This window comes from Muntiacus reevesi, chromosome 5 (genome assembly GCF_963930625.1).
Source record: "Muntiacus reevesi chromosome 5, mMunRee1.1, whole genome shotgun sequence".
NCBI classification, from domain to species: Eukaryota; Metazoa; Chordata; class Mammalia; order Artiodactyla; family Cervidae; genus Muntiacus; species Muntiacus reevesi.
In genome coordinates, this window is record NC_089253.1 from 103,655,238 (window position 1) to 103,943,595 (window position 288,358).

At 44.4% G+C, this 288,358-nt stretch overlaps 1 protein-coding gene across 1 annotated transcript; it reads right to left on the reverse strand.

Moving 5' to 3' along the window:
• Nucleotides 1–3,903: 3,903 nt before the first annotated feature.
• Nucleotides 3,904–190,763, reverse strand: ASTN1 (astrotactin 1). The gene is made up of 20 exons (XM_065937170.1): nt 190,376–190,763; nt 188,245–188,391; nt 182,110–182,259; nt 180,603–180,770; nt 170,745–170,829; nt 116,177–116,251; nt 109,702–109,839; nt 109,042–109,192; nt 100,265–100,431; nt 96,814–97,008; nt 95,336–95,463; nt 87,906–88,010; nt 85,109–85,297; nt 43,016–43,284; nt 35,596–35,729; nt 31,743–31,894; nt 29,961–30,096; nt 23,406–23,506; nt 13,333–13,516; nt 3,904–6,253 (listed from the first exon to the last, which is right to left on the reverse strand). The coding sequence occupies exons 1-20, from the start codon at nt 190,761–190,763 to the stop codon at nt 6,016–6,018; spliced, it is 3,300 nt and encodes a 1,099-aa protein (XP_065793242.1). The 3' UTR covers nt 3,904–6,015.
• Nucleotides 190,764–288,358: the final 97,595 nt, after the last annotated feature.

Sequence of the window (288,358 nt, forward strand, 5' to 3'; positions counted from 1 at the left end):
AGCTTAGTTTATTATTTAGTTGATTATTCCATTTGTATAATCATACAATGATTCTCTTTTAAACAATACTGCTATACCTGAAGTTGGTCATACTATATCTCCCCTCCTTCTATAGTAGTAAAGTGGTTTTTTTCCACACTCAGTTTTTTTAACAGAACATTTTAAAATATCAAGAAGTGCGATGAACTAAAAGTAATGAATGGACCACGCTCCATGGAAAATGATTGCACACTCAGTTAAAGGTCTACTGCTATTACCGTGGGCCATGTCCATTCAGGAGGAAACACCGGGGGGTCTCATGGGAGCTGTGGCTGGCAGCGTGTTGCTGGGTATAAGTGACTCCCTAAAGACCTGTTTGGCAGCTTGGAAAGTTGAGGTTTAATACTGGCCCCATCCATTACCTTTCTAGTCAGAATGGGTTCCTCCCACTGGGCAGTGTTTTCAGACTGTGACTGAGGGTGCCTTCCTCAGGCAAAATCCTCCAGTGAAATCCTCAGGGGAACCTCACGCTCTCTCCTGCTCCATTCATACCGACCTTATCTTAACCTGAAAGTAAATGGGACCCAGGCATAGGGGCTGTGTGTACAGTGTGCATGTGTGTGTACAGAGTGTGTATATGGTTTGTGTATATGATGTGTGTTTCTGTAGTGTGTGAATAGTGTGTGTATACAGTATATATATATAGCATGTGTCTGTAGAAAGTATATACGGTGTGTGTATTCTCTGTGTAGTGTGTGTTGTGTCTGTACAGTGTGTATGTAGTGTGTGTGTGTATATAGTGTGAGTGCCTATGTGTAGTGTGTATAATATATATAGTGTGTGTGTGTGCACAGAGGCTGTGTGTACCTATTGTTTGTATTTGTGTAGTGTGTAAATAATGTGTGCAATCTATAGTGTGTAGTATGTACATACGTACAGTGCATGTAGCATGTGGATAGTGTGTATATATGTGTAGAGTGTGTACAATGTGTATGCAATGTGCACTGTGTTGTGCATGTAGTGTGAAGAGTTTATCATGTATGTAGTGTGTGGGCACGTGTGTAAATACTGTGTGTTATGTGTGGCATGTGCATGTGTATGTGTGCAGTGTGTGTGTACCATGTGGAGTGTGTACAATGTGTGTGCAGTGTGTATGTGTGTAAACACTCTGTTGAGAGTGCGTGTGGTGTGTGTGTATTGTGTAGAGTGTGTACAATGTGTGTGCAGTGTATGTGTGTAAACACTCTGTTGAGTGTGTGCAGTGTGTGTGTACCATGTGGAGTGTGTACAATGTGTGTGCCGTGTGTATGTGTGTAAACACTCTGTTGCGAGTGCGTGCGGTGTGTGTGTACTGTGTAGAGTGTGTACAATGTGTGTGCAGTGTGTGTGTGTAAACACTCTGTTGAGTGTGTGCAGTGTGTGTGTACCATGTGGAGTGTGTACAATGTGTGTGCAGTGTGTATGTGTGTAAACACTCTGTTGAGAGTGTGTGCAGTGTGTGTGTGCCATGTGGAGTGTGTACAATGTGTGTACAGTGTGTATTTGTGTAAACACTCTGTTGAGAGTGCGTGCGGTGTGTGTGTACCGTTTAGAGTGTGTACAATGTGTGTGCAGTGTGTGTGTACCGTGTGGAGTGTGTACAATGTGTGTGCAGTGTGTGTGTGTAAACACTCTGTTGAGTGTGTGCAGTGTGTATGTGTGTAAACACTCTGTTGAGAGTGCGTGCGGTGTGTGTGTACTGTTTAGAGTGTGTACAATGTGTGTGCAGTGTGTGTGTGTAAACACTCTGTTGAGTGTGTGCAGTGTGTATGTGTGTAAACACTCTGTTGAGTGTGTGCAGTGTGTGTACTGTGTGTACAATGTGTGTGCAGTGTGTGTGTAAACACTCTGTTGAGAGTGCGTGCGGTGTGTGTGTACTGTGTGTACAATGTGTGTGCAGTGTGTGTGTAAACACTCTGTTGAGAGTGCGTGCGGTGTGTGTGTACTGTTAGAGTGTGTACAATGTGTGTGCAGTGTGTGTGTAAACACTCTGTTGAGAGTGCGTGCAGTGTGTGTGTACCGTGTGGAGTGTGTACAATGTGTGTGCAGTGTGTGTGTGTAAACACTCTGTTGAGTGTGTGCGGTGTGTGTGTACTGTGTGTACAATGTGTGTGCAGTGTGTGTGTAAACACTCTGTTGAGAGTGCGTGCAGTGTGTGTGTACCGTGTGGAGTGTGTACAATGTGTGTGCAGTGTGTGTGTGTAAACACTCTGTTGAGTGTGTGCGGTGTGTGTGCACTGTGTGTACAATGTGTGTGCAGTGTGTGTGTAAACACTCTGTTGAGAGTGCGTGCGGTGTGTGTGTACTGTTAGAGTGTGTACAATGTGTGTGCAGTGTGTGTGTAAACACTGTTGAGAGTGCGTGCGGTGTGTGTGTACTGTTAGAGTGTGTACAATGTGTGTGCAGTGTGTGTGTAAACACTCTGTTGAGAGTGCGTGCGGTGTGTGTGTACTGTTAGAGTGTGTACAATGTGTGTGCAGTGTGTGTGTGTAAACACTGTTGAGTGTGTGCAGTGTGTGTACTGTGTGTACAATGTGTGTGCAGTGTGTATGTGTGTAAACACTCTGTTGAGAGTGCGTGCAGTGTGTGTGTACCGTGTGGAGTGTGTACAATGTGTGTGCAGTGTGTGTGTGTAAACACTCTGTTGAGTGTGTGCAGTGTGTGTGTACCATGTGGAGTGTGTACAATGTGTGTGCAGTGTGTATGTGTGTAAACACTCTGTTGAGAGTGCGTGCGGTGTGTGTACTGTGTAGAGTGTGTACAATGTGTGTGCAGTGTGTGTGTACCGTGTGGAGTGTGTACAATGTGTGTGCAGTGTGTATGTGTGCAAACACTCTGTTGAGTGTGTGCAGTGTGTGTGTACCATGTGGAGTGTGTACAATGTGTGTGCAGTGTGTATGTGTGTAAACACTCTGTTGAGAGTGCGTGCGGTGTGTGTACTGTGTAGAGTGTGTACAATGTGTGTGCAGTGTGTGTGTACCGTGTGGAGTGTGTACAATGTGTGTGCAGTGTGTGTGTGTAAACACTGTTGAGTGTGTGCAGTGTGTACAATGTGTGTGCAGCGCGTGTATATAATGTGTAGAGTGTGTGTTACGTGTGCATGTGTGTTGCACGTATGTACACATACGGCGTCGTGTGTGGGGGGCGCACCGGGGACGCTGAAGGAGGACGAGGCTGGCAGAGGCAGAGGAAGGGGATGAGGAGGGTCGCAGGTAGGGGGAGCAGACGACGAGGAGGGGCCTTGTGGGGGAGACAGGGAGAGCGAGGGCAGTGTGAGCCTGCTTCATTTCAGCAACGCACACGGAGGCACAAGGGACGGCGGTCCTGACGCCCCTCCCCGGCCCCAGAGGGCCGCGGCCGGGCCGTGCCTCGTTGGCTGTGCGGAACCCGTGTTCTCTGCGCAGACTTGAATGCAGGACCGGGACGTGAGCAGGGGCAAACGCAGGCCTTCCCCGGCCCCACCCCGCCGGCTGGGGCCCCCCCTCTGAAGCCTGAACCCCTTCCTGTCTGGTCAAGGCGAGACGCTGACCCCTGAGGCGCTTCACTTGGCGGGGGCGGGTCTCAGGGTTTTCTGCCAACCCTTGCCCTGGAGGTGCATTCCCGAGCTTGATATAAAACCCTTCCAGCTTTCTGTGGAAAGAGAGGGGCGTGCGCTCACCCCTGTCTGCAGAGCTGTCACAGGCTCGCTCCCAGGCCCCGGCGAGGAAGACGTGACCGGCCCTGAGGCCCCAAAGCGCGCCCAGCTGCAGGGGGCGGGTGCCACCTCCCCCCACCGCACCAAGCTGCAGGCACGTCTGTGCCACGAGGCAGGGGCCGAGGAGAGCGGCCCGGGCAACACTGACGGCAGTGCTGAGGAGGCGAGGGCTGGCAATCCTGTGCTCTGGAGTCCGCAGCCTGAGTTAATATGGTACCTCGGGCAGGTAGGAAAGAGTAGCTGTGAGAATCCATTGTCGGTAAAGTGCTTAGAGCAGTGTCTGGCACACGGTAAGCACTCAGTAAGTGAGCTCTGTCATTCTAACCCGGCTTCCCAGCTGGCGCGAGACCCACCTGCCAATGCAGGAGACATAAGAGACGCCAGTTCCATCCCTGGGTCGGGATGATGCCCTGGAGGAGGGCATGACAACCCACTCGAGTATTCTTGCCTGGAAAATCCCATGGACAGAGGAGCCTGGCAGGCTACAGTCCATGGAATCACAAACAGTCAGACACAACTGAAGCAACTTAGCACGCACGTTATTCTAACCATTTAGAAAAACATCAATAGGGTTCAACAATGGGCTTTAAAGATTCTTGTCTCCTTCCTGACCATTCCCTTGTGTTTCTAAGTGCAGAGTCCTGGTCAAAGGCAGGGTGGCTGAAAGTGTGTGTTCAGGCCTCTGAGGTGTGCGTGTGGGGACAGTTAAGGCTGTTGCTGGTCCACAGGACCCTGCAGAGCTCTTTCTGAAGGGCTAGGCTTCCCTCTGGTTGGGCACCCACTCATGCTAGTGCTAACGCTCAGGAAACTGGGCAGAAACAATGACCCGACCTTTACCTGCAGTCAGGGGAGCTCACCTACACAGCATTGCTAATGCTCCTGCAACTAGAGGGGGGTGAAAATGGTGGAATTCTCATCCAGAGAAATGACTTGCAAAACTTGCAACATAATAAAGGAAATCTGGCAAAGGGGGTACGGGGAGTGGATGGAAGTGTTCTGTGAGGGGTAATAACTTCAGTTCATTACAACGCTGCCATGGAGGTCTTGAGCTCGCCTGACCAAAGCAGGCATCAGCCAGGACTGATCTGTGTAGGATAAAGGCTGTGGACACCACAGATTCCAGGTATGTGATGTGTACTGCTGGTCTGGAGAAGTTCACCCTGGAGCTGCTGGAATTTTTAAAAGAAGAAACTGTACTTTTTTCCAGAATGTGAACTGCTAACTAGACTTCCAGGTAGACGGCTCCACAGGTACATTATACTGCCTCTTAAAGATCATGTTGTTCAGAGGAGGAGAGGGCAGAGTTCTTCTGGAAGGAGATTTAATTCCAGTCCTGTCTTAAAAGATTGTTGTTTTTCAGTAGCTCTGTCATGTCCGACTCTTTGCAACCCCATGGACTGCAGCACACCAGGCTTCCCTGTCCTTCACCATCTCCCAGAGTCTGCTCAAACTCATGTCCATTGAGTCAGTGATGCCATCCAACCATCTCATCCCCTGCTGTCTCCTTCTCCTCCTGCCTTCAATCTTTCCCACCATCAGGGTCTTTTCTGATGAGTTGGCTCTTTGCATCAGCTGGCCAAATTATCGGAGCTCCAGATTCAGCATCAGTCCTTCCAATGAATATTCAGAGTTGATTTCCTTTAGGATTGACTGGTTTTGATCTCCTTAAAATGGGGGAGGACCTAAAAATCCAGGAGGCCCACAGAAGCCCATAGTGGAAGCTGAACTCACCTCTGAAGTGTAAAGAGAGCAATCAGAAGGCCTGGGGGAAAATCACAAGACCGATAGGGCATCCACCTTCCCAGTTTTCTTGTTGCTCTCTGTGAGCAGAGCTTAGGTTCCCAGCATGAGCGGGTCCGGAGGACCCCTGAGAGTAGGGCCTGAGGCTGTTCTAACAACTTTCTGGCCTCATCTCTGTCCCCAGTTGCACGGGACTTAGGAACTCAGCACAGGTGCACCAACCAAGTGGCCCTTTCACGAGAAGCATGGCAGGACTCGAGCATTCTGATGAACCTCTTGGATAAAAAATAAATAAAACAAACTAACTGCAAAACAAGCCCCAAAGTAATCCCCTAAAGAGAAATTTATGAAACCTTGGCTAGCAGGCTTACTGACCACGCAGATGGAGAACAAGATACCAAAGAAGTTCCGCAGGGAGCAAGGGTCACCTTCACCCCAGTTTAGATGTTGGTTGTGGAGGTTTGAATGTTCCATTAAAAAATATTAAAAATCCGCACGCCAACCCAGACATTCCCCTCCTCTCTCCTGCTTCCTTTCGGCAGCTACTCTCTGGCATCATGGCACTAGATGTCTTTGCTGTCCCCGTAATCATTGTAGGGGATACTCAGGGTCTGCTCCTCACACGTCTTCCTGAGGTCCCGGCTGAGCTCTGACCAGTCAAGTCCATAGGGCTTGATCTCGCTGTAGCGGCAGCCCAGGTACTTGAGGGAGCTGCGTCGTAAGCCTATCTTGGGTTCCTGGAGGAGTCCATTGCACCAACCGCTGAGATCTCCAAGCTGAGAAAGGATGAGGCCAGCTTTCCTATGGAGCAAGCACAGAGGATGCTTAAGTTAGAAAGATGAGGAGGCAGGAAGGACAAATAGTGTGAGATTGTAAGCTTCAAGAGGGCAGAGCCCAGTCTGCTTTGCTTACTGTTCCATGTTTAGCGCTTAGAAATGGGGGCAGGCAGGGGGGAACTTCCATAAAAGCTCGTCAAGAATGAATGAATGCTTGCAGCAGCACCTTTTACAATAGCTAGGACATAGACGCAACCTAAATGTCCATGGACAGATGAATGGGCACAGAAATTGTGGTACTTAGACACAATGCAATATTACTCGGCTATAAAAAAAAATGCATTCCAGTCAGTTCTAATGAGGTGGATGAACCTAGAGCCTATGATACAGAGGGAAGCAAGTCAGAAAGAGAAAGAGAAATATTGTATAGTAATGCATGCTTACGGAATCTAGAAAGTGATACTGATGAACCTTTTTGAAGGGTAGCAATGGAGACACAGACCTAGAGAACACATTTATGGACATGGAGTGGGGGTGGAAGGAGAGGCTGGGACCAATGGAGAGAGTAGCGTGGAAACATATACATTACCATACGGAAAATAGAGAGCAAGTGGGAATTTGCTGTGTGACACAGGGAACTCGACCCAGTGCTCTGTGAATGATGCCCTAGAGGGGTGGGGTGGGGTGGGAAGTGGGAGGCGGGGTTCAGGAGGGAGGGGACGTATGTATACCTGTGGCTGACTCATGTTGATGTATGGCAGACGCCAACACGATATTGTAAAGCAATTATCCTCCAATAAAAAAACATAATTAAGGACAAAAATGAATAAGTGAAATAATTAATTAATAAGGCTGCGTGAGCAAAGTAGGGCACCGAGATGAAACAAAGAAACAAAACACAATGAGGACAAATAAGAAAAAATGACTAATACTTTAGAAATTTATGCCCTCTTAAAACCATAGAGTTGTCAGTTTCGAAAGACAAATCAGATCAATTTACTTTCAAGCCAGTAATTTATCATCATTAAATGACAAACATAATATGTTTGACTGGATATTTCCCTTTTCAAGGCTATTTCTGAACTGAGTAGAAGCAGCCAACATATTGCACTCGGGGGATATCAAGTGTAACTAATCATGACTGCCTGAAGGTAATTATAGTGTGATAAGGGCGCCAGCAATAAAGTCCTCAGTGCATGCGGACACAGGGTCATTCTCTGGGAAAATGCAGACTCTCAGTGGCACACATCACCTAATTAATCACCAGGTGAGTTCCTGCTGTTTTGTAATTCCTCCCCCCCAAAGTCAGGAGGCCCCCATCCAAAGAGCAGGAAGAAAAGGAGGTGACAAGACAGCACCTGAGCTGTTGCAGATTCCCAAGAGAACCAGAACCAAAACCAGAACCAGAACCAGACAGAGGAGGGCGAGGTCTCCACAAGGTCACACACGCTAGAGAGGAGTGATCCCATCGGGCTAAGAATAGAGCGTGGGACCCTGCATGTAGCTTGGGGAAGCTGGCTGTCACCGCGATCTTGCTAATCGGTATATAGCTTCTCCCTGGCCTCCACTTCTGGTGATAGAGACGGGACCCCCTGATAACCAGTTCTCAGCCCACATTGGCTTTGACTCTGAACACTTAGGAATAAGTGAAGGAATGGGGTCCCACTCATTTAGCTCTGTTCTTTCCCTTCTTCCAAAAACCATGGGTGACCAGAGACCCACGAAGGAATAGTCTCTTATTCCAACAAGCCCGTGCAAAGCTGTAAAATCTGTTCTGGAAAGCTCAGGGAGTAGGACCCCTCGAAGTATTTACATGGGAGGAATCATCTCTTTTTCTAAATCAGTCCACAACTCTTTCCAGAAACTGGAAGTTCCCACGTCAAGTTTAGAAGGAGCTTGCAAGAACAAGAAGCACGTTCATTTCAAGCCTCTTCTTCCGTCCTGGCTCCGAGCACCACAGGGGTGAGCTCATCGCATTCCTAGGAGGGCAAGTGAGGGATGGCGGGGGGATGACGTTGGAGGCAAGGTATTGAACTGCAGCAGCAAAGTCAAGGGGCCGACGGAGTGTGAGGTCATCCGGGGCTAGTCGTGTTTTTTCCCACTTCAATGGTGGGTCAGAGAAAATCAAACAGACACTCTGCCCACCAAGTCACATCTTATTCAGATTGTCTCTCCTCTGCCCATCAGCCTCTGCCATTTGGCCAAGTAGCCTTTCCAAAAGCCATCAGCAACAGGGTCTTTGGTGGCCTTCCTCTTAATCTGTCCTGCTGCATGTCATTAGCTGCTGACACATTCTTGGGAGGCGGATCAAGGGTGAGGGAAGGAAGAGTGAAGGGCAGCCTCTGCGTCTGCATCATCTTGAAGAGATGGATAAAGGAACACATCCTAGCCATCCTCTCAAACAAATGGATTCAATTAGCCCATGGAGTTCTGTGGCTATTATCATCACTTGCTTAAAAAAATTAATTAATTTGGGTCTGCCCTGGATTTTCTCGGAGCCTTCAGCCTTCTTCTTTCTTAAGAGCGAGGCAACCAATGCTGTCCTCAACATAGTTCAACTCTACTCAATCTGGAGGCCTTCATGAATTTGGATGCAAATGGACTGAACTGAACCAAACCTTTCTCCTTGCTTGCAGGACACATATACCCACCAACCCTTTCCTAGTCATTCTCACAACTAACTCCAAAGTGGGTTGATGCATCTCAAGGCAGGAGACTTGTTGCTTCCTGTGGTTCTCCCGCGGATCCATGACACTGAGAAATAAAACTTTATTTTCCATGAGATAATGAAACTACAGTTCCCCCCTAATCCATAGCCTTGAAAACCCAATATTACACATGAGAGAATCTTCTGGGAAGAGAGTTTTGAGAAGAGAGTCAAGTCAGCAGCAGGCTTTACTTTACAGTGAGATCCACGTTTTTTTCCCCTGCTCACTTTCATTAACCAATTTTCCATCTGACTCCTGAGTTACAAGAAAGAAATTTTAAAAGCAATCCATACTGCCTTTCATCAAGATGAGGCATGCAAGGTTAGTGCTATTCAAATTGTGACATTTACGTTTCTTGACAAAGAACTGCATATATGCACACTCCATAAATGTCAGAGGGAAGGAGGCAGGGAGCAGAAAACCAAAAGGAAAGCAACGAGCATGGAGGGAAAGGGGGACAGAGCTGGAGAGAAGGGATGCCACTAGTTATGAGTAATAATAAGGACAGGAGTAATGGTAAGGTATGGAACAAGGAAGATATTTCTTAATATGTACCTACTTTCTAACCCAGGGTTTGCTTTTTACCAAAACTGAGACAAAACAAATTAAAAGCCCCTTATACAGTTCTCTCTGCAACCCATCCATAGCCATGGCATCTGTTTGCCCAAGGACTATCAACCTTCATAAATTTCAGGAAATACTTTATGGAATGCCAAAAGATTCTTCCTGATCTTACACATAAAATCATTTTATTTTAGGAAGATAATCCTAAATTCTCTTCTTCCTTCAAAAGTAAGAGAATAGGTGGTGGAGGACAGATGTCCGACATGATGGTCTCTTAAGAGAGTTTATAATTTCAGGTCACAAGAGGCACCCTGAGGCCGAGTCACTCTTCAGTCTGATGAGAGGTCAGATGGCTGGGATGACCTCTGGGTGATACCTTTGTTCATCTCAATGGCAGGAAAGTAAGAATTCTCAGTGCCAGAGGATACTATTATGTTGACTTTCTTCATTTATTTCCTCCTCTTTTTCTTTCTCTTCCTTCCTCTCTCTCCTCCTTCTTTCCTTCCTTGTCTTATTTTTGTTTGTTTCTGAATTCCTACATAGTTTGGGAACATATAAGTACCAACATTCTACATGAAAGCCTCTTTGTGTCTATCTGAAAATTCCACTATTGCCAGGGAAATCTCTTCTCAGAGCAGCAATACACAGCCATGATGAATGGAACAGATGAAAGGAGACTCTCTACACATTCTTCCCATTCCTCTCTTTCCAAGAGCTCTATCTGCATTGTTATTGTTTTTGTTGAGTCGCTAAATTCTGTCTCACTCTTTGTGACCCCATGGACTGCAGCATGCCAGGCTTCCTTGTCCATCACTATTTCCCAGAGTTTGCTCGAATTAATGTCCATTGAGTTGGTGATGCTATCCAACCATCTCATCCTCTGTCACTCCCTTCTCCTGCCCTCAATCCCAGCATCAAGATCTAGGTGGCCAAAATATTGGAGCTTCAGCATCAGTCCTTCCATGAATATCCAGGGTTGATTTCCTTTAGGATTGACTGGTTTGATCTCCTTGCTGTCCAAGGGTCTCTCAAGAGTCTTCTCCAGCACCACAATTAGAAAGCATTAATTCTTCAGCACTGTGTCTTCTTCACAGTCCAACTCTCACATCCATACATGACTATGGTCCAACTCTCACATACATACATGACTACTGGAAAAACAATAGCTTTGACTATGTGGACCTTTGCTAGCAAAGTGGTATCTCTGCTTTTCAATACGCCAACTAGGTTTGTCATAGCTTTCCTTTCAAGGAGCAAGCATCTTTTAATTCCATGGCTGTAGATATCATCCACAGTGATTTTGGAGCCCAAGAAAGTAAAATCTGTCACTGTTTCCACAATCCCCATCCATTTGCATGAAATGATGGGACTGGAAGTCACGATCTTAGTTTTTTGAATGCTGAGTTTTAAGCTGGCTTTTCACTCTCCTCTTTCACCCTCATCAAGAGGCTCTTTAGTTCCTCTTTGCTTTCTGCTATTACAGTGGTATCACCTATATATCTAAGGTTGTTGATATTTCTCCCAGAAATCTTGGTTCCAGCTTGTGAGTCATTCAGCCTGGCATTTCACCTGATGTACTCTGCACAGAAGTTAAATAAGCAAGGTGACAATATACAGCCTTGACGTAATCCTTTCCCAATTTGGAACCAGTTTGTTGTTCCATGTCCAGTTCTAACTGTTGTTTCTGCATACAGGTTTCACAGGAGACAGGTAAGGTGCTCTGGCATTCCCATTTCTTTAAGAATTTTCCAGTTTGTTGTGATCCACACAGTCAAAGGCTTTAGCATGGTCATTGAAGGAGAAGTAGAGGTGGTTTCCTGGAATTCCTTTGCTTTTTCTATGATCCCACAGATGTTGGCAATTTGATCTCTGGTTTCCCTGCCTTTTTTTAAATCCAGCTTGTACATCTGGAAGTTTTCAGTTCATGTACTATTGAAGCCTCACTTGGAGAATTTTGAGCATTACCTTCCTGGCATGTGAGATGAGTACAATTGTGCAGTAGTTTGAACATTCTTTGGCATTGCCTTTCTTTGGGATTGGAATGAAAACTGACCTTTACCAGTCCTGTGGCCACTGTTGAGTCTCCAAATTTGCTGACATATTGAGTGCAGCACTTTAACAGCATTACATTTTAGGATTTTAAATAACTTAGCTGGAATTCCATCACTTCCACTAGCTTTGTTCGTAGTAATGCTTCCTAAGGCCCAGTTGACTTCATACTCCAGGATGTCGGGCTCTAGGTGAGTGACCACACTATCTTGGTTATCCAAGACTTTTTTTTTTTTATAGTTCTGCGTATTCTTGCCACCTCTTCTTAATCTCTTTTACTTCTGTTAGGTCCTTTCTGTTTCTGTCCTATATTGTGCCCATCCTTGCATGAAATGTTCCCTTGGTATTTCCAATTTTCTTGAAGAGATCTCTAGATCTCTAGTTTTTCCCTTTCTATTGTATTCTTCCATTTCTTTGCATTGTTCATATAAAAAGGCTTTCTTATGTCCACTTGCTAGTCTCTGGAACTCTGCATCCAGTGGGTATATCTTTCCCTTTCTCCTTTCCCTTCTCTTCTTTTCTCAGCTATCTCTAAGGCCTCCTCAGACACCACTTTGCCTTCTTGCATTTCTTTTTCTTTGAGATGGGTTTGGTTACCGCCTCCTATACAATGTTGTGAACTTCCATCCATAGTACTTCAGACACTGTCTACCAGATCTAATCCTTGAATCTATGTGTCACCTCTACTGTAAAATCACAAAGGATTTGACTTAGGTCATGCCTGAATGGCCTAGTGGTTTTCCCTATTTTCTTCAATTTAAATTGAATTTTGCAATTTTGCCTGAATTTTGCAATAAGAATCTGATGATCTGAGCCACAGTCACCTCCAGGTCTTGTTTTGCTGACTGTATACAGCTTCTCCATCTTTGGCTGCAAAGAATATAATCAATCTGACTTGGTGTATATAACCTATCTCTGAGTTAAGTAACCTAACAGCAGAGGTACTGAGTATTAGGAAGTTGTAGCCTCAGGGCCATGGTAAGTTGACGAACACTACATTATCCTAACTTTGGCCAAGTTAGATGCCAAGGTGGGTCACTGGCTATCCCTACTCTGCCTTTCAAGAGAACACAGAATTTAGCTCAAAATATATCTGTATGGACTTCCCTGGTGGTCCAGTGGTTAAGAATCACCTGTCAGTGCAGGAGGCACAGGCTCGATCCCTGGTCCAGGAAGATCCCACATGTCACGGGGCAACTAGGTCCTTGTGCTACAGCTACTGAAGCCTGTGCGCCTAGAGCCCGTGCTCCACCACAAAAGAAGCCGCCGCAGCAACAAGCTTGCACACTGCGAGGAAGAGTAGTCCCTGCTCTCTGCAACTTGAGAAAGCCCTCACAAAGCAACGAAGAGCCAGTGTAGCCAAAACTAAAAATTCACTGATCAATTAATTTAAAAAATAAATCTGTATATGCATATAACATATGCAAAGTTCATTAAATTTTTTGGATAACCCCTTCAATAAAATTTCTAATTTTCTTTCAAAAGACTAAGCTTTTGGCTCCTACAGTTTAGCCTTTGGAATGCTGCATCAGCATGATAAAAAGGCGTAATACAGCTCAAGGGCAAAGGTTTTTTTCAGAGTTCAGGAAATGTATTCATGACTCGACTCCTTAATACAGCTTATCCATAACTAATCTGTATGAATGCAGGACCTACATAGGTTCTCCAGGCACCTAAGCTCACCCAGGATATCTACACATTCATGAAGGCAGTAATATAGTGGAAAAGGCGCAGTTTCCAAGAGCTGAGGTCTGTAAAAGAGACGATGAAGTTTATTGGTTACCTGGGGCCCAATTCATCCTCACACCGCCAGGTGAATTCTCCAAAACTCTCATAGTGCTGGTTATAGTGGTAGAGGACTCGATGGAGAGTGGGGGAGCCCAGATCCAGGAGCGTGTTGTAGGCGGTCTGCTGCTCCTTCCCACTGGTGTAGCCGTTGAAGAGATTGTAGATCTTGTCTGCTATTTCTGACAAGGGGAGAAAAGGCACATAAATAAGATGTGTGTGTGTGTGTGTGTGTGTGTGTGTGTGTGTGCGTGTGTGTGCGTGTGCGCGCGCGCGGGCGCATGTTAAGTTGCTTCAGCTGTGTCTGACTCTGTGACCCTATGTACTGTAGCCCGCCAGGCTCCTCTGTCCACGGGGCTTCTCCAGGCAAGAAAACTGGAGTGGGTTGCCATACCCTTCTCCAGGGGAGTCTTCCTGAATGAGGGATTGAACCAGCATCTCTTATGTCTCCTGCATTGCCAGATGAGTTCTTTACTATTAGCACCTAGGAAGCCCATATATATAAATAAGTGATTTATGTGTATATATATAAATGATTATAAATATAAGCATGTATGTGTATATATGCATGTAAAGGTGTATGTGGATATATATGATGTGTGTATGTGTGTGTATGATACTCAAAGAATACTGAACCTAAAGCCTGGAGAAAGTGGTTTGAGTAATTTACTTTATTTCTGCACCATCAGGTTTCAGTTTTCTCTTCTATAAAATGAAAGGCTTCAAACAGAATCACTCTAAGGTCAACTGCAGTGATAATTTTCTTTGTCTTCACCCATGTTTCCTAAAAATACAGAGCCAGAGGCAAAAGCTCATAGATTGATACTTTATTGGCAAATGTAGTCCCAGGGAAGCAGGAAGGAGGATAGAGAGAAATGAGGCAAGAAAGGAGGCAGAGTAAAATATTAGAAATTGCTCAAAGGAACTGATGGTGATTTTGCAGGAGAATGTATGAAGCTACCCGGTTCCTACCAGTCCCTCCACGGGGAGAAAGGAAGAAGACTTTATACCCAGCTCCCATCCGGGATCTTTCACACTTGCCCCTGGGAGACATTAACTCCCCTGCACCTTGAGGCTGCATAGCTTGGGTACAAATGGGATTCTGCAAAAGCAGTGTGGAAGCCCTGAGCAGTGGAGAGCAGCGTGTGACTCAGGGACCAAGTGAGGCACGGCCAGGTCATGCCTCCAGCAACGTGAAGACCTGCAGTGGCTGCAGTGCCAAAGGGACCCTGAGCCTGTGACCACAGGAATGCAGGTCCTTCGCTAGGGCCACCCGCACAGCCGGGAAGGCAAGCTTGCGGTGCTTGATCTGTGCTGACATGTACATTGAGTCCAGTGCGTTCTGCAGTTCCAAATGAGTGGTCTTTTGGTTTAATTTTTACCCCTTAGATTTCTGCCTCCAAGGTATGCATTGATAAGACCGAAGTTGGTGATGTGGCAAAGTGGCAGTGAATTTGTTGTAGCCTTGGCATTCTTTCTTGTGGAGCTCAAAGCACTTTATCATTAAATATTTTCTCATTAGACCTGTCAGAAAGGACATTTGTTCACACTTCTTTCCTAAACAGCTGGGAATTGAGATCTGGAAAGCAATGCTTTGTCTTGGACTCAGAGTTAAATCTGGCGATGGAGAAATTAAATTCTACAGGCTTCTGAGTCAGATTGCCCACTTGATCCCCTGTTGGCCAAAAGGCCCTGATTCATTGTAAAAATTTCAAAAGAATTCAAGGCTGCTGGTAATGACAGAGCCATCATCGTAAGAATTTTCTGGGTTGGAATGACTAAAATTTTTACCTCTGCCCAAACACTGCAATGATTTCATTTTTTATTCTATCCTGCTCATTGTCCAGGAGCCAGATATTACTTCTTTAGTGTCCTGAGTGGCCAGAATAAGGCTAGACACTGTAATAGATTCACAAATGTTAGCTCAATGGGTGAAATTCATGACTTTAGGAGTCATTTGAATCTACTTTGGGGGAGGGTTTCTGGTGATGTATCTCCAGACCAGGTTATACCAACCCATTAGCAGTTAAACCCTTGTAACCAGCATCTTTAGCTGCAATAAAAATAATTTCAGTCCAGAAATTCATTTGGATTTTTAGGACTTTAAAATTGCAGGTTGTTAAAATAAGATCAAGAGATAAAGTGGACAGTGATTTAGACTATAAAGATCTCTGGTATTTATTATATATTAATCAAATATAAAGAATACAAATAAAATTATATAGAATGTAAAGAGCTCTGGTATTTATTTGTTAACAGCCTATTGGTTGCCAAGAACGTTACACCTGTGAATTTTAATCCTCACACCAGCACTGCATAATGATTATGAATGTTCTTGTCCTACAAATGAGGACAGTCACAAAGGCCAGGTTATCTGCCCAAGGTCGCATAGCCGGTGTGGGCTGGAGTCAGGGTTGAAAACGTTATCTATCTCCCATTGCTTTCTTGCGTTGACACTCAGGGGATGGTAGTGTTGTAACCAATTTAACATGCAGGAGGCAGGGTCTTGGGGGATGTTTTCTGGAGTGACTACTTCTGGCAGAGGACATTTCCCTGGCTGACCCATAGATGCTTCATGGAAAGAGTCAAGTCAATATGTAGGGAGTCTGTCATTTCTGCAGTAGAAATGGAAAGAAGCAGAGGGACTATCCTAAGAGCTGTGCTGTGTTCAATGGGAGGCGGGGAGTGTGCACCTAGAGAAGAAAGACCAATAGAGGAACAATGTATGACGAGATCAGGGCCCAGACAGGGAGGTCTGGGGTCCCATCTCCCACCCTTTTTCTGATGTCAGTCTCTTCTTATTTCTGGTGATGGGACATGGCATCCCAGGCTCCGGCCCTGGTGGTAACATTCTGCTGAGGAACAGTGATGACTGAGAAGGTGTTTTCTGGCATATTTACTATTCTCCAACACAACAGTAATATCCAACTAGAGAAGGCCATTAGCATCAGCATTTGTGTCTGAGACCAGGTGAGATAGGCCCAGGTTCCATGATAAATCTCCTAAAACCAAGGTAACCTAACTCCAGGGTGTGCTTAAAAGCCTTCATCAGTAAATGGGATGCTATATTCAGAAAGATCTACATGCTAGGCTTCTAGAGACTGAGTATTTCTGGCTCCTCCTAGCTTCGCTGAGGGAATTTATGGATATTATTTCATTAGCTTTCATAGCATCTGAGGAATTCACTAACTCAAAGAATGCTAAAGACTCTAAGGTATTTTTGGTTATCATTTACCCAGCTTTCAGCTTCCCAGAAGTCTTGAGCTATCCAAAATACATATGGGTCTTTCCTCTGTTGACATGCAGGGTGTTCAGGAATAGTTAAAATGCCAGTGAAGAGATGGTAACGTGTCAATATATGCAGCCTCATCACAAAAAGGAAAAAAAAAAAAGAGAGAGAGAAGGGAGTTAAGAACTCTTGGGCAGCAGAATAAATCGACAGGGCTGGGACTAAAGGTCTCAGACCCAAAGGTATGGTTTGAGAACAGGCACCATGACACCAAATGGAGTTGAGCTCCACTGGCTGTGTGACCTTGGACAAGTCACTTAACCTCTCTGGGTTTTAGTTTCCTTGTTTGTTCAATGAGGATCAATAACACATATCTTCCAAGAGTATTGTGAGGCTAGAAGTGATGATGAATGTAAAGCCTTTTTTCACATGATGTCTAGAAAGAGCATGTACACATTTACTGACTAATTCATTCTCAAAAAATTCTGAGTGCTTACCACATGCTTGACATTTTTCTATGTACTTGGGCTACATCATGGAGAAACTTTGATAAAAGTTCTCATTTTATGATACAGTCTGGTGGTAGGACACATTAGGTGAAGTAATAAATATAATGTATAAGTAAAATACAGTGTGTTAAAAAATAAAACAGGAGAAGGAAGACTGGGAGTGCTGGATGGGGCGTTGCAATTTTAAATATGAGGGAATCACTGGAAAGATGACAATCAAGCTGAGGCTTGGAGAAGGGGAGAGAATGAGCTGGGGACATCTGGGCAGAGCAGATCAGGGAGAGGAAGCACCAGCACAGAAGTTCCCCAGCTATGGTGGGCAGCAGATCTGAAAAAGGCAGGTCACCCATGGTGTCTGGAAGTGAGGGAGAGAGAGAGCTGGACAATAGTAGATATTATTTTAAAAAATCAGTGTTACTGGTTCTCTACTTGATCATGGTTTCCCCAGTGCCATGAGACAGAAATTGAAACACGGGAGTCCAAGAGCGGGGCAAGAGGAAATACTCTTATTTAAATGAAAAGGAGTGACTCACTCCAAGGGCAGGAGGGAGCTTTCTTATCCCCCAGCGGTGGTTGCTCTTTTTACGAAGACATAAGCATCCTGGGAAGCATCTATCCCTTCTGCAATGGCTTTCTTGGCTCCTGTGATGAAAGTCTCCTGAATGGAGGTCCTAAGTCATCAGTTTCATTATTTTAGCGCGGAACTACCTAAAAGCCCAGTCTGTCCCCACACTGAAGTAACTAACCGTGGAATTCCATGTGAAAACTTGAGGGCTATGAATCCCAACTGGCTTTTTATCTCCGTCATTCTTGTGTGCTGTGTTTAGTCATTCAGTCGTGTCCAACTCTTTGCGACCCCATGGACTGTAGCCAACCAGGCTCCTCTGTCTGAGAATTCTCCAGGTGAGAATACTGGAGTGGGGTTGCCATGCCCTTCTTCAGGGGATCTTCCCAACCCAGGGATCAAACTTGGGTCTCCTGCTTTGCATTCTTAGCACTGTCCAAATTGCAAAGTCCCTTCCCCCGCATCCTCCGAGTCTGCCTGTCCTCTCCCCCACCTTTCTCTCTCTATGCTGCTCTGTGCTTCCTTCATGCCAGGGATTCTCAAACTGGAGAATTAAACTTGATTCACGGCCAGGAAGGCTTGTGAAAGCCCAGGTTTCTGGTTCCCACTGGAGTTCCTGATCCAGAAGGTCTCGGATGGAACCTGAGTGTCTGCATTTCTAACGAGCTCCCAGGTGATGCTGCTGGTGGTGGTCTGGACCACTCTTTGACCACCACTGTTCTATACTAACTCATTCCCTCGAAACTTTCTTACTTCCTCTGGGACCAGCACGGTTACATGGCAACCAACTCTCCGTTTGCCCTTGACCTTGGCTCACTCTTCCTTCCCTCCATAGCCCTATGTTGGCTGAAACCTGCAGAAGGTCCCTCCCCCAGATGTCTGCATGTCTTCCTCCTTCACCTGCTTCCCAGCCCATCCTAGGTGAAATCCCACCCTCTGCACCTCTTAAACCATCCCCCTGCTTGTATGTCTCCATAACATATGTCACTATCTGACACAGTATTTATTCCTCCCCCTTTTTTTTGGTTTTTTGCTTTGTCATCCCTGCTTAAATATAGTCTCCATGAGGCAGGGAATTCCTGCCCCCCCCCCCGCCCCCATGCCCCGCCCAAAGCCTAAGTCAGATATTTAGGAAGGGCTTGAAATAAGTTGTTTTATTTGATAAATTCAGAAATCTGATTACAGAATCCTTGAAAATAGATTCTGAGCCTTGTTCTTTTTGTTTCCTTAGCAGCTAATACCAGGGTGTGTTATTAATGAATCAGTGGCTATAGAAGCAGCAATGAAGAAATGGATAGGATTTGTGTTTGGCATCAGGAGAGGAGGATGGCTGCTGGAAGAAGGATGGATCAGAACCAGCCTTTGCTTAGTGAAGCCACATGAAGAACTCCTGTAAGGCTGCACCGCAACCAAGAGACTGAGTTGATCTTATTACTGACCATAGCCTTTCCTGCTGGAGAAGGGTGGTTCTACTGGTAGAAACGTATTTGGTCAAAGGTTTTACAGTCATGAGGTGGTAAAATTCTTCATAGAAGAATTCCTAGTTTAGGAAAATGATCATATAAGAGTCTGGGTTTCTGTTAGATAATTAGGAGCTGAGGTTATGCTCTGGGTCACTTAAAAGGTAATTCCCATTTGTTACTAGTTGTAAACTCCACCCAAGTGAGTTATATTTATGATCGCCATCTGGATTTGAAGACGGTAAAGCATATATATATATATATTTTTATAATGGCTAGGCCAGTACTAATTTGCAAGGATGCCCTTAATTAGTCTAATTCATTAATCTCCACACCTGCCCAGTACAGGACTCCTTCCTTGCTGAAGGATAACGGGACCTGGGAACACTATTTCATTCTCTCAGCATTAAATTGCCTCTTGTCCTCTCAGCTGGTCTGCTGGGGTTTCAGAAAGTCTTCTGTGCCAGGGAGCACAGATGATCAGGAGCATATTTTGATATGGGTACCAGAATTAACACAAAGAAGCCCCACAGAGAAGTAGTACAGTGGTCTCTCCCTGGCTGATTACTCTACCTGTCTATGTGCTAAGTCACTTCAGTCGTGCCCAAGTCTTTCTGACCCCATGGACTGTAGCCTGCCAGGCTCCTCCATCCATGGGATTCTCCAGGCAAGATACTGGAGTGGGTTGCCATGTCTTCCTCCAGGGGATCTTCCTGACCCAGGGATCAAACCTGTGTCTTTAATGTCTCCTGCTTTGGCAGGTGGGTTCTTGACTGCTAGCGCCACCTGGGAAGTTCCACTCTTTATTCCAGAGTTGCTCTATCCATCTCTTCCTGCAGGTGACATTATGAGGCATCTCGCCTACCTGCTTATCACCCACTGATGTCAACCAGCCCACTGCCTATTCAGCAAGGAAGTTCAGGGTGCCTGCTGCTGCCAGCAAGGACATTGGCAAAGTTTCCAAAACAGAAAGGGCTGGGGCACCTTCTCACCACCTGTCTCTGCTCTGGCTTGGAGTAAGAAATCAACAGATGATGAAGTAAGGGTGCCGTGGGTCCTCCCCAGTCTCTCATTGAAGGATGTTCCACCCCAGATTATACTTATACCACGGAGGGATTTCTTAGGTGTTCAAACTCATTCTGTCCACACCCTACAAGCCAGGCAGTATTCACTCCAGAGAGAGCACATTGGTCTTATACTTACAGGTCTCCACTCAGCCGTAACATCTCAGTGAAGACCAAAACAGTCCTGACAGGGGGAATTATTTTGATATATAGCTTAAAAACTATTTTCTAATAGAGGTCTTTTCTTCATTAGTATTGAGAGACAAGGGAAAGGTTTCAGTCTTTTACATAATAACCCTCTAAATATCTAATTTAACTTTATAAACAAAATGGAAATTACCACAGAATAAGAGGGAGGAGGGATAAATTGGAAGACTGGGATAGACACACACTAGTAGATATAAAATAGATAATGAATAAAGACCTACTGTATAGCATAGGGAACCCTACTCAATAGTCTGAAATAGCCTATATGGGAAAAGAATCTAAGGAGTGGATCTGTGTATATGTATAACTGATTCACTTAGCTTTACACCTGAAACTAACATGACATTGTAAATCAACTCTACTCCAATAAATTTATTTTTAAAGTTACATAAATTTACTTATTGAACTCTCACTAGAAACTTATTATCTAGGGTATCATAATCCCCATCCCATTTTACAGAGTAATAAGCCGAGGCGTGGAGTGAAATAACCTGCTCAAGGTCAAGTAGTTAGATGGCAGAGCAGAAACTTGACCCTGGGTGGTCTGACTCCACAGTCTAAGTTTTCTGGAACCAGTCGATCAGCATGCTGCTTTCTGAGTGTTAGGGACACAACTGTGACAAAGAGAGACCAGAACTCTGCTCTCATGGAGCTCACTGACTAATGAGGTAGACAGGCATTGAATAAGGCGTGATAATAACAAACTGAGGTAAGGGTTCTGAAGGAAAGAAACAGGGTACTATGAGGGCATCGAGCAGTGGCCCTGGACCCTCCTCGGAGCAGGGACACTTACTCCGAGAACTGTGGACTGAGGAGTTGATCAGTGAAAGGGGTGGGGCTGGAGCACACTTGGGGTCAAAAGCCCAACATGGGCAGAGCCTCCGTGTTGGAAATGGTGTCTTGGAGAGAGGCAGTGAGGCTTCAGAAAATACAGAGATTGATGGGGAGCAGGGGCAAGAAGAAGCCGGAGAAGTGGGCAAGGGCTCTTCTATTTAGGTCCTAATATGCCGGATACATCGGAGAAGGCAATGGCACCCCACTCCAGTACTCTTGCCTAGAAAATCCCATGGACGGAGGAGCCTGGTGGGCTGCAGTCCACGGGGTCGCTAAGAGTTGGACACGACTGAGCGACTTCACTTTCATTTTTCACTTTCAGGCATTGGAGAAGGAAATGGCAACCCACTCCAGTGTTTTTGCCTGGAGAATCCCAGGGACGGGGGAGCCTGGTGGGCTGCCGTCTATGGGGTCGCACAGAGTCAGACACGGCTGAAGCAACTTAGCAGCAGCAGCATACCTGATACATATTTTGATCTTCATCACAAAAAGAATGGAAACCCGTTAAAGGGTTGTAAGTGGAGGCATTAAAATTGATCAGATTTCTGTGTTGAAGATAACTATGCTTTTAGCGTGCCATGCATGTTTAATGAGGTAGTAAATAAAAGTCCTTCCCTTTCGGAAGTTAAACATCAGGGATCCTAATTAAGTAGATCTAGGGTTTCCCTAGAAGGTGTAAAAAGAAGAGGGCAACAAAAGATGAGATGGTTGGATGGCATCATCAATGCAATGGCCATGAAACTTGGGCAAACTCCAAGAGACAGTGATGGACAGGGAGGCCTGCTGCAGTCCATGGGGTTGCAAAGAGTCAGACATGACTTGGCGACTGAATAACAACAACAGGCCCTCCCTGGGATCCAGGGGTGAAGAATCCACCTTGCGATGCAGGAGACCCAGGTTCAATTCCTAGTCCGGGAAGATCCCACATGACTCAGAGCAGCTAAGCCCACAACTGCTGAGCCCGAGCTTTAGAGCCGGAGAGAAGCAACTACTGAGCCCATGCGCACAACCATGGAAGCCTGCAAGCCCTCAAGTCTGCTCCACACCCAGAGAAGCCCCCACAGTGAGAAGCCCACGCACTGCAGCCGGAGAGCAGCCGCTGCTTTCTTCAACTAGGAGACCCAGCATAGCCAAAATAAGTACATAACTAAAATATTTTTAAAGAAAAATAAAGTAGGTCTAGGTCTCTCTTCCGAGTGTCACTTTTTATCACCGTGGCATCACCCGTTGACCATTGTGGGGTTATGTCAACTCATAACCAACTTGAGGCAGCTGGAGTCACATGCCACAGATAAGGTGATTTGAGGGGTATCACCAGCTTGGCAAGAAAACTTCTCTTATCAAAATCTGTGCAACCTAAACTTCTAACATCAGTCACCATTTCGGTTAATATGCACATGCTTTGCTCCATCACCAGTTCAAGTGTTAATAGATATCGGTAGTTGATCAGATCACTTTAACTAGTGCCAGGGCCCTGCAGAAGGGGTGCCGAGGAGGGTAAAAGCCTGGTTGTGGAGGGAATGGAATAAACCTTAGAGCAAGAGACGTTATCCAGACACCAGGAAACTTCATGGGAAGCCACAGTCAGAAATGTGCTATTTGTAAAATGGATGTTGTCTGAAAACCCAACTCTTCCTAACTGACAAGGGCTCATTCTGGTGCATTGAAAAAGGACAATTCTTTACCAAAGAACTGATCCATAACAACTCCAAACTATAGAATAAAGATTTTGACACATCTTTTGTAGGAGGGAGTCATACAGAAATGCATTCTAAATCTGTAGTCTTCCTTTACTGGAATTCAAAATAAACTTTCAGATGTATAAAAAAGACAGGAAGAGGGTAAGTAAGCTGATCAGCATCCTGAGGGCAGAGGTCTCTCTGACGCAGCGAGCACCTGGCATCATGTCCCTAAGCACCTGGTGTACTGCTATGGGTATCTGGGGCCTTCACCAGGGTCTGCTACGTTCCCTGACTTACAGGCCATGTGGAATACCAGGGCGCGATGCAGATTTCCACATCAGAGGCAGAAGTGGAGGAATTCCTGCAAAGGAGATGCTCCACTCTTGAGCCTTGAATTCTCCCCCTTCCGTGCTGAACTCCAGGCTGTTCTCTTTTGACTCCCTTGCTCCCCCTTTCCCCAAGGTGAGGGGAGGTCCCCAGAGCATCCCTCAGCAGACTCTGATGGCCTCCACGTCTCTTACCTTGGGCTTTGACATCATCCACCACAGGGCAAGGGGTCTTCACGATCACATCACTTGGCCTGGAGCGTCGTCCTGTGTTGTCCACGCCCCACAGGGTGAACCTGGCAGGGAGAGGAGGGCATCAACAGAGAGAACTCACGGGGTTCTGGCTGACAACCAAGCCTTGCCTGGATGGACGAGTTTCCCCTGGCTGCTCTCGCCACCAAGTCATGCACTTAACTACCATCACCCAGGTCATAAAGTATGCAGTATAGAATCTTTTACTACTTCCTGGTGGGTCCTGGGCTATCATTCGCTGTCTTGAGGATATTGCAAGATAGCAATCATCATGGCACAGGGCAGTGTTTCTCCAAGTGGGGACCCCAGACTAGTAGTATAGTCAGGGAAGTGGATAGCAATGAAAATCCTCATACCTCATGCCAGATCTACTGAATCAGAAACTCTAGGCATGAGGACAAAATCTGTGCTACGACAAGCCTTCCAGGTGACTCTGATGCCTGTTACATCCTGACAACTACTGAGCTGAGGAAAAGATGGAAACAGATGGCTTGACGTGGGTCTGAAACTTCCACTCCCTGAAAATAGAGTTGTAGTTAACTCCTCTGGGCTTTCTTTTCCCTCTCTGTGAAATGGGGATGATAATAAAATTGCTTGCAGATCACTGTGAAGATGAAATGGCATAAAAAAGCTCAGAAATACCTAACATAGTACCTGGCGCCCAATGACACTGCTATCAATTCTGTTCTGCCCATCTTGTGCTCAGTTGAGGCTTCTGTGCCAAGCACTGAGGACAGTTTTCCTCTTTAAAGTCAGAAGTGAAACAGCCAGAGTCAAGAGGTCCTGACTTGCATGTGACTGAACCCTCTATTTCCTACATGCGACTCCTTCTGATCCATGGAGATGCTACCGGTCATGGACCAGGAGGCCAAAGTGGAAACCTTATGCTACCCTTGGCATTGAGAAGATGTGATTCTAAGAGCCCCCTCCACCCTTCAACACACACATGCAGACACAGACACAGACACACACAGACACAGACACACACACTCCAGAAAGAGGATAAAGACCCGGCCATCCAAGTCTCAGTGTAAAATTTCCCCCTCGGGTGATGGAGCCGGATGCAGAGGAAAAAGCAGCACCAGGCTCTGCCTCTCAGAATTTGAATATAACCATGAGGATCACCCCTGGTGTCAGTGCCCAGGGCCTCTAACAACCAATCTAGTGAGTCTAAAGCAAATCATTAACACTGCTTTTCTTGTCTCTTCTCTTTTGCTCTGTCTCCCTGGAAGGTTGCATTTATTGGCAAGTCTGGATCTTCTTTCCTCTGGGCAGAGCTGCAGGGAGGAAGAGAAGTGAGAAGAAGAAAGAGGCCCCGAGACAGAGGGGCCTGGGTACCTGTTCAGCTAAATGAGCCTCAGACAGCTGAACCTGTGAGGCAGAAAAGAAGTGGGAATTGCCTAAAGACTCTGCCAGGAAATACACGATTCTCTCGGCAGAGAAAAGACAGCCTTGCATCTGTGACTGCCCCCCCGCTGAGAAACCTGGGAACCGGTCAATGGTAAGACCCTGCGCGTCCTGGTGCGCTGTCTTCCCTCCCTCCATCCTCCCCCGGCTCATGCTGGAATCCCACCCCGCCAGCTGTGCAGGATCGTCCCGCCTCTTTGCTGTCAATCAAACAAGGACCAGGTGCTTGGCCTTCCCATCTTATGTGTACAAGTGACTCTGTCAATTCTTCTGCCCTCTGCTTCTCGCCTTGCTCCTTAGTTCAGGTCTACCACCTTGCCTGGTATTAAACCCCTCTGCCACCCTGATCCCAAACCCAGGGGCTGGCTGCCCTTCTCCCCCACCATCCCTCCCCTCCTAGATCTGAGCCCTTCACATCCAGGCCCACACTCTGGGCTGCCTGAATCCCTAGCAATGGCAGCCCCCAGAAGTTTTCATCATTCCTTCTAGACCCTGCAACACACAAACACGGGATCAGCCTCTTGCTACTATCTCTAGAATTGTGACAGATGACACCAAACCTGAAGCCGGCACATCTGATCTGCCCTTCTGGTACCTGCTCTGTTTCCCAGTCTTATCCCCACAACCTGGTCTCAGGCCAGGTCTCACCTTCCTTCTCTGCCCTTCTGCTCTAGATTGTCTTGAGCTGTTTGTCAGGGATGGGCCCAGAAGTATACAGCGCAGACTGCAGACCTGCACCCCACTTTCAGGGACTCCCACATGGATGCATTTCCCCTCACCCTCATGTGCAGACTCTACCCTGACCCCATTTCCAGCTGTCCCTTCTCACCGGAGTCAGAAAGGAGGAATTCCTATTCTCTGTGAGGTCAATGCACAGCTGCCGGCAGTCACAGGACTGCTAGCATGAGCCTGGCCCTGCGCCCTGCTCTTACCACCAGGCTCTCTTCCTTCACCAGCCCCTCGCCAACTGTGTGTCTGAGCCAACTTCCTGAACCCCCGCCCTGAGATCCAGTTTGCCTGATATCCCATCCTCTGTAAGATTGCTCTGCTTCATCTTATCCCGTCCACCACCCAGCGTCCTGAGGATCACCTTAGGACTCCAGGTCAGGGCTAGCGTCTTGCTACCTGCTGGTGGGCCACGTGATGCTGCCTGCCTGAATATTTACAGGCTTAGGGGTCACTTGCCCTGGATTGTTGATAGTGGGTTCCAGCCACCTCTTGTAGCATACCTTACTTGACCTTGAACCCTTGGTTTCTAGCAGTTTCCCTGGACTGAAACATCCTAAGTCTCAGGTAGCACAGGGCTGTCAGATGGATGCTTTCTCTCAGTGCCTGGAATGCAGTTAATCCTCACCCCACCCCACTTGTCCCATCCCTCTAAGTTTCACTTTGTGCTTCATCCTGCTCTGAGTTCTCACTAAGTCTACTGGATTCTGGGCTGGGATGAAATTATGTGTGCTGCATTTAATTCTCATTACTCTGACTGAGTATTTAGTATACAATTTAGGGTCCTAAGCCCTTAACATTTTTAATAGCAAAGCAAGGTATTAGGAAAGGCAATGCTTCCCCACATGCTTCTAAATAGAGAAGACACTTGGCCTAAGAGACCGTCTTCATTGGTCCTGGCTCTCTCAGTCCTGGAGGGACCCTGAGGAGTAGCCAGATTACTTTTACTATTGAAGCAAGCTTGGAGAACACTTCATGCATTTCAAGTGGAAATGTCATGTGCAGTTATTTCAGCAAGTCTTCTCTGTTCATTGTCAGCATCATCGTTTCTACTTTTGGACACTGGTAGGACAGTAAGTAGCTGGAATCAGTGGGAAGAAGAGATAAGCTCTGCTCCCAATCTGGAGGGCTGATGTGTAAGTGCGTCTACTGCCTTATCCAGAGCTGCTGGTCTCTTTCCACTGCTGCCTGCCTGCTGGGATTGCTCAGCCTGTCATTAGAGCCTATGTGATGACACATGTATCATGTGTGTGTGTGTGTGTGTGTGTGTGTGTGTGTGTGTGTGAACCAACGCAACCCTGCCCTGGCTCCAGGGCTGCTCCTGGCTCAAGGACTGAAACCTGATGTGCAAGGAGCATCCTTGGGCTTCCTGCCTAGGGCTGACGGTCTCTATCTGCAACTTTCACCCTTGCCCCCTCCAGGTGTGCTGGTTTCTCCAGATGGCTCCAAATACACTCCCTCTTTCTGAATTATCTGTTCACCGTCTCATCCCCCACCCTCCAAAAGCAGCGTGGGCAGTGTGGGCACACACTGCAATGGGGGTGGTGGGCTACAAGGCTCAGGAGTCATCTCCACCTCTGGCCTCAGTTTCCTCATGTGTAAAATAATGAGGTTGGACCAGACACTCCCTTTTAACCAGGGATTCTTGGCTGTTTTTGTACTGTAGTCCTTTCTCAGGATAATGCTTTTCCAATGCATTAAATAAAGTGGGCAGGATGACAAAGTGAGCCAGTTATACCGAGAGGATGTTCCACCTCTGTGGACCTCAGGTGAAGAGCCAGCTCTGTGCTTTAATGTGAATAATAAGATCATGCTTGATCCTTCCAGTAGCCTGGGCTGTCTGAGAGTAAGATGCAGCGAAGAAAGTGCAAACCTTGACTCAGTTCTTCACCACCCACCACTCCCAGGCGACAAGCTGTGTGATTCACAGGAAGTCACTTAGTGTTGCTGAACTCCATTTCCTCAGCTATAAAATCGGAACAATAACCCTAACCTCACAGGGGTGGAGGATTCCCAGAAACACCTACATGTAGTGAAGGTGCTGTACATGAAGGCTGCCTTCCCCTGTATTGCAGATAAGGGAAGAGCTGCAGAAACGTCGTGTCCACTCCATCACTCATCGGCTAGAAACAAAGCCAGGTGTGGGACCCCGTGTGAAGAGCAGGGCTCCCCTCCTTACCAGGGACTGATCCTCTGGTTCACTTGATGGTTCTGCAGAGAGGAGCCTCTCTCCCAGGCCTGCCCGCGTGCTCTCTGCATGTGATCTGCAGCGCCACCTAGTGGAAGTTGGCTGTTTCTTTTCCCCTCTGGCTCCTGCAGTCTCATCATTTCTTTTGCAATCAACCTTGACAGACGGTTTGTGTTTTACAAGACGTAAGAGGGAGACACTGAAGCTCACTCAGGATAGCAGAGTTGGAGAAGGCATCAGACTCAGGTCTTTGATCAGGAAATGTAGCCAGACCAAGGCCAACATGAGGAGGTCCCAGGGGGGGTAAGGACTGGCACTCCTAACAGACAACCATGCCAGCCTCACTCTCATAGGAGCCTTGAATTCCAAATTAACAGCTGTAACTTAGTGACAGGAACTATTGAGCCCTCATTATATATGGGAAGTCCAGTTGCACTGAGTTTGAGGCATTTCCAGTGGGTTAGGTGTTCCGTATTTCCAAATTTTTGTTCCTTGTATTGGTTCCTCCACTAATGAAGGACGTGCACGCTCAGTCACTCAGCCATGTCCAGCTCTTTGCAATCCCATAGACTGTACCCCGCCCGGCTCCTCTGTCCATGGGATCCTCCAGGCAAGAATACTGGAGTGGGTTGCCATGCCCTCCTCCAGGGGATCTTCCCATCCCAGATATCAAACCCTTGACTCCTGCATCTCCTGCACTGGCAGGAGGAGCCTTTACCACTGAACCAAGGCTGCCCAAACCGCAGGCCAGCTAATGAGAATCCTGAGTAGACTTGTCTTTGTCCTACTATTACCATTTATGCCCCTCTATATTTTCCAGCTCCTCTAGAATATCACTTGTTTTTACATATTTTGCTTTCATCAGCCCGGCCCCTTGGTTACATCTCTCTTTCCTGTACTGAAGATATTCAGCCTGAGCACGGAAGTTCATTTTGCAATCCATGTCACTCGCATTTCCGGTGCTTTTCCTCTTTGAACTCTTTCGCTGTGGAAATAGAAACGATTTATTCTGGAAACCTTGACTCTATTCTCATGACCTCATCTGTAAACTGTTGAATGTTTTTCATACTGATGGGGTCAAAAGGTCCCAGAACTACATCACTATGAATTCTGCCTTCGTCCGCCAATGTTCCCATCATGACTTAGATTCCATCACTATCTCTCCTCTTTTGGTGTCTTTTATGTCTGCTTCGAAAATACTTCACAGCTGTTCCCAGAGCACAGAGGGAAACAGGGAAGAGCTACCAGCAAGAATAGAGCTGGTCCAAGTGCCACAAGATAGGAGCTCGCTTTGTTTTCTTTGAAGAAGGACCACCTCTCACCTCTATAAAACTATTTCAATGTGGCTGAGGCTACTTTTTTTTTTTTTTAAGCAGAACTCTTGGTATTCTATTCTTTTCCTCCAGAAAAAAAAAAAAAAAAGGTAATAATATCCTCTGACTTTCAGCATTCACTTTATTCTCCTGAGTTCACTTTCTTCTAGCCCCTTTCTTCACCATCTGTTTCCACCCCATCGTCTCCTGGCCGCTCATCATCACACCTCTTCACCTCTGCCCTCGCTGTTTCCTCCGCCTGGTGTGCCTTTTCTAACATGGCGCGACCTACTGCAAATCTGCACAACCCAGTCCAGACGACGTCCACTCTACTTAGAATGAATCACAACTTTCTTTTCTCTTCTACGACATGTTCTTTGCTCTTTTACATCTAGCTTTTATTTCATTCTGCTTGATGTTAAAGCTAGCTGTTTATGTTTCTTCTCTGTGTTGCAAATTAGGATGGGATTATATTATCTTTTGTGATCCTCCGTATCCAGTGTTTAGAAGGTCCCCTATAATGCTAGGGCTTCCCTGGTGGCTCAGATGGTAAAGAATCTGCCTGCCATGTGGGACACGTAGGTTCGATACCTGGGTCGGGAAGATTCCCTGAAGAAGGATATGGCAACCCACTCCAGTCTCCGTGCCTGGAAGACCCCATGGTGGGCTACAGTCCACGGGGTCACAAAGAGTCAGATATGACTAAGCAACTAACACACAGACACACTATAATGATGATTGAGACAAGATTTGGAACACATATTTTTCCAAGTCTCCAAAGGAGCTCAAGTAGTAAAAAGGAATGAGCTAAAAGTCTGGGGGTGTTCAAGGCAAGGAATAAGGAGGTGGGTGGGTGTCACTCACATGTAGATGGTGTCGGGTTCCAGGCATCGGATGATCAGAGAGATTGTGGTGAGCTGCTTGTCTGGAACCTGAGAGGGCATCGCACAAGGAGACTTCGCTCCGGAGATGATGTCGTCTACGAAGCTCAGCACCGTTTCTGCCCAGAACAGCAGGGAATAGAAAAGGCATGAGAAGCAGTGATGGCCAAGCAATGTCTGGGGATAATCAACTCCATGAAAACTTACTATGCAAATCATTTGGCCCCCCATCTTCTTTTCTTAAAATTAATTAATTTATAGATTCCCTTGGACTGCAAGTCATTCCTAAAGGAAATCAGGACTATAAGGAGATCAAACCAGTCATTCCTAAAGGAAATCAGTCCTGAATATTCATTGGAAAGACTGATGCTGAAGCTGAAGCTCCAATACTTTGGCTACCTGATGTGAAGACTGACTCATTGGAAAAGACCCTGATGCTGGGAAAGATTGAAGGCAGGAGGAGAAGGGGATGACAGAGGATGAGATGGTTGGATGGCATCACCAACTCGATGGACATGAGTTTGACCAGGTTCCAGGAGTTAGTGATGGACAGGGAGGTCTGGTGTGCTGGAATCCATGGGGTCGCAAAGAGTCTGACATGACTGTTTGACTGAAGTGAGCTGAATTTATTTTTAAAATTTTTGGCTGCACCCAGGGGCATGTGGGATCTTAGTTCCCCAATCAGGGATAGAGCTTCATATCTCTGGCATTGGAAGGTGGAGTCTTAACCCCTGGACCACCAAGGAAGTCTTGGTCCCTGATCTTCTGAAATTCCTAGTAGGGAAAGGAGATCTAGAAGGAATGATCTTTTCTGAGTGATTCACACCTAACTCATCAGTTTGGAGCCATTTGTCCAGAGTTAGTTCAGAAACAACCAAGGCAAGATGGATCCAGCACACCAGCGAGCCCTTTTATGACATGCTCTTGGCTCAGGCGGAGAACATCTGTTCTGGTCAGTGGTCACTGCTAGACCTTCACAATACCTGTGCACACCAGAAGAAGCAGTAGCCAGCTCTCCATGCCCGAGGGCAGTGCATATGTTCCCAAGCCTCCATGATAGTTTCACCAGAAGTTATTTGCCCTGAATGAGACCACCCTGCTGGTGCCCATGTTCATGCATCAGTTTTAGGAATGATTTATGTTGACCTCTCTCTATGTGTAGAGAGTAAATACTGAGGCATGAAACATTTTTCATGGGGTACTTCCACTCTTTTAACACTTCCCTCTTCCAGCAGGCCCTGGCAAAAGCAGGTCCTTGCTTTAGGACAAGCAAAAGAATCTTTTGCTTGCTTGCTTTAGGACCTGGCAAAAGCTTGTCCTTGGTTTAGGACAAGACACAGGGTAATAAGCACATCTGTTTCTACATGCTTTTGCCTGGATGGGGTGGGGAGTGGGGGTTATAGCAAAGGGATTTTATTTTATTTTTCCTGTAATCATGGCAGTGGTTAACACAGAATTATTTCCTAATTGTGGCCTAGGATAACTAGCATATTGTATTGTTGTTTCTTTGTAAGTGTGCCTAGAGGCAATGAAACGGACACCTCTTTCATAAACAAAGAGGAAAACAAAATCAAAACAAGACTTTGTCAGCTACTCACTATGCAAAAACTCTTAAATGGGGAAGACGACTGCTGCTGCTTCTCCCTGCTCTTCCCACGTGACCTGGGGGTCCTGGGGACCTGGGGCAAAGGCAGGAGGCAGGACACTTTCCTTTTCTCTTTGCTACCTTGGATCAAGATGAGCCTGCCCAGGGGGAGATGCTCACCTGTCTCCACTTTGGAGTGGTCCATCCTGTCAGTGACCTTCTCTTGACGGATGAGGTAATCTACAATCTGCACCCCGATCGGAGGCTCTGAGTGTTCCCACTCCAAGACCACAAGGGTGCTGCTGGGCTCGTGAACCGTGGACAGTCTCAGCCTGAGTGCAGACAGGAAGAAACATGAGACAAGGGCCCAGCCCAGACCTGGGATGTCTCCTGATACCACTGCTGGCCACCTTCCCAATTGTTACATGGTAAACTCTCTTTTTGCTAACTTTTCTTGACGAGCCACTAAAATGATGTCTTTGAGGGCCTGTCTCCTTGACTAAAAAGTAAAGATCCTTGAAGGTCCTTTAAGTCTCTTTTTTGTTCACCTAAGGGCCCATTACAAATTGGGAACTCAACATTTATTGGTAAATAAATAAGCAGGTGAGTCAAAGATGAACGAATACTTATATCACACAGGGTTAGTGGAGAGGGCCTTTGGAGTAGCACATTATAGGCTTGAAAGTATAATTTCTGGATTTGCTCTTGAAAAATAAGAAAACGTGCCTATAAGACTCATACCAAGGCCCATTGAAGGTATTATCTGGGAGAATCCTCAAGAAGGACAGTCGGCTCAGCTTTGAGAACATTACAGGATCTGCCCTGCTGGGGGAACTCTGGCTTCCCCTCTTGCTATGGGGACTGACATCTGCTCACTTTGGAGGTCATGTTTACAGGGGACTTTACTGGGCCAGAGAGAGCTGGACACGTGTCAAGTTCTCCTTGGGGCGATGGCTTGCATCTGCAAACTCAGGTTCTGATTTCAGTTTCTATCTTTGCTGTTGGGTTTCTATGAAGATTCTGATTCTTGATTCCAGTCTTTCATCGCTTTTCCCAATTCACTGGCTCCTCATGTCATGTCAGTTATCCATTTTGACGACTCTTTGCCACCTCATCCCTGTTTGTGCATGGCAGAGATTCAATACTGACACCCACTGGTATGGATTTTCTAATGATCGAAGAGGTTCCAATTCTCTGTCTTTGTTCTGACTTCATGTGTGTGCTATAGGTTTCTCACTTGCTTCTTGTCTTTGTTCCTTCCTAGACCACTGGCTTCAGGGAGTTTTCCCAGTTCTTGATCACACCAGCCTCCTTCCCTTACATGTGTTTCTGCCATTTATTCCCAACCTGGACTCCTCTATCTCATGACCACCCATAAGCAAGGCCCTCTAGTCTCTGCTGAGTTCAAAGATGTGTCACTGGTCTCAAGGATTCCCAGGCAAGGTTGTGTGGACGGATCACACCAAAGCACTGTTCAATTTCAATTCAACAAATATTTATTAAGCACCCATTACTTGTAAGAATATGCTTGGTGCTGAGGATGCCCAGGCCAGCTCCAGTCCCTTCTTCTATGGAGTGGTCGCCAGACCAACATACAATTAAACATGTGATTGTAATCACATGTGAGAAGAACTCTAACAAGAAATCATGGGAGACTGTGGGAGCAACAGCAAGGAATTCAACTGGTGGGGAAATAATACAAACCACATGCTCTTCAGTGGCTTACTAGGAAGGAGTTACATAGTTTGCATATGACAGTAAAGATGGAGCAGAACCAAAGCAGTGCAAATGCTGACAAATTCATTAATTAGAATCATATGCACAGGGCTATTTTGAAGGAAAAAAGCATTAGCAAACTTCAGTAACTAAGGCTTACTGAGGATTCAGAATCTGTGAAAATAGGGACCAAGGCTGTGGACTCTGCCAAGAAATAGGACCGTGTATGATTTACACAGGCTTGTGTAGAACTAGAGTGCATCTCTATATCCAACTACTGATAAAAATTCAAGAAATTAAGGTCTGGTGATGGGAGAAGTGATTAGAGTTGACAAGGAAAGCAAAATCCTTAATAGACTTTCCTGTTTGTGGAAATTTAGCCCAATTTGATTTTTTGCTGTGACATTTAGTCAATGCAGCTTTAGAAATGAAATCAGCTCACACTAATAACTGGATTTTGTGTCCACCTGATGATAACAATTTGGTGGCGTCAGTATTTCAAAGGTAGCTGTTTTAATTGGTGAATCAGTCTAAAAGCACCATGTTTTAGGGTCTCCCTTTCTACCAAAAGAAAGAGCTTTTACTCATAATGAGCTTGATTCCCTTTGAACTAAGAGGTCCAAGTCATGGCTATAAAGAGCAAGAAACCAGTGGCTGGTGTGTCTAAAATCACCCAAATAGAAAAGACCCAAGGAGACATCGGACTTGTAATGACCCTCCACCACCGTGTTCTCTTGGCTCTCGGTGTTCTTCCGGCTAGGTCCTGGCCCTCTGACGCCCACCCGCACTTGCATGGAACAGACCAGAGGACAGGGTGCACCCAGACCAGCCTCTCACTTGCACGCTTCCTCCTACCCTCTTGCTCCCACTTCCTCAGCCCTCCAGTTACCAGGCCCTGATCCTCTCTCTGGGCTCTCTGCCTGACAATTCATGGGCCCAGGCTTCTCTAGCTCGTCTGCCCAGCCCTCTTTAGTAGACACAGTATTTCGGGGCCTCACTCCCATGGTTGATGCCCCACTGGAAACTAACAGGGGCTCCTGCCCTTTACATGAGTCCAGCCACTTCTGTTCAGCCGTCCTCGGAGGGGATGGAATCCAGGGATGGAAACCGGACATGTTCATTCTCAGCGACCTCTGAGCCCTTTGCACTTTCTTCACCCCTCAAATGCAGATACCCCTTAACACGCGTCCTTGATCTGCCACTTTTCCCAGTTGATAGTCAATCTTGAGCATCCTTTCTCCTAGCTCTGGTTCTGTTTCTCATTTCTTTGGGGCTGAGTTCAACCTTCTTACTAATGAGTACTTTGTTACAGAGCTCAAATCATCCTTCCTGATGACCAGTGACCATATCTGTAAGACTGTCCCTCTATAACTCTAAGGCAGGTCCAGAGGGAGTCAACCTCCTCCTCAAACCTGCTTCTCCTGGGATGCTTCTTTTCTCATTTGTAGCCTATTCATCTTCCCAGCCACTCCAGTCGTAAGTCTTAAGTCCATTCTCAACTTCTTCCTTCCTTTTCACTCCCATACTCAACCAGTCACCAAACTCTACTGGTTTGACCCAAAGTCATCTCTCAGAGGCATCCTCTCTGCACTATGATGGCTAAGACCATGGTCTCTCAGCTATGGCTCTGCTTCCTGTTCTATGACTGTAGAAAAAGCTATTCAGTCCACCTGAGTCCGTTTCCCCTATTAAAGGGGAAGGGTGGTAACAGTACTTTACTGCCCGACACAGTGCCCATCACCCAGTGAGTGTGCTTTTGGCCCAGGCCTTATAATTCATGTCTAACTTCGTCCACTTCTAGCACATTTTCCCCTATTAGCTTTAAGCCATGTTGTCCTGCTTTTTCCACCTTCAGGGAGAAATTCAAGTGCCATCTCCTTCATAAAGCCTTCATTATTCTTCAGATTCACACTTGACCATTCCCTATTCACATTGTCTTTAAATGTCTCATATAACTTTTTTTTTGGGTGCACCACATGGAAAGTGGTATCTTAGTTCCCAGACCAGGGATCAAAGCCCTACCCCTTGCCCCCTGCCCCCTGCAGTGGAAGCACAGAGTCTTAACTACTGGATCACCAGGGAAGTCCTTGTCTCAAATAGCTCTTATCAAACCATTCCCCCTACTGTTAAATTTGTGAACCTGCCTCCCCTGAAAGACTGAAAGTGCCCCGAAGGCAGGTACTGCACCATCTTTCTCTTTCTGTTCCTCAGTACCCAGCCCATTGCCTGGAAAATAGTGAACAATCTTTAATATCCGTTTGCAGGATAATGCTAAGGCATGTCAGCAAGGGAAAGCCCAGAAAGGAGGGACTCGTACACGGGCTGAGGGAGAGGCGCGCAGGTGGGGAGTCCGTCAGCTCCGAAAGCAGTGGAGTCACATCGACACCAGTCCTCGATGACGTCTCCGGTTCCGGAGCACCAGAGGGAGCTCATGGTGGCCTCCAGCAAAAGCTGCAAGGGAGGGCAGAGACAAGAGTGAGCGTCAGGGAGCCAGGGCCAGGTCATCAGACTCTGGAGATGGAGTTATCAGGGCTCTGCTTGGCCCTAAATAAGTCCAGCCAGCCCACTGCAGCACCACCCCTCCATGTATTTCTACCCCAGGGGCGTGTTTCTGGGAAAGCTGGACCTCGGAGGACCTGTAGGGTGTCCCTGTCTCATTAGCATCCCTGTGGTTCATCCCTGTGGCTGAGGGCTGGCACCTTGGGAGCCAGTCTCATTCCACCTTGCCTCTCCCTCCCATTCTGCACCAGCATTCCACACTCTGGCCCTAGCAACATCACTTTGTCTCCAGCCACTCTGTGGGGCTGGCTTTCAGCGCCTTCCCCTTGGTCCAGAGGCACTCAGCCTTTTCTCAGATGCCTCCCAGGGCATCCTCCTCTGCCCTCTTCACCCTATCCCAGTATGTCCTCTGTACTCCTTTAGCAGACCTTGCATCTCACTCACAGTATGTGTGTGATTCTGCCTTGGGTTGTGATTACGCATCATGCCTCTCTTTCCTCATGGAAGGTAGAAATCACATGGCATGCAGGCTGAGACCCGGGCTCTGGAGCAGTCCCTCTGGGTGAGGACTCCAGCTCTGCCACCCCCTGCCCTGTGACCTTGGGCAAATGGCATAAATTCAGGTTCCTCAATGGTAAAATGGGATAAAAACAGCACTTTCCCTATAAGGATGTTGTGTCAATTAAATGAAACAAATATATGCCAAGGAGCATGGCAGAGTGCCTATACTAATGCACACATTGAATTGAAGGAAGTGAAAGTCGCTCAGTTGTGCCCGACTCTTTGAGACCCCAGGGACTGTCCTCTGTCCATGGAATTCTCCAGGCAAGAATACTGGAGTGTGTAGCCATTGCCTTCTCCAGAGGATCTTCCCAACCCAGGGACTGAACCCAGGTCTCCCGCATTGCAGTCAGATTCTCTACCATCTGAGCCACCAGGGAAGCCCAAGAAAACTGAAGTGGGTAGCCTATCCCTTCTCCAGGGATCCTTCTGACCCAAGAATTGAGCCAGGGTCCCTTGTGTTGCAGGCAGATTCTTTACCAGCAGAGCTAACAGGGAAGCCCGGTGCACACAATAGTCGTATGTAAATAGTACATGTTAGTCATCAATAAATACCGACAATTGTTATTGTCTTTAAAAGACAGGGTCGGGTCTTATGAGGAAGCTTGTAAATACCACAGAAGCTAGAACAATTCTTCACATACAGTGGTTTCACAGCAGATATTCACTGTTCAATGAAAGGACAATAAGATAACATTAGATCAGTGAGGGAACAGAACTTGTGAGAGAGGCAAGTCCCTGGTGAAGAAGTGGGAGGTCCTGAGGGGTACTGACCCCTCAATGCCCGCCCCCCCCACCAACATCCCAACCCCAAGCTCAGGGTTGGGGAGAGCCTGAGATGGCCGCAGGGTGAGCCCAGAGCTTTCTCTCAGGGCAGCTCAACCTCTGCAGCATCGGCTTTCCCTGTGGTTCTCTTCACTCGGTTCCACCCTCACCATGAAGTGAAGTGAAGTGAAGTGAAGTGAAGTGAAGTAGCTCAGTCGTGTCCGACTCTTTGCGACCCCGTGGACTGCAGCCCACCAGGCTCCTCCCTCCATGGCATTCTCCAGGCAAGAATACTGGAGTGGGTTGCCATTTCCTTCTCTACCACCCTCACCATACCCACACATAATTGATAAGTTAGAGAAAGGACACAGCTATCCTGGAAAATGTTAGGCCAGAGAATTAAAGAAAGAAAACAACAACAACAACAACAACAACAACAACAAAAAAAAAAAACAGAAAAGAAGAAGTAAAAGAAGAGATAATCCTGAAAAACCAACATGTCCAAGCCCAAAGCCAGGATTCTATGTCCCATTCATGGCAGGTTAGATAAAATACATAAAGTCCATACCGACACCCCCCTCCCACACCACCCACCTTGGAAAGGGTGGAAAGGGAGACTCTAAGGAGCAGGGGCCAGGCCATTCTCCATTATCAGTACTATCTGTGTAGAGTTTTCAAGTTTACAAAGTTCTTTTAGATGTTAACACCTTTGTAACAGAGCAGAGCCCTGAGGGCCTTCCCCCTCATCCTTTGCTCTAGCTCCTCTCTGAAGTACCTAGATAATAGTATCTGATGCACATTTCCTGAGTTGTTTTACAGATGTAAACCTCCCACCAAATGGAAGATGTGTCTATTTGATGACCAGGCTTCCTGGAACCTAAGGACGGCATTGATAATGTTAACTCCTGAGACACTATCCTATTCCCTCACCATCAGCCATTCAGAGAATTGCTCACCATGAATTGATCACATACTCCCCTCCCTCACCTAGCCTTTAAAACTGTTTTGCTGAAACCGTTTTAGGAGTTTAGGGTTTTGGAGCACAAGCCACCATCCTTGTATTGGCAACCTTCACAACACAAGCTGCATTTTCCTTCACCACGACCTGGGGTCAGTAGATTGGCTTTACCACGTGCAGGTGAGTAGACCTGAGTTTGGATCAGTGACACTGTTCCAGGTAGGAAAAAAACCAACATTAAGAAGACTTTAGCCCGTATAAGACTTTACTTCTAACATCAACTGAGAAAAAGTTTATCTGGCAGAGAGAGCAGGGTCAAAGAGATGCTCAGGAAGTGGGAGGGAGATAGGGTTGATTACAGAGAGCCCTTGGACACTGTGTGGGAGGCTGTCACATTCTAAGAGAAACAAGAAGTCATCAGAATGTTTCACACAAGGGAGCAACATGACCAGTTTTCCTCCCAAAGGCGTAACGACCGACATGATGACAAACATTCTGAATGCCATTTCAGACCATTCCCTGCAAGCTCCTCCTCTTTAAGTTCTATGCGAGAGCTAACTGCGAAGGTAGGTTGAGGGTATCAGAGAGGAATTGAGAGGGACATAGGAAAGGCGCAAAGTAGGTGACTAAATAACTAATCCACTAGGGGATTGTAGTGAAGAAAAAGGATGGGAGACCCTGTAACTTACTAATCACTCAAGGAAGTAGGTTTGCTTAACCAAGACCAAGTGGGCTTGCTTAGCAACAGAACCATGCTCCGGAAGCATGGGGCATGCCCCCCAAAATCAAACAATGGCGGCATGAGACCCACATCCTGCCCAGTGAGCCCAGTAAGTTAATGACTCCTAGGACATGCTCTCTGCACACATAAAAGACAACAATTTATAGGAATGTGACATTTCAAAGTGAAAGGCCTTCATCGTGCATGCATGCGTGTTTAGTTGCTTCAGTTGTGTCCGACTCTTTGTGACCCCAAGGACTGTAGCCTGCCAGGCTCCTCTGTCCATGGGATTCTCCAGGCAAGGATACTGGAGTGGGTTGCCAGGGGATCTTCCTGACCCAGGGATCGAACCCTCATATTTTACATCTCCTGAATTGGCGGGCAGGTTCTTTACCACTAGCACTACCTGGGAAGCCCACCCTCATTGTAATGAGACCTAAAATAATTTTTCCGTAGTGCCATGACAGTCCTAGTCTGCTCATATAGGAAAACTCCCCTGCTCAACCCAGAGAAGGAGCTGATGGAAGCGTTATGTCTATTCAAGAATGAGGAAAAAAGTGTTTTTTTTCCCTCCTCACTCTTCCTTTGATTATAAAATTGTAGCCTACTAAGTTCTCAGTGCCCAGCCCCCTCTAACCTGCCCATTTATAAACCTCACAAACACCTTGTTCTAATAAGTCACTTCTTATCTATCACTTTGCCTCTCACTGAATTCTTTCTGTGCTAAGGCATCAAGGACTGGATCTCCTTGGAGCACACCCTGAAATGTCTGAAGTGATTTCAGAATCAAGAAGATATGATTTGGGAAAGAAAGAGAAGGGAAAATTACATTTTTCTTTGTACCTCCAATGTGCCAGGCATTGCATAGGAGTCCTGGTTTGTCATTAGATTTAATTCTGATTCTAAAAAAGAAATCTAATTTCCAATTTTTATTATTTTTTTCCTAAGGAGAGCAGCTGAACTTTCAAGTTCATCTATCCATTCATGATGGATATCCATTCATGTTGGCCTGGGAGAGTAAGGGAGGGTCATGTTTGAGCTGGAACTTGGAAGTAACAATAGGAGTCTGCCAGTGGCAGTAATGTGGGAGAAAGCACTTTTGGGGGACAGAGCTGAAAATCTGAAGGACCAGAAGCATGGGAGAAAACATTCGGTGTTTAAGGAGATACAAGGAGTTAAATTTTAGAGGATTAAGTATAGCGTGGGTGCAGCCTAACCATGTAAGTGAAGACAAAATTGGATAGTGAACTGCCCTTGTTAATGATGTGCTAAGGAGTGTGTCAATAGATTCTAGAGCCACTGAATTACTTTGCTGCTTTATGATCAGAAGTGCATATTAGACTAATTAGTTAGATGACTCTGACTGGTCTAACAGGGAACCAGTTATTATTATTACCAGGCGACGGTAATAAGATGGTGGCCTGATATTACAGTGGATGACTGAAATACAATCCATGTGTGCTCAGTCACTCAGCTGTGTCCAACTCTTTGCGACCCTTTGGACTGTAGCCCACCAGGCTCCTCTGTCCACGGGATTTCCTAGGCAAGAATACTGGAGTGGGTTGCCATTTCCTCCTCTAAGCAATTGTCCTGATCTAAGGATTGAATCCATTTCCTATGTCTCCTGCACTGCAGGCCGATTCATTACCCACTGAACTGCTTTCTAGGTGGTGCTAGTGGCATAGAACACACCAGCTAATGCAGGAGATGTAAGAGTTATGGGTTCAATCAATGGGATGGGAAGATCCCCTGGAGAAGGGCATGGCAACCCACTCCAGCATTCTTGCCTGGAGAATCCCATGGGCAGAGGAGCCTAGTGGGCTACAGTCCATTGGGTCACAAAGAGTTGGATACAGCTGAAGCAGCTTAACATGACTGAAATATAATAGTTAAGCTGTGACAGGGGGTTTGATAAAAAGAGGATGGATTTGAGATATCTGTGGCCCTTGGTGATGGAATAGATGTCAGGGACGAGAAAAGTATAGGAAGCATCCTTGGTCTCCAATTTGGGCAACTTCATAGAAAATAATGTCTTTCACTGAGATGGAAGCATGGCAGGTATGGCTTAGGGTGGAAGATGGTGAGTTTGTTGGATTTGAGACACCTGGTTGGTTATATGGCTTGATTTAAAAAGTGAAGTTGCTCAGTTGTGTCCAACTCTTTGTGATCCCAGGGACTGCAGCCTGCCAGGCTCCTCTGTCCATGGGATTTTCCAGGCAAGAACAGTGGTTTGACTTACATGTTTTTAAACTGCAATCACAGACTAGACTGAAATATGGCATTAGGGAGTATTTAGTCCAACAGAAGGAAGATAATAAGGCCAAGATGTTGGAAAATTGGCTCGAAGATCCATCAAGGAGGTGGGGATAGGAACAAACCAAGTTACTAATGCCAGGACTCAGCTCCCCTCCCCTGGTCCTTGGCTTCATCACTCCTCATCTCCATCCTTTGGGAGAAAGAGTACAATTAGAAAGAAAAGCAGAGGAGCAGAGAAAATGGTGAAGACAGAACACATCTAAGGAAGATGAGTGAGGAGGAACAGGGCAGAGTGACTGAACTCCAGTTCAGGCCACCTTTCTATGTGCTTAGAAATTCGGGGTTCAAAATATGGCCAGATAGGAGAGAGGTTGAGAGATGCCTCCTAAGACCAGTGCAGGGAGACAGGAAGGGGCTAAGTTTTGGCTAGCAAGGGATCCAGAAAAGGGGCTAAAGACGAAACTTCCTCCAGCTTCCTCATTCTGCTGGTGTTGGCCCTACAAGAAGCAGGGGCACCAACACCCCCCACTCTCCCACCAAGCTCATCCCTGTCTGCAGCTTCACATGCCCCACCCACCTCATAGGATGGTTCTATGCATGAGCGTCATGACTCTGCTGTTTCCAGCCAAGCGTACAGGAGCGCCTGGGTACCAGCTGAAGCAGCCTGGGGTGCTCACAGAAGGACAGGTTGGGGGGGGCTGGGCATTGGATTAAAAGCCCTGCAGCTTTGGGTTTCCATGGTGACACAAGCCCCGCCTTCTCTTCATCCTTTCAAGCCCACCTCCCGTGGTCTCTCTTCTCCCACTTCTCTTCCCATAGTCACTTCTATCAGAGGGAAGAGAAATTTGTAGGCCAAAGGAACAATTTATCTTTTTGTTCCTGTGAAAAACCTTATTTTCAAACAGCCAACGAAATATCTGTGGCGGAGGCAGAGGGGCGAGAGAAACACATACACACACGCAAAATCCTTCCTACTGGTTTGAGCATCACCTATGAGACCAACTGTGACACACCAGGTGTTCCTTAAAAGAGAAAAGAGAAAGCAATTAACACCCCACCTGGGTAGACACACATCTCAGGCCTGCAAGCAGCTCGCTGCTGCGACTCTACCGCGCCTTGTCCCCAAGGTGGGCTTTGTCTAGAGTCTCAGAAGTCCCCCACCTTGAGCTTTTGCGTTTATTTTTGTCATTGTCATTGTTGTTGCTGTTGCCTGTGTTTCGACTCACTCTGTTCGTCAGATCCTTGAGGAGATCAGAGAGCTAGGGAGTGAGGTAAGCCTGCCTCTACTGTACTTATTCAGTTTATCCTTAGGGGTCCACTTATTTCCTCCTAGCACCTTGGGAGAGGGATCAGCAGAAGAAAAGCAGAAGTGGTTGGGGGAAACCTCATGACCTAGCCGCGTAAGAGAAGGCGGGAAGGTCTACATCGACTTGGAGTTTTGCTCGTAGAGTCAGAGGGGTCGCCAGGAAAGCAGCCCGTCCAGGCTAAGGCGGGCAGACCTTTCCCTTGGGGACCTGTATACCTAAGGTGCTCCTTCTAGTCTGGCTGCAGCTGGGCCCAGGTTTGGATCAGTTAGGAGAGCTGGTCCACCTGCCATGCCAACAAGAAGGGGCGGTATTGCTGAACCTCCTCCCATGACCATCCCACCCTGAGGCTTTCTGAACACTGTTTTGGTGACTATGATTACGATGCCACCCCATCACCGTCTTTCCTACCAGCCCTTGTTGCTCACAGACCTGTACAAATGCTGAGCAGTGACTCCTGAGTCATCACCATGACTGACGCGAAGGCACTGACTGGATTTAACATGCAAATATGCAAATCCAAGCAAATTAGATGCCTGGAGTAGTTAAAAAAAAAATTCCTGCTCTCCATGTCCATAGCCTGGAGCTCAGCTGACCCGGTGACGTCCTCAGGCCGTTTGCAGAGCCCTCTGTTGTTGATGCCACCCTGAGCCACCAGCCCCAGGCCTCTTACCCTCTGGGTCTGGTTGTTGGTCACCAGCTCATAGATGGGGGCGGCTCTGGTCACCTCCAGCAGAACTGGCTCGGCGGGGGTGTCAGGGCTGGATGTCACGTGACACAGCGGGCAGGACGAGGGGCATCGGCCCTTGCTCTGGCACTCCATGCGGACTCCGGCCGCCACACGCTTGGTGCCAGACTCTGACAGGCTCGCGATGTACTCTGGGAAAGTCAGCACCTTGGGGTCTCTTTCCCGCTCCTCTGACTCGTCGGATGGGGAGTTGCCTGCCAGACACAGAATGAAAGGGAGCGGTGAGGGAGGGAAACAGCAGGGACTTGTATGGCCTCGTGGCCCCTGAGCGCTGGAGTCAGGTCCTCGAGAAGTCAGAAAATGTCTGTGAGGGGTAAGGATGGGATGCTGTCATCCCACTCAGTTTGGAGAACGCATACTCTCCGAAAACTACAGAGCTGGAAACAGTCCTTCCAAATGTGAGACAGTTTTTTTTCTTCCTTTCTGAGTGTCATGAGCTCCACGAATCATTTCAGAGGGATGCTTCTGCAGTATCTGTGCGGGTTTTATGGCTACCATCAATAACATAAACAATAATAGCAGTGATTATTCTATGAATCACTCTCTTCATCCCAAAATGAAGGTATCAATAATACCTGCCTCAGCATTGTGTAATAAATAAACAGCCAACCATTTTTCAAACACAAAACACAATGACTAGTGCATGTCAAATCACCATCGTTATGGTTTTAATCATAACTAGCAGTAAGATTCATCAAGTCTGAACTATGAAAGTGAGAGCTGTTTAAGACCTCCCTGAACTTCTACCGCAGCTCTCTGCATGAGTTCTATCATCACACCCATTTTACAGACGGGGAGAGTGAATCCAAGAGCCTCGAGAAGACACAGCTAATATATACTATGAGATCTGAATCCTAAAGCCTTTAAGTCATAGGGAAGAATAGGACTTCCTCTGCTTCATTATCAATTGATGTATGGAAGATGGGGAGGGGATTTTGACTTTTTCAAAAAGAGTTGTACTCCAGAGCCTGAGAGATGGATCTGTATTGCTCTTGAGTGATGAGTTAAAGGTAGTTGGGGAGGCTCTTGATTTACATTTGGTGACAAACAGTGGAAATGCCTGCCAGAAAGGAAGTGTTTGCTCCCAGAAGAAAGCACTGCTTGGTATTTCTTTTCCAAGACTTCATGACTTGTCGTCTAAGTTATTAAGTCTAAAGGAAGATGGAAGTAGAATCTGTTGACAAAACAAACTCTGGGTTCCTTAGGTGATCTCTGGTCCTTTGTGCACAGTTGTATGCCTGAACATGAAAAAATTTCAGGGGGACACCTGGGCTTTTGGAAACGATGGGCAGACATAATAGGCATTCCTTCTGCTCCTCAGGCTCATTCAGCATGCCATCCTGGATGGACTGGATCTTTGGGGGAACTGTTTGGAATGATCTACAAAGTGGTTCCAGAAGGTGATAGCTTTACAGCACAGTCCCCTCTTACAGGGTTCAGGGAGCGCTGCTAGTCCCCTTGTTTGCGATGTAATGTAAGACCATTTGGAAGAGTCCAGAGGTATTTCAGCACTATCATTTCCCACATGAGCGTCATCACTATGCGGAGAAGGCATTTTTTACCAGCAGCTCCACTGACACCAGACTCCTTTTTTGTGCCAAGGCAAAGACTCACTCAGAGACTATAAATATGGAATATCATTTATTTCACACTCACATTTTGTTTAATAACAGATCCGAGATTGAGCTCAAGCCCTTGCTAGGTTATAAGAGAACTAAGTAACTGCACACACCAAAACCAAGAATGATGGCCTCAAACGGAAGGTCCGGGAGCCCATAGCAGTTAACCGCAAAGTCACTCCAAGCCATGTGCAAATCTTGACTGATACTCAGGCTCACTCAGTTCAGTCCACCTGACAGCTGGGAGTGTTCATAAAGTGGCCATGACTGGCAGGAGTCCCCACCCAGCCCCTTGGCCAGGCTTCCATTCTTCAACAGGCTCCGTGAACTGGGCTGCAAAAAAGGCGGTGGGGTGAGAGTTTTGCATCCATGATGTGACTTCTAGAAAAGCAGGCCCTCATTCATTGAGAGAGTAAAAGAATTAAAAAAAAGAAATCAGTAAAGAGATCATGCTTCTTTTCAAGATAAGATTTAAAACATTTCACTGTGCAAGCTTTGCTGGAGAGCCTGAGGGTCTCCTGCTGGCCCTATGCCCCTCCCTCACATGCATTTCATTATCCATCCACAAGTCATCTCAACCTCCTGGTTGAGAAAGTAATTCAAAAGGTTTGGAAAGGCACTTCTATGAAATGACCACTAGATGGTGATATAAAGTCTAAAATGACTTCTGTGAAAGGAAAGAAAAGGTGTAATAAATTCATCATGGCCGTTTTGGACAGAAGAGATACTTATGGAAGAGTAATGCCTGGCTACTTAAAAAAATGTGATGGTACAATTTCCATTCAATCAAATAACAAAAAGTTGAGTAAGACAAACTCCATAAAACTTTTGCGGAGAAAAATAGAGTGAGAGGAACAATTGTGAGAAACACAAGATAATGAAAATAAAATTCAGAGGGAAAATTAAAATCCCCCTCAATATCCTTCACATGAAGTATAAATTACTTCAAGCGGGAAATAATATGGCATCAAATTTCTTTTTGCTCACCTTTAATCCCCAAATACCCAAAAATTCCCTCTAGATCCTACACACATATTCATATATATATGACATATGGTGGTGGTCCAGTCGCTAAGTCGTGTCCAACTCTTGAGACCCCATGGGCTGTAGCCTGCCAGGCTCCTCTGTCCATGGGATTCTCCAGGCAAGAATACTGGAGTGGGTTGCCATTTCCTTCTGGATCTTCCCGACCCAGGAATTAAACCTGGGTCTCCTGCATTTGCAGACAGATTCTTGACTGAATGAACTTTGAGGAAAGCCACAATACATGACATATAACCCCTGCCCATTCATCACTTAGGGTGCACCACCTAGTAGACAAATTTGGCCACTAGAGGGCGCTGCACCTCAAACACAGTGGAGCTGAGTGACAGCCTCCCTGCCCTCCAACGCTCCATCATTAAGGCGTGTAATTGCTGTAAACATTTGAGGAGGTGTTCCTCTTGCTGCTGTCTTCTGGCTTTCCCAAAAGTCAAGATGCAACTAATCCCCTTCGATATCCTTCAGCCCTGGATTGGTGCAAGGTTAGGACACAGAGAAGCACAGGAAGCGGTTTACAGAGGAAGATGGTGGGAGGCCACCAAATTCTTGGTTTCATCAGAACTGTTATTTTCCTTCTCCTGAAAATATTCAGGCCCATATAGAGCAGGTCCTGCTGGAGGCCAAGACGAACTGCCCCTCTGGTCCCCTCGTCACGCAGGATGGAGCTGTCAGGAGAGGAGCGAGATTTACACAGAAGCAACGAGCAGCTAACTCCCCAAAGCCATCTATTCAGGCTCCAGCGAAGAATAGAGATGTGTGTATGAGAGAGATTTTTCAAAAAGGAAATGCATTTTCCATGCACTGTTAAAGATACAGTTGGGAAATACTCCTTAAAATGATGGAGTCTGGTGGTGAAAGCCCAGATAAATCTCCCTTTGCCCAAAGAGAGCACCAATAACCATCATGTCTGTGGTGAGCGGAAGAAGAGTTTCAAATCCTAAACGCGGCAGGACAGTTTGATCTTTGACATCTGCTTTTAACCCCATCCTGGGTGCTGAAGTGGGCGGTGGCGAGGTCTGGAAGTGGAAGGAGGAGACACTGCTGTATTTCCTCAAGGCTCAATGCCTGCCTTCGTCCACTGCCCACTCCAGTTACAATCTTTTCCTACTTTGTCCCTCTTCTACCTTCTAGGTCCTGGGTAGAAGGGTAGAGATGCTCTAGTGATTCAAGACATGCTATTGTCTCTTAATAGTATGAATATTCTATTTCAACAAACACACAATTTCTGGACATAAATAAGTTATAGTTAAGGTCTTGGTCGGATGGCATCATCGACCAATGGACATGAGTTTGAGCAAACTCTGGGAGATAATGAAGGATCCAGAAGCCTGGTGTGCTGCAGTCCATGGGGTCGCAAACAGTCAGACACAAATGAGTAACTGAATAACGACAAAGATCTTAAAAGACTGTAACTGACAAAGCTGCCTTCTAACTAAAACTACTCATGTGCCCCACCTCCACTCACCCCAATTTGCAAAATTTACCCCTCTGCTCTCAGAGGAGGCTTTGGGGTCCTCATTACACTTAGCTTTCTTACAAGCAGAACAGCCAAACTGGAAAGTCGTTAACAACCCCAAACTGGAAAGCATTTTGCAAATACAGTTTGCTATAAATAAATGCCATTTGCTTTAGGCTAAATCTGTATCCTACAGCACACAGCGGATGACTTTCCCCAATAGAATATCGTGGTATGAGATTATTGGCATCCTCAGTGTTCACAATCTCTTTGAGGATGTGCCTGTGGCCTTAGGCCTGTGCATATTGACCCACCTAGACTCAGGAGCATAGGAGGATGATAATAAAAGTGACTGACCATCCTCATGCAGGGTCTGCTTTGCTGCTGGAAACTGACAGGTCATGAGGGTGAATTAGTTGTTATGAAGTAAATTGGTACAATTCCTGTAGGATTCTGGGGCTGCCTAAGAATCTCTCTCCTGTGTTGGTGCCCAAGGCAATGAGATGCTAATGACATCACAGCTAGAACTACAGAGGCAGTTCATTAGGCAGCAAAAAATCAAATGCAAACTCATCAGATCCCAGCTTTTGGAGACAGCTTAGGACCCACAGGAAAGAAGGCTTGACATGGGGTAAATGAAGCACAGCTACAGAGAACTGTACCCTGAAGCTGACACCCTGATGCCCATGTACTACCCCCATCAGCCCCACCCTGGTCCACTCCTGTTCACATCAGAAGTCTTGAAATTACCAGAATTCACATTTCCGCCCACATACCCAGGCTCAAATCAGCCTCTCAGGGCATTTAGTTATGTCTGTAGACCGAGAGGGTCAAGTTGCTCTGGATGGCCTTAAAGTAAACTCCTAGACCTGCCATGCCAAAGCTATGGTTTTTTCCAGTAGTAATGTGCAGATGTGAGAACTGGGCCATAAAGAAGGCTGAGCACTGAAAAATTGATGCTTTGGAACTGTGGTGCTGGAGAAGACTCTTGAGAGTCCCTGGGACAGTGAGAAGATCAAACCAGTCAATCCTAAAGGAAATCAACCCTAAATATTCATTGAAAGGATTGATGCTGAAGCTGAAACTCCAATAATTGGCCACTTGATATGAAGAGCCAACTCACTTGAAAAGACTCTGATGCTGGGAAAGATTGAGGGCAGGAGGAGAAGAGGGCAAAAGAGGATAAGGTGGTTGAATGGCATCACCAATTCAAAGGGCATGAGTTTGAGCGAACTCCAGGAGATGGTGAAGGACAAGGAAGCCTGGCGTGCTGCAGTTCATGGGGTCACAAAGAGTTGGATACAACTGAGCAACTGAACTGAACTGAGACCTGAACAAAATACAATAGGATGGATTGATAATCAGGGACAAGTGGGTAGGGCGTAACTTGGCCACATCTCTCTACAGCCGAACAGCAGGTAGTGAGTGCTTTGGGCAGAGGGATTGTGTCTTCATATTTGAATGTCCTTTCCCTAGTTTAGGTGCATATATCCATTTCCATGTCCATATTTTTCTATCTGTGTCTATCCATATATCCATGGAGAGAGATATATATATGGAGGGAAAGGAGGAGTAAACATAGTAAGTCATGAACCATGAATTTAAATTTTGAAAACAAGCCAAACATAAAGAATAAAGTCAAAGGATCTGTAAATGTCTCCAGTCCCTTATTAAAGCTTTAAGTTGTCAAGTAAAAGAACAAAGTTATCATCAGGTAGCAGCCAAAGCTACATCTCTAGCCACTATTGCTTCCCCAAGTATAACAGAAACTTAAGATACTTGCTTGAAAATCCATGTGAATGTTCAACATCCAAACTCAACATGTCCCAAGCTACTGCCCTCACGCCTCCACACCTTCCCCAGAACCTCCTCCTTCTTCTGTCCTTCCCTCATCAAAGGGCATCAGCTTCTCTGTCACTGGAGCCAGAAATCCTGGATTCTCTGTGGGTTCCTCCTTGCTTGCCCAATCCATCTCAAGTCTATGTCCTTTAGCTCCCCCAAGCCATCCACTTCTCTGTAAGGTCTGAGTTGGACTGCCTGGGTTTGATTTCTGACCTTACCACTTGTTAGCTGTGTAACTTCAGGACAGCCTTTTAACAGGACAGCTTTCTGTGCCTGGGCCTTCTCATACATAAAACAGAGATGATAACAGCCGATTTCGTAAGTCGTGGTAATGATCAACTGGTAAAATCCATGAAGAGAACTTAGCAGATATGGGGCATAGTGAGGACTCTCTAAAATGAAGGATATTTATAGTGCCTGTCTACTTTCCTGCACTGCCGCCAGCCACACCATCAAATGCTAGGCTCCTTGGAGGGCGAAATTAAGTCTTCCTCGCCACTGTGATATCCCACAGTGCCTAACAGGCAACGTAACTAATGCATTCAACAATTCATTAAACAAATATTTATGGGATGCTACAAATGTCTGTCCAATTAATAAATCATTTAAATGGCTTATATACAAAGTACCTGCTCTCTGCGTTCCACAGGTACTAACTAGACAGGCTGAGTTTAATGTCACTTTCCCCTGTACCTTCCTAGGTTCCTTTGATTTTCTAGTTTCCTTCAAGAAAGAGAGACATCAGTTCTGAGTAAGTTCCGCTACTTTCATGTACAAATGGAAATTGGCCAGAGATAATCTGGTTGCAAAGATATGAAATAATATTGCAAAAATACATTCTGCAAACTTTAAAGCATACACATGTAGCTCAAAGGTTACTAACGTGCATTGGCTAAGTCACCTTGGGATTTAAGGATTTACACTTAGGAAAGGGAGTAGCCAAGGGTGGTGCTGAAGAGGAGACAGTGGTTCTTCCGTGATTTGAAAATGTGAGAAAGTTGTGGCCACTGACGTCACATCGCTTTGTGCGGGTTCTGGGCAGCTCTGAGAGCTGAGCGATAGCATTGTACCGGGATTCATCACGTGGACCACTTCACCAGCAAACAAGACACAGAGAGAGGCATTCTGGACCCCAAGGATGGTCACAGAGATGAAGCATGAAAACCATGTCTTCTTCACTTTTTCTGCTCTGTTCAACCTCAGCCTGCACACAGGAGCCCATTCACCTCTCCTGTCAATCATCCATCACTGCCCATTAGCTCAGAGGAAACAGAACCTTCTTTTGGGATTAAATACTAGACAACTATCCAACTCTCAGAAATAGTCCCAGTTCCAGAGAATGTATACTCTTGTCCTTTCTTACAAATGAATCCACGATTAAAAAACAATATCCTTTGTCAGGATGTATCCTTTGTATTCTAAAATTAAAGTTACATGAAGAGGTACCAACTACTAAATAGAAAATAAATGAGATGCAGGGATGTGATGTAGAACAACAACGACAATAAAACTAAAGTTACTGTACACATCAGTTCTAGTTCTTTGTTATTCCTTCAGAAAGCTTCTGGAAAGAGCAGATGGTCTTTGTTTTAAGCATGAGCAGCATGTCTAGGTATGGTAAAATCCAGAGTAACAGTCAGGTGTCATCAAATACCCACTGGGCACCTCAGCAAAGCCCCATTAATGGGGATGTTGAAGAAAAGTTGGATTTTTTTTTTTTTTTTGCTTAAACTGGTACTTAGCCAGAAAATGCTCAGTTTTCCTTCAATCCTTGTTGACATTTTTTCTTCTCTAAAAATGTAGTTTTCCAATTCCCTCATGAAGAATTGCCTACGAAACAGAATTAAACCTTTCCCCAAGGCGCCTCCAGGTGCTGATTTTGTTCATCAATTATGACCATGCAGATTTGGAAGCTGTAGGAGACAGAAAGAAAATGGTATCTAGTCCCCAAAAGGCTCTTAAAAAGCTGATCAATAACATAAAGTTACATTTCCTGAATATCGCCCCCATCTGAATAAGAATGTCATCAAACAAATAATTTCCTGGTTGAGGCTCCTGGTTCATGTGAAACTGAAGTTTGGGGGTAGCTGCAATGCCTCGTCTTTGCCAAAAGTTGTTAAGTCACCTTTGACGTGGGAACAGGTTTAATTTCGTAATAAACTGACAAGCTGGCCAAAGCCTCCGTCAGCCTCTTTTCTGGTCAGTCATAGTGATGTTCCATTTGGAATGAGAGGCTGAGTCCAAGAAAGAGCAGGATAGCAGCATCTACCAAGGGATCAATAAAAACCCAAAACTAACCTTTGTCTAGCAGTATCTCCAAGTGCTTTAAAAAAAAAAAAAAAGTGACTTCTTTTTAATCTTCAACTTAGTGTGAAAAGGAAAACATGAATGCAGCCCAGTGATGCAACCAACACTTTAAAGATGCCTGAAGATGCATCTCTAAACAGCCCATATATCTCAAGAGGAACAAAAACAGAATCCAAAAATTCCTGGGAAGCCCTAAAGCTCTGACCACAGAAATGAACCATTTTAATTACTAGGTTGCTAGTCCCCAGTGGGCAAGAAGGTGCTTCTCACCCAATCCCCTGCCCTTGATAAGCATTCAACAAATACACAGGGGTGGGAAGAAGCAAAGGCATTTAAGCTCTCTGACTGCCTGCAGTTCCTCAAGGCTGCCACCCAAAGCCTCATTGAGATTCATCCTAAAGGCCAGGCCAGGCAGCCTGAGATGGCTCACAGAGGTTGTCCAGAAATACCTACTCAGGGCACGTGTCTGTGGGCCAAGGGAGACCAGCTGAGACTGTGGGTGTCCCCACACTCCCTAAAAATGTCTTTCCCTTTTGCTTTCTTTTTCTTCCTTCCTTCCTTGCTCCCTCCCTCCCTTCCTCTCACTCTTCCATCCTTCCCCATGTATATACTGATGCCACTCTGCTCCCACCGCCCCCAATAGAAGTCATTCCGCTGGAACTTGCGCCAGGGTCCAAAGAGGGTACTGCCACCCTGAATCAGACTGAGTTTGGTGTTATGTCCTGTCCATCCTACTCGCTTCCAGGGTGGGACCTGCTCCTCCCTGCAACCCTAGAGGCCAGCAGCTGGTACTCTGTAGGTTTTCCCTATCGCAAACCGATACAGTTCTGTGTGCACTGACACCCACGTTTGTGATGTTTATAGGATTCTGGTTTTATATTTGCCTGTTAGAGTCTCATTTCTTTATTCACTAAATGCCTTTCATGTGACTAAGTGGATCACCAAGCTTTTTGTTCACATCAAATCTTTCCCTTTCTGTTTCCTAAAGCTGCCATAATAAATGATATCACATGATTGGCTTATAACAACAAAAATTTATTTCTCCAGTTCTGGGGGTTGAAAGTCCCAAGCCAAGGTGTAGGCAGGGCTGCACGCCCTCTGAAGGCTCTAGGGGAGGATGCTTCCTGCCTCTTCTAGCTTCCAACGGCTCCTGGCAATCCTTGGTGTTTCTGGGCTTAGAGCTGCATCATTCCAGTTTCGTCCTTGGGTGTTACCAGGCCATCTTCTCTGTGCGTCTTTCCCAAATCTCCCTCTCCCTCCTCTTACAAAGACACCAGGCCCACCCTAAATCTAGGATAACCTCAACTTAACTGAATTACATCAGCAAAGACCCTGTTTCCAAATAAGGTCATATTCTGAGCTTCCAGAGGAGCATGGATTTGGGGGGAGACAGTATTCAACCCATTGGAGCATCCACAGCCATTAACGCTGTGACACCGACTGTCAGCCCTCCCCTGATCGGTGGCCAGTGACGTTTCATTAGCTGGCCACTTGGGAGCTGGCCATCCATCCCCTGCACTTCCGCCCAGGACAACAGGCCACAGGAAGAGGGGAGAAGTTTCTGGCTCCGTCAGCATCCCCGGCCCAGCCTCAGCTGTGTTCATCTTCTTGTCAGCATCAAAATAAACCTGACATAGAGATTCAGAGTCACAGCCTTCTGGATGCACAGAGCGGCGCTGGATTATCCCTGCTGATTCGCTACAGAGAGAGCAGCATGGAAGGAGGGAGGGGGAGAGAGGACGAGTCTGGGAGAGAGGTGAAAATGAGGAACACCTGCGGGATTACTTATTTTCAAATCTCCATTAGCAGGAAGCCCACGTGAGTGAGCGGGCATGCTCAGCGGGCCGCCAGGAGTCTCCCGTGCCCTTGCCTGGAGATTAAGGTTTTATTTTATTTTCCTAGTCTTGTTTCCCTGTCTGGGAGACTGAGCTGAGAAGCCAAGTGTGCACCCCCAGACCACTCCGGAGCAGGAGCCGTTCCTCTTTCCTAGTCCTCCCCAAGAAGGAACCAGGAAAACACAGGGGAACAGCCCTGGGACAGGTTGAGGGAGGCAACGAATAGAAACAGAGAGAGTGTAGATGAAAGGGCGCTCCCAGAACTAGCTTCCGGCTTTGCTAACGTGGAGGGCTCCCCTGGGGCCTCTCTCAACTTCCGGCTGTATCCGCAGAGTGAAATTAAATGATGCTTCTTCCTTCTGTCCGCCACGCGGCATTATTTCTCAGCTAGGGGGCGCCCATGAGTCCCCTTCGCTTTACCTTAACCATCAGCCCAAAGACACTGTCTTTGTGACTCTACTATTCCATTTCCTGTCCTATCAGCTCCAGCTTCTGCCTCCGTCACCTCTTTGATTTCTGGCTCCAAACCTGGACAAGAGGAGCACAGTCTGGGACACCCCGTGACAATTCTGAAATGGGTAAAACTGACGCATGACCATGTCTTGCCTTATCTCCAGATGACAAAGACTCAGCAGTACAATGTGTATGCTGTGTGTGTGTGTACATGTGTCCAGGATGCTAACCTGAGTTCCATGCAGGTGGGAGTCCTTGGGGCTTGTGTGGTTCCACAGCGAGAAATTCAGTGTCTAGCTGAGATGCTGCAAGGGCTCGCTTATAAATATCTTTAACTACCAAATGGTCTAGAAATGTTTAATAAAAATATTATTCAATAATAATACTACTCCATCCGGCGAGGGAATGTTATAACGGTCTCCATTTTCCTCCTGATACTCATCTAGCTTCTGTTTTGCAAATGAATTTGGATGTTAAATCCTTTTGCTGCCCTGACCAATTTATTCTGCAAATTAACTATATATGACAGAACTTAAAGTCCGTTACCACTTAGCTTTGCCTCACTGAAATTTATGCTGCTTTCCTGCCCGTTGGAGCCACCAGCTCAAATAGACTGTGGCTCCTGGTGGTGATTTTGGATTCCACACAAGTCCCTCACCTCTTGGTCCTCTTGAGTTTAAAATGCGCTGAGTGGACCGGGTTCTTTTCACCTCTCAGTGACCCGTGCCCTCTCTTCTCCGACTCTCTGGTCTCTGCAGCTGCCCGTCCAAACTTAATGAAACTCTTATTATAATCCTCGGTTTCACCCAGAGCTGCAACCCACACTGGTCTGTGGGGCACACTCAGAGACTCAGCCTGGTTGCAAAACAGTTTCTAAATTGTGGAAAATCATGGGAAAGCAAAGGTTACAAGATGAAGAGGCTGGCAATGAGTGGAGCATGACTGCTAAGCCCGTCAATAAAATCTTACATTTTATTAAGACAGTGTGGTGACCAAGATGATGGCGAGAAACAGTGTCTTATCAGGCCACACGCCATGAGTTGGTCCAGGACTGAGTGACCCAAATGAGACTAGGACAAAGGCCGGGCAGTGGGATTTCGGGGAACCTGGAGACAGCATCTTAAGGGCAATGGCTGAAGGAATTGAGGGAGTTAGAACAGATACAAGGAGACTTAGAAGCAGGCTTAGCAGCGCTCTCTGTAAATATGTGAAGCGCTGTCATGTGGAAGAGGGACTGCATGAATTCTGTACATCTCAGAGGGCAAAATGAAGATCCAGGGTGGGTGTTCTTATTAAATGAGAGGGAGATGAGTTGACTGAACCAGAAATTTTCATTGAGCGCTACTATGTATGAGGTGGTGGCTCAGCAGGAAGGAATCCACCTGCCAATGCAGGAGACTCGGGTTCGATCCCTGGGTGGGGAAGATCTCCTGGAGAAGGAAATGGCAACCCACTCCAGTATTTCTGCCTGGAGAATCCCATGGACAGAGGAGCCTTGGCATGCTTACAGTTCATGGAGTTGATAAGAGTCAGAAATGGCTTCACAGATGAACAACAATAATGTATCAGGTACAGTACTCAGTGCTAATGTACACAGGTAAGTAAGAAAAAAGAAGAAGGTCATCTTCCAGGTGCATGGTGAGGGGAGTGGATAGGAAAGGAGACAATGATATGATGGGGTGGGGGGTGATATTAGAGGCAGCAAAGACAGGCTCTGGGCATACCTAGGAGGAAGCTCTGAAACCCACTCTTGGGGGTAGGGGAGGTGAAAGGAAGCCTCTTCATTCCTTCAGGGACAATTTTTATATTAATCTATAACTGATTCAGGATGGGCAGCCTTGGAGATGACAAGCACTGGCTGGCAGCGGGGTTCTTGTGGAAGCTAGAGAGCCGCTTGTCAGGGACTTCTCAGCGGGGGAGGGGCATTTCAGAAGAGTGAGTTCCACTTTCCTTTTACCAGCCAAATGTTAAATGTCTGTTATTCTGTGACCTGATCTTCTCAGTGTTGCCTTACATCAGTGGGGTGGAGCTGGGAATGTGCATGGTATCAGGCACACCAACAGATTCTGACTTCAGATAACACTTCCCTGGTGGTTCAGACTGTAAAGCATCTGCCTACAATGCGGGAGACCCGGGTTCGATCCCTGGGTCAGGAAGATCCTCTGGAGAAGGAAATGGCAACCCACTCCAGTACTCTTGCCTGGAAAATCCCATGGACGGAGAATCCTGGTAGGCTACAGTCCATGGGGTTGCAAAGAGTCTGACATGACTGAGCAACTTCACTTCAGATGACACAGCAGTCTTCAGATAACATGTTGGAGGTCACCAAGAGTACTTTATTTTATAAATATTGTCAGAACACTTTTTAAAAATTCTACAACTAATCCGAATATGTAAAAGAGATAAAAGTCAGGAATAAGACTGCTTAGGCATTTAACATCATTACTATTTGATAAAAATAAACAACTCCATTGTTTATGGAGTCATTCAAGCATCTACTCAGAGCCCCAGGGTACAAGCAGCCTAATTTGAAAACTACTGATTCAGACCCCAGCACGGGGTCCTGTTGGCTGGGGAGCATGCTTGGTTACGCCTGAACTTTTCCAGAAGTAACCAAGCATGCTCCCCAGCCAATAGGACCCCGTACTGGCCCTAGGAAGACTATTGCCACAAGGAGTAGATTCCAACTGGACATCTATAGTCACTTTGCATCCTGGGTTTTGCTAGACAAAAAGTACCATGTGGTCAGTCTTACTTTAGATGTACAATAATGAAGGTCGGAAAACTTTTAGACTCTTGACCAAAAATAGATCTACTCAAACACACAGTGTTCATCTCATAAAGAAAGGACGTCAAGGAAAGTGAAAAGGAGGCAACATCTATGCAGACAGTTCCATTCAAGGGGGTGACAAATTGAGGGGCAATTGTAGAAGCCAAATCTAATACTCTCCTTCAGATAGTAGTTAGGAGGTATGTATATATTAATAAATTCCACTGTTGCCTCATCTCATTCAAGTGCCATAAGGAAAACTTCATCATTATATCCAGCCAAGGGAAGTAACGTAAAATCACAGCACAAGTTACTTCCCTGAATTCTTGTAATAATAATAGATACTAGAACAATTACAAATGTTAAAATGTACTTCTAGGGCACCGCCAAAGGGAAGTTGTTACTTGTGTAGCAGTTCCCAGCTGGCAGTTATGATAACCAGTATAGATGGCCATCTTGTAATTTCAACTGTTAAAGCCAAGGTCTTCTTTAATGTCTCACTCTCTCTCATACACACACACACACACACACACACACACACACAGAGTTTTTGTTTTTCAGTAAAGAAACTGCTGGGCAATGACTGCTAGGGAGCAGCAACAGTCACAGCCCCAAATAGCCAGCCAGCCAGCTAGCCATGGCCCACCCAGCTAGTGCCAGCAGAAACTCCCAGGCCCAGTGGTGTATGAGGACACGGTCTATGAAGAGGCCAGAGTCTCTGGGACCCTTGAGGATGGATGACCTGGCAAAATGGGAAAGCATATGCCTGGTCCTGGAAATGAAGGGAGAGGCCAGAGACAGGTGCAGTAGCCCCTTCTGGTCTCAGAGTAAGCAGCAGAGGGAGGTGCTGTGAGAGCATGTCTTATCCCAGGCCCCCACCTCAACTAGCAGAGATCCACGTTCACCCAGAATTCCTTATCTGATGAATGGGGCTTTTAGGTTTGGGTTCAGATTCAGAACTCTGAGACTTCTAAGACTTAACCTCTTTGGGCTGAAGTTTCCTAATCTGTAAAATGGATTTATAGCAGAATTTATCTAATAGAATTGTCTGGGATTAAATGGGATAGTTCATGTAGAACCCTTAGCATGATCTCTGGTATCTTAGCTTTCACTGGCAGCCAATATTCACCATCATAACTCCATTGCCCAGCACAGTCTTAGCATCCAATAGGTACTCAATAAATACATAATGATGTCTTAAAAATTGATGCTCAAAAAACCCCACAAACAACCAAGAATCTTCATGGGCTAGAGATGGCAGAAGAATACTCAAGAATACCCAGTAATAGGGACTAAACCAGCAGACTTCAAGGGCTTCCCAGGTGGCACTACTGTTAAAAAAAAAAAAAAAAACCCACCTGCCAATGCAGGTAGATGTAAGAGACACGGGTTCCATCCCTGGGTCAGGTAGATCCCCTAGAGCAGAGCATGGCAACCCACTCCAGTAGTCTTGCCTAGAGAACCCAATGGACAGAGGATCTTGGCAGACTGCAGTCCATGGGGTCGCAAAGAGTTCAACACAACTGAAGTGACTTAACACGCATGCACACACAGCAGGCTTCAAGTCTGCAGGAACTTAACCCACCATGGTGGCTATAAGGCCAGTTCCCACACAGTAAAGGAATCAGAAGTCCCCTACATTGCGGGGAAATAATACTAGGATCAAGGAAGGGCTCCAGTACCTGCATCCCTAAATGACTTAGTCCAGACCTCTGACATTACTGAGCTGGCAGAAGGAAGCAGAGAACAAATATGTCTGAGTTACTGCTTCAGGACTGGAGTCACAAAGTGCCTAAGAGCCCAGTGGGATGGGAAAGAGGGAAGGAATAGATGCCACTAAATTTATAATTAGTTTATGACAATGTGCTTCCACGTACAGGTCTGACGCATGACATTGATCAAAAGATGTGGCTGCTTATCTCTCAGGCATCCTTGGCTGTTGATAGCAAGCTTGTTCAGAGTGACATGATCACTATGGTCCCAAGGGGACCCTCAAGGCTGCAACCAACTTCTCTGGGAGTTGAGTGAGTCTTTAATTAGTATTACGGGAAATGGGTAGAAAAGATGCTGTTGACTATTGCTGTTGTACAGTCGTTAAGTCGTGTTCAACTCTTTGCAACCCATAGACTGTGGCATACCAGGCTCTCCTGTCCTTCACTATCTCCTGGAGTTTGCTCAAACTCATGTCCATTGAGTTGGTGATGCTATCTAACCATGCATACTCTGTTACCCTCTTCTCCTTTTGCCTTCAATCTTTCCCAGCCTCAGTGTCTTTTCCAACCAGTTGGCTCTTCACATGAGGTGTTGAACACGTTGAACTTTAACTACTTCAAATAAAGATGCAGCACTAGTGAAATAGATGAAATTTTGATCTCCCAAGTCAGCCTTTCTAGTTACAAAATATTTCTCCCTGAAATGCAATGCTATTCAAATGGTGCTTACATGGAGTGGGTGCTTTATAAATGGCAATACTGAAGGACCTCCACTCTATGTGTTAGATAACTATTTACAATACTTAGGTGTTAGTACTAAAAGAGCCCTAGGATTTTTAGATTCTTTTTTATTTTCATGGAAAAGAGAAAAAGCAAATCCCTCTTAGGTATCAGCAAGATCCCAGGGGTATCTTTCCCTTGTATCAATCTGGAGTCAAAAACCCACAGCGAAATACAGAAGATAAGCCACTTCAGATATTTTAAGTCATGAATTCTGTCTGTTTCTAAAGCTTGCAACTATAGGCTCTTGTATTTAATTTTCATTCCTACGGTAACAAGTCTACTGGAAGATAATTCAGATATTTGTCTTTATTCTAGTCTAGTGCCAAACAAAAAAGGAACAAAATGGAACAAACATCTGCCCTTAAGAATGTACATGCACACACACACACACACACACACACAAAATAAAACCTTTCTCCCAATGCCAGGAACTTAAAGGGTGTCAAGAAAGCTGAGAGAATAGGACCCTTTTAAAATGGTAGGTAACAAAATTCATCTTTAATTTCTCAAAGTCCCGGAGGCACATCTAATTTTGCACTTTCAGAAATAGTAGGAAATGAATACTGTCAACAAGTAACCAGTGCTGAAATTCTGTGTGTACAGTGCTATGTACTCATTTCAAGGTTGTTACCATTACTTAATTTTTTTGAGCACAAATCTTTTTATCCCCTTCTTACGCTTCTGTCTTCAGCCTCCCAGACTTTCCTTCCATCAAAAAGTTGGCTGACATCAGGCAAAAGTCAGAAGATCCACACTGGAACTCAATTCAATAGAGCAAATACTAAGTTATTGAATGTCTATTTACAAGGTACTGTGCAGGTCTTCTGAATATACCAAAATGAATTATGTGTAATCTCTACATTCAAAGGATGTACTACGTTATAGAGGAGATAAGATAGACATACAGAATTTAAGTGCTGTTTTTTAGAGGATCAGACAAGGACCAGATGATATCAGGACAGTTAGCTCAGAAGAGGCTTCACTGAGGAGGAGGCTGTTGGGCTTGGCATTGAGGGCTGCTGTTATTGTTTAGTTGCCCAGTTGTGGCCAACTTTTTTGGGACCCCATGGATTGTAACCAACCTGACTCCTCTGTCCATGGGATTCCCCAGGCAAGAATACTGAAGTGAGTTGCCATTTCCTTCTCCAGGGGATCTTCCCAACCCAGGGATTGAACATGCATTTCCTGCATTGGCAGGTGGGTTCTTTACCACTTGAGCTACCAGGGAAGCCCCTTGAGGAATGACAGCATCCTTAATAATAAGAGCTACCATTTATGGCAGGAATTGGAAATTTTTTTTTTTCCTGCAAAGGGCCAGACAGTAAATATTTTAGGCTTTGCAGGCTACACAACTATGCCTTTGAGTGTGAAAGCAGCCACAGACAATATGTAAATGAATGTTCATGGCTCTGTTCCAATAAGACATTATTTATGGATACTGAAATTTAAGTTTTATAGAATGTTCATGTCATAAAATATTATTTTGCTTTTTATTATTGTTTCCCATTCATTTAAAGAAGCAGAAACCATTCTTAGTTTGTGGGTCATCCAATCACAGGGAGCAGGTCATATTTGTTGACCTCTGATCTGCAGAGTCCTCATTATAAATACAATGCTTCGATATACTTGATCTCATTGAATCCTTACACCTTCCTCTGTGAGGGGTAAGGATATTTTTCTAGCTATCCAAAGTGAAGCTTAGAGAACTGAGGTTATATAGGTTTCAAAGATCTTGCTTTTAACCACCAGGCCATACTGTCTTCCAGTAATGGTAAGGAAATCATGGGAAAGGGGAAATGAAAAGATTTTCTTTGGCCAGGGGCATTTAGTTCATCTAAAAATACTTTAAACAACAAATATGAGGTTTGCTAACATGACTTACTCAGAGTAAACTCATTTTAAACCTCTGTTATCACCACCATCTCTCTTTCCACAAGTCATGCAGGACACAGCTATAATATTTAATAACTTCTACTGTCCAGAATATAATATCCTCCCATACATGAAGAAAAGAGAACAGCCTTCTAGCATTTGTGCCAACCTCCCTACTTCCACTCCTCCCCATGGTTACCCAGAGACACACACAGAAGGTATCGCTTGACCCTGCAGGTGATGGTAAGCTTAGAGACACGGTTTTCTCTGAGTTGCTAACTCCTTTCTTTCTCTCCTCACCATTGTCAGCAATGATTTTCTCTTACAGGGCTTCTTTACTGTCTACTGTTTTGAGACCATTTTATGAGCTAGAGAAGATGGAAGGGAAACAGGAGTTACCACAGTCTCTTATCACCTGTTAAGATGACTGCAGGTGGTGTCAATCCTTCTTTGGTCACCTTCTTTTTCTGAACAAAGGTCAAGTATCCTTTAGACTGTCTGTAGAGTTGTTCACAAATGTAGGATCACACTGGATTCCACATATGACACTGGCAAGTTCATCAGCCAGTCAGTCTATGTCTACTGGGGCCTCCCCAGTAGCTCATCAGTAAAGGATAGGCCTGAGATGGACACAGGAGATGTGGGTTTGATCCTTGGGTTGGGAAGATCCCCTGGAGGAGGAAACAGAAACCCACTCCAGTATTCTTGCCTGGGAAATCCCATGGACAGAGGAGCCTGGTGGGCCACAGTCTGGCCATAGCATCACAAAGAGTTAGACACAATTGAGCACTTGCACGACAGCTATTAAAGATGTGTTATGTGCCCAGGACTGTGCTAGGTACTATGGGGAGCTCTAGAGTATGAGACTAGCCTCAAAGAATTTGCAATTCTACCTGGACTATCAAGATAAGAAAACATAAGGCTGATAACAGAGCTACTCTCTATTATACATCGTGGGACTCTGTAGAACACTCTACATGTATCCTGTCAAGCAAAAAGCAAATCTAGACTAAGTAGGCGTGCCTTATTCAAAAAGACTATTGCAAGACATGTCTACACTAAAAGTCTTTGACTATGTGTTGTGTCTGTACATGCTCGGTCGTGTCCAACTCTTTATGACCTCAGAGACTGTAGCCTGCCAGGCTCCTCTGTCCATGGAATTTTCCAGGGAAGAATACTAGAGTAGGTTGCCATTTTGTACTTAAAAAAAGTAGAAGTGTTAGTCGCTCAGTTGGTCCGACTCTTTGTGAATCCATTGACTGTAGCCTGCCAGGTTCCTCTGTCTAAGGAATGCTCCAGGGAAGAAACTGGAGTGGGTAGCCACTCCCTTCTCTGGGGGATCTTCCCAACCCAGGGATAGAGCCGAGGTCTCCTGCACTGTAGGCAGATGCTGGGATGGATTAAACACAAGCTGGAATCAAGATTGCCAGCAGAAATATCAACCATCTCACATATGCAGATGATACCACTCAAATGGTAAAAAGTGAGAGGAACTAAAGAGCTTCCTGATGAAAGTGAAAGAGAGTGAAAAAACTTGCTTAAAACTCAATATTCAAAACACTAAGATCATGGCATCTGGTCCCATCACTTCATGGCAAATAGATGGGGGAAAAGTGGAAACAGTGACAGACTTTATTTTCTTGGGCTCCAAAATCACTGCAGATGGTGACTGCAGCCATGAAATTAAAATATGCTTGCTCCTTGGAAGAGAAGCTATGACAAACCTAAACAGTGTATTAAATAGCAGAGACATCACTTTGCCAACAAAGGTCTACCTAGTCAAGGCTGTGGTTTTTCCCCATGTACAGATGTAAGAGTTGGATCATAAAGAAGGCTGAGGGTTAAAGAATTGATGCTTTTGAACTGTAGTGTTGGAGAAGCCTCTTGAGAGTCCCTTGAACTGCAAGGAGATCAAACCAGTCAATCCTAAAGGTAATCAACTCTGAACATTGACTGGAAGGACTGATGCTAAAGCTGAAGTTTCAACTGGCCACCTGAGGCAAAGAGTGGACTCTTTGGAAAAGACCCTGATGCTGGGAAGGATTGAAGGCAGGAGCAGAAGTGGGTGACAGAGGATGAGATGGTTGGATGGCTCAGTGACTCAATAGACATGAGTTTGAGCAAACTCCAGGAGCTAGTGAAGGACAGGGAAGCCTGGAGTGCTGCAGTCTGTGGGGTAACAAAGTATTGTTGGACATGGCTGGGCGACTGAGCAAGAAGAAGACATGGCTGGGGAAGACACGCAAGACATGACTGCCATACAGAGGGGGATGATTACAGCTGGCAGGCTCTGATGAGATTTGCCAACATCTTGAAGTTAGGGGGGAAAAAAGAGTTTTTCTTCTATAGAGAAAAGTAAACAAAGCTAAAAGAACCACATGTAGGGAGGTGGTGTGAGACCAGTCCATTCTCAGGAGGGGCTGTATACTGGCTCAGGCTGAAGATGGGCCAAAGTTCAGGAGCCTGAAGGAAGGAGAGAAGCTTAACCAAAATTCAATTAACAAGCATTTTAATGACGGCAGTTCAGCTAATCACTTATATGACAAAGAATGGGAATTTTGAGGGTCTGTGTCTGGACTTGTCACTGATAAACAAGGAGGGCATCTGTGACTCTCCTAAGTCTAAGTGGGAAGGATGGTTCTCTGCAGCAAGACATCTTGCAGAATGTGAAAGGATGACTGGATTTCTTAAATATCCAGGTAAGGGTTAATGCTGAGATCAGTCCTCCATATGGTGGTGCTGAAATTGTGGCTGGTGCTGAAATTGTCCCTCTTTTAAAGATGATAAAATTGAGCAACAGAGAGGTTCATTTCTCTGCCCATGGTCACAAAGATCTCACTAGGAGAGGCAGAACTTATACCCAGGTCTGTCTGACCCCAGGGTATCCAATCAGTCCTTTATCACATGGCCACAATTAGTACTTGTTACAGGAGTTTGAAGAAGAGGGGTTATCAGTGAGGCCAGAGAAGTCTCAGGAAGCTTCATGTTCAGCCGCTCAGTTGTATCCAACTCCTTGTGACCCCATGAGCTGTAGCCCGCCAGGCTCCTCTGTCCATGGGGGTTCTTCGGGCAAACAAACTGGAGTGGGTTGCCATGCTATGTTTGGAAGAATGCTAGGAGCTGACCAGGAAGTTATGACAATGTGGAGTATCCTGGTGGGAGCAGAAAGGTCAAAAGTAGAAGTAATGGGAGCTAAGAAGGCCATTAAAGAGTTTAATACTGTGACACAGAGGTGTTGACTGGAAAAATAATGAGCATTAAAGTTACATAGATAAAGTAGGGCCATATTGAATGGGCTCCTGAAGAAGCAGATTAGGTTGTTGAGGCTTGAAGCAACAGTTAGTAATCAGTCTTTGCTAAAACTGGGCAGGAAGTAGCATACAGGATGAAAACAGCTGAGGAAGATGAGTCAGGTGGTGAAATGTAGACTGACTTCGAATGAATGAGAAACTAGAGGCAAAACTGACTAGCCAGGGGGCTGTAGTAACAATAAAAACTTGGAGGTCTGGGGATTAGACTGGGGTGAGCCAGAATGAGGGGCAAACCAAGGGAGTATTTCAGAAGAAATGAGGATTTGATGCTGAGTCTGGAGAGCTGAGTTTAAAAGGAAAGCTTCTACCTTATTAGAAACAGCATAACTATAAACTCAGGGCTTCCCAGGTGGCTCAGTGGGAATGAATCCACCTGGCAATGCAGTAGACCTGGGTTCAATTCCTGGGTGGGGAAGATCCCCTGGAGAAGGAAATGGCAACCCACTCCAGCACTCTTGCCTGGGAAATCCCAAGGATAGAGGAGCCTGGTGGGCTACAGTCCCTGGGGCCGCAAAGAGTCGGACATGACTGAGAAACTAAACAACAACAAGCTACAAACTCAGAATTTTTCTAAGTAGTTCTCATAGAACTTCTCTTTTTTAGGATGCTAATATCATTACTCCAAATAACAGACAGACAAAAAGATATTCAATCTCTCATGTGAGGGAGCAACCTGAGTGAAAGTTAAGCAGGTTTTTGGTAAATCTTCAAAAAGCCTTTAAAATTCTCATCTGTATTGCAAATCTCTGAGAAGGAAATAAAGCAGCCAGTGTTGTCAAAAATAACTTGAACATGAAATTCATGTCGTGCAGAAAATATCGTAGGACTTGTGTGCTACAGAGCCCCTCTTAGAAAACCACCTAATGGTTACATTATTGAGGACCTACTAGGGACTGATGTTGAAGCTGAAGCTTCAATACTTTGGCCTCTTGATGTGAACAGTGGACTCACTGGAAAAGACCCTAATGCTGGGAAAGACTGAGGGCAGGAGGAGAAGAGGGAGGCAGAGAATGAGATGGTTAAATAGCATCACCAACTCATTGGACGTGAAATTGAGCAAACTCTGGGAGGCAGCGGAGGACAAAGGAGCCTGTCCTGCTGCAGGCCCATGGGATCACAAAGAATCGGACACGACCTAGTGACTGAGCAACAACTAGGGATCAGGGGTCCTACCAACCTGAAGACTCAGTGCTGACAGTTCTCTGCAATATTCTCATTATCCCGCTTTGCAAATGAGGATTTGTTTTAAAACCACTCAGTCACTGACTGGGGAGGATTTAACTCCCCAATCCTCCTCCCTCTGCATCCGGCTTCCTTCCACATCACAGATACACAAGATCTTCCGACTCAGACTTCCCCAGCTTTCTCAAGAACACCCGATGGCTGCATTTTGCTGAGCTGCTCTCGACAATTTCTGAAGTCCTTTCCTGGGATGCAGGATTTCACGCATCACAAGACTGCTGATGCCAGCCTCCAATCTGTTGGCATTCACCTGCCGTTACACACAGCTTCCGGTGGTATCATTCGGATTTTAGATTACTTCTCTCCCTTTGTTCCCCAGAACCTGACATCTATAAACATGACAACACCGGCAGAAAAGGGCAGGAGGAACAATCTCCAGCTTCGTAATGGGGGCTGGCGTGATGTGCGGAGGAGAGGGAGGGTGCGGATAAGGTCCTGATTCTCAGGCAGCCCTGGAACTGACACGTACCACTCTAGTACTCGCAGTCGCCGCCATCACACACTACTTGGTGTTAAATTTAGAATAAAAGCCAATTAAAAGATAACAAGGAGACATATGCTCGGGATGGTAAGAATCTGAGTGTCTATAGAAACATGACCTCCAGCTGCTGCAGGAAAGCATGGTGTGTTGTATAAACCTGAACCCTGCCTGCTTTACCCCTTTTCTCCATCTTTCACCCATGGCCTGAACTCATCTCTGCCCAGATGGCTTGCAGCAGAAAAACTGCAGTGGTTTTTACTGTGGTGGATGGACTAACTTGTGTCTGAAAATCAGAGATCAGGTAGATCACTGCTGAATGTTTTTTTCTGTGCCAGGCCAGATGACTGGGTCAGGATTAGGTTGGAGGAAGTGTTGGCATCATGCCTTGAGCTGGGTTCAAGGTGTTTCTACTTGGAGTTCCAGACAAAACACTGGCTACTAGTGACATAAAGATGCAGGCGAGTAGGTAGGTTTTCCATGCCACCCTGCATCTCCACAAGGCACGCCTGCAGCTCACGAGCCCCTGAAAAGGGAGGTACTGCTAGGATGGACACCCCAGAAAGGTGAGTTTACTACCTTTGGCATCCTCCACCATGTCAGCATTTGTAAGCAAACAGTACTATCATGAAAAGCAAAAATTCTGCTACTCTGCAATCCAAGTCAGCCCAGTTTAATGTCTAGGCTAAAGAGTTTTCAACTCCTGCTGTTCCACACAGGGGAAATCACAGCAGGAGTGCCAGGTTTTCCATTTCTGCCTACCTAGGACGTTTCCAGGGCTGGGCCTTGCCATGGCTGACCACGTTCTCACCCTCCACATCCAAAAAGTCACCTATTAGTGATGCTTCCAAAATTACTGTCACATCCATCCTACACTCGACATTTCTTCCCCCTTAGTCCAGACCTTCAGCAGTTCCCGTCTGGTCTTCTCCAAAATTGTCCTGACTGGTCAGCCCATCTCTAGTTTGCATGTCAGTCATCCTCCATATTGTCCAGGTGTAAGTTTCTAAAGCATGGTGGGAACACATCCTTTCCCTGCTGGAATTCTTTAATAACTCCCAAACCACATTAAGATAGAAGTAGGTCCTTCAAACCTCTTTAAGATAGAGGTAGAACAGGGCTTGGCCAGTGGGCCCTTTACACCTCCCTACCAACCACCCTCCCTACCCCCCAACCCTGCCTCCGGCTGTCCTGTGCATGCCAGAGGCACTGTGTCATCTCATTCCTTGTGTTTCCATGCCCTGCCTTTTCCCACTTAGAACACCTTTCCCCTAGAGGTTGCCTGTCAATGTCTACCCACCCTCCATCTTTTTGGACAGGCAACACTCCAGGAAGGTTTCACAAATTGGCTCCAGTCTGGGCTAGGAGCCCCTCTTCCCTGCTGACTGTTCTCCAGTCTCATATAGTTCTTATCACATTATGTTGCAATTTCTGGTTTACTGGACACCCTCCCACATAATTTACAAACAGCTTGAGGGCAGGGCTTGGCTCTTACTCATCAGCGTATTCTGGACACTTGGCATAGGAACTGGCTTTCAGTATTCTTTTGGCAGTAGGTATTCAGTGACTGTTTCTTAAGTTGTGGAAAGGAACTCTCTTCCCAGGACTGGGATGGCAAAGTAAGAAGTGGGCAGAGTAAAGATTTTATTTTGTTTGCTATTATGCTAATCATGCCTAGTAATAATAAAATTACTGGTAAGAGTGGCCCATCTCAAGTAGAATCTGGCAGCCTTATGGGAGGGGGTGTTTATCCTGGGACAGCATTGTGGGATGATCCAAAATTCAAAGAGACACATTCAGTCAGTAGAACAAGCATCCCAAGCCCTCCTGATTTTTAATACATTCAGAAAGTAACTCACAGATCTGCGAGACAAGGATGATGAATGAGCAAGCTTGGGTTCCACTCCTGGTTCTGCCACTCTCTGGGTGACCACAGACTAGTGTCTGCTCCTCCCCTGGAACTGGGGGTGCAGGACTGTCAGTGGGAAGGGCAGGGGCACCCTTCAAGAGCACAGGGTTGGCAGGCAGACGTCCGGTGTGGGGAATGGTTCTGCCACTCAGGGCCCCGAGGATCTGCGGCAACGCACTCACTCTGGAGATGCCCTGAAGGACAGGGTTCTGCTTTGCACAGCGCATTTCATGGTTTCACAATTCAAAGGGAAGCCATTGTGAGTGAGCATGACTCACAAAGACCCTTCGCCAGACGAGGATCATAACACGAACCTACCTCCTCACTGCATAATAGTGGGGAGAAAGGTATGAGCTATGTGAAAAATACTAGTCATTGAAGTTCCTGCACATATTTCACCAGGGCCTTTGCGATGACAATAATTTATGATTTTCTAAGGGAACACTCCCCTAAGGCTATGATGTTTGACCTACAGATCTCAGTCAGCAGGACAAGACTGTCTTCCTCACCTCAGCCTTCCTCGGATCCTCCCACCTCCTGCGGATCCCTCATGGTCTCCTTTGCTGAACTACCCCTCCACCTGCCACCTTCACCTGGCCTGTAACCGTGCAAGCAACTCAGAGTTTGGGCGGGGGCCCGCTTCGCTTTTCTGTCTTCCTCTCTGGGTAAGATCATCCAGGATGCTGGTTGAACTCTGCAGGCTCCCACTTGAAACTCCAGCACCGACCTCTCCTCTGAGCACCAGACCTGCACAGCTAATGGCCTACTTGACTTCCTCATCTAGCTGTCTCCATGACAACTCCAAGTCTGCATGAAGCTCTTCACTCCCCACCCTTCCCCAATCTGTTCCATCCCATCACCCCTCAACATGTCAGCGGTGCTCCAGCATCATCAGTTGCCCAAGCAAATGTCTAGAAATGATCTTGACTCTTCTTCCACAGCTCCTCTCTCTCCCAGATTCACTCTGTCTTCAAGTTTCTCTATGCCATAAACAAACCTCGCTTGGTTCTTGCTTCTCCAATGTCCACTGCCTGGGTTCCTGCTTTAGGTCCTTAATTGGTGTCCTTGGGTCCACATTGACCTCCCTCAAAGCTGTTCTCTACCCAGTGCAGGATGGATCCTGACACACAGATATGCCTGGGGCACTTGCCTCCCTGACTCTGCCCAACCATCCCCATTCTTTCCAGCTCCAGCCAGGCCAAGGTTTCCTCACTCCCCAGGCTGTAACCAGGCTAGGCCTCCCCACCTCAGTACTTTGCACTGGCCATTCCTCCTTTCTGGGATGGCTTTTCTCCAGCTCAGCCTCCAATCTCAACATAAACATTGCTCACATCCTCCCGAAAGACCCTTTCTAAAGTGGACGCTGCCTTGCCGCCCTCTGTCACTACACCCACATTACCCTCATAGCTCAAAGTTTCTAGTATTTTGTTTATTCTTTACTGACTTGTTTATTTTCTGTCTCATCCACGTCTTCTCCATGAGAGCAGGAATCAAGTTCCTTCTACAATGCTGTTTGCCCAATGCCTACACAAAGCAGAGCCTCAATCAATATTCACTGAATGATAAACTAGTTTTTGAAAAATGACTGATTGAACTATAATTGGTTTCGATTTGTTTTTATGTCCCCTCCTTCTTCAACCTCCTTCCCACCTCCCACCCCGTCCCACCCATGGCTGATTCATGTGGATGTACGGCAGAAATTAACACAATATTGTGGAGCAATTATTCTCCAATTAAAAATAAATAAATTTATTTTAAAATTTTGCTTTTATGTTTATCTGTACATCATTAATGATCTTTACCAGCCCAATGAATGCAAGATTCATGATCTACACAGGACCTAACACATGGATTACCCTCAAAGGGAGATATAATGGAAATGCTGGAAAAATAACACTTCTTTCTATCCAGCTCTGTAAAAGAATGCAGCGACTGACCAGTAAAGCTTGGGGTCTGCCATCTCTTGATTATCTACAGCCACATTACCAAGATCAGTATTGAATGTGAACACTCTGTGAGCAGAGTCTGAAGTAACAGCTATGGGGAGATGCAGAGATGTGGGCAGAGTCTCTGCTCTCTTTAAGAAGAAGGCAAAACAGATTCAGTGAAAATACATAAAGCCACAAATGCCCCCAAACACATCAATATATATAGAGTCAATTACCACAGTAATTGACTAGACTAGCAATAAATTGACAAGAGGGACCACAGCAGTCAGGGCGGGCGACAGAGGCACACACAGAGTGACTTTATAAGCTGCCCCTGTGGAATCAACCTGACTAAAGAAAAACCCCAAGGAAACAAGAAAATGTCAGGGGAGTCTAGGCTATTGGCTGACCCGATTAGGTTGTTTTCCCCTGTCACAGGCGCTCCCATTTCACCTACAAATCACATATTTTAACTGGCAGATTTATTGAGAAATTGCACTGGAGAAAAGCTTCGACCTTTCTTTTTCTTTCTTTGTTATTTTGTTGATCAGCAAAAGAAAAATATTTTCAAGTCTTTTGAACCTGCTTGATTTTTGCAGTTGCTCTAAGCCAAGGGCTTCTGTGCTGTTAGATTCTAACTCTGTGGAATGAATCCCATCCCCTGCCAGACTTGACCAACTGGATGGGCCTTGTGTGGTTAAGTTTTTGCCAAGCTCTCTATCCCTTTCCAGTCATGTTAGACTTTAAGGGGAGATGGGTGTGACCACTTCCTGGAGCCCTGGGGTATGAACTCTGTTTAGGTAGGTACCATCCCTTTCTCTGGCCTCAGTGGGAGGATGCCAGACCACAGGTAGTATGCATACAGCCCTGCACAAAGCAGCCAGCCAGTGGTGTGGCCATCACACATGACCAGGGAATGATCCAACCTGGTCCAATAGCCCCTCTCCCCAGGAACTGGCACTGCCATGGGTCTTCCATCTAAAGCGCTCCACACCTGTCTCTTTGCGCCCCATCTTCAGTGTCTCACAGATTGCTCCTGGGGGCAGCAGCCACCTTGAACGTGGGCACTTTGGCAGTAGACAGAATACACACAGGATGAAGGAACTTTCCAAGGAATGGGATGAACTCTCAGGGTGAGAAGTATGTTTGGGACGTTGCAACAACTTTCTCTGCCTCTTTTGTGAGTCAAAGAAAAGCCCAGAGAGGGCTTCCCTGGTGGCTCAGATGGTAAAGAATTCACCTGCAATGCAGGAGACTTGGGTTTGATCCCTGAGTCAGAAAGATTCCCCTGGAGGAGGAAATGGCACTCCAGCATTCTTGCCTGGAGAATCCCATGGACAGAGGAGCGTGGCGGGCTATATAGTTCATGGATCACAAGGAGTCGAACACGACTGAATGACTAACCCTTTCTTTCATTTTCTTTTCAGAGAGTTCAATCATGCTGTCCCACAGATGCTAACTAGCCAAACGAAGAGAAGAAGTAAGATGAGGCCGGCAAAAGAAAGAGTTTGCTTTCCACCAACAGTGTAAGAGGGAATATTACTCAGCCGTTAAAAAGAATTCATTTGAATCAGTTCTAATGAGATGGATGAAACTGGAGCCCATTATACAGAGTGAAGTAAGCCAGAAAGATAAAGAACATTACAGTATACTAACACATATATACGGAATTTAGATAGATGATGGCGATAACCCTATATGCAAAACAGAAAAAGAGACACAGAAGTACAGAACAGACTTTTGAACTCTGGGGGAGAACGTGAGGGTGGGATGTTTTGAAAGAACAGCATGTATACTATCTATGGTGAAACGGACCACCAGCCCAGGTGGGATACATGAGTCAGGTGCTCGGGCCTGGTGCACTGGGAGGACCCTGAGGAGTCGGGTGGGGAGGGAGGTGGGAGGGGGGATCGGGATGGGGAATACGTGTAACTATATGGCTGATTCATGCCAATGTATGACAAAACCCACTGAAATGTTGTAAAGTGATTGGCCTCCAACTAATAAAATAATATTTAAAAAAAAAAAAAAAAAAAAAAAGAAAGAGTTTGCTTGGCCTCAACATCTAGAATCCTACAGTGGACCAGGAGCCTTCTCTTACTACCCATGTATTCCTGATGCCTAGCACGGTATTGATCTACAGCAAATGACATACATTTCTGAATGAAGGCATGCACATCATTACCTTGCAGAGGAACTCACAGCCTTCCCTCACGGTGCTACTAATCAAGGTCTACGTGCTCTTGACTCTGCTGGCATCAATATATCAGCAATTGTGTCAAAGTGTACTAGGGAATTTCTTAGAAGGAAGTTGATCTGATTGGAAAACTATCTTCCTCTCATCAGTAACAGAGACAGAAATGATGTATTCTGGGGCCTTTGACTGTTGTGACATTAATCAGCTTCATTTTGTAGTGTTGCTGGCAGGTGGGGCCACGTTCGAAAGTGATGTCAACTACTCTCATTTTTTTCTAAATTAATTACTTACCTAATCCTTTTTTTTTTTTTTTTTTGCTGATTTCCTTGACATTAGTTTTTTCTTATGTATTTTTAATTTTTCCTCTTAATTTTCCCTTGTAGTAATTGAACCAACTTCTGAAGAGTTCCATGAGATTCAGGGAGACAATCTCTGATGACAGAGGGATGCAAACTAGTAATAAGTAGTGGCCAAATGGATACGTTTAGATGAAAGGGGTTTGTTGATTTGTTGGTTTAAGTCAATGTAGTTTTATGTCTTGTGTTGCATTCCTAGTTGCTTCTAAAAAAAGCAATGATAGGAAAGGTGGTAAAAGAAAAACTATTGTTGGCTCCTGCAGCACTAACTGGTGGCCAGAAACTTGAAATAACAATCACATATTGGAGGGCCACACATGGATTTGCCCCAGTTCCCAGTATATAATCCAGTCCTACCTTGTGTTGGTCACTCAGTTTTAAAGACTAGCCTATTTTTCCTGTGCCAAATCCTAGGACATGACATAAATCCCGAGACAGGGCAAGTGCATGACGTGCCCCACACGAAACAGTCAAACCTGAGATATGGGAAGAGGGATGATGAGAGGGAGGACTAGCCAGAGACTGAAGGAAAAGGTGTTTGAGGCGATGCTGTCTTAGACAACAGGCTGCTGTTTCCCTTGGAAGAGGAAAAGGAGGAGACAAAAGTATGGCATTCACTCACTTACTCAACCAACATTTACTGACCGCCTGCTAGATGCCATGCTTGGCATTATGTGTTGCAAGAGATGGGGTAGGAGTAGGGAGTGACCTCAGAGATTCGTTAGCTATAGCCCCTACCTTTCAGAAATTGTTGACCCCCTTGTGTCTCTGAGAATACAAGAGTATTCCTCTAAAGCACATTATGAAGGGAGAACAGGAAAAACTAGGAGCCAAACAAAAACATAGAAACTATTAGTCTGTTATCTCTCAACTCCAACATCCACTTATGCTGGAACTTGGGCTGTTACTAGAGCCAAGGTCTCACCTCTGGGGCTCAAGGGGAACCGTCTGCATCCGTATGTGGCCGGTGCAAGCAGACAGTGCGGGTTTGGAGTCAAAAGTAAAGGGGAAGCTGGTACAGCTGGACTCTTGCATGGACCTCCCCCTTCGGAAGATGAGCCTGACAGCTCCTTTGCACTTAAAAAGCAGCAACACCCGGCTACTTATCAAAGCTTCCCAGGGGTTCTTGCCACAGAGACCACATTCTTATAGCCTCCCTTCCTCCATCAAAAAAAAAAAAAAAAAAATCCCTCTCCCATGGGTGGGGTTTATTTCCTGGTCTTTTCTCAGCAAAAGAGCTATATAACTGGGACTGAAAACAGCTCCCAAAAGATGTGATTCTGGTCTTGATTTTTGTAATGGAGGTTTGGCTTGACGTTCCTGTTCCACTGGGCTAGTTAGTGATTTGTGACTTCTAAAAGACACAGCAGTGTTTCTAGGAAGAACACATTTATCCAGTTTTACTCCCTGACATTTTGATCAGCAGCTATTTTGTTCAAAAGTTAGTGAACTGAACTGAAAATTTTATTGAAATAATGCTAGTAATAATAATAGTGCTAATAATGAGTCAAAATGCATAGAACAGTTACAGGATGCTAGACACCCTGTTTCATAAATAATTATTGTATCCAATCCTTACTTGTAAGCTAAGTATCAATAGCCCTACTTTACAGACAGGGAAAATGAGGCTCACAGGCCATTAAGTAAACTTAATGAAAATTCTGACGCCTATCTGTCTAACTTTAAATTCTCACTATAAACAACAGAATTAAACTCCTTCCACTGCAGTATCAGTTGACTTAGCCTATTGAACCTTGATCCAGGCCTTATTAAATGCTGCATTCTATTATTATAGTATTCTATTATCTATTCTATTCTATTCTATTATTCTATCTATTATCTATTATTCTATTTCTAATATGTAGAAATAATTTGCTGTGTATATAGAGTCACAGAGAATTAAGAGTAAAAGAAGCTCTAAGTATTACCTAATTCAAGCTAGTTATTATACAGATGAGAAGATGATTTTGAAGAGGGTTAAGTAATTTACCTAAGGTCAGCTGGCTGGCTAATGGCCTAACTGAGCGCAATAGCCCAGGTCTCCTGACCGCTCCCCACCCCCTCCGCCCCCCGAACTGACCCCACCCCCAGCCCCAGTGCTCTTTTCCTCAACACACTGCCTTCGAGTAGGATGGACTATAATACAGATATATTGCACTTAAGACACAAGGCATCCATCCCCCCAAATGCAGAAAGCCCAAGTGATGTCAAGCTCAAATTTCCACCTTGGTGCAGAATTTCTCATTGCCTCATTACTTATCTTGCAATTTCCCCCCATTTTTTGGTGCAGAGATAAACTATTAGTTCTGTTATGGAGACCATAACTTAAGTCTTAGTAAGTATAGGAATTATACTCTTAAACCTGCTGCCATGTGCTTATTTCTCTTGGATCAATAGCACCATGGGCAACCCACTGAGCACTGATCTACAGTGTGGATAAAAGAAGTGGGGGCTAAACAAACAGATCTCAGCCTAGCTTGCAGAATTTAGGAAACAACTAGTTTGGCTAGAAGTAGAGTTTCTTGTCTTCACAGTCCACCAAAGAATCCAGGCCTCTCTCTTCTCAGTAATAGTGGTTATGAGTCTGATATTTACTAAAGTAAATTCTATATGTGCTACATGATGCTAGAAGCTATGAGAATTCAAAAACTTATGAAGCTTTTCTTTGAATTTTCTGTGTCCCCTGCCTGATTGTTCAGTTCCTAGATCTTTGCATGATTAGCTCCATCTGCCAGATCTCACAGAGAAGACAATGGCAACCCACTCCAGTACTCTTGCCTGGAAAAATCCCATGGATGGAGGAGCCTGGTAGGCTGCAGTTCATGGGGTCGCTAAGAGTCGGACATGACTGAGCGACTCCACTTTCACTTTTCACTTTCATGCATTGGAGAAGGAAATGGCAACCCACTCCAGTGTTCTTGCCTGGAGAATCCCAGGGACGGGGGAGCCTGGTGGGCTGCCGTCTATGGGGTCACACAGAGTCAGACACGACTGAAGCAACTTAGCAGCAGCAGCAGTCAGATCTCAGCTCAAACTCCCTACTTCATCACTATCATTGAGGCCTTCTCTGTGCCTGCCATCTTAATCAGCACCCCTTTCCCCATTGTCCAGTTACCCTCTATTATATCCTCTGATTTTAGTTTCTTCATAATATCTATCACTGTTTAGAATCATTGCTGTCATTTATTTGTCACTTGCCACTTTCTTTTCTCTTCACTAAGATATGAGCTCTGTAGAAGCAGGAATTTTTTCTGTCATTCGCCATTATATGCAAAGCCTAGACCAATGTTCAGATATAGAAGGAAATGAATAAATGAATGAATGAGCCCATGCTCAGGAAGCAATCCATCAAGCTGTGAAGGCAAAAGCTTACATATTTTGAGCAGCTATATTCAGAAAGCTATATAATCAACTACTAACGTATATTATGGACAAGATGTCACTATTGTCAGGCCCATCATTATATGAAAGAAGTTCGATATCACCACCAGAATTGTCATCCCATCAACTAAAATACTAGCCAGGTTAAAATATGAAACTCTAATAATTTTTTATTTTGAGAGGAAAACAAGTGGGGGACTCAAACACTATTTTTAAAAAACAGAATCCTTGAGATAGTAAGATGAGGATAGTGTTGTCTACAGTACAAAGTGATTAAAAAAAAAAGCTTATCACATTTAATCCTAATTGTTGGCATGTTTCCAATTCCTTTCAGTGCCCAAAGACTTAAGACTGCTCAATTCTGCACACAAGCCTAATAATCAATGGCTTAATCGGAGAAAAGTCCTGGTCCAAAGTGAAAACCATTCAGGCCTGTCCTCCTCTCTGTGACAGACCGTCCTCTGCAGAGATGGCACCGGGACACAGCCCTAGAGCCCACCCTGCCGTGGCTCCTGTGTTGAGGTTTCTGCACCAGCTAGGATAAGCAGGTTGATGAAGGAACCACACCCTGTTGGTCTCCGAGGAGAGAATCTAGTTTTGTTATTTGGTGTCATCCAGGAGCTTGTTAGACATGCAGAATTTCACGCTCCACCTAGACTTACTGAATCAGAATCGCCATTTCAAGAAGATCCCAGGTGATACACAGGCATATTAAATTTTGAGAGGCACTGCTGCACAGGAAAACAAACACTCCGCCAGAAACTGGGTTGTCATCATTGATCGTGGGCCACCACCCCTCACCCCCAGTCCCCCAAAATCAACACTAACCAACCAGAAATCCAGAAAACTCAAGGTGAAAGGCAGTAGATCCATCATGAAGTCTAACCATGGTTGACATCTGGCCCTGTGGTGGTGACTTTAGATCAGTGACTCGGCTCCAATTTTATCTTGATCTCACTTCCATTTTGTCCACTAACCTTCCCACCTTCAATCTCTTCTTGTGCCATTGGCAGGCAAAATAGCGTGCCGCCATTTGCAATGTATCTTGGTAGGTGAAGGCATTTTTCTTGTCCTCAGTCACTTACTGCTTTGGTGACCACATGCAAGTTACTTAAGCTCTCTGAGGCTTTACTTTCTTATCTATAAATAGGGAAGGTAAGACTTAAGTGATGTGTATTTCTGGAGGGCTTCCCAGGTGGCACAGGGGTAAAGAATTCACCTACCAATGCAGGAGACTCAGAAGACTTGAATTCAATCCCTGGTTCAGGACGATCCCCTGGAGGAGGAAATGGCAACCTATTCTAGTATTTTTTTTTTTCCACTCTACTATTATTGCTTGGAGAATTTCATGGACAGAGGAGCCTGGCGAGCTACAACCCACAAGGTCACAAAAGACTCAGACATGACTGAGTGACTGAGCACACACGTTTGAGGGTTAAATGAGAAAAGCTACGTAATAGGCTGTTTGGTAATATTATTTTGATAACTCCTTCCCTCAACCTACAGATCCAGTTTACTCCGGACTCTGCACCAGAGCCTGGGGACTTGAAGACTCAAATTAAATCCTCACACATATGTTTCAAAAAGCTTAGATCCTCCTGGAAGCTGCTGTTTATGACACCACCCGGCTCAGCATCAGTAGCACCTTCATCAGGCCTGTCTGCCCGGGAATGCCATAGAACAGCTGTTTCCTCTAAATCCCCTCTCTGCTCACTACAGGGTTTTGCATGTAGCAGGCCCTCAGCAAACATTTGTTGAATGAATTAATTAATCATTGAAAGAAAATAGCTATATGCTATAATCGCTTTGCCATTTGAGTGCTAACTTTGTCATTGTAAATGTACATGAAAAGAGCCTTCGCAGCTGGTTTGTAACCCTGGGGTTGTAACACATGAAGTATTATACAGACATAAGTTATTCTTCACTGGCTTTCTATGTTCTGCCTTTAACATAACAGGGTCTTGTGCCACGTAGCACAGTTATGCCCATTAGCCTATGGACCACACCAGCATCAAATACCCTAGACTAGGTCTCTGCTGACCAACTCTCACAGGCTGGATAAGATGCTGATGACTGATTCAGCTGTTGTTTTTGCTTCAGCTATGGCCGAAATCCGTTCACTGTCTTGGGAAGATGAACCAACTGAGTCTTCCTTGGCTTCTATCCACCCAAAAACCAATTGATGAAACGTGGGAAAGGTGGCATTCTGTGTGGTAGAAATACAATGTCATTCAGGTGGTTTACTTCTTCGATTCTAACCTAATTTAAGACCTCTCAGAGCTAGAGAGTCCCCTTAAGGGAAAAACTCTCAGCTTGTGTCTTGGAAGAAGAGGAAGATATTCTTCTTGGCTTTCCCCATGGAAAGGAAGCAACTGGCTGGAAACCAACCAATCAATGCCCCCACCCCCTAACCATTGCCTGATCCCCAGTAGATTATGGACTAGAAGGTACAGCAGAAAGGAAGAGCTTGCTGCTGTTGCTGCTGCTAAGTCGATTCTGTTGTGTCTGACTTGGTGTGACCCCATAGATGGCAGCCCACCAGGCTCCCCCATCCCTGGGATTCTCCAGGCAAGAATACTGGAGTGGGTTGCCAGGAAGAGCTTGCTTATCACCAACTGTCACCCAGATAACCCCACGGATATGCCCCAAAAGCAATGGCAAGGAAGAGCTATACCAAAGGTCAGATCTAACATAGCAATGAAAGTGATACTGGAAAAGAAAAGGAAGAAAGACCCAAGGAAATTCACTCCCAAATGGAGTACCAAAAGAGAAAAAGAAGGAGAGAAAGAAAATATACTGAGCTTAATGTGTCAGGCTGAGGATTAAAATTAAGCCTGTGGAAGTTCTTCTTTGAAGAAAGTTCCACCTTTTTGGTCACTTTTCTGAAATCTACAGATCTATGCCTCTTTTTACTGGTTTCTTCTGAAGTAAGAACAAAATAAAAGATTTACTCATTTGACAACAGTAGATGCTAATCATACGCCAGGCACTGTGTCAGGGGTGAAGACTCAAAGATTAACAAGAAATGATCTTATGTTTTGCACTTCCTCCCAGATTTCTATCCAGAGTTCAGCTCTTTGTAAATACAATGTGTGTTTTGTCCTTTTTCCAGTTAACTTGTACACACACCATGTACACACACACACACACACACACACCTATATACATATGTAGTACAAGAGAGGCTGTGCATGTGTGCGTGTTGCTCATTCACTTCAAGCGACTCTCTGCAACCCTAGAGGATGTAGCCTGCCAGGCTCCTCTGTTCACTGGATTCTCCAGGCAAGAACACTGGAGTGGGTTGCCATTCACTCTTCCAGGGGTCTTCCCTACCCAGGCATCAAACCCACATTTCCTGTGCCTCCTACATTGCAGAGGGATTCTTTACTGCTGAGCCACCAGGGAAGACCCTGAGAGAGAGGCTAAAGATTATATTTGTATAGATGGGTATATGCATATTTTTATATACAGCATTTTTGAAACAGACAAGACCCTAATATATCTACTTTTCTGCAACTTGCTTTGTTCACTCCCAAACGGTTAGGAATAGAGTATCTCTGGACAGATAGATAGTAAACTGTAGTAATGGTTTCCTGGTTGCCTCTGGGGAGTGGAACTAGATTACTGGGAAATAAGAGTGAGAAGAAGATTTATTTTTCACTTTATTCTGTTTTATACATCTTAAATTTTTTTAAATAAACTTTTTAAATTACAAAAGTCAGGGAAATATGGCACATGCTTTCAAGTCTACTATCACGGGAGACAGTCATACCGGGAAATGACAACACAGGGACATGTGAAAAGCACTGCTAAAGGATATAGATAAGGGGCTCTAAGAGCATAAAACAGGAAGCAAAGAATTCTGACTAGAGCATCACGGAAGACTTGGTGAAAGAGGTGACGTTAGAACTGGCTCTTGAAGAGCAGGAAGGAGGTGATAGAATGTTGGTAGATAGAAGACAGGTTGGGCAGGCTCAACAGTGTGGAATGGCTCAATGCACTCTTCCAAACCAGTGGGAATCTTGACCCTGGACCCAGAGTTGGGGCCTGACATTGGGTCAGGGTATCATTTAATTGCAGATGCCAATTTATGGAGCTGAAGTTGGTGATTAAAAGACAAGCGAGAAACAGAAATCATAACCAGGAAGATAAACCTGCAGATCCTAAGGGCCTACGCAGAGCATAAGATCCACCCAGAAATGAGACAAAGGAACAGACACTAGAGAAAAGTGTTTTAAGGGAGGGGGCAAGAGAGGGGCTCAGGAAAAAATTTCTGAGTGAGAAAAGTAGTTGTGGAAACTTTAGAGCACATACCTGTGGTCTCTGAAGCAAGAAGGGAATCTCAAAGCCTAAAACTGTATGGAATCAAATGCAACCGTTTTTGGATTGATGCAAGTAGTCTTGTGCCATCAGAGAGGAGGAATGCTCAAGGTAGGGAATGGTCAGTGACAATAGCTGGAGCGGGCAGAGGGGATGGGAGGCTAAATGTTTGCTCCTGAAGATGCCCTGGTCCAAATTTCTAGAACCTATAAACGTTACCAGTGATTGGCAAAAGAGACTGTGCAGATATGCTTAAATGATGAGTCCTGAGATGGGAAGAGTATCTTGCATTATCTGGTTGGGTCCAACGTAATCAAAAGGCTCCTTATAAGAGAAGGCAGGAGGAGTTAGAGTTAGAGAGAAGACCATGTGACTCAGGGACTGGAGTGATGCCCTTTGAAGATGGAGAAAGGAGACACACCAAGGGATACAGCTGCAAGCTAGAAAGGGCAAGAAAAGGCAAGGGGGCAATTCTCCCCTAGAGCTTTCAGAAACTGGCCTCACTGATACCTTGAGCTTAGACCCCTGAAACTGATTCTGGACATCTGGTCCCAGAACTTTCGGGAATAAATGTATGATGTTTTAAGCCATCAAGTTCATAGTAATTTGTTACAGCAGCCACAGGAAGCTAATACAGGGGGTGAAGCCAGGTTTGTGCTGTAAGGCATTAGTGAAAGGCTTCAAGCTGAAGAGTCAAGTCATTAAAGGGCATTTTAAAAAAGATAACAGGTGGTGAAATGCAGAATGTATTAGACAAGCATGAAACTGAACAAAAAGAGGCACAATAGGATGCTACTTCAATATTTCCTATGACAGCTGATACTGTAAAGAGATGCAATTTTGAGAAATGGCTAGGAGAAGACACCTGTTAAAGAAATATTTAGGTGGTAAAAAAAAAAACTTTGTAAATGGTTGAAAGTGGAGGGTGGAGGAGAATATAAAGAACGGCTCCTCACTTTATATTTTGGCCCATCAATATGGTTCATGAATCTACTATGTGATTTACGAAGCAATGTGGTTCACGAATAGAGAGAAAAGACATGATCATGGAATATCCAGGTAGAAATGGTAAACACTCACAGACAAATGAGTTTTTTAATTTCAGGGTGAAAGGAAGGATTTGAGCTATGGGTTGAGGTAGATACAGAAGACAATCACCTGCTATCAGTGAAGATGAGATGAACATTAAGGATGAAATCCTGAAAAATGACCAAAATGTAAGAGATTTCTTTAGAGGAACGAGGGAAAAAAAGAATAAGAATTAAAGGCCCAAGATTAATAAAGAGAATCTGAACAGAATACCATCAGGGACACCAAAAGAGAGAATTTACAAAAAGGCAGACTTGGCTAACAGGGACAAATTCTTCAGCTGAGATAAGATAAAAATGATAGTTCAGTTTTAGTTTAGTTTTCTATAGCATAAAAAACAGAAACTCTGCTTAGGAAGTCCTTTGTTTCCTTCTCCGGAGTTAATTCTGTAGTGTAACAGGGTTGGAAGAAATTATTTGAAGAGTGAAAAGAAGTTGAGGAAATAGAGAAAAGATGTACAAAAGACTTGCTTAAGAGATTTGATTGTGATGTGTGGTGGCACTAGTGGTAATGCAGGAGTGCCAATGCAGGAGATGTAAGAGATCCAGGTTCGATCCCTGGGTGGGGAAGATCCCCTGGAAGAGGGCACGGCAACCCACTCCAGTATTTCTGCCTGGAGAATCCCATGGACAGAGGAGCGTGGCGGGCTATGGTCCAGGGTGGCACAGAGTCGGACACGACTGAAGCGACTTAGCACAGCGCATGGTGAAAGGAAACGGTGATAAAAGAGTTGCATGTTTATAAAAAATTTCATTTTTTTGAAAATGAAACTCATGAAACTCAGGCTGAAGAGGTTGTAGAGATTAAAAAGGAGGAAACCAATGAGCGAGTGAGGACTAAGAGGAAGCAGAGAGGGAAAAGAGCAAGGGCACAGATGGAGAGACTCAACTGAAAAGGAAGAACTTACTACAATCACTGAGGCATGAGGGCAAAGGATGATAAGGAAGATGGAAGTAAGTGTGGAAGTGGAGGGACTGCGGTTGGAAATTTTCAATTCAGATAGTCTTTATATGCTCTGTACAAAAGAAGATAGGCTAATCCCAGACAATGAGAAATGGGAAGCATCTTTTCTAACTGGAGGTCCAGTCAGACTTATCTGAAGACAGTGAAAGTGTTAGTAGCTCAGTCATGTCTGACTCTTTGAGACCCTATGAACTGTAGCCCACCAGTCTCCTCCATCCATGGGATTCTCCAGGCAAGAATACTGGCGTCGGTTGCCATGCCCTTCTCCAGGGGATCTTCCATGACCCAGGGATCAAACCCAGGTCTCCTGCATTGCAGGAAGATTCTTTACCACTGAGCCACAAGGGAAGCCCTATCTAGAGACAAGCGGTCCTAAATATTGGTCTGACCAAACCATATAGTGGTTGTATGACACGTAAGTGTCCACTGAAACAAAGGCTGTCTTTTGAAGATCTGGTCAAAAATATCCATCTCTAAGGACATCTCTCGTGGTCCAGTGGTTGAGACTTCACCTTACAAGGTGGGCTCAATCCCTGGTCGGGGAGCTAAGAGTCCACATGCCTTGTTACCAAAACACAAAACAGAAGCAATATTGTGATACATTTAATAAAGATTTAAAACAGGTCCACATCAAAAAAATATATATCCACCTCTGAATGCTCATCAGTCAGGCATACCTAAACCACTTCATGTGTCTATGATAAAAGCCACATAGGAAGTCATCATGTGAGAAGGGCCTTTACCACCACTCCCACCACTAATAGCAGCAGCAACTTGTTGAGGGATTGTCCTGTGCCTGGCTCTGTGCTGGACCCTGGGATTTTAAAGTTGAATAAGGCAAAGAACCCACCCTTGAGAAGCTGCACAGTGATTTAAAGAAAGAGAAGGAAAGTCTTTAACTCAAATGCCTGACCTGAGAAAACCTCTCACATGAAGGGAGACTCCAAGGATCTATAAAGTGTCAGAGCTGGAAGGCACCATGAGAGCTTTACAGGGAAGGTGCTGATAGTTAATTGAGTAAACAAAGTCGCCTGGCTGATTCTAGACTCCCAACCCTTAGTCTTACGATCTTTCCATTTCATTTCACCCCTGACAAACCTCCTTTCCTATTCAATCCATAAGCAATTTTAGGTACCTAATCATAGGGACAAAAGCAAAGAACAGAAAACCCCTTTTCACTGGAAAGTTTTAAAAGTTAGAGCAGGCAAGAACCTATAATCAAAGGACTTGAGTCTAAAAAGGTGTCACTTTTATGTCATGGTAGGTATAGTCCTCTCAGAACACCTGTCACCACTAGTGTATAAATTCCGTTTTGGAACAACAGTCCCCAGAGTGCAGAAAAGCAGAAGAAAATCTTCCTTTGTCTTATGTACTTATAATTCTTAATCAGTAGCAGGCTTCATGCTTTTGGAATAAAAAGAAATTAGTGCCTAGAGAGAAGAAAAATATTTTAGTGTAAGAATCAGACCCAAGGATAAGAGACGCACAGTAGGTGACACAGAGGTCAGATTTAGGGGTCAGCTCGGGGGTAGGTACATGTGGACAATTACAACAGATCAAAATAGACATACTAAAGTGGTTGAATATCTTTTAATATCAACAACAAGCAAGGGCTAATATACATCACATTTATGGGAAAATAAAGCTAACAGTTGGACTGTGACAAAACTAGCTCCTGTGTGCAAGAATGGCTTGAGATTAAGAGGGATAAGGGCATAATGCCAAGCCCATGGACAAATGTTCCTCTTGGGCTTAGTAAGGATGTTACAATGCTCAGGAGAGATGCAAGAGGCAGAACCAGGAGTTCTGAGGAAGGTCAGACTTGCATCTCCCAGCCGTCCCAGAGCCTGGCAATCCTTGAACCACTGGCAAACAGCAACGGGGGAGGGTTTAGCCCTTTGGTTCAATCAGGAGGCTCTGGCATGGAAACATAAGAAAGCTTTGCCAGCTGGAACTGGTCTTATCAAAATGTGCTTACATTATACTCCTTTCTTGGCAAACTGGAATCAGAATAATTTTAAGATGTTGACATTTGAATGGAGACAAGAAGCCTGTGGTTGTGTCTTTGAGCTTACAGGAATCAGGACCTGGTGGGGGACGGGAGTAGAAGTCTGCAGCCCAGGCACAAGCCTCTTGCCTCTTTTGGAAGAAAGCGTCCAGCGGAAGGAGAGGCTCTCGTGCCTCAACTACCTCTTAAGCAAGACAAAACAGAAACCTGTGTGCAGCTCAGAGAACCAAGAGCATCTAAGCCATGGGAGCACATTTTCCCCACTGCAGCCCTGCTGACAGCAGAGTCCCTAGTCTCAGAGGGAAGCTTGGTCATCAAATCTTAGCTTGACCTACTTCTTGAGTTTTCATTGTGTTCATTTCATCACTTGCCCTTTAACAACTCACACCTCCATAATTTGGCCTCATCAGAATGCCGTGAGGATAAGCTCAGATGAAGAAATTCCATGAATGGCAATTCTAAACCGAGTCTTGCTCAATCAGAATACAAATTTACCAGCCAGTACTCCTCCACCAGAAGGTGAATTCAAAAGGTTTGAGAAATTCCAGTTCCTTATACATACTTGGACTGAATACTAACATGCCATCAAACACTGGACATTTGTGAGACTGTTATCCACAGCTATATAAACACCTGGGGCAACGGAGATTTCCTCATAGCACAGAGCAGCAGGAAAAAACGCTCCAAAATACAGGGCACGATGGAGTGAGAAGGGATTTGCTATTCAGTTAGTTACTGGAAGGGGTTGCCAGCCAGCACAGGATGGGATTGCTGGGGGCAGGTAGTGACGGGGAGGCTGGAAGGCTGTTCTTTCCTCCCTACTGCATAAGAATAATCTAATACATTGCCTGTGCTGTGGTAGCAGGATGCATGGTGGCTGGTAAAAACCTTTAGATGACTTTCTCTGTGTTAACCAGTTCAGTGACCAGATAGCTTTGACTCTATCCTGTATCTAAAGTTTCCCCAAATACCTCCATTTTGATATTTAGCTTTAGTAACCAAACCTTGACAATTCAAAGGATGGGAAAGAGCATTGAGGCGAATTAAACCCTCACCTACAGACTCCCTGCATTTGGTCCCATGGAGGCATGCAAGCAGCCAGGGCTTGTACGGAACATAGAACTTGTCAATGAGCATGTCACTCACCTTTGCTGATGTCTTCATACTCCAGCCAGAGTCGCCGCTGCACCTGCTTGTTTGGGTACCAGATAGAGCAGGATTCCTCAAAGCCATAGATAGCTTCCTGGATGTAGTGGTTGCCAAACTGGTCCAACAAGGCTACAAAATCTCCACGAGATGTAGCCCCATCCAGGGAGTGGAGAGCGTTGTTGAGGGCTATGGAGAAACATCACCCAGGATTAAGAGTGAGGATTCATAATATGGGTATCCCAGATTCTCAGGCCCTCAAGCCTCAAATCTGCAAGTGACACGTAGCCCAAAGTACGCTGGAGAGCTGGCTGGAGCTATGAGGTGAGTATTTCCAGGTAGCTGAAGCAGACATTTCAGTTCCTAAAAGAATATTTCTCCAAGCCAATTGGTTGTTAACTTTGTGCACGTTGAGTAAAACATTGTCACATCTCTACCACCCACCTGCTTAAGTCAATTTTTTTTTCAAATCACAATCATGACATTAAATCAACTTAGTGAGCTCAAATAATAGCATTAAAAATGAAGGAGAATAGCATAGTTTAAAATAGAAACACAAATACCAGCAGAGAACATTTCCCATCAGAAGATGAAGTATGGCTTCATGAAACTTCTGTTGTGTGTATGTGGGTGTGTGTGTATGTATAAGGTCATGGTGTAAAATGTATTCTAACTGTGTGTAGAGACCAAAAAAGTCTGCAGGATTTTGTTCTTCATGCAGAGACATTGGTAATGGAAAGACAATGGAAGACGAATGATAAGGAAAGTCACTAAAACACTGCTTATATCTATTTAGAAAAAAAGTATATAAAGACTGCTGCTACTGCTAAGTCACCTCAGTCGTGTCCGACTCTTTGCGACCCCATAGATAACAGCCCACCAGGCTCCCCTGTCCCTGGGATTCTCCAGGCAAGAACACTGGAGTGGGTTGCCATTTCCTTCTCCAATGCCTGAAAGTGAAAAATGAAAGTGAAGTCGCTCAGTCGTGTCCGACTCTTAGCGACCCCATGGACTGCAGCCCACCAGGTTCCTCCGTCCATGGGATTTTCCGGGCAAGGGTACTGGAGTGGGGTGCCATTGCCTATGTAAAGACTGGGAAATGGCAAATGGAAGAAAGAACCTGCTGGCCGCCTCACTCACCTCCCCAGACAAATCTTGGATTTGCTTTCCCTGTTTAAGAGAATTATATATGTCAGAAAGATAACCTATGGCAAAATTTTCAAACCCAGTATCTTCTCTGACCAACTTTGTACAGCCTTACTTTTGACACACCTGTGTCCTGTCAGGGCAAGGCAGAGCCTGGCTCAAGTTTAAGACTCCAAGTGCAGACACCCATATCATCCATGATGCCATGTGTGGCTTCGAAAGGCATATGGCAGCAGAGATACCCGGCTGTTAACCCCTGGTGGGCATACAGCATCTGGGCTGAGTGCCAACTGGGTATGTGCTCAGGGTAGGGTCTCTACTGCCATGTTTTTCTAGAATGAAGAGTAGCTTAGCTCATTCTAGGTGTTTTCGGCACTAGCAGATTTTACTTCACTAATAATCCCTTCTTGCCAAGAACTCTGGTGATAGAAAAGATCTAAACCCCTGCGTTTACTCTGGAGATGTTCTATATCCTTAATGCCTCTTCTGTCTCTCTGCATCAAGATTTACCTTTAGTGAGTATATGTCTCATCGCTCTTTCCCTCTACCCCTGACCTTCCATCTCTCGCTCTCATAGGCCCTAACGCTCAGCCTCCCTGTTGCAACCCTGAGTCCTCTCACCCTGTCTTGTCATCCTGCGTCAACAAAAGCATTCAGCTCTACTCCCCATTTCACTCAACACAGTGAAGCCAGACTCTGGAGCATAAAGCTCAGGTCTGGAACAGTCTTATAGCCCCCGAGCAAGGAGCAGAATCACCTTCTTCTAGTCCACGGGGCTGAGGTGAAATAGGGATGCACACCTATGTGAAGGCAGTTTTGCTAGATATTTCCTCTTTTGCAAACTTCGCAGTGGGATGGCTCAAATGTTAGGAAAAACTTGACTCAAGGTATTTATCACTAAGGTTTGAAGAATACTTATACAAGATGCCTCACTGTTCAGTTTTGGAATAATTTATCCTATGTAAGTTTAGAATTCACTAGTCCTTAATATATCAGATACAGATATAAAGACATAAGTATGTGCAAGTGTGTGAATGTTATACATATACACACACATATATAGTAGATAAATCTGTATCTATCTATCATGCTCACTCACTGTTTAGAAATCTTTGTTGTGTTGTTTAGTCCTATGTTGTGTCCAAGTCTTTGTGACCCCGTGGACTGTAGCCCACCAGGCTCCTCTGTCCATGGGATTTCCCAGGCAAGAAGACTGGAGTGGGTTGTTTTCTATGTTTCTTCACCACTTCCTCTATATTGCTCTCTTTCCCGTATTTCTTTCAACAGATAGAACCTCTAAAGTATCCTCTTTGCATTTGGAAAATTTTATTCTGTCAATTTATAAAAAGCCTGCTTTTGTATGACCCCAGGAAAAATGATAAAGTAAGGTGCTTATCTTCCATGGTTCCCACACTGCCCTTTCCATCTCTTCTATCATCCAAGATAGAACTTGCAATTTAATCTATGCTAAGAAAATGATCCCATTCCAGCCATTTGCCCTGAAGGGTGAATCGAGTGAACAGGTTATAGATCTTGTGGAGTGGCTACATTTTTGGACGGCATCTTCAACGTGGATGAAAGGTTTGTGCCCTTGGGAAGGAAGTCCACACCCCAGGGGTGGGTGGGAGGGACGGCTCACAGCTGCGCTCACCCTGAGAGACGGTCACTTGGTTGAGCTTGATGTGGTACATCACAGAGCGGACCTTCCAGTGCTGCAGCACAGGGTATCCCGACACCTCACTGAAGTTCACCATCCCTGGGGACAGAGGAGACGAGGGCTCAGTGTGTGCAGTTGTCCCAAGTCTTCTGGTTACGGGGTGTAATTATGAAAAAATGAGAAGTTGTGCTTGGATGGAGAAACTTTCTGGAATCATAGTAACAACAGCTATAAACCTTTACTTGGTGCCAGGCACTTGACTAAGCCCTTTGTAGATAGTCACACGATCCTTGTGAGCTAGGTGCTCTTGTTTGCATCTTATAAATGAGGAAACTGAAGCTTAGGGTGTTTGCATTAGGGACCTATACAGAGCCAGACAGAGTTCCATGTGTGAATGAGATCAGGCCTGGGTTCTCGACCATTCTCGTCCAATACTCCCTTAATAAACTCATATGAAACTCTAGGTTTACTGGTACACATAGGTTTTTACTGTCTTTAATAGCTGTAGTAATTGACTCAGCTCACGTTCCTGATAACATTGATTTTTGTGTCCTATTTAACTGATTTGTGTTCAGTATTAAGGTTTTAATTACTCTGAAGCTGATAATGCTGTTTTGTCTTTACCAGGAGCGACTGTATTAGCATAACTAAGGTAGTAAGGGGCAGGAATGGGCCCTATACCAGGGGTTCCCACCCTCCAGGATCTAATACCTGATGATCTGAGGTGGAGCTGATATCATAACAATAGCATATGATGATTATTTTTATAATTTCATAATTCAGAATTGTATAATTATTGAATTTTTAAAATACTATTATTATAATTACTATCAAACTGATATAATAATAATTAAAGTTAATAATAGTAATAACTTTATTGTGAAATAAAGCACACAATAAATGTAATGCATTTGAATCATCCGGAAAACAACCCTCCACCCCCCTACCCTCCCAGGTCTGTAAAAAAATTGTTTTCCATGAAACCAGAGGACCACTACCTTATACTGAATGTCATCTATGTGCCAGACGTGTGATAGACGCTTTATGTGTGGTCCCTCTTTTATAAATGGGAAAACTGAGGCTCTGAGAAGCGAAGTTACTTATCCAAGGTCATTCTCAATTAATACACCCTGTATAGCCTCTTAGTGATGATATAATGAGTTGTTCTTGCTTAAACACCTTGGAGAAAGAGTGGCAGTCTACTGGAATTCTAGTCATTATTATAAATATAAAATGCTACAGAAACAAAACAATTAGGCCATAGGAAACCAAGAAATCACCTTGCTAACTTTAGAAAGTCAATTTTAGCTTCATTTCTCTGCCTAATTTATGCATATGTGTATGCATATATATGTACATATGCAAATATAATGGTCACAGATACAATAAACTTAGATAGTGAGTGTGTGTGCATAAATATAATGACAATAATACACACATAGTGAATTATCTTGCCATTTTGACCCATGCTTCCTTCGAGCTAAATCAACTAATTTAGTACCTAAACTGGATGAAGAGTGGGCGGGATTAATTAGCTGCTTGTCAACTCCAATCAAATTAGCTGAGTAATTGCCAAATTTCCATTTCTGTGTGAATCATATGGGAATAATTATAGGTAAGAAAAACAGAAAAAAAGGTCAGGAGAGGTGCTTACTGAATCAATTGCTTAAATTTGATCTCAGGTAATCAAAGATAAGTTACTTGAAACTCAGAAAAGGTTTTCAGCATTATTCCGTTCAGATGCTCTTCTTTTAGGGCATTAAGCTTTGTGATGGCAGTTATACTTCTGCATACTCTGACTTTTAGCTTTTATGTTAATCGTAGAAGCATATAAAGGAAATTCTAACTTTACAAGTATAAGACTGCAGGCCTCCAAGGTACATTTTCTTAGAGTTATAATGTGCATGTTTTGTAAAACTGTTCTATGAAGCGCATGTTCTCTAGTGATGCTGGCTCATCAGCTTGCTGTTATTTCAGAAACTCTATTAATAAAAAGATAGCAAGCCTGATAAATAAAGATTTTTTTCAATATATCAGAAAACATTCCCTTTAAGGGAATTGTTTCCTAGCAGGAAAAGAAAAGGGCATGGAATCAGGTGGCGGGACCTGGCCGGGGGACCTAGTGGTTCCCAGTGTTCCATCTGTAAAGTGAGCAACTGAGCTGAGATGACCCCTGGTTTCCGTTTCAATTCTGTAATTCCAATCAGCTGTGTGACTTGGGGCTTGGCAACTCATTTCTTTCAGTTTTTGTATCTGAAAAATAGGGGATAATAGTATTCATCCAGGCTACTTTATAGGTAGGTTATCAGGACAAAATAAAGTTACAGGTATAAAAGCCCACGGAGGAAATATGAAGCATCATATAGATACATTACCCCTAACTGTGTGAACCTGACATTTGTTAACTGATGTTTTTGTTATAAATTCCCAGGCCTGAGTTCAGGTCAACAGATGGAGGAAGGCAGAAAGGAAGCTCGGATGTTGGGGGTAAGCAGGGGTGACAGCCAGGATGAGCCGAACAACCCAACTCCATTATTTCACTCCTAAACACAATTCTACTGAGTGAATTTACCCTGCACCACGCTCAAGGAAACAGTTACGTAACTGTGAATGCTCGGGAAATGATGTTCTGTGCTCACTTACAGATAATACTTCCATTAGTTAAAAAGAAAGGGATATTTTAAAGTATATGTTTTCTTGCTGAGTCATAGGGTTCTTTCTCAGTGTGCCCTTGCAATTCAGTGAGTTCTAGTTTTTTATTATTATTTGGGATACTTTTGTGAATGGCTTTTTTTCCAAACAAAATATCTGTTTTTTCAAGAAAGGAGACTATTTTTCTGTTCATATGCTTGAAAAAAGGACGACTGAATAGACCTATGTGAAAGAAAGAAAGGAGGAAAGGAAGAAAAGAAGGAAGGAAAGAAAGAAGAAAAGAGGAAGGAAAGCAAGCAGGCAGGCAAGGAAGATAAGGAGGAAAGAAAACAGAAAGAAGGAAGGAGACAAGGAAGGGAGGGAGGAAGAAAGAGAATAAGGAATTTAGTCTCCTCCTATTGTTTTATTGAAATGTCAAGGGGACATTGAATCCCCAAAGTGCTCAAGGTAAGAGTCTGCTTCCTTTGGATGAACTTGAAGAAATTCCAAAAAAACTCAGAGCTCTGAATCTTCACATAGGATTTCATGATTATGGCACCCAACTTGTCCATGAATGTGGCCTCCTCTACCTCTTTGGTCCGCCTCTACACTCTTCTTTTTCTCAGCCGAGAGCCTGAAAGTTAAATGGATAATGGCTAGGCCACATGTAAAAATAGAACTCTGATAATCTACAGCAACCAGCCCAAGAAGCGAGCCTACCATCTCTAAGTCAGACTTGTAGGAAGTCAGACCACTATCTATTAAAAGTTCAGCAAGTCAAACAACTCCTGTAACAATCAAGCCAAAATCACCAGGACTTGATTAAGACTTGATTAATAACTGACAGCTTCACTAATTTTTGTTCTTGCTTACAAGTTACGTTCCACCAGAGAGAGTCAAATATGTCTCCTAAACATTTACCTAAGAATACGTCCCTCCTGGTTAGTTGGGTCACCTTCCTGCCAACAGCCTACATGCCAGTCAGTGCCTATCTGAAGCCCTCCTTTGTTTCCACTCTAAAGCTTTCCTATTTCTCTCTCTTGGTCTCTGCAAAAAAGTAGGTGATGGTGGCTGACTCCCTCGCTGTGTGTACGTAGCTTTCACCTGTTTTCACTTTGTTGGTCTTCATTTATTTCCACATGCTTATAACACCTAGAAAGGTTAGTAAAGCTTCAAGTTCTTAACTGTTTTGATAAGGAGGAAAGAAGTCTGTAAGACGAAACACATACATCAGTAATTTTCCAGTACATCCCATTTTCTTTTTTTTTGGCTGCACTGGGTCTTTGTCGCTGTGTGCAGGTTTTCTCTAGTTGTGGAGAGCAAGGCTGAGCCTTGGCATGTGAGTCAGTCTAGAATAGGTCCCCACTGTGGTCCAAGAATCCCTGAAGGTCCCTGAGATCCTTACATGGAATATTCAAGGTCCTGCCTTTTCCAACTACAGAAAGCATGGATTTTCTTCATATACTTTGACTCAAACAATATATTATAATAAATTGAGTGCAGAGGTGAGAATTCAGTTGTCTTCTCTAAAGTCAGCCCACCAGGGCTTCCCTGGTGGTTTGGATGGTAAAGCGCCTGCCTGCAATGCAGGAGACCCGGTTTTGATCAATGTGGTATGTGGGCCTCTCATTGCAATGGCTTTTGTTGTGGAACATAAGCTCTAGTGTATGTAGGCTCAGTAGTTGGGGCACACAGGCTTAGTTGCCCTGTGTTTTGTGAGATCTTAGTTCCTGGACCAGGGATCATACCTGTGTCCCCTGCACTGGCAGGCTAGATTCTTAACCGCTGGATCACCAAAGGAAATCTCTCCAGTACTTTCTTTAAGCCAGTAATTCTGAAAGATGAAGACAGCTCTTATGTGTAAAAGGATTCTCTAGTTAAATAGATTAGGGAATTGCTGGACTAAGTAGAAGGTATTTCTTTAGGGCAGGACTTCTTGGAATCTCTTCCATGCCCAGATATTACAAATTGCTGAGAGGTTGATGCTATAGTCTTTCCAAAGGAATTTGAAGGCAACCTACTTATGAGTGGAGCACTGTTTTTTCGTAAAAAAATAAAATAAAATGCTTGAAAATGCTGATACTGAAGAATCTGAAGATCATTTTTGTTCTAAAATCTTGTAAGCTTGAAGTTTTATGGGGATTTAGACCTATAATAATGTATAGTGAGGCATGCTATGACATTGTATGACTCTCAGGAACGATACAATTATAATGCTACCAGAACTAGAAAATACATATGGAAGAAATGCGGTCAACAGTCTCTTTAACTGATTCTTTTTTCCCCCAATATTTATTTCTTTGGCCGGTCTTAGTTGTGGCACGCAGGAAACCCTTTTGCTTTTAGTTGAGTGTGTGTGCTCTGTCCGTTAGCTGTGTCTGACTCTGCAGCCGCGTGTACTGCAGTCCGCCAGCCAGGCTCCTCCGCCTGTGGACTTTTCCAGGCAAGAATACTGGAGTGGGTTGCCATTTCCTACTTCAGGGGATCTTTCCCACCCAGGGATCAAACCTGTGTCTCTTGCATCGGCAGTTGCAGCATGCAAACTATTAGTTGCAGGATATGGGATCTAGTTCCCTCACTAGGCGTACAGCCTGGGTCCCCTGCACTGGGAGCATGGAATCTTAGCCACTGGATCGCCAGGGAAGTCCCCCTTTTAACTGATTCTTCTAGTTATTCCAGGCTTTGAAAAAACAAGACTGATTCCTTCTTACATCAAAGGAAATGCCTACTCTTGGTCTAACTGGTATCACTTTTTAATCAAAATAGGTTAAAAAAAAAAGGCTGGGAATGAAACTAGCAGGTCACGAAAAATTCTCTTTATACTTTTAGGAATGCCATTGCTTCAAACCATGAAAAAGGAAGTGTCCCACCAGGACATCCTTCTCCTTTGGCCTCAGATATGCCAAATCAGGAGGGGTCCAAAGACATGGGGAAGAAAGATATTTCCCTTGTGGATGAGACCCAAATTTGGACCTTTTTCTTATTTCCAAAGATGGAGAATCAGACACATGTTCTTCTGAGGTTTCTCAGAACTGTTCACCTCCCCCCACCCCCAAAGATCAGGTAGCATCCAGGACGGCTCTGTGCCCTCCAGCCTGGCATCTGAAGTCCAGCTCCTCACATCCGTGTAAGCTCTGATGTGTGAGCAAGCGGTCCTGCTGACTCACTAAACAGAAGCCAGCTGGTTTATTGGTGGTGTGGACCCTGTCCCGCTTCTGTCTGCCACCTCACACCTCCTTTACAAGGCATTTTACACACGCTCAGGAAGTGTTTCTCAGCAAATGACATGGAAACAAGAAAACCAGACTGCCAAACACTAGCAATGTAGACTGCAGTAATACACCCAGAGGGGCACTTTAATTTTTTCAGAAGTGTGTGTGTGTGTGCATGTGCACATGCACGCATGCAATATTTTAGAAGGCGGCTTATTTAGATTTATTTCCATTCCAGAATATATCTAATTGTTTCCTCTCTTGTTCTCTTTCCTTCTACTATAAGCGAGACACAATTTGGGAGCTCGAGTGTCCATATTTTCTTTCTCCTTTGGTATACTTATTTATTTACAAAACACTCATCTCAGTATGCATCAGGAACTGCTCTAAAAACTTTACAAATATTTATTCTTTATACTAATCCTATCAGAAAAACAATGTTATAACATCCCTTTTTTACAGGTAAAAAAATCTAAGGCACAGAGAAAGTAAGTAACTTGTCCCAGATCACACAGCCAGTGAAGAGCTGAGAACTGCTGTCAGGCTCCAGAGGCTGAGCTAGTAATCACTGTGCTAGGCCATCTCAGATGGACCTGCTTCTAATCCCATTCCAGTCTAAACGAATGCTTCAGACATGATATCTGAAAAAGGCTTACACTCAGTTCAAGCCATTCTTCAGGAAAGGGGGTAATAAAGGGGATAAGGGTCTAGAATAAGGAAGACACAGAATGGAGAAGGAAGAGTATGGAGAAATGACCAAAGCTGACAACAGACGAGCTCGTGTCCAGCCTTCTAGTAAGTGATCCCGAGTTCCCAGCTGGCTGCCTCTTACGGGTCTCTGGAAACCTCTGAAGTGTCTTCTTTGGTCCAGGAAGCACTCACTGGGGTCTTCAGTGGCACAGAATGGAGAAGCATCCCCAGGTATGCCCACTTCTCCCAAGCACCCCATACCTTCATCCATAATAAGCCCAGGAGAGGAGTGCCATTGGGCTCAAAACAACATTGAGGAACAGGTGCTATGATTTCCATCTTACAGTGGGGGCTGTGAGACCCCAAGAGACTGCACTGTCTAATGTCACACAGCTAGAATGTAGCAGAGCTAGGACTCTTTTGACAGTCAGACTCAGCATTGTTTGACAACAAAGCTCTATCATTTTCTATCCCCTCACACTGCTCTCTAGGCACTTGTCCGGGAAACCCAGCCATCCAAATGACAGATATTCAGCCTCGAAGCAATCCACCTTCTTTCTACCTCTACTCTTGACCCTGTCACTTCCGCTAATCTATTGAGAACTCTAAACTCCTACATATCTATTATCTCATTTGTTTTCAAAGCATCCCAATAAAGCTAGCAGGGAAAGGTATTATTATGGCCATTTTGCAGATAATTATGTAATAATATCGGCTGTTTTACTGACAAATAATCCTGCTGATGTTCAGTGTTAGGACTAAGCTTTTAGCATGTATCCAGGAAATCACAGGCTTTGAAACCAAGACAAGCAATGTCAAGACTCTCGAGCTCCTAAGGTCACAGGGAGCTGCTTGCTTCTGCCAGTTATGTAAGGTCCATGGTACACTCACCAGTCAGGAAGTCGGGGTCTGGGGTGGGCTCTGAGATTTCCTCCAGGCACTGATTCTCCAAGGGGACAGTGGCCACCACAAGACCGTCTGGCAGTTGCTGGTCTAAACCTCGAGCAAAGTTGTTTTGCCTAAAAACAAAGGCAGACTTTCATCTCTGAGTATTCAGGTGAGCCCAGTCCTCAGTGGGGGAGCTGTATCTCCACCCACAGCGGACTAAACACTCCCCTCACGGTGAACCTCACCCAGCGTACATGTCTCGAGTAAGATTCGAGTGTGAGAAGTAAGGTGAGGACTGGGGAAGATGAGAAATAAACCTGCTGAAAAGGTCTACTTACAGGACAGAGAATATTCTTCCCTCCCTTCCAGTTCTTACTGCCGGAGCCCCTCTCCACAGGGCAAATGCAGCCACCACAATATTCCTTATGAGACCTCACTGCTTGCCATTGGCAAGCGAGGTCCCAGGATACGAGGAGAAATTTTATAAAGTCTACTGTCTGTAACAGAAAACGCGGCTGACTCCAAGAACTAGCTCGAAAATTGACTATTGGTTTTTTTTCTTGTAAGAATCCAGACTCAGCTTGCTATCAATTGCTGGTCCATATTATAACACTTTCAATCATCATCATCACCTGAAATGCATTGGTTCTGAGGAAGATGTACTCAAATAACCTAAGCTAGATGAAGGACAGGGCTCAAATGGAGAATCTCTTAGAAAAAGTCTAAGTCAGTGATTTGAGACATTTTGTTCTCCAGATCCTTTTACACTCTTAAAAATAACTGAATGCTCCAAATAGGTTTTTTTTTTTTTTTTTGTATCTCTATCAACACTTACCATTTATCAATTTCATATCATAAAATGAAAGATAATTTTAAAAATATTTATTGATACATTTTAAATGACAGTAATAAACCCATTTAATATTAACTTGTTTTGAATAATGACAAGTGGCAATACTTTACATTTTTTGCAAATTTTTAAAATGTCTGACTTTACAGAAAACTGCTGAATTCTCCCCACTGCATTCAATTTATTATACAATATTGTTTGGGTCAAAGTATATGAAGAAAACCCATGCTCTCTGTAGTTGGAAAAGGCAGGACCTTGAATATTCCCTGTAAGGATCTCAGGGTCCCTCAGGGATTCTTGGACCACAATGGGGACCTATTCTAGATTGACTCACATGCCAAGACTCAGAGAAATGACAGAACCTGAGCACTTTGTGGTGGCTTCCAAGGAAAATCTTGTAGTCCTGCCTGGACAAGGTAAAAATTACTTAACACTTTACTGTTCATAGTTCTTGGGTTCTGGAAGAAGGAGTGTAAACCTAGAAAAGACCAGGGGGCAGAAAATAACCTATCCCTTTAGGGTTGCATTTACCTGGATCCAAGATACAAGCTTTTATGCTGGTTTTATAGCCCATCAGGGACAAGATTCATCAACAGCCCTGAATAACCAGCTCTATGGATGCGGGGTTCACCTGAACGTTCCTCTCAGCACCTGTCCAGCAGCCACTTCCTTGGAATGGTTGTTGTAACCAAAGAACACCTCCCCAAAGAGGGTCTGGTTCATGGGAAGCTCTCTGCTTTCCCCACAGTCACCTCCCTCTGGGCATGTCTCCGCGATGAGTTGGCAAGAGCGTCCGTCCACACCAAGCTTGTAATCCTCGATGCATCTAGCACAGTGGAAAACTCAAGATAAGAAGTTATTCCATCAATAAGCCATGCAGCCAACTCAACCCAATAGGCTGGGGGGAAAAAATGCCTTCAGAAGAGTGTTGGATAGCCAAAGGTTACGAGTATCCTGAATTGATTTTGTCCCCTTTATAACTCAGTTTCTTAGGTCTACAAATGGAGGATCCTTGTATTATGTGATCATACAGAACCTCTCACCTTTCTTTCACAGATAAGTGCTTTCCAGAACTCTGCAGTTCTCTTTTCTCTATATGTATGATTTCCCAGATAGGGTAAGAAACGCTGGAGATAAGCTTATAAATGAATTAACATATTTATCACCCACTCCTTGGAAAGCTCTTTTTTTTTTTTAATTGGAGTATAGTTGTTTTACCATGTGAGTAGACACATTTAAATCCAAGATGTTCTAGAGCCTTTCTCCAGAACGATCTATATGGTCAGACCCTGCATTTGTTTGGAGGGTAATTAGGCAGCAAAAAGAATGACACTTAACAAATTAATAACCTTCTAATCTGGTCCTGTGACAAGTCAACTAAGAAATTTAAAAGATTGATCATCTTGCAGCTGTGTTCTGTTTGAATGTGTACAAACACAAGATCAACCCGTATTAACTCCCCCTTCATTCAGAGTAGCCTTCCTGAACGAAATAGTTACTAGGACATGCTGTGTGGACACCTCCTGGGTGTCCTCCCCATTAAGCATGTGCAGTTACTCTAATGGAAGAGCAACACTGATGTTGGTAAATATGGGTCAATGACCCATAAGTCATTAATGGGGCTCTATTTGTAGTTCTAGTGAGAAGAACATAATTTGTACCTTCAAGTAAGAAATATTTTGATAAGGCTGTCATTTTAAAAGCATATTGATTTAATTTGGGTCTCTCCTTAGAAACACTCCAAATTTAGAATTTATAGATGTTCATGACATTAAAACACATCATTTATTGCTATCTACAGTAAATGCTGCAATAAGATAAAGACCGCTGTTCTAAAGAGAGGAACAAATAATCATAGTTTTAAGTGCCAAGAAGCAATTTTATCATGGGAATAATGCTGCCCTTTACTGCTGCTGCTGCTGCTAAGTCACCTCGGTCGTGTCCAGCTCTGTACGACCCCATAGACGGCAGCCCACCAGGCTCCCCCGTCCCTGGGATTCTCCAGGGAAGAACACTGGATGACCTTGAATCAGTTGACTGACCTCTCAAGAGCTTCAGTCTCCACCTATGTAAAAGTGGGAAAAACAGTAGCTGCTTTGTTGGGTTACTGAGCAGATTGTATAAGATAAAGAATGTAAAGAACTTACGATGTGCCTAGCTTCTAGTAGGTGCTCATTAAATGTTGCTATCCTCATTAGCAGAGGTACAAATGAAGCCTATGTTAATGCAACATTGTTGCATCCCCCATTTACCATTTATATATCGTGGGAACAGGTGTAAGCAGATCTCTTTAATTATAAGCGCATGTGATTTGGTCTTCCTAAAGAACCTCAAATCAAGGACTTCTTTTGGCAGGCTATATATAGTGGATTGGAGAGTGCTAAATATACATGTGTACCAAATTCTGATGAAACAGTAAAGAAAAGTCCAGTTAGGGACCTACTGCATGGCCTAAGCAACAGACTTGACTTGAGACCCACAAAGGAATGAAGGTTCCCGCTCAGTCCACCCCGAGCATCTCAACAACTCGCCCTTTCCCCCTGCCCCAACCCTACCATTCAATGTGCTCATGGCTGCACATTGTTGCTGAGCTGGTCAGTCGTGTCTGATTCCGTGCAACCCCAAGGACCGCAGCACGCCAGGCTTCCCTGTTCTTCACTATCTCCTGGAGTTTGCTCAAACTCCTGTCCATTGACTCAATGGTGCCATCCAACCATCTCGTCCTCTGTTGCCCTGTCTGTGTGTCCCACTGTAAACTCCTCTGAGAGGGAGGAGAACAGACTCCGCATCCTGCTCTGTCTCCTCCATGTGACATTTAACTAGGTTGTCTGCACAAAGTGTGTGCTCAAACATGTTTATTAAATAAATGAATGCGATGCAACTTTGGCCACATTTACTTCATTAATTGAAGTGGGTCAACCATAATGATACCATTATGGAGGCATTAAAATTGAGATCAAGCTTCCATTTATGGAATGGGATTTTACAAAAAAAACTAAACAGGAATATTGCTCAATTGCAAAGAAATAAAATAAAATGAAATACAATAAAATAACGTTACTAGTCCACTGAATAATCTCATGATTATTATTCAAGGCAGGCAATGGCTTTTAGCAACAATCCGGCATAGCTTTATTACTATAAACACTGATTTGCATTGCAAGCCTATTGGATTGTGAGATCCTTGAGGACAAGAGCTACATGTCCTTCATCATTGCAGCCCTGTGGCCGGCATGGTATGTGGCATAAAATCAGTGCTCTCCCTGACAGGCAGGAAAGGAGAGGCAGGGAGGGAGGTGGGGGAGGTGAGCTGGAGGAAGAGGGGGAGGAAACCACGGCTGCAGAAGAACAGGCCAAATCTTTACTTACTTTATAAATATATCATGAAAATATTTTTAAATATAATTCCAGTCAGTGGTATAAATTTAAATTTTGAGGGAACTGCAGAATTTTTGAAAAACCAGAGAGGGCCTGAATTCTAGAGCTGATCTTCCCACTTAGCAACTCCCCAGTCTGGAGGGTCTCAGCCTCACAGGTGCATTACTTAGTTTTGTCATCTGTAAAATGGTGTGGCATCGCCTGCCCTCGTGGGGCGAGCCTTAGAACAAATGACAGGACCAAGCCGCTCCACGGGAAACGGCTTTTTACACTGAAGATCGTCTACGTCTTGGGGAGTATGGCTGCCCCAAATGCTGGGACTTCTGCAGCAGAATTTAACCATGCCTGCACTCCCCCGCTTCCCTTCTTTGATAAGTGATTAGCTTAACACAGTCTTCCCCAGGCTTTTGGACCACAGCATCCTATTGTCACAAAGCAATTAACATTGCACCATAAAACACAGTTTGGAAATTCTAATGTAAGCTGGCAATGATTTAGGGGTCTTTCCCTCACTGTCAGTGCTGACACGAGACTTTCCCTGAGGGTCCTCCCAACCCTGACTTTAAAAATGCTCCTCTTCCAGTCCTGAAGGCGGTTTCCTCGGATCCTAAGGGCTGGCCTAGGTCAATCAGTTCTCTGTGATTTACTTTTCTGAAGTCCCACATCCCGGCCGGTGGGTTGGCCCCGAGGACGGCTCGACTCACCCACAGAACATGAGGATGTTGTACACGGTGGGGTCGTCCGGGAAGGGCGCCATCTGCTGCAGACACAGCTGCTCACAGCCCCCGTTGAAGCCATCAGAGCAGTCCACCCCGATGTGGCGGTCGTAGCAGCCGGAGCTGTCCTTCATGGGGCTGAGTCCGGAGGGGCACTGGGACAATCAGAGAGCACCCATACAGGCGGGTGAGCCCGGGCGGGGTCCTCTGGGGACCAGAGTGTAGCCCCTGATGCCTACGTTTAGCGCTCAGACTTGAAACTGTCCACACTGGTAAGCAGTGCGTGAATTTCCCACTATGCTGGACTCCCTGTAAAAGCAAGGGACCTATTCTGACCTCTCGCTTCTTCTCTCTGGGCACAGATCACACCCATCTGCATTAAAGCTGATCCCTCCAAGCAGGAAGGGAGCATGCTGGCAAGACAGTGCCGAGGTGCCCCGGCCTCCCAGCTGGGCCTTAGGCTGGCAGGAGAGTGGAAGCGATGGGCCAGAACTAAAATGCATTCGAAGGGATTCCTTTGGGCAAGGGGCAGGGAGTGCTGCTGTTTGGACTTTGGATTAATAGGACTTTATTTTTTACGTTTCAAAGCACTTTGTCAATGTTGGTAATGGATGGCAGTGTTGGAGAAAGCGGACTGAGTCAGGGCTGTGAGCTCGAAGAAGGAAATGGACCTTCTCTGTGACTTTGAAGGGAAGTTTGATGGCTCTCCTAGAGACAGCAGCTGCACTTGTGATGTTCCTGCCTCAACGATGCTCTGGGGAAGACACACAGTCAAGGGCATGAGCTCGAGGACCCACAGGGGCCACACTTGGGTTTGGGCTTTATCCCAGTTCCCTGGACACTCAGGGTAAAACGTTTAGCTTTTTCTATGCTACCACGTCCTCCATAAAATTCTCAAGAATGACAGCAAAGGGGGCGATCCAGGAAGAGATAATCGGTCAGGTCCCAGGGAGGACAAAGAGGCGTGGTGAGCAGTAGGAAGGCTCACAAGGCACCCATGATAAGCCAGGCAGTGGCCAACATTCCTACACCTTACTTACATAACCCTCACAGCATCCCACAAGGTAAGCAGGCTGATCATAGGCACTGGGGCACAGAAGGTTAGTGTCACATGGCTGATCACAGGAGGACCACACCTGAAACCCTGGCTGGCTGGCTATGGAGTTCATGACTTGGTTGCACCGTCACCACCTCACAGCACCATCAGACTCTCACGCAACAGTCACCGCAAACTGAACACTTTTACTAGTAGCTGGTGCTTCGTTACATGCATGTGCGTGCGTGCTAAGTCACTTGAGTTGTGTCTGACTCTTTGCGACACCCTGGACTGTAGCCTGCCAGGCTCCTCTGTCCATGGGATTCTCCAGGCAAGAATACTGGAGTGGGTCACCATGCCCTCCTCCAGGGGATCTTCCCGACCCAGGGATCGAACCTGTGTCTCATGTTTACCTGCACTGGCAGGTGGGTTTTTCACCACTAGTACCACCTGGGAAGCCCATATTATTCTCATTTAACAGACTTGGAAACTATTAGCATTGCCAATTAATGCATAAACATCTCACATCACTGGATTCCATCTAAAAGCCAATGGGTATTTTTTTTTTTGCCAACCCGCTTCCTCTGTCTATGCAATAGAGGCTGTACATCTGCATTACAACTGATTCTTTCCAACAGTTTGGAAGGAGACAGATAACTTGCCCAGGGTCCAGCAGTCTGTATGGGGCAGAGCTGGGCAGGTCTGTCTAGATCTAACCTACTATCAGCTAGCTAACACAGTCCTCCAAAACTGGAACCAAACCAAAAAATGCATTTAAAAACTCAGTGGAACCCTGTTAAACACCGCCCCTCCTGCCCTGCTGCCTGGCTAGCTCCTGCTCCTGGTTGCCAAGCATTCCGGTCTAGTAGCCTGGAGCTGTCGCAGGTGTGTCCCTGTAAACCCACCTCCCCGCCCTCCATGCTTCCCAATTGAAGATCACAGCAGGATGCGCTCTGTTTGCTGACACTAATTCTGCAATTTCCCAAACAAATGCCTCCCCCCCCCCCCAGAGGCCTGCCAGGCTCCCAGCCTGGTCCAGCCCCTCTCTCCCCACGAAGCCAGCTGGAGTGCTGGAAGGTGACAGCATTTAAAGATGCTTCCAAGGGCTTCTTCGTGCCGTGCAAACCCAGATGTTTCAGATGATGGTAAACAAGCAAACGAGGCAGCTGAGGATTGCACCCCACATTCTGTTAGCCCCCCCCAACTCATCCACTTTCTTGGCCACCCAGCTGTTAGGCCAGATGTGGCACCAGAAGGGAGCTGGCTTCACCGCTGTGAGGCTGCCCAGGCATGGATGTGGGTACTGAAACATAGACGTTTGATTGGAATTAAATGGGCTGCACCGGTTGCCACGAGTTCTTTCTTTTCCTTCTATGAGGCTTGAGAAAAGCCATCAGAGAGACAAGGCCGGTGCTCCTGTTATTCCCACCTCACGTGTTTCAACCCTGGTACCAGCTAGCTGTCTTGGTCATCAGCCAGGACTCCCCATCTTCTCAACCACCCACTTTGTTTCAGAATGCCCCATCAAGTGTGATGTTCGACAAAGATGTCACCAAAGAAACCCGAGTAGGCTTTGTTCCCGAATGCCCCAAACCTGGCACATGGGCATCTTGCCAGCCCCTGGTGTCAGATAACCATCGCTGTGCCAAACTGGACCACCTGATGTTTACACTTTCTCAGGAGATTTGGAAAGAAGAGAGAGGTAGTTGCCTTGTCCAAGCTGGATATTCTTTTTTCCTAAGCAAAGCTAAAAATAATAATAACAGCTATTGGAAATTAAGTAATTCTATGCGCAGAACAATCTACATAAATTATCTTCAATCGCAACTACACAATTAGACTTTTCCCCCCTCATTTCATAAAAGAACAAACTTAGACTCTGAAGGATTAAGTGGTAACTTCTTTAAAGTCACAGGGGTGGAAAATGGCAGAATCAGAATTTGGACCTAGTTCTATCTGACCCCAAAGTTCAGTTGTGTCTCTTCCACTTGGCCATGCTGCTTCTCAAGTGTCAAAAAACCTGGATGTTGGGATCACTGAAAAATAAGTCAATGTGTCAACAAAATAAAGAAATCCTGCAGATGTGCTGTTTATCTGATTGTCTTAAGCAACTCCTAGAGTACATTCTGGAATCAATTATGCATTTGTAGATTCAGTCTGATATTCTCTCTCTCTCCTCTTCTCTTCACACACACACACACACACACACACACACACACACACACACATACACACCGTATTATGGGTGCATATATTTATAGGACAAAACACTGCAAAGCATTCAAAGCAATGACCATGAAGGCAAGACAAGATCCTCAATCACTAAAAAAGATGCAATTATCTTTACTGCACTGTAACTTACTTGGGTTGCAGTTCAAAGTAAAACATTTTTGAAAGATTTCCAGAAAAAAAAAAAAAGCTGAAACCATAAATAGAGTTTTCTTCTTAACCCTTGTTGAACCAGAACTCCCGTCCCCAAGGAGTCTAATCAATCAAGTTTCCCATGGTATAAATTTGCTTCTGTTTTTGCCTGAATATTTTTTGTGCTGTTGTCATCACATTTTGAGATTCTCAAAATTTGTATGTATTTTGTAAAGTAATTAGCCTCCAATTAAAATAAGTAAATTTTTTAAAAATGAAAAAAAAAATCTGTATGTAAATACAATGCAACTATAGGCTCTAAATCATGGCCTTTTCCTAGAAGTCTTTGAAGCCAGAGACAAGTTGTCAGGAGAGAAATCCTGCCTCCAGGAGGAGTTTGTATTTTCCCTCTTCAAGGACTGGCTGCTCTCTTCTCCTGGCTTGTGAACAATCCTTCCACTTCTTCCTTAAAAGATAACTGCCTGGAGACTTCCTTGGTAGTTTGGTGGTTGCGAATCCACGCTTCCAATGCAGGGGATGCAGGTTCGATCCCTGGCCAGGAAATTAAGATCCCACATGCAGTGCATCACAATTAGAAAGCCCCTGTGCTGCAGCTAGAGAAGCCTGCGCACCACAACAAAGATCCTCATAGTCAAAATAAAAACAAAAGCTTTCTTTAATTAAAAAAAAAGAGAACTTTTTGATCAGGATTGAGCCCCAAGGTCAGATCTTAAGCCATCTTTGTGCATAGGTTACATTTAGCAGTCCCAGGAAGAAAACTCCATTTAATATGGCAACAACCCTCCCCCATCAAGAGGGTCTAATAAATGAGCTCATATTTCAGTGACCCCTAAAATATACAAGGTTAATCGTCTTTCACAAGAAGCTCATGGCTTCTTGACTTATTACTGGTCTAAAGCACAATGTGCTAATGAGATTAAAATGATTTTCCCCATTCAACTCCTTTTCTTCTCTGTCTTTCCCCTCTGTTTCTACCAATGCTTTTTGGTTGATTAATTACTTGGGAGTCTAGTCAAATCTCACTCAGCCTGAGACACACACACCTCAGTTCCAGACTATGAGGTGGAGGCCTTGTTGGCAGATGAATATGACTGATGGACACGAGGTGTCTTCAGGGTCCCTGAGAGAAGAGGAACCACTTTCTGCAGCTGAGCCTGCCTTGTCTTACCTGGATGATTCATAAGATACACACCAGAATTCCTACTCAAAATGGGCTCTTTTTTTTTTTTTTTTTTTAACAACACAGCAGTCTTATTCCTCTCATAAATAATGATTTCCCTCACTATTTGATGGGGACATGTAAGACCAAGCCATGCAGGACTTCTCCCGAGAGGGAAAAGTTTGATGATGGAATTAAATTTATATTTCAACATCCTGCCCTTACTTCTCTGGAAGCCTCTGAGGCAGACCCTTCTGCTTACTGTCCTACAGAGAGATGGTCATCTGTGATGGTCTCTGCATAGCTGCGCTCCAGTAGATGTGAAATGACACATTTCATGGGAAACCACTGCGGACAGCAAGTGGACAGAAGGGCGGCAGGGTCGCTGGGTAATTCAAAGCTCATTAGAGTACAATGCTCCGGCAAGGAAGGTCATGTGCTCAATACACGAGAAGCAGGACAGCCGACCTCTTCCTTCCAAGGCCACAGTCTGCTCATCTCCGCATGTGCAGACACCTCCCGAAGCAGAAGGCATTTGTGGGGGCGGGGGGGAGGCACTGTCAGGATGAGTGTGAAGATAATGAAGAAGCCTTAGAGCACAGACTTTCCACTTTATAGTGTGTTTTTATAGTTTTAGAGTGTTGGAAATCATTTTCAAACTTTCAAATAAAGTCTTACATTAAACCTCAACAGGTAGGCTTGATAAGAAGGAAGATGCTCTGGTTGGAGCTGGGAGAGAGGAGACTGGTGTTCTACCCACCAAGGCTGCCCCAGTCTCCACTGCTGTCTCCAAGGATGTCTGTGACATAATCCCTGGGACCTGTGACAAAAGGGGCTTTTTAAGGCTCCTGAGATGAGGAGATGACCCTGGATTATCCAAGCCAGCCCAAGGAAATCACAGGAGTCCTTAAAGGGGAAGAGGGAGGGCAGAAGAGAAGATGTGCTACAGAAGAACAGTCTGGAAAATGCAATAAAGCTGATTTAAAGATGGTGGAAGGGGACCATGAGTCCCCAAATGCTGGCAACCTCTGGAAGCGGGACAAGACCAGGAATGGAGCCTCAAGAAAGGAACGCAGCCCTGCTCACACCCCGGTGTTAGCCGAGTGTCACAGAACTGGATTCTCACCTACTGAGATAAGAAAACGGCTGCTGTTTTAGACCATTAAACCTGGGGTAACCTGTCATAGCAGCCAAAGGCCACTAACAGAGGGCCTCTGCAGGACGCCCTGGGGCTCCACCAAACAGGCACCGCACCCTGTGCTAGGCAGGTGGTAACCACTGCTCCCACCCACCATGGCGCAGGAAGGACAAGGGGAAGCAGTGAGACCCACTGTCCGCGGTGGTGGAGGGTGGACCTCTGCTCTGGGAACCATTCCCAGCAGGCCTGCCCATGGAGTGTGGTTTGTTTTTGAACAGAGCGGACTGAGGTTGGTACAGGGCTGTGCCTTTCACGGGCATTTGTTTCCTGTCCCCAGAGACTATATAAACAACAGGGCAATTAACTGGGTAGCAATTAACCCTGTGGGAGTCCATGCATAGCAGAGAGGCGTGCCCTGCCTTCCCAGAAAGAAGGAAGGTTGAGCAGCGAATGTGGACCAAGCCCACCTGTCTGGCTTGAATTCAGTCAGGAAAATTTGTGGTTGAACATGGTCTCTCCCCACATCTGTCCCCTTTCCAGATCCCGTCAGGGCCAGCGGGCTGTGAGTGCCTCCGCTCCTTTCATAAGCATGAGCCTTTCTGGGGAAGCCTTTCAGCTCAGCGCCCAGAGAACTGAATACCAGGGTTGCTGTGGACGGAGAGGAGGAAGGCAGCAGATCCCCCCAGACTGCAGGTGCCACAGCTGATGCCCTTGTCCCCGGCCCACCTCCTGATGACATAGGGCCGCTGTGCTAAGACAACGAGGCTTTAGGAGGGTGCTGCTGCTCGGTGGAGTCAGATCAGGCTCAGTGTCCAGTGTTCTCAGTAGGGTCACGAGATTATGATGTGGTCAGCTTTCAAGTTCCAGCCTTCCTGCCTCAGGGATCCTGGGCTTCACGGCCAATGAGAAACAGTCACTTGAATGGGCCTGGCCCCCTCCTCCCTCCAAGAGCCACGTGGACCACTGACTTCAAAGTCTTATGCTAATGCCAAGCTCGGGTGTAATTGGGTGACTGCTCAGTGGCTCCGATTCGCAAACGCAGCGGCCCTACAGCAAATGCATATTCATCGGAACTATTCCCGTGAGCTCTGTCTCACAGATCACAGAGTCAAAGGTACAAAAATACATCAGTACGGCAGTGTGCCAAGTGGAAGGGCCTAGGATCACCAACAGAAGGCAGCCGACAGGCAAACCCCGGGGGGCTCCGAGAAGGGGCAGAGGAGCAGGAAGAGATGCACATGGACAAATAGGTCCATGTGCACGTGTGTGTATGTGTGGGCACGCTCAGACTCACATGTGTACATAGGTGCACATGCAGGGTTTCAGCACTTAGAACGACCCACCCAAGAGAGCACCGAGGAAGGAAAGGTTAAAATCTGGATGAGGAAGTGCAGATTGAATAGCTAAAAAAGAAAACAACAACAACAGAAAACAACAACAGCTGTCCCAGCTGGGAACTCCATCAGACAGTGAAACTGTCTCCTGAGGGAGCCAGTTGGGAAGCTCATTGCTTAAGACAACTGAAGGTGGAATAGGAAGCTAGGGGAACACCCGGAACATCTACTCACTCCTGACTGCCTCTGGGAGACATGACCTAAAGAGCACTTTTCTTTGTTTCCTGGTAGTCTTCTCTGCCTTCTCTTCTTTTTGACGGACTGGCCAGGTCCTCCACCTCCCTGCCCCTCAGGTCTCTCTCTTTCCTTTTTCTTTTCTTCATTTTCTGTCCTCCTCAGGAGAATCGGGCTCCTGTCAACTGCCGCCCAAACTATGAAGTCTGGGGTGGGGGGGCGGTGATCTCAGGGCTGACAGATTCCCACTCTGGACCAAGCACATGTCCATCTTTGATGGAGAACAGCTCCCTGAACAGAGCAGGTGCTCAGAGACAAGGAAGTGGGGAGTGTGAAGGATGGGACTGGCCCAGCATCCTCCCAGCTTGCCCCTGCTCTGGGTCCCTTTACATGAGCACAGCTGTCAGACTGGGAAGCAAGATGAAGCTTCTATCCTCCCTGGAGCTGGAAGCTCCCAGCTCTGCCTGGAAACACTGCATAACAGCGTGTCTCAATGAATCACCTCTTGCTCTCCTTCATGCCAACTTCGTGTACAGCATTCCTGTCTCTCTTCTCTGCCCCATTCCCTTTCCTCTCTGAGGACTGCATCAGCCCATCCTTAAGAGAAGGGAAGGCTGAAAACTGATAGTAGTGTTGATGGGCATGGAAAAGACCAAAATAATGGCACCAGCAGTCAAAGGCTTGCCCACCTGCTCCTGTCTGCATTCACCTACGCAGGTCCACCAGGATGCACATCCATGGCACGGGAGAGCTTAGTCCACTCCAGCCCAAGCAGTCTTTGTACGTCATAGCATCACATAGTTTACACTTCGCTAAAGTCCACGAAGTGAAAGTGAAAGTCGCTCAGCCGTGTCTGACTCTGTGAGACCCCATGGACTAGAACCCATAAAGTAGGAAACCACCTTTAGTGATGCAAGAGTTCACTGCCATAGTTTCAAAGGGGATGTATTTTTATTGTTTCTCTGCCATTCCTGTCCTAACTCACTTCTTTTATCATTTTGGACTTAGGTAGATGTCTTCTAAAATTTCCTGTTAAAGTCAATGCAATTTGACTCTAAACAAAGGTGGGCTTCAGCTTCTTCTAGAATTTCCTATTGTAGTAAATACAGTCTATTTCCTATTGGAGTCAATATTTTACTACTGAGCAGTTAATTGGTTCTCAAATTGTTTGAGGGTATGTTTTACCAACTAGAGTGCAAGACTATAAAGAAAGAACCATGCTACACAGTTCATGACATTTTCTTTGGATAGTTACAGTACACACAGTAGGTGCTGCATAAACATCTCTAGATTCAATGGTTGGTAATTAGCTCCTTAGCTCTGTCAAAAGAAAATTCGTAACATAGACAGACTGTAGTTAAAGCTAGGGAGGAAGCACTCTTGACCCTCTGCTTTACTCACACTGTTTCCACCTCTATCTTCATTGTGTCTTATCCTGTGGCCCCGCTTTCTGAAATTACAAGCGTTACAGAGCAGACGTACCACACAGCCGGTGGAATCCAGCTTGCGATCTGAGATGCAACGGAAGTTCTTACTGCAGCCGCCGTTGTCCTTGCTGCAATCACGGACTGGTCCAAAGGAGTCTAAGAGGACCTCCAGGCTGTCGAAGGAGGACGAGGTCATCAGCTCCTCTCTGTGGGAAGAAGCGGCAGGAGGTGGGAGGAGGTCAGGGGAAGCCAGGAGCAACAGGTAGCTTCACATCCCACGTTCTTGTCTGACCGACCAGATCATGTCTCACTCTCTCTCACAAATATTCAAGATCAACCAGACTCGGAGTCTTGAACTAACAAATTATGGACGTTCTCCATCTCTGGGAAATAAGCCAAGGCAGTAACACCTGGTCAAAGAAGGAGGTCTAAACTCAGCAAAGAAATTAACATTTTATTGCCTGTCAGTCCTGAAGGGCTGTGGAAAGTGCTTACAAACTCTCATTTTATGTCCTCTCTCGGTGCATGAGCCCCGGGGTGTGCAGTATTGACCCAGATAGAGTAGATCTTGGCACTGCATCTGGGGAACCAGAAGGCAGCCTGCCAACTTCTCCTTCCAGCTCGATTCCTTCCCCAGCACTCGGGACCTTCAGGTAGCTTCTCACTCCGTCTCCCAAACCCAGTGGGCGCCTCAGGACCCCGAGGCTGGACTCACCGGACCTCCACCGCATCTTCCATCACTGTCATGTCTGTCTTACACTTTGCTGAGGGGTTGATGGCCAGTTCAGCTGGTGGAATCACAAAACTTTTGCTGAGCGGCAGCCACATGCCCTCCCCAAGCGTGTAGGTGAATCTGCAGGGACACCCAACACCACCTGGTTAGGGCTGGGGGATAAACGCCACTGAAGGACCTGGCACCCTAACGCCAGCTGCTTCCTTCCCAACCCTTGTAGTCCTCTCCAAAAAGGAGAGCGTATTGCCATTTTATGGATGAGATCATTGAGTCTGATGGAGGCAGAGAGGCCGACCCCTGCTCACACATCCAGACCACTGGAGAACTCAACGTGCCATCCACTCGCCAGATGTTAAAAGTGTCTCTTCTTCAAACCATAAGACATCGAGTTCCAGTTTCCTTCAGGTTTGAAGCTGGGCTTCCCTGATCTTAAGTCAGATATAACTGGAAGCATTTTAATTGAAAAGACATACCGGCCTCCCACCATTCCCATCCCTCGAATTGCACACCCACACCGGTATCGACGCTTTCTCTCTGTGCCTGGAGGAACCCTACCAAGGAAAGGAAAGAAGAAAACTCCCTTTTTCTGGCTTCTGTGAGATGGGAGCGGAAACGATTGAAGCCAGGAGCCTCCCGGGGGAGAGAAGAAGATGAACAAGGCAAGCCTAGATGTATTCTCTGCTCTCTCTCTACCCACACCCCTAGCTAATGGCGCTAACGCTCTGGAGGCAAGGAAGATTTTTTTTTTTCCCTATAACAAGGGCTAAAAGGAATAAAGGAATCAATCAGCATTTCACGGGAGAGCTTAAGGAATCCATGAGAGAGTATTTGTTTATTTATTCATTCATTTGATTTCAAAGGCATTCAAATGCTCTGTGTTCACAGTCAAAAATAGTCCCTGGGATAAAAGCCAGTGTGGGTGGGATATCACGAGGCTATGGCAGTCTGGCATCCCCTTCCCACTTAATGCGGAGGGTGGAACAATGGAAGGATGCGTACAATTAAACAGAACCAGCACTGGCTCCATTAGCATGCTGGTCGCTGAGCACCACTGGAGGTCCCACTCCTTTCTCTCCCCTAACCCACACGCTCCTCTCTCCACCACCGCCCCCGCCCCCCACCCCCTGCCGCTCCAGGTTGCCTGAAATGCTAGGAAAGCAGACTGATGACATGAGATCTTTTATGAGATGTGTAGCCCTGTCCAGGACGTGGGCCACCGAGAATCCCCACCGACCAAGGCTCATGAGTTACTTAGTAACTAAGCCCCATGCTTTTTCATCCACTCCCTGAAAGACAGATCTGGGTAGTTGAGGAGCTGAAAGAAGAGAAAGCAGGGGCCCAGGGTGGGGGGGTGGGGTTGCAAAACCACTGAGCAAGTAGGTTTGGGGCAGGACTGGGGAGGTTTCTCCCTGGTTCCCAACCTGACTCTCAGTACCCTACTTCTCTGACCTGTGGGGTCACACCTCTGCATTGGGCAGCATTGAAATAGCAGATATGCTTTTTGCTCTGAAGGAAGCGCTCAATTCTCCTTACCCATGGGAACCAGAGGCAATAGGTGGGTAAAGTCTGTGCAGGGAGCTCTCTGCACCAGATGAGGGAAGCGCATTACTAGGGGGACAGAAGAGGAGACCCACCACCCCACTTCTCTGTGAAATTGTGCCTGGTGAAACTGAAGGCATGCCAGCTCCTTCACACACACACACACACACACACACACACACACACACACACACACACACAGAGCTCCTATACACACACACACATGCTTGGGGTGGGCATGTGGTGGGCGTGTGCATGTGCAGGAGACCTGGGTTCAGTCCCTGGGTTGGAAGATCCCCTGGAGGAGGGCATGGCAACCCACTCCAGTGTTCTTGCCTGGAGTATTCCATGCACAAAGGAGCCTGGTGGGGTCATAAAGAGCCTGACATGGCTCAGCGACTAACCCTTTACTTTAGACCCACAGAACTCCGTCTACAACTCCAAAGATGCCAGTCTCCAGTGGCTTCTTTCACACCAAAATCGCTGCAAACTTTCTGTTCCTACAGTGCAATCCGACTATGGCTCCTAAAGTTGTCCTGATTTTCTCATCTCTTTGCCTTTGCTCTTAATACTCCTTCTTTCTGAATTTTCTTTCCTCTCCTTTGCCAGACTCATTTTAAGATTCAGTTAAGGCCCCACCTCTTCCTGAAAGCTCTCCAGGGCCTTCACACTCTTAGGCTGAGTAAGGGACTCTCTTCTGCACATGGCCCCTTGTTACCCCGAGACTCTGATCTATACCCACCTTTTCACATGTCCATCACCATTCATACAAACATTCTCTCTTGGATGGCAGAGGACAGTTCTTTGTCATCTTTGTATTCCCCACTGCCAAACATAATTTCTGACCCAGGAAGGTCACTCCATAAACATTTACTGACTGATCAACAGGAGATTTAGTTATGTTCTTTAGTTTGAACAGGCTGCTAGCGGATATAATCCCAATTTCCCAATTTAAAGATAGAGGTGGCGGTGGAAATTCTTGTTCATTTAAAATAGGATATGGGTTAATTGCTGGGTTCGAATACATTTAATGGTTGAGATGGATCTGGATTTGATAGGATAAAGATCTTCCTCAATGCACAGCAGCTTCTGAAACATGACACTCTACCAAGTTAATAAGAAAACCTCCACTCTCTGGTGGGGTCAAGGTGAAGAAGTCCTGTAGGTGAAGCAAAGTCAGGTGTGGGTAGAGACTAACCTTTATTGAGAACTTTCTAAAGCAGGTGCTCCGTAGGACTGTCATTTATCCTCACTGCTGCCCTCTGAGATTAGTCATTTGCTCCCATTCTACCAAGGCATCGACTAATACTTTTAAAAAAGTTTAGCGGCCTCCCAAGGTCACCTCTCCTTAAGTGGGAAAGATGGGTGATAGCCTGATTCTCAAGTGTTGCTCACAGCCGCTTTCCAACCCCTGTTGGCTCATGCCTATGAAATTCTGAAGTTTTCTTTCATCTGCAAAATCTACTGAGTGACTCCAAAATCCAAATATAGAACAAACTGTCAGAGAAAAGCTGCATTCTGAAATCTCATCTGTCCCTCATCCATGTGGATTTGGCAGGAAGGACTTCAAAAAGCTACCAAACGGAAGTTGGGTGAACATCTGGAATGCTTTCCCAGGTTGGGCCTTCTCGCGTGACAGCTGGTGGTGACCAACACAGTTGATGGCTCAGCTGTGGACTGAGCCCTGCACGTGGTGGCCCTGTTGAACTGGTGCTTGAAATTTCTATCCAGAAGCAAATGTTTGCCAGAAAGCACTGGACGGAATGAGTCTGTGCTCTCACTGTGGCTTGGCATGAAACATAATGTGGGAAAACTGAAAAGTCGCTCTTAGCCTGGCATCTCCACCCTTTCCTAGAGCAGGCCCTTCCAGAAGAAGGTCTTACTCCAAGGGATACAAGTACACACTTGGGAGGAAGATCTTTGAGAGAGAAATTTGGTCTGTACTCACCCCTGCCACCCGAGGGTCTAGTGGAATGGAGTGATCCTAGCTACCATAGAAAGACCATCTTCAGCACCAGGAAAGTTGGCTGAGGAGACTCATCCTGGAGGTTCAGGGTTCCCCTGGACCCGTTGAGTCTAGCTTGGACCCCTCCCAAGGCATTCTTTGGGATTACAAATTACCAAGGTTAGGTTTTAAGGTCTTTTCTCAATCTGATTAGGAAATACTTAAAATGATCATCTACAGATATTTACTGAAAACCTACTTGTTCAAAGGACTTCCCTTGTAGCTCAGTTGGTAAAGAATCTGCCTGCATTGCAGAAGACCTCGGTTCGACTCCTAGGTCAGGAAGACTCCCTGGAGAAGAAAATGGCAACCCACTCCAGTAATTTTGACTGGAGAATCCCATGAACAGAGGAGCCTGGTAGGCTGCAGTCCATGGGGTCGCAAGAGTCAGACATGCCTTAGTGACTCAACCACCACCTGTATGTTCAAAGGGCTTCCCAGGTGGCTCAGAGGTAAAGAATCCACCTGCCGATACAGGAGATGCAAGAAACGTGGTTTCTATTCCTGACTTGGGAACATCCTCTGGAGAAGGAAATGGCAACCCACCCCAGTATTCTTGCCTGGAAAATTCCATGGACCGAGCAGCCTGGCGGGCTACAGTCCATGGGGTCGCAGAGAATCAGACACAACTGAGTGACTGAGTGCACACATGCTTGTTCAAAACAGTGTGCAAGATATTAAATATTTAAAACCATAATGGGTACTTCCCTGCCTTCAGGAGGACAACCATTTCATTGGAGAAGCAAATACACAAATTAAAAATAAACATGAAATAAATAATCGACAAATACATATTAAAGTCAGTATATATACAAATTAGGAGGTGGAAAGTCTTTGTGGATTGATGCAATGGATTGGAGAAGCTTCAGGTCAGTGTTTCTTAATCCCAGGTACAGATTGGAATTACCATGGTGGTTTTACAAAACACCCATGCCCTGGTCCCACTGAGACTCTATATCATATATACAATCTATATGTCAAGACTCTATATCATAAGTGAACAGAGTACCAAGTAAATAGTCATTTAGCTCCTTTAAGAAATTGTAGTCACTGACCAGATCACAGAATTTTCCAGAGTGGCCACTGATAATTGGTTTACTCAGATCACAGAAGGTTCTGATTAAAATTCTAAGTATCTGAAATAAGGAGATCATGACCCAATGTTTTCACCTGAGAGCCTAGTTACTATGATGTTAAGGATCAAAATGATTAATCGCTTATGGACTAACCCACCGACTTCTGAGACAGTTGACCGCATGGGTCAAACCACACAACTGATTCCCTCTGTCCTAAGTAGGTATCACATCCAGTTGGTACCTAACAAACTTGAACAGATGGTGCTTGTGGGGATAGAAACACGATTTTTGTGCAGGTTCCTCTAACAGCAATTTCATGGAGGCCCTAGTTTTTCTGACTTTTAGGGGAGCGGGAACTCATCCATGTTAATCAAACCCCACCAGACTCCCCATCTGCTTTATCTTTATCACCCTTTGAAGGTCCCAACAAACAAGCAGTAGGAAAAAGGGAGGAAAGAAAAGTCTGCCCAATAATAAATCATTGTTGGAAAGTTTAAATGCTCGAGTCACAGTCTAAGGAATACTGCTGACATCTCTTGCAGCACAAATCCTCAAAAGCCGCCTTCGGCCAAGGCCATTAATATGACCCAGCCTGTCCCAGGAGAGACAGTCAGAAGAGAAAAGGGCAGGGAAGGCTCTGCGAGAAAGCGGTTCTGTGAATCTGCACTCCCAGTTAGAAAGGCGCTTTAGGAGAGTGCAGCGGAGGCCGAGCCCAATCTATCTCAGGCAGAGAGAAGGAGCAGGAGAAGCTGAGGCAGAGGAGCCAGCTCAAGAAGGCAAAAACAGGAGAAAGATTAGCATCAAGGCCGGGACTGACTGATAGTGGGGGCTGGGGCAGGGCTTTGGGAAGGCAGCAGGGAATAGGCAAGGCTCTGTACACACCCTCTCTGAGTGCAGTGAACAGGAAGCAAGTTTTCTCTTTGCTCATCATTCCTCTAACATGCCATGCAGTAGTTTAATGCCTCCTCTGACATCAGACACTTGGGCAGGACTATTTATGCCTCTCCCAGAGGACTTGTTCATGAAGGGAAGTGCACTCATGTCCACACGGCAGCACAAGCACAATCTCTGGCACTTACTGGGTACTCAGCAGATGCACATTAAGTGAAAAATAGACTGACAGAATAAATGGAAGATACAGCCTTAGCCTGGAGATAGACTTGTGTTCCAGCTAAGGTCTGGTGTGAATTAGACTTTATGAAAATCCCATAGTTCATGGCTGGCACCCAACTTCTTCCTCTGCCTGCTGACTTGTCTAATATGTACCATTCCCAGGTATGTAAGTAGAAATTTGGGAGAGACTGGAAACATCCAATTCGATGAGGAAGGTGGTAGATTAAAGAAAATAATAATGAAGTATGGCTGAGAAAGGACAGAGGTAGAGGTGGGAGGGGTTCGTTCTGAACAACTTAAGGCTTTATGTGGAAGGTGCAAATTAGGTGCAAAATGGAGAGGCAAAAACTAACATTAACTGCTTGTTCTTTGCCAGTTTCCTTGCTGGGGGCTTTCCCCGCATTATCTCATGTGTTCTTCACAACAATAGAGCCTGGCATGCAACGCAGTTCTGTTTAACAAGTGTGGAACCTGGGGGTTCCAAGAGTAGGGGTTACAGAGCAGGCAAGGAAAGAAGCCAGGACCTCAATAGAATCCATTTATCCTCCACACACTCCACGCTGTCACTGGATGAAGTGGGGCAAGCGTTCCTCTTACTGGGAGGGTAGAATGACTACATGTGTTTCCCATTTTATAAATTACCACTAGGAAAGAAAGTTCAGTGGGAAGTGGGACGTGGGGCTTGCATATCCCTACATAAGCACAACCTTAGACAACCACTTACCTGAATATTTTATCAGAAGGCTGTTCTCCCAAAACCAGGTCAAAGCCTCGCTGAAATATTGTGTAAGGCCAAGGCCTGAAAGGAGAAACAGCACGCAATTAAAGTCAATCAACAAACATTCCCTGAATGTCCACTCTGTGCCTAGTACCACGCCAAGGTTCTGGAGACCCAAAGACAGAGGGGACCTAGTCTGGGTTCTCAAGAATCCTACTAATGTGAGTTCACAAGACCCAGAATGCTGGAACTCAATTAAGAACAGTATCAGTGCAAAGATCACTATCCCACCAGGAAAGTGGAATTTAATAGACATGACAATTGGAACTCCATAGAGAGAAAAATTATAATAATGTCATAGCCAGAATTTATGGCCCTTCAGATATAGATTTAACAGATCCTTAGCTTTGTCTCACTGAAGAAAGAGGAGGAGTATGATTTCTTGGAACGACTAAGCCTCCGGAATCAGACAGTTCTGGTGTTCAAACTCTGTTCTGCTGTTGAGTCAGCTGTTTGTCTTTGGGTGATTATTTGCCTTGTTGAGACTAATTTTATCACTTGTAAAAATAGGATTGTTAATAGTGGCTTCATAGACATCGTGAAGATGAAGCAAACCTTTTAGGCCAAAGCCACAGCTCACATGGGGTTCTCATCATGCTCCCTTTCCCTCAAAATGACATGAAGGTTCTGGGTTTTTGACAGGTTCCAGATGGTTTCAATCATTACAACGTCACTCATTCAACCAGAAACAACTATGGTATTTTTGAATAAGACTTAACTACCTTCCCTGATGGCTCAGATGGTAAAGAATCTGCCTGCAATATGGGAGACTCAATCCCTGGGTTGGGACAATCCCCTGGAGAAGGAAACGGCAACCCAGTATTCTTGCCTGGGAAATCCCATGGACAGAGGAGCCTGGTGGGCTATAGTTCATGGGGTGGCAAAGAGTCAGACACGACTGAGTGACTAACACTTTCTTTTCACCAGTCTCTCTAGTGAGCAGGCTTCCCAGGTGGAGCGTGTAGTAAAGAACTCGCTTGCCAAATGCAGGAGACTAAGAGATAAGGGTTCAAGCACTAAGCAACTAAGCATGCACACACATCCTAGCATTTGGAGGTCACATATACTTGAAACTACCAAAACTATTTCTTTTCAATAGCATACATCTCTTTGCTAACCCAGATGTCCAACTCCCAAATTATTTACTCCTTCAATCAAGACTTATAAAGCCTAAACTTGTGTGGATACTAGGTATGGTATGCACAGTGTGAACTGGGCCCTTGCTCTCACAGAATATATAGAGTCCATGTATAACCAATCATACCAACCCAATAACCTAACTACTGAGGATTTTACTGCCAACATGCCTTTGGCTTTCAAGGACTACAGAAAGTCAGAAGAATAAATCGACATAATTATTTGGGACTAAATCCAACACTAGGAATTAACCCAGTTGTTGTCAATGGTGTCAACAATAGAGGGCACTTAGGGAAAATTTAGGGCAGTTCCCCTTGAATGACACAATGACTGCAGGATATTACTGGCATTTAGTGTGTGAAAGTCACTCAGTAGGGTCCAACTCTTTGCAACCCCGTGGACTACACAGTCCATGGAATTCTCTAGGCCAGAATACCGGAGTGGGTAGCCTATCCCTTCTCCAGTGGATCTTCCTGACCCAAGATCTTCCTGACTCAGCGGATCTCCTGACCCAGGAATCGACCCAGGGTCTCCTGCATTGCAGGCGAATTCTTTAGAAGGCATTTAGAAGGCTAGAATAATGCAGTGTTCAGGACAGCCCTGCGTGACAAAAAATTCCCCCAGGCCCTGCAAACTTTTGAATGTCTTGCTGCACATTTACATAGGTAAAAACCTGCTTATTATTATCTCAGCCTAGATGCTAACTCCATTTACCCACAAGCACAAAGCAGCTTGTACTGTTTTAATATAAGATGAATTGTCTAGGTGTATAACTACCATGGAAATTAAGAGAAGATTATGCAAGATTACTTAGAAATTTTACCAAGATTTGTTCATAATTTTGGAAAATCACATCATTGTTTGCAGTGCTGCTCATGGTCTTTGAATCACCAATTCAGCATGTCTATATCAATCCAATTGCTCTTATATATATTGTGTATTACATATTACTTCACATTTTATACTGTGGAGAATCTACATTAGGTGCAAATGTCTGTCAACTTTATTTCTCCTACTGTAATGCTGCAGAGAACTTATACATTAAAATAGCTACATTACTATATATTATTTATCACTTCTCTTTTAATTACTCTTACCACTTCATATTATTTTAAATTTTTATTTATTTAGATTTTACTATATATGATTTCATTTAAAGATTATTTTAAAAAAAAGAGTTAAATTTGTCATAAAATAGGGTGTTGGGTCTGATAGGGTTGAGACACCAACCTAAAACAACCAGCTAACCAATTAACTACTTGAAGGAGTTGGTAATTACAAAGTGAGGCCACTGGGTCTCTATAAAGGAGTGGCTGGGATGAGTGTATTCCTTTTTTATGCTCACTATTTATAAATGCTTTATTCCTGGAATTCAACTTAGAAATACCCTGAGGCAATTAGAATTGGCTCCAAAAGGTATCCAAACACCATACTATTAACAACCCCTGCATCAAATAAATAGCCCACGTGTGTTTTTCATGTTTGTTTTGTTCATTGGAGGTAAACCCACAGAGTGGGGTTTGAATCTGATTCTTTTTTGCTGAAAAGTAAGTGTGGCTTAAGAGCAGCTAAAAAATATGTACTAATTCAAGAAAAAGACTAAAAATTAGGAGGAAAAAAATGTCCCGTCTGATCCTAGATACCTAGAGAGGGCAATAAAAAGAGAAAAGGGACCTGCAACTTTATCTCTCCTTTGGACAAAATCATATTTTATTTACTATCAGTTGAATAATTTTAAACAACACATGTTTTGCCTTCAAGTCATCTCCAGTACTCAAAATGGGTATAGTGTGTAATTAGAGTTAATTCTTGGCATGATTCCTCTGTTGTTTGAAAATATATTATGAGGAGCCAAATTTTAGACTAGCATTGATTACAGTGTGGACAATTAACTACATAGAATAATATAAATAAACCTGTATTCAAGCTACAGGTAAAGAATCAGTGAGCCCAGAAACATTGATTAAGCACACGCTGACATGCTGTCAGGTAGTCAGGGCAAAGAGACTTCCTGCTCTCAAGAGTCCTGAGTGTCAAGAAAGGCAACTCAGATGCACCATCTGGACCCCACCCTGGCCACAAGGACGGGCAGCAGGACACAGTGGGTAGGACGTGGGTTCTGGCCTGCCTATTGCAATTCCAGCTTAGCGATCAATTGCTATGTGACCTTAATCATTCTCTGTCCCCATTTCCTCATCTGTGAAATGAGGCTGAGGGTAATAATTTTATCAACCTGGCAAGGCTGTCATGAGGTGGAACTAGTTACTATGATTAAAGTGTTCCGAACAGCATCCGGCATTCAGTGAGTGGCCATACAAGCATCTGTTACAGAAGTGAAACATACTAGTTACCTGAATCCAATACAAATACTACAAAAAGGAGATTCCCAAATTTTTAATGAGGAAGCAGTGTCTTCCCTTCAGAGGCAAACACAGTACCACACCAGGCTTCAACTCAGCTTGTAAATGTATTTGTGTTGTCTGGAGAGGAGCCAATGATGAGTATGGGAGACAAACCCCGATCCCACCTCCCACCCGGGCCCCACTTCACGGGGACTCTACAGCACTGGCCTGAAATGCAGAGAGGAGAAGGGCGCTGTGAGAGGGGAAGAGAAGTCAGAGAGTCTGCAAATTGCTTCAGCGAGGAAGGAAAAGAGAATTGACTTATTTCCTTCCCATGAGTCAGGGATGATCTGTCAGGGAGATGGGGATTCTTATTTGATTTATTTAGCAAATATTTATGGAGGGCCTATTGTGTGTGAACTGTGATACTAGGCAACGGGAGTTGGCATAAAGAGATTCTTGCTCTCAAAGGAATCGATAGTTTTTCTGAAGAAACACACACCCGCCCAGACAAATAGCAGCGAATGAGTAAAAAGGAGGAGGAATGGGACTGGAGCAGATAAGCTAAGTGGTCCTGGCAGCGGCAGATCACTCACCCTGGGCGCCGTGTTGGGGGGGCGGGCTGGGTGTCGGCAGTGCGTGGCGGGGTGGCAGAGGGGAGCCTGATGTATGTGAGTGGAGGGGCCACCTAGGAAAAGGCAGGGTGAAGTGATGAAGTACGTGTGCTCAGTCGCTCAGTCATGTCCGACTCTTTGCAACCCCACAGATTGCCAGGCTCCTCTGTCCATGGGATTCTTCCAGCAAGAACACTGGACTGGGTTGCCATTTCCTCCTCCAGGGGGCCTTCTTGACCCAGGAATCGAACCCAAGTCTCCTGACTCTCCTGCATTGGCAGGCAGATTCTTTACCACTGAGCCACCTGGGAATCCCTAGGTGATGAAGAGCTAGACCTAAAAGTGCTGAAAACAGAGCTGAGTTACCTGAGACCATCTGAAAGAGGAAGAGGCCTTTGCATTAAGCTTTCTGCATGTGAGCCCAAGATACATACCCATCTCTAAGCTCAGATGGATGCTGCCATGGGGATGCCTGGCAACAGGTCTAGAGGCCCTAAAATTGTCCCTTTTCTCTCTTTCTCACTCTATCGGACCGTTTTTTTCAAAATGGCTCAGGCACATGGTGGAGACTTGGCCTCTCATAGCTCCAACTCGTCTTTACAAGCTCAGGCCACAGAGAGACACTGCCCATCCACGGAAACAATAATCCATGGAAGAACTGCTTGATCCATCTCAGATCAAATGAGGAACCCAGACCAGTCTCTGGGGCCAGGGAAGCATAGGCATCTAAACAGCTTCAACCCTCATTCGATTTCCAGGGCTAGAGCTGGGAGGATGGGAAGTGTCAAACAAAATCATCATTTCCACCTCAGGTTCCATCTGCTCGTGGTGGCAAGAACTCAGCCTCCCACGAGGAATGGGTGGCATTACAGAAAAGACTATGCCGACATTAAGTTTTGGGAAAAGAGTACCCAACTTGGAGCCCAAGGATAGCATCAGACCAGATGCGGGGCAGGAGACAGAACACCGTAGTTGGAAGAAAACCTGAGCCTTTGACTCCAGCTTAGGTAATGTGGCCTGCAATATTCTCTGTCTTGCACTGGGCAACCCAGTCACATCTTGGCTTAGGAAAATTAGCAGAATTGGAAGTCAGAATAGAGCTTGTCTGTTTGTCTGTCAATATCGCCGGTCTGACAAATCAAGACCCTGAAGACAGTCCTCCTGGGTGGGCAGCAACAGGTGGCCTAGATTCAGGGGCCTCTCAGGCCAGCACAGGGGCCATCTGGGGTTCACTACCTCCAGCAGAAACATAATCTGCACCACAGAGGAGCCCCAGTGTCACAGGAAGACATCAGCCACTGGGCCACACGTGCTAACTGGACAGGCTGAGAGCTATTCACAACCGCGTCTTTGCCTTTTCTTCTCTGCCCTGTCTCACATAATACCAAACATTAGCGTCTATGCAGAGGCTTCATTAAGCACTGGAAATTTCTAAGCTTTCAGTTTCTCTCCTCAATTCTTGCTCCTCTTTCCCAAGACACATCAGCTATTGCAGGGTTTTTTCCTTTAGCTTTTTTCCTTCTCGTTAGCCCAGAAGTTGGTCATGGCCTTGACTAGACTGGTTGCTTGGGCATTCTTTCCCCCATGTAGCCTAGACCCAACTGTGTGAGTGGAATCCAGCACGGCGAGACCGATGGGATGATCCCTTCACATCTGTTCTCCTAGGGCAGAAAGGGACCACCTCTGCTCTGGATAAGAGTATTTTAAAATTTGCTTTTTGATTAAATGCTAGTCCCAGCTTTCCGGGCTTCTCAGGTAGCTCGGTCAGTAAAGAATCTGCCTGCAGTGCAGGAGACCCAGGTTCGATCCCTGAGTCATGAAGGTTCCCTGGAGAAGGAAATGGCAACCCACTCTAGTATTCTTGCCTAGAAAATCCTATGGACATAGGATCCTGGCAGGCTATAATCCATGGGGTCGCAAGAGTCAGACACGACTTAGAGATTAAACCACCACTCAGCTTTCCACCTAACAGTGGCACCTGGGAAGGGAACTTGAAAGTTTCTGGTGAGTATTGTCTGGTGATGGGTTTCCTTGTGGAGGACTTAAGACTTATCACCTGGGAATGAATGAGGGGGAGAGATACAGATGATAGATAGATGATAATAAACAGACATAAAACAGTAAACAGACATAAAACAGGTGAGGGGATAGAGAATGTGGGACAGAATACATGTATGTATAGATGTATGTGTGTATGTGCAGACACAGTTCAGTGTAGGGAAAGAATATTTCACCTGGAGACAATGAGGAAAAAGGAAATTCATGATGGACTTTTAAAAACAAGGAGAGTCTTCTGAATTCACATACTCTTCTATCTATCCTTAAAGAGATCATTTTACAAATGAATATAATGTGTCCATAGTTAAATGAAAGTACATCCTTTTAAGCTTGCTTCTGGCCCACACTAGGCTAGATTTCCGGTGGAAGCATGGTTTCAAGGTTTCCCTCCAGCCAATCACAACACTTTGGGGTTCTGGTATAGGTTGTCATATCCACATGCAATGTGAGGACTTTTGAGAAAAATGTTCCTGTTCTTAGCTAGGTAAATGCATTTGCAAGGAAGGAGCAATGAAACAAAGAGAACAGAGGCTTATTTTTTTTTTAAGTTTCTGGGAAAAGGTAGTTTGAGAGATATCCAGGAGAAAAGGTGAACAGAAAATTGGTAAAAATGAGTTTTCTAGCTATGCAGTTGGGTGAAACATTCCACACCTCAATATACCATGATGATAAAATGAGATTATTACGTGCCACTATCTTCACATCAGCACCAGTTCTGGGAGGAATAAGGGCTGGAATGGCTGATTTCTCAGATATCTGGTAAAGCTATAGCTTTATCAGGAGCTAAATGATAGGAATAATGATGTCTAGTATTCCTACAGGACACTCGAGGGCCTGGAGGCCTTTGCAGACGTTGTTTCTTTACCTGGAATTGTTTCCTCTCTCATTTGTTTGGATAACTTACACTATTCTTTAATTCTAGTGTAAAAATCACTTCCCAAAATAGACCTTCCCCTCCAAGACTAGGTTATGCTCCCTTGTTATTTAAAGCACCCTACACTTTCCTTTATAGAACCTATAACTATAATCAATATGTTATATATTTAGTTGATATGGTCCCCTCATCAGATATAAAAGACTCTATCACCATCCTTGCCACATCCTCACTATCCACCGTAGAACCATCACATAGCAGGTACTTGGTAATGAACCAGACCACACTGACAATGAGGTTTCAGGTTGGACAGATCCTGTGTGAGGCAGTCCATTGTCAGATAAGTCTTAATTTTTTCAGCCTTGGTTTCTAAAGCTATAAAATGAGGATAAAATAGCACCTAGAGTTGTTAAGTGAGTGTATATAGACTTCACACAGTGCTGGCCACACAGAACAAACTCAGCAAATATTATTGTTCATTATACTTAATATTCCCATTTGGTAAATAGAAAATTCAATCTAACATTACATTTTATAAAAATAAAGTGTGATGATAGGCTGTCTTTTCAAACTGTGTTATCTTTAAGTATGTAAATCTCATGTAAAGGAAAATGAAATATTGGTGTGATTATATTCATTATTTACTACCTATTAATAGGTAAATGAATTTAGAGGTTTTTTTTTTTTTTTTTAATGCAGAAAAACAACATACTTGTCAGTAACTAGCAAAGCAGCTGGAATGTGATCATGGAGCCAGATTGAGGAGGGTTACAACCTGCCACTGCGACTCATTAACCTCACGTCCTTGGTTAAGGTCATTGACTTCTGCCATCAGATGATCCTATCCACTTGCTCCTCTTGCCCCAGTCATGCCAACACCACCCCACCCCCACCTTCTCGCCACAATTTAGAGGCTGGCTCCCTTCATAATTTTTGGTGATTTCAGTAGTCATTAAAATGATCTTTTTTCAACTCTTAAACCATTCATTGCCTTGACTTTTCTCCACAAATGATGCTGTCCCCCACTCTCACTCCCATGATCATAGCCTAGATTGCCAATATCTGCAACCTCTCCTGCCATCCCAGTTCATTCCTCCTATATCCACAGAATATTTTCTATCCATCTGAGCCTTAAAATTCATCCATCTAACCACCATTTTATTGACCCTCTCCCACCTCACGTACCCTCTTTCCTCTTTACTCAAATTAAATTCTTTGATCCATTATTGTAATCACCCTTTCAGGGAACCTCAACTCTCTTGCCCTCCATTGCTTCATCATACTTGTCTGAAACACAACACTGGTTAAACTCAATGACCCCGTAGCTTCCATTTCTGTGTTTGCACAAATGAATGTTTCTGGCAACCACGCTGATTGGTCTCCCTTTAAATCCTACACCACTGACCTCAAGTGGGCTCTGCATACTGCCTACGATCAAACTACATCTTCCTTGTCTGTTGTCCCTCCCACTCTCAAGATCATTATCTCATACCTTCTTCTTTCTCCTCCAACACCTCCAACACCTCCTCCCCCATCCTCGCCCTCAGCTAATGGTCTGCTTCCTACATAATTGAGAAAACAGAGGCAGTCAGATTAAAAGCTGGCCCCACCACATCCATCCACCCACCGGCTCCTGTGCCCAGTACTTGGCCCTCCTTCCAGTAATTAGGCAGAAACAGCTTGTGCTCCTGTCTAGAACAATCCCTTCTTGACTCACCCTTGGACACCAAGCAATGAGATCTAAGAGGAGAAGCCCTAGATGGAAGTTACAAGTTCAACCCCCTTCTGCTATTATGACCTCAAGCAAGTGAGACGACCTTAGAGCCTCGGTTTCTTCAGATGCAGAGTGAGGATCCTGAGTTGAGTATACTTAACCTTACACTGCTGACCAAACTGTGTGTACATTTCAGATGCTTAACAATCTTCGATTTTTCATTTTTAATCAACTTTATTTTTGCAGTATTTGCTCTTTTGCATACGTGTGCTTGAGTTTTGCATGCATGAGTTTGAGTAATCTCCGGGAGTTGGTGACAGGCAGGGAGGTCTGGCGTGCTGCAGTCCATGAGGTCACAAAGAGTCGGACACGACTGAGTGACTGAACTGAACTGACACGTATGCTTGTGTATGTTTAACATGTTATCTCATTTAAAGATAGAATGGTGAAAAACTGACACAGATCCTGCCTCTCTGTGGCTCAGTTTTCTTACTTATAACATGGGATAATAATATTGAGTCCTGCCCCCAAAGCCACAGGTGCAAGGCCACAGAAGCAGAGTCCAGAACCAAGGTCACCTCTGAAGCTGACTGAGCCTCTTTGTAATCTTGCCAAAACCCTCCCTGATCATCATTAACAATCTTCCTGACTTCCAATTAGGCAAAGATGCCCACTCCAGTAAACACCCTATAGCACCCCGACCAATCACCTAACACCAACCTTCCAGGAAGAATTTTCTTTGTCTTGAAGCTATAAAAATTGGTTACTAACCCATGAAAACTGTCAACTCTTCCTGGTCTGTCAGGAGGTTGGCCCGCTGTGCTCATAATGCCCACTTTATCTCTGCTTTTTGTTCTTAACAAACTCACTCCTTTCTGTAATATGTTATGTCTGGAAATTCTTTTCCAACCCACACTCGGGCTGCCTCAGCAAATAGTAGTACCCGCCTCACCAACTGAACAGGATTAAGCAATCTAATATCTGTAAAAAACTTATAATAACCTTGAATATAGTAAGTCCTGAATAAAAGTAGGCTGTTATTACTCACATCTTGTTTGGAATGTTGGTTCTAAAACTTGAAGAGGCTTTCTGCTCAAGAAATTTTAGAAGTATATAAAATGATTTTGAAAATCACAGTAATAAACACATGTTGTGACTTTCCCTCCAAATTTTGGAATTCAGAAATACAACTTTGACCCCAATAAGCGGCAGTGAAGACAAATACACACATCATGATGGTTAATTTTATGAGCCAACTTGACCGGGCCACAGGGTGCCTAGATATTTGGTCACACATTATTCTGTGTATTTTGGTGAGGATATTTGAATGGGATTAACATTTGAATTAACAATTCATATTTGATTAACAATTTGACTAACATTTGATTAACAATAAACTGTGGAAAATTCTGAAAGAGATGGGAATACCAGACCACCTGACCTGCCTCTTGAGAAACCTGTATGCAGGTCAGGAAGCAACAGTTAGAACTGGACATGGAACAATAGACTGGTTGCAATTAGGAAAAGGAGTATGTCAAGGCTGTATATTGTCACCCTGTTTATTTAACTTATATGCAGAGTACATCATGAGAAACGCTGGGCTGGAGGAAGCACAAGCTGGAATCAAGATTGCTGGGAGAAATATCAATAACCTCAGATATGCAGATGACACCACCCATATGGCAGAAAGTGAAGAGGAACTAAAGAGCCTCTTGATGAAAGTGAAAGAGGAGAGTGAAAAAGCTGGCTTAAAGCTCAACATTTAGAAAACTAAGATCATGGCATCCGATCCCATCACTTCATGGCAAATAGACGGGGAAACGGGAAACAGTGGCTGACTTTATTTTTCTGGGCTCCAAAATCACTGCAGATGGTGATTGCAGCCATGAAATAAAAAGACACTTACTCCCTGGAAGGAAAGTTATGACCAACCTAGACAGCATATTAGAAAGCAAAGACATTACTTTGCAACAAAGCTCCATCTAGTCAAGGCTATGGTTTTTCCAGTGGTCATGTATGGATGTGAGAGTTGGACTGTGAAGAAAGCTGAGCGCCGAAGAATTGATGCTTTTGGACTGTGGTGTTGGAGAAGACTCTTGAGAGTCCCTTGGACTGCAAGAAGATCCAACCAGTCCATCCTAAAGGAGATCAGTCCTGGGTGTTCATTGGAAGGACTGATGTTGAAGCTGAAACTCCAATAATTTGGCCACCTAATGCAAAGAGCTGACTCATTTGAAAAGACCCTGATGCTGGGAAGGAGGAGAAGGGGACGACAGAGGATGAGATGGTTGGATGGCATCATTGACTTGATGGACATGGGTTTGGTTGGACTCCAGGAGTTGGCGATGGACAGGGAGGCCTGGTGTGCTGCAGTTCATGGGGTCGGAAAGAGTCAGATACGACTGAGCGACTGAACTGAACCAAACCGAGCATTTGAATCGGTAGACTGAGTAAAGCAGATGGCCTCCACAATTTGGGTGGGCTTCATCCAATCAACTGAAGGTCTGAATAGGATTAGAAGACTCACCCTCCCCAAAGTAAGACAGAATTCTTTCTGCCTGATGGCTTCAAACTGTGACATCCAATTTTTCTGCCTTTGAACTCAAAGTTAAACACTGATTTTTCTTGGGTCTTGAGCCAACTAGGACTACATCATTCACTTCTCCTAGATCTCAGGCCTCTGGACTCATATCCAACTACCCTATTGGGTCTCCTGGGTTTCCTGATTGCTGATTGCAAACCTTGGGACTTATCAGCCTCCATAATCACATGAGCCTCTGCCTTACATCCTTCTTTATATTCTACATCCTATTGGTTTTGTTTCTCTGTAGAATGCTAACACGCTCTGTAGAATGCTAATACACTCTGTAGAATGCTAATGTGATCCCACGGACTATAGCCTGCCTGACTCTTCTGTCCATGGAATTCTCCAGGCAAGAATACTGGAGTGGGTAGCCATCCCCTTCTCCAGGGGATCTTCCTGACCCAGGGATAGAACCCAGGTCTCCCGCACTGCAGGCAAATTCTTTACCATCTGAGCCACCAGGGAAGCCCATACACCCATATACACACAGACACTGTACATATAAATACAGAATCCACACTTAACCTTTTTGTCAACACAAAGCATGTCACAGAATTACAGCAGTGAGGAAACATGGGCATGGGCCCCAGTTTTGCAGAAGACATTGTAACTTGGTTCCTGTCACTTGCCTTATGGGGAGAAAGGATAAGCATCTGCTTCAGCAGACTCAGGGAGCATCCTAGAAGGCTGAGTCCATATGTCCTCAGTTGGGGAAAGTTGGCCTAGAGACTTGCAGTTCCCCTGTATATTTTGAGATCAAAGATTATATAAAGCAGAAGGAAAAAATCTTGAGTGGGTCAGAAAAAGTTGGAAATAGTAGCTGTAATTCACTGACCACTGACCGCAAGCCAGGCAGGCACATGTTCAGTGCTGCAACCCACCAGCACCCCCTTTCACTACTACCTGGGGAGGCACATGGCTATATAGTTATTATCCTCAGGTTTCCAAGATAAACAAAGGTTGAGTGTGGCTAAGTCAGTTGCCTAAGGTCACTCAGCCAGCAAGGGCACAGGGGAGTGTTATGGATCACAGAGCCCACACTTTGTCCTAAGCCTTGCCTCCTCCTCTCACCATCATGGGCATAGAGCTACTGAGAAAATGCACAAAACTAGCGCCAGGTCTACAGACAAGGATGTTGCCTGTGTTTTGACCTGACTTGCCCACTGCTGGCTTCTAGGTGCCAGTGGGGGGCGGGGGGGGGGGCAAATGTGTCTATAGTGTCCAAGAATTACCCGCTCCTTTGCCTGTGTTTTCATTGGACATTCTGTGGTGTACCATGTGGTATTAAAGCCACCTGTCTTCCTCTTTGGGCGTCCTTGCACTGCTTATAGCTACTGAATCTCATTTATCCCTGCATCTCTCCTAAGTGCTGTCTGGCAGAATGGTTCTCAAACTCTAGGGTACATCAGATTCACACCACACATGGGCACAATGGTTCTCAAACTTTAGTTGCTCCCATCCACCTATCTAGGGTTTGGCCAGGCATCAGTACTTTTTAAAAGCTAGGCAGCTGGTTCTAATGCACACAATACGTTGAGAATTGCGAACCTAACATATGTACACTCACACTCTCTGTCAGTCTTCACAAATGAGCTTGGTTTTTTATACAACATGATTGCCATAAAAACAGAAATTACAATCTAGACTAAGGACTCACTGGAACCCATTTTTTAAATTTCTGAATAATAATGAGAGACAAAGCATATTGAGTTCCTTCCTATTCCCTTTATTGATGAATTAAGATATCCCAAATTTCATTATAACTATATAAGATGTATATATTTTTTTAATTGTCATTTTGATTTTAGTGGGCCATTTTCATTAAAACATTATTACACAAAATTGTGGCTTCCCTGGTAGCTCAGCCGGTAAAGAATCCACCTGCACTGCAGGAGACCCTGGTTCGATTCCTGGGTTGGGAAGATCCCCTGAAGAAGGGAATAGGCTACCCACTCCAGTATTTATGTGTTTCCCTGGTGGCTCAGATAGTAAAGAATCCACCTTCGATGCAGGAGACCTGGGTTTGACCCCTGGGCTTGGGACACTTGTTCCACTGTCTGGATGTATCACTTTGAATTTTGGATCATCCCACAATGCTTTCCCAGGATAAACAACCCCTCCCATAAGGCTGCCAGATCCTACTTGAGATGGCCCACTCCTAATAGTTTATTACTAGGTATTATCAACATAATGGGCTTCCCAGGTGTCGCTAGTAGTAAAAAACTTGCCTGACAATGCAGGAGACATAAAAGACACAGGTTCAGTCCCTGGGTCAGGAAGATCCCCTGGAGGAGGGCATGGCAACCCACTCCAGTATTCTTGCCCGGAGAATCACCATGGACAGAAAGGCCTGACGGGATACAGTCCATGGGGTCACAAAGTCAGACATGACTGAGTGACTCAACACAGCATAGCACATACAGCATTGAGATTTTCATATGTTTATAAATTCACTCACAGATACATATACACCCCCATATATACATGCATGCATGCGTACATACAAGTGTCTGTGTACATCACACACACACTCATTCACAAACTCACACACCTTGCCACAGCTACTGCAACATTTCCTTTGGGGGCTGAGCGAGGGGTGGTCAGATGGCTGGTAGGACTCACAGTTGCTCTCTGCCACCCCTCTTAACCTCCTGGCAGCTTCTGTGGACATTGAAAGCAGACCTGGGGAGGACCCTGACAGCAGAGTCTCCTGAAGACACATCTGGGCCTTCAGTCATTCACATAAACTACCCCAAAAGGCTCAGATTTTGTGGGCGGGCTCTGGAGTCAGATCCCCCTTCAAGTCCAAGGTCTGGACTTGAACTCCTTGCCAGAGGTGTGAAACTGACCAGATATTTACCCTTTTCAGCCCTCACTTTCTTTCCCTGTGAAATGGTGATAATAGTAACTGCCTGTTACTTCTAAGGCTGTAGAAGAATAAATGAATAAACACAGTTTCAGGACAGTGATTGACATACAGTTGTCACTTTCTAAATGTAAGTTTCCTTCCTTCTTTTTCTCCGGACTCTCTATCTACAGGCTCAGTTGATTTTTCACTCTGGGCTAATGCAGCCAGGGTCTCAAGTTCAATCCTCCTGAAAGCTTGTTAGTCTCTCTTACTCCTGCCTATAGGCAAAGCCTGCAGCAGATATCACTGGACACCCATCTTTGCTCACAAATGCACAGGACAGGAGCTTAGTGACGGATCTGTGCAAATCCATCTCTGCACAAGAAAAACAGCTCAACAGTTACTTGCTGTGGGGTGTGACCTCCCGCTAAGAGAAAGGTACAAACCTGGGACTCCCTCCTCCCTCACAGACGCACCCCTTCAATTTCAGTGAGAAGGTAGGACAGTGAACAACACTAACACGAAAGGAGAGTGACAGATGAGAGGCAGAGGATATACAGGAGAAGAGACAGATTCCTCCATTTCTGTGATTTTATGTGAAGGGAAATTGACAATGTAAATAAGCCAGGGAACCAGGGGAGAATCACAATAGCCACCAAGGACTTGTCTTTAGTATGAGTACAGCGCTTTTACCCTTTCCCCAAATTCCTTTCATATCTCCTAATTTGCTTCCGTTCAACGTGTTACTTAGCAAGTTTCACTATTAATTCAATCCCTCATTCACTCATTCCTTTATTTATTTACTTGAAAAATATTAATTAACCAATTGCATTGCTAAACACCATCAAGGGACACAGAAATTATTTAATGCACATTCTCTGTCATCAAGGACTTCATTAATAGAGTGAGTCATTCCTCGAGCAGTGATTCTGCACCTCGGATGAGCCAGATGTAATGGGGAGTGCTGAGACACACAGATGAAAGGCCGGTCCCTGTCTGGGATCATGGTCAAATGGTGTAAGAATGATGGTAAACAATCCATGGCATTTGGTTTGTCAATTTTTATGATAAAGCAAGTAAAAATCATCATTTACTGTACATTTACTGGCAGTCATTGAGCCAAGGGCTTTATATTTATCATTTCACTTAATTCTCGTAAAAACTTCTGAGATACAGGCACTAAGGTTTGGTGGTTTAGTCCCTAAGTCGTATCGGATTCTTGTGACCCTGTGGACTGTAGCCCGCCAGGTTCCTCTGTGCATGGGATTTCCCAGGCAAGAATACTGGAATGGGTTGCCATTTCCTTCTCCAGGGGATCTTCCCGACCCAGAGATTAAATCCGGGTCTCCAACAGAGGCATGCGGCTTCTTTACCGCTAAACCACAGGGAAGCCGACAGTATTCCCATTTAATAGATGTGGAAAGTGAGGCTTAGGAAAGTTAAATAACATGCAGCAAAGTCCCACAGCTAACGCTTGGCAGAGTCCAGGCTCCAGCTCAGTGCTCTCAGATGCCAAAGCCCTTGCAACAACCTCCGTGAACATCATTTTCCCTGGTGCTACAGGGGACAAAGAGGAGTTGTTGGGCTGCACTGGCTGGAAGGGGTAATGAGATAAGGACACATCTGCACTCCCAAGAAGAGGTGAGGAGGTGGGAGGGAAAAGACTGAGTTTTAATGACAGCATCTGGCTAGATGTGGAGTAGGCAGCAAGACAAGCAGGGCTGGCATTTAAAAGAGAAGGAAGTAGAGAAAGAGAATGGGAGTGAGAACAGGGGCCATGGGAGAAGGAGAGCTAGTATTGATAATAACAAGTGACTGATCAATCATTTACTATCCCCGTTTACCTCTATTTCATATTAATAGGTAAGATCACTCAGGCTCAGAGAGTTTAGACTGTTGAAAGTAACACAGAAGACTGATGAAGTAGAATCATTCATTCATTCACTTGCTCAGCAAATATGTACTCAGCAGTTAGCATGGGCCAGTTCTGTGTTCTGGAGACACAGAGATGAAGAGAAGCAAAGACGGTGAGGTTTCACATCATGAATTTATACTAATGAATATATAGTCATCACAGTTAATAGGAGTGCTCCGAAGAAAGGAGTGTGGCACTTGGGTGTGTATGGTCAAGGAGAGCCTGTCTGAGAAGGCGAGGCTTAAGCCCTGGGGAAGATCTTTCCATACAAATCTGATCCTGTCTCACCCTTTAAATTCCTGTCTGGCCCCTCAGCGCACCCCTGACCCTTCCCTACCTCACCAACTTCTTCCACAGTGTCTCTCCCTGTTTGTTATGCCAGAGTCGTGGACTCTTGACGGTTCCTACAGGGGGCCAGGCTTTTCTTTCCCCAGGAGACCATTCAGGGTATGCTAGTCCTACATACCTTGTACCTCATCCTCAATGGGCCGCTGCTTTCTCATCTCTCAGTTTCACCGGAACACAGCCCCAGAGACCTTAGATTTCAAGTTACCCATCTCCTCCCCTCACTTCAGTCATCCTCTGTTAGTCCTTTCCTTTCCCTCACTGTATTTTCACAACCCATAAGTACTCTGTTTTGGGTTTGTTTTCTTGTTTGTTCTAGTGCCTTCCTCATCAGGCTGTTGTTACCTTGAGGGCAGGAGCCTTGCAAGTCGACTCCTCATGGTATCTGCAACTCTTTTTCTTAAAAATTAATTAATTAATTTTAATTGGAGGCTAATTACTTTACAATATTGTAGTGGTTTTTGCCATACATTGACATGAATCAGCCATGGGTGGACATGTGTTCCCCATCCTGGACCCCCCTCCTACCTCCCTCCCCAATGGTATATTCAATTCTTAGCAGAACCCAACACACAGTAAACTCTCAAGAAAAAAAAATTAATGAATGATTTTGATGATAATAAATAAGCAAGCATGTGTGTGTGTGTGGTGTCCATCTGTATTAGAGAGAGGAAAAATAAAAGAATCACCAAGCAGAGTTTCAAGTTTCAAGGTAATAATTATAACACCAGCATCAACAGTCTTCATGAAGAAATTAACTGACAATAAAAGCAGAGACAAAATATGTAGATATTTTCCTTAAGCAATTTAGGTAGTGAAAGTAAATGAGAAAAATAAAAGGGAGCAAGAATAAGGTCAAGAGATCATTTGATGTTTGAATAAAGGACAAAAGGTGTCTGGATACAAACGATGCAAGAAATAGTTGATTGGACAGCAAGGGTGCCTAGAAAGTAAGAAGAGTTGGAATGACGGAGTAAGGTGGGGAATTTAGCTTTGGCACTGAGAAGAACACAGCCATTTCAAAGACAGGAGTGAGGCAGGGTAAAGATGAGGACAGATTGAAAGTAGATAGAAGGAAGAAAGGGAGCCTGTGCCGCATCGCTTTGATTTTGCTAAGTTAGACCTGAGGTTAGGAGCTGAGAGCCAGGGTCCGGGACAGAACTGAGTCCTCGAGAAGAGGGAAAGGTTTTTGACCCACGACAAGAGATGAATAAGAAGACTTAATACTGCTCTGAGTCCCTGATTGGAATTACAGAAAGAACACCTATTAGCAGGTTTCTCCAGGATTCTCTCTAGCTCTAGGAAGATGTGGAGCAGCAGAGAAGCAATAGAAAGCTCTCATAAAGGCTGGAAGGGGCCAGGGAAGAGAGACAGAATATAAGGACAAGAATGCCTTCTCTCGGGGTCTAGGCTGCCTGGAGTCAGGAAAGAGACAACGGATTTGATGGATATTGAAAAAAGAAGTCAAAGAGTCTTTGAGAGGCTGGAGTGGGGCAAGGAGAAGCTGGGAGGCTATGGAGAACTTCAGAGTTCAAAAACTTAATGATGCGATGCTTTTAAAATATAATGCTATTAAAGAGTGGCCTTGCTGGGAATCACCTAAAGTAGAGGAGAATTAGAAGACCTTGATGAACTGAGCTGTCTGTTAGAAGGAAAATTAACATACGTGTTTCCTTGTTCATGCAGTCAGCCAACAATTACTAAGGATTACTATGTGTCAAACACTATACTCATCATTGGGATAATAAAGTCAAGTAAGATTTAGTCCTTCTCCAAAAGGACCCACAATCTAATGAAAGAACCTGATAAATCAATGGCTTATTATCATACATTGTTTTATGGGGAGAATTGTGTCCCAACAAAAAGTTATATTAAAGCCCTAATCCTCAGGTGTGCAAGATGTTACCTTATTTGGAAATCAGGTCCTTGCAGATGTGATCGGTTAACATGAGGTCACACAGGAGTAAAGTGGGTCCCTACTCCAACAAGACTGATGCTTTTAGAAGGTGACTAGACATAGACACACACAGGGAACACTGTGTAGAAAGAGAGACAGAGACTGGATTAACGTAGCTGCAAGTCAAGCAACATCCAGGGCTAGGGAGGAGAAGCTGGAAGAGGCAAAGGTTAACCTTCAGGAGGAGCATGGCCCTGCAAACACCTTGATTTCAGGCTTCTGGCCTCCAGAACTAGAAGGCGACATGTTTCTGCTGTTTTCAGCCACCCAGTCTGGGGCACTCGGTATGGCCATCCTGGGAAACACATACACCCCACTGGATAAAATGCACTCAATGGAGGTATATTTGGGATGTTCTGGAGCCACAGAGGAACAGTATCTATTCCTAGGGACCAAAGAATGACTTTCAGAGAAGGTGGAAGAAACCCAGTTTGAAGTATCTGTATGAATTGACTTGACAAAGATGTGGGAAATGAAGTCCACAGGGAGGTCAAGTCCTGCCTTTAGTCATGAAGATGGGATGGGTTCCAGGGATCCCAGCAGCCAGGAGACAGGCATTGGAGCTGAGCTCAAGGGTCAGGGCAGAGCAGAGCTGGTAGGGAAGCTTTGGGTGCTAACATAAGAATCTGGGGTTTTATCCTGAAAGGGAATGGAGAGCTTCTGCTGAAGGAATTTATGCTGTGGAGACAAGAAGACGGGTTGGCAGACTCAGGGACTAATCCCCAAGAGAAATGAGAAGGGCGGGAATGAAGGGAGCAGTAGGAGGAGAGGGGACTGTTGTGAGATTAAGAAAAGAGAAATTAACAGGACACAGAGAGGGACTGGGTCTGAGGGTGCAGAAGAGAGAGGAAGTGAGAATGAAACTCAGATTTCTGCTCGAGCAGCAGGTGGTGGCGGCTCCAGCCTCTGTGCTGGGGCATGGAAAGGAAGAAAAAGTTTAAGAGTTCAGTTTGGGGTGCACTGACTTTAAATCATTCAAGCTGAGTAGGAATGAGGTCACGAGAGCTACAAGGTGAAGATCTAACCTGTTCTGTTGTGTCTAATAAAGAGCCTTGAGAAGTGGGAAGATAACTGGAAGTTCAGATCAGCAGAAAGATGGAAGTGGCCTGAGTGCGCAGAATTCAGTTACAGTTGACCTTGAACAACATGGGGAGTAGGGATGTCAACCCTCCCCACCCAAGCCCCACAGTTGAAAATCTGCACGTAATTTAGAGTTGGTCCTCCAGCCCCTCTCTATCCATGTTTCCTCCATATCTGCACTGCATTATGCACGCGTGTTAAGGTTGCTTGTCATGTCTGACTCTGTACGACCCCATGGACTATAGCCTGCCTGGCTCCTCTGTCCATGGGATTCTCCAGACAAGAATACTAGGGTGGGTTGCCATGCCCTCCTCCAGGGGCTCTTCTCAACCCAGGGATTGAACCTGTGTCTCTTATGTCTCCTGCACTGGCAGGCGGGTTCTTTACCACTAGTAGCAACTGGGAAGCCCAACTGCATCATATGGATAACAACTGTTAAAAAAACTTGTATACAAATGTACTTGCATAGTTCAGACCTATATCACTCAAGAGGCCATTGTAGTAAAAGAGCTTTTACAACTAAATCTGCCCCAAAGAAGCTGGAGGCGAAGTCTCTGCAAATTTCCCTCTCCAGGGGCTGGCCCATGCCCAGAAAAGTAAGGTGAGGTATGTGAGGTTGGTTATTAATTGATTCCTGTGGGGAAGAAAGAAAAGAAAGACAGAGAACAAGATTCCAAAACCTTGGGTTTATCAATTGCACCTATTATAAGAAGTAATGAGGGCCATCAAACTGAGAGCAGATATGTTAGGATGAATATTTCAGCCATCTCATTTCAACAATTGTTGATCTGCCTGCAGCTAACACAACAGTTGTTCTCCACCTTCATGGTGCATCAGAACACCCTGGGGGGCTCGCCAAAGTGTGAACTCCTGGGTCCCACCTCAGAGTTTCTGATTCAGTAGGGCTGGGGTGGGCTGGAGAATGTGCGATTCTAACAAGTTTTGGGGTAATGCTGATGCTGCTGGTCTAGGAACCACACTTTGATACCTTGTACTGGGACATGAACCCTCACTAGGCATCAAATCAACTAGGATCTTCTAAACTATACCAAGGCCGGGGCTTCCCCAGTGGCTCAGCGGTAAAGAATCTGCCTGCAATGCAGGAGACGTGGGTTCGATCCCCGGGTTGGGAAGATCCCCTAGAGAAGAGCATGGCAACCCACTTCAGTATTCTTGCCTGGGAAATCCCATGGACAGAGGAACCTGGCAGGCTATAGCCCAAGGGGCCACAAAAGAATCAGACACAACTTATCGGCCAAACAAGAACAACAAAGCCAGGTTCAATCCCCAGAGATGTCTGATTTCATGAGTCTGTTACGGGGCACAGCCACTGGTGTGTTTTAACAGACTCACCAAGATTCTACTGCTCAGCCTGGGGAGAAAACAATAGTCCTGATTTGTTCCTGACACCAAGATAGACACCAACCAGGGCAGACAGAGTTAGAAGACTAGCAGAGGTCAAAGGGAGTCTAGATGAAGAAGCATGTATATGCACATATTTATGTAAGGTAAGAGAAGTGAGTAATGGAGGTTTGGAAAACAGTGGTGCAAAGCTTTGGGAAAGCCGGGGAAAGCCACAGAGTTGATAACCAAGGAGGGATTTGGAAAGAGAGACTGGAAAAGAGAAGAGGTTTGACCTTCCAGGTTGGTCACTGGGAGGTGGAGGGTGATGCACAGTGGTGCAGTGGTGATGCACAGACAGTGAAGCTGTCTGGTGACAGAGGTGGCTTTCCTGTCCAGGAAGGGGAGAGAGCCCAAGAATGTGGTTTGCTTGGATAACATTAGTGGTTCAATGGGGCAGAGGCACCCGGACCACAGAAGCTAAAGCCTGGGATGAGGCTGATCGGGCTTGTAGGGGGCAGGTCAAGGAGCAGCATGAAAGCCAGGCTGAGACCCTGGGTCATCTGGGGTCACAGGGAGAGTGTAAAGAATTTCCTGCAGTGGCCCAGGCTTTCCCAGTGGGCTCCCGTTCCGGCCTCACGGTTACGGCCTCCCACTGAAAATCATGACAACTCCTCGCATTTTCTTGTTATTTTTCATGTAAAAGACAGATAGGAAAAAGCAATTCAGTGCCTCAGTCTTGTTAGACTTGCAGTAGATTTCAATCCCCTTTACTTATTTATGGACCTATTTTTCCCAAGTGTGCCTTTTCCCTAGTATATTTGTAAACACCATTTTTATTCCTCTTAATCCTTTTGGCAGCATTAACTCATTCTGTACTCACTGCCCTTATCTCTCCTGTGAAAATGTTCATAGACATGGTTAAAACTCAGATGTTTATTTTTTTTTACTGTTCTCTCCCAAAACTTTTTCTGATTTGGGGTTTGGGGCTGTTTTCTCTCATAGATGAGATTTGCTGAAGGCAACTCACTCATCAGCTCGAAATGTGTTCTCTACCTTTTGTAACTCGGTGCCCTTGAGATGGACATATGGGCCTCTTTCTCTCTCTCAAACCTGCAGAGTATTTGCTCTGACCTTGGCCTTGGGCGCAGTGGTTGAGCAGCCTCAGGCCTCTGGGCTCACAAAAGATTTTGGATTCCCATGGCTGTCCCTCCTGCAGACCCCACTGGCCTCAAATGCACTCATACAAATGACAGCTGCTGGGCCTGCCACTCTTGGATTGTGCCGCTGTAGAATGTTCCAGCCGGAGCCTAATCCATTCTGTCAAGCCCACTGCAAGTCGGGCGATTGTAAGGGCCCAGTCAGAGGCCAGAGAAAGACAGCAGCGGAGGCTGTCCTCCTTACTCATTGATTCAGTGAAAGCTTTGCGATTTCTTGGGTCTTTTAGCATCCTCCAAGAAGGGGCCTTTATTCTCCCTCCACACTGCTGCTGCAGGCACCCGGAACAAAGGCCAGGCTCAGCGATTGTTCTGTGCAGACAACAAGAAGAAAGGAGTGCTCATCTGCACTGTTTGGCTTTTGATTTCTTCTCCTTCCAATTTAAGTGATGGGGGATGGTCAGCATTGCACTGGGGAGAAGGAAATGGGGGGACTTTACCTCCATGAGAACCATCCAGAAATGAAAACCAGTACTGGGTAGGCAATGAGGTCACCATCACTCTGAAGGCTGAGAGGTCGGATACTTTGGGAATGTTGGTGAGATGATTACGGCCTCCAGGGAAGGGCCGGGCTTGAGGAGATCATAAGATCAAAGGACTTTCAAAACCACATCCCTCACTGCAAACCCACCACCAAGTGTCCATTGAACCTTTGCGAGTCTCAGCTCCCAAATTTCAGAGATTTCAGATGATGGGACACACTCGCTGCCTCCTCGGGCAGAACATTCTGTTCTGAGATGCTGTCACACAGTCAATATTTTTCTTACTGAAATAAAATCTGCTTCCTTCTCGTCTGTACCCATTAGTCTTGGGTCTGCCTTTCTGGAGCAAAACAGCGCAAGTCTAACTTTTCCTGCTGCAGCTGTTACCACATCCTCCCTTCAATTCACCTTCTCTAGACTTAGCAACCCCCGGCGCTGTACCCAGCCTGCCAACTGGCTGACCAGCCTCTGGTCACAATCATCTGGGCACTGTCCAGATTGTCACTGAGCTGCCCAGACCTAAAGTTTGAAATCTATGATTGGCCAGACCAGGGTACCCTAGAGTAAGATTCGTGCACGCCTCCACCGCCATCCCAACACTTTCCTGCACATCCTGACTGCACTGATTCTGTGCAAAGCTGCTTTAGACGCGGGGCAGGAAACAGCTCTCACTCCCCAGGGACGGAGGCCCAGGAGGATGCTCACATTCTCACCATTGTGTTACTATTGTGGTTGCTCTGGGGCACCTCCCCTCAGGGCCCAGTCTAGGGGTGTGGCTGCAGATGAACCTCAGCTGAGGCCCTCTCTGGGAAGCTGCTTTACCCCATGTAGCCTGCCTCTGATGATGGATTCCATGTGAGGTCAAGGCCCGATCCCCTTGCCTCGATTCGAGATACCTCCAAAGGGCTGTCCCAGCTCCAGAGTTCCCCTGGGGCTGGCTGAGGCCTCTGCTATCACTGCCTGGCAGGTGACCCGCCTACCTCTGCCCAGCTGGCTCCTCTCACTGCCCCCCTTGGAGTTACTGCTCCCAAGAAGAACTCCCCACCACATGCAAGTCCTGCCTCAGGGTCTGTATCTGGGGAAAACTGACCCTCTGCACTCAGGTGGCACTAGTGGTAAAGAACACGTCTGCCCATGCAGGAGATGTAAGAGATATGGCTTAGACCCCTGGGTTGGGACGATCCCCTGGAGGAGGACATGGAAATCCACTGCAGTATTCTTGCCTGGAGAATCCCATGGACCGAGGAACCTGGCAGTCCATGGAGTCCATAGGGCTGCAGAGTCAGACATGACTGAAGCGACTTAGCATGACCTGCTCCGGGCATGCACACACACCCCCCCCCCCCCCACCTAGCTTTCAGGCCATGGTAACAAAGAAACTTTGTGCCCTCGCCTTCTGTAAGTTCTCACCTTTTGCTTCAAGTCAAGGAACTTCTGTACTCTGAACCCCTGTCCAGCCTAGAGAAATCACCTGTTCTGTGTACACAACAGGCCCTCTCTCACTTTCCCCTTCAAGGGAAAAAACAAGGCCTAGACAACATGGAAAATCTTTTCCTGGGGCCAGGATGTCTCAGAGAGGAAGACCCAGAGCCTACTCTGCATCATCTCGCAGAATCCTGTCCTCATTCCTCACTGTTCTGCGCCTGCTGCCTGTAGCACTGCTCTGCCCTTGGCTACCTCCACTTTCTGCTGCTCCTCTCCACACACTCCATCCTCTTTCCCCCCCATTCCTAGTTCTCAAGGTCACCGCAGCCTCTTCCTTCTGCTGTGAGCTCCGTGCTCTTGACTGTTACCACACCCCTGATACTCCCTGGCAGTTATAAAAGAACTGGAGCTGATCCACCAAGGAGTCTGGGCTGGATGGAGAGGATGAGAAACCCTTAGGCCATCAGGAAGGCAGAATCCTGCTTTCATTACTGCCCTTCCCTGCTTGTTGACACCCAGCAGCCCCCTAGGACCAGCTCAAAGCCAAGGAAGCAGCTTGTGAGTGTTAGCTCCTTCTGTTCATTTCCTCCCCCTGCCCAAAGTCCTAGGTGCCAGGAAACCCTCTACCTGGACAGGGGCTGACCACTCATCCACCCAGCCGTCCCCCTGGGGAACAGTACTCAACCCTGTCCTCCATTAGCTGAGTGACTTGGCTCCCACGCTGTTACCGTGAGACCTAGCTGTTTTATTGCCGTTCTCTTTCCAACACACACACACACACACACACACACACACACACACACACGGAGTATGTTTCTTTCCATGCAGGCCATCTTCTGAATAAATGTGGATCTACCATGCCTGAGGGAGACAGGCATTTTGTCTTCTCACGACAGAGGTGGATGACCCCAACATTCACTTGGACTCTCTGATACACTCAGGAGCCTGTAGGCAGAGTATATTGGATGGCAAACTCCAGTGCTGGCTCCCAGCACTGCCTCTGAAGCTGATGTTCAGACTTGCTCTTCTGTCCCTAGAAGGACTGTCTCCTTTTATAAACGCCTTCCAGCTTATTTCATTTTCCCAGACTCATCTTCTGCCCATTTGTCTTCACAACGTTTGCACTCTCCATTGACAGAACAACCAAGAAGGTGACAGAACAGTTGCCAGGTACAAACAAGAAATAAAGTTAAAGACGGTGCCAAACCACAGGAAAGGGGTTGTAATCACTTTATAAGAGTGAATATGAATTCACTACTTTAAAAACATGTGCTCTGTGATGACCTAGAGGGGTAGGATGGAGGGAGGTGGGAGGGAGTCTCAAGAGGGAAGGGATATATGTATACTTATAGCTGATTCACTTTGTTGTAGAGCAGAAACTAACCCAACATTGTAAAGCAATTATACGCTAATAATAAAAAAAAATTAAATAAAAATGTAGAATCATAAAGAATATTAACACCCAAACAAAGGCAACCATGACCATCATTACAGTTCAAGCCATGTGGTCTCATGCCTGACTCAGGGACATTTCTACGTGCGAGGGGTAGGGGGTGGGGAGGAAAAGGGTAGCTGGGGGCAACACCTTAAAAGTGCAGCAATACCCGAAGAGATTGTCCCACTGCTCATGGTTAGAGTGAAGTAAAAATAGCTTAGAAGTGGGGGAAGGAAACAATTCAAAATGCCTATTTTCTAACCACTTCCATGTCCATTAAGCTATTAAGGTAGATTTATTTTTCGTGTCTCTCACTAGTCTCATGGTTAGTAATGTGAATTCAGGAGCCAGACCACTTGAGTTCAAAACCTGGCTTACCACTTATTAGCTGGGTGACTTTACTCCCGTCTCATTTCCTTGTATGTAAAACAATGATAGTAACTATATCGCCTTACATGAGACTAATGACAAAATAGTACCCAATTCATAGGGCTGTTGAAAAGATTAAATGAATTAATACATACAATGTATCTTTAGTGGCAGGCACCTGCTACATACAATGCAACGGTTTGCTGTCACTATTAAAATCATCCTTATCTGTTGTAACTACCCATTAAATTGTCTCCAATACTGCTGGCTTCACTATAATCTAATGGGAGGAGATTTTTACTCCTCTCCTGATTGGGCAATGTTTGGAGACATTTTTGATTGTCATATCTAAGGGTTTGGGGTGCTACCTTTATGTAGTGGGTGGAGGTTAAGGTTAGGGTCAAGGACATTCTTAATCATCTTGCAACCCACAGGACAGCCCCCTGCAACAAGGAATGTAGATAATGTTGAGGTTGAGAAACCCTGATTTACTGCAGGAGACATCAGACTTTTCCCGTGGCGGGCCAGAGTGAATACTTTCGGCTTTGTAGCCATATGGTCCAATGGTCCGTACTGCAACTACCCAACTCTGCCTCTGCAGTGAGAAAGCAGCCACGGACAATACACACACAAATGAGGGCCACTGTGTTCCAACAAAACTTTATTTACAAAAACAAATGGCAGACCGGCTTTGGCTTGATGGCAGTAGTTTGCAGGTCCTTGAGCTAATGCCTCCTGTGTCTTCTTTAAATATCATGTTCATCACTTCCTCCCTTGTTCAAAATATACTCTACCAGCTTCCCATTTCCTGCAGGTAAAGCCCAGGCTCCCTGTTGGGAATCTAAAGCCTTCCGGCCAGTTCCTCTCCCATCAGGCCCGCAGCCCCACCATACCCACCATTTCCTGAACAAGCCACAAGCTTTCCCTCCTCCTTCCCCTGGCTCTGCTCAGTCACTTCCCCACCACGCACATCCTCTAATTCCTTAGGTATTTCTTCTCTTTCTCTCTCCCTTTCAATAGGTGAGTCTAATGGCACTGAAAGCGATGAGCAAGACGTTAGGAAAGCTGAAGGCAATGGACTGTCCCAGAGAAAGGCAACAGCTTTGGGAACAGAGAGGAACCGCTGGGTCTGAGCAGCATTTCTGAGAAAAGCAAAGAGGATCTGGTGGCTAACCAAGTGTGTATGAACGGGAGAGAGGAGAGAGAACTGTGGGGACACTTAAGGGGAGAATGGCCCCCAACTTTCTCATCTGGGAGCTGAGTGATTGATTCTATTTACACAGACCCCAAAGTGTGGGAGTTGGAACTAGGTATCAGGGTGGGGGTGGGTTTTGTGTTCAATTCTGGGCAAGTGAATTTGAGATACTTGTCGGACATCCATAAGAAAATGTCCAGAAAACAGCTGGAAATAGAGGTCTGAAACCAAGAAAAGAGATTCAAGCTAGAGAGCCAGATTTGGAAAACAAGCACATATATCATGTTTGAGACGGTGGGAGAAGGGGGAAGATCCAGGGGAAAAAACAAGCTAGCAAGAGAAGGGAAACAAAGACCCTGCCAGAACCTCTTCCTGGAGGTTTCAGTTTCCCTTTCAGATGTTTAAATGTTTAATCTTCATCCAGAACAGTTTCAGTGTGGGGAAAGCTGAAGGCCAAGGCATCCCTTCAGGTTATTTGCAAATTAATACATATAAGAAAATGAACTTTCTTCCCTAGGTATAGTGAGAAAGCAATTTCCAAATTAATTCCTGACTCCTTCAAAATAACTTGACTCTGGGTATAAATCTACATTCTATCCAAACCTCAATGTTTTTTGAGAGTCTCCAACTGATGCTAATTCTTCTCATGGCTATAAAGCTGGGAGGCAGCATTTACTCCTTGAAGGAACCTAAGAGACACAATCCCATTTGCCTCTCTGCGCTCTTCAAAGATACTCTGGTTGAAAGATTTTGCAAATTTTTCAGAGTTGCAGTTGATACTGCTATGTATGTATATTTATATGCCTGGCACCTAGTACCAGGTCACGGCTCTGAGTACAGGGACAAGAGGAATAATCTGACGAAGGAAATCAAGATGCAGCATTAAGATGTAGAGCCCAAATGTACCTCAGTGTCTACACAAATATGCACATTTATTTGTTTGTTCAGAGGAGGCTAAAATGATTGGTTTCATGGATAAGGAACATTGGCTGGGACAGTCACTGTTTTGTTAAAACTGCAAGGCTCTGAACAATGGGATTAGCATCACTTCTAAATGTCTGCTGTGTGGACAATTATCTGGGTTGACGTTTCACCAAGAGAGGTCTTCAGCACTTAATATGCTCAAACTCAGGGGTAAGAAGGGGTATTCTCCCAATTTTGACTCCGCCCTGGCCCTTTGCAGAATTGGATTTGGAGAAGTAAAGTAGATTTGCCACTGTTTTACTCACATAGAGTTTTAAGTGTGATGGGGGAAGAATACTTTGACAAGAAAGTTCATTTTGATCTTTGGGATTCATGCTACCTTCTGATTGACTCCAGATTTAGGCATTCAATTTATTCTTATTTAGCAACTTTTTATCCAACTGTCAAAGGCATTAGATCTAATCACTGCCACTTTCTTTAGAGAACAGTAACCTCTGCAAGGAGATATTTTTCCTCTTTTCAATAGTGGGAAAAGAGCCAATTAAGCCTCATCCTGCAGAGGTACAGTGGCCTCACACACAAAACATAAACCTAGCAACTCCATTAAACTTTTGCATTCCTATCCCTAGACAAATGAAATAGGGAAAGATGATGTCAGCCACTCTGGGTATCCAAGGTTCACTTTCTTTCTAAATCAAGAATATATAGGTGGCCCCCTCCCTCCTGTTTATCCCTTTTCCTTCCTACGGAGCACAGGGGGAGGAGGAAGAAGAGAAAAGGAGAGAAGGAATTAGCCAGGACCATGATTTTTGCCAGTAATGGAGGAATAATGGCTCATTCCAGGAAGACAGAGGAAATGGGCTAAATTAGAAAACATTTCACAAAGCCGGGCCTCGGTATCAAGTTGAGCCAAACTCAATCCAGCACAGCAATTTCCCACCTCCCAACTGTGTCTGCTTGTGCTCAAAGCTCCAATTATATCAGCCTGAATGCTTCTCCTAAAACTACTACTTCTCTTGTCCGCCTTCCACTGCCCCCATCCTGAGCTCTCTCTGACTCCAAAAAGGGAGTTTTAACTGTCAGTGGATTTGGGCTTCAGCCCCTCCTTCAGCTTTCTTGAGCTGCCTTTCTCTCTCCTCCAGTTTCTTTATTAAAAATGCTAATACTAACGTTTTCTGCCTGGATTTCCAAAAAAAAATGCACTAAAGCGGGGCTGAGGCTGGTAAGGAACAGAAGCAGAGATGATCTGAACCAATGAGGGGCTTTTTATCTGGCTGTCCCTCAACTGATGCTCGCAGCCCAGAAAGCGGAGAAGGCGCAGCGCAGGGAAGGAGAAGAGGCTGTGATTTTTTTTTTTTCCTGTTAAAATTAAAACTCCCTGAAAAGAGAAAATGCTGTCCTTGTAACTTTGGCAGGGACTTTCAGCTTTTGTTCCCTTTGTCAGAGGGGCAAATTTCATCTCCTCCTTGGGAAGAAGAGAGGGGAAGAGCAATGGCCCAGAAACCTGGCATGTGCCAGGGACCAGAGAAAGAGGAGGAGGAAGATGGGCAGGGGGAGGATAACTAGAGGGGAAAAAAGAACATCAAAAGAGACTCTGCGGATGACGGGGCAGATAGAAGTAAAAGGGAAAAAAAGAAGTATAGAAGGAAGTACCTGAATTGCTGGGAAATGAACCGGAAGGGACAATGCAGAAAGGGTAAAGAACACAAGAGAAGACACAAGAAAAACTACAGCTGCTAAAGAAGCTTAGAAATTGCCAATAGGAAGGACTATCCAGGTCATTCCCAGGGGTTACTGTGATCATCTTCTCAGGCATTTTCCACAATGTTTACATAAATCAGGCAAGAGAATCTTTCACTCCCCCCCTCCACACTGGTTAATAATATCAGCATATCTTTAACCTATATTTTCCTCCCTCTTTCTCACCCATTTCCTAGTTATCTCCCCTGAATATCTTCTCTGCCATTTCTTGTGACATTTATATTGCTTAGACATTAATAGGTGATGCCACACCCCACTCATGTTTGCTTAACCCAAGATATACATTGCATGATCCTTCTTCTCCAATTTCCATGTAAACCAAACCCTCTGCTGCCATCATGAATCTCAGGGTTGTTTCCCTAAAGTCCTTTATTTCTCTGTGCTTTAGGTAATAAAGGAACAATAACAGGTGGTTGCCCAAAGCCAGGAAGAGAGAAGAAATAGTGCAGAAGTAAGAGTCAGGAGACCGATCCCCAGATTAAATTCTATTACTAATTCGTTGTGTGATTGGGCCAGATTGTGAGTTGAGCTGGATTCCTGTCAAAGCCTGTTTTAGCTCTGACAGCCTAAGACAGCTAATCTTTATTCACTCTCTATTAGACAGCTTTGTGGAGGCACTGGGCTTCCCTGATGGCTCAGACGGTAAAGAATCCACCTGCAACACGTGAGACCCGAGTTCGATCCCTGGGTCAAGAAGATCCCCTAGAGAAGGGAATGGCAGCCCACTCCAGGATTCTTGCCTGGAGAATTCCACGGACAGAGGAGCCTGGTAGACTGTAGTCCATTGAGTTGCAGAGAGTCAGACACGACTGAGCGACTTTCACACACACAGGCTTTAGAATCTTGCTCCACTGTTTACTTGTAAGCCACTTGACCTTGTAGTGATTTACTTGATTCTTCTGACCCTTAGTGTCCTCAGAGGTAAACTTGAGAAAATATCGCCAACCTGATTGGGAGTCTTACTGTATGAAGGAAACAGAAGTTCCCAAACTTTCCCAACCCATGGCATCAACGTGACTCCCCTACACCTAAAGAAATTCTACTAGCTTTATTTACTAAGTAGTCTAGTCCAAACAACTTAATAAGTGTTCACATTCTAACAACTTAGTAGTCATTTGAAAAAAAAAAAAACAATACTTTCAAAAAATTGAAAGTACCTTGTGTGGTCTCTGTCAGATATGCCCATGTTTCCTTTGATAATTTAAAATATCTTGCAGTGCCCCTGTAAGACAGCTATGGTGTCCCAGATCTTTAAGGGTGTAGTCAAGGAATCAGGAAAGTTAAGTGTAAGTAAGGTTATGGTAAGTACAGAGCAGGGACCCAACAAATGGCAGTTATTCTGCTACCAACTGGAACATTCCTTTGGCATCTAAACTGGAGCTAGAGACTTAAATTGAAGTTAACCTTGTTCAGATTCATTGCTTCCCCATGTGTTAAATACAGGGTCCAGAGGAGCTGGGAGAAAATGGGAGACATGAACTCCTGAGTTGAACACTGAATTTAAGAAAAAACACATATTATATTGGATACTTTGAACATTGTGAAAGAGAGTTACAAAGATCACCTTGGAGAATAAGAATTCTACTTCCAAACTCATTAAGGACACCGAGTTGGGCCCAGTGGCTCCAGAAATGAAAAGGCTAGATGAGAAAGGATCTTCCTCAACTGTCTAGAATGAAATAGTGAAAGAAACTCATGTCTCCCTTCTCTTTCCAATGAGACTTGGCATCACTCCGAAGATGATCTTTGTTGCAGTCCCTCTCATTGGATATTACCTTTGGGATGGATGCAGGAGTAGAGAGACACTCAGACAGGTAAGAAAAATTCCTGCTAGACTCCCCTCTCAGAAAGTGACTATAGGGGAACTATCAACCACCTGAAGATATTTGTTCATTGATTCCATTATTGATTTAATGTCTTTGGAGCATCTACTGTATGACTAATAGAGGGCCTGGTGATACAAACACAAAAACAGACAAGAAGAGATAAAAAGGGGCAGCCTCTGTCCTTAAGGAGTTTCCCCTCCCTGTACAGTCCAGTGGGGAACCAGACCAAGCGCTGTACTGAATTGGGCTCTTATTTGACTATCTGCATGGGCTTCCCTCATAGCTCAGTTAGTAAAGAATCCACTTGCAATGCAGGAGACCCTGGTTTGATTCCTGGGTGGGGAAGACCCCCTAGAGAAGGGATAGGCTACCCACTCTAGTAGTCTTGGGCTTTTCTTGTGGCTCAGCTGGTAAAGAATCTGCCTGCAATACGGGAGACCTGGGTTTGATCCCTGGGTTGAGAAGATCCCCTGGAGAAGGGAAAGGAAACCCACTCCAGTATTGTGGCCTGGAGAATTCAATGGACTATATAGTCCATGGGGTCGCAAAGAGTCAGACACGACTGTGTAACTTTCACTTTCATGTTTGGCTATCTGCAGGTCCTATGGAACCTCAAGTAAGAATCATTTAAATTTACTAAAGCAGGAAGGAGAAGAACACAAACAAGAATGTTCTGGGAAGGCTTTTTGGAACAGGAATTGGAGGTAAACAGAGGCAGGATAATATTTATCCTCAACCTTCCCATCCCCCCTAAATAAATCAAACTTTAAAGAAAAACAAACCACAAAGAAGCTAGTAACTCTCCCAGGAACACTCTCTTCTGAGAACATCACCTGCTATAAAATCTGGCTGCATCCATCTCACCAACGCACACCAAGGCCTAACCTAGGTCAGTGGGGACCCTGTCAGCCTGACGACACGGTGACAGCCGCCGTCCCACTTGTGTATTCATGCTCTGGTTATCAGTCGGGCTATTTCAGGATGGCTCTATTTTCTTCTGTTGGAACTATCTAAGTCTTTCATCAGGATGCTTCCTCCTCATTCTTTTATCCATCTCAACTCATTCATTCATTCATTCATTCAACAGACTCGTTTACAGTCAGCCTCCAAGCTTCCTATATTTAAATCTCTTGTAGTTTATGCTTCCTGCACATTATGCACTGTTCTATGCTGAATGTAAATGTTCATCATAATTTTGATGGAGACTCATTTTCTTCCTTGAGGCTGCCCTCTATCAGAGCCTCACCTGGGTGGTAACAATGTGTGTGTGTGTGTGTGTGTGTGTGTGTGTGTGTGTGTGTGTGTGTAGGCAGTGGTAGCATAGGCTCCATACATTCTAATATTGTGGATGTGGAAGTTAACATCCCTACCCATAAAGACTAGCAGACTGGAAAGAACCAGTAGACCAATTCTTCTCATTCTTCTCCATTCCCATCTATTCTCTGCCACCATGGACTGTTTAGAGGTATTTGTGTGCATGCTAAGTCGCTTCAGTTGTGTCTGACTCTGTGTGACCCTATAGACTGTAGCTTACCAGGCTCCTCTGTCCATGGGATTCTCCAGGCATGAACACTAGAGTGGGTTGGTGTGCTCTCCTCCAAGTAATCTTTCTGATCCAAGGATCAAACCCACACCTCTTACGTCTCCCGCACTGGCAGTCAGGTTCTTCACCACGAGTGCCACCTGGGAAGCCAGTTCAGAGTTATAGAGTTCCATAAAGCTTATCAATGCCTCATACTGTGTGTCCAAAAGCTGGCTTCTTCTAAAGCTGCGGCCAGCTTACCAGTGCACTACATTGAGTTTCTTTTTCTCTCTCTCTGCCTCAGTTATCTTTTCCCCTCCCTCTTGCTGCCCTGGGATTCTGCTGCTGTTGTTTAGTCGCTAAGTCACATTTGGCTCTTTCACAGACCCATGCACTGTAGTCTGTCACGGCACTCTGTCCATGAGATTTCCCAGGCCAGAATGCTGGAGTAGGTTGCCGTTTGTTTTTTGGGGGGATCTTCCCAACCCAGGGATTGACCCAGTGTCTCCTGCATTGGCAAGTGGATACTTCACCACTGGGTCACCAGGGCAGTCCCACCCTGGGGTGGTGCCTTCCTACAAAACTTCAGCACATACGCTCTATTTATAGGCTAGGACAGTCTATGTTCTTCAGTTCCTTCAGCTGAAAAATAAGGGCGTATAGTAACAGTATCTACTTCAAAAGTTGTGAGGATTCAGTTCAGTTCGGTTCAGTTCAGTCGCCCAGTCGTGTCCAACTCTTTGCAACCCCATCAACCACAGCACGCCAGGCCTCCCTGTCCATCACCAACTCCCGGAGTCCACCCAAACCCATGTCCATTGAGTTGGTGATGCCATCCAACCATCTCATCCTCTGTTGTCCCCTTCTCTTCCTGCCCTCAATCTTTCCCAGCATCAGGGTCTTTTCAAATGAGTCAGCTCTTTGCATCAGGTGGCCAAAGTATTGGAGTTTCAGCTTCAACATCAGTCCTTCCAATGAACACCCAGGACTGATCTCCTTTAGGATGGACTGGTTGGGATCATCACGTGAGGATTAAATGAGTTAATATTAAGTGGCTTGAACAGTGCCTAGCATATAGTAAGCCCTACATGATTGTTGACTATTATTATTCATCTCTTTTTTCTCCAGTCACTTAACACAGTCCCTGAGACATGGAAGGTCACTGGTAAATGTTTTTCAAATGAATAAATGATGGATGTACCCTATTTAAGTGACACTGGGTAGATAGATGAGTTAACTCAGCAACGAACACTATGCCAAACATTAACTATAAGGAAACCAGTTTCTCTTTTGTTCCTGGAGAGACCAAAGCACCAAGAAACACACTGAGAAAATCATGCAGAGGTCTGCTTAGAACTTGCATGCATACCTTCACATGCAACCATTCACTGATTCATTCAACAAACATTTATTCAGTGCTTAATACTGAATGTGGCAGAAAATGTTGAAAGGCTACAAAGATGAATAAAACACAGTCTTGAACTTAGGGCACTTGTGAGTTGGGATAGTAGGGGCAGAGACAGATACATGAACAGATAATTAGGGTTATCAGATCACGATATGGTGTGAAAACAATGGCGGAGGTAGTGCCTGGGAGTCACTGGATCACAGAAGAGGGTCCCTTTATGAAGACTAGGGAGCAACAGATAGATATCTCAGAGGGGGCTATCTATTCTTTTTTTATATTTTGTATTGGGATATAGCCGATTATTAAAAAGCACAGACATCACTTTGCCGACAGCATGTGGTATATAGCATGGTGTATACATAAGCTCTACAACAGACTCAATGTCCTTGTAATCTAAATTCCTGAGAATGACTGGAGATAATGCGGCTGAAGGGGTTGGCATGAATCAGGTCAGAAAAAGCCTGTAAGCCACCTTGCTGCTACTGCTGCTAAGTCACTTCAGTCGTGTCTGACTCTGTGCGACCCCATCCTTACAAAGGTGCAAATTTGTTCTGTAGGGCGATAGCTTGTGCTGGCAAGCCTTAGGTGGAGTGTAAAGTGAAAACTCATTTGGACAGATCTTTCTGGTAACTGAAGGGGAAGAGTTTGAGGCCAAGTCAGAGGCCAGGGAGCCTATCATGGTGGTCCAGGTGAGAGATAAAGTGCTGGACTGAGAGAGCAGAGTGTGTAGGTGAGACTGTGTGTGTGTGTGTGCATGTGTACGAGATGGGCCTCTGGATGAATACTACAGTGGTGCAGAGGAGATGCCAGGGTCCACCAGCGGCATCCTCTGGTCCTGGGTCAAGGCCCTGGAGATCTGGACTCAAACACCTCCCCCTCGTAAGAATTCCATGATGCGGCTCCACCTACTGATCTTCCAAAGACCTTCCAGGTTAGTTGGCCCCCAGACTTTAGTGCTGAAATCTCAAGTCTGGGTTCATGCAGAAATCTAAGATCTGGGTCTAAGTGGATGGCTCTTGTTAAACAGTATTTCTTTCACAATTATCACTGAATTTCCAGGGGATTGAGAATGAAAATTAGAAATAAAGAGGTTGTACAGGTAAATGATGAGTGAGAGGTAAGGCCAGGACACAAATCCGGTTTCTGTAACTAAAGTCCAGGAGTGCTCTCGCTCTCTGTCTTACACACACACACACACACACACACACACACACACACACAGAATTTTAACTTCTGCAGATTCCTCATAGTCGTTATCAAGTACATGTTGAGTGTCTAGAGCCTCAGAGCCACTCTTGCTACCTTCCCAACCCCCTTTCCTTAGAGCCTTAGATTACAGACTGAAACCTTAACTATGTCCAACAAATCATATTCCCAGCCCTAGCAAGTGTAATTGCTAAACTGGCTAAAACTGAAAGAATGAGGAGAGGTTTTGCGATAGCATCACCACCCCTCTCCCTGGGCTTCAGTTCAAAGGGATCTCAGTTCGGGGCCAGAGGACAGAACAGCGAACTTAATGCACTCGGAGACACTCCCCTCTCCCAATCTGCAATCCTCTGGTGAGCAAGGGCGCAGCACGGGTTGCTGGCAACCAGAGTCTTTGATGATGAGCTCTTCCTGCTGTGAAGACTAGTGACTTCAAAGAGGGCATCCCGCCATGAGAGAGGCTTGCGTGCAAAAGCGGACAGCAGTGTAATTAGACAAGAGACCCGAGTTTAGGCTGGTGTGCCCAACAGCACCCTCCTCTGCCCAGGGGGAAGAACAATGTGGGGAAGGGAGAGGCAATGCTTTTGAAGAGCAGGAGTGTGTCTTAATGTTGCTTTAATGTTGACGGAGAGAAAGAGAAATTCAAACCGAAACAAAGAGACCCAGCCTGGCCAGTGGTCAAAATGGGAAGATTTTCAATAATGGAAGCAGGACCTCCCTTCTAAAAGCCACTCCCCTGGCAGGTATTATGATCCTTGCTACGAGATCCTCCAACTTTTGGAGGAAGGGCTGTCTGATCCCCTTGCCACCTGGTATTACCAAAACTCTCCATGAGCTAGACACTCTTCTTTCCACAGTTCTACTCTTTACCTCTCAAATGGACGTGAGTTTGAGCAAACTTTGGGAGACGACTGAAGGACACGGAGGCCTGGCATGCTGCAGCCCATGGGGTCGCAAAGAGTCGGTCATGACTTGGCGACTGAACAACAGCAGCAATGACCCTAGGAGGTACTGTATATTATCACATTTGGCTCACAGGGGAGGAAGCTGAGGCACAGAGAACTTAAGTAATTTACCCAAGAAAAGTGAGGAAAGCCAGTAAGTGGTTAGGCTGGAGTGAGACTCAGGTGGTCCGCTTGTATATTTGCTTTTTGTTTGTTTTGTTTTTTTAATTTTTTGGCTGCACTGTGCAGCATGTGGGATCTTAGTTCCCTGACCAAGGGAAAAACCCACACCCCCTGCATTGGAAGGACAAAGTCTTAACCACTGGCCTGCCATGGAAGTCCCCTGCTTGTATAGTTTTGACTATTAAGTTCTATGGGCTCAACTCCTAATGTATTTAAGCCTTTGATGGGTTGTGCCTTATAGAGCTGTTGTGAGGGTAGAATAGGGTGTCCAGCACAAAGGAAATCCTCAGGAGAGGTGATGTGAGTCATCTTAAGACGATCCTCTTCCTGCCTCCAACATACATATCTTTTCTATTGGTTCATTTCTCTTAATGCTTGGAATCTCACAAGCAGCAAGCCAGTTTCTGTAGTGTAGTGGTTATCATGCCCGCCTCACAAGCAACAATTATTTTTTAATGAGCACCTACTACATGCAAAACACTGTGTGCTTGATAATGAGACTCAAAATTAATCCCTTGCACTACAAGTCTTATTGTCTACAAGGAGTCAAGACAAGTCTAGGTGTATAAACAAGGCGCAATGTGGCAATGACCACAAGAGCAAGTTACAGGGCTGAGGCAGCCCAAAGGAGGAAGGGTTAGCTTTCAACTGGAGAACAGAGAAAGCTTTACAAATAAGCAGAAGTTTGGACTGGACCTGGGAGAATGGGAATGAGGAGGGGCACTGGAAGGAGAGAACTGCAGGAGAAGAGATTTCCTGAGCAAAAGTAGGCAGAAGATAAAGTAACAGAGTAGTGTGATCATAAGGGGTTTACTCCCTTCCTTGGTGGCTCAGACGGTAAAGCATCTGCCTACAGTGCTGGAGACCCGGGTTCAGTCCCTGGGTTGGGAAGATCCTCTGGAGAAGGAAATGGCAACCCACTCCAGTATTCTTGCCTGGAGAATCCCATGGATGGAGGAGCCTGGTAGGCTATAGTCCATGGAGTTGCAAAGAGTCAGACACGACTAAGCGACTTTACTTTCTTTTCAGTGTGATTAAGAGCAAGCAGTTCAGCTTGGCTGGAAACAAATGCTGGAGCATTGAGAGCTGGGAGGGATCTATGGCTGAGAGGCTCTATGGCAGATGTCCCCAGATGTTTGGGTACCAGGGACTGGTTTCATGGAAGACAATTTTTCCAATGATGGGGGGATGGTTTCAGTGTGATTCTCATAAGCAGCATGCAACCTAGATCCCCCGCATGCACAGTTCACAGGATAGTCCACACTCCTATGAGAATCTAATGCCCGCACTGATCTGACAGGAGGAGCAGCTCAGGCAGTAAGGTGAGTGAGGTGGAGTGGCTGTAAATACACATGAAGCTTTGCTTGCTTGCTTGCTGCTCACCTCCCGCTGTGCGGCCAGGTTCCTAACAGACCACAGACCAGTTCCAGTCCATGGCCCAGGGGTTGGGGACCCCTGCTCTGTGGTGGCCAAACTCATCCACATACATCCCACCAAGCGCCCAGACTCAAAGCCAGACTTCTGGGGTCATCCCTCGTCCTCCGCTCCTACTGTGTGCTCCGAGCAAGTGACTGTATCCCTCTGTGCCGTGACCTTCCCGTCTGCACGGTGTGAGGAAGGGATGCTGTGAACACTCACAAAGCACCTACAGATGATGTCTTTGTAGAGAGAGCCCTCAGTAAATATTTCCTATTATTATTTAAATGAGGTAATAAATATAAAATACCTGGAAGAGAGCTGGACCCATGGGAGGAGCTCATGACACCCTGACTCCCTCTTCTTGTTCAGGTGGAACACCCCGAGTATCTCTCTACGTGTACTTCATTGATGCGGAAAGTAGCTCATTCCTTTGGGCTAAACTCCACCTCTCTGTGGGCTTTCAAAGAGAAAGTGCTTCTGGGACCTGGGAGAAACCCAAAAGTGACTGACAGTGGAGAGAAGACGCTACATTAGCTCAATCCCCAAAAGTGGAGAACTGAGAGCGCAAGGTGGAGGCAATCCTGATCACTGTGCCCGCCGTCAGCTGTGTCCTGACTCAGGACACTTCAGAGAAGGGACCGCGGAGGGTGGAGCAAGACGCAGTGAAGGGGCATTCACTGTCCACAAACCTGCTTGTTCACAGAGTAAATCCTTCCCTTTGTCAGGCAGCACCCTGAGAGCTACGTGCATGGACTCCAGAAAGACTGCCTCGGTTTGAATCCCAATTATGCCACTCTCTGGTCTAAGCTTTGGGCAAGCTAGTAGACTTTTCTTTGCCTCAGTCTCCCCATCTGTAAAAAGGGGGTAGCTTCAAACAGTTGTGGTAAGATTCAGATCTATTATAAGCTCTTAGAAACATGTCAGGTTCAGTGTAAACTCTCAGTAAATACTAGCTCTTATAGGATCTTTACCTTCACTCAGTCAGGTAGGAACCCACTGAGGGTCACATCACTAGAACTCCCTGTGAGGCAAGATTCTGAGTGAGAGAAAACTGAATGGTCTGGTGAAATAGATGTCTAAGCGCCACATGGAGAGCGTGCAGGGAAATTTTCAGCAGCTTTGGGCTTTTCAGAGACAGAGGATAGATCATTATAAAAAAATCAAGAATGCCAAGATGTCTAAGAGCTAGACTGGACTCATGAATAAGGGGGAATCCCAAGCTAGGCTCATGGCCATTTCTGATGGCACCTTCAGGTCGGCATTTCAAATGGTGGCACAGAAGTCAGCTACCCTGATTTCAGAGAGGCATTCACTCTCTGGCTTAGAAAATGTATTGAGTACTCATTCTGGGACAGACATTTGACAAAATCTTTCATAAGGACTAGATGCAAATATGAAGGTTGAATGATTATAAAGATGATGAATTTCTGTGTGAGGGAACAAATGTAACCTACAAGTTTTGAGTAAGGGGGTCAAGGTCAACCTGCAAGAAAATCTCTGAAGGGAGCAGGGCTTTGTGGTGTTCTCCTTAACAATTTCGTCGGTTACCTGGAGAAAGTCACTGAAGGTATGTTAATTAAATTCATATATAACATGAAATAGCAGAGATAGCTAATACACAGGATGACAAAGTCAAGATCCAAAGGATTTCAATGGCTACAAGCAAAAATTTAATAGAGTTTTATATAAGACCTGAATTTAGGTTAAGAAAATTGACTTCAGTCTTAAATACACTTTCCCTTTTTGACAGCTGTCCCTGTGAAAAAGATCTTTAGTTGACCATAAACTAAATATAAGCTAACACCACAGCTCTTCTCTTAAAGGGCCTAACACAAACCTGGCTTGAAATTCATTAATAGAAAACGCAGGGGAAGAAACAGACATGATACTTTCTAGAGCGTGGTTTGATTAGTCCTGGGCAACACATTCTGAAAGGCATAAGGAAAAACTACGGGGATGCAGAATGCAGTTGGTAGGAACTCTAAGGGATTCCGGAAAATTATGATCCAAAGAACAGCTGAAGAAATTATGTATATTCAGAAGAGAAGACTTGGGGGAGATTATCACAACTATTTGAAACATTAGGGACTTCTCTGGTGTTCTAGTAGCTAAGACTTCATGCTCCCGATGCAGGGGGCCCAGGTTTGATTTCTGGCCGGGGAACTAGATCTCACATGCCACAACAAAAGATCCAGTACAGCACAACTAAAATATCCCACATGCTACAATGACAATTGAAGATCCCGTGTGTTGCAACTAAGAACCAGTGCTGCCAAATAAATAAATACTAAAAAAAGAAACATCAACATGTAGCCAGCCCATATAGGGTGGCCCTATTTGTTCACAGGCATCCACCCTACACCCTGCAACAGGTAAGCACATTTTTCTAATGCACGCAAAGGCACCATATAAGCTAGCAGTCCTAAGCAGAGAAGAAGGAAATCAATATATTCTGTATTGTTTCCAAAGGACAGAGCTGACCAAATGGGTGGAAGTTACAGGAAAACACATTTTGGCTCAGTCTAAAGGAGAACTGTCTAGGAATCTGCCTTACAACAATGAAATGAGCTGCCTTTTCCAAGAACCCAGTCACTGAGAGTATTCAGGTGGCTGTCTGTGAGAAAGGCTGTAGGAGGGATTCCTATCCCAGGTGGCAGGTGAGATGATATGACCTTGAGGTGGGCTCCCGGCTCTGAGTGTGTAGAGCTGTGAGTGATTCAGCTGATATTCTTACTCCTACTTTCTGAAATTAGGGAGGCGAGTCACCACTCTCATGAGAGAGTCTAAAGATCCAATTAGGTTTAGAAAAGGGGTCTGTGTATGTCTTACCCAAAGATGAACACATGTCTTTATTTATTTAACAAATATTTATTGAGTATTATCTATGTGCCAAGCAGTGTGTTAGGGTCTGACAACGCAATGAAGACAAGAGACGGTGTTTATACCTTCATGGAATTTACATTCTAGAGGTGGATTATTCTCAACCCCACTTGCCAAATTGATGTTAAGATCACATCATTTGGAGGCAGTTCAAAGAACATAAATGAGGCAATGACCAATCCAAAACATCATCAGTGGGATACTTAATGCCACCACTTATTGAGTGCTTACATATTTTATGTAACATTATTGAGTGCAACATTCTTTTTACCGAAAAGGAAATTGAGGCTCAAAAGAGTTATGAAGCTAGCCAAAAATAAAGCGCTTTTAGTAGAATCTCAAGCCTGTCTGACTCCAACTCGGTGCTCTTCCCATTGTGCTCTGCTGCCTCCTATGGAGAAAAAAACATGAGCAGGTGAACAAAACTACTCTTGGAGGTGAGGTGTCCACAGCTCCTGGTTACGAGGAGACTGTTTGACCAAGGTTATTAAGCGAACTCTGGTTAACAATATTTAAGGCTATATCTGGAAAGAAAAACCTCTGAACATAATCCCAGAATATGTTGTTTCTAGAGCAAGTAGCCTGAAGGAAATGGATGGCCCCATCCTTCAAATGTGAGGACCTCACTTCTGACATACTCTGCAAAGGTGCTAGAAACTTCGCCAGTAGCAAGGACTTGCCTTGGTGCTTTTGTCTCCCACATCTGTGCAGGTAAATGGGCAAATGAAATGCTGCAGAGGGTCCATGGTGAAGAGTATGCCATGACCTCTGGTATAATGGACCATCTTGACTTGAATCCACAGTGATAATTTTACATGAGCCATAACACAGAGCTCCTCAGTCATAGGTGCCTGGCCCCAGCAGTTACGAGCCCCCAGTTTAGGCCTCCAGCTAGGTCCCTCTAGGGACTTGTCACTTTCCCTGGGACACTACATCATTCAGGAAGAGATGCTTAACTACACACTGCCTCCTTGTCATCGCTTTAATCAAGTCATCTACTCACGGGGATCACCTGCCACCAGAGCCTCAAGGTTGAATGGTAGTTTCTCTCCTGCTTTCATTTTGAGACTCTCAGGACCGTAGCCCTTGAGAGGTTTGGCAAGAAAACATTTTCCTTTGGGACTGAGAGTGTCTTTTCTTGTCCATGAGACTTTGAATATTGCTGCAATATTCAATATATTCACCAGTAAAAGGGGGACAACAAGAGTTTCTACTCAAAGTGTTGAAATGAGAAATAAATTTGTTGGTACATGAAAAGAACTTAGAAGGCTGGTAGGTGCATCCCAAGAACTATGTAAGTGTCAGCAGTTATTGTTACCGTATTAGCATCAAGACTATTACTACTACTGCATCTGAAGGGTAGAGTGTGGGAAATACGTAACACCAGGCATGTAAAGTACTAAGGCTCACTGGCATTGACCATTTTTGTTTTTTAAATTTATTTATTTTTGGTTGTGCTGGGTCCTCATTGCTGCACACGGGTCTTCTCTTGTTGGGGCGAGCAGGGGCTACCCTTTGTTATGGTGCCTGGGCTTCTCATTGAGGTGGCTTCTCTTTTTGCAGAGCACTGGCCCTAGAGCGCGGGCTCAGTAGTTGTTTGCTCCACGGCATGTGGGACCTTCCGGGACGAGGATTGAACCTGTGTCCCCTGCACCGTCAGGCGGATTCTTAACCACTGGACCACCAGGGAAGTCCAGCACTGATGTTAATTTCCCTCCAGATAGGCTTCACCCAGTATGAAATATGCTCCTATCCCACCATGGTGAGCATCCACTCCATTTAAAGTTATCCTTTTCATATGGAAGCAACATAATAAGACAGAGACAGACTCATGGATACAGAGAACTAGTAGTTAACAGTGGGGAGAGGAAAGTAGGGAAGAGTGAGATGAGAGCAGGGGATTAAGAGGTACAAACCACTATACAAATAGGGATGTATGCCAATGTTTTACAATAACTCTGAATGGAGTGCAATCTATAAAAATATTGAACCACTGCATTGTGCACCTGAAACTAATATAAATCAACTGTACATCAATAAATAATAAATACATAAACAAAGCCATCTTTCTCATTTGGTTGTGAGCAGGGGAGACCCTGCTGTATGTCAGGATTGGAGGAAGCCCATGCCAACCACTGTGGTCTGGGCAGCCACACGGAAATCCTCCACCTCCAGGGCTAATTGGGTGAGTGTGGCATCAGGGCATTGAACAGCTGTTCACGGCCTCCTTTCACAGAAATCTGGGGACCCTGCTCCGTTCAAAGACCTTAGATCCAAAAGCAAACCTCGGCTGAAAAGCCTGGTTTCCAGGCTCTCTCTCCTGAAGACAACAATACTGCTCTCCGTGTGAAAAACCACGTGGAAAGGTTAACACACGTGGTGGGAAGGAGAGGACAAGGGAAGGAAAAGGTTATCCCAACCATTGAGCTGTATCAGGATTTAGTGAGAAGAGCCTGGATGTTGGCATCGGGCAATTCTGGTCACCACACTACTGAGCCCCTCATAAAAACAGGTACCTTTCTTATTAAATATACATATATACATGTGAATGTGTGTATATGCATATGTGAATGTATAAGACAAAGCAGGAGATATGACAATATAATGTGATTTTTGTTAAAAAAAATATTATCCCTAAACAAACAAAAGAGTTGAGAATGAGTTCCCTTTAGGAGATGCCACTTCAGGTGGCTTGGATTGCTTCCTTTTTACTGTTCTGTGGGGTTTTTTTCCTCTCTTTTTTTTTTAGATTTTCCACTAATTATATGCATTCCTTTTATAAGAACAACAAAAAAGATCAAGTAAAAACCAAGATGTGCAGTGACAAAATGCTTGCTCTCCAGTTTCTGAAATTATATAAAGTTAAAACTTAGGGAAAAAATTGTAGTGTGAATGTTTGAACAAGAATTCATAAATACTTATCTAGGAAGACTAAACCTTAAGATGACTTTTACCGAAATTGCTTTCACAGAAATTGTAAATGGAATAAACACCACTAACTGCTTACCTTTTAACAAGTTTGGAGGATTTTAATCAAGATTAGTGATGATATTAAAACACACACACACACACACACACACACACACAGCCCAGCATTACACACTTAATAAATGGCAGTAATTAATCAGTATTATCTGAGGGCTTGCTGAAAATCTCCAGTAACACTGAAGTTGTACTGCATTAAAGACTGTGCTGAATTTGAGGGTCACTTCTTGGTGTTCATCCAGTCTTTTGTTATACACAAACTTACAGCAATGTGTACATTAGAGGAATCTGACCTGAACACTAGACTCTAAGGCTTACACTTCTTCCTCCAAAACCAGGTTTTAATCAGGGTTGTCAGTTAGACATTAAGAATAACTTCCCCAGAGAAAACATTTTGAGAAAAATAATGTACCCCAATGACACTTTTAAAGCGTCCTTCTTAAGTTTCCCCCAAATTTTGTGGTTACAAAAATAATACATGCTCATTATCAAATAATGAAAGTAGACAAAAGGCATTCAAAATTGGAGGGAGGGCAGTGGGAGGTAAAACTTTTGATTCATAGCAAAAGAAATGGGGAAGGAAAATGCCAAAATGCTAACAGTGGTTTTCTCTGAGAATGGGATAACGAGTGTATTTTTTTCTATTTATTTTAAAGAAAAAAAAAAGATAAATAGCCAAGATCACCAAAGCCCAGGAAAATGACAGCACTCTCAAACCCAGTATTCTTAGACCAAAACCCAAAGAAGCCAGAGGTCCGGGGAGCATTCCTAGTAGAAAACATCCATGCATTTCAGTAGAATATATAAATTCAGGACACTATCTGGAAAGCCTGGGCCAGACATAAAACATTCATTTCTATAAAATTGAAACAATTTATCTTCCATTCTTGAGCAGATGGGAGGGTAAATTGAGGTTGATTTTTTTTTCACCCTGGTGGTCATGTTGGAGGAAATATGAGTGTTCCCGCCTCCAGCGCTGTTTAAAATAAGTCTCTTGGTGCTGTGACTGGACTAGTCAGAAAGAACACTGTGGCGGTTTCACCCTCCTCCAGGGGGTAGGCAGTACTGGAGGGGGGCTGCAGATGCTTGTCACGTGGGGGAGGGTGGGATGAAGCTGAGCACCCTTGGTACCTTGGGGAGGATGTAGAGAAGCAGGTGGGGACCACAGAATGTCCACCTCTCTTCTACAGCTGATGACTGACTTTTAGAATGTCACCTGCTTATCACACTGAGACCTCTTTGAAATCAGTATTTATTCGACTGATTTATCTCCAGTACCCACCTGTCACTATAAGCTTGGCCACTGACTATGTGACCTTGAACAAGTTTCTTCAACTCTCTGGCCCTCTATTTCCCAATCAGTAAAATGTAAGAATCCTTTAAGATGCATTAAGCCACTAGTCTGCAAGCCCATTATTTTCATCAGTGGGGATGGTGTGCGGGTAAGAGGATGTCTTCCTGGGGCATGGGGAGATGTGGAGACTCCACACCTTGCTCAGGACGGGCTCTAAAGTCTAGCTGGACTGCAGAAGCATATGGGGGAGATTTTCATATGTACAGAGTCTGGGCCCTCGCTCAGACCCATGAAACTAAAATCTCATGGGGCAGCAATTGAAAGTCAATATTTTAAATAAGTTCCCCAGATGATTCTTAAGTATCTGCTCTAGGAACTGGCATCAGAGAATCAATTATTAGGCATATTTTGCTCTTGTATCATCCCGAGTAACTAACAAGGTTCAAGTTGCCTCTAAGAGGGGAGCAAAGGGCATCACCTGACAATCACCACCAAGGGAGTACAAGTTCCTCAAGCGCCTTTGTGCAAATTAGAAAAAGGCAGGCATCAGGGCAGAAGTCCCCTCCCCACCCTACCCCACCCCCATCCCTCTCGGCTTTGCTTGGGCCCGCACGGGCAAGGTTTCAGCCCTTAGCTGCTCTTTCTGCAAGCTGTCTACCTGCAACACACGAAGCATATGGCTGTACTCAGCCGACTAACTACACATTTGCCATGAAAATGGGTCAATTAAACATGCTGCCACTTGAGAAAACCCCTAAGAATGAGATGCAGGGTTCCCTGAGCCAACAGGGGGGACTTGATCCCCTTAAGCCCATCTGAGGTCATCTTGGTAGGTGGAGATCCACTTTCCACTCAGTTCCTACCTGCTTAACCAGCAGAAGTCAGATCTCCTTCTAAGGGGCAACATTTCAGCTAGAATCAGGCTATATCAGATCAGGGCTTCTGGTGAGAGAAGGAACTAGGAACATTAGGTTTCATTCGAAGAGCTAAGATGAACTGTTTGCTGTTGAAATAGGTGGGGAAAAGGACAGTCACATTTCTACTGAGTCCTGGAGGAAGTGGAGGTGATGCAAGGGGGGAAAAAAAAACGGAGGGGGGAAAGAAAAGGAGAATGAGAAATAAAAGGCAAAATAAAAACACTAGAAACCCTCGCTAGGAAGAAGGGAATAAGTGAGGGTAATTAGAAGGAGTCACACACACACACACACCGAAAAAAGGAGAATAAAAAGAGAGCTAATGGGAGGGTAATCACATTTGTGCCTGGCATGGCAGTGACAGGAGCTGGGCACAGACAATGAAGCCAGGGCTGGAGGGAAGGGAGGAGGGTGCCCAGAGATAAAAGAGCAGCGGCAGGCTGGCCTGCAAATCTTGTCTGGGTGGGGGTGGCTGGAGGAAGGTGAATAGGGCATCGCTGACACAGACAGGCATGGGGGTGGGGACGTAAACGCCAGATGATGAGCTAGAAATGGACAAAAGAAAGTCAGGAAATGTCATGTGTCACACAGGGCTGTCTGACTCCATCTGAGTCACTTCTGACGAGACCTCGGGCAGGTCAGAGAAGGCCAAACACTGCCCACGACCTGGGCTGGGAATTAGAGCTACCCCCCAGCATTCTAGTCGCTGCCCTACGACCGTTCTGCATTTGCTCTTTGATGGTCAGACAGCTGAGAGAATGTTCCTGCTCAGTTTTAGGGGGTCTGGAGGGGAGAATGGATTTTGGATCCTTTTGAATAATCTGCGTAGGTCGGTCTCTGCTAACACCTAGAATCCAGAGGCAAAGGCAGCCTCCCTGCTGGGCTGTGGTCATTTTCCTGAGAGTGGTCTCTAGGGAAATGTTTAGGATGGCATCATTCAGACAGACCTAAATAAAATTACCTTCTGTCAAGGACGTTTCTGAAAAAGACAGAGGGGCTGAGACCAACCATGACAAACACTGTCCTCCTTCTTGGCTTGAAAAGGAAACCGGATGCTTTGGTGTGGGACATTTGTTTCTTGTACAGATTTAGAATCCCCAAGCAGACACTCCTGGGAGGGTGAGGAGCAGAGAGGAGTTGTAGAAATAGAAAGAACGATACGCACCTGGGACAACGAAGAGGCCTTAATAAGATGGCATGGGCTGTGTGAGAGTGTCTGTGTGTGCACACACATGCACACACAGGCACACGCATGCACTAATAGAGGGGATACCATGGTATGTTAGTTGCCTCCTAAGCAGGCAGTGAGAGTACTCTGATGCACAGGTCTAGTTCTGACAATGGCTTTTAAAACCTTGGAGAAACACCTGTTCATTTTCCACAGCTGGTCTCTTCCCATCTCATAAATCATCGCTCCATCACCATCCTTCAGCACTGAAATCTAGTCCTATGTTCTCCAGCGGGGAATCTCCTTGGTGTCACCCTCTGTATCTGAGATGCCAGAATAAGAAATCAGCCTGCTCTTTACTGGGAACACCTTCAAATGCATGAATGTAATCTAATGGTGGTGTTCGGAAAAACACATCAAGAGGCCGTTGGGTCCACTCTTTATCAAAAGACATAATTAGAGTCTTTCTTAATAACCTCCAAAGTGGCTAAATACATTTGTTTTTTCTCCTCTCATATTTTCATGTAAATCAATCTCTCTTGCCTCCCCCACCCTCATCTATTGGTTTCATTTCTTGTCTTTATTGACATTATTAGTTTTGAGAACCCACCTGCAATGCAGGAGACCCTGGTTTGATTCTGGGTTGGAAAGATCCACTGGAGAGGGGATAGGCTACCCACTCCAGTATTCTTGGGCTTCCCTTGTTGCTCAGCTGGTAAAGAATCCGCCTGCAATGTGGGAGACCTGGGTTCAATCCCTGGGTTGGGAAGATCCCCAGGAGAAGGGAAAGGCTACCCACTCCACTATTCTGGCCTGGAGAATTCCATGGACTGTATAATCCAGGGGGTCACAAGAGTTGGACACGACTGAGTGACTTTCTCTTTCACTTTTCTTGTCTGTGAAAATTTTCAATTTGTCCTTATTGTCCTAGCAGACAAATACCATATAGAGACCCTAAGGGCCTCTGGCTGTGTCTATCCTGTCACAAGGGTCAGAGGCTGAGCACTTGTGAATCCACACAGGTTAGACAGAGACGTGGTGAAGCCCTGTGTCAGGGTAAGACCCTCCGATCCTGGGTCTTCTGCTGGGCACCCGGTCACCAGCGGTGCTGGGTCAGGCAGGCAGTGATTGATTTTGTTGCCAACCTCAGAGACCAAGGATGTAACCTCAAACATCCCATGTTCTTTTAATAACTCATTAGAAGTCTGTCATCCATGACTTTGTTTAAATCTTTTTGAACCTATTTTTACTTTTAGTGAATTGGAGCCTCTTGTGTAATAAGTTCATCGATTTTACAACCTGCCACCCTGCCTAGATCCTGTCACTTGGGTGAACCACAGTGACTGACATTATCACCAAGATTCACACATGAATGTCTCAACCTGCCTCACTACTCCTTAGGCATTTTTGGCAAAACCAGAGTCACCAAGATGGTTGCAAACTCCTCAATTTACATATCACATATATATATATATATATATATATATATATATATATATATACACATATGGTCCCCAGTTTTCTGAAATTCTTTACTGTGTGGTCTTGAAAACTTTTATCTACAGGATAATTTTAAGACTATGTTTTACTTGCAGAATCCAGATAAGTAAAACTAGATAGTCTTGAGAGGTTTCTTGTGTGTTTGCTCTGCTTTATTTTTAGGATGTCTTAACTTATTTTGAAAGGTCCAGAAAAATAACATGCAGTGAGAGAACAATCCACAACATATACAGGCACCTCCTGCTTATCCTTCAAGGGGTGTACACATGGAGCATTAAGGTTCAAAGCCTTAGTAAGCAAGAGCTCTTCAGATCTAGTCTATTTTTTAGGCTGTGCCAGGACTCAGTTGCAGCACACAGGATCTTTAGTTATGGCATGTGGGATCTAGTTCCCTGACCAGGGATCGAACCCAGGCCCCTGCATTGGGAGCACATAGTCTTAAGTCACTGGACCACCAGGGAAGTCCCCAAGATCTAGTCGTTATCTACCTTACCAGCCTCTTCTCCTGTCTCTGTGAACTGCACCAGTGAGCTACACTGAGTTACTTATTTGTCATTCCTGGAAAAATCATGCTTCTTGAGTCTCCATGCCTTGGCATATGCTGTTTTTCTGTTTAGATTTAACTTTGGTACTTGTTAAACAGAACAGTTTAAGATCTAACATCTCCATGAAACCATATTCCAGATTCTGGGATGTCACATAAGGAACCCCTTAAACTGTAGTCCTATTAAACTTTGCTCAAACCTTTATGGTCACTTACCTAGAGCCAGACATCCTGGAATGTGAAGTCAAGTGGGCCTTAGGAAGCATCATTATGAACAAAGCTAGTGGAGATGATGGAATTCCAGGTGAGCTATTTCAAATCCTAAAAGATGATGCTGTGAAGGTGTTGCATTCAATATGCCAGCAAATTTGGAAAACTCAGCAGTGGCCACAAGATTAGAAAAGGTCAGTTTTCATTCCAATCCCAAAGAAAGGCAATGCCAAAGAATGTTCAAACTGCTGCACAATTGCACTCATCTCACATGCTAGCAAAGTAATGCTCAAAATTCTCCAAGCCAGGCTTCAATAGTACGTGAACCATTAATTTCCAGACATTCAAGCTGGAGTTAGAAAAGGCAGAGGAACCAGAGATCAAATTTCCAACATCCGCTGGATCACTGAAAAAGCAAGTGATCCAAAAAGACATCTATTTCTGCTTTATTGACTATGCCAAAGCCTTTGAATGTGTGGATCACAACAAACTGTGGAAAATTCTTCAAGAGATGGGAATACCAGACCACCCGACTTGCCTCTTGAGAAATCTGCATGCAAGTCATGAAGCAACAGTTAGAACTAGACATGGAACAACAGACTAGTTTCAAATAGGGAAAGGAGTCTGTCAAGGCTGTATATTGTCACCTTGCTTATTTAACTTATATGCAGAGTACATCATGAGAAACGCTGGACTGGATAAAGCACAAGCTAGAATCAAGATTTCCAGGAGAAATATCAATAACTTCAGATATGCAGATGACACCACACTTATGGCAGAAAGTGAAAAAGAACTAAAGAGCCTCTTGAAAGTGAAAGATGAGAGTGAAAAAGTTGGCTTAAAACTCAGCATTCAGAAAACTAAGATCATGGCACCTGGTCCCATCACTTCATGGCAGATAGATGGGGAAACAGTGGAAAGAGTGACAGACTTTATTTCCTTGGGCTCCAAAATCACTGCAGGTGGTGACTGTCGCCATGAAATTGAAAGATGCTTACTCCTTGAAAGAAAAGTTATGACTAACTTAGACAGCATATTAAAAAGCAGAGACATTACTTTGCCAACAAAGGTCCAACTAGTCAAGGTTATGGTTTTTCCAGTGGTCATGTATGGATATGAGAGTTGAACTATAAAGAAAGCTGAGCACCAAAGAATTGATGCTTTTGAACTGTGGTGTTGGAGAAGACTCTTGAGAGTCCCTTGGGTAGTAAGGAGATCCAACCAGTCCATCCTAAAGCAAAGCAGTCCTGAATATTCATCAGAAGGACTGATGTTGAAGCTGAAACTCCAATACTTTGGCCACTTGATGCGAAGAGCTGACTCACTTGAAAAGTCCCTGATGCTGGGAAAGACTGAAGGCAGGAGGAGAAGGGGACAACAGAGGATGGTTGGATGGCATCACTGACTCAACGGACAGGAGTTTGAGTAAACTCCGGGAGTTGGTGATGGACAGGGAGGCCTGGCATGCTGCAGTCCTTGGGGTCACAAAGAGTTGGACACAACTGAGTGACTGAGCTGAACTGAACTGAAACCTTTAACTGGTTTTAGAATTCACTGCTATTTCCTTGTTATGTGCCCACCTATTGATCTAGACTATTAGTTCTTCCAGAGCAGAGACAACATCTTCTTCTTATAATTAGCAACCTAGCCTATCCTGGGCCACAATGGGTAACACAGTGAATATTTACTGAAAACATGAATGAGTGAGAGAGTAAATGATGGAATGGCATGGTGAGAAAGTGTGTGTTAATTGCTTCAGCTGTGTCTGGCTCTTTTTGACCCCATGAACTATAGCCTGCCAGTTTCCCATGTCCATTCTCCAGGCAAGAATATTGGAGTGGGTTGCCATTTTCTTCTCTAGAGGATCTTCCTAAACAAGAGATTGAACCCAGGTCTCCTACATTTCAGGCAGATTATTTACTGTCTGAGCCACTAGGGAATCCTGGAGTAGTGAGGGGATTTCTATAAACAAACCAGCTCACTCACACACACACACACACACACACACACACACACACACACACACATCATATCACATACCACACTCACATGAACACATAGATCCACGTAAACTGAAGCCCAATGCAGCGGCTGGATAAAGTTGCAAGTAACTCCTCTGTATCATAGAATCATCCACTGGCTTTTTTTTTTTGTATTAACGTCCTTGATCAATGTTCTTCCTTGTCTGAAAGTCATGACTGCCTCATTGCTACTTTTCCTTTGGTACATTAACCTAGATTTTTCACAAGGGAATTCATCTTAGTTTTCAGTGGCCTAGGATTTGATTGTTTGACTTCAAAAGAATGTTCAGGTATTTTAACGTATGCAGTATAGGAATACTAAGTGAAAAACATCAATTCCCATATATGTGGCTCACCTCCACCTCCTGGAACATTAAATAAAATATTCAGGAAAATCAGGCCTACCATTGATTTTTCCATAATACCCCAATACATGTCATTTGTTAGCAATCTGTCAGGTACTTTTCGATTCAAGTGACAGTTTTCACGTTCAAATCAATTTCGATTAATTTTGTAAGAATAATTTAAAGAAACATGGCATCAGACCCCTGATTTAGATCAAGATGTATGGCGTCTTCTGCTTTTCATTTATCTTGTCATTTTAGGAGGAAAACACAGTCCTTTGTCTGGCACTTCTTTATATACATATAAACTCAGGCTGCTTATCACTCCTGGCTCTATTATTCTCCAGATAGTCACTTTTCCCCCACCTCCTAACAGTTGCTCCATTATTTTATTAGTGTCCAAAATGAGACCTCGTAGACAGTGATGATCAGAGAATAATGGAAATTAGAGATGGAAGTGACAGATTAGGTCTACTTGTCTGTTTCCTGGGGCTAATGTTCCTGTCAGTCTGTAACTTGGGGCTTTAGCCTGTCTTATTTTAAATGACACCATCGTGGGGCCTCCACCATTTCCCTGGAGGCTCTTGTCTACATCCTAAGACTGTCTCTACACACAGCCAGAGGGAATGATGAAGCCTTGTGCAATTACCCAGTGAAGTCAGGCCCATCCTCACATGATCTGTCTACAAGGCAAGGGGCATGGAGGCTTGAGTGATTAGCCCCCAAATCCAATCACTGCAGAGAGCCAGCCCTGATCATTCAGGGCACAAAGTGAAATGATTTTTTGTCATTGTTTACTTCAGCAGCAGGTATGCAGGCTAAGAGATCTCTTTGTTGGTTATTCATCAGCTTTCCCAATATTTTACTCAGTAAGAATCATAGTCAACTGAGATTCTCCACCATCACATAAGCTAAAATCCTGGTGCCCCAGTAACCATGCAAATATGCCAGGGTCAGAGAGCAAGAGGACTGAACTGCCCTTACACATGCACGGTGAATGGCACGCTATTCAAACTCCGCTTGGCATCTATAAGCCAAGCTCTCCCCACCAATCTTTCAGCAGCAGGACACCTCATATGCATTTACCCTTCTCCAAACTCCTTCTTCTACATTTTGCAGCCTGCCTCCCTGATACAATCACCAATTCAGTAGAAACGGAGCCATCCTTCATTTTCGCTAACAGAGAAATTTCATGGCATTCTGACTTCCCCCAAGTTTTCTGACCTGTGACTCAGATTTCCTTTCCTTAACTTCATTCTCTCTTGTCCTTATCGCTCAACTTCAACCCGTTCCAGCACATTTGCCCTCATCGAACGTCTACGGGCATCTATCATGCCTTGACTTAGTCATCAGCTGGCCAAGTTCTCTGAGTGGAGTTCTTCTATCCCTTCATCATAAATCACTCCCCTGGGCTCTTCAATCATTTTTATTGCTCTTCTCCAAACTCTCACCCATTTGTCTCCATATTTATTGCTTTGAGAGTCCAGAACTACATTCAATATTCTAGGTTTGGGCTCATCAGAAACATACAGAGGAGGCAAAGCATCAACCTCAGGGCTAGGAGTCCTCAGTGCTGCTGGAGTATGGGATGGTGGTTTCTTTTCTCCACCTTGTCAGGCTGCAAATACATCTCAACTCTGCAGTCCAAGCAATCACTCCAAGAGGGCTTTTGCCCTGATTTCCAGTTTCCCCTGCCTCACTGACTGCTATTATTTGTTAGCATTTATTGACCCTGGTGTCCCCACACTCTCCTACTGAACACAGTCAAGGCAGAAAATGGGTTCTCAGCACCCCAAACAAAGTATAAAAAGATTTAAAAAGCAACAGAAGATAGACAGTGGTGAGAGAGGCCCAACAGTATGAATGTACTTAATGCCACTGAATTGTACACTTAAGAATGGGGGAAAAAATCATTTTTATGTTACGCATATTTTAACACCATGAAAAATTTTAAAAGGTAAAATAGATTTTAAAACAAAGCAACAGACACAGTAACTATTAATATTTTACCCCAGTTGTCTGTTTTCGGGGGAAAGCAAAGCTCTTACAGAGAGATGCTAATTGGGGATCAAGCAAAACTCCTTTAACTCAATCCTGCATTCCCCGAGTCTTTGCCTTTCACCCTCTCTGACAGTGCTGGTAAAAACAAGCTTCTACTCATGTCAGTCTCACAAAGCTCGTGGAGCTCTGGGGGAACTGTGCTAGAGTCTGTGTGTCTTCACGTGTCTCCAAAAAAATCATCAGCTAAGTCCTGTCTGTGGAATCCTTGTGGTTGACGGCGGTAACAAAAGGAAGCCTGATTCCCAGATCCCAGCTGGAGGCTCTGAACTCAAAAGCGGAGAGAAAGAAGAGATGGACGTCACTGGGATGGTGTAAATATGGGAATGCACGGTGACACATCACCCGTTTGACATTCAGAATAGAACCACCCTTTAGCTCTGTTCCTCTAGACACAATTGCTCCGCATCCTGTCTGCCTGAGGGAGTGGTAATACCCAGGAACTGGCTAATTCGCCATCCCCTCACTTACCCCTGGTTGGTTCCCCATTCATTCCGAATGCAAAGATGCTTGTGTACCGGATCCTTCATGTAACCTTCGTAGCAGAGGCATTCCCCTTAGAAGCAGGGTGAGGAAGAAGGAAGAGAAACACAAAGAAATTGATTGACATGTCTGTGTTGGAGAAAATGTAATGGTCAGATCAAACTCTTAACAGTGGCAGGAATGAGGTCATAAATCTCATCGTGCCATACGTTCCCATCTCCACTGCCCATGCAAGGGAACAGAGCACCAATCATTCATTTTCACTATGTGATGACTTTCACGAGTGAAGCAAACTAACATTTACACTGCACCTGTTACATGGGCTTTGCAGGCACAAAATCCAAGAAGGACTGAGCAAGGGACTTTTTCATCTTTATTTTCTCAGTGGCCAAATACTGGAAGGTACGAATAGATGATACATGTTTAAAGACCACATAAGTGAGTTATTATGTCAAATATTTCTAAGAAACTTGAAAAGTATGTATTACTAGCCATGTTATGTTGATAAGGGAAACTGAGGCTCAGAAAAATTAAGCAATCTGGAGAAAGCTTTTAAATGGCAGAGTTAATATTTGAACCTATGTCTGTCTGGCTACAGACCTTTTTCCCCAACCAGGCTGTGTTGCTAGCCCAAGAACAACTGTTGTATTTAGAGGAGGCCACTTAGAGCTATTATGATTTTATAAGAACTCTAGGTTTTTAAATGAAAATAGCTATAATTTTTTAAAAAACTTTCTGGCTACACCCCAAGGCATGTGAGACCTTAGTTTCCCAACCAGGGATCTAGCTCGTATCCCCTCATTGGAAGGTAGTGTCTTAACTACTGGACATCCAGGGAAGTCCAAGGCTAACTATCTTTGTGTTGATAAATAGAAGGATCACCAATGTTTGTTTATGGTATCACTATGTTTCATTATCATTAGTTACTCCAATAGGGTACCAAGAGGTCCATGGCCTCTCTGGAGTCTCATGCAAAACTGTAGTGTGTTTATGTGCATCTTTTCTCAGCAGCCTTCCATAACATTCATCAGATTTACCAGCCAATCCAAGACCCCCCAAAAGATCAAGAATCATTGCTCTTCTTAGTATGACTTTGAAGAAAATTGTAACTGTTGCCTCCTATTAATAATTCCTTAGGTGATGCTATGCATCCCTAAACTGCTGAGATCAGTTTCACTACAGCACCAGCACTGACTCTTTCACAGGTTGCTTCTTTAACTTGTAGGTAGTGAAAGAACAGGGTGTGACTCCCTAAAACTTGGAAATTGCTATAAAGGTGCCAGACCCTACAGAGACAAGGGGTAAGGTTTCTTTATCTCCTTGGGAAGAGATGCTCTAAAAGGACAGAGATGGAATAATAGCTTTGAGAGCTATTTCCTCTTTTCAAAGATAAAAAGCAATAAAAATGATGTGAAGGGGCCTTACAGTTATGAGGGCAGGGATTGTGTAGGCTCTGAGCAAGAAGTTTTTGTTAAACTCTAAGCACAGACATTCTTGCCAAAATTGCCATATAAGCTACTGCCCATCAGGGTCTCACAAGCAGATAACACTCATCTTCCTCTCCTACACCTACTCAGTCAAGGTGCTCAGGAGTGGAGTGAAAATGAGTAACTTCCCTTGTGAGGGATACAAAGGAAGTGTTAGATCAATGCTTTGTCTCCTGGATGACAAATTTAGGCTTCCACGCGGGCCAGATTCACAACAGGCTCCAATTTCCTGGCTTCCGAGGTGCTGACTTGAACTAGGAATGGTCAGGGAGCTGGGAGTCAAACATAAGAAAGCACAGCTGATGATAAGATTTCTGGTGAAGGCTGTTTCACTGACAGAAGGAAAGAAAATGGACAAGGACGAGAGGAGGGCAAGAAGGGAAGTACCAGGAGCTGGGCTTCATACTGTATCAATTCCAAAGAAAGTATGGACTCTAGACTGCAAGTTACACAAGGGCAGGAACAAGCTAGTTTTTCCTCTTTTTGAATAGACCTTGTATAAATACTGTGTAATGGATAATAATAAACAAATTAATTAATGTGTGCCCTAAATTTATAGATACCACCACCTCTCCCCAAGATGCCAATATCAAGCCAGTTGATGGGTCAAGTATCCAGATATGATTCTCCTTTAAGCAGATCATCTTTTAATTTCCTTGTGGACATTTAGGCATGGATATGATATTACAAAACAGGAAGTAATCTCAAGAGGTTGTCAAACCCATCACTCTGACTCTTAGAAAGTTCTTGGCTGGATGCCTTGCCTAGAATTACAGACTGACAAAAGAGGGAATCCTTCCTCCACACTTGATATCTAGTTACCACGACATGTGTAGAAATAAATGCAGTAACAACCCAGAGTTCAAGCAGAGCTTGATTTTCCTAATGATGGCAATACCTACCATTTGTAGAGCACATTTACCTTCCTCAAATTGCCTTCGTAGTCATTATCCCCTTATGAGGCTTCCATCATTCATTACTATGTGGGGACACATTACTGACGACAAAAGCTTTTTTCCATATAATGTTAAATGCAGCCCCAAATCAGAACAACAGAGAGATGTTTCAAACATATCAGGTTAGAGTTTGAGGGTTTCCAAAATTTGCCTCTTATATCATCCCCATTTTCGGGACTCACCAAACTTCCCTCTTCTGTATTCCTCTTCAAAACCAGTTTGGCCATCTACACTGAAAGGAGTTCAGACTTGATGAGGAAAGTTGCTATGGCAACCAACTGCTAAATCTTGACTTTAAGAGGGGTTTCGTGCAAGCACAGGCTCTAACTGTTAGCTGTGAATTTTAAAGACCCCACAAGGGTGTTGGATGCCCTCCTAAGCTCGAAGTGTTACAGTCTCTGCATCTGCTGCGACAGATGGCAGGGAACACATGACGTGCCGACTCTGTGGTCGTGTTCATAGGAATCCAATGGAGAGACGTGTCTCGGCCACGGAGAAGTGCCCAACCGCGAGGAAGCGTGCCCTGCAGGAGGCACTCGAGGCAGCCTCATTGCCAGAGCGCAGAACCCCCCCCAAGAGATGATCCGTGTAGGACCTGGAGATGCTTACACTTGATCTGTGCTTGACGCCCTGAAGGCAGACACCTCGAGGTACCGTCTGTGATATGCAGTGCCTCCGGTCATTTCCCACTCATCCCACAGACGGAGGGAGGCACCAATCTCACTAAAGGGTTAAAGGAAGACCTTGAAATCAGAGCTCCTCAGACACGACTGGGCTCAACACAAGTTCTTCATGAAGTAAATACAGAGATCAATGCCAAAAAGCCCTGATCCTCTCCAACCTTCAGGTAGCTGCTGACTTTTATTAAAATGAATTGGGTATGCTTCATCCAAAAAGAGAAATCTTTGTAAGACATCTGGGAGGGAATAACATCTAATTGCCTGGTCTCCTCTTCTGGGCAGACATCAGGCTCAGAATCAAACAGCCACACATGACTCTGGGAGGACAGACAGAGGGAAATAAGCCAAAAGTACACCCTGAAGTGAGGTGCTTTAACTGAGCCACAAAAGGAGTCTGGGGTGAGTGGCCAATCCAGCGGGCAGGAACAAAATGGGTGCTGTGGTACCCCGCCAAACTGGGTTCTGAAAACTAGGGAAGACTAGAGAAAGAGTGAGAAAAGTCTTTGTTCAGAGCGAGGAAAGGTGAGGAGGGTTAGAGTGAGTCTGGGAACTAGTCAATGCCCCTCACCAGGTTTTACACACTTCTTCCAGGATGGGACTGGCCTACACAAAGATCTGGGATGGAAGGAATTTCAGTGACCATCTTGGATGGTGATTAAAACTTGATTTAGCTTGGAAGCCCATCCTCCTTGCAGACTCATAAAAGCAACACATATTGAAAAGGGCAATGAAGGTCTGTGGCCAGAAATGATGGGGGCTGTGAAATCCAGCAGGCGTGTGAAGCCTCCACAGCTGCCCATATGGCAGAACAAAGGCCAGGAATGGAGCAGAGAGGGAGAGAGAAGTTGCTGAAGCTAGTCAGTCTGTATTGCCATCAGAAAACCAATCAACCAAGATACAGCTGCCACAAAAACCCTTAGAAAGTACAGGAGAAGTCAACACCTGGCTGGATCCAGGCAGGACACAATTTCAGTAGTTTGCTGTTAGCCCCAGGTGACCAGAGACACACCCAGGGTTACCGACCTGGGAGGATCTGGGAGAGAAAGTCAGCATGCAGTTGCTAGAGGGCTTCCAGGCTAGGAGCTTTAGGTACAGAATGTCCCGCCCAAATAGCATGGTGGGAGAATGGCAAGGGGAGGCTGGAACAGAAAATGGATCCCAAGTTTCTTCTAGCTCTAGGCCTTCTGCAGATTCCTGACCCATCTCTAGGTCTGTGTAGCCACCCTCCATAAACCATGCTGGGACGACGTAAAGAGAGCATAACAATGCTTATTTTTCCTCTGTCCTTTTTCTCCTTCCCCGGTGTGTTATTTTTCTATAGCCGCCATAAAAAAATTACCACAAACTTAGTGGTTTAAAAAAAGAGAAATTTACTATCTTGCAGTTCTGCAGGTCAGAAATCTGATGTGAGTCTCACTGGGCTAAAAACAAGGTGTCCATGAGGCCATGTTCCTTTCTAGAGGCTTGAGGGGAGAATTATTTTCCTTGCCTTTTCGACCTTCTAGAGGATGCCTGCATTCACTGGTTCCTCCACCTCCAAATCCAGCAATGGTTGGTGGAGCCCTTTTCATGTTGTATCACTCTGGCCTCTTCTCCCTCCCTCTTCTACTGTTAAGCACCCTTGTGATTTCATTGGGCCTACTTGATTAATTCTGGATACTCCCCTTATTTTAAGATCAGATGTCCAACAACCTCAATTTCATCTGCAACTTGAATTCATCTTTGCCAGGTAACATAACATTTTAACAGGTTCTTCAGATTAGGAAGTGAACATATTTGGGGGCCCATTACACCACCTGAAGAACTGATGCTTTCAAATTGTGGTGCTGGAGAAGACTCTTTCTTGAGAGTCCTGTGGACAACAGGGAGATCAAACCAGTCAATCCTGAGGGAAATCAACCCTGAATATTCATTGGAAACACTGATGTTGAAGCTGAGGCTCTAATATTTGGTCCACCTGATTCAAAGAGCTGACTCATTGGAAAAGACCCTGATGCTGGGAAAGACTGAGGGCAGGAGGAGAAGGGGATGACAGAGGATGAGATGGTGAGATGGCATCACCGACTCAATGGACATGAGTTTGAGCAAACTCCAGGAGATAGTGAAGGACAGGGAGGCCTGGTGTGCTGCGGTCCATAGGGTCACAAAGAGTTGGACATGACTGAGTGACTAAACAACAATCCACAACACCCACCACACCTGGTGCTCCAAACCTCTGTGCAGGTGATGAGTAAACACACACTTATGTTTGGAACATGTTGGAAGGATGCCGAAGGAGAGCTTCAGGCACTGGGGCGGGGTGCTCCTCTGCAGCGACTGAGCACCAGAGCTTGCATGTGTGTTTGTGTGTGTGAAAAAGTATACACGTGTACTTGCACAGTTCTACCCATCCATATGGGCAGAGCCCTCAGCATGGCTGGGAAAGCACATGTCCCAACACTATGGCATTTCCAAGTGAGCTAGCTGGAGGACTGCAAAAATAACGTGGGCTTGACTTGCAGCCAATTCCCACACTCAGCTCCTTGGAGAAAGCCTCTAGGATGGAGTGTGGGAGGCGATAAAGTTTCTTGCTGATGAGTGTGTGGGATGACCACATCACCCCCTGCGCAGACAGAAGCAGGGCAGGAAGGGGGAGGGTTTCCAACCCCAGCATTGATGGAAATGGAAGTCTCTGCAGCCATCATTTCCCAGTGGCTACCCTGAATGAAGATACTGCACCTTAGTTCTGTTGGGGGTTCTTGTTTTAACCTCCATCCCTGGCTTTCCAGTTGGAATTTCATTAATTGCCACAAATACTGGGAAGCCACTGGCAGGGGAGGGGTTTCCCAAAGGCATTTGCAGTGAGGATTAGCAATGAGACATCCGGAGGGGCTGAAGAGGTGAAGGGAGTTTCACTGTGGGCAAGTAGCTTCTTCAGCTTCCGACTTGGGAAACAGATGGTGGACAGCATGGTGACTGGTGAATAGTGTTACAGCGACAGGTGTGTTGGCTTTGACCTTTACGACCCCACTTCTGTTCTGATTTCATGGTGAATAGAACACCAACTCTGCCTGCGGTAGCCTTGGGACTTCGGGCAAGACATGTACTTCTTAGGGAATTTGAGCACTGACCTAAAGTAAGGAGGGGTTTATCTCTAAGACCAACCAAGCTTAAAACATCAATCCCTCTTTCCACGTGTTATTCAAAGAGCTTCCTGACCTTTAAAACCTCAGGTGAAGCTTCCAAGACCCTTTGGAGGCCACAATTCTCTCAGAAATGTCTTTAACAAGTGAGATGGGCCAGGGTCTCCCCATGCAGGTCAGAGGGGGCCAGAGACTACTCAGTCGCCTGGAGAGGCCCCACCACTGAGATGAGCCCGCTTTTCTCTCCTGAGCACGCTGGCTTTTGGGCATGGCGCACAGCCCATCTGTCTGGTTTGGTGTTTGCCTGACAGCGTGGGAGGAGCAGCAAGTAAGCACAGTCTTAGACATCAGATGTTTAAAATGCTGTGCTTTCTCCTCCATATGGGGGCCTAGAATCTCTGCGATGGGCCCACATAACAACAACTTTTAGACCTAAAAAGGTGAACTTTTGATGCTGCAGTTACCTGTTATTCCCCCAGAGAGCTGCAGCAATGGATTATAACAGAAGTAAGAGCTAGGTCTCTTGGAAGTAACTTCTATGATATCCTTACAGCATGGCACCTGACTGAGATGCATCTGCATGTGTGTGTTTATGTGTGTGTGTGTTGTGTGTGTGTGTGTGTGTGTGTGTGTGTGTGCACACGTGTGTATAGGAGGAGGAAGAAGAGGGGGTTGTGCATGAGGTACAGAGAACTGGAGGAGCTGGCCCTAGACTCCAACAGTGTTTCATTGGGGGTCTTAGATGTCAGTACATCCCCTTCCCTGGTTCTAAGGCATGTTACCATGCCTCTGGTAAGGAGAAAAGGAAAGATAAACCCATCTGAATGCAGAGTTCCAAAGTATAGCAAGGACAGATAAGAAAGCCTTCCTAACTGATCAATGCAAAGAAAGAGAGGAAAACAATAGAATGGGGAAGACTAGAGATCTATTCAAGAGAATTAGAGATACCAAGGGAACATTTCATGCAAAGATGGGCTCAGTAAAGCGCAGAAACAGTATGGACCTAACAGAAGCAGAAGATATTAAGAAGAAATACACAGAAAAAGTATACAAAAAATATCTTAATGACCTGAATAACCATGATGGTGTGATCACTCACCTAGAACCAGAAATCCTGGAGTGCAAAATCAAGTGGGCCTTAGGAAGTATCACTATGAACAAAGCCAGTGGAGGTGATGGAATTCCAGTTGAGCTATTTCAAATCCTGAAAAATGATGCTGTGAAAGTGCTGCACTCAATATGCCAGCAAATTTGGAAAACTCAGCAGCGGCCACAAGATTAGAAAAGGTCAGTTTTCATTCCAATCCCAAAGAAAGGCAATGCCAAAGAATGTTCAAACTACCACACAATTGTACTCATCTCACATGCTAGTAAATTAATGCTCAAAATTCTCCAAGTAAGGCTTCAACAGTATGCGAACTAAGAACTTCCAGATGTTCAAACTGGATTTAGAAAAGGAAGAGGAACCAGAGATCAAATTGCCAACATGCATTGGTAAAGAAAGGGAATTCCAGAAAACCATCTACTTCTGCTTCATTGACTACGCTGAAGCCTTTGACTGTGTGGATCATAACAAACTGGAAAATTCTTAAAGAGATGGGAATACCAGACCACCTTACCTGCCTCCTAAAAAATCTGTACGCAGGTCAAGAAGCAACAGTTAGAATCAGACATGGAACAACAGACTGGTTCCAAATTGAGAGGAGTATATAAAGGTTGCATATTGTCACTCTGCTTATTTAATTTCTATGTAGAGTACATCATGCAAAATGCCAGGCTGGGTGAAGCACAAGCTGGAATCAAGATTGCTGGGAGAAATATCAATAACCTCAGATATGCAGATGATACCACTCTTAAGGCAGAAAGTGAAGAGAAGCTGAAGAGCCTCATGATGAAAGTGAAAGAGGAGAGTGAAAAGGCTGGATTAAAACTCAACATTCAAAAAATGAAGATCATGGCATCCGGTTCCATCCTTTCATGGCAAAGAGATGGGGAAACAATGCAAACAGTGACAGACTATTTTCTTGGGCTCCAAAATCACTGCAGATGGTGATTGTAGGCATTCAATTAAAAGAAGCTTGCTACCTGGAAGAAAAGCTATGACCAACTTAGACAGCATATTAAAAAGCAGAGACATTACTTTGCCAATGTCGGTCCATCTAGTGAAAGTTATGGTGTTTCCAATAGTCATATATGGATGTGAGAGCGGGATCATAAAGAAAGTTCAATGCTGAAGAATTGATGCTTTTGAACTGTGGTGTTGGAGAAGACTCTTAAAAGTCCCTTGGACTGCTCAGAGATCAAACCTGTCAATCATAAAGGAAATCAGTCCTGAATATTCATGGCGGGACTGATGCTGAAACTGAAACTCCAATACTTTGGCCACCTGATGATAAGAACTGACCCATCGGAAAAGACCCTGATGCTGGGAAAGATTGAAGGCAGGATGACAAGGGACGAGAAGGTTGGATGGCATCACAGACTCAATGGATATGAGTTTGAGCAAGCTCTGGGAGTTGGTGATGGACAGGGAGGCCTGGCATGCTGCAGTCCATGGGGTTGCAGAGCACTGGACACAAGCAATTGAACTGAACTGAACTGAACCATGCCTCCGAGAAGGAGCTATCTGTGGTACTGAATCTACTGGAACTAGGTCTTTATAAAGAATACCATAGATGAACTCCTTCTACAATGAAAGTGCAAAGCAACCTGGGATGAAGGTTCCATATTCCTGGTATCTTGGAGTTCAAGAAGCACTGTGAACACCCCAATGTATACTGTGTCTGAATTCAAACCCTCTCTCAGAGCAGTTCCAGCCCCACTGGATAATATAACAGCCTGAAAGATGCCTATACCCTTTGGCCCAGTAATCTCTCTTCTAAGATTTATCTGAAGAACATGACTTCAAATGTGCCCTACATTTATGTGGAAAGATATTCATTTTAGTAGTATTTGTAAAAATTAAAAATTTAATGCACCCTAAATGTCAAATAATACAGGACTATTTAAATGAGCTATGATACAGACATACAATGGAATACCAAATGGTCATTAGAAATTACATTATTGAGGATTATTTAGTGTTTCTAGAAAATTCCCATGATAGAATGTGTGAAAAAAAAATCAAGAAAACTCTACAGGACTTAGTGTGTTTACGAACCTCTAAGAATCAGTCACTGTAAAAGATCTGAAGGGAGGACATTAAAATTTTTAAATGATTTCTCCAGGAGATAGAATTATAGATGAGTATCATTTTCTTCTATACGCTTTTCTAAATTTTCCAAATTTTCTGCAATAAACATGCATAATGATTTCAGCCCCCATAGCTGATATCCCCTGACTGGAGGGAAATGGGCTATGGAGGTCATCCTGAGATATCTGTGGGGATTGTGGCCATAGTCAGGATGCCTCCAAGGCTTCTACCAGAAGATGACCCACATTTCAAGCCAACATGCTCAGGGGCCCAACCTCATGCTGCCAATCTGCACAGCCTTGGCTCCCAGTGATAATGGGTCAATCAGAGGGGTGGCCTGGATTTTCAGGGGTGGTTGCAAGAGGCATGAACTCTGACAGTTACCCGCTGCCCGATGCTCCCGCCTACCAGTTTCGGGGTCGCATTGGTGTTCACAGGGGTCCAGGAGCCGCCGGGCACAGAGGTCCATGGCCCAGGGCCCACTGGAGTTCTGCTGAGAGAAGAGAACCACTTGGGCAGGGTTCAGCCAGTCACTGGCATCCAACTGGCTCCCCTCCAGCAAGATGAAGCGGCTCCCTGCAGGGGGAGAGAGAGGAGATGTGCTTGTGTGTGCACACAACATCCACCACCCACCCCTCGACACACATACACATGCATCACAGAAGACAGAGTAAGGGATGCTCTGCAGATCAGCCCCAACCCAAGGTCATTACCCTACTAATCCCGGCCCACAGTGAGCCACAGAGCAAGGAGTCGGCAGACAGACGCTCGGCCACCTCTTGGACCTCCTGCCATATCATCCCTTGCTGACTCGCCCCATCCCATCTCTACCAGGGTGGACCCAAGGGATAGAGGGACAGAGCAGCTCTGTGATGGCTGTGGCATGGCTCCATCAGACCCAGCCACAGGCGCTGGCACTCATCCAAGGAACAGGGACCTGCTGCCTGTCTTCAGTTGCCATGAAATAGCAGGCTCTCTAACCCCCCGGACAGTCCCCACCTGTTTTCAGCCTGAACAGCAACTGAGAGAACAGACATTAACAAGTCAATTAGGTGCTCTGGGCTTTACTAATTCAGGGACTCTCCAAACCTATATTATTCCTTCATTATATTGGGGTTCCCCTGGGTGAAAGTAAATTATTGCTTCAGCTTGCTAGGCTCATAGTAAGTTACTGCAATTAGGAATTTCTCACCAGGCATACCAATTGGAAACATGACTGATACTTCAACACTCGACTATTTCACTTAGCTTTTCCCCATTCAAAGGCTAAGACAATCTTGGTGGCTATGTACCTATAGCCAGTAAGCTCTGCATTTATCCACCAAGTGAAGTGAAGTCGCTCAGTTGTGTCTGACTCTTTGTGATCCCTTGGACTGTAGCCTACCAGGTTCCTCTGTCCATAGGATTTTCCAGGTGAGAATACTGGAGTGAGCTGTCATTTTCTTCTCCAGTGTATCTTCCCGACCCAGGGATAGAACCCAGGTCTCCTGCATTGCAGGCAGATGCTTTACTGTCTGAGATAGGTGCTTATTGAAAAGCAAACAGAAATGGGCACAGAGAGGAGAGAGTGATCTGCTCATTTTTTTTTAAACATGCTTTCTGATTCCATCAGAAATGGACATGAACTTGGGCAAACTCCAGGAGATGGTGAGGGACAGGGAGGCCTGGCGTGCTGTAGTCCATGAGGCCACAAAGAGTCAGACACAACTGGGCGACTGAACAACACAACAATCTGATTTCATCAGTGGACAATCTAATTTTGTCCTATGTCTTTCTTATCTGGGTTCATTTTTTTTTTCTCACTAATAGTAATAGGTCACAGTGCACCCTGGCTTGTCTGAACCTTCCGTGCCCACCCTGAAGCCTTCCTCTCTGGGTGGGGGAGGAGGAACAGAATCCTCAGAGGTGGGCTTACCATCAGCGATGAGGTGCTCCGGGACGTGCAGGGTGATTCTGACCACGAGCGGGCAGCTGACATGCGAGGAGCACACGAGGCCGATCACGCAGCTGGTGACGCTGATCAATGTCAAGGTCGTCTTGTTCACAGGACTTCGGGGAGAGCCCACTGAAAACAAGACGAAAGCAAAGCATTTGGTGGCAAGCATCTTGGCAGTGAAGGGCCTTTTGCTGCCCGACCTGGCAAACAGGAGAGGGGGCGTGCACACACAGCCCAGGTGGGAGATGTGTCTAAGTCCACGAGCTCAGTGACCTTCACCTTCAGGGAACGCCGTGGCATCGCCTGGAGTCAGAGGGGACTGGGCCACAGGTGGTCGTCAGGGTCAACAACGGTCAGATGTGTGCGAGTTCCCGTGCACACCTCCTGAGACAGGGTCACAAGGGAACTCATAAAGGAGGGCACACCCTCGACTTGGCTGGCTGGCGGGGCTCTAACCTCTTGCTCAAGGGTGGTGGCAAGGCTTTCACCCAAGGCTGGAAGTCCGTGCACTTTCCATGGTTTTCCACAGAGGGTGCTCTCACAAACCAGTTCCTCTACTCCTGGAGCTCAAACCACCTCCCACCCCTAGCCAGGCGACCTAGGGCCTGGAAGGAGGAAAGCAAGGAACTGGCTCTTGTCACACCTGAAGGCTCTCCCCAGTCCTGCAGTCCTTGGGGTTCGGTTATAAATGGAGGCTTAGAGATAAAATAAGAAAGCTGAGGGATAAGAAACATGTCCAGGTAGGCAGGGACAGGGCTCAGAAGGGAGGTTTTGGGGGTGTGTTTTCTGTTTGGGCGTTAACAAGAGGGACCCTTCATAGATGTGGGAACTTAAGAGAGCAAGGCAAGCTGCCAATAAAATGTGTGGATCCTATGGAGCTATGGTCTGTGTAAGTATTTATTACTGATTGCAATAAAAGGCATCTATTTTGGTCGGCAATGTGCTCAGTGTTTTTACATACATGATGTTAAACATTTGCTTCCTGACGATGTCTATGAGTCTGAACAGAAACTGCCCACTTTACAGATAAGGGAAATAAGGCTCAAAGGGATCAACTTTACAGTGACAGTGAGCACTCATGCAGTGTGATTATGTGTCAGACACCAGTGTCCAGGGTCTTCCATGGGTCACATCATTTATCAGTGATGCAGCCTAATGAGGCAGCGCCCATAGAAATCCTGCACAGAGACGCCACAGGGCCAGCCCAGAGTCAGGCAGCTACCAAGGAGGGAAGCCAGAATCAGCACACAGGTCCAGCAAGCCTACGACCCCCAGACAATTCACTCTTCACTTGCTGGGCCCAGTGAGGGCTTTGGAACCACTGTTCTCAGGAACACAGGGAAAGATTTGGTCTATGGATGCACACATCTTTTACGGGAGCAGGTTCCCTGAGTGGTTGTGTTGGTAATAGCTGGGAAGGAGAGATTCCAGAATTGCAGGTGGCCTCTGGATCCCCTGTCCCTTGCTATCTGGAGATATTCTATTCATGTGAGTATCCTTCAACATGGAGCCTGTTTCCCACGCTTACACACTCTACCTCCAGCCCACACCAGGCCCGAGCAGCAGATAGACCCACTACCAGAATGGTCCTCAGGCACTCAAATGCAATACCCAGAACTGGGCTCTCCGCCTTCCCTCCAGTCCTGCCCACGCCCACTGCCCAATGAATGGCACTGCCATCTCCTTGGTTTCCAAGTTCAAAAACCCCATCATGTCTAACTTCCTTCTCTCATAAGCCACATCCCCCCTGTCACCAGGGTCATGAGATCTTTTTCCCATTCTGCGTCTGAAATTTCCCTTACCCCACCCTCTGCCTCCCTACCTGTGCCGCTCATCTCACCTGCAGAGTGGTCATGGCCTTCCACCCAGTCTCCCTGGTCAACACGCCACCCTCCCCTACTCTCATCTAGCCTCCACGCTGCCCTGGACGGATGGCTCACGAAGCTGAGTACACCAGGGACTTGGCGCTTTAAAAACCTCCCATGATTCCAATTGAAGTGTCCGGCCCAAGTCCTTCAGTCGAGGCGGTGGACTTTCTCCTGATCTCCCAGCCTTGCCTCTGAAGCAAACCACAGGCTTGCCCCGGAAGCTTGATTCTAGTAAACCGCTCACTGCGCTCTGACTAGACAATTATAGTTTATGTCCCTGTGACTTTGCACATATCATTTCCTCCTCCACAGAATGCCATTTTGTCACCTTGTCAGCCTATTCTTCAGGTCTCAGCTCAAACAATATCTCCCTGTAAACACTTCCCTGAAACCTTGGAGAAGAGTTTCTCACTCATTCCTTGCTCTCCCTCCAGCCCCCCTGCACCCTGCTGTTACAGCCCTTCTCACACAGGGCTCTCACCGTTCACAGGCACCTGCCACTGCTCTCCTGTGACAGCAACCACTTGCTACACAGCCTCTTGTCTCTCTGGTCCTTCTGCAGCATCAACCCATCACCCAGCATCTCTACCGGACTTCACAATTTCCAGGGGTTCCCGTTGACCTACAGTGCTGGTGGCGGTTTAGTCGCTAAGTCGTGTCCGACTCTTACCACCCCATGGACAGTAGCCTACCAGGCTCCTCTGTCCATGGTATTCTCCAGGCAAGAATACTGGAGTGGATTGCCATTGCCTTCTCCAGAGGCTCTCCCCAACCCAGAAATCGAACCCAGGTCTCCTGAATTGTAGGCAGATTCTTTACCAACTGAGCTACAAGGTTTAAATGCATCTGACCTACAGAACCAAGTGCAAACCCAGTAAATGGTTTGCATGGTCCTCTGGCAGCTAGCCTGTTACCCACCCACATCCCTCGTCTCCTGGTGTGCCTGTTTATTCAAATCCTGGATTACAGCTGCCACACGGAACTCCTTTTCCTTGCTTGAAAATGCCACGTTCTTTTGTGCTTTCAAGGCTTTGTATGTGCTCTTTCCCTCTCCTGAAATGCCCTTCCCCTAGATTTTTCTCTTTCAAGAAATTCTATACATTGTATACAAACCAAGGCTAGTTATTTTCTCCTTTTTTGTCTCCTTTTGCTGCCAGGTAGAATTAACTGTTCTCTCTTCTGAGTACTCATTTTACTTTATTTATATTATTAAATTAAGCCTTATCACTGTGCCATGTTTTCACATTTCTACTACCGATCACAAAGCCTGACCCATGGCGTGTGGGTTATAAAATTCCCTGCTGGCCTGATTGATGTATCCAGTTCAATTCAACAAACACTGGCGAGCATCTATTACAGGCAAAATCCCTCACTAGGCACTTTGGAAAAATAAATTAGACATGCCCATCCGTAAGAAGCTTACAGTCTAGTTAATCACAACAAACAGTTGATTCACTAGGAGAGCTTGGTATTTTAAAAGGAATAGTTTTATGCTGCAAAGAAACTCATTCTAACTCATTACTATAGATTTTCCTAAGCAGTGTTTTATTAAAGCAGAAACCCACCCTGCTTTGCGGTGGCCTAGGGTTGATGGGCCTAGGTCAACTCTCTGCTGTATAGAAATATGTAATGACGGTCAAAGGTCCATGTTCTCACCTTAGGAATACTGGGACATCAGAGATTAGGTGGCCCAGAGCCCCACTATCTCTAGAGGAAAGTGGTGGGAAGAACTTTTGTACTGAGAGCCACAGAGCCCGCAGAAACCAGAACTAGGGAATTCACAGGGCTTCCTTCAGTCTCTGGGAAGAATTTCTCAGTATGTCAGGAACTTGAGTGGAGGTGGGAGAGAGCCAAAAGATAGGCGTTTACTGGGGGGCATTGGTTGATTATTGTTTGGGGGAAAGGTCATTGATTATAACACAAGGTGATGTCAAATACCCTCCAATATATCTCAAGGGACCCCTGTCTAAAATTACTCAAGATGAAATGCTGTAGAAACCTCAAGGTTCCACAGTGGAGAGTTCTAACAACAACAGAGGAGAAATCTCATAATGCCGTGTCAGTCACCACAAGAGCACATTTTAATATAACTTAGCCCTGTGCATGAGGTATTGCTCACCCATTTAACATGGAAACAGAGGCTCTGAGAAGTTGTTGTCCTTATCCAATATCACACAGCAAGTACATGGTGAAGCTGATTGGTGCCTGAACACAGACCTCCCTCAGCGATGATGACGGTGAGACCTCAAGGTCAAAGGCAGTGGCAGCCACAGCCATGCCTGAAGCCACTGAACATCGGCGTGGAGAGGCGTGGACTGTGGCTGCATGGTGCACAACTCTATCAATGCTGAGAATGAATGAACCAAGCCGGATCCCGCCAGGAAAAGTGAGGGGACTTGGACTATGGGGCTCCTGTGATTCTGCTGGGTGGATGATTAAAGGCCAAAAACCATTACACAGGTTTTTCAGGCCACGTGGTTCCTCAACTATCCCACCCCATAAGCCCTGTCTGTCCCACTCAATCTCAGGATGGCTGGGTAAGCACGGGTACATATATTGTCTATTTTTCACATAACACACTTTATCAACTTTATTTCCTATGTCTAAACAGTAAAATATGACTCCTGAGGCTTCCAGAAGGAATTGAGAGTCTTCTGACCAAGAAACAGCCTTTCAAACAACCTGGAAACCTGTTTGAGAGTGCCATTATCTGGGAGAGATGATTCTCTGAAGTCTTCCACTCTAGGCTCTTCCTTCCTCCTTAGGAGGGAACGTCAATCTTCCTGCAGAAACTGACTTTAGTCCCTAGAGCCCCCACCTAGACCCAGCACCTCTGCAGCTCCTTGCCTTCCCCTCCCCACCGCCCCTCCCTCCCCACTTCGCCCCTCCAGCCTTCCTACCTCTACTGCGCCTTCGGCTCCGTGAGGGGTCAGTGTAAAAAGTCAGTTGGGGATCATTTTCTGCTTCCGTGCTAGAATCCCCTTCAGGGTTCAGGAAGGCGGAACCAGCTGTAGTAAAAAGACAAGAGCAAAGAAAATGTCTTCAGTTTTGTCTTCATGACACAAATCACTGGGCAAGCTCAAGGGAAAAACGAGAGCAGGGTGACTGACAGTCTGGGAGGAGGAGCCATGGAGACTAGAGCTTCCCGATACACAGATGTGTTGGAGAAGCGGATCTTTATGTGATGGCCATCCCTGGGGCCCTTCCTCCACCAAGTCCATCCTCCTACCGAGGAGGGCCACCTGCCAGAGAAGGACGGCATGGATGGCAGGTGGACAAGGGGAAAAGGGAAACTGTCTTCATTACACATCATGACTCTGGTGGATAGAGACTGGAATCATGTCTTAAGGGGCACATTTTGATATGTTTTAATATTTATATTTTTTCTGGCTCTAGGTTTTAATATATATTCAACATGAAAAAAGAGAGAAAAAGGACAAAAGACCCCAAAATGCATAAAAGGAACAACCTTGATGTCCTCTAAACTGGAGAAAGACTCTGTGAACATTTGATGAATGCACCCTGTCTTTCTTCTCATATGGAAGCAGATAAAGGTTTTTCAACAATTCCTCTTAAAAATGGCATTCTGCTGTACCTTCTATTTTATAACCTCAGTTTTGCCCCATTGAATAGATGGTGGGCTACTTTCCATATTAACAGATATAGATCTACAGTATCATCTTAAGTCACTGGATGGGAGACAGATGTACAGGTAGTTAAGCAATTCCCCACTGATGGACACTTAAGCTATTTCCAATTTTTCGCTCTTTTAAACAATGTTGTGATGAAAAGTATTTTACACACATCTTTGCGCACTTGTCCAGTTATTTACTAAGCATAAATTCTCACCAAAGAAATTACTTGGTCAAAAGAATTGGATGTATTTACATTTTTGGTAAGTAGCGCTCTACAGGCCCGCAGAAGTACTGCTCAGAGATTTCCCTGGTGGCCCAGTAGTTAAGCATCCACCCGGCAGGTCTGGGGAGAGGGGGTTCGGTCTCTGGTCAGGGAGCTGGGACCCCACAAACCGTGGGGAGACCAGGTCTGTGTGCCAACAGTGAGGATCCTGCATGCTGCAACTGGGACCTGACATAGCCAAATACATATTAAAAAAGAAAAAAAAAAGAAATACTGCCCAAATACAGTCACTCTAGTCATGCCTGAGAGCGTGTCAAGGATATTAATGGCCCTGCCTTCCGTGATATTAAGGGAGCCACCTTTAAGCCCTCATATAAGACATGGATACCTCTTGCTTTGTTGTTGATCCTCTTTCTCTGGCTACTCGAGGTGTGAGAGAGCAGAGTGGCCTGCTGGTGGTTGGAGTCCACAGGGCTGGTGGCGATGATGTTATCTTTATACTTGTTCATCAGCGAGAGCTTGGCATTGTCGCTTCCTACATAAGGAAAGGTCAAGGCGGAAACTTGAAGAGAAAAAGTGGAAAGAAAATGAGAGCAAGGAAATCTGCATGAACCAGGTAGATGGGGTTTCAGAGAAATTGAAATGGGAAAGCTTTAAAGTGAGAGGCTGGAAGAGACTGAAATACTTCTCTTTGATTTCTAGGGGATGACAGAGTTATAAGAGAAGGCGTGAAGAAAGGAAATACAATTCAACCACTTCTGTATTGACAGGGTCACCATGGGTGGCCGTTTGGTGACAGAGAGACTGCAGATTTCTTTCCTTTGGTCAGCACAGGGTTTGACAAAAATTTGAATTTCAGCGCATTCAGACAGAACTTGCCCCCTCTCTCTCATCCCAGTCCTCACCGTTCCCTGTTGCCTGACAGCCGGCTCTCTCACATCTTCGTGCTATCTGCCTGTTCCCTGAGCCTCTAGTCACATGGCTACTCGGTGGGCTTAGCGCTATGGTAGGTGCTATGAAAAGTAAGAGGTATTAAAGATATGTCCCCCTACTCTCCAGGAATTTCTGACTTTAAATCTTATTAAGTCATTCCTAGTCTTAGGGAATTGTCTCTAGATACGCAGGATGGAAACCTCCATGATGCGATGTCACTCTTTTCAAGCCCCAGTGAAAGTCCATACATCGTAAGCAAGATTCATTTCAAAAAATGTCTTCTTCAAAGATAATTGGGCAGTTCCTTGAAGGATCATTGTCTTGGGATTTTATCTACAGATAGTTGTTATTTATAGAAGTATGAGAGAGAGGCTATAAATGAAAAGTACAGTCCTTTCCTCTCTGCATTTTATCAACCTTGGTCTTGTTCAGCCACATTAGGTCCAAGACTCTTCTATACTCAGTGTTTCATAGATATACAAAGTGTCTAAGGTCAAACGGTTTGCTTGCATTCCTTCATTTTCTTTGAAGAAGTACATCTCTTGTAAAGACCACAGACGTTATAGGCAAGGCAGAACAATTTTCCCAGGCCAAAGTCTCAGGAGTTATAGAGAAGAACAGTTACCTCTGTCCCCTCCATGTCAATGGAAAATTAAGTTGCCCATGCAAACATATTACATACAAAAATGTCATATACATCTTTCTTGCTATCTCTTATTTCCCTGAGGATTGCTCATTACATATGAAAAAGCCTTTAACCCACTCTCCTGTTGGATATAAAAGTACCTCTGCTTCCTAACCTAGATGTCCATCAACAGATGAATGGATAAAGAAGATGTGGTACATATGCACAAAGGAATATTATTCAGTTATAAAAAAGAACAAATCTGGGTCACTTCTAGTGAGATGAATGAACTTAGAACCCAGAGTGAAGTAAGTCAGAAAGAGAGAAACAAACATCATATATTAACGCATATTTATGGAATCTAGAAAAATGGTACTGATGAACCTATTTGCAGGGGAGTAAAGGAGACACAGATACAGAGAACAAACTTGTGGACCTGGTGGGAGAAGGAGAGAGTGTGATGAATGGAGAGAGTAGCGTTGACATATGTACACTACCATGTGAAAAACAGATAGCTGGTGAGAAGTTATTATATAACACAGGGAGAGCCTGGTGCTCTGTGACTACCTGGAGCGATGGGATGGGGGCAGGGGCGGGAGGCTCAAGAGGGAGGCGATAAATGTGTAATTATGGCTGATTTGCCTTGTTACATGGAAGAAACCAACGCAACACAGTAAAGCAATTCTCTTTCGATTAAAAAATAAATTTAAAAAAGTTTTTTCAAAGTATCTCTGTTTTCAGTGCCAAGTGGAAACGGAGAGGGATCCAATTTATCCTTGTTCTGATTTTCTATATTAGAAGACAGCTCCCATCATTGCAGGAGAAAGCTTACTCCTCGTGCCCACTTGGGAAAGGGCCCTGGCACATCTCAATATGTATGTATGACAACCAACCATGAAAGCAGAGAACAGCTGTTCCCTAGCGCCCCCTAAAGCCACGAGATGAGAACGGAGTCGCCCACCTGGCGTGAGGTCCATTCCCGCCTTCTCGTTGCAGCCCTGCAGGGAGTCCAGGGTGCGGGTGACCTGGCTGGCGAAGTCCTCCCCTCCGTTCATGCACTCCCGCTGCAGGTGGTGGCGCAGGTCGGTGATGTCGTACTCGTAGCCGTCCAGGATGGGCGTCTCCCGGATGCTCAGGGTGCCGCTGGAGTTGTGGCCCTGCACACGGGCGTTGCGCAGACTCTCCCGCCCATGCCCGCCGATGAGCACGGAAGGAATGTAGTGAATCTCGTTGGCCGCCTCGGCGCTGGCACTCTTCTGGGGCTGGGGGACCCGGCGGCGCTTGCACCAGCGCCGGCGAGTGTACAGGATCATCACCAGGCACAAGATAGACAGCAGCAGTGCGATCATGCCACCCTGGGAAGGACAGCAGAGGAACAGGGAAGACAGGTGAGCGCCTCCCACCAAGAGGCGTCCACCCCTCCCGCTGTCACCATCCGTCACTCACCCATTCATTCATTCATTCACGGAGGTGCAGTAAGTGCTTATAGCAAGCTTCACTCAGCAGCACCGGGACAAGTCTGCTGTGATCGGTGTTCAAGGTGAAAGAAAAATGCAACTGGGGTAATCACGCATCATTTCAAGTGATCCACGGTTGCTTCTGGCTTAGCACACAATTTAAAGAAGAAAGAAGTCTTTGTGATTGTGTGTGTGTGTCTATGTGTGTGATTTCAGCTGCTGAAATAAGGGAGAAGGTTTGTTAAGGCAGATCTGCTGCATGTAAAGCTGGTTTCAGGCCAATTTTTGGCAGTGGAATGGCAACTAGTTTCTTCCTCTTTCACATCTTAAAATCAATCACGTACAGATTCTAACTCTGGATCCACCAATGGTCAACAAGTCCTATAAATCCGAAGCCTCAGACTCCTCATCGGTATAGTGGAGAAGGTACCACTTACCCTCGCAGGGTGGTTTAAGGAATGTTAGGTAACTATGGAGTATCTAATGGATATGGAGTATCTAATGTACCTAATGGAATGTTAGGTAACTATGCAGAGTATCTAATGGAGTGTACCACACGGCATCAAGGATGTCAGCCCAAGCTTAAATGTCTCCCAAGTGTCCAAGCAGGAGAAAACCAGTGACCTAACCAAAGAGAAGTTTACATCCATCAGAAACTTACAACCAAGTGTGCAGAGAAATCTCATCATTCAAACGTGACTTTGGGGGTTACTGCTGCCTTAGGAGACAGCTTTCTCCCACTCCACAGTCTTGAGTGATGCTTTTATTCTTGCTCTCGCTCAAGAGAAGGGACTGAGACCCACCTCCTGGAGTCAGACGGGCAGAGGAGTTTCCTTTTGAACCTTCTGGTGCTCCAAGGCCATCCTCCGAGGCCATCACTTAAAAACCTGAACATCATTCAGTTTTCTGTCAGAGATGAGGATGTAGTGCTTGGTGAGACTGAACTCTCTCGCCTTGACATGCGCTCGGGGCAGGATTTGGAGGGAAGCTCTTGCAAGCCCATCACTGCACAGCACTCAGTGGGCATAAATCTTCCCGTGCACAATCTGTATTCACTCCCTTTATTTTGGTCAATATCCCTCTGAACCTATTTCATTTGGTGGGGGTGTGCCAAATGGTTCTGCTCTCAACCTTGGGCTTCAATCACTGCCGCCCCATCGTATAGGCTAGAGATGAAAACCCTCTATTAATTCCCAGGGACCCACCCACACAAAGCTGGGTCAAGATGATTCCCTCGAATGTATTAGAGGGGGCCTTTTCTAGTCTCATAATAATTATGTCTTGGATTTATAAAGTTCCTCTCCCTGTAAATAATCCCATTTATCCTCCCTCTTTCCCCCACCATTACTGTGAGTAAAAGAGCATGTGTACACATGCATACACACACATACACAATGTTGTTGCTTTCACACAGGCAGCTCAGAGGAGCTGACCAGAAGCAACCATCAGCTCCCAAATGACAGGTCATGTCAGGTGGGTTTTGGGGGACATGCACTGGCCTCTAGGTCTTCGAATTTTTCTTTTATCTGCATAACCCTTTCTCCTGGTGTGATCTCTCAAGCAAACACAGAGAAAGCAGGAATATTAAGCTGCTCAGGTTAGAGAGGGCTTCCCTCATAGCTCAGTTGGTAAAGAATCCGCCTGCAATGCAGGAGACCCCGGTTCGATTCCTGGGTCTGGAAGATCCACTGGAGAAGGGATAGGCTACCCACTCCAGTGTTCTTGGGCTTCCCTTGTGGCTTAGCTGCTAAAGAATACACCTGCAGTGCAGGAGACCTGGGTTTGACCCCTGGGTTGGGAAGATCCCCTGGAGAAGGGAAAGGCTACCCACTCCAGTATTCTGGCCTGGAGAATTCCAAGGACTGTATAGTCCACGGGGTTGCAGAGTTGGACATGACTGAGCGACTTTCACTTTCAGGTCCCAGTGGGAGGCCAGAGCCACATGTACTAGGTCCTGGCTAAGCACCGACCCTGGTCCCTCCTGGCGGCCCTGCAGACGTGTGCAGAGAGCCCCTGGGGCATCTCACTGGGTGTTCTCAGGGGAAGGAAGTTCTGCACCTATCTGCTGAGCATGAGTGTTTGAGTCCAATCCAACGGGTTTTCAGCAGACCCTTGATCTCAGAGTCAGACCCACTATCCTTTCCTTCACCCCACACTGAAACTGCAACAATAGGTAATTAAGCCACACAGAAGGAATAACTACCTGAGCAAGAGAAGTTGTCAGACACTGAATTAAGTTCGCAAAAGCTTGAGGTGATTTTATTCCCTAAAGAGCTCTAAGGGGAGCATAAACATCAGTCTCCCAGGAATGGTTGAAGCACCATCTTTCCTTGCACCCCTTCCTCTCTGATTCTCCTTTCAGGTGCTCACAACCCGGCTGTGATAAGATCCAGGACATAGCTTCATGCCTCAAATTATGCAGGAATAAAGCAAGTTCAGTGGTCTATTATGGGGCTTTTACTAGGTATCAGACATTTGCCCCCAATGCTCTACACTTTAAAGGTAGGGTCAACAATTTCCCCATTTTACATTTGAAAAGGCTTGAGCACAGAGGCTGAATAACTTGCCCAAGGTCACAGAGCAAATGAATCATAGGACTGGAATAGAACCAAAACAACTCCCACTCCAGAGCCTACCTTCTTAACCATGAAGCTGCAGTCACTCTGAGTGAGCTCTGCTCACCAGAGACATACACAGCCCGGCATCTAGCTCATGAATTGTAAGAGGGCAGAGTTAGAAAGTATGGGTGATTCCGCCTAGATCCACCCTAACTTCTTGAAGGAAAAACAGAAACTACTCAAAGTGCACATCTAGCTGACAAAGAGGCACTACTGCAAACAAAGGACCTTGCACCAAGCCCCTACTCAGCATCCAACTCAAGGTCAGTCTGCAGGGTAAAGACAGCAGGTACATTTCAAAGTCTCTGTGCTGAAATAAGCCTGTGCATCACACACTACTACATGCGTGGAGGATACCATTAGACTCTCAATTTAGTTGCATTTTCAACATAGAAATCTATGTTCTCTCTTAACTGCGAGATCCAGTAACAATCTTCGTTCTCAGGTCCTCCTTTTCTGAAGAGATGAAGGCAGAAATACTATAAAATTTGGCAGTGCAGAACTAGTTCTACACCCAGATCCTCTTCCACTGATCTTTTCATGGCCCTATTTTGTTAGGCTCATCTGAAGTCCCCTCAGGGGCTTCCCTAGTGGCTCAGTAGTAAAGAATCTGCTTGCCAGTGCAGGAGAAACATGGGTTCAATCCCTGGTCTGGGAGGAACCCACATGCCGCAGAGAACTAAGCCTGTGCGCAACTACTGAGCCGGCACTCTAGAGCCCACGTGCTGCAGCTACTGAGCCCACGTGCTGAACTACTGAAGCCCATGTGCCCTAGAGCCCACGCTCCTCAACAGGAGAAGCCGCAGCCATGAGACGCCTGCACGCTGCAACTAGGGAGTAGCCCCTACTTGCTGCAAAAATAAAATAAATAAAATTGTTTTTTTTTAAAAAAGGATTGCTAAAAAATAAAAAAGTTCCCTCTACCATGTAGGAGCCTAGATACCTCAATTAGCAATATTTTATACTAATTAAAAAAAAATAAGTCATAGGGAGCTAGAACACAAGTTTTCATTTGGCTAAGCCAGTTCATTTAGCATGTCTAGTACTGTTTAGCAAAACTTTCCCTCTGCTTAGAGTCATTGACATCAGATGACCTCAGCTTTTTAATAATCAGTTACCAGTAATGATATCCAGCCATCAGGTGAAACTCAGCACAGGCATATGAAAAAATATTCACAGTCACTCAAGCTGTGGAAAGGCCTCTCTGCATCAATAACCCAAATTGGTGGCAGGTGTCACAACACTTTGCTATGACTTGCTAATTGTGGACTATTACCAAAATAATAATATGCATAAGTTATATGATAATAATTTGTAATAATATTTAGTATTTAATAATATTTTTAATTATTAAATAAATATTTAATATTTAATAATAATATTTTGCAATAATAGTTTGTAAAATCACTACACACAAATCCCCGACTGTTTATCTGCTCTATCCAGTGAGGAGGGTAAAGGCAGGTGAACTGTATGTGCAGGGCCTCCTCTATTCTGGGAAAAGGCATGGGTGTAGCCACTTTGATAATGTTCCTTCTTTGGTGAGGTCTCAGAGAGCCGGTGCTCAGATTCCACTGCTTCTGCATTCTCATGATAAATCAAAGTTCTCTGATGTTGTCATTAATCCTTCTACTTCCACTGGGGATTCTAAGCAGTTTCAATGTCACAGATGCTCTAGGATTTTTCTTTCAAATAATCTAATGAAACCAACAGGTGGTAGATGAATAGAAAGAAAGTCTAGGCTGAGTAGGGCTAGGAGCTTACCAACCAAATCAAAACAGGCGAGGTGAGCCGTACAATCTTCCTGTCTGACAAAAGACAATTTGCTGGCAAATTTATGGTTACCAAAGGGGAAAGAGGAAAGTGATAAAATAGGAGCTTGGGATTAGCAGATACAAACTACTATATATGAAAGAGATACAGACTTCCCTGGCTGTCAGTAGTTAACTTCACCTCCCAACGCAGTGGGTGTGCGGGTTTGATTCCTGGTTGGGGAAATTAAGATCCCACATGCCTAGTGACCAAAAAACCAAAACTAAAACAGAAGCAATACTGTAACAAACTCAATAAAGACTTGAAAAATAGTCCACATCAAAAAAAATCTTTAAAAAATAAAATATATACACAAGGTCCTACCGTGTAGCACAGGGAACTATGTTCAGTTTCTTATAATAACCTACAGTGTAAAAAAAATCTGAAAAAAATATATATAACTCACTCACTTTGTTACATCTGAAACTAACATAACATTGTAAATCAACTATACTGTAATTTAAAGAAAGGAAGTTTGTTGAGAGGAACAAATTTCCTCCAAGCATTCAATCCATTCGAATAGATGTGCCCACTTGTGAACATGAGCACACAGATAAACACTGTGGGCAAGGTCGTCCCTCAGGCTTCACAGAAGGTGCACAGTTCTTCATATACCTACACCTGGCTTTGAGCTTTGGCATCACCCTAGCTGTGTTCAGAGTATGTACTTCATTTATGTGTCAAGTTCGATTTTTATGGCATTAAAAACAAAACAAACAGAAAAAGCATTAAGGGACATCTGGATCCAGCTGACAAGTAACAAATGCAAACTTTGAACATTAAAAAAAAAAATAACACCAATGGCAAGATATGAAATTATTGTGCTCTTTATTCATCTTTTCATGAGATTTCTGATTATTCTACTGATTTCCCTCAAAACTGTAACAATTTTGTATCTAGAAGTGTGTTTGGGGTCAATGGGATCTCCACATCTATTAATAGATGCTTACAAAAGATGGCATTAAAAATATATTTTTCTTTAAAAAATCAATAAATCATCTCTAGCAGCTCTAATAGAGATCAAACAAATGAAATCAGCTTTTATTTCATCATGAAACTGACATTCTGGCACTTAGCTGAGAGAGTAGTATGAGGTTTGTCAGACAATTTGCAGATTTTGGAATATTTATGTAACAGTGTTTTATATAACATTGCTGGTGACTGCTCAGAGATAGAAAATTCTAGGCAGATTTCCCTTTTATGCTCATCCCAGTCATGCAGGCCAACCACAAGACTGTCTCATTATCTGACCTGCCTATTTGTCCTGGGTCTGGGTCACTCCTCTCTCCCTAAGCTAACCCTTACTTGTCCTTCAAAGTCAGTTCAGTGACATAACTCAGCCAATTCTTCCCTGTGTTACTGAACCACCCACAGAATGCTTCATGTAACTAACCACAGGTACTTTTATCTTTGATTTGCTTGTTCTCATCTACTAGATTACAGACTTCATGGGAGCAGAGGACACCAAGCTCCATGGTCAACCACAGTGCCTTCCATGAAGTAGGTGTTCAATAGTTGTGGGAGGAAGAGGTGGAAGAAGGGAGGGGGGAAGGAAGGAGAGAAGGAGGGAAGGGAGGAAGTGAAGGTCAACTCTGAATAACTTTCAATATGGACATCACTTCCATGCCTGCAAACAAAGCTTATATGAGTCAGTTGTTTATGTGACTCACTCATTCAACTCATCACTCCATCATTCAACAAGTGTTTACTCACTTCAGCATTTTTCTGATGGTCCCTGTTGTGAGGATTCTGCAGTGACTAATACAGGTATAGGTCCTGATGCCACAGGGTTTACATTAGAGTTAGAGGAAACAATCTCTATAATTTGGTTTTTAAAAGTAATTGAAAATTTGTAGGCACAAAAGGAAGACAAAATCAGATCACAAGGCCTATAAATAGACTGCCATGACTTCTCTTATAACAGAAGACACTATGATAAGTAAAGACATCTCAGACTGAGGTGATACTCTAGGTATCATGCCAGGGGCCAGTAGAACCCTTCCATTATCCCAAATCAATGTCCTGTGATCAGCAAATCCCATCATAAAGAATCTGGATTTATCACATTTCACCAAAGTTTAGGGAGTCACCTGGGTTTTGTGGACCCTTGGCAGGGAAATGGGAAAGCTGAGATTAAGTTTCCAGCTACCATCTGTCAAGGGACTGCAGCCAATCAATCAGTTCACATTTCAAAGCTTTGCTTGGCCCTAGGAGTAACCAGAAGAGTGAATCTGAGACATAATTAATTATCCCTCAAGGCAACTGGATACACTGAATTCAAATTATATTCCTATAGGAATTAAATGGTGGTTAAAAAAATTAAGAATCAAATAGACAAGTTTGGTGGCCTGTGTCACCTACTTTTCCCCAAAACAAAGCCCAAAGGTCTAGGGCAAAGGCCCTCTTTCATATATGACAGTGATCATTCCTATCTGTCTCTAGCTTTCAAAGAAGACAGACTGAGAGGAGAAAACCTGTGTGGCTCATATGGCAATGCTGGTCACTTTCTAATCTAGATCAAAATATCCAGGGGTAGGGAATGGATAAGGTGAATCAATGATGTTCAAGGTCCCATCCACTCCTGTGTTTCTCTGAGTCCAGTGAAAAACTACACTGGGTTTCTAGAAGCAGGAAGGTCACCAATAAAACAGCAGAATTAACCAGCAGCACAGTTTGGGGCACCTGACAGCCTGTTTGAATCCACCCCGGCCGTCATCTATCAAAGGAAATGATTAAAAGAAATGCACTGACTCTTCCAAATAGAAAATTTCCTTATTATAACACTGACCCCTGTCAAAATGAAAACAGTTCTAAACTGGCAAAGTGGGTGTGTGTGCTAACTCACTTCAGTCGTGTCCAACTTTTTGTGACCCCATGGATTGCAGCCCACCAGGCTCCTCTGTCCAAGGGATTCTCCAGGCAAGAATACTGGAATGGGTTGCCATGTCCTCCTCCAGGGGATCTTCCCGACCCAAGGATCAAACCTGTGTCTCTTATGTCTAACCTTCATTGGCAGGCAGGTTCTTTACCACTAGCACCACCTGGGAGGCCCACACAAACTGGTAAACTAATGGTGGAAAAAAATATTTGTGAGCTCTTCTTGCCCAGCAATACCAGAAACTACAGATCAAAGAACTGATCCTTCAGAGGTGGGCTATCAACTTCATCCAGCCAGTGAAGCCCTGATAAACAGACCCACGCTCTTCCCCAAAGGCACAATAAGGCCTTGGAAATCAGAAGATGTCATTGAGATTGTAGTAACACGTTGACCTTCAGGATCTCTTTACTGGCAGGAGTCCCCAAACTAGAATAGAAAGCCCCTTGGCTTGCTTTTCTGGCAGATTCTCTTTTCTGTGGTGGCTGGTCAATAGAAATCCATTATCCTCTGTCTGGGCTTCCCCGGTGGTTCAGTGGTAAAGAATCCTCCTGCAACGGAAGAGATGCAGGAAACATGGGTTCAATTGTTGGGTAGGGAAGATCCCTTGGAGCAGGAAATGGCAACTCACTCCAGTATTCTTGCTGGGAAAATCCCATGGACAGAGGAGCCTGGCGGGCTACAGTCCATGGGGTCACAAAGAGTGGAACAGGACTGAAGCCGCTAAGACAGATCCTCTGCCCATCTCTTTCCCAAATGGAAGACAAGAGCTATATGTTAAGCATATTAAGCAGTGGGCTCAATTTATAAATTATTAGGAACTTTACCTCACCTTGAGGGTTTGCTGAAGTCTTTAATCGTGTGGAAATACTTGCCAGTTGCCATGGGCCACCACATTAATTAAGAGGCTTCAATAGTCCTCTGGGGCTTCTGATGTGAATTGCACATCCCACTGACAGGAGACTGACCCACACCGTATGGTTAGTTTCTCACTGGGTCCTGCTGCCATGAGATGCTTCAGAACCCCTTCCCCAACTTTCTAGATCCAAGTATCCAAAATGTAGGGAAGACATAATGATGTCCCCCAAGATTTCTCATTAAAATGCCATTTGAAGGTAAAGAAAGGGACCAGACAACCTTCCATACATAAGCAAGAGACAAACTCTAAGCTCAAGAGCCCCCCCAGGTCAGGCAGGTTGATATCCAAGGGCTCTCCCAATCCAAGGTGGCTATGAGTATGAAGTTCTTTTCAAGAGGAAACTCAACTTTAGTGCTTTTTTTTTTCTTTTCCCAGGCTTAAAAGTTTTGACTCTGTTAGGTTTGATCACAGTCTTTCTTCTTTAATCTGGTAATTTTGTCTTCAATTTCTTTATGAGGCTTCAGGAGTTTCATCTAATGAGAGCCTGAAGCTCTGCAGGGAAAGTGGCTGGAGGCTAGCATGCTGGAGTCAGCTTGGGCTATTTCAAGTTGTCCTCTTTCAGGTTCTTTTTATAGAGTTGCTTTTTTCATTCTTGGGATTTTTCTTACCTCTGAGCCTTGACTTTGCTATCCCAAAGTGAAAGCAAGGGAGTACATTTGTTCATAAGGAGCTCAGAACTCTCTGATCACTAGTAGCTTGGGGTATCTGCCTGGGTACATATGTACCTGCTTGGGTACATATTCATCACTACCACTCTCTAAACCAGTGAAGATTTGAAAGGTTTTTTTCCTCCCCAGCTAACAACTGAGATGGACTATTAAAGGCTGCAGGATTCAGGAGATGCCTCCTAGTGAGGGGACAGGGGACAGTTTGCATTAATGAGAAGGTTGAGGTCTAGTGGAGCTGGATGAAGCAGGGTGACAGAAGTAGCTTGCCATGGACTGGGTTTTCCAGGCCCAGGGCTCCCCTCATGGATTCCCTAATTCCAAAGACTGGCCTAGATCACTGCAGAGTGAGAGAGCTGAGAGGAATGACTGGGTGACTGGGGCAAAGCTGAGGTCTTCCACTCCCTCTGGATGTAGACTTAGCAAATTTCTGAGAGATGCTGCTGCTGAGTCAAACATTATGGATGGGCCCCCAATCAGTGCTGTGTTGAGAGTCTGGCCCCATGTGTGACCCACCGTGTAGGTATGTGTGTGCATACACGTGCACAAATGTGTACACTGTGCATGACAGGCAGGCTGGGAGATAAAAGGGCCCACACAGAAGCAAAAGCACTCCCTGTCGCTGCCTCAGCAACCCATGGGCAGAGTGGTGTGAGGCAGGCTCCCAGCCCGTCAGAACTTCACAAGCCAAGCATGAAGCCAATAAATAAATATCTCCAGCTGGATAATGCTCCATGCCTATTCTTGGCCACGTTCCTTTCCCCCTTTCCTCTCTGTTTTTATGCAGTAGGTGATCTTGGTAAAATAAAATAATAACAATAATCTGTTCCGTTAGGGTCAAACATTAAGGGAATTATTGAACAAGTAACAGAAGAGGCAGCTGGCACCTCTATGCTAATGACCACTAGACTTTAACCCTCTTTCTCTCTGACCATAATGGAGTAGTTAAATCCCTCTTCCTCCCATCTCCCCCAAACATCAGGCAGCCCAGCCCAAAGCGAGAAGAGCAGGTCTCAGAGACCTAACAGCTCTGTGGTCAGCAGCTGGGGCTTAGCAAATGAAAATCAACATTAACAACTAGTTGCTGAGAGCAGACCTTATGCAAGACCCCTATGGGGATTCCAACGGCCTATGGGAGCTCCACTGACTTTAGATGAAAAAAGCTGACATGTCCAGATCTCCCTGACTTGGGTGCATATTCATCACTATCACTCTCTATACCAGTGAAGATTTGAAAGGTCTTTTTTCTTCCCAGCTAAGAACTGAGATGAACCATTAAAGGCTGCAGGATTCAGGAGATGCCTTCTAGTGAGGGGACAGGTGGAAGGTCCTTCATATAGGTGTGGGCCTCACCATATTTCTGTCCCACACACAGAGGTCCAACTTTATCATCATGATTGCCACGAGGTCTGGTGTGGCAGGGAGGATCTAGTCAAGGGTTCAGGAGCCCTGCCAAGGTTCTCTTTCATAGCAGAACATCCACTGGCTCCATGTCTGTACTCAGAGAGGTGATAATCCTACAGAGCTTATACTTAGCTTTGTAAAGATTTCAGAAGCTACAAACCACTATAAAAGCAGTTCTCAGCTTCCTATAGCAATTCCATCACATATGTGTAATTCCTCCCCTGAATTCTTGCCTTATTTTGCAATTCTACGTACACACTGCCTTATTCCTATAGTATCGGTATGATGGAGAGGAAATAATAACTACCATGTGTGAAGTATTTACTGTGTGCCAAACACAGTGAATGGTGAACTACATTCATTATTTAATCCTACCAATAAATACATGTAATAGAAATTACCATTTTCATTTTTAGATGAGGAAACAGAAGATCAGAGGGGTTAAATAATTTGCCCAAGTTTACATGGTATTACAAGGCAAACAGAGACTCAATCACTGATCTTAACGATGCTGTTCTATGACCCTGTTGAATAGAAAGGGGCCCAGCACTGTAGCCTGGGCCACATTTCCCCAACTTTACATCTGCTCTACATTAAACCCCAAGGGTCTTGCTCCAACACCTAGCTCTTACGGTTATTCAGTAAGGATTCCCAAATGTCTACACACAGTACTATCTTCACTGCCTACCCCAGATGCCCCCAATCTTCTTCAGTTAAACTGATCAGTTAATGTGATCACTGGGTTGACCAAATGCATAATTTTTTTTTTTTTACTTACAAGTAAGCTTATTTATTTATTTTTTCATTTATTTTTATTAGTTGGAGGCTAATTACTTCACAACATTGCAGTGGGTTTTGTCATACATTGACATGAATCAGCCATGGAGCCAAATGCATAATTTCAAGCAATAATTTAATTGTGCCAAGGGTGGCCATACTTACTGGGCTGACATTTTGACAGTGGAAGGGAAAACCTACAGAGACATCTATTCTTGGGTGGATGTTTTCTAAATGAAATCAAACACCTTCAGGGTCAACAGGTACAGATTCTCAACTATTTCCTTGAGAACAGTCTGCCACACTTGCACACAAACTCAGGTCTCTTTACTGTCTGCAAGCCCTTGTTCTGGAGTCAGAGCCCTAAGAGGAACAGTAGACATGTTCCATAATATAACAACACATGTAGAAGACAGACTGGGGAGAAAAGGTGGGACTTTATCACTTTCAGGGAAATTAGAACCTGCATCAGTCCGATCATCCAAAAGACTACTAGCCAACAGATTTGGAAAAGGGAGGTGAAACCCTGCAGGTCATGTTTTGCATTAAGACCCAAACAATAATGGTTACTCCCAATGCAAATCATTTGTAGTGGTTGTTGTTGTTTAATTGCTAAGTGGTGTCTGACTCTTTGCAACCCCATGGACTGTAGCTTGCCAGGCTCCTCTGTCCATGGGATGTCCCAAGCAAGAATACTGGAGTGCATTGCCATTTCCTTCTCCAGGGGATCTTCCCAGCCCAAGGACTGAATGCACGTCTCCTACATTGGCAGATGGGTTCTTTACCACTGAGCCAGCAGGGAAGATCCGCAACTCATTTAATGCTGATCAAATACAGAGGTTAGCAAAACTCCTATTCATGGCTTTCTGCTCATAAAGCTCTTCTAACCCATAACTTATTTGACCCACAACACTGAGGAGAATAATAGGCATCCATGGTCTTGTTACATTCCATAGTCTTGTTACATCTCTTGCAACACTCCAGTTGCAACTCAATCTTGGCACCAAGTGATACCCATAATAGAGCTGAAGAACTGTAGCAAATGAACAGGTGAGGGGATCAAAGACTGGGGGTGATGCTGACATACAAACACAACTAGTGTATCATACATTAAAATTCCTCCCAAACCCCTCACTCCTTGCCAGTAAGGTTTGTCTGACAGCAAAGAGGGGAGGGAGAGGGAAGATTGACAGTCAAAAGGGTCTCTTCTTGGGCCATACAAGTGCTGTGGCTCTTGTTTCTCCCTGTTAAAAAAAATTATTATAATTCAATTTTTCTCTGGAACTAATCAAGCACAAAATCTGGAGAAGAGGGCTGGTTTGTGAAGGTAATCTCCAAGCAAGACACTGACGTTCTCATTAGGGCAGGCTTCATTAAACCACCAGTTCCAACATCAGCAGCATATTGTCTTCAGCTAATTACATTTTTGCTGGCAAAGCCATTGTAAAAGTCTCTAAATCCTTCCCATCATTAATTTAAAAAACACACAACATCGGCCCTGATCAGCCTCCTCCCTCACTGGCATCCCACCCACCAGAGCCTCTCTGCATGCTGTCAGCTTTGTTTTTCTGGTTTCCCAGGATTTCTCTCTTGTATCAGGCTTTGGGTGGGTGGGTGGAGGGTGATGAGGCAGAGTAGGGAATCTGACACCGTAAGCTTGATTTCTTCGCTAGTTGATCATGACTCGCTTTGGTCCTGTCCAGACACCAGTGATACAAACCAGGACCTTGGGTGCAGGCCCAGTGCTCACCAGCAAAGACGGGCCAGAGTAAAGGGAAGCTGGAAGTTCAACCCATCTCTGTCTTACCCTACCCATGGAAAGTGACAAAAGGTGGAACTCTGCTATTGTTATGATTTACTGATCAGCAGCTTGATCATGCAGAGTGAATCCACAGGTCAGGCTGATCTGGCCAGAGACACTCACATGATACAAAGACAGTCAGGGTTTCGTGCTTCCAAGACAACTTAACAAGGCAGGCATCATCCATCGAGCAAATGCATAATTCTCTAACCTAAGCAGGCATGTTTTCCTGACCCCGTGGAGGCCATTCCCAGCCAGGCTGCAACATCATTACGACTGAATTTGAATCATGGCATTCATGAGTTTTCACTTTTCTACTTTTTTAATAGTAGTGATTCATTTATTTTTTGAAATATATATTTGACTGTTCCGGGTCTTAGCTGAGGCATGAGAACTCTTGGTTTTGTCCTGTGGGATCTAGTTCTCTGACCAGGGATCAAACCTGGGTCCCCTTGCATTGGAAGTGCAGAATCTTAGCCACTGGACCAGCAGGGAGGCCCCAGCAGTAATGATTTTTTTTTCTCCTGTTCTTAGCATTCAGTTCAACTGTAAGGGAGGGAGGAGCAGAAAGAGAACCAGACAGGGTGACAGCATTGCCATGCTCACCTCTGAGCCTCCGTGCCCTCCTTCCCACCCTCTTCCACCTCAGTCCTGCACACCCTAGTAAGTCCCAGAATAAGCTCCTCTCCTTCCTGAAACCTACTTTGCTTGCTCTAATCCTCAGACATGCCATTCTCTACCAATGTTGAAAACACATAAGAGCTTTTCTTAATTAATCTCCAATCCCCAATTCTGCTGTCTCCCATAACATAGCTCTGACTAGACTTGCAGGCAGAGACCGTGGCCTAAAAACTCTATACAGCCTCAGCCTTCACAGCGGGCCCCGCCCAGAACTGACCCTCCATCAACAGTGCAGCGCTTGATTCATTGCAGGGAGCTGATAAAGCACAAGTAGCATGATGTCTCCACCATCAGCTTGGAATTAAGGTTTCCATCTGGAAGCCCTCTTTTCTCAGCTGGCTTCTTGGCCAACCCTCAGATGCTCCCTTGGCTGGAGAGCCTCCCAGGAAGGAGTCAGTTGCAGTCGGGTGTCTGCAGCCTCACTCCAGCGATATTTAAATGGGAGGTCCATGACACATCACCCAGAGGATGCTAACTGTGTTTTTAGAAAGCATGATGGCTTCTACCTACCCAGCCTCATTCTAGCTTGGATCTTTCTGTACCATTAGCAAGCCATCAGGAGATGGTAGAGGGCTTGCTGAAGCTGACAGTGATGTTTTTCTAGTAAAAGTGAACTGATCTTTGCTTGGTTCTGACTGTTCATGCTGTCCTCCACAGAGCTCCGCATGAATACAGTCTCATCACCAGAGAGGTCAAAGACATCTGTTACCACATTTTAAAACATCTATTTAATACCTAATTGTAGGAAGAGCTATACTATGTGCTTTACAAAAAGAATAGTGTAAAAATAAGTTCCTTTTCTAGAAACTAAAGTTTTAGTTTTTGTGTTTTTAATAATTATGCATTTTTTTGTTTTTAATAATATATGCATTTTTTTTTGTATTACCAAATGGCTTAAGTGGTAAAGAATCCACCTACCAATGGAGGAGGTGTGGCTTTACACCTTGGGTTGGGAAGATCCCCTGGAGAAGGAAATGGCAACTCACTCCTGTATTCTTGCCTGGAAAATTCTATGGACAGAGGAGCCCCACGGGCTACAGTTCATGGGGCCCCAAAAGAGTCAGACACAATTTAGTGACGAAACAATGACATATATACATATATATATATAACATATATTATATACATATGTTTACATTTGTACTTCTGGTTTTGCAGAGTGACCACAGGTAAGATGGAGAAGCTCTTGCTCACTCTGTTCTGCAGTTGGAGAAATTAAATTTGCCTTAGCAAGAGGGCTCCGCGCTGTCAGGACCGACACTTTGCACCGATTCTCTCTGCCACCACACCATGACAAACGTGGGCCGCACCCTGGACAGACCCCATAGGCACACCGAGAGTTTGATGTACTCGCAGCAGCAGCCGTAACTCCAGTTTTTGCCTCTCTCAGTCAAGAAGCTGCACCAGAATGCAAGTTGAGTGCGAATGACCTTATTACAGGTCATTTATAACATTGACTCCACGCTAATGGAAAAGAGGGAACCAGTCACAAATTTCCGCACTTTACCTATTATTAGTATCAAATTCACTTGCCACACTTTACAATTGATGGGGTCATGGCATTGTGGCTGCAAACTGCAGAGGTGTGAACACAGTCACTGAGGACAGGAAAAAAAAAGAAGTTGGTTTTTTTTTCTCCCCCCTAGGAGCCTGGCTTTACCCAGAAGGCTGGATCAGGGGTTGTTGTATCTTCAGGTTCCGGGGGGTCGGTGGGGGGAGGCCTCTTCATTGTACAACACCAGGTGATACCACCTCGGTCCTCATGATATGCCATGTAATACTCACAACTGAAGTTCTCACTCTGAGAATCTTTCATGGCAAGCTTGCCTCGTGCCAGTCAAAGCAAACATTTAGTATAAATACATGTAGAAAGGTGGTCTTGGGACCTGGCCAGTGCTTGCTGTGTGTGTCTGCCTTGCCCGAGTTCCTGTCCCATGATCACGCGGAGGGGGAGGGAGGAAGAGAGACGAGTGTTTAGAGGCGGGAAAGGAGCCCCAACAACCAGAGAGGAGCCCCGAGGAGAACATCCCCCAAAGGTCCCGCAGCCCAGAGTGAGGGGTGCCGGCTGAGCGCCTGGGCCAAGTCCCAGCAGTGCCACGTCCCGGGCATGGGGCCCTTTGGCCTCTGAGCCCAGCTTGCTCCGCCTTTCTCACGGGGCCGCCTCTTCATCCCGAGTCCCCTTCGGCCAGGCCCACGGCTGGGATGCAGTCGTGAGGCCATCACGTTCTGGGGAGACAGCCTCCTGCAGGGATGGGGACCAGGGCAGAAATATGCACCAGGGATTGCCCAGGTGGGCCCCCATCCTGTAGGGAAGGGCGCTCAGGAGCGCCTCCTAGGGGAAGTCAGGGGCAAATTTTAAAAAGAGGCATTAGAAGTGACCCGGTTTGGAGGCGACGAAAGACATTTTACATCAAAAGTACAGTGAAATCACGTGCTAAGTCACTTCCGTTGTGTTGGATTTTGTGATGCCATAGACTGTAGTCCGCCAGACTCCTCCGTCCACGGGATTCTCCAGGCAAGAATACTGGAGTAGATTGCCATGCCCTCCTCCAGGGGATCTTCCCGACCAGGGATTGAACCTATGTCTCTTACGTCTCCTGCATTGGCAGGTGGGTTCTTTACCACTAGTGCCACCTGGGAATAAATGTATTAAATAGCAAGAGAGGTCCAGGAAAGATGAGTGAGCTGGTCAGTGTGGCTAGAAGAGAGAGTGGACACAGCGAGGGGCCGTGGGAGAGGAGGGTCAGGTCATGAGAGCTGCAGCATCTCAGAATTTACCCCCCAGAGTGGAGGAACAATCCCATGCATTTCACTGATGGACACTGTCAAAGCTGGATTTCACTAGGAATAGCCCGGTGACAGTGAGAGGGGGGTTTTGAGGGGATGAAGTCAGAATGCAGCGTGAATAGGTAGGAAACTCCTGTAGCAGTCAGGTGAGAGGTGATGGGGGGACCTGTATCAGCAGTGGTGGTGGGGAGGCAAAGAAGAGAGGGATTCTAGAAACTTTCAGAAAATCAAATGAGCAGAGCTTGGTGCCGGACCGAATAAGGAGGGAGGCAGGGGAAGGGACCATGCTGGTGGTCCTCGCCCAAGAGAGACAGAGAACACAAGAGGTGGGGAGGGTGGTGGGGAAGGCAGATGCTACATTTCACCCAATTCATGCAGTTCGGAATGCATGTGAGACACCCGCATACAGATAGATCTGTAAGTCAGAAGCTTGAGGGAGAGAAGCCAGGGCTGGAGATAGAGATAGATGGAAGGACCAAGGGGAAAACACACGATACAAACAAATAATATTCATTCCACAAACACCAACTGGGGATGTATCTTGTGTGAAGCGTTGTGCTGGTAGCTGTAAGAAATACAAAGATGAATCAGACTCAGACCAGATCCTGCCATTTAGGAGCCTAGTAGAGAAGAAAAGAGTCATCAAAATTCTAACACACTGGAAAGAGATAGATACCAGCCATGAGAGGCGCTCAGAGAAATTATTCCTGGTGGGCCAACCATAGGAAATGAAGAAGAAGGTGCGGTCTCTGGTTGAGAGATCAGGGGAGGTGGCCAGGGGGCGATGTTTGAGGGAGGATGTCGGGGGTCGGGAGCCGGCAAGAGAAACCCCGCCCGTGACAAGGTCTGGGTTCAAGGAGCTGGCACGCAAAGGCGTCCCGACCTCTGGGGGTTTCTCGGGACCGCCCCACCATCACTCCCAGGCCTTCGTCCTTTCATCTTCTGATGCTTGGCGTTCTTCTATGTTCCCTAAAAACTAGTCTGACTCTTACCTAAAATCCCTCCTTGAAACATTTGCATGGCAGCAACACAGTCCCTGGGGGCACATGGGTCCCAATAAACAGGGATATCTATCCCATAAGCAAAAGTAGATAAGAGTCCATTACGAGATTGAGAAGATTCCTTAGGGTGTGATCAGGAGGGAATTCATGAGATCTCTGACCCTTAGGATTACGTACCAGAGCTAAGTCCACCCGGGGCTGAGCATCCCAAGATGAGGTTTGAAGATGGCTTTTCACAGTTGACTAGCCGCTGCCATTGAATTGTTTAAAAGTTATGTGTAGGTATTGACTGTTCTAGAAAGTTATTTATGATGTAACCCATGATTATGCACCTGGTACAACCTTACCATTCCCCCCTCCTTAAACCTCTTTAAAGGATTATTGGTTTTAGGGTATACAAGCACTGATGTGAAAGAATAAAGTAGTCTTGATTCTGCACTCAACCAAGACTCGACTCACTATCTTTTCTTCGCCGACACCGCTCATCCGAAGGGAACCCCTGGACTCCGCCGGGGCTGGACCCCGGAAGGAGGACATAAAAGACAGGTGCGATTTGCATACATACACATGGAAGGGAATGGGGGGGTCCAAGGGGACAATGGCAACGCCGGGGCAGGTACACTGAACTGGATAGTGCAGAAAGGGGGATCCTGGGCCGGAGAATGAACAGGAAGATTGAGATCCTTCTGTTCCCAGATAATAAAATGCTCTGTTTCTGTGGGTGATTCGCAAGCAAAATGACAATCTTTCTCCTTTGTGACCCTGCTGCTACTGCTGCTGCTAAGTCACTTCAGTCGTGTCCAATTCTGTACAACCCCATAGTCGGCAGCCCACCAGGTTCCTCCGTCCCTGGGATTCTCCAGGCAAGAATACTGGAGTCAGTTGCCAGTTCCTTCTCCAATGCATGCATGCATGCTAAGACGCTTAGTCATATCCAACTCTATGAGACCTTACAGACAGCAGCCCATCAGGCTCCTCTGCACACAGGATTCTCTAGGCAAGAATACCGGAGCGGGTTGCCATTTCCTGCGACCCGAGTGACCTGAAATGATGTTACCTGGGTAAGGCAGCGTTAGCACAAATGCTGGTGAACAATGTCTGGATGTAGACACAGTCCTTTGAATGTGTTCACAGTATCACACAGAAATAGTTACATGGCTCACTTCCCACTCCAACTCTTTTCATTAGATAAAACTAGGTAAAAATGCACATCGAATCCAAGCTTGAGCAAAGAGGGGAAGGAACTCACAAACAGCCTGTAGGAGAAGGAAGCAGCGAAGAGGAAGACAGCTGAATGTCCAATGCCCTAGAGAGGACTTCCTGGTGGAAATCCCGCATCACCTCGGTCACCTGCCGAGAGCCAGGGGACCCACTAGGACGGGGGGACTGGCAGGTGCCCTGAATGTCCCTTCACTGTCAGTCGGCAAAGCGAAGTCCACTATCCTGTCAGGAGTTTTCCTGCCAAAGCAGATTTTTCTCCCTAAATGCTGTCCTGAGAACAGAGCTCACAGGGCAACTGAGGTCAGGTGAGAAGGAATACAAAACCGCTGGCTCAGCAGTGCTCGCCAGGAATTCCTCTGCCTCCGAAGTCATTTTAGGTAGGAGGATAAAGATCCCCTTCATAGAACACCCCAAGTCCTCTAGAGGTGATTCCTCATGCTCTGTGGGACACTTCCCCTTACCAAATCCCTCAAGTTGGATGCTGGGGGCCCTTCCCATGACCTGATCCCTCACATGGTCCGAGGACCACTCCATCCTGGAGCACTTTCTGCCAGCCAAGATGGGGCACATCTAGGGAGACTCCCTGGGGACTGTGAGGAGCAGAGGGGGCTAAGCACAGGGGCCCTGGGTCAGCAGTTCAGCAAGACTCCAGGGTGACTGCAGAGTCATCCCCGGGAGCCACAGGAAAGGGGTCACAGTCACCAAACTCCTTTCAATGGATCAGCACCGTGGGCAGTGACAGCTCCCTCCCAGGGCAGAAGTGCATCCATCAACCCAACCTATAGGCACAGAAGCCCACCTCTGACCCCATAGATCCTCACCTCACACTCATAAATGGAGAAACGAAGAGTAGAGTTGCTTCAGGGCATGGAAAAAAGTTTCTTTTTCTATTACTCTGAAGTCTATTTTAACCAGGGATTGCTACTGTCCCATACATCCTTCACTCCTAGAATGTATGAGGTGGAGACAACTTGAAGGTCATCTAGGCTGGGCTTCCTAAGGCACAGTACCTGCAGGCCATCTAGTGTTGCTGGTTGATGGCACGCCAATGGCTGATAAGAGTGTAAAACATTTTTATTTCATAAAAGGTATTTTTTTTCCCTAGCCTATTTTGAAATAATGAACTATTACTTCAGACCCATGGTTTTGTTGGCAGTTTCATCTAAGATAAAGCTAAAATAAGTTCAAACTGAAAAAGACAGTCAATTTAAATAAAAATATTCTGAAAACACTAACACAGATTGTATAAAAATTTGGCAAAAAAACAAAAAACAAAAAAAACTCTGAATGCCTAAAGTTTTGAAAACATTCATTTACAGATAAGAAAATTGAGGTTCAGGATGGTGAAAGAGCTTGCCTGAGGTTTCACAAACTTTCAAAAGGACTAGAATGGACACCTCCTGACTTCTTATTCAGTGGTCTTATCCAGCATGAGGCTGCTGGTCTACTTGGCCTTTCTTTTTTTTTTTTTTTTAAGAGTTTTAGATGTGGACTATTTTTAAAGTCTTTTCTCCAGTAGCATATTGGGCACCTACCAACCTGGGGAGTTAATCTTTCAGTGTCATATATTTTTGCCTTTTTATACTGTTTATGGGGTTCTCAAGGCAAGAATACTGGAGTGGTTTGCCATTCCCTTCTCCAGGGGACCATGTTTTGTCAGACATCTCCACTATGACCTGTCCATCTTATGTGACCCTACATGACATGGCTATAGTTTTATTGAGTTAGACTAGGCAGTGGTCCATGTGATCAATTTGATTAGTTTTTTGTGATTATGGTTTTCATTCTGTCTGCCCTCTGATGGATAAGGATAAGAGGCTTATGGAAGCTTCCTGATGGGAGAGACTGACTGTGGGAGAAACTGGGTCTTGTTTTGATGGACAGGGCCATGTTCAGTCAGTCATTCTGTTCAGTCAGTTTAGTTGCTCAGCCGTGTCTGACTCTTTGCAACCCCATGGATTGCAGGACGCCAGGCCTCCCTGTCCATCACCAACTCACGGAGCTTATTCTAACTCATATCCATCGAGTTGGTGATTCCATCCAACCATCTCATCCTTTGGCATCCCCTTCTTCTCCTGCCTTCAATCTTTCCCAGCATCAGGGTCTTTTCCAAGGAGTTAGTTCTTCCCATCCAGTGGCCAAAGTATTATCTTTAATCCAATATTCTGTTGATGGGCAGGGCTGTGTTCACTCCCTGTTGTTTGACCTGAGACCAAGTTATGGTAGGGGTAATGAAGATAATGGCGACCTCCTTCAAAAGGTCTTGTGCACACACTGTTATATTCAGTACCCCTGACCCTGGAGCAGGCCACTGTTGACCCACGCCTCTGGCCAGAGCCTCCTGGACATTCACAGGCAAGACTGGGCCAGTCTCTTGTGGGGTCACTGCTCCTTTCTCTGGGGTCCTGGCATGCACAAAGTTTTGTCTGTGCCCTTCAATAGTCTGTCTCCCCAGTCCTGTGAAAGTTCTGTAATCAAATCTCACTGGCCTCAAAAGTCAAATTCCCTGGGGGTTCTCAGTCCATTTGTCACATCCCCAGGTAGGGAAATCTTCTGTGGGTCCTAGAACTTTCTTAACAGTGCGGGAATTTATTTGGTATAATTGTTCTGCAGTTTGTAGGTTATCTGCTCGGTGGCTTTATGGTAGGATTAACGGCAGCCTCTCCAAGAGGGCTTATGGAATCAACATTGCCAGGAGAAACATCAATAACCTCAGATATGCAGATGACACCACCTTTATGGCAGAAAGTGAAGAAGAACCAAAGAGCTTCTTGATGAAAGTGAAAGAGGAGAGTGAAAAAGCTGGCTTAAAACTCAACATTCAAAAAACGAAGATCATGGCATCTGGTCCCACCACTTCATGCAAATAGATGGGAAAACAATGCAAACAATGACAAAACTTTATTTTTGGGGGCTCCAAAATCACTGCAGATGGTGACTGCAGCCATGAAATTAAAAGACTCTTGCCCTTTGGAAGAAAAGCTATGACCAACCTAGACAGCATATTAAAAAGCAAAGATATTACTTTGCCAAGAAAGATACGTTTAGTTAAAGCTATGGTTTTTCCAGTAGTCATGTATGGATGTGAGAACTGGACTATAAAGAAAGCTGAGCGACAAAGAATTGATGCTTTTGAACTGTGGTGTTGGAGAAGACTCTTGAGAGGCCCTTGGGCTGCAAGGAGATCCAACCAGTCCATCCTAAAGGAAATCAGTCCTGAATATTCATTGAAAGGACTGATGCTGAAACTGAAACTCCAATACTTTGGCCACCTTATGCAAAGAACTGACTCATTGGAAAAGACCCTGATGCTGGGAAAGATTGAAGGCTGGAGGAGAAGGGGACGACAGAGGATGAGATGGTTGGATGGCATCACTGACTCAATGGATATGAGTTTGAGCAAGCTCCAAGAGTTGGTGATGGACAGGGAAGCCTGGCATGCTGCAGTCTATGGGGTCGCAACAAGTTGAACATGACTGAGCAACTGAATTGAACTGATTTTTAAAGTCTCTACTGAATTTGTTATGACATATTACTTCTGCTTTGTGTCTTGCCTCTTTGGCCATGAGGCATTTGGAATCCTAGCTCCCTGAACAGGGATGAAACCCACACTCTCTGCATTAGAAGGCGAAGTCTCAACCACTGGACCCCCAGGGAAGTCCCTTGACCAAGTCCCCAGTCCACTCTTATGGAGTGCAGCTGGGCTCATGGCCTGTACCACTCTGCCATGGGAGCTCTGAACAGGGCCCCAGCTGGGACATGTGGGCACACCCCCATCCGAACTCCAGGTGGAGTCCAGGCAGGTGACCATGCCCTGGAGAGGCTGGAGGCTTTAGACGTTGGGGCTGCTTACTCTGATCAGCAAAGCACTGAGGTGAGTGGGCCCAGAGACTGACACAACCAGTCTAAAGCCTAAGGATGGTGACCTGGATGCATGCACTCCATGAAACTTGGGGAATAAATAGAGAATCATGGAGAAGGAAATGGCAACCCACTCCAGTATTCTTGCCTGAGAAATCCCACAGACAGAGGAGCCTGGCAGGCTACAGTCCACAGGGTTGCAAAGAGTTGGAAATGACTTAGAGACTAAACAACTACAACAATGTACTTTTTAAATTCTTATATGTAATTTGATAACAAAATAGACTAACAATTGTACAAAAAAAAAAGAGAGAGAGAGAGAATAAAAGAGAGATACTTTAACATCACTGCTGGGATGCAGGGTGCTTCTGAGCTTGTTTTGTGTGGCAACTGACCTCACTCTATATGTAATACCGTGTTTAAAGCCCATAAAGGTCAAAATGTGACATACTCACTCATAAATCCAAAACACTTATGCATCTTAATCCCAAAGCCTTCTGCCTTCTTCCTCAGACAAAAAGGAGGGAGGAAATAAAAGGCTGAATCCTTCAACAAACGTTTGGTGTCAGAGCTCCCGTCAGGATCCCACACACCCCTGTCTCCTTCATGGTGTCAGAGCAGGAGAAATCATCTTAAGTTCACCCTAAGCCAACTCTGGGATTGGAAGTCAGAACCCAGAAGGTCCCAGATACTGTTCCGTGAAGCCCTGGCTGCTTTCAGCCACAGTCCAATGTATCAATAAACAGAACAGCTGATTCATCCCAAGTTAGAAGGCTCCTTGACTCATCTTTGTCGCTATTCGTGGACGTCAGCAGCAGCAAGAGGTGTCAGGAGAATCATAAATAGCAGGGCAGCATTAAGAGGCTCCTGACCTCTCTGGATGTACCATGGGGACCCCGAAGCAATATTGGGGAGGGCTACTGACATCAGCCTCTCATGTAGGCAAGACTTTTAATAAACTTCAACAGATACTTGAAAGACTCACAGCTGAGTTTATGAAGTGAGGTCTTTAAATGCTTTGTCCATCCTCAGACTCCTCAGCAAGGCAGAGAACCTCCACCGACTTACAAATCCTTCCATATCACCAACTTGATTGTGACATGTCCAAGAACACAATTCTACTTCTATGTCTGAATATAGATTTATATGAGGTATTTTGCTCTAAGGTATACTCTAACATGTCTAGGGCTCTCATATAACTCTACTACATATGGCAAAGTTGAAGCCAAGCAGGAGACACAGGGAAGAGAAGATAGCATGTTTGCTAATCGGTGTCCTGTTTATATTTCTTTTGTCAAGTTTTAAGCACATTTTTGTTTTCATCAATGTTTGTCTTCACGAAACCCATCAATACCACTCAGGAAAGGCTAATGTGAGTGCATTTCACCTTAATCTGTAAACACCACATGCCTGTATTATAGCAAGAACAATCTTTATCAATGCCTTCCTTAAGTGACAATTATAATCAATCCATTGGAGTCTAACAAAAACTAGCAAACCATTATCTTTCACTCTGAGAATATGACCCTATCACTTCTACCAAGTTGTTAGAATCTAGTCTGTTTGGGATCTGCAGACAAAATGAGGAGAATGTACTAGATCAGGGTCACTAGACTGTGGTCTCTAGGCCAAACGTGGCCCACTGCCTGTTTTTATAAATAAAGCTTTATTGGAACACAGCCACACACACTATTCATACAGTGTGTATGGCCACTTTGGCACTATGATGGCAAGAGTTGGATAGCTGCAACAAAGCTTAGATGGCCTTCAAAGCTGAATATGTTTGCCATTTGGCCCTTTACAGATGCTTGGCCTAATTTCCTGCCACTAGCCATGCTAGAGGTCTCTCTGTGGGCATAGCTGGCTCTATCTACTACACATAAATCTAGTCTTCTCCAACCAAGGCCCATGGGTGTGAGCTTGTGTTCATAAATATGGGGAAACTTCAGGTCTGTGAGAGAATCCCAAAGCTTTAGAAAGGGGCAGAAGTTGAGGGGAGACAGCAAGATCTGGAGGAAAGATAACAGCATTAGGAATAAGAATCTGAGTTTTTCCACCAGTGCTGACCTGAATATCCCCCACCATTGCGTATATGCCTTCTTTTTGCTGTTGAGAATGTAATACCAATCTTTGTACCTGTGGCTACCTGGGCAGAAAAGGAATTCCCATAATGACATCATTTGGTTTGATGAAAAGAATAAATGAGTAAAGTTCTTCCAGGGAAGTTTGGAGCTGAGATTATCATGCTAAACTACAGGATAGCTGCTAGGAGACCCTGTAAACAACAAAACTGAGGTTGACTTAACAATGCCCTGGATGTGCATGACCACGTCCCAGCATTGTCACGGGCACCTCCTGTGGCCCTGATGGCCCTAATTGCCTCAGTCTCCCCCCCGAGCCAAACTCCTCGAGGACTCCTCTAAGAGGTTGCTATGATCCCACCTGCTTTCCTGGCTCCCCAAGGCAGAGGGCCCCTGGGTAATACACTGCACACAGAAATTGTTACAGCCAGCTTGCATGGCATCGCAAGAGTTTACCTAGGTGATATTTACTAGGCATCTCCCAGGGGCCAGGCACGTAGGAAGTGCTTAACAAGAATCATCTCATTTAGTCATCCTATCAGCCCTAAGAGGTGGAATCTATTATTATTCCCACTCTATAGATAAGAAAAGTGAGTATAGAGAGATTGAGCAATTTTTGCCAAGGTCACTGGAAAATCTAGTCAGTGGAGCAATGAGGATTTAATTTTTTGGTCTTTCTGATAGCAAAACCATTGCTATAAACTACTAGAGCTAGACCATAGAACTACACGGTACTACACCACGGGACTTACAGTCTTCTCTGGCTTCTTGGCTTCTCAATACCTTTTGCTCAGATCCAATCTCAGGTTTCTATAATGCTTGGTCTTGTTGCCCAATCTAGTTCTTCACTCTTTGAAGTGGCTCAGAGACTCCACCATAACAATATCATGCCCAATTCTCTATGTGTCCTCCTAACCTCCATTAAGTAAAAGTATTTTGCTGTGCTACCCAAAAGAAACACATTCGTTCCACAGTCTGCAAAACTAGAGAAGCCAGCCAACCCTCATGATACCAAGCTGCAGTCTTAATGGCAGAGTCAAGTCTGAAGTCAGATATACTTGTCTTGAAACCTGGTTCTACCTTCGTGACCTTGGGTCTGTAATTTACTTTCTGTCTCAGTGTTCATATTCAAAAAATGGGAGAATTAATACCTATTTCACAAAGCTGCTATGGAAATTGCTGCTGTTCCTGAAGATAATCCCATACATTGTCTGGAACAGAATGAGTGAAGGGACAGCTTCATTATTATGAGTATTACCAACTCTTACTATTCAGTTAAACCCCACAGAGATCATGATGCTTGCTTTCAAAAAGATCTTCAGGAATTTTTGAAACTAAGTATTTAAAAGTAAATTGTTGGCATCTATATCAAAACTACACTAAACTGCTGAACAGCATATTACATCAAGTTGTTAACAGATATTAGTATCCTTAAAAGATATTAATATCCTTGTGAGAATTCAGCCTCTTAGCTATTTTCCTTGCTGTCTGGAGAAATGAAGGTAACTGAAGGCCTCTCCGAGCCTCAGGAAAGAGAACAACAGAATTATAAAGAGGGTGTAAAGAATGGAATGGAATGGAATGGGAAACTACTTGGCACACAGTTCTGCTGAAGATCATCATCAAATGTTAAGTGTTAATGATATGATTGAATATTCCTTGAAAGTAGAATCTTGGCTTATGAATTTTCTCTCTCCTTAATAATTAAAAAAAAAAAGTACCTGAAGCCTGACATGAAAGGATCAATAACTAAATGAATGAATAAGTTGATTTTTTTTTTAATCAATGAGTCAATAATGCTTTAAAAGTGTTTTTTGGTGGTTGTTTTTTGTTTGTTTGTTTGTTTGTTTTTTAGTTTCTAGAAATTAACTGCAAAAGTGTGAGAACATATATATGAAGAAGCCTGAGTTTACTGTTACTTGACTTTCACAGTTTTAGAGTTGGAAGTCCCCAACTTCCCTCGTTCCTTCTCTGCCAATAAACCTGCTGCCAGCTGTGAGGGAGAGTGGCTGAAGCCAAGGTTAGCAGGTGGGGTCAGCAGAGCCGAACAGACTCTGAGCTTCCAGGCTCAGCTGCCTGGTAGAGCCACAGAAAGACAGACCTGTAGCCCACCTCAGCTGTGGGTCCTAGTGCTCACAGAGCTACTGGCTTTAGAATAAAAATGGGGACAGATTTCAAATGAGTCTCAGCAGACAAAATGACAAAACAACAAATCCAGTCAAAGGGCACGTAATAAACATATCTTCGGCATTCACCACGGACCAGGATATGAACTGGGTGCTTCTTAAGAGTATATCATGATTGTGCATAGTCCCTCATCATGTCTGACTCTTTACAACCCCATGGATTACAGCCTGCCAAGTTCCTCTGTCCGTGGGATTTTCCAAGAAAGAATACTGGAGTGGGTTGCCATTTCCTCCTCCAGGGGACCGTCCTGACCCAGGGATCAAACCCGCGACTTCTGCATTTGCAGGCAGATTCTTTACCACTTGAGGCCCCCCTTAGAGTATATAGACTCTGACAACTGCCTCAGTTCAAATCTTAGCTCTGCAACTTTAGCGCTGTTTCACTTTAGGCAGGTTACTTAGCTTGTCTGTTCCTCAATCCCTTCATCTGTAAAATGAGATAATAAACTCTACCTCAGGATGTTGTGACACGAATAACAAATAAATGAATGCATTTTGAAAGTATGTAGTAGTAAACACATAGTAAGTGCAAACTAAGATCGTGATGATGGTGGTGAGATCTTCCAATCCTTCTAACATCTCTACAACTTAGACTGTATTGCCTACTATATTAAACAAGTGCATCAGAGACTCAGCCTCCGATAAAGGAAACGGTTCCAAGCTGTATCTGGAGCAGAAGTCCACCATTTTCTGTGTCACCTAAGCCAACCTCTTCATAATAACAGCCAACAGAAGGAGGTTTGTTAAGGTCGCATCCACCTATGGGCTGTTTGACAGGAAAGTCTCTGAAGATATAGGAACTACGGTAACTAGTGAGGTGCATCCACTTGTTTCCCTGAGTTAGAATAAGAGTGGCGGAAAGTGGGGAAGCTGGCAGCCCAGGAATAAAACGAGAAATCTTATAAAGCTGAGGGGAGTCAGGCGAGGTCTAAAGTGAGGTGACCTAATGAGTAAATGTAGACTATGAACATTTAATAAAGGCATCAAAATGGGGACATTTACAGTGTAGACTGTACAAAGTTTCCCATTCGTGGCCACAGGAGCAACAGAAACAGGTGCAAAAAGCCAAAACACAAAGTGCTGAGGCTGGGGGCTCACCAGATGACTTGGATCCTGCCCAACCCCCCAGTCCCAGGTTTCATGAAATTTTGCTTTTAAGATTTTTTTTTAAATATCAGAAGATTCCTGTCTCCCTTACCTCCTTATGAATTTCTACAATAAAACTTCATTACAAAGATGATCTGAGTAGATCTCCATTCTTTAAAGCTAAAAAGTTTAATCAATACATTCATGTCACAGATGAGGTCATGAAGCTTCCCCAAAGGATAGCAGGTTACATAAAATGGTAAAGCCAGGATCTGAAGACCACCTTCCAACTAAATGTAGGGTTTTTTTCCACTATACCCCAGTTCCCACTCTACAGGAATGGGGGAGGGTAGCCAGCAAGATAGATAGCTGATCAACTGCAATGGCTAACAGATTCACAAGTTCCTGCATCTACTGCATCTTGGCAAGAGATGCTCAGCCAGACCATGGTGCCAGGTGGGGTAGGTTTGCAAGGCAACTCTCCTGTGGCTCTTGGAATAGCCCTCAAATGGACCTGGGAAGCTCCAGGCTCTTGCACATCAGATTGTTGAGACAAACAAAAAGCAAAGTGTTTGTGTTATTTAGGGGTCTTGCTATTTTAGGAACTGCCCACTGTTTTCCTAATGGGAGGCCAAGAACCCAAAGATGGGTTTGGCAGGGGGACAGTGTGGCCAATAGGTCAGTCTAGCCCCATCATGGATGGCTTGAGTCCCTAGATAAGCTCCTTGGACTGAATCAGGACCTGTCTTTTTGTACCTTCCAATTTATTACTCGAGTTCTGTTCTTTGTCTTAACTCCTCTATCTGGTTCTTAAAGATCAGAAGGACCAGCCCTGATAAATTAGGGTCTGCTCTCTTCAACTAAACAAACAATATCAACTGACAAGAAAGATGCAAAAGTGACTCTGATGAATGAGATTGCTAACAAATTTTTGGTAACAGGTTTGTTGACCATTAAAGGTGCTGAAAGGAAAAGCATCTTGCCCTGTTTTCCTTGCCCACATACACTTAATAAGTGCCTGACAGTCTTGGTGGCACATAACGATGACCATGCTTACAACTGCTCTTCTCTGCCCTAGAAATGGTTGAGCTTGAGGAGGGAAATGAAGAGAGCTTCAAGCAAAGCAATATGTGACTCTAGACAGCTGAAGTGAACTTGAGTAAGGACGCTCAGGTAGGAGCAAGAATGTGTTTTCTGCCACACGTGGTCTGCAGTCCTGGAAACACAACCCTAGGGCTCCCCATATGTGTATTCTGTGGACTTTGTGCTAACTCAGCCTGAAGTGTGACTTCCCAGGAATGGAGCTTCTTGAACCTTATTTTCTAAATTGTTTCTCCCATAGGAAAACCATGTGTCTTGGGCTCACCTGGGGCTCCCAGAAACAAGAAGCCTGAGGACCCCCAATGAGCCAGCAGATGAAGGCCACAGGAACTGGCTGACACTGGCCAGTGGGCTCCACACAGGGGCTAGTGGTTCTGAGCAGCACCCAGGCTTGATTGATGGGTTCTTCTCACAAAACCCTCAGGAGGAATAGACAAATGCTCAGACTCTTCCCCCCTCAGTTGTGAACTGTGCCTAAGAAGAGTGAACTATAAAAGATATCATCTAATGGTGGGAATTATCATATATATGCATGTATACATATAAACACAAACACACATATATCAAACTGAAGCACTTTTGAAAGGCTACTTGCTGTGAAAAATAGACTTAACCAACCCATATGCATATAGGAAGTCTATTAACACTGTCATCTTTAATTACAAACATGAAATATGTAGATAATACATTAAAATTACATTAGGCACTATAAAATTATTTTGCATACTTTAAGAAGAAAAATGTAGATCACACGTAGCAAAAGTACAACAGAAAATTTAAATTCAGAGTCTGACTATCTAATGTAAACTCATATTAAAATCTGGTCTTCAATGGAGTAAATGATTTGCTAATAACTGAAGAATTCCTTGACTTTGGTTTAAGCTCACATATCAGTTTACCTTTGCTGATTTTGTTTTCACTTGTTCAAGAGCTTGCAAAATAGTATCCTTGTGCGCTTTTGTAGTTTTAAGTGTCAATTACCTGGCTAAATTCGAAATAAATCTCTTCAGCCAAGTTTGAATCATGCAAGAGGTTAAAATACATTGTGTGACCCTCCAAGCAATAATATAAGATTTCTGGAGGGAAATCCAATTGTTCTATGTAAGGAAGAAATAGTACCTCCTTGGAAAAAATAATTCAAAAATTTTAGGATGTGATTGAAAAGTACGAAAAGCAAAAGGTTTTTCAAAGTTTTAAATTGCCAAGATCTCAGCTGAGGTATTGGTTTTCTGTAAGCTCAAGATTTCGCTGATGGTATACTTATAGTGGGCACAATGGAAGAAGGAAGTTACCAATTCCCATCCATACAGTGTCAAAAGGATACAAAAAAGGGTCTTTCTTGGCATCTCATTCTCTCATTACTTACCTCTTGTGTGTAAAGCAAAATACAGCCAACAGTGAATGCAAAATATAAAAACAAACAGTGGTCCCTGCACTGAGGCAATAAGGATGAGAAAAGTGTAAATACAAAATGAAAGAAATGTAAACTTTAAGGTGTTCACAAAACCATTAATTCCCTCTGCACATATCGGAAATATTTAGGATTATCAGCTAAGCTTTTATATGCACACTTTCTTAACAAGAGAGAAAAGGTTGGGTATATTCATGTTTTGATAATAACCTTAACTTTTCTCTTTTTTGAATTATGCTATTTGGATCCAACTGAAAACCTCATCAGTATTGATCTTTACAGTTAATGAAAAATAGCCCTGCTATTGTTATTTCATAACTAACAGGGTTTGGGTAATAAGATTTCACTTAACTGCATTTCGCTGCCCAACACTGTTACTAGTCAAAGGACTTTGCTACCTTCTAACGCGTATACTGCTGTCATGCAAGGAGCCTCAAATGGCTGCCTACTTACTTCCAAAGGATACCGCATAAAGAGTATCAGATAAAGTCTACCAGTTCCTGAGTCTCTTAAGAAGAAACCTTCAGAGACTCTGGGAACGACATCTTCAAACAGGATACCCTCAGGCTTGATTTCTAAGCTGAGGGCAGATACACAACTTCCAACTTTGAAACTGTTTCTAGAATAGAATGTAAAGGATAGGAGAGGCAGAGTCTGAGGGTGGATGGAATAGGGCTGGAGGAAGGTGGGAGGGGAAGAGGGGCTGCGGGAGGGTCCACTGACCACATCGTCTCTGCACGGATGGGAGGCAGTACTTATGTCTTCAGTTTGCCTGGGGAGCCCTGGGCTCCTGCAGAAGTCATAGGCTTTCCTGAATTTTCCATGGAGGTGTGGGTCCATCCACATCCGAGGGCAAGTCGGAGACACATGCAAGAGTTGCCCATCCTCATGCTTTGCCCAAGCCCTTCTAACCTCTGCCCGCTCCAGTTTAGTAGAAAATAACATGGCATAAACTAAAGTCAAGCTGAAAGAGTAATCACTCTCATTTTATTTGGAAAGCTGAACATCACTGATGGTCTGTCATGGGTAACCAGCAGCATATGAAGGAAAGAGCTCCGAGTCCCAGGTTTAAGGTTGATTTTTGTTCTCTTTCCAATTCCTTGTCCACTGTCCATTAATTTCTGTCCAGGAAAACTCAACAAAAAGCATTAGCAATACAGGACTTTTCCTAAGGGTTATTACATTTTAAGGACACCATCTATTTCCTCAAATTATTTGGCATCCTTGATCAGCCCCCCATCCCCATAAATATGTGCACACATATGCACATATCTACACACTCACACTTCTCTAGAGAACCTATCGGAGCATCTCATTCTGCAGATAGAAGGCAGGGTCCTTGCTGTGGTGAAGATAGGATGTGGCAGCCAGGGCAGGCTTCAGTCTGTCTTCCCTCAGAAGCTCACAGCACTCCTCTGACCCCCACGAAACACACCTTCTGACACCTCATCCGTCCTAACCTCATACTTTGGGTCTTTCTTTCAGACACAACCACATCCAACATGAATTCCTGGGAATCTCTTTGCAGTTCTCTTCACCCTAAACATTTTTGTGGTGTTCTTTGAAACGGTCTTGGACCAAAAGAAACCAAACAAAAACTATCCAAGACAAAGACCACTTCCCACACTGATGGGAGGATGTGGATGGCTGGTGGGAAGTCCACCGTTGTGCTTTTCTTTTCAATCAGACCATATGATAAATACAAAAACAATGTGGCTCCCACCTCTGTCCCCCTCGTCAATGCCCGGGATGATACTGACGATCTGCCCGTTCTCACCACAATCTGGAAACTACAAGTTACACTGAAGAAAACAAGCTTCCTTGAGAGAAGAAACCCTGGTCTTTAATGAAGGAGGTACAGACCCTTCTGTTGTAAATCTCAATTAGCACAGTAATCTCACCCACTCACTTTCTGGCATATCTGAAGTTGACCATTTGCTATTGAAAGACTCTTTTCTCAACCACATAGTTTCAACAAACGAGAGCAGCTTATACATATACAGGTAATCTATCAAATAAGTCATTCCTGGAGACACTGGCTAAGGAAGAAACAGAAGACTTGCATTCTGAGATTTTATGGGGATATCTTCCATGCCAAACAGTTAGATAAAGGGAGTTCTAATATAACTAAAATGTGCTCAGTTTTCCCCAATCTAATATATAAAACTAAATAGCACATAGTGATGGCATAAGAGTAATAGATTAATTACAGTTTAGACCAAGACCTCATTTGGTTTGAAAGAGCCCATCCTCTCCCATACACAGATAATCAGTCAAGTCTCAGCTTGCTTTCAGGCTACCCTTGGAGCAGGTGATGCATTGATTTTACTAATAAAATTATTGAGTGAGTCAGGCATTTTTCGTTTCTACTGGGAAACACATTCATTTATTCCACAAATAATTATTTAGTATTAACTATGTGAATGCACTAGTCCAGGTGTTGAAGATATACCAATGAACAAAACAATATCAAACAAAACCCATGCCTGCCACTGTAGCACTTACTGTCTGTCCAGTGAGATTTTAAAACATAAGTTTCTAGAATGTTAGAGAAAATTCTTTAATTTTCAGAAGGGATGCTGATGAGATGTTTCTGAGCCGGACTAGTGGGAGAGGCAAGGCTCCATTTATTGGCATCTCCTTTACTGTAAGAGGCGAGAAAGCCAGGACTAAATTTCTCCCAGCTGGGAGAAAACGCCTTGCTCAGTAGCAGCAAGCAGATTGGGCAATCCAGTCACTCAGCAAACATTCATGGAGAAACTATTATTAGATATTCTGATCTAACTGAATAATCCCTTTCTAAGACAATCCAATGCCCCATCTAAGGTTGTCTCTGATTTGTAAAAGCTACTCCCTATCTGGGCATGTTCCTAGAGAACCGTCAGGGAGTGGTGCTGTGGAAATAACTACGATTTTTACTTACACCACAGGTGGAGACATTTCCCATAAATGAGAAATCAACTTATGAACACGATCAATGATGAGATTGTGGAGATGGGTCCGCCAGTGCTGTGGTACCCAGGTTCCTAAGGTCAAGGTAGTAGAGCCTGAGAGGCTATGGTTGCACTGCTCTTACCATGACTGAGATGTGCAGGATTCTCAGCTCCTCTTCTGCTGACTCATGCTGGGGTTCTTCAGTTGGGTCTTGCCCAGGGAGGCTTGGGGCCCCATCTTGGTGGTGGATGTGAAAAAGTAAAGTGCCATTCTCCAGCCACTGCTGCCTCCAGCGCACCAGAGGGATGTCCTCCGTGTTCCCTGAGATCTCTAGAGCACAGACACCAAAGGCACAGGTCAGAATTCCAAGTGGACCAGTCCAATTCTACGGTTTTATCTTCTTTTAAGACACTGCCTCTGATTAGCCAGTGTCAGCTGAAGACAACAAAGGGTTTGTAACTACAGTTGAGTCAGGCTTACTGCTGCTCCAAATCTCAAAGAGGGGAAGAAGCCTTGAGAAGAACAAAATTAATCCCCCATCAATCTTTGCACCATAAACTAACAGCCCAGGCTCCCGCCCATTGAGAAAAATACAAAGGTAAAAATTCAAGTTTTTCACCACATTTCTATGATCAACAGCATTCTTTACTCAGCACAGTTTGAATACCCTGATGACCCACTGAGGTAAACAGAAGGTTGTTTGCCTCTTATAAATTTGAAAGTGTGAGTTCCCTAGCAATTACTCTTAGACACCAGTGAATCTACCAAGGAAAGAGTTAGTAATTACTGTGCAGAGAACTGGCACTTACAGAAGAGTCCTGGGAGGCTACTGCAGAGCAACTGGAGCTGGCAGGTTATTTCTAAAACCACCATCGTTTGCTGCTTAGTCCACTGGAGATGTCTGATACTGGCTTTTGGCAGGTAATGTTTTAACTCCCTTTAATTTTTCTCTTCATTTTTGCAGAGCAAAGGTGATGTACATGAGAGGGTGATGAAGAAGTGGGCCCTTATCACAGACTTAAGTGCTCATCTGCTTTCTGAGCTCTAGATGCAGGCACTGAAATAACATCAACAATGAATACCAATATACGCAAACCTGTTATGCAGTCTGCACGATAGGAGCTCAGCTGTGCTGCAGAAGTATATTGCTATGTGTCCCTTCCTCTAATATTCCTAAGCAGTATTGTATCAAAGTTTTGAGACATCCCACTATAGCAAGAACGTGATTAACCCAGCATTGTTGAGCTTCATTTGGCCCTAACACCATTTTTTTTTCCTTAACAACTACTATCATCCTTGAAAACTAATATTCTGCTGAACATACTTGGCAAAGCATGCTTTAAAATTTTCATTTTTTTTTGAAAGGCATGGCTTCTCCCAAAATTTATCACCTTTGACCAAAAAATTCAATATACATAAAAAAGATTTAATAAGATCCATTTAGAAGAGTATTCTCATCAAGTACCACAATCATAAAGAGGAAAGCAATTTTAAATATTTATCGAGTTTATAAATATCTTTCACTATTTGTGGGAGTGTACAAATGATGTTCTGCTGTATTTGTTTACTTGTATATTTATTCTTTAATTTATTTAACCTACACACATTGGATATGTACTGTGTATGCACTGGCACTCTTCTAGGCACCCAGAGACTAAACTGAACGAAATCTTCGACAAGTTCTCCAAAGCAACCCACTGTGAGTGACTGTGTCGTGTTATACAACATGCATAAAAGCTTTGTGGAGACAGAAGAAGGAAAGAGTATTCTTGCTTGGATAGAGTGTGGACGATGGAAGGAAAGTGGTCTTGCCAGAAGAAGATGTTATGGTGTTGGGCCGTGAAGGGTGGACTTTGTTAAGTAGACAGAGATGTGGGGAATGGACATTCAGACATTGATAGGAGAATACGGAGAGGGAAGAAGAGAAATATTGGCCAGTCCTCTCAGGAAAGGTAAGTGAGAGGGATTCATGATCCCAAGGTCATCGGCCTGTCTCTGAAAGACACTGCAATGATTTTCTGGCTCAGGGGTTCACAGCCCTGGGGCCACTGGCCAGTACTGGTCTCTACTGCAGGAGGTGAGCGGTGCACAAGGGAGCAAAGCCTCATCTGCCACTCCTCATCACTCCCCATCGCTCACATTACGCCTGAATCATCCCCTCCCCACCTCCCTACTTGGCACTCCCACCTTGTCCATGGAAAAACTGTCTTCCACGAAACTGGTCCCTGGTGCCAAAGAGGTTGGAGACTGCTGACCCAGTTCATCCTCCCATCCTACAGACCAGAGAGGAGAATAAACTCAGAAGCGTGCAGGAGAGTGAGGGTGCAACAAAGGTGCTCAGAGTCCCCTTCATTCTCAGCCTCTCTCCCTAATTATCTGAAGGACTCAGTTGTCCTGTTGGGCTGGTCAGCTGTCTATGACTCGAAGCGACTGGCACAAGCATCAAGGACACCGCGGTGGGCAGAGGGGTGAGGATGCAACATGCCCTGCAGCCCAGCCCTGCCTTCTCCGGGCACAGCTCCATTTGTTAAGTGAGGAAGTGACGCAGGCTTCCCAAGTCCACCTCTCCTCTAAGGGTTTTTTAAGATTTCCAGGTAAACAAACCCTTGGGCACACCTCCATGGGTACCTGGGTAGACCTGTGGCTACCACACCATGCTTCATCACAAGCCCTGCAATCACAAACCCCACTCCCCAGCACTTACACTTTCTAACCACACATCAAGCCTCCACATCAAAGCGCTGGAAGATTCCTCCTGGGAGACACTCTTCCCCCTCCCAGGTCTGTCTTCTGCAGCTGCAGTAGAAACCAAACTCTATCTCCCCCTCACCACAGACATAAAAGTCACAGGCAGGGAGAGGCATGTACACACGGCTCTATTCAAAATGGATAACCAATAAGGTCCTACTGTATAGCACAGGGAAATCTGTTCAATGTTATGTGGCAGTCTGGATGGGGAGGGAGTTTGGGGGAGGATAGATACATGTATATGTATGGCTGGGTCGCTTTGTGATGCACCTGAAACTATCACAACATTGTTAATGAGCTCTACTCCAATATAAAATAAAAAGTTTAAATTAAAAAAATTACAAGTAGCAACAGCTCCTAATAGAGCACTTAATGGCCTAAGTAAATCATCTAGAGCAACACACATTCAGCCTCTTGCCTGCACTTGCTCTAACCTACCTTGGAATTTATTCTGCACATGCTGGGTGCCTCTTTAGCCCTTCCTGTAACTATTCAAGAGGAATCCAGCACCTGGTACCTCTAAAGCACTCAGCAAACTGGCTTTTCATTTCCCAGGAGACCCTCATCAAGGAGGTCAGGCTCATTAGCTCTGGTTTAACTGTGGAAGCAAAGACAAGTAAATACCCAGACCAAAGTCACCCCAGCCTGACACAGAACAGGGACTAAGACAGATGAAAGAACGTCTATCAGATCCCCTCAACCTCCAACACACGCATCGGACATGACCTTCGAACATGCATAAAGGAGGAAGCAATTGAGTTTAAAGTCCATGGGGTGTTTTAGGAGTTTTTGTGCTGTGGTACTTTAATTCTTTGCACAAAGTCTTAGTATTCCATGAGTTCTTTTACAATTGAAATATAATTCACAAACCATAAAATTCACCCTCTCAAATATATACAATTCAGTAGGTTTTAGCATATTCACAAAGTTGTGCAACCATCACCACTCTAATCCAGAAACTTTTCATCAGCCCAGAAGAAACCCTGCACCCAGAGGCAGCCAAGACTGTTTTTGAGAAGGAAGGAGTTCTGCTTCAAGATTCTAGGGGTGATGGTAACGAGGAAGGAATAGGCGCGGTGGGTATATGGGGAGGTGGGCTGAGAACACAGAATCTCTAGCCTTGGCTTCCAGCCCTCTGAACCTATCTGTGAGTTGTTGGTGCCAATTCCTTTGGAAAATTACATTCTGTTTCTGTCCAGACCAGAACCATCATAGAGGGCAAAGGGTGAAAGAAGGAAGCTACCATACCTGCCAGTGAAGGCACCTGTCAGTTTTTAGATTAAACATAATTACAGAATGATAGGTTCCTCCTTGGCTTTTTCCCACCTCTCCTAGCAACATCTGGCATGGGAGAGCTAAAATGCTAAACCAGGAAGTTATTTACTTATGCTCTATCTGGCCTGAGTTAACCGAAGAAAAACCACACAGGGACAGTAAATATCTTGTGAATTTTATCACAGGGGAGCTGAGATCAGAGTCTTGGAACATCAGTGTAATCGCATTGGTCTGGATGTCAGCAAAATGGCTCAAGAACAATAAATGCTCAGAAATTTCTTGACCAATGCAAAGCTGACCTGGAACTCTGAAGGAGCAAATATGGGAAGTGATCAAATAGTTACTTTAGTCCAACGCCTCCTTAGGGCTGTGGATGTGGCTCCAAAAGAACCTTTACCGATGTCCTGAATAAAACAAGTGCCAAGAAGAGCCTGCACTGTCATCTCAAGGTACCACCATGGCCATCTATCATCCTGTGGGGCTGAGATCTCCAGAGAGGTAGGACTGCTCTCATTTTTAGCATTCCAGTCCTTCCAAGCTTCCCCTCCATAAACTTTATGTATCTTAGCACTTCCAAAATTTCTGAATGCCTGAAATACACAGAAACCAGGATGCCATTTATTCTTGTATTCAGCAAAGATCCTTGGAGCACACTCTGTTATTGTTGTTTAGTCGCTCAGCCGTGTCTGCCTCTGCGATCCCATGGACTGTCCCCTGCCAGGTTCCTCTGCCCATGAGATTTCCTAGGCAAGAATACTGGAGTGGGTTGCCATTTCCTCCTCCAGGGGATCTTCCCGACCCAGGAATGAAACCCACATCTCTTCCACTGGCAGGCGGATTCTTTACCACTGAGCCACCTGGAAAGTCCACTCTATTTACCACATTTAGCACACTGTGCTACAGGTTTTCTACTCTCAAGGAGGTGTTGGTCTAGTAAGAAACTGAAGGCAGAGCCACGAATAAGTACTCTAAACAGTAACAGCAGTGCTGGGTGAGAGGGTGGAACTTGGCTAGGCCTGTTCCCTTGGGAAGGGATAAAATGGGAAGAAGTGTTGGGAGGCAATTCGAGATGAAGAGAACAGTGTGTATAAAGAACAGCAGGTGATGCATGCTTGCAGAGCACGGGAGGTCTGGTTGTGCTGCAGAATGAAGACATGCAGAGCAGTCGTGGAGGACTGGGGCTGAAAAGCCAGATTGGTGTCAGCTGTAAAAGCTGTGAATGCCAGTTTAAGGAGTTGAGCGCTAATGCAAAGTCACCCATGGCTTTATTAAACAGAAGGATGAATAAAGTCATGATTATAGATATGAAGAACAGAAAGAGCAGCAGACAGATGAGACTTGGTCACAGTCTCACTGTAACTCTGATCCTCTATTCTGCAGAGACCACAATACTAAGAGACCTCAGTCAGGAGGAACCTTAAATGAGACACCAGGCTTTGGGTTTTCTTCTCTGTATACGGAGGAGTTGTTGAGGAATTTTAAGATTCTTTTGTAAGTTGCCACTCCACAATTCTAAATCCAAAGGGTGTGCTTCATGTGAGCACCTTAAAAGACAATGATTTCAATGTCCCAAGCAATGTCAAATCTTAACTCCAGTCTAACCTCACTCCACCTCTCCCCTTTCTCTTGAGCATACAGTGGACACGTTAGGGATGATGCGATCGGAGGCTTTAGGGGTCAAGTTCATCTTCAGACTGGACCTCAGGTTGGTAAGAAAGGTTCTCATCCAGGCTGATATAAATATGTACATTCTAAGAAAGAAACCTTGGAGCTTCTGCACACAATAGAGAACCAGGAAGACGGGATCTTGGGCAAGGAAAGTCACACTACAGAATAACCTGGGATGGGCAAAGGCAGAGAGGAGGAGAGTGAGATGAACTCACTTTTAAATCGGCCTTAGTCATTGTTCTAATGTTAGCCTGCATGCTGTCAGCTTGCCGCACTGTCTTTCTGAGGGGTTAGCTTAGGACACCCAAAACTCGCTGCAGAAATCCCTGGTCCTTCTTTAGACGTTGCTTCACACTGAGAGTCCCTGAACTGATCTGCTAAGACGATGTATCACATCAGAGTATCAGAATCTACCCAAAGGACAACTTCATTGAGGACCAGATGCATGATGTCCTCTTTCAAAGAATCTGGCAATTTAAAGTCAAACATGGATTTGAACTTGGGAAATTCTCAAAGATCCTTAAATTCACTGAATAACTTAAGAGTGGCTTAGAGCAGACCTGGCATGCTGGGTCCCCTTTTCCTCTCCTGGCAAGGCCGAGTTTCACGCTAAATCCAGCTGAGTAGTAATGAGGTGGCTCAGGTGTTGAGGTCAAGCCAGAAGGAAGCATTAACTTGTCCATTCTTAGCTTCTTGTTAATGGCACCTGATGAACTGACCCTGCAGTCTTTCAAGATTGAGGGTGATACCCCCTGATGGCCATGACTATTAGAAGACTTTGCTTAGATCAGGATTTTTAAATTCACTGTTAATCTTAAAAACCTTGCCTCCAAACTAAATCTAATATGGCTTTGGAAGGGGCTCCCCAGAGCAGAGTTAGAAAAGAGCTGGATCAATTGGAAGACAAATAAAATGCACAACCATGAAATTCCCTGCCATTAGGGGATTGGAGGGGGAGTGTCTGTGGGTTATTAGTTTTGCTTGGTTGTTTTTTCAATTCTATTAAGTGTGGTATTGTGAAGAGCCTCATATTCTTTATGAAAGAATTACACGGGAAAGGAAACATCTCTAAAAATAGAATCTAGCCACCCTTCCAACCTCTGCTATCTACGCTACCATTCTGAGTTTTTCTCTACTACAAGGATTAAGCTCAGAACTTCAGTGGTGATAGGCTAATTATCCCAAACTAAGGATAACAACTAAGATCCCAAACTAAGGATCTTGTCCATCAGTAACTAACACTAAGGTGACCAAAGGTAGGCCTGTGATAGAATGACACCCTTTTCTTTCATTCTTTTTTTAATCGCCCCCAACCCCACTTCAGAGTTTGAAAGATATTAATGGTAAGTCTAAGTTTCCCACATGGTCTCGTTATGGTCTTCGGACTAAAACTGTTAACAGTGGCAGTAACTTTCAACACCTCTGTAAGAAAATAACCTGCTAAAGGTCAGGGGTTAATAACAGCAGAGGATCACTAATTATCCTGTAAATCTTTACTCTGGTATCAAACGTGACCCAAGTCTTTATTGCTTCTGGAACAGCAGCCTCTAAAGACCCCAACTTGTTCCACAAACATAATGAGAGCAGCATATTAGTGTCCTGGCCATCTGTGAAGAAAGATAAGGGACAGATGAAAATCAGGCAGAGGTGAGGGATGCAGAGAGAAAGGACAAAGTCAGGAGAAGTGAGGGCAGGAGACCGGCCAGAGAAACGATGTCCCATGGGTTGAGTTGGCTGGGTCTCCACACCTCTCGCTGCCGGGACCATCTGGTATGCAGTTCTGAAGTGATGCAATCCCACATCCCAGAGAGACAGCCACACACAATAAGGTGCCCTACTAGGTCTAAAAAAATCCACCAGCACGGATGCCAGGAGCACCAATGATCTGCCTGAAGTTTGTACCTACACAGGCCTGGCTAAGTGAACAATCAAGTGAGAGATAACATAGCCAGGTAACTCTTTTGTAAAGATGTCCAGAACACAAGTGGGAATGGAACTCTCTTTGTGGTTCTTCTATTCAACTCACAGTCGACCAAGGAGCTGCTGCTTATTATCTCATTCTCACTCCTCTGCCCCCACACACAACTATGTGAGCAAAAGCTTCACTGCAAAATGGCTTAAAATTTAAGAATCTCTCGCCCAACAGAAGAACAAGATGTTCCTTTTTCAAGTAACTGGAATCTATTTGACTTTCTGAGATTTGGAATAGAAATTTCCACTTCTGACCAGGAGAGGGATAATTGAATTTCTATTTCCTCTGCTTGGTGACATTTGCTCTCGATGGCAAAAATAAGACAGCCTCAAATCATTAATGATCCTGTGACGAGAAATGGAATGGCAGGTGAAAGAGAGCTTTGCATTGGGGTGGGGGTGGGGGACACAGGAGAATCAGGTTGCTGTAATTTCCCCAGAGCCCACTTTTCTCATCTTCAAATGATGAGACTAGAAGGTCTCTGAGGACCAACACCCCCCCCCCCCCAACTCTAACCATGGTATTCAATGACACTGACTCTAGTCACACCCCAAATCAGGTGCAGGCTGAGTAAATTTCTGCATGCCAACTGGATAAACGTCTCTGGAAGTTTTTCCAAATCAGACTTTCCTCTTGGGCTTTGGGATGCTTCCAACTTAGGCCAGCCTATCAGTTTATAGACTGGTTACACTGAAACTCAAGACAGGGACCTATAGGGAACTATAGTGACCTAGAGGGAACTCCAATCAGTGGCCCCCCAATAAGAAAGAATTATCTAGCATCCAGATGTCAACAAAGGGTCTCCAATGACTTTTTACTTTTCGTGTTTATGTGGACAAGGGTAATCTAAATAAGAAAATTCCATGTGATCTCTCTCTGCAGCCTCACCGGTAGCCCTTTATAGAGCTATATTCTAAAAATCAGAAATGTCAGCTTCCTTAAAATCTGCTTACCGATCCACTTCTCTGTTTTCTGGAGAGGTTTACAATGGACTAAAATAAACAGATATGGAAAGAAGGAGTGATGAGAGACAGAGAGAAATAAGGGCTCATATAGTGTGTTGTTTCTGGGGGTGGACGGGGGCAGAAGCTGCAGAAAGTGGAGGTGGTTTTGTAAATCGGACTTGATGGAAAGCAGCGAAGCTTTCTATGCATGCTGCTGGAAGTAGGTCACTCTGTGCTACTGTGCGCTGGCATGAATAGCAATTGAGCAACTCTTCGAACATTCTATTTACCTAGCCATGAAGATGAAAACATTCCTGTGGGGGGAAAATGCGGCCCAAAGGTTCTGACACAACCAGAGAGATGAGGAGACATTCAAATGGCTTATGATTTCATCCAAAATGCTTTGCTTGTTCCTACAACGGTGTTTCTCTGGATCTTTTCAAACCTCTGCAAAGAGTTTATCCACATGATACTCATTAAAGTCTCATTTGAAAGGGGAAAAAAAAGCCCAAAGCTCTTTGAAAAAGGCAGGGTTATCTGGGCTACAGATGTTCGGGTAAAAAGATTTTTAAACATATCTAGTTCTGTTCTCCACTGCCATCTGACTGACCTTTGTAAATTGAGATAACGGCACACATTTAACAAAATCTGACATCAAGTAAGATGTGTAATAATATTTAAACTCTGTAGTATTAAAATACATATTTATGGATTATTTTGTACATTGTAATGAGAATAAGTCATTTTGAAGCCTGCAGTCTCACAATCGGAATTCTGATTTGAGCTCTGCAAGTCCTTGAGGGCCACTTGGCTGCAGTGTGGCACTGAACGCAATATGGACATATGGCTTTGGGGAAACCAGGACACTGCTTACAGGGTGATTGCAAGGAAACTGGTAGATCTAGTGAGAGCTCTGTTCACTATTAGCCCTCCCTCTTGTATTCCAGTCTTTTATTGACAAAGAGTTTAGTGTTTGCTATAACTCTCTGATCTCGAACAGTGACGTTCCCTCACTAGCTCTCACCTTATAAAATGGATTGGAAAAGAGAACGATAATGATACAATATCAACTGCACATGACTTACATAAGGAGACTAGCCCTCTGCTTCTCCTAAACTGTCTTGATTCATTTCCATTGCTAATTAGTTTTCATACACTTGTATTTCTGTTCTTATCATCTGTGATTCAACCCAACAAGCAATGATGTACCTATTATGAGCTGGCTCTGCAAAGAAGCCCTTTCAACATTCACGAGCTAATTTAATCTTTAACGATGCTTTAATGTGGGTATTTATAGTCCCATTTTACAAACAAGGAGCTCCAGAAAAGTCAACCTACTTGACCAAGTTTCACCCAGTTATAAACACTAAAGTTAGGGGGGAAGATTCCTGTCTTTTGGCTTCAAGGCTACGGTTCTCTTCCACTACTTCAGTCCGTATTCTCTCATTTTACACATCTCAGTCAGTTCAGTCGCTCAGTCGTGTCCGACTCTTTGTGACCCCATGGACTGCCAGGCTTCCCTGTCCATCACCAACTCCAAGAGCTTCTCAAATTCATGTGCATCGAGTCAGTGATGGCATCCAACCATCTCATCCTCTGTCGTCTCCTTCTCCTCCTTCTTTCAACTTTCCCAGCATCAGGGTCTTTTCTAACAAGTCAGTGCTTCGCATCAGGTGGCCAAACTATTGGAGTTTCAGTTTCAGCATCAGTCCTTCCAATGAATATTCAGGACAGATTTCTTTTCAGATGGACTGGTTGAATCTCCTTGCAGTCCAAGGGACTCTCAAGTGTCTTTTCCAGCATCACAATTCAAAAGCATCACTTCTTTGGCGGTCAGCTTTCTTTATAGTTCATCTCTCACATCCATTCACAACTAGTGGAAAAACCATAGCTTTGACGAGATGAACGTTTGTCAGTGAAGTAATGTCTCTGTTTTTTAATATGCTGTCTAGGTTTTTCACAGCTTTTCTTCCAAGAAGCAACTGCCTTAATTTCATGGCTGCAGTTGCCATCTGCAGTGATTTTGAAGCCTAAGAGGATAAAATCTGACACTGTTTCCATTGTTTCCTCATCTATTTGCAATTAAGTGAGGGAACCAGACACCATGGTCTTAGTTTTTTAAATGTTGAATTTCAAGCAAGCTTTTTCACTCTCCTCTTTCACTTTCATCAAGATGCTCTTTAGTTCCTCTTCACTTTCTGCCATAAGAGTGGTATCATCTACATATCTGAAGCTATTGATATTTCTCCTAGCAATCTTGATTCCAGCTTGTGCTTCATCCAGCCCAGTGTTTCTCACGATGTACTCTGTGTATAAGTTAAACAAGCAGGGTGACAATATACAGCCTTGACATACTCCTTTCCCAATTTTCCACCAGTCTATTATTCCATCTCTGGTTCTAACTGTTGGTTCTTGACCTGCATACAAATTTCTCTGGAGGCAGATAAGGTGGTCTGGTATTCCCATCACCTTAAGAATTTTTCAGTTTGTTGTGATCCACCAGTCAAAGGCTTTAGCATAGTTAATGAAGCAGAAGTAGATGTTTTTCTGGAATTCTCTTGCTTTTTCTTTCTTTTCCAATGGATGTTGGCAATTCGATCTCTGGCATCTCAGCCTTTTCTAAACCCAGCTTGAACATCTTTTTGAAGTTATCTGTTCTGTTGAAGCATAGTTTGGAGAATGAGTGCAATTGTGCAGTAGTTTGAACATTCTTTGGCATTGCCTTTCTTTAGGACTGGAATGAAAACTGACCTTTTCCAGTCCTGTGGCCACTGCTGAATTTTCCAAATTTGCTGGCATATCAAGTGCAGCACTTTCACAGCATTATCTTTTAGGATTTGAAATAGCTCAGCTGGAATTTCGTCAACCCCACGAGCTTTGTTCATAGTGATGCTACCCAAGGCCCACCTGACCTCGCACTCCAGGATGTCTGGCTCCAGGTGAGTGATCACACCATTGTGGCTAACTGGGTTATGAAGATCTTTTTTGTACAATTCTGTGTTTTCTTGCCACCTCTTCTTAATATCTTCTGCTTTTGTTAGGTCTAAAATATTTCTGTTCTTTATTGTGTCCATCTTTGCACAAAATCTTCTCTTGGTATCTCTAATTTTCTTGAAGAGATCTCTAGTCTTTCCTATTCTATTATTTCCCTCTATCTCTTTTCATTGATCACTTAGGAAGGCTTTCTTATCATTTTTTGCTATTCTTTGGAATTCTGCATTCAGATGGATGTATCTTTCCTTTTCTCTTTTGCCTGTCACTTCTCTTCTTTTCTCAGTTATTTGCAAGGCCTCCTCAAACAACCACTTTGCCTTTTTGCATTTCTTTTTCTTGGGGATGGTTCTGATCACTGCCTCCTGTACAATGTTACAAACCTCTGTCCATAGTTCTTCAGGCGCACTATCAGACTTAATCCCTTGAATCTGTTTGTCACTTCCACTTTATAATTGTACGGGATTTGATTTAGGTTGTACCTGAATGGTCTAGTGGTTTTCTCTACTTTCTTCAATTTAAGTCTGAATTTGGCAATAAGGAATTCATGATTTGAGCCACAGTCAGCTCCCTGTCTTGTTTTTGCTGACTGTATACAGCTTCTACATCTTTGGCTGCAAAGAATATAATCAGTCTGATTTCAGTATTGACTATCTGGTGGTGTCCATGTGTAGAGTTGTCTCGTGTTGCTGGAGGAAGGTGTTTACACATCTCAACCCAAGATAATAGAAGTAAAGTGCTTAGCAATGTGTGGCATACAATGAATACCCAACAACATCAATACTGTCATTATTAATACTGTGTTTTTTGTTTTCACTGTTAGTATCACTCATAGAAATTCCAAGTTTGAGGAATAATCATTTAGAGAGTTAAGCCAAGGGTAACTTAAACTGTCATAAGCTGCTTGAAAGTCTTCCTAAGCCCAGGGACCATTAAGAATCAGCTCAGTTCCAGTGAGGAACTTGGACAAGTCATACTTTTATATCTCTCTAATGCTCCTTAAAAAACTGAACATTCCTTAGATATCTCTGATGAAATCTCACTTACACTGCCCGCTATAAGATCTGGCCACTGGGGCTTTCACAGACGATGTCAAGCTATCTATGCCCATGGATGCCCAAGCTATCCATGGCCCAAGCTCAGTCAAATCCCCTGAACTTGCTATAAGGCAAAACACTCAGTAATTGACCCTGTAGGTTCCTGGACACAAAATCCCCAGTGACACCCTTTTTTTTTTTTTTTTTTTTTAACAAGAAATAGGCTTCATTCGGCCTCTAAGATATTCCCTGAATTAGACAGAGTACCTGAAGAACTATGGATGGAAGTTTGTGGCATTGTACAGGAGGCAGTGATCAAGATCATCCCCAAGAAAAAGTTATGCAAAAAGGCAAAATGGTTGCCTGAGGAGGCCTTAAAAATAGCTGAGAAAAGAAGAGAATCAAAAGGGAAAGGAGAAAAGGAAAGATATACCCATTTGAATGCAGAATGCCAAAGAATAGCGAGATGAGAAAGCCTTCCTCCATGATCAATGCAAAGAAATAGAGGAAAACAATAGAATGGGAAAGACTAGAGATCTCTTCAAGAAAATTAGAGATACTAAGGGAATATTTCATGCAAAGATGGGCACAATAAGGGAAAGAAATGGTACAGACCTAACAGAAGCAGAAGATATTAAGAAGAGGTGTCAAGAATACACAGAAGAACTATACAAAAAAGATCTTCATGACCCAGATAATCACGATGGTGTGATCACTCACCTACAGCCAGACATCCTGGAATGCAAAGTCAAGTGGGCCTTAGAAAGCATCACTATGAACAAAGCTAGTAGAGGTGATGGAATTCCAGTTGAGCTATTTCAAATCCTAAAAGATGATGCTGTGAATGTGCTGCACTCAATATACAAGCAAATTTGGAGAACTCAGCAGTGGCCACAGGACTGGAAAAGGTCAGTTTTCATTCCAATCCCCAAAAATGCTTAAACTACCACACAATTGCTCATCTCACACACTAGCAAAGTAATGCTCAAAATTCTCCAAGCCAGACTTCAACAGTATGTGAACCGTGATCTTCCAGATGTTCAAGCTGGATTTAGAAAAGGCAGAGGAACCAGAGATCAAATTGCCAACATCTGTTGGTTCATCAAAAAAGCAAGAGAGATCCAGAAAAACATCTATTTCTGCTTTATTGACTATGCCAAAGTCTTTGACTGTATGGATCACAACAAACTGTGGAAAATTCTTCAAGAGATGGGAATACCAGACCACTTTACCTTCCTCCTGAGAAATCTGTATGCAGGTCAAGAAGCAACAGTTAGAACTGGACATGGAACAACAGACTGGATCCAAATCAGGAAAGGAGTCCGTCAAGGCTGTATATTGTCATCCTGCTTATTTAATTTATATGCAGAGTACATCATGAGAAACGCTGGGCTGGATGAGGCACAAGCTGGAATCAAGATTGCCAGGAGAAATATCAATAAATTCAGATATGCAGATGACACCACCCTTATGGTAGAAAGCAAAGAAGAACTAAAGAGCCTCTTATGAAACGTGAAAGAAGAGAGTGAAAAAGTTGGCTTAAAACTCAACATTCAGAAAACTAAGATCATGGCATCCGGTCCCATCACTTCATGGAAAATAGATGGGAAAACAGTGGAAACAATGACAGACTTTATTTCCTTGGGCTCCAAAATCACTGACAATGGTGACTGCAGCAATTAAATTAAAAGACGCTTGCTCCTTGGAAGAAAGTTATGACTAACCTAGACAGCATGTTAAAAAGCAGAGATATTACTTTATCAACAAAGGTCCATCTAGTCAAAGTGATGGCGTTTACCGTAGTCATGTATGGATGTGAGAGTTGGAGACTATAAAGAGAGCTGAGCACTGAAAAGTTGATACTTTTGAACTGTGGTGTTGGAGAAGACTCTTGAGAGGCCCTTGACTGCAAGGTGATCAAACCAGTCCATCCTAAAGGAAATCAGTCCTGAATATTCATTGGAAGGACTGATGCTGAAACTGAAACTCCAAGACTTTGACCACCTGATGCAAAGAACTGACCTACTAGAAAAGACCTTGATGCTGGGAAAGATTGAAGGCAGGAAGAGAGGGAGACGGCAGAGGATGAGACGGTTGGATGGCATCACCGACCCAATGGACATGAGTTTGAGTAAACTTTTGGAGTTGGTGATGGACAGGGAGGCCTGACATGCTTCAGTCCTTGGGGTCGTAGAGAATGGGACACGACTGAGTGACTGAACTGAACTGAACTGAACTGCACTCAAGGGAATCCTTCTATCCTTATTTTCTCCTTGGGGGACAAAGCTTTCTTTAATTTTTTTTATTGTGATAAATGCCACATAACATAAAACATACTATTTTAACCATGTTTATCTGTCCAGTTCAGTGGCACTAAGTACGTTCACATTTTTGTGTAACTCATCATCATCCGCCTCTCAAATTTTTCACCTTCCTAAACTGAAACTTGTCCCCATTAAACACTAAATTCCCACTCCCCCTCTTCACCCCCTTAAACCCTCCTCTGCCCCTGGGCATCTATATGTAGTTTCTGACCCTGAATTTGATTATTCTAGGTGTCTTGTAAAAGTGCAATCAAACAGTATTTGTCTATACACACTGTATGTTGGAATGAATGCATTTTTAAGGTTAACTTAATACATGGGAGGCAGAGCTTTCTACCCCATTCCTACAGACCTGTGAGCTCACCTGGCTGACCTTGAGCACTGCCTTCTTGCACACATACAGTCAGGGAGCCTTAGACAGTCAGCCAGTCATCTGTCTAAGCTTTTCTCCAAACCTCTTTCTCCTACAGAAAAGAGGGGTCAGAATAGCTGAGATTCTCTGATTTTATTTTTTATCTTCCTTCAATCTGCAATCACCATACTAGGGGCTGAATCATCAGTTCCTATGAAGTGAAGCTGAGAAGTGGTAGCAGTCTTCTGCGTCTCTGTTGTGTTTTTCAACCCGAGAAAGGGGAGTGGGACAGCATTCTATGGCACATGGAAAATTCCTATTATACCACTGTGTTTCAACTTAAAAAGACCTTTCTTATAAGGCCGCTTCTCTGTTCATTCATCAGTCCTCTGCCGCAGTGAGTTTTACAGAATTAGGACTGAGGGCCAAAGAGGGTAACTGATGATCTCAAGGATTAGCGGTAAAGTGACAAAGACAAAAAGGCTCAAATCCAGCTTTCTGACTCCCACAGTGCTCTTTCTACCAACCTGTGCTGTCTACCAAAGCAATGCTGATTTTACTGAGAAATCATGAACCACTGTGCTTGTATGTCAGCTTAATGAATTAGATATACGGAAGATACACATCAATAATAAATACCGTCAGGAGTTTGAAGAGTTTGGGCTTATAGACCTGGGAATGAAATTGAGTTATTAACCAATTCATACTAGTATACAAATCACATGACAATCTGATATGATTTCCCTGTGACAGATGCCCCCAGATCTGCTTCCCCCTGGATTCTAGCTACTGGTCTAAAGACACTAGACACTGTCTTGGGCCCATTTCTGCAGGCTATTGTCTGAATGTTCCTTACAGAAGAGGTCAAGATGACCTCTAAATAACCTGACAGATATCTCCAGGGAAATATTAATCTAGCCATCTAGTCTCTGCTGGATGAAAGATAATGATTTAAAGAAAATACAAGGGCACTTGATTGCTAAAATATGTTGCTGCTCAGCTGGGAATAAAGTATTGACAGTACCAGTTGCTGACATCTTTCCACTTTTCTCCTCTTTCTTTATTATAGTCCTCTTCCTGTGTGTGTGTGTGTGTGTGTGTGTGTGTGTGTGTGTGTGTGTGTGTGAGAGACAGTGAGTGTCGTGTCCAACTCTTTGCGACCCCATGGACTGTACCCTGCTAGGTTCTTCTGTCCATGGAATTTCCGAGGCAACAATACTGGAATGGGTTGCCATTCCCTTCTCCAAGCTCTCTCCCTACTCCACCTTAATTCTACAGCCCTCCCTCCTCTACAGTCCCCCCAGAAATACCCATCATGGGACTGACAGTGAAAAGTGGGAGCCATGTATTCCTCACAAGGGGTATATTTGAGAAAACAGGTCTGCCACTTTGCATTGGTTAACAGCACCACCCCTCACACCTCCTGTGTTCCTCCAGCTCCAGTCTGTGCCAGGTATTTGCTCTGTGAGTGCGTGTTTGAACCTCTGGGTTCAGATAATCATATGCACATCATGGAGCCAAGGATAGTTTCCTCTTTTTTCCTATCCCTGCTACAAGAGTTTACATTCATTCATGCTTTGCACAGGCCAAGTTTAGTGTTCGTAAAGTTCTCAGTGATGTGATGATCAGGCTGAAGCTAACAAGATAAAGTACGACAACGGATAATTATTACTATTTTTCACAACAGCTAACTTACACTGAGCACTAGCTCTGTGGTAGGTAATGGGCTAAACACATACATTCTCATTAAGCTATTTGACGGGTGAAATGCAGGTACTATTATTAATATCACCCCCAGATTAGGGAAGTGAGACACAAGAGGTCAGGTAACTGGTCATGACTTTGGCATTGTGGCTCTAGGAAGGGAACACACTCTTTCTGAACCCTTACCTTTTCCACTTGTCACTGGATAAGAGACAGGGCCAGTGCAGGATCATCAACATGCAGGCCAACAAAATGACTCCAACTCTTGCCTCCCTTGACCACCGCGGGAGGAGAGAAGTGAGGCGGTGTTCTTGTTATTATCTGCATGGTCTTGAAAATGGGGAGGGCTGACACAGGAAGAGGACTCGATAATCTGTCTATATATTCTCTTTTCTTGACCTTGATCAAGTCAAGGGTGGGAAAGCATTATCTGGGTACATGAAAAAGCATCAGTCCCCAGATTGTCTATTAACAGAATATACAATATAGCTAACGCCTTTGAAGTATGTATGTCAGGTGCTATCTAAGGGTTTTGGAATATATTAACTCATTTCATCTTCAGAGCAATTATAAGTTGGAGAACAATTACAGGTGAGAGGGCTGAGGTACAGAAAGGTAAAGTAACTTGCCTAGCATCATACATTTAGCAAGTGGAAGAGACTAGGTTCAAACAGGCTGTGTAGCTCCAGAGTCTGAGCTCTGAAACACCAAACTTCCCTGCCTCCTCCCTATGAAAGATCCTAACATATAGCTTTTATTATAAGAATAATTTCTTATCATCCTACTTGCTCATACATCTCCCTTGCCCCCTTTCTTTTGGTTTTCTGCCCTTGGTTTCCATATCCTAAAGGACATTACATTTCTTCTAGAGTTTATTTTTTCATATTCAGTAGTGCTCCATACATATTTCCACTGCAAAGTGACCTCCTATGGTTAGTTCTCCTCCATACCCTACCAGAACCAAAGATCAGGAAATTAACAGGTGGCCCTGACATGTCTATTCTCTACTTAGTAGCACTAGCCCATTAATTAGAAGATGCAACTAAAACAATGCTAGTGGAGTTTTGAATAACCAAAAAAATGTGCTGGGTTTCCTGCTTGTTTCTGCAAGAGCACGCTCTAAAGGAATACAGATACATTTCACAACCAAGCCATTAAAATGTGAACACAAGTGATGGTAAGTGAAATGAGTCGTTGCTTAGACTTCAGTCAGGATACAAAGACAAGATCTTGGGAAGAGCTGATAGCTTCTCATCCAGCTCTCAAATTGTGGCCAGAAAGGCACAGAACTGGAAGACAATTCTGTCAGGAGCCTATACCCACTCTGACATCAGCCTTAAAAGCTGATCTCAACTCCTTAGCAACTATGTCTCTTTCATTCATGAAATTTTCAGTATCTTTTTTGTTTACTGCATCTATATTTTCTGATTGTACCATACACTGGAAAATAAGTTCCCTATGAATCATACCTTCTGGGTGAAGTGGACCTTCTTTTCATTTGCCCTACACTCATGATGGGGTCACAAAGAGTCGGACATGACTTATGGACTGAACAACATCCCCTTTTTTGGGTTTCAAATAGAGCTTTGAGTCCTGGCAGTTGAGTATTTGGTGAACAAGGTCACATATACTTCATGTGATAAATGCAGATCACATTCTTCCCTTAGTCTTTGTATCCACAGACTCATTCATATTTCTTTCATCCTTATTTGTCTGTCCTGTCCAGTATGTGTCAGGCTTTTTATTCTGCCTTCACACAACCACACCTACTTCCTGCTGACCATTATGGCTGCCTTTCTGTACACTTCTCTGGGTTCATTAAATGCATTCTCTGGAGTGCATTAGTGTAAATAGGAAGGTTTTTAATATGGGAAAACCTGAGACAAGGTTCTTGCACCTAATACTTCTGAAATCTGTAGGCTTCAGTTTCTCAGTCTTTAAAAAAATGGCAATAATACAAACACCTACCTCACAGGGCCATAAAAGTGAGGATTCACATGGGGATATTTTGAAATATGAGAAATAAGAGTTGTAGTTATTATTAATATTATGATCATTAAAGATTGGTTACAAGAATAACTTTTTTATTCCTGATTTAAAAAAAAAATTAATGTGCTTCTACTTTAGTGTAGAGGGCTGTTGTGTTTCCCAAGTCGTTCATAATGCCATTTCATTCTTCTTTTTTCAGATAGGATAGCATATCAGGTCAATGTTTTCAGAAGATGATTTTAATAAACCCTAGGTTATTTCCTGAGTCATTAATGGTAGGGCAAAGAGTATTTTATTTTATAACTCTAACTAGAGCCTGTATCTGGGAGAGCGTTAGCTTGAAGTTGATGACATGAAAATCACCACGCTCTTTCCTGTCCTCTACATAAATTCTAATATTCTTGCAGCCTGTCTCTATCAACTCAACTTCTTAGTATATAAAGTTAGTAACCTCTAAACCTTGCATGAAGACTGGTTATTTACTCGTTTAATAACTGAGACTCCATGCCCAACAAATATGATAGTAATTTACCATTAAAAAAATACATTTCAAAGGTCGAACATGCCAGAGCTTGTTGAAAAATCTAAGTAGATGCCCTTGATCAACATGTATGGTACACTCCTACAGAACAAGGATCGCTCAGACTTGACTTCCCTTTCTAGATTCCCACTGTTACCAGTTCTCCCCTCCACCACTGCACTTACCTCTTCCATGCCTGCTAGGTTCAGTGACTGTAGAAGTGTTTACAGATCTTACCCATTAGCATCAACTTTGATGGCTGTCCCCAGTAAGTGCTCAGAATCCTTACAAACAGGGAAGGTCTGACAGATCAGGTTGAAATATTACTTTGTTCACTTTCCCTAACTTCATGTCTGAGGTTCTTTGGGATGCATGGGCATGTCTCAGGCAGCACCAGCAATTTAACTGTTCTTGGTACCCAATTAGGGTACTCTTTGTCCTCAATATTACTTGTTTAAGTAACTAAAATGTTAGGAAGTCACATGCTTGCTGGAAATTCACAAATTCTTCAATACAAAAAAGAAAAGTCACTCCATCCGTTACTTTTAACATTTTCTCCTTTATAATCATAAGAAGCTCCTGCTTCGACAGCGTAGGAACGGCCAAGAGGAGCTATCCCACGTCCAAGGAGCAGCGGCTGCGCAGAGAGGAGCTGCTCCACATTCAACGTCAGGAGCGGCAACCTTGTCCAAGGTAAGGAGCAGCAGCTATACTTTGCTGGAGCAGCCGTGAAGAGATACCCCACGTCCAAGGTAAGAGAAACCCAAGTAAGATGGTAGGTGTTGCGAGAGGGCATCAGAGGGCAGACACACTAAAACCATAATCACAGAAAACTAGCCAATCTGATCACTAGCCAAAGGACCACAGTTGTGTCTAACTCAATGAAACTAGGCCATGCCGTGTGGGGCCACCCAAGACGGACGGGTCATGGTGGAGAGGTCTGACAGAATGTGGTCCACTGGGGAAGGGAATGGCAAACCACTTCAATATTCTTGCCTTGAGAACCCCGTGAACAGTATGAAAAGGCAAAATGATAGGATACTGAAAGAGGAACTCCCCAGGTCGGTAGGTGCCCAGTATGCTACTGGAGATCAGTGGGGAAATAACTCCAGAAAGAATGAAGGGATGGAGCCAAAGCAAAAATAATACCCAGCTGTGGATGTGACTGGTGATAGAAGCAAGGTCTGATGCTGTAAAGAGCAATATTGCATAGGAATCTGGATTGTTAGGGCCATGAATCAAGGCAAATTGGAAGTGGTCAAACAGGAGATGGCAAGAGTGAATGTCGACATTCTAGGAATCAGCGAACTAAAATAGACTGGAATGAGTGAATTTAACTCAGATGACAGTTATATCTACTACTGTGGGCAGGAATCCCTTAGAAGAAATGGAGTAGCCATCATGGTCAACAAAAGAGTCTGAAATGCAGTACTTGGATGCAATCTCAAAAACGACAGAATGATCTCTGTTCGTTTCCAAGGCAAACCATGCAATATCACAGTAATCCAAGCCTATGCCCCAACCAGTAATGCTGAGGAAGCTGAAGTTAAACAGTTTTATGAAGACCTACAAGACCTTTTAGAACTAACACCCAAAAAAGATGCCCTTTTCATTATAGGAGACTGGAATGCAAAAGTAGGAAGTCAAGAAACACCTGGAGTAACAGGGAAATTTGGCCTTGGAGTACGGAATGAAGCAGGGCAAAGGTTAATAAAGTTTTGCCAAGAGAACACTCTGGTCATAGCAAACACCCTCTTCCAACAACACAAGAGACAACTCTACACATGGACATCATCAGATGGTCAACACCGAAATCAGATTGATTATGTTCTTTGCAGCCAAAGATGGAGAAGCTCTATACAATCAGCAAAAACAAGACTGGGAGCTGACTGTGGCTCAGATCATGAACTCCTTATTGCCAAACTCAGACTTAAATTGAAGAAAGTAGAGAAAACCACTAGACCATTCAGGTATGACCTAAATCAAATCCCTTACAATTATAAAGTGGAAGTGACAAACAGATTCAAGGGATTAAGTCTGATAGACAGTGCGCCTGAAGAACTATGGACAGAGGTTTGTAACATTCTACAGGAGGCAATGATCAGAACCATCCCCAAGAAAAAGAAATGCAAAAAGGCAAAGTGGTTGTCTGAGGAGACCTTGCAAATAGCTGAGAAAAGAAGGGAAGTGAAAGGCAAAGGCGGAAAGGAAAGATATTCCCATTTGAATGCAGAGTTCCAAAAAATAGCAAGGAGAGATAAGAAAGCCTTCCTCAGTGATCAATGCAAAGAGATAGAAGAAAACAACAGAATGGGAAAGACTAGAGATCTCTTCAAGAAAATTAGAGATACAAAGGGAACATTTAATGCAAAGATGGGTTCCATAAAGGACAGAAATGGTATGGACCTAACAGAAGCAGAAGATATTAAGAAGAGGTGGCAGAATACACAGAAGAACTGTACAAAAAAATATCTTCACGACCCAGATAATCACGATGGTGTGATCACTCACCTACAGTCAGACATCCTGGAATGTGAAGTCAAGTGGGCCTTAGAAAGCATCACTATGAACAAAGCTAGTGGAGGTGATGGAATTCCAGTTGAGCTATTTCAAATCCTGAAAGATGATGCTGTGAAAGTGCAGCACTCAATATGCCAACAAATTTGGAAAACTCAGCAGTGACCATAGGACTGGAGGTCAGTTTTCATTCCAATCCCAAAGAAAGGCAATGCCAAAGAATGCTCAAACTACCACACAATTGCACTCATCTCACATGCTAGTAAAGTAATGCTCAAAATTCTCCAAGCCAGGCTTCAGCAATACATGAACCATGAACTTCCAGATGTTCAAGTTGGATTTAGAAAAGGCAGAGGAACCAGAGATCAAATTGCCAACATCCTCTGGATCATCAAAAAAGCAAAAGAGTTCCAGAAAAACATCTATTTCTGCTTTATTGACTAAACCAAAGCCTTTGACTGTGTGGATCACAACAAACTGGAAAATTCTTCAAGAGATGGGAATACCAGACCACCTGACTTGCCTCTCGAGAAACCTATATGCAACAGTTAGAACTGGACGTGGAACAACAGACTGGTTCCAAATAGGAAAAGGAGTACATCAAGGCTGTAGATTGTCACCTTGCTTATTTAAATTATATGCTGAGTACATCATGAGAAATGCTGGGCTGGAAGAAGCACAAGCTGGAATCAAGATTGCCAGGAGAAATATCAATAACCTCAGATATGCAGATGACATCACCCTTATGGCAGAAAGTGAAGAGGAACTAAAAAGCCTCTTGATGAATGTGAAAGAGGAGAGTGAAAAAGTTGGCTTAAAGCTTAGCATTCAGAAAACTAAGATCATGGCATCTGGTCCAATTACTTCATGGGAAATAGATGGGGAAACAGTAGAAACAGTGTCAGACTTTATTTTGGGGGGCTCCAAAATCACTGCAGATAGTGATTGCAGCCATGAAATTAAAAGACGCTTACTCCTTGGAAGGAAAGTTATGACCAACCTAGATAGTACATTAAAAAGCAGAGACATTACTTTGCCAACAAAGGTCCGTCTAGTCAAGGCTATGGTTTTTCCAGTGGTCATGTATGGATGTGAGAGTTGGACTGTGAAGAAATCTGAGCACCGAAAAATTGATGCTTTTGAACTGTGGTGTTGGAGAAGACTCTTGAGAGTCCCTTGGATAGCAAGGAGATCCAACCAGTTCATCCTAAAGGAGATCAGTCCTGGGTGTTCATTGAAAGGAATGATGCTGAAGCTGAAACTCCAATACTTTGGCCACCTCACGCGAAGAGTTGACTCACTGGAAAAGACCGTGATACTGGGAAGGATTGGGGGCAGGAGGAGAAGGGGACAACAGAGGATGAGATGGCTGGATGGCATCACCGATTTGATGGACGTGAGTTTGGGTAAACTCCGGGAGTTGGTGATGGACAGGGAGGCCTGGCGTGCTGCAATTCATGGGGTCGCAAAGAGTTGGACACAACTGAGCGACTGAACTGAATCATGAGAGAATCTAAGGTTTTTCTGACTGACCTTTGTTTGTTTGTTTCTTTTTAAAATATTTTACTTTATTTATTTAAATTTTAAGGCTAGGTTTTATTTATATCAATACATCCAAACTCTTATTATTTCAACATGTAACTGATGTGAAAAATATACATAATTGACTTTTTTCATTCCGAGTCTTCTTTTTAGTTAACTTTTTATTTTGCATTAGAGTATAGTTGATTAACAATGCTGTGAAAATTTCAGGTGAACAGTGAAGGGACTCAGTCACATATATACATGAAACCACTCTCCCTCAAACCCCACCTCCCAGCCAGGCTGCCATATAACACTGAGCAGAGTTCCCTGGGCTATACCTTAGTCCTTGTTAGTTACCCATTTTAAACACAACAGTGTGTACCTGTTCATCCCAAACTCCCTAACTATCCCTCCCCGCGCCCTGCCCCAGACTGCCCCAACCGTAAATTCATCCTCGAAGTCTGTTAGTCTGTTTTGTATTTACTTTGACTGTGCTGGGCGCTGGTTCTACACTGCGGAGCATGGGCTTAGTTGCGTTCCCTGCATTGGAATGCTGATTCTTAACCACTGGACCACCAGGAAAGTAGCTGGCATCATTTGTTTATATCTTATCCTATATCCTTATATCCTATCCCCTGATAGTTATAAAAATCTATTTTTGGTCAAAAAAATCTATTTAGCATGCGTTTTTCCTACATGATAACCTATCAGAGTTTTCCAAATTCTTGCCTTTTTTTTTCTTTTTTCAATTTTGTTACTTAAATTGTTCCATTAGTACAAAACATAGACTAGATTACTTTGTCCTCTTGTGAGAGGTTTCTTCTATCATTTAAGGGATAATTTATATCCTACTTTGTGTTGTCTTCGGTTTTTCACAAACAGCCAGATCTGGACTTGGAGGAAAAAAGCTTTTGGTACAAAGGTGGCTTTTCTTTTTTTTCTGGGCAGACCTTTCAGTCTTAGGTGAGGGATCCTAAACTGCAATGGAAACCCTTCACCACCTCCATTCTCCTTAAGGGAGTGAAACAGAAAGTCTAGCTGACCGACATCTGAAGTGAGACAAATGGAGAGGGAAATACAGTCTTTGCCAAGACAGAGGGCCAGTCGTTTGGGGAGGGAATGGGAGAGGGAAAGATTCTTCCCGTCTAGAGTTTCTAATATTGTGTTATAGATGATAAAACTAAGACGAAGGGGCTTCTAAAAGTAGCCGGCTCGGCCTCTTTAATTACCCTGTCTAGAGAGAAAGTCTGTCATCAGGGCTGGAGTCTGGGACTGTTCAAGAGATTGATTGGAGGAAGACACTTTTTCGTCCCATCTAGATTGCTGCGGTTTTACTGGAATTGAGGCCGGCCATAAACCTATCAGTGACTCAAGAAAATTGAAGCAATTAAGCCTGCAGGTGCGCCTATTTGTCATATTAATGATGGATCTGTGTTAATCTAAGTCAGAGAAGGCTTCGCAGGCGTGTTCACGGCTGTCGGGGTGCAAGGACCTGGGGGCGGCGCTGCAGCTCCACCGCTACAATTGGGGAGTACCGGCTCCTGGCTACTGAACCCCCTCAAGCTTCTCTCCTCCATCACAGGGGCTCCAATGTCAATCAAACTATTTCATAGATGGTTAATTTGACTCAGATGAAGAAAACGCTAGTGGAAGAGATGTAGTTTGATGTGACAAAAATATGATTTGCAGTCCTGATTTTGCAGTCAGACAGACCTGGTTTGACTATCAGCCTTTCTACTCAGTACTGGTTTGAGCCCAGTGAGGGCCGTGATATCTATGTTAGAAAGCTGTTGTGAGCAGGGAATGGAGTCATAAATGCAAAGCTCTTAATACGGTGTCTGGGAGCTATGGCCACTTTAATGATTTCTCCTTTTCTGACCTTGAAAATACTTTAACTCCTAGGAATTAATTTCCAGTCATTTCTTTACAGGCTGCCAACTCCTCCTGGGTGAGGAATAGTATTAGGAAGGTTGAGAAAGATGAGTAGACCAGTCACTAGGCAGGCCAATCCGAGCACCTGCCCAGGGCTCCTCCCACCGGAAGCTGCCCCTCGCCCCACCCCGCCCCTTCCTCAGGCCCTTCTTTCCGCAGGAGCCCGAGGACAGCCTGCAGTGTTTGGGAGATCAGGGGCCTGCAGATCTCTCAAAGGATGACCATGATTTCTACTACTGGAAAGGTCAAGAAACATTTTGATTTTGATCCTGAATGTCCAGTCTCACAAGTTGGATTTTGGCCAGTTGACATCAAGCACATGCAGTCTTGGTTTTTGCATGGGAATTACTGTAATGCTTACAAATGAAACTGAAACCAACCACCTTAAGTCATACAAAAATATAATAAACAAACATACTGGCCTTGGGGAGAAAAAAGGTGGGAACGTCATCAGAGAACAGCCTGTTTATAGACTTAGCTCAGCCCATGAACTTGAGCAAGCCAGATTCTCTCATTCTTAGCAATTGGAAATAGTGAATGTGGAAGGGATCAGGTCTAAATCAGTGGAAACAAGTTTGGAGAGATGCATAGGAAAAGCACAGATGGAGAGTCTGGGCCATAATGGCCACTTCAAGCTGGAGAGATGAAAAAAAAACAGAAAAAAAACATGAGTAAGCAAGCTCCAAGGTAAGACGCTGCACACAGAGGGAAACGCTAGGCAAGACGGCAGGGGGAAGGCAGGAGCCGATGCTTGGCCGGAGCGGAGGCACGTTCAAGCAGGACAACACAGGGGGGACCCCAGAGCCCTTTGCGGGGCCCTGAGTGCCAGACTGGATCTGGGTCCACCTGCCTCGAGGCCTGGGAGGAGCGTGGCTCATGTTCTGTCATTCCTTCGAAGTCACTGCCTGCTGCTGATGTGAATGACTCTTAAGAAGGACTCTCCATCATGGAGTGACATCAGTCACTGTACCTTACGATCAAAGGAACCTTACCCACTGAGCTGTGATACACCCTTCAGAGGATCTCAGAGAATGCTCAGAGAATTCCAGACGCTGGCCTCTCCTCTGAAGGCCTTGATCACAGCACTCAGCCCAGGCCCCCTCTGATCTCCCATCACAGTTCACAGAAGAGTCTCTCCCTCCCCACTCTTGAACAACAGGTAAATACATGTAACTCTTTATGAGAAAAGTCATTAAAACAAATGTTTATAGACAGTGACAGAGTAACGGGAACCCTGGTTTTTTCAAAAGTGTGCCTTTTCAGTCTAGCTATGGCCCTGAAGTCTCTCTGTAATTTTGTTTCCATCTGCAAAATGGGAGTCATGATAGCACAATGGCAAATCACAATATGCTGCATCTGTGAGGTTGTGAAACACACAGGCAGCTAATGATACTAGAATGGCAATGCATTCTCCTTTATTATAAAAGAAAAGATTTTCCTTTGCCAACCCACGTAACTTTGTCAGCAATAATGAGAAAGGAAACAATAAAACACTGTACATGACAGCTAAAATCAGAATTTGATAAAATATTCTACTTCGAAAGGGATACTGTCAAGTAAAAAAAAAAAATCAATTTGGGTAGAAAAAAAAATCTGGTTTGTTTATTAGTTTTGCTTCTAATGCCACCAAATGGACCTCAATCTGAAATGGCCTTTGAAATCAAATTTGCTGTTCTCCAATTCTGCAACTTACTCTTTATGCTAATTTGTCTGCACCTGCAGGGACAAAGAAACTGGCAGCATTGAACATGAGATCCAGGAAGAAAAAGCAACACAAAGATTCAGGAAATGAAACCAGGACTAAATCATATTAGGTGTATAAGGGTTGGACTTTTTATAAAACAAGGGAAGAGTGGATTGAATAACTGAGAGAACATTCTGACTGTAAAAATGACAGATCCCTGGTGAACGACCTGGTGTCTTTCCCAGGTCCCAGAAGAATGGCAGCGTGGGGTGTGGCGAAATTTGTAAGATCAAGTGCTGGACCAAGCTGGGTCTCTCCCAGCCTTCATACCCCTGATCATGGAGGTTATTGTAAAAATGTCTCAAGGAGTTTTCATCCTTTAGAAAGCCTCTAGAAGTTTCGGTTAATTCTCCCTTCCAACTTAAAAAGCCTCTTTTGTCAGGGTCTATGTTGAAAGTAATATAGCAATTTTAAGGAAGAGACCCGGTCACTATTTCCCCACTGTTTTTCATTATCTGGGCCCCGTTTCCCTTCTTCTGCTTCCAGCTGCCACATCACCAGGTATGCTCTAAAGGTGCCTGGGAACCAACTTGGGTATCCCAGCCATCATAAAACCTAAAGACACATGTACTACAAAGGAACTTCAAGATGCTGTCCTCAATTTACAGATACCCAATCCTTCAAGGGCATAAATGCGCACACACACCCCTCATTTAAAACATCACAAAAACTTAGTTAAGTATTTTGCCCAAGGTCACACAGAGCATGAGCCCATAAGAAATCCAGAGAAAGAATCTCTTTCTATTATACTGCCTCTCAAAAAAAATTTGAAAAGATTTTTAAAAATATTCTAAGATGCTTCTATTTCAAATATTCTCTCTATTGCTCTGTCCGGTATATTTAATTTTAGACTCCCTGCACTATATAAAACCACTGTCAAAATTCAAATTCTGTCAACAGCCAGTATCTGTTGAGGTCCAATGAATGCTGTGAATGTTATGTGTTTAATGCTCAAGCAAAAATGTCAATTTCCACCTTGGAGTTATTAGACCTCGGGAAAAAATCAATTTGGCAGGTAAAACGTTCAACAGCCACACTCCTTGTGTCCTTCCCCTTCTCCTCTTAAGCATCTCTTCTCTTCTCCATTTTCTGCCCTATCACCAGGGGTAAAAGAATATTGGCATCACACATCCCAAAGAAGACTTTATACAAAATTAAATAAAAAGGGAATCAATTTTTTTTTATCCACTGCTTAATTTTCACTAGACCAGCTGTCTTATCTGCTTTAGACCAATACTAGTTTCTTAGAGAAATAAGGTCACTTTTATGCTTAATAATTGCATCAAATGCATTTCTGGAACAAATGATACAAATTCACTTATGAAGAAACTCTTTTTCATTAATCGAGTGATTGATGAGGAAAGTCTGTGTGTCCCATATTTGTGAATATAAAGAGATGGGAAATAAGAGGTTAATGGACTTTCTCAATATCATACCATGCAATAGGATAAGAGTTAGCACTCACAGCTCCTTCCTCTTCAGTCCAATTTATTATTGGAGTCACAGAGCAATGTCTTTTAGTGAAACTTCTCGAGATTTTATGTCCCTAATTCTGTTCTGTCTCCCTAGGGAGGAAGTGTAGTGAAGGGGAAAGAGAATGGACTTTAGAATCAGACAGACGTGGTTAGACTCCCAACTCTGACATTTGCTGGTCACGTGATCCTAGGCAAGTTGCATCACCTCGGAGCGTGTGTCTTCATCTGTAAAAGGCAGATAATAATACACACTTCAAAGGGTGCATGAGGCTTAAATGAAACCATATGTGATGTGTACGGCAGGCACTTAACACGTGTGCACCTGTACCTTTCACATCTGTATTTTTCTTGGACAACTAAACTATAATTGAGCCACAAGAGAAAGAAAACAAGTCTAGAAAGTGAAGATTCGTCTTCACTTACTTCCAATTAGTTTTGTGAGTTCTAACATTTTAACTTGAAAATAAGCTCAATTTTGTAGAGAAAATACACTGATGGTACCACTTTAAATGCCAGAGTCTTCTCCCTGGGCATCAGGTTCCATTGATCTCTCTATTCATGTGTCAATGCCCCCATTTCACTACCAAGACGATCATATACATCGTCAGGAAAACAGGAACTAGAAAAAGGAAAACCAGGGATCTCTCTCTTGACCGAGTCACTAGTGAGCTGTGTGTACTTGCATTCATTTGTTTCTTTGGAAAGTATTTTATTGAATCCTACCTTAATACCACCTGGAGTAGGAAATTGCAACCCACTCCAGCACTCTTGCCTGGAAAATTCCACAGACAGAGAAGCCTGGCAGGCTATAGTCCACAGGGTCCCAAAGAGTTGGACATAATTTAGTGACTGAGCACACAGAGAGCACGCGCACACACGCACACACACACACACACACAAACACACATGCACACACATACACACGCGCGCACACACACGCACCCACGCACACACACGCACACAGACACACACACATGCACACAATGCCAAAGGTTAACGGTTGCAAATATGAATAAACCTGCCTCAAAGGAGTTTACATCCCAGAATGAACAGGGAAACACCGACAACCAAGAATGCAATAAAGGACCCGTGGGAGACGTATATACATAATGGTTGTTGTTGTTCAGTTGCCAAGTCATGTCTGACTCTTTCCAACCCCATGGAGCACAGCACACCGAGCTTCCTTGTCCTTCACTATCTCCTGGAGTTTTTTCAAACTCATGTCCATTGAGTCAGTGATGCCACTCAACTATATCATCCTCTGTCACCCACTTCTCCTCCTGCCCTCAATCTTTGCCAGCATCAAGTTCTTTTCTAATGAGTTGGCTCCCAGGATGGAGTGAGGGGATAAGGAAAGAGTAGCCCCATCTCCCTAAGGAGAGGGCATCAGAATCGTTTAAAAGAAAAGATGGCATCTACACTAAGCTTAAAGATAATTGTGGCTAGCCAGCAGAGTGTATGTGTTGAAGGGAAGGTACTCCATGCCATGCATATTAGTTGCTCAGTCGTGTCCGACTCTTTGCGACCTCATGGACTGTAGCCCACCAGGCTCCTCTGTTCATGGAATTCTCCAGGCAAGAATACTGGAGTGGGTTGTCAGTCCCTTCTCCAGGGGATCTTCCTTACCCAGGGATCGAACCCAGGTCTCCTGCATTGTACACAGATTCTTTACCATCTGAGCCATGGGAAAGCCCACTCCATGCTACAGAGTCATGTAATAATAGCAAGGCAACCTCCTAGAACATCAAGATGGCACTTGGCAGGCTATCGTATGCTGATGAGATCACTGGAGGTCACATTACAGAGTACACTGTGTGGCGTGCTTAAGAGTTTGAACTTTATCCTCCAGGCAGAAGGGAATGGAAAGGCAAGACCTGATTCAGGCTTTTAGAAAGAAGCTTTTGGAATATAAAAACCAGATGGGCTGAGATCAAAGTCAGTAAGATCAACCACTACAGAGTCTTCAAGCTAAGAGGGGTTAAGGGTTTGCCCGATGGAAAGAAGCAGAAAAAGACAGGAGACTAATGGAACAGGAGGAATTAACAGACTGGATCACCGCTTGGATGTGGGGATGAAGGGAAGGATAACCCTGAGAGGCCAGTGTGAGGTTTACGCCATTCACCCAGAGAGGAAACAAGGAATGGGGAGCAGGTTCGCCGGGAAGTGAAGGTTCAGACATGCTGAGTTTGAATTACATGTTGGACCTCCAGGTAGGAATGCCCCATAGATGGGTGCATGGAAATAGATCCTCTGGGGTCACGTACAAGTGATGGCAAGGTGAAGCCTTGGGAATGGATGAACTCACCTGCGAGTGTGCAGTGTGTAAGGGTCAGGGGCAATGATGAGAACAGGGACGACACTGTCCTCTAAGGGAAAAGCCTCACTGGGCCTCAATTTCCTCTCCTGTTAAGTGAGAAGGGTGGGTTTCCGGGCTCTCTTGGGTGACTTTCACCCCTACACCATCTCATTCCGTGCCTTTTTATTTGGCTCAGGCTTTCGGTCACAGACGGCTCTTTCTTCCTCCTTTGTTATTTTTGGAAAAAGGCTGTTTGAAGTTTAAGCTCCTCTGAAGTGGCCCCTTGATCTTTCTGTCATAAGGACACACATACAAAGAGCACAGCTGGGAGACTTTGGAGCAAAAGAAAAGGCAAGTGGGAACGAGGGCCAGTCTCAGTGCGAGGACGTGACCCTCCTCGTCCCTTCAAAGGAGCCGCAATAGCGTGTATTTCCCTCCCACTCATCAGTTGTTCAGGGTAGGTGTTTTTGATACAAACCAGAAGAATAACACCAGCACCTTGTATTAAATACTCCTGGCTTCCCTTCACTACTCTCTCTCCTGACACTGGAGGCAGCTTGGCCACTACAGTCTGGCCAAAGGTATTGGTTCTAGTAGGATTTGAATTATTGGTCATATTCATTGTCCATACCCCCTTTTATAATTTTACCCCTTCTTCTTCTTATCAATGCACCATATTTCCTATTTTTCCACATCCCACCTGCTTAAAGCACATGAGGATGTTCTTTACGGAAAAATACACCCAAATTCCTATTAAACTTAAGATAAAGAGGCAGAAATCCAATTTAATTTTTGTATACTGCCCGTTTCTCATTAGCCTTGACTTCTTAAGCCCTGGGGTTATGGGCCAGTGCTTATTTTCATGGTTGCATTACTAGATTTTATTACATTTGTACTGAGAGGCAAGATAGTCTCATTTTATACTCGGAGAAATAGGTTTAGTGACCTGATGACAACAACTGGCCATGGATCAGTATATTTTCTTTATTATTAGTGAGTCCAGAGCCGTGTATTTTTGGCTGTCTGGGCAGAGCATAAAATATATTGCCGATCACACTCAAATTCAACGCTAGTAATCTATAGTCTTCTTTCTGGAACCACTCAGTATCAGGAGATGGTGACCCTCCAGATTTTCTAAAATTGCTGTAGGAAATCTGTAGGTCCAGAAGCGTCATTCTTTTCTCCATGCCAAATTAGGTCAAGTGCCATTGAGAAAAATGTTTCACTTCAAAGTTAAAAATAAAAACATTGTTTTTAGTTGTTAGAAATTAAGAATTACAAGTGTAGTCAGAAATGAACAAAAATGCAACCACTGGGCTTTCCCCGTACAAAACTGTGATGGGGCATGACCCCGTACAAAACTGTGATGGGGCATGAGTTCTAACCCCTGGAATAGAATACTTTCCTCTTGAGACAGTCATTTATACATCAGGAAAGCAACAGAAGAGTTCTTTCTCCCGTGTGTGTGTGTGTGTGTGTGTGTGTGTGTGTGTGTGTGTGTGTGTGTAACTCTTCCCCAAATCCTCTGTTGGGAACACGGTCTCCTTAAACTGGACCACTCTCAGCAATCACCACCTGGGGTCAGGCTATCAAGGTTATAAATGAAACATATAACTGTAAGGGAGTCTTAACCCCACCTGGAGCAAACCCCTGCGGGATGCTCTTCTACATCCCAGGTACCCAAACAAATGAGGCCCTGGAGGTTCCTAGGGCTACGTGTTCTACATCCTCCAAATCCTCTCCACAGCATATTTACCTTAACTTACTAAGATGTTTTTCTTCTTTTGTCTGAGAAAATCCCCCTGTTGCTGTCATTTAAACCTGCTCCTTTCAGCTCTGTCTTCTGCGGAGATGGGAAGTAGTTAGGTTGGAGCCTCCTAATAATACCTTCAGAGACGTAACCACTACCTCGGAAGCACCATATGCCTCTGATTGCAAAGCACAGCGCTGCCTTCGTTCCCGGTCACGTGGAGGAGTGAAGGTCTCCCAGTCATCCTTCTGAAACCAGCAGGGAGCGAATGGTTGCAGGGGTCACAGTTTCCACTCACGAGCAAAGAAAGGCAAATGGACCACATGGACCAAGGACGAGAGAACCAGCTAATTAAGCTCTACCACAATCCCATGGCCTACACTGCTGCTGCAGCTGCTGCGAAGTCGCTTCAGTCATGTCCAACTCTGTGCGACCCCATAGACGGCAGCCCACCAGGCTCCCCTGTCCCTGGGATTCTCCAGGCAAGAACACTGGAGTGGGTTGCCATTTCCTTCTCCAATGCAGTTAAGTGAAACGGAAGTCGCTTAGTCATCTGACTCCTAGCGGCCCCATGGACTGTAGCCTACCAGGCTCCTCCATCCACGGGATTTTCCAGGCAAGAGTACTGGAGTGGCTTGCCATTGCCTTCTCCAATGGCCTGCACATCTCCCACTAAAGGCAGAGGCTGCTATGTAAGCTCTTACATATGTTCTGTATCTTCCCGATCACAGAGGTGCCAGAGAACATGCTCCCCCCCAGGTAAAAATCTCCAGAGTGGGAACATCTGAGCTCAAGTCCTGCTTTCATAACTCAAACCTGTTATCCCCATCTCAATTCATCTTCGGGAGAAGAGAACTTGGTTAACTTCCCTGCCCTTCACTTCAAGACTTTTCCTACCTTCACTTTTCTTTTCATACCCCTTCCAGCCTAAACAGATTCTTTATTCTTTTTCTTCTCAAAGTTCAACCCCTCTCCCTGGGCCCGTAACTTCTCCCTTACTTGCTACTTCTAAAGATTCTGCTCTAGCCTCCTGACTCTTGTACCTTCATTCTGTCTTTCCAGTGTTTCTTCCTCCTTGGTCTAAAACGATGCTAAAAGTCCTTCTCACCTCTGTCTCTGCCAAAAAAAAAAAAAACCTTCTGATCTTAATTCTGACTTTTCTGATTTTCTCCCTTTCATTAACTGCTCAATCTTTCAAAAATTGAGCATATGAATTCATTTACTCTCCTCATTCTCCCTTGTACTTCTTAACCCATTAACATCCAGTTTCTTCCCCAAAGATATAGGGTGTGAGCAAAAAAGCACTGGCATGAGAGTCTTCTAACTGGGCCAAGAACCTCTTGAATTCATGGCCTGGGCATAGCAAGTGATGGCTGAATGAAAAATAAACACAGGAAAGGGATGGGACAGCAGAGGGGAAACATAAAGGATGAACTTTATTGAATGACTGGTCCTAATCCATGCCAGGCACTGTGTTTGGGGTTACTTATACTTGCCTTCTTTGATCACAGAAAACATTGATTCTTAATTCAGTTCTGCTTTTAATCATCCAAATGATACTGAATAAATCAGTGACCTTTTTCTGGAGTCTAGTGTCTCATCTATAAAACAAGGTGATGTGACTAAAGGATTTCTCATGCTCCTTGGCACCTAAAAGATATGAAAGAAAAGCATCTGGTTGTATATGTTGGAGGAGAGCTTAGAGATGAGATAGTCCAGTGTTTCTAAAGCTCTCTTTCTTCACTCTTTAAAAAGAAAATTTGACTTGAAACCTTGAATCATATTTATATTCCTGTTTACCAAACATATGTATTGGGGAATTAATTTATTCTTTTTCTCTTTTTATTCAAAGACATAGATACCCGGGGTCATGTGGCCCAGTGACAAGATCACAGGTTTTGAAAATGGGCAGTATGAATTTGAATCCCACTTTGTCACTTAATAGCCCTATGACCTTGGACAGGCTACTTAACTGATATAAGCCTTAGATTCCTTGCCTGTAAAATGCAGCTAAGGCAGTAAAGGGCACCTGCAAAACCCCTGCCTCCAAGGATTTTTGTGAGAGGTGGTAGAGATAAAAAGCCTGGTTCACAGAATGGTTGTCAGAGAGGAATGGAATATGTGAGTTTCCCTGCTTTTCTGTTTATCTTTTTCTTCAATAGCAGGGGCAAAGTTTCTATCAGGTTCTTAACAAACACTGCAAATATCTTACAGGCACCCTTTACTCTCTCAGTGGCTTTTAGGTGGTCTGGCGTCTTTCTCAGGGAATGTTCTGATCTACTGGAACTCCTTCATTCAATGATGAAATAACAGAGTTTAACCCAAGTTCGGGGCAATGTCAAAATCAGCAACAAGGCTGTTTCACTCTCCAGGTGATTCTTACTCAAAGTCCTCAGGATACTGCTCAGGGGGGTTCTCCATGGCTAATTTTGTGTTCCTCAGAAATGGAATATTTTTTCACCCAATAATTATGATCTGACCCAAAGACTTTTCTGTATTATTGAGGTTGTCAGATGTTCTGGTCCTCCATAAGGGCAGAGAAACCCACCTCTTCCTCCACACATCTTCTCCTAGTGTTTTTCTTGCCTCTTTCTTGTCTCTCTAGTGGTATCTATTCTACTGTGCCATGGATCATTCAACCAACCCCTTTCTCCACCTTTAGCTTTCTTTTCATATCAACTCGTTTTAAAGATAAAAAGAAAGTTCAAGATGGGAAACAGCCAAAACCTGAAATACATATATAGTGGGAAAAGAATTACTGCAAACATGTTCCTCTTAGAATTTAACTTGCAGATGTTGGCATCCATCTAGATGCTCAGCAATAGAAAAAGGATGGATAAATGATGGCATGGACATATGAACTAGGATGTGACAGTAAATACAATTAACCATCATACGTTTCAATGAACATTTAACCTTACATTGTAAGTGATTTGCCATAAAATGTTTTCAGACTTTTTAAAAATTGTGTAAAAGATGATCTCAGGTTTTAAAAAGCAATTTTGTATGAACAGGAAGTTGGCAAAACATGTAACTAATGTTTATAGTTCATCTCTGGAGAGTGAGGTTATGGGAGATTCTAAATTTCTTCTTTATTATGTTTTGTGTGTTTCCTCTAATTTGACTATGATTGATAAATGGTTTTTAATGAAAAGAAAATAATAGCTTTTATTTTGACACCAACAGATTGTTAGGTGTCTTCTCTGGCAACAAATGTGAATACACTGGGTGTTTTGTTTGTAAAACTGCCAAAGCTATTTGCATGGGTGCAGGCTATTATAGTTGGAGAAAACTACAAAATAGCAACTATTCTCAAAATTTTTTCAACAGCAAAACTCTTTCTTCAAAAGAAACCTTTATTGAGATGCTTACTATGTCAACAAAGATAAAAGCAGAGTGGTTCTCATCCCAGCAGGGATAATGGGCCCAGCGTCCCATCTTTCCCATCTCCCCGCCCTCCTGAGAGCAGCTGAAGCCTGTTCATGAACTCCCTAGGATTCTGTGAGACACCATTTGTCAGGGTCCTGGTTTAGTACAACCTCTCTGTGCCACAAGTGAAGAATCAGGCACCGGGAAGGGCAGTAACTTGCAGGAAGTCATCAGGGTTCTGAACCAGAGCAAAACAAAAACTGCCAATTTTCATACCCCTGAGCTGGTTGCATGAGAGACCTGCCCAGAAGAGAAAAGCACCTTTCAGTGATGTTCTTGAGATACCAAGACTAGAAATAGGAGACCTGTGATGCTGACCACGAGGAGTCAGCCATCCTCAGCAATGCACTCAGCAAGCCATATTCGGAATTCTGCCAGTTCAGCAAGAGCCTAGACATCATTTATTATTTGGAGGTGACCACAGCCTCCCCTTCCACCTTCAGACTCTGTGAATCTCCTCTGATCCCCACCTCCACCCTCAAGCTGCCGAGGCTTACAAGAAATACTGGTAAATCCTTTCCCCTCATCGCAATGAATCAATGTCCCTGTGGTCTGCAGCCCTCAACCGTGTTTCACACAGAGCCAGCCTTCGGATGGAAGCATAAAACCCCAAATTTTGCCAAAGCCGTTCAGAGAGCCCAAGGTGCTGGTGGAAGCTAGGGAGTGTTACTCTCCACGTGCAAGGCCAGTTCCTACTCTAGTAATTACATTTTGCTTCAAAAAAGTGTCCCTGCTGTTGCTGGGAGATGCGGTCTTCATTTTCACCTCTTCGAGTGACGTTGGGAGTTAAGGTCTCTCCAAAGGTGGCCTGCTGACCCTGGAGGTGGCTTTGTTTAGGGCATGGCTGAATATCAACACTGGCTGAGCAGGGCTCTGGGTCCTGGGGTTTGCTGAGCTGTTTGCAAAGAGTTTTAGATTAAAGAAGTTGTATACCTGTAAGGTATTATTATCACCTAATCTTTTTCAATCTTCAACTCCAGTCCTAGTGATGAGGAACCAACCTCATGTGCCTCAGAGTTTCAGTTTAGTACAAGCCTAAAGGCTTGGATTTTGAAAATACATCTGAACCCCTCAGATGTGACAGAATTGAACTGGAAATCTACTTAAGCACCTAAAGAGAATGGAAGGCTTCCTACTGCTACCCGCAGAGATGCCAGCCTGCCTGCTGCTTCTGCCACTGCTGAGAAGCCAAGACAAAGTTCCATTCCCAGAGTTGAATAATATTCACTCCTAAGTGCCCAGCCAAGCTTTCTGGTACTCCCTATCTACAAGGGATAAAACATAGGTAGTTTTCTTGAGCTTGGGAATCAGGTCCATAAGCCAAAGATATAGATAAGCTGGCATGGTTATGCCACCATGTGCCTGAAGAGATACTTCACTGAACGTGGCTCTTGTCACCATCAAAAAATCAAGGAGGAATAAATAAAGCTCAACATTCAGAAAACTAAAAAAAAAAAAAGAAAAACAATCAGGGAGGCAGGCAGGAAATTCACAGGGGAAAATACATGTATTTTGGAGTTAACAATAAGCCAAAAGGTGATACATTCATCTTTTAAAAAAAAATCTGTTGATGTTGTTGTTTAGTCACGAAATTGTTTTCAACTCTGTGAACCCATGGACTATAGCACACCAGGCTCCTTTGTCCATGGGCTTTCCCAGGCAAGAAGACTGTAGTGGGTTGCCATTTCCTTCTCCAGGGGATCTTCCTGACCCAGGGATTGAACCTGCTGTCTCCTGTATTGGCAGGCAGATTCTTTACCACTGACCCACCCGGGAAGACACTGTTGATAGTACTTATTTTTAAAATTATTTTAAACACTTCTCTTTTAAAATGTAGCTTGCTCAGTCTGAGAAAATAAACAACTGAGAAGTTTTCAAAGCAAAACTTCTATGCCTCTATCTTGCAATTCCACTCTGGAGAGTGGCTAATAGTAAAGTTCAAAATACATCTTTGTACACCCTCCTCTAAACTTGTAAATATATATAAGCACACATGGAGTTTTTCTTCCCTCTTGCCTTTTTCCTTCTCTTCCTTCCTTTTTCAAAAAAAACAGTAGTCAAAACATCAAAATTCTTCCATTAAGGTTTAGAAAACTCATTGGACATGAGCTGCCCTGCCTGGCCTAGAGTCAGAACTAGTCAAAAAATTATTGCGCGTCTCTTGTCTCTCTCCCCCCACCACACTCCCTTCTCCTTTATGGGAGGGGACAATGGGCATCAGATCCATGGGCAGTGAGCAAGAGAGGATGTTGGTTTTTCTTGGTTTATATAGCCAACACAGCCAGTCCTTCTGAGCAGTGGAGGTGACCCAGGAGCCCTTGCCTAATCTCATCACTGTGGAGGCATGGAGGCTCCCAGGTCACTGTACTCAGTCTGATGCCAAGAGTCTTCCTGCTCAGTGGGGAGCTCATGCCACCAGGTGGTTCTTGATGGCCCCATGAGAGTTTCTGAACTGTTTCTGAATGGGACCATACTTGACCCTTCCAACAACAAAGGCTTCTATGGAGGGCGGTTAAAGCCATTTGTATCAGTTAGTTAATGTATTCATCTTTGTTCCATAGCTATGATGGGAAGGAAAGAGAGACACACAGGAGACAGCATAGGGACACTACACCCTGAAAACATTTGAGGCCAATAAGATCAACAAGTACAAGCACTTCTCAATTTCCTGAGTCCAGAATGCCAGAAACCTTATCTGATGCCCCCCAGGATACACATACCTACCCACACCATCCTCTCTCACACACGCTCATAACTCACACAGAGACACTTGAAGAATGAGTTATGTCTATTCTTACTCACCCTATGGCCTCTTCCCTGAACAGCCCCAGTTCAAGCCCTGCTCTCCACTTGCACATCACACTCTTCCCCAGCTCTAGCTGAGGTTCTTCCTCAATCTGACAAAGCTCATCAAAACTGACCCTTTTCTAAGTCACTTTTCCCAGGGTGTAAACAGTCAGTAGCTGAACAAAGCTCTAATTTCCTTTAATAAAAATAGGGCCTCCTCTTCACTTCTACCACCAAAAGCACTAGTTGCCCACGTATTAGTTTAAGTCTGCTCACATGAGCATAAATGTACACACCTGTGGAACACACCACTCAGTCACCACTATTAGCATCAATGCAATCCAATCAACCCAACTCAACACAACACATGACAAAGGTCCCATCAATTTAGAAAGTCATGACCTATACACAGTTAAACTGATAATCCCTGCAATGCATTTTTACTATAAGAGCCAACAATCACCATATGACAATGCCCTATATGGAGGACATTCCCTACAATCAGTAACCTACACAATAGCACTTTGTTCATCTACTATCTATACGTATATACCCACACACATATCTACTATATGTATGCATGTATCTATGCATTTACTATATTTAGTTTCTCTGTCTTCCCTTATTTAAAACATCACTAACATTTAGCTGAGTTTATGCTATGTGCTAGACACAGACCTTCCTTTGCTAACATTAAATTGTTTAATCCTCAGAAGAACTCCACGGCGTTGGTATTCTTTTTAGACTGTGAGCTTCCTAAAGGACAAAGATTCCTGAGGCAGTCTTATGTTTGTAGTCTCTTGGTACTGTGTCTAATACATAAACCAGGAGGGCAGCTTGAGAGATAATTAATATCATGATGAAATCTTAAAACTGTAAGAGATTACAAAAGTCATCTAGATCTTATATCCATCTGATCATAGATTCCATTTATATGGTCATCTGGCTTGTGCCAACAAAGCTCAAGCAACACTCCACCTTTGAATAAAGACCACCCATCTGTGGGGAGCTCAATTGAAATGCTCTCTACTTTGAGTCAAAACATTTCCTTCTCTGAAACCTCAATCCATCAATCCCTTGTATTCATTAGTCTCTTCCTACATCTACATGAAAGACCTTCAAATATTTGAAGTCTGTTCCAGTGGTTTCCAGATCTTTTTCTGATGAAACGGAACTAGTTCATTCAATTTTTCCTCATCCTTTCAACATCTTTTGGGACTCCTTTACTATTCTTCTTACCTGCCTGTTTTCAAGAGTGGATGGAAAGAAGACTAAACTCAAATGTTAATTAGGAGCATGTGGGTAACATAAATGTATGAGTGTGGCCCTGCTTATAGTAATGAAGGAGTCATAGGGCTGGTAGTGAAAGAAGAGGCCCATCTTACCAAAATGCCTTCAATGAGAAACAGGCTTTGTGAAAGCCAACTGTACTATGTATTTGGCCTAGAGTCACCCACTAACTAGATATTTCCTGAATCACAGCCACCAGAACTGACCTCAAAAGTCTGGATGTCATTTGACCAGCTCAAAAGAAATGATGTTAATCTCTCATTGGAGTAACTATACTTCTATTAATGCTGCAAACATTACATTAACCTTTTAGGATGTGACATTCTGTTGACTCACATCAAGCTCTCTGTGAAGTAAAGCCTGGAATTATTTTTATAGGGCTGTTATTAGTTGTTTTTCTTGAATGCAGTTTTAAGGCTCTATGTTTATTCCTACAAAATTTTACCTTGTCAGATTCATCCCATCTTTCCAATCATCAAGATTCTTCTGAGTACTGACTTTGCCATTTTTGCCATCCAATGCAAATATTCCCCTTGCTAGTTTCAAGCAACTTGTAATTATGATAGGCATTCATTTTTATTGAGATATAATTCACATACCATAAAATCCACCCTTGTATATTGTACTATCTCTGATTTTTAATATATTTGCAAAGTTATACAACCAGCACTACTATCTAATTTCAGAAAGTTTTCATCATGCCAAAAAGAAACCCTATTCCCATTAGTAGTCCCCATCCCTAATGCCCCCGTCCTCTGGCAACCACAAATTTACTTTCTATGGAGTTGCCTATTATGGGCATCCCATATAAATGCAGTCATACATGGTCTTTTGTGTCTGATTTCCTTCATTTAGCATAATATTTTTTAAGACGCATCCAAGTTATAGCACTTATCAATATTTCATTTGTATGATCAAATACTAGTATATTGTATGGATATAACACATTTTGTTTATTCATTCTTCAATTAATATACACTTGGGTTGTTTGCATTTTTGCATATTATAAATAATACTTCTATGAACATTTATGTGTAAATTTTCTCACTGATAGATGTTTTCAAATCTCTTGGGTATATATCTAAAAGTGGAATGGCTGGGTCATATGGTAACTCTATGTTTAACTATTTTGAAAAAATTCCAAGTCATTTCCTGTATAAGCTAAACAATTCTACATTCCCATCAGCAATATATGAAGGTTCTGATTTCTCCACATCCTTGTCAACACTTATTACTGTGTTTGATTTTAGCTATCCTAGTGGCTATGAAGTGGTATTTCTTTATAGTTTTTATTTGTAGCTCCCTAAATACTAATGCTGTTGAGCATCTTTTTATGGGTTTATTGATCATCTGTACATTTTCTTTGGAGGATGTGTATTCAAATCTTAGCCCTATTTTTAGTTGGATTACTAGTCTTTTTATTGTTGAGCTATAGTTCTTTACATCTTTTTTGGATACATGATTTTTAAAAGTATTTTGGATACTTGATCAGATACATGATTTGCAAATATTTACTCTTACCCTGTGGATTGTATTTCAAATTTCCTAATTTTATTCTTTGAAACACAAGAGTTTTGAATTTTGAAGTCCAATTTATCTGATTTTTCCCCTTTGTTTCTTGTGGTTTCAGTGCCATAGTTAAAGATGCATTGCCTAATCCAAAATCACAAAGACTTAAACCTGAGTTTTTTTCTAAAGGTTTTGTAGTTATAGCTCTTCATTTATATATTAAATCCACTTTAGCACATAGTGTGAGGTAAGGGTTCAAATCACTCTTTTGCATGGGATATGCAGTTTAACAGTTGTACTAGGACTGTTTACACCACCCCTCCATTGGGCGGCACCCTTATCAACCTAAGTCGTGTCCTGACTTATCAAAAAACTGTCTATAAACATAAGGGTTTATCTCTGTCGTCTCAATTGCATTCCATTTTTCTATGTCTATCCTTATGCCAGTAGGGTGCTGTCTTTATTATTGTGGCTTTGTCGGACAAACAGAGAGGAAAGAGCCTTGTGGCATTAGAATACAAGCCCCATGAAGACAAAGTAGTTTTGTCTACTTTGGTGGAGAGGACATCTTCAGTGTTTAGAGAAGTGTCTGGCACATGGTAGAGCTCAGAATAAATACCCTTTGACATTGAAAAAATGATTGAATAAAAATATGATTAGAATCCACTATCAAATTTCAACCACATATGAATCTACTTCTTGGGTCAGCATTCTGCTTTCTCCTTCCATCAAGTCTGGGAAGCCTGTGTGGAAGACCTTGCCAAATATTTTGCTGAAGTCTAAAGGACATTTATTTTAATGCTCAGTGTCAGAATACCCTATGTGACATCTATCAAGTTAGAGTTACCAAAAGAACAATGACTTAGGCCATTCCTAGCACAGGCAGGACATCACTAGCTGATTTAAGAAGGAAATTCTTTCTTACCTATTTCTTTAAAACCATTATTACCAACTTAGAAGAACTGCAAAATCCTGTAACAACCACACTCATATCATTTCGAAGTTTAAGAACCCATCTGATAAGCTGATACTCTGAAATGTCACATTTGCCCCTTTTGGAAGGGCAAGCCCAGGAAGCAACAGTTAAAAGCAAGCAAATGACGATCCTCAATACTTGCTCTGTCAGAGCTCTCCCCATTTTTGAATGGGACATAAATGACTGAAAGATTGGGTAGTGGGTGCAGTTCAGTTCAGTCGCTCAGTCGTGTCCGACTCTTTGTGACCCCATGAATCACAGCACGCCAGGCCTCCCTGTCCATCACCAACTCCCTGAGTTTACTCAAACCCATATCCATCAAATCGGTGATGCCATGGGTAGTGGGTAGATTTTGTCAAAAAAAAAAAAGAAAAGAAATATCAACAATGAAAAGGAGACATTTCAAATTTTCCCACACATAAACAACTAACAGTTTTAATTTTTAAAGTTCAATTTTTTTCTTAATTGTATGTGACAGTGGACTTTACAGCTGTGTGTCTATATACAGGACTGTTAGGTCTCCAAATTTAATCGAAGGTTTACATTTGGGGGTTTATGTTTTGCATGCAGATCTGCATACAAATACTGATACTGACATCAGCTCCCAAGAGAGCCTGACTTCTACAAATATCCTTGCCTGAAATCTCATGAACTTTCAGGCAACTTCCATAATTCAGTCGTTACAGCTTTATGTAGTTATGCTGCCTCCTTACTAAAAAAAAATCTTCACAATTTTCATTTGAGATCGCTACACAAATTGCCTCATTTAATCTTCTCAATTGAAACAGATATTGTCTTCTGCTGCAAAGATGAGAACAGCAAGACTGAGAGAGGTTAAGAAAATTATCAGTTCATAATCAGAGAAGCCAAGTTTCAAACCCAGGTCGGTCTGACACCAAAATGTACATCCTACCTCTCAAAAGAATATAATGCATTATAAATGCACATCGGGTAATTTCAAACAAAGACTGGCTGCCTGAGCATATAACTGTCTCCCGAGTAAAATCCAATTGCCTCTCTTTCTCTAAATCTTTGCCATGGACTTTGCCAATTCAAATGCCCATAATCTCAAGCCCACTACCTTTTCATCTTTCTCACATTCTCGACATGTATTTTCATTCTCAATGTTCGCTTTTTTTTTGGTGGGGGGGGGCCGCAAAAAACACTTCATGTGACATATATCTTTTTAACAAATTTTTGAGTGAACAGTATAGTGTTGTTAACTATATACACAGCTCTGTTGTATAACAGAGCTCTAAAACTTCTCCATCTTGGATTCCTGAAACTCTATACCCATGGAAAAGCAACTTCCCATGTCTTCCTCCCTCTGGTCTCTGGTATCCACCATTCTACTTTCTGTATCTATGCATTTTACTTCTTTGAATACCTAATGTAACAGGAATATGTATTATTTGTGTGATGCTTATTTTCATTTATTCATAACAGAAATTTAGATTGTCCCATATCTTGGATATTGTTATTAATGGGCAATGAACATGGAAATGCAAATATCTCTGGGAGATCCTGTTTTCAGTTCTTTTGAATAAGTAGCCAGAAGTGGGATTGCTAGATTATTTTACATAGTAGGTCTACTTTTAATGTTTTGAGGAATCTTCATAACCTTTTCCATAGTGGCTGAACCATTTTACATTCCTACAGTCTATGATGGGTCAAATTTCTCCACAGCCTTATCAACACTCTTTTTTTTTTTTTTTTATGACAGCCATTGCAACAGGTATGAAGTGATAGCTTATGATCTGCACTTCTCTGGTGATTATGTATGTTGAGCATCTTTCATAAACCTGTTGACCATTTGTGTGTCTTAGAGAAACATCTATTCGAGTCTTGCATGCTATGCTAAGTCGCTTCAATCATGTCCAACTTTCTGGGACCCCATGGACTGTAGCCCACCAGGCTCCTCCATCCATGGGATTCTCCAGGCAAGAATACTGGAGTCGGTTGCCACGCTCTCCTCCAGGGGATCTTCCCAACCCAGGGTTCAAAACCACGTCTCTTATGTCTCCTGCATTGGCAGGAGGGCTCTTTACCACTAGTGCCACCAAGTCCTTAGACCATTTTTAAATGAAGTTATTTGGTTTTATCTTTGCATTGTTGGAGTTCCTTAATATTTTGGATATTAACCTCCTATCATACTCACAGTTTGCTAATATTTTCCCATTCCACAGGTTGCCTTTTACTCTGTTGTTTTCTTTGATGTACAGAAGCTTTTCAGTTTAATGTAATCCCACTTGTCTATTTTTGCTTTTGCTATCTATGTTCTTGATGTCATAGCCAAGAAATGATTGCCAACACCAACCTTATGAAGATTTTCCTTTCTGTTTTCTTCAAGAAGTTTTATAGTTTCAGGTTTTACACTTAAGCATTTAATCCATTTTGAGTTGATTTTTGTGTATGCTGTAACATAAGGGTCCAACTTCATTCTTTAGCAGGTAGATATTCAGCTTTCCCAATGCAATTTATTAAATAAACTTTTCTTTCTCCATTGTGTAGTGTTGGCAATACTGTTAAAGATCATTGGACCACATGTACTTGGGTCTACACTCTTTTTCTGTTCTATTGGTCTATATGTTTCCTATTATGCCAATACCATACTGTTTTGATCAGCACAGCTTTATGTTTTGAAGTCAAAATGGAAACACATCCCCTGTGCATGGGTTAAATGACTTACTATTGTTAAAATATCCATATTATTTAAACTGATCTAAAGATTCAATGCAATGCCTATTAAAAACTCCAATGGCAAATTTTTCAGAAATAGGAAAAATATCCTAAAATTCACACAGAATCATGAGGGTCCTGATAGCCAAAACAATCTTGAGAAATAAGAACAAAACTCAATGAGTGTGTTTTTTTAAAAACTATCTTTGCTTCTTGTGAATCAACCCCCTAAAAAGAAAATGGCAGGAAGTTTTGCAGGTCTACAACACACTATTTTTGAATACCAGCTTTGAGAGAAAACTTCAATGTCATTCAGAAGCATGAATCCCAGATAATTAAAGACTACTTGTGCATCTCAAGTCCAATATAGCTAACTTCTAGAAGTAAACCCAATCTAGAACAACTCATGGTGGTGATGGTTTGGTCACTAAGCCATGTCTGACTCTTGTGACCCCACTGTCTGTAGTCTGTCAGGCTCTTCTGTCCATGGGATTTCCCAAGCAAGAATACTGGGTTGCCATTTCCTTCTCCAGGAGATCTTCCTGAGGGATCAGACTCCTGCCTCCTGCATTGCAGGCAGATTCTTTCAGTGCTGAACCACTAGCAAGCCCCCAGAACAACTCATACAGAGATCTTAATGGTTTCCTCATTCTTTCCCAGCTTTGACAAAACTATCATCATTTTGTTCATCACTATCATTTCTCTAATCATCACCACCACTAGGAAAAAGATGTGGTATTTTCAAAGAAAATTTACATTATTGTTTCTTCCCAACTGTCCAATACCTTCACCTTATTTCATGGACAAATTTCTCCATACAGGTTCAGCCTTAACCAAGTGCAGCTCTCTCGAACACAGTCTTTAGGGTTAGAACCTGGTTTCAGTCCCAGACTCATCATCTATCAGCTATATGTCTCTACACAACCCATTTAATAAATCTAATCCTCAATTTCCTCACCTAAAAGTAGCTGTAATAATGATACCTATATCAAAAGTTTATCATAAAAATGAAGTAAATAGTACAGTGCCTGCCTCGCCCGCGGAGACGCTTGCATTACAGCTATTCTTATTTGTGTCTTCCCCGGTGGCTCAGACAGTAAAGAATCTGCTTGCAATGCGATACACCCAGATTCCATCCTTGGGTCGAGATGATCCCATGGAGGAAATGGCAGACCACTCCAGTATTCTTGCCTGGAAAATATCATGGACAGAACCTGGCAGGCTACAGTCCGTGGGGTCCCAAAGACTTGGACACGACTGAGCAACTAACACAGTATTATTATTACCATTATTTTGGTTTCATTTTCCTTTTTTTTTTAAAAAAAAAAAAAGAGCCCCTAAATTCTCTGGCTTCCAGGAAGCATCAGAGAAACCAAGTGCCATTTCAGGACACGTTGTAAAGCAAGACCGAGACGCACACGCCGCAGGGAACACCTCTGGTTGCTCCGTGTAGCACGCAGGCCTCCAGCGGATGTGGGGAACGCACCAGGGGCGCGACCCGCCCCACTCGCACCTGCGGTGTTGCCCGTTTTAAGGCGCTTGTCTCCCACTGCCTGGCCAGCAGTGCAGAACCGACACAAGAAGCCTGAGCGCACCCGGCGCCACCCATGAGGCCACGCCTTCCCCTTTGGTCCGGGGAGGCCCTGGGCAGGCTCACCCCTGGCAGCGACGCCTAGCAGGGTGCCCCCCAGAAAACGGCCTGTGCATGGAAGCAGACCAGGTGCACTTTATGAAACTAGCAAGATGGGCGGCCGCTCTGCTCACTCAGCAGACAGGCGGAGGCGCAGGGCAGGACAGTTGCCAGGGTTTTCTTTTTTTCCCTTGTTTTAAACTGTTAGTGCGCTCGGAGTGCTGGACTAGACGCAGGTGTAGAAATCTCGGCCAACGTCTTCTATGAAAGAGGACGCCGCGTGGGGTGAAGAGGCTAGCTCCGGCGGCCCCGCAGTCCGCGTCCGGCTGCGGCCACGTGGCCATGGACAAGTTGACCCTGAGCGGCTGCAGCGGGACGATTCACGGGTCGTGGCGTCAGGGTCGCATGTGTCGCTGCAGCGATTTTCTCTTTCTCTTCTGAAAGAAGCAGCAGCACCTTGGTGTCGTCAGCCACCTCCAACTCTACAGGGACTGTGATGGGGACACTGAAGTGACCGGCAGTGGGGTCGTCGGCATTCAGCTGCCTGTTGGTGGAGTTCAGTGCCTTGTTTCTGCAGGGTAGCAGGGCCTCGTTGTGCGCTGGAGGCTGCGAGGATGGGTCAGTGGGGACTATGCCACAGGCATGCAGAGGGGCTCCCGGCCCAGTCGTAGCCAACCACTAGGCGGCCGTGGTCAGACGTGATAAACAGCTCGCGCAGGTGGTCAGAGTCCGGCTCTGGGAAGAAGTCCAGGCGCCGCACGTGGCGCAGGCACAAGGCCATCTCCTCCCGGAGGCTCTCGCGGAGCATCTCGATGGGCGTGGCCCGCTTGGTGTCCGGGATCTTCTGGGAACTTTTCTTTGAGCATGTGGGCCTTGAGCCCCTGGCCGCGTGGGCTACCGCGCAGGAATCATAGGAACCGGTGGCCCAGGGTCTGCAGGGCGTCTTGGTGGCTCTGCTCCTGCCCAGGTACGTATTGATGCTCAAGCCGTGCCCGTCACCCCTTGCGCTCGCGGTACGGGATGTGATCCTTGGTCTCGGGGTCTCTGGACTCCTCGGCCTGGTGCAAGTTGATGAGGTGGGTGGTGTGCTCTGATTAGTGCCCGGCGGCCTCCCAGAAAGTTCTCGGGCTTCACATCCAGGTAAATGAGGTTTTGCTGTGAGTATTCTCAATCCCGGCGGGGGCCCACCAGGATTGCGATTGTGAACACTGTTTTGAGCACGAGTGTGCAGTTGGAGGAGAAGAGGTCCTCCGCGCCGAGCAACTCCAGCTCTGAGGTGGTGCGCTTCCCCCACTGGTCAGAGGAGTGAGGACGCCCTCCGTGTCGCTGAGCTGCTCTCAGGAGCAGGACTCCAGGCACTTAGGGCTGGGGCACCAGGACTTGATGGGCTCTAACTTGAGAGCTACGTATTCATTTGTATAGAGATTCTTTTTCTAGCCAAAGTTTCTAACTGTTGCTAAGTGGCTGTCTACTCTCCCCAAACCTCTTAAATGACCCAGTCTGTGATTTAGGTTCCAAGAGGTCATGAAGTGAACCCAGATCACCTTCTATTAATGTTAAATGAGCCTGTAAATGCACGTTGGGCAGCAAATCAAAACCACTGTTAGCAGCTTCTCTAACTGAAGAAGTTCCTGTCTGTTAAAGGACCAGCTGCCCTTTCATAAAAGACCACTTTTTTTTTCTATGAATAATACATAAAATAGTAGGGAAGAAAACACATTTCCATTAAGCAATATCAATTCTCAACACACTGGATATAATCTCTTATACCTCTATAATTAAAAATTAAATACAAAGTATTATGTTGAAGAAACTCCAAAGCTGATTTTTATGTACTCTCTTTTTTCTCCGAAAACCTCATTCTTACCAGCCTTTCAATATAATTATATTCCAGGGAAAAAGTGGCAGGCAGAAAAGAATAAATCAACATATAATCTTCCTTTAAAGTCCTGGCTTATATTTTATGATGTATACAGGCTGTTTAAAAAAAAATCAGGTCTGAAATTTTCCACAATGAACATATGCTATCTTCCATTATTTTGCTATTTTAAAGAGAAAATCATGCAACATATCAGATCTGTTGTATTCCTAGACACAAGAGACTTTAGTTTACTGTGCAGACTTTCATTGACTGTGTGGGTTTCTATTAACCTATTTCTAGATCTTAAGTCCCTGACAAATAGCTGGTGTTTAATGAATATTTTTCTGAATAAATAAATACTAATATTAAAAATAAAGACTAAGAAGATATTTGAGGATGAGACAATTCAATGTTTTGCCAATATTATTGCCCAGTGAATTTTCCCCTTCTCTGCTCCACTTCCCTCTTTACTAAATAAAGACAGAGCAATTTCAGGGAAACTATCATTAGGAAGTGGGAGGATTCTTCTTACTGTTGTCCTTAATTCACTTGGGACAGGCATTCTCATTTATTTAAGAAAGTCCATTGAGTAAAAGTCCATTAAGTAAAAGTCATTGAACTCAGGAAAGTATGGGCATCTATCTTCTTAAGCTATGAGAGTAAAAAGTAATAATATATTACAACAAAAAACTAGGTTATATGCCTTTCAATCAACATACCCAAATTGATTAAAATTCAAATCATAGGATTTTTAAAGATCCTTACTGTCTTGGAAAATAACCCTTCCTTTTTAAAACTGTGGAAGCTCAGGTAGAAGAAGTTAAGTGATAGTCCCAAAGATACAGAACTAGTAAATGGCAGAAAGACTTGTTCTCAGGTACTAAGTCCAATTTCAACACATGTTCTATTTCACCTCATTCTACCATAAGCCCCTTAGTGCTTTACAGACAGACAATAAAAATTAGTTAATGTAGATGACGACGATAATGAAATTTCACTGTGCTGGAAACAGGGAAATGAGGTCAGTTAGCTGGCATTTGGTGATACTTTTGTTAAGGAAGAACATTTATTATTCTCTCTCTGCATACAAAAAAAAAATCTATGTACTTTGCTAAAAAAAAAAAAAAAAAGCCTTAGGCAACTAAATATCATTCATTAAAACATTTAAGACAAGTGACAGCTTCTAGTAATACATTTCCAGAACAGAACAAGCAGGATAAAGATAACTTAGAAACTGCATACATAGAGAATTTTTCTACTGATACCCTAATCCCCTGCTGGCCAATTTTTAAAAGTGGGCTTTTATTGTACCATAAAAATGAACGAGCTGAGGCTTTCACATCCAGAGAAAGGTTGGTACCTGCACAAAAAATGTTTTGCCTTTCAGAGTTCAGGATGAGACAAAATCCTTGTTACTCTTGGGTGAGGAAAACTAACCATTGTGATAGAATTGGGTATTGAAAGGCAATTTGTGAGTAGCACATAAACTATAACTTGAGCAAGATAATTCCATTTCTAAGATGATTACTGATGCAAGGTTGGTCCTGGGGTCCTTTCCCAGTGTTACCACTAATATGAACTTGTCTTTTACATACCAAAGACCCAGCTTTGGAGAACTGTTTGACAGTAGCTTTGAAAGCTAAGCACTTTGTATCCAGAAATTCCAGAAATTCATCAGTGTATACCTAACTAATAGGCATTTGTATATGAGTCAAAAAACATTCACAAGAATGCTTATAGCAGCCCTATTCAAAACTGCCCCAAACCGGAAACTACCCAAATGACCATCATGAGTGGGATGGATAAATACATTGTGTTATAGTCACACAATGGAGTACTGTTTTGCAGTGATAATGAATGAACTAGAGCTACACTCAACACAAATTTTCACAAAAACATATTGTAGAGTAAAAGAAGCCACCTACATGAAAAGTTTGAACCCTATGATTCTGTTATATGAAATTTCAAAGTGATTCAGTTAATCTGTGGCGTTACAAATCCAGTTAATGCTTTCCCTGGTGGAGGGGTTGGTGATGATGGGAAGGGACACAAGGAGGACTTTTTTTTTGGGGGGGGGTGCTCATTCTGTTTTCTTTCTTGATCAGGGTCCTGCTTATACAGGGTTGTTATCTTTGTTTAAATGCACTGACCTTTATGCTTATGATTTGTAAGTTAATATGAGTGTATGTCTATGCCATTAAAAAAAAAAATCAAGCTAGCTCTGAACATTTTCCTATAGAAACAAGATAGGGTGAGAGTGACACATTAGTAGAAGAGATGTCCCATTAGTAAGATAAAGAATGACTGCACCCACAGGCAGCCTTCCCTCCCTTGCCCTGTTTTACCCTCATCATTGCTTATGAAACTGGTCATCAGCCTGCAAATGAGGAACACAAATGTACAAATGTCACATTCTTATGCAGGAACCAAGGCACTCACTTCTTTTTGCCCCAAGGCAGGATTGGGTCTCAGTTTTCATATACTAAAAATGGACCTATTAGGGTAATGAGTGAGTTCATGTCTGTCATTTCAAGTTGATTGCTGGCAGTCTGTGTTATCTGAGATGTGTCCCACTAATTAGAGAGAAATCAGATAAATTCAGGGAACATACATCATTTGGGGACATGGACTAATTGGGCATTTGTCCTTTGTGCTCCATCTGTAAGGACCACTGAGGGAACACAGAGGCCTGTCCTCAAAATTTAATAAACGGAGGAAGGAACAGACTTTTAAGTACTTATTATGAACCAATACAGTGTTAGGTATTTGAATAATCTTTACGGTAGCTTTCCAAGTCAGGTAATACTGGCCTCATTTTACAGAGAAGGAAACAAACTCTGAAAGAGGATGAAACCTATGGAAGTTCTATTGTTACTAAGGGAAATGAGATTCAAATTTGGAACCACTGACTCCTCAGGCTGTTTTCATGTAGTATAGTTTCTATGGAGATCAACAGCCCTTTGACAAAATGTCTGTATTCTTTGGAGAAAGATAAGGCAACCCACTTCAGTATTCTTGCCTAGGAAATCCTATGGACAGAAGAGCCTGGCAGGCTACAGTCCATGGAGTCACAAAGAGTCAGACACAACTGAGCAACTAAACAACAACAATCAGATTCCTTAGAGAAAAGAACCTAAGGATTCTTTTCAATTCTGCTTCAAATCAATCCAAACACCAGGGAGTATTCCAAGTGCAAGAAAAAACAGAGTTTTGCCTAAAAAAAAAAAAGTCTTAAATAGCTGGGAGTAGTGAAGGTTTAAATTTTTCACAATTGTCATCACTGGGTCAGACCACTTTCTCAGTCAAGCCAAAAATTCCTTCAGAAATGATGATATCCAAGGGGTGGTCTATGAAATACCTCCCAAAAGGCAGTCCTCAAAATTTTAGGCATTCACATTCACATTTAATGCATCTAACTTCCTTTAGACTCAAGAAGGAATTACTCCTAGCACTATAGAACTGGCCAAGATCCAAAGAGGAAGAAGAAACCAGTGGTGCCAACCCAAAAGACTTTAGAGAAACCATAAACCGGATATATTGCTTTGAGGTATCAGAACTCCAACTGGGAGCAGACCTTGCCTGAGAGCTATTCCCTGACCATCGTGGCTGCTGCTATGACCTAGAATAAACATCTAACTCTGCCTACCTTAGCTTTCCCGCACTGCAAAAGGATGATAAGAACTCCTGCCTGTCCTCAAGGATGGTAAAAGGACCAGCTAATGTTTACAGGAAGAAGCACCATGTAAGTGCTAAGTGACCACCAGTTCAGGGAGCCTTGAGCAAGGCGGGTTGGTATTGTTCTTGCAGAGATCATATGTGTTCTCACCTCACAAAAGAGAAGGTTTGAGAGTTACCCCCTACCTCGTCATAAGACACAAAAGCAAATGGATGATGTACGGATATATTGGGGGACTGAATGAAGAAGTCAGAAAAAAATTAGAGTGAAATTTGCCAGGCTAAATGAGATCTACAGTAGCCCTGTCCTTACATTCAAAATCACAGGCAGCCATTTGTCCTCTGCATGCTCTCTGGCAGGGTTAGAAGGACTGGGCACTGGGAGAATTGAATGAAGCCACACTGGAGGGCCGGTCAGGAGAAAGCAGCCACAGAGACTCTGAATTAAAACTGATCTAACATGAGGACAGAGAAGAGGATCCACTGAGTTACAGAGATAGAGCAGCAGGTACGCAGTGGGTCTGCAGAAACAGCAAAGCAATAGATAAATCAAACAGTAGCTGGCTTCTGTTCAGGTGACTCTCCTCCAGGGCTTCCATCAGGTGGCAAGCAGAAGTGAATACTAAGAACAAACTCCTAGGCTCTGAGTTAGGTCATTTTACACGTTTATCAAACCAGTCAATCCTAAAGGAAATCAGCCCTGAATATTCATTGGAAGGACTGATGCTGAAGCTGAAGCTATAATACTTCGGCCACCTGATGCAAAGAGCCAAACCACTGGAAAAAGCAGGAGGAGAAGAGGACGACAGAGGAGAGAATGAGATGGTTGGATGACATCACTGATTCAATGGACGTTTGAGCAAGTTCCGGGAGACGGTAAAAGACAGGGAAGCCTGGTGGGCTGCAGTCCATGGAGTGGCAAAGAGTCGGACATGACTTAGTGACTGAACAACACATGTTTATCACATAGTCCTCACCAGCCCCTGAGAAGTGGGTACTATCATTTTTCAAGAAATTAGTTCAAAGTGAAAAAGTAACTTGCCTAAGATAATGACATCATTACTAAAATATAGGTCTGGCTGACACAGGAGCCCTTACTCATTAAACTAGGTCCTCCATCTTATCACAGTTATTCACAGTGTCAAGTAGCTCTAAGCAGATTCCTAGGCCAGCTCGGTTAAACATCTAAACCATGGTACCTGGCTTTGGAGTTTAAGTGTATGGCCTGAAGTGCAGTAACTCATCCAACAAGCATTTGAAGAGGGCCTGCTGTGGGCCAGGCTTGTGCTAGATGTGTATAATGCAGGCAAAAGAAGACCGACTCCTTGACTTTGGTGATGTCCTTCAGCTCCAACAAGCATGGTGGGGTAGCCATTCTGGGCAAGCGCTCCACAACAAACCTCAGCCGTAGTTGGCAAGATGCATAAGCAACCACCAGAGGTGATGGCCCCTTGGAAGCCATTCTCAAGGAGCCCCTCAGCAAACAGAGAATATTCATTAGTCTAAGTCTTGACAGTTCTATATTAATCTCCTGAAGATTATGCAGCTAAAATCTGCTGCATGTTCCTTTACTTTTAATTACAGTCCTATGAAAGGTTTGATTTTTGTGTTTGTGGGGGGGGGGGGGAGGAACTAGTAGTTACTGCAGAAGAAAAAAGTTCTTAATTTATTCATAATGCTATTAAGACAAAGTCATGTTTTATTGGGCTCTGTGTGTTTATGTTGTGACGCAGAAGTCAATAAGAGGGAGCTTTAGTAATATATAATATCTATTAATATTCTCCGTATATGTTCACCAAACAAACAATGTCTCAGCATCAGTAAAGGATTTCAATAATTAAAAAGTATGATTTTTCCCAGTTTAACTATTTCCTATTAAAAGGATGCCACAGACACTTATGCTGACAGCCTCTCATTCCCAGCGAAAGCAATTGCACTTTATGGGGAGAGAGAGTGAAATGAACGATAGAGTCCAGGAAGGGGCTCTTGTCTCCATGCTGACACTAACTGCAAATGACCTTGAGGTCTAGACCCTTCCCTCTTCATCTGTAGGCTGAAAAGATTTAGATGAGGCGATACCCATGTCTTCCCCTGCTTTCCAATTGTGAAATAGTACTCCCCTGGGCCTTATCTTTATCCCTCCTTGATCACTGCTACCTTTTGTCAAGGATCTTTTTGAAATGAGTTTCTTGTTTTCCCAAATGGGCCTTGCTCTTCGACTGCTTAGCCTGGCTCCCAGTTAATAGGCAGAATGGAGGCCCACTGGCTACGGAGACAAGCGATGTCTCCCTCTCTGACTTGCCGTTGCCCTTGATCAGAGAGTCACTGAGGAATTCCGGGCCCATCATTTCCTCACTGATGGGGGATTATGTGATGATACTTAGCTACCATGAAGGAGTGAGAGAAGATTAAATAATGTGCTTGTATGGGACTTAGCCAATACTTGATGGTACACTGGATATTTGGTAATAATTACCTTTTGAGTCTCACAGAACTTACCTGAAATACCTTCCTGATTCTAGGACTAAATGATTCCATAAGAGGGTTTAATTCCTTTTCACTCCTGCAAAAAACTGTGCCACAAACTGAGAGTTTGATATACCATTGCGAGCATGAATTTCCTTCACCTTAGGCCCTCAGAATCACTGATGGATCACAGTCACTATGTTTCACACTCTCAAATCATTTTTCCCATGTTCCTTTATAGATAGATGCTTATTGTGCTATAAACATAAAGGGAACATATCCTGTGGGTATTTTGACACTGTTAAGACTCCTTCTCCACTATAACTAACTATGTCATCCAACTATAATCTGGAGAACACAACCTGGCTTCATGGAAAGAACTCACATTTAAGCAGGAAATCAAACTCGATGAGATGATGATAATAATTATTGTTAGCGCTGATTGAGAAATTAGTCTATGCCTGCATTGTTCTGAGAAATTTTCACTTATCAAGTCCTTTATTCCCCCAGACAACCCTATGAGCTTGTTACTATTTTCATGTCCATTTCACTGTGTAAAGAACATGCAGCGCAGGGAGGTTAAAAGCTTCAGAATGCCACATTTCCAGGAATCGGTGCATACCAGATTTAAACCCAAGCAATTTAGCGTCTGGGCTTTTAATTATGCTACTCTCCAGAGTTGGCAGGATGATCTGAAAGAATATATCAATATGTAGAGAACCGGCCATACCAAAGGCACAGAGAGAACAGCATTTTTATACTATTTAGGTTAAAATAGCTATTTTCTTAAATGCTGCCGCTTTTCCCAATTGATGATGACAAAGACTCATCTTTTATAGTCCTCTTGTCCACTTTTGCTCCCCATGTCTTTAGCGCCACTGGTCTCGCTGCTATCTCAGTCCACAGGCACAAGGCTGGGTGGCATCCATCGACATCCCGGCGTGAACCTCCTCTCAATGTCACCTGGGAACTTTCCCAGGTCCGCCTCGTGGAGTTCCACTTCTTCATCTATCAGCTTCCTGTCTGAAATAAAACTCAGAGGAACACGTCCCTGCCCTTTTCCCTCTGCCTCCCTCACTGTTTGTATAGCTTCAGCCTCTGACAAACCGGTCCCTTGTTTTGTAAGAAAGTTAAGATACACTAAAATTTGATGCTGTGATACCTTACCCTGGTAAAAGAAAGCTCACCTTAAGATTACAGACTCCTTATTTCCTGCAATTCACTGATCCAATCACTAAAACATCATCAGCTTATTTGGCTCAGGTAAGCATCAAGCTGAACGGTATTCTAACAAATGATAGCAGTGGTGAGGCAGACAGCAGGTCTTAGAAGACACCATTCCCCAAAGATAATCATAGTAATTTGCTGTCATCATTCCCTCACAAGTCCAGGAAAAACAGCAGCATTAAAACCCATGCAGAAGGCAGAAATTTTGAAACTTGGAGAAGTACATGGTACTCTTGAATCCTGGGAACTAGTGGCAAAGCCAAGAAATAATGAAGTAGCAGATGGCAGGCCATCAGCAGAAAGGTGGACCCTCCCACTGCCTCACCTAACTAATTTCAGGGCAGCTGGTAGTTTATCTAAAGACCATTTTAAAATCCTGCAGTGCCTTGCTCCTCAAAATGTGGTTCATGGACCAGCTGCATGGACATCACTTGGGAACATGTTTGAAACGAAGACTCTCAGGTCCCTTCCCAGACCTCCTGAGTCTGAATCAGCTTTAGAAGCTGCTTATTCCTGAGTCTTGAGAAGTTTTGGTGGGGGCTCGTAGCTCAGGTTAAAACTGGCAGGTCTGACCTAGCTGTAAGTAGACCCTATTTTGAAATTTCATTGAATAAGTAAGAACATATGATAATATAAAAGCAAAATTAAGCAAGAGTGAAAAACTTTTAAATTGTGCTCAAAATAAAGCTGCAGTAGTAAAGAAGAGGATGGCAAAAAGATCTACATGGAAACCTAATAGGAATATTCCATTTGCTGTTCTGATGCACCTTCACTGTTCATCTTGCTCTGAGACCAGAGAGGCTGACCTCTGTGAGAGCAGAGGGATGAAGAAGGCTGAGATTCTCCAGAGGGCCCCTCGACCCTCAGTGAAAGTCACAGCTCTATCCCAATAGCCCTCACCATCTCGGAGTTCTGGTAACCCCTCCTCTTCCTGCTCTTGAGGCCTGAGACTGGTCACAACACTTTACTGTTTAACAGCCTCTGCATACTGCACTATTTTCTTTTGTACCTGTTAAATAATCCCTCAGTAAATTCTGTAAGACTCAGTTGGAGTATGTAACTTGTTTTCTGCTGGGACTTTGCTAGATTTAGACAAAACTGTTGGTTCAAAGGAACAAAGGAGAGTGGAGAACATTAACCAATCATAGGGGAGGGAACTTAAAATATAAGAATGGTCCAGGGGAAAGAGGTAGCAACAAATTAGTAACTAAGGGCCATGTTCCATCACACAGATGTCAAACACGGGAAACAGGCTCTGAACGTGCTTAATAGCAAGCTTACCTGTCATCTGTTAAGAAATCCTACTTCTCAAAATGGGGTTTCCGCTGCATTTCAATCCAGAGGCTTTACTAAGTACATCCTAGTCATGTCTTGTCATCCCTTTAGATGCCCATCTGGCCTGCATGCGCAAACAGCCTTTGAAGATAAGTCATCTCTTGGAAGTGTCCCCTCTCCATCCCTTCTCCCTAAAGTACAGCATTGATTGGATAAGCCCCCCCTTCCCTGTAAGACCTATCCTCTCACAGTCCTGTTCAAGTCCCCCATTCCTTTGTATAGTATGACCCCTATTTTGCAGAAGCTTCCAGAATTAGATACGATCTAATTTCTTTCTGACTCCTTTACATCACAGACTGTCACACATGTACATGCATTTGCCTATCTGCAAAACCACATGCTCCTCTCCTCGAGTGGAGTTTGGCCCACACCACTCCAGAGGGCCCACCTCTACAAGGAGTCAGCATGACCAGACTGGTCAGGTAAGAAGGCTTTCCTGCAGCTGCCCATCCATAACTGCCACTTGGGTGTCATGCTTATTCCTACCGCATCCTCATTCTGTCCCTCTATCTAGAATCTTATCGCCAGCAACCGGTTCTTAAATAATTCTCTGTCACCCAGCATTCAAGGCCCTTAGCAGGCTCACCTTCTTTGTGAAGTCTTCCCTGCAACTTTAAAACATAAAATTTCCTCCCTTATCAAAATTCCTTTTGGTGCTTGCTTCTAAGTTTGAGCCCAGGGGGTTTCTATAAGCAAAGCACATGTGCAAACAGAAATGGATACATGGGCCAAGAAGATTCAGGCATAACCTCTAGCTTCCTGGCTTAAGGCCCCAGGTGGAAGGTGGTGTTGTTTACTCCTTTCTTTATTTTTATCTCTTAGGCCTCCTTTATTCCATAATCATTCTTCCCTCCCTCCCTCCTCCTTTTTATGCCTTTGATTTTTTACTAAAACCTGGTCATTTGTCCTAGAGCATGTTCCACATTCTGGGATTGCTTTATGTGGTGGCTTTTAACATGTTCCCTTACTTTTTTTGTCTTTTAAAAGTTTGCAGTGAGATACACATAGCACGAAAGCTAACATCTTTAACTATTTTTAAGTCGACATTTACAGGGCATTAAAGTACATTCACATTGTTGGACCATCATTACCCCCACCATCCAGCTCCAGAATTCTCATCTTCCTAAACTGAATCTCTGTACCAGTTCAACGACAAGCCTCTCTTCCCCATAGCCCCTTCCTCTCAACCCGTGGCAGTGATCACTCTACTTCGTCTGTGAATCTGATCACTCTAGGAATAAGTGGAATCATACAGTATCTGTCCTTTGTGACTGGCTTATTTCACGTAGCATAATGTCCTCAAGGGTTATCCATGCTATAGCATGTGTCAGCACTTCCTTCTTTTTAAGGCTGAATAATATTCCATTGTTGGAGAAGGAAATGGCAACCCACTCCTGTGTTCTTGCCTGGAGAATCCCAGGGACGGCGGAGCCTGGTGGGCTGCCGTCTATGGGGTCGCACAGAGTTGGACACGACTGAAACGACTTAGCAGCAGCAATATTCCATTGTATGTGTATAACACATTTTATCTATTCATCTGCTGATGGGAAATTGGGTTCTTTCCACCTTTTGGCTATTGTGAATAGTGGGTAGTGCCAATTATTGGGTTGGGAAAAACAGAAGGGAGAGGGATGCCAGGTAAAGGGAGAAACAGTATATCTGGTTTGGAGCATGTTAACAATCTGTGCCTCTGAGATTAAAAAAAATGCTCATATTTGGCATACAAATATTATACATACAGCTTTTGAGTTCAGAAGACTATCTGAACTGGAGGACTAGATTTAGCAGTTGTGGGCATTTAGGTAGCAATGAAATCAACAGAGTAAAAGAGATCACCTATGGAGAACAAGCAGAAGATCTAGGACTGAGTCTTGAAGGTGGTGAGGTAGAGAAGGATGGGGGCTTCCCAGGTGGCTCAGTGGTAAAGAATCCACCTGCCAATGCAGGAGACCCAGGTTCGATCCCTGGGTTGGGAAGATCCCTGGAGTAGGAAATGGCAACCCACTCCAGTATTCTTGCCTGGAAGATTACATGTATAGAGAAGCCTGGCAGGCTACAGTCCATGGGGTCACAAAAAGAGTTGGACATGACTTAGCGACTAAACCACCACCACCACCACAAAAGAATGATGAGCAAGAAAAGGAGATAGAACAGCACAGAGAAAAATGAGAAGAAATTCAACAAATTGTGGGGCTATTTGATTCTGCACAACATCTAGAATAGACAGAGGATGTCAGACCTCATCAGTTTGGTAAAAATTAAAATTAAGAATAGACATAAGTGAAATTCTTTAAATTACAAATATTGACTTTTCAAATATAGTATGCTACATTTAAAGGTATTTACTTGAAGCTCGCAGAAAATAGGTAGTAAATCTAAGGAATTCATTTGTTAAGGAAATAGTAGAGGAATATAGATAACTAGGAAAGTGTGCATGAAATCACTGATGTTACATTTGTGACACATTGTTAGAAGATGTTTGAGACACACCTGATAAAACTCTCAAAGTGGTTTTAAAGGAAATAAATTGTGTTTCACACACACATACATGCACATACACTATCCCAGGGGACAGACAACTTCACTGCATTCGATGTGAGAATGCTCTAGGATAGAATTTTTGAACTCCAGTGCTTAGCAGAATACTGTCTATAAAAATCACTGTTGAGGGCTTCCGTCGTGGCTCAGTGGTAAAGAATCTGCCTGCCAGTGCAGGAGACATGGGTTTGATCCCCAATCCAGGAAGATTCCACATGCTCCGGAGCAACTAAGCCTGTGTACCACAGCTGTTGAGCCTGTGCTCTAGAGCCCAGAAACTGCAACTGCTGAGCCCAAGTGCCACAGCTACTGAAACCTGCACACCCTGGAGCCTGTCCTCTGCAACAGGAGATGCCACCACAGTGAAAAACCCATACACTGCAACAAAGGATAGCCCCCGTTCTCTGCAACTAGAGAAAAGTCAATGCAGCAGCAAAGACCCAGCACAGCCAAAAAAAGTATTTTGTTTTTTTAAATCACTGTTGAACAAGAAACATGAGACCTTGGTTGAAGAAGGAAAGTGTCAGTCACTCAGTCGTATCCGACTCTTTGTGACCCGCTGGACTGTAGCCAACAGGCTCCTCTGTCCATGGGATTCTCCAGGCAAGAATACTGGAGTGGGTTGCCATTTCCTTCTCCAGGGGATCTTCCCAACCCAGGAAACCTCAGTTAGATTTCAGGAAAAGCAACCTGTGACTGGAACTTGTTTAAAACTTTCAAAATTGTAGAATGCCAACTGAAATCAAGAGGCTATAGAATATCTTCCTCTAACATTGTTTAAAAAGCAGAAATGGGTTCTCATCTGTCTGGTACTTTAAGTGCAGGCATGACTCAAGATAAAGAAGACAGACTTGAAGATCTCTCATGGGTCCTTCCTTTCATAAGATTATACGATGTTCTCCAGTTTTACTGCTTTTGGTGGAAGAGCTTTCATCTTTCCAAACTACTAAAATAGATAGCCTGGCCAGCTTTTTCAGACTTACTGATTTTTCCACTTCCTTGAAAAGCTCAGTTGAAGGCATCTTTCATCTTTAATTCTGCTTCTGAATATTTCCGTCTTACACTACTTATTATCATTCACTTGTTACTTGCCCTTCCTTCTCCATCCTTTCTCTACCTTATTTATCTACCCAAAACACACACTAATATTTGATTTTCCACTGAAGTCTATTGGTTTAAGAACTCAAAGTTGGTGGGTAAATTTAAACCATATATTGTAACATGTGAAAAATTATTAATAAGAATTTTACTAGGTCAGAATTTTAATTCTTTTGGTCAAAGGCCATTGCTAAACTTACAGAGGAAAGAAAATGTATAAAGAAAACTTTAAGTTATAAAGATCAAACAAGGACTAAGTTAGCATGATTTCCTAAGTGTAAAAATAGGTAGCATTTCACGGTTAATTTATTAAAACCATAAGAGTGATTCATCAGTATACTCTTTGGGCTGAAGTGTCTAACTTAACATTAACTCCAATTCTGAAATAGTTAGTAATAAAGGATCAAAAATTATACATGTGTCACTGACAGGCAAACCTTCTTTTTACCAGTGATGTTCCAGAGTAAATGTTGGTTTTCATTATTTTGATTATCCTCCCAAAAAGTTTAGAATTATTTCCAGCTACAAAGCAGGAGGAAATAAATATTCACTAATATCTACTAGGTGCAACGTTCTATGCTTTCAGTGTATATAGATTTTGACTTACTCTTTACAGTGACCCTAGTAGATAAGGACTTTTCAGTTCTGTGTTCTACATAAGTTCACAGACAGTAGATAACTCCTGCAGGTCCTACTTTAGTAAATTGAAGAACTAGAATCTGGTTCAATATGCCAGCAAATTTGGAAAACTCAGCAGTGGTCACAGGACTGGAAAAGGTCAGTTTTCATTACAATCCCAAAGAAAGGCAAGGCCAAAGAATATTCAAACTACCACACAATTGCACTCATCTCACAGGCTAGCAAAAAAATGCTCAAAATTCTCTAAGCAAGGCTTCAACAGTATGTAAACTGAGAATTTCCAGATGTTCAAGCTGGATTTAGAAAAGGCAGAGGAACCAGAGATCAAATTGCTAACATCCATTGGAAAAGAAAGAAAAAGAGAATTCCAGAAAAACATCTACTTTTGCTTTATTGACTACACCAAAGCCTTTGACTGTGTGGATCACAACAAACTGTGGAAAATTCTTCAAGAGATGGGAATACCAGACCACCTTACCTGCCTCCTGAGAAATCTGTATGCGGGTCAAGAAGCAACAGTTAGAACTGGACATGGAACTGGTTCCAAATAGGGAAAAGAGTGCGTCAAGGCTGTATATTGTCACCCTGCTTATTTAACTTATATGCAGAGTACATCATGCAAAATCCTGGACTGGATGAAGCACAAGCTGGAATCAAGATTGCCAGGAGAAATATCAATAACCTCAGATATGCAGATGACACCATCCTTACGGCAGAAAGCAAAGAAGAACTGAAGAGCCTCTTGATGAAAGCGAAAGAGAAGAGTGAAAAAGCTGGCTTAAAACTCAACATTCACAAAATGAAAATCATGGCATCCGGTCCCATCACTTCATGGCAAATAGATGGGGAAACGATGGAAACAGTGACAGACTTTATTCTCTTCGGCTCCAAAATCACTGCAGATAGTGACTGCAGCCATGAAATTAAGATGCTTGCTCCTTGGAAGAAAAGCTATGACACACCTAGACAGCATATTAAAAAGCTGAGACATTACTTTGCCGACCAAGTTCTGTCTAGTCAAAGCTATGGTTTTTCCAGTAGTCATGTATGGATATGAGAGTTGGACTATAAAGAAAGCTGAGTGCTGAAGAATTGATGCTTTTGAACTGTGGTCTTGGGGAAGACTTTTGAGAGTCCCTGGACTGCAAGGAGATCCAACCAGTCCATCCTAAAGGAAATCAGTCCTGAATATTCATCAGAAGGACTGACGCTGAAGCTGAAGCTCCAACACTTTGGCCACCTGATGCAAATAACTGACTCATTTGAAAAGACCCTGATGCTGGGAAAGATCAAATGCAGAAGCAGAAGGGGACAACAGAAGATGAGATAGTTGGATGTCATCATCAACTCTATGGACATAAGTTTGAGCAAGCTCTGGAAATTGGTGATAGACAGGGAAGCCTGGCGTGCTGCAGTCCATGGGGTCACAAAGTTTTGAACACAACTGAGCGACTGAACTGAACAGAGAATCTGAACTCAAAACTGTCAGAACGCAAGCCCTAAGCAGGTGCACCACTGTCCACTTTAGAAAAAAGGAAATGTGAAAGGTCCCCTAGTGCCAGCTTGCTTCAAGTATGGGCTCAACAGACCAGGAAATAAGCCAGCATCTTGCCTTTAATTATGAAGTAGACATAATTTAGAAAAAGATTGCTGTGAAAGCCTGGCTGAGTTTGAGAGAGGGAAGATCAATCAAGCAAAGTGAAATTCTGTGTAACCCTCCTATACACTTGAAAAGACCAGTTTCTATAAAAGCTAGCCTTTTAGAAATGGGGGCGTATTGTATTTCACTCAAAGGTTCTTTAACAAGAAGACTAGGTTAGTGGGGAGACCGTGTGTTCATTCGTTCTCATTGGCAGCCACTTGATATGAATTAGTTCCCTGAATTCTCACAACCACCCTGGCATTATGACTTTATACTGGAGAGATTGTGTCTCAGAGAAATCAGGTATTTCTTGGTCGGTGTCATGAAGTAATGGAGCTAAGGTGTGGATCTAGGGCTAAGTCCGAAGACCAGGCTTGCTCCATTATAACACCATGGGGAGAAGCCCTGCTGAAGACAGTTGCGGCAGTGCTTCTCAGCCTTCAGAGTGCATATAAACCACCTGGGATCTTGTGGAAACACATGTCTAGTTCACCAGGTGTGGGATGGAGCCTTAGAATCTGCATTTCTGAGAGGCTCCCAGGGCATGCTGATGCTGCTGGTCTGCAGCCATGATGGATGTATTTACGAAGCAACTCCTGCAAGTATATTCCCAACCCGGGCGTGCTTCAGCTAGATGACTTCAGTGAAACTGTGTGCTTTCTAAAATATCCAGTTAGTGCTCTAAGTCAACAATCCCCAACTTTTTTGGCACCAGCTACTGGT

What these genes read in the sequence shown, in the direction of transcription:
- ASTN1 (XM_065937170.1), bottom strand. Translation starts at nt 190,763, where the DNA reads ATGATCGCACTGCTGCTGTCTATCTTGTGCCTGGTGATGATCCTGTAC. An exon ending in AGACCCCGACTTCCTGACTG is followed by an intron (nt 88,011 to 95,335) that starts GTGAGTGTACCA and finishes CTCTGTCCCCAG; the next exon opens with GGATGGTGAACTTCAGTGAG. An exon ending in CCAACAACCAGACCCAGAGG is followed by an intron (nt 35,730 to 43,015) that starts GTAAGAGGCCTG and finishes CCTCCCTTGCAG; the next exon opens with CTTTTGCTGGAGGCCACCAT.